At 40.7% G+C, this 238483-nt stretch overlaps 21 protein-coding genes, 1 long non-coding RNA gene and 1 other non-coding gene across 45 annotated transcripts in view; 13 read left to right on the top strand and 10 right to left on the bottom strand.

The window, feature by feature from the left end:
- Positions 1-17953, bottom strand: part of st6gal2a (ST6 beta-galactosamide alpha-2,6-sialyltranferase 2a) — a 47153-nt gene extending 29200 nt beyond the window's left edge. Inside the window, exons 1-2 of the mRNA XM_068704983.1 lie at positions 17768-17953; positions 1-307 (exon numbers count right to left, since the gene is read on the bottom strand). The exon at positions 1-307 is cut by the window's left edge and continues 743 nt beyond it. Of these exons, the coding sequence (XP_068561084.1) occupies positions 1-251 (251 nt within the window). The 5' untranslated portion in view covers positions 252-307; positions 17768-17953. The remainder of the gene's footprint in view (positions 308-17767) is intronic.
- Positions 17954-50125: 32172 nt separating this feature from the next.
- Positions 50126-57305, bottom strand: jam2b (junctional adhesion molecule 2b). The gene is made up of 10 exons (XM_068735672.1): positions 57109-57305; positions 54516-54581; positions 53691-53801; positions 53376-53525; positions 52688-52869; positions 52473-52581; positions 52270-52377; positions 51138-51156; positions 50989-51037; positions 50126-50846 (listed from the first exon to the last, which is right to left on the bottom strand). The coding sequence occupies exons 1-10, from the start codon at positions 57158-57160 to the stop codon at positions 50808-50810; spliced, it is 885 nt and encodes a 294-aa protein (XP_068591773.1). The 5' UTR covers positions 57161-57305; the 3' UTR covers positions 50126-50807.
- LOC137891187 (uncharacterized) lies at positions 52509-53404 on the top strand. Its single transcript, XR_011105333.1, has 3 exons — positions 52509-52601; positions 52721-52885; positions 53317-53404. It is a non-coding gene; the product is annotated as an uncharacterized lncRNA (long non-coding RNA).
- A 2711-nt stretch (positions 57306-60016) lies between the features above and the next one.
- si:ch211-160b11.4 (myb-like protein X) lies at positions 60017-66265 on the top strand. The gene is made up of 6 exons (XM_068704981.1): positions 60017-60142; positions 60969-62507; positions 62682-62764; positions 62885-63025; positions 63199-63310; positions 63424-66265. Exons 1-6 carry the CDS (start codon positions 60106-60108, stop codon positions 63492-63494), a joined length of 1983 nt encoding a protein of 660 aa, XP_068561082.1. The 5' UTR covers positions 60017-60105; the 3' UTR covers positions 63495-66265.
- A 1068-nt stretch (positions 66266-67333) lies between these two features.
- Positions 67334-70136, top strand: mettl21cb (methyltransferase 21C, AARS1 lysine b). The gene is made up of 4 exons (XM_068735659.1): positions 67334-67435; positions 68137-68300; positions 68378-68495; positions 69564-70136. Exons 2-4 carry the CDS (start codon positions 68157-68159, stop codon positions 69959-69961), a joined length of 660 nt encoding a protein of 219 aa, XP_068591760.1. The 5' UTR covers positions 67334-67435; positions 68137-68156; the 3' UTR covers positions 69962-70136.
- A 673-nt stretch (positions 70137-70809) lies between these two features.
- LOC137891167 (rhodopsin kinase GRK1-like) lies at positions 70810-77222 on the bottom strand. Its single transcript, XM_068735647.1, has 8 exons — positions 77162-77222; positions 73994-74707; positions 73105-73232; positions 72258-72415; positions 72084-72167; positions 71869-71993; positions 71561-71762; positions 70810-71375 (listed from the first exon to the last, which is right to left on the bottom strand). Exons 1-8 carry the CDS (start codon positions 77189-77191, stop codon positions 71086-71088), a joined length of 1731 nt encoding a protein of 576 aa, XP_068591748.1. The 5' UTR covers positions 77192-77222; the 3' UTR covers positions 70810-71085.
- A 182-nt stretch (positions 77223-77404) lies between these two features.
- Positions 77405-87771, bottom strand: tfdp1a (transcription factor Dp-1, a). 2 transcript variants are annotated; one of them, XM_068704978.1, is made up of 12 exons: positions 87683-87771; positions 85585-85671; positions 85308-85374; positions 84761-84882; positions 83656-83777; positions 83310-83475; positions 83037-83183; positions 82862-82930; positions 81565-81716; positions 79668-79834; positions 78740-78818; positions 77405-78641 (listed from the first exon to the last, which is right to left on the bottom strand). In XM_068704978.1, the coding sequence occupies exons 2-12, from the start codon at positions 85594-85596 to the stop codon at positions 78503-78505; spliced, it is 1242 nt and encodes a 413-aa protein (XP_068561079.1). In that variant the 5' UTR covers positions 85597-85671; positions 87683-87771; the 3' UTR covers positions 77405-78502. The 2 variants fall into 2 exon arrangements, with proteins under 2 accessions (XP_068561079.1, XP_068561078.1); XM_068704977.1 differs by lacking the exon at positions 87683-87771 and adding an exon at positions 86466-86513.
- A 2349-nt stretch (positions 87772-90120) lies between these two features.
- dcun1d2a (DCN1, defective in cullin neddylation 1, domain containing 2a) lies at positions 90121-95278 on the top strand. Of its 2 annotated transcripts, XM_068704980.1 has the most exons (7): positions 90121-90169; positions 91749-91965; positions 92045-92213; positions 92556-92686; positions 92780-92862; positions 93426-93522; positions 93653-95278. In XM_068704980.1, the coding sequence occupies exons 1-7, from the start codon at positions 90167-90169 to the stop codon at positions 93730-93732; spliced, it is 780 nt and encodes a 259-aa protein (XP_068561081.1). In that variant the 5' UTR covers positions 90121-90166; the 3' UTR covers positions 93733-95278. The 2 variants fall into 2 exon arrangements, with proteins under 2 accessions (XP_068561081.1, XP_068561080.1); XM_068704979.1 differs by lacking the exon at positions 90121-90169 and having other exon boundaries at positions 91393-91965.
- A 1172-nt stretch (positions 95279-96450) lies between these two features.
- Positions 96451-101161, top strand: LOC137891152 (growth hormone-regulated TBC protein 1-A-like). 3 transcript variants are annotated; one of them, XM_068735635.1, is made up of 8 exons: positions 96451-96608; positions 97108-97253; positions 97341-97499; positions 97810-97934; positions 98388-98484; positions 99443-99615; positions 99794-99892; positions 100403-101161. In XM_068735635.1, exons 1-8 carry the CDS (start codon positions 96553-96555, stop codon positions 100502-100504), a joined length of 957 nt encoding a protein of 318 aa, XP_068591736.1. In that variant the 5' UTR covers positions 96451-96552; the 3' UTR covers positions 100505-101161. The 3 variants fall into 3 exon arrangements, with proteins under 3 accessions (XP_068591736.1, XP_068591718.1, XP_068591727.1); XM_068735617.1 differs by having other exon boundaries at positions 99707-99892; XM_068735626.1 differs by having other exon boundaries at positions 99707-99926.
- A 278-nt stretch (positions 101162-101439) lies between these two features.
- lamp1b (lysosomal associated membrane protein 1b) lies at positions 101440-107549 on the bottom strand. The gene is made up of 7 exons (XM_068704975.1): positions 107426-107549; positions 107165-107246; positions 105392-105585; positions 105155-105283; positions 104622-104688; positions 103567-103734; positions 101440-103478 (listed from the first exon to the last, which is right to left on the bottom strand). The coding sequence occupies exons 2-7, from the start codon at positions 107223-107225 to the stop codon at positions 103339-103341; spliced, it is 759 nt and encodes a 252-aa protein (XP_068561076.1). The 5' UTR covers positions 107226-107246; positions 107426-107549; the 3' UTR covers positions 101440-103338.
- A 2196-nt stretch (positions 107550-109745) lies between these two features.
- Positions 109746-116536, top strand: LOC137868288 (T-cell surface glycoprotein CD3 zeta chain-like). Its single transcript, XM_068704976.1, has 7 exons — positions 109746-109946; positions 114013-114107; positions 114380-114406; positions 114533-114553; positions 114643-114702; positions 114787-114816; positions 115802-116536. Exons 1-7 carry the CDS (start codon positions 109883-109885, stop codon positions 115886-115888), a joined length of 384 nt encoding a protein of 127 aa, XP_068561077.1. The 5' UTR covers positions 109746-109882; the 3' UTR covers positions 115889-116536.
- Positions 116537-122688: 6152 nt separating this feature from the next.
- On the bottom strand, positions 122689-136797 carry pou2f1b (POU class 2 homeobox 1b). Of its 10 annotated transcripts, none has more exons than XM_068704964.1 (15): positions 136752-136797; positions 130405-130470; positions 129668-129759; positions 128832-128927; positions 127475-127648; positions 126365-126485; positions 126179-126267; positions 125876-126049; positions 125591-125731; positions 125299-125454; positions 124957-125145; positions 124606-124720; positions 124219-124516; positions 124010-124107; positions 122689-123149 (listed from the first exon to the last, which is right to left on the bottom strand). In XM_068704964.1, the coding sequence occupies exons 1-15, from the start codon at positions 136795-136797 to the stop codon at positions 122905-122907; spliced, it is 2100 nt and encodes a 699-aa protein (XP_068561065.1). In that variant the 3' UTR covers positions 122689-122904. The 10 variants fall into 10 exon arrangements, with proteins under 10 accessions (XP_068561065.1, XP_068561067.1, XP_068561066.1 ...); XM_068704966.1 differs by having other exon boundaries at positions 124022-124107; XM_068704965.1 differs by having other exon boundaries at positions 124957-125142.
- A 4293-nt stretch (positions 136798-141090) lies between these two features.
- Positions 141091-145959, top strand: gpa33b (glycoprotein A33 (transmembrane), paralog b). Its single transcript, XM_068704962.1, has 7 exons — positions 141091-141247; positions 141546-141712; positions 143051-143264; positions 143427-143591; positions 143735-143851; positions 143936-144059; positions 144241-145959. Exons 1-7 carry the CDS (start codon positions 141196-141198, stop codon positions 144923-144925), a joined length of 1524 nt encoding a protein of 507 aa, XP_068561063.1. The 5' UTR covers positions 141091-141195; the 3' UTR covers positions 144926-145959.
- Positions 145960-146069: 110 nt separating this feature from the next.
- On the top strand, positions 146070-159993 carry ildr2 (immunoglobulin-like domain containing receptor 2). Of its 3 annotated transcripts, XM_068704960.1 has the most exons (10): positions 146070-146392; positions 149844-150173; positions 150827-150946; positions 153990-154046; positions 155469-155615; positions 155716-155877; positions 156183-156296; positions 157508-157709; positions 158120-158783; positions 159428-159993. In XM_068704960.1, exons 1-10 carry the CDS (start codon positions 146341-146343, stop codon positions 159461-159463), a joined length of 1884 nt encoding a protein of 627 aa, XP_068561061.1. In that variant the 5' UTR covers positions 146070-146340; the 3' UTR covers positions 159464-159993. The 3 variants fall into 3 exon arrangements, with proteins under 3 accessions (XP_068561061.1, XP_068561059.1, XP_068561060.1); XM_068704958.1 differs by lacking the exon at positions 156183-156296; XM_068704959.1 differs by lacking the exons at positions 153990-154046; positions 156183-156296.
- A 2080-nt stretch (positions 159994-162073) lies between these two features.
- Positions 162074-171694, top strand: ildr1b (immunoglobulin-like domain containing receptor 1b). The gene is made up of 8 exons (XM_068704961.1): positions 162074-162368; positions 164248-164418; positions 165896-166045; positions 166380-166499; positions 166617-166763; positions 166975-167100; positions 168216-169111; positions 170224-171694. The coding sequence occupies exons 1-8, from the start codon at positions 162320-162322 to the stop codon at positions 170260-170262; spliced, it is 1698 nt and encodes a 565-aa protein (XP_068561062.1). The 5' UTR covers positions 162074-162319; the 3' UTR covers positions 170263-171694.
- A 474-nt stretch (positions 171695-172168) lies between these two features.
- me3 (malic enzyme 3, NADP(+)-dependent, mitochondrial) lies at positions 172169-183557 on the top strand. The gene is made up of 15 exons (XM_068704957.1): positions 172169-172368; positions 172779-173011; positions 176087-176220; positions 176606-176755; positions 177513-177588; positions 177707-177868; positions 178021-178124; positions 178201-178310; positions 179461-179558; positions 179689-179802; positions 179900-180005; positions 180484-180626; positions 181131-181304; positions 181524-181622; positions 182443-183557. Exons 2-15 carry the CDS (start codon positions 172784-172786, stop codon positions 182602-182604), a joined length of 1860 nt encoding a protein of 619 aa, XP_068561058.1. The 5' UTR covers positions 172169-172368; positions 172779-172783; the 3' UTR covers positions 182605-183557.
- A 211-nt stretch (positions 183558-183768) lies between these two features.
- nxpe3 (neurexophilin and PC-esterase domain family, member 3) lies at positions 183769-190033 on the bottom strand. The gene is made up of 6 exons (XM_068704956.1): positions 189865-190033; positions 188222-188422; positions 187199-187980; positions 186854-186924; positions 186524-186742; positions 183769-186429 (listed from the first exon to the last, which is right to left on the bottom strand). Exons 2-6 carry the CDS (start codon positions 188312-188314, stop codon positions 185888-185890), a joined length of 1707 nt encoding a protein of 568 aa, XP_068561057.1. The 5' UTR covers positions 188315-188422; positions 189865-190033; the 3' UTR covers positions 183769-185887.
- A 644-nt stretch (positions 190034-190677) lies between these two features.
- On the bottom strand, positions 190678-195469 carry cep97 (centrosomal protein 97). Its single transcript, XM_068704955.1, has 11 exons — positions 195350-195469; positions 194594-194736; positions 194305-194463; positions 194065-194166; positions 193827-193940; positions 193567-193733; positions 193291-193455; positions 192986-193167; positions 192233-192884; positions 192046-192121; positions 190678-191894 (listed from the first exon to the last, which is right to left on the bottom strand). The coding sequence occupies exons 1-11, from the start codon at positions 195384-195386 to the stop codon at positions 191394-191396; spliced, it is 2298 nt and encodes a 765-aa protein (XP_068561056.1). The 5' UTR covers positions 195387-195469; the 3' UTR covers positions 190678-191393.
- A 517-nt stretch (positions 195470-195986) lies between these two features.
- On the top strand, positions 195987-199267 carry rpl24 (ribosomal protein L24). Its single transcript, XM_068704953.1, has 6 exons — positions 195987-196026; positions 196153-196228; positions 196875-196985; positions 197950-198086; positions 198840-198903; positions 199136-199267. The coding sequence occupies exons 1-6, from the start codon at positions 196022-196024 to the stop codon at positions 199214-199216; spliced, it is 474 nt and encodes a 157-aa protein (XP_068561054.1). The 5' UTR covers positions 195987-196021; the 3' UTR covers positions 199217-199267.
- On the top strand, positions 197323-197503 carry LOC137868402 (small nucleolar RNA SNORA23). Its single transcript, XR_011102216.1, has one exon. It is a non-coding gene; the product is annotated as a small nucleolar RNA SNORA23 (small nucleolar RNA).
- A 781-nt stretch (positions 199268-200048) lies between the features above and the next one.
- mpc2b (mitochondrial pyruvate carrier 2b) lies at positions 200049-205290 on the bottom strand. Its single transcript, XM_068704954.1, has 5 exons — positions 204915-205290; positions 202755-202795; positions 202355-202439; positions 201945-202056; positions 200049-201144 (listed from the first exon to the last, which is right to left on the bottom strand). Exons 1-5 carry the CDS (start codon positions 205006-205008, stop codon positions 201066-201068), a joined length of 411 nt encoding a protein of 136 aa, XP_068561055.1. The 5' UTR covers positions 205009-205290; the 3' UTR covers positions 200049-201065.
- A 2760-nt stretch (positions 205291-208050) lies between these two features.
- On the top strand, positions 208051-227692 carry dcaf6 (ddb1 and cul4 associated factor 6). 8 transcript variants are annotated; one of them, XM_068704945.1, is made up of 21 exons: positions 208051-208456; positions 211481-211542; positions 213649-213741; positions 214455-214640; positions 214751-214864; positions 215396-215531; positions 216346-216557; positions 217773-217866; positions 218507-218626; positions 219235-219594; positions 219902-220105; positions 221904-221963; positions 222837-223023; positions 223564-223673; positions 224029-224356; positions 224529-224558; positions 225195-225333; positions 225985-226141; positions 226236-226324; positions 226981-227086; positions 227215-227692. In XM_068704945.1, the coding sequence occupies exons 1-21, from the start codon at positions 208360-208362 to the stop codon at positions 227271-227273; spliced, it is 2943 nt and encodes a 980-aa protein (XP_068561046.1). In that variant the 5' UTR covers positions 208051-208359; the 3' UTR covers positions 227274-227692. The 8 variants fall into 8 exon arrangements, with proteins under 8 accessions (XP_068561046.1, XP_068561045.1, XP_068561044.1 ...); XM_068704944.1 differs by having other exon boundaries at positions 208052-208456; positions 222843-223023; positions 224517-224558; XM_068704943.1 differs by having other exon boundaries at positions 208052-208456; positions 224517-224558.
- Positions 227693-228554: 862 nt separating this feature from the next.
- On the bottom strand, positions 228555-237343 carry gpr161b (G protein-coupled receptor 161b). The gene is made up of 6 exons (XM_068704952.1): positions 237168-237343; positions 235122-235509; positions 233020-233741; positions 232549-232656; positions 231161-231286; positions 228555-231049 (listed from the first exon to the last, which is right to left on the bottom strand). Exons 2-6 carry the CDS (start codon positions 235463-235465, stop codon positions 230772-230774), a joined length of 1578 nt encoding a protein of 525 aa, XP_068561053.1. The 5' UTR covers positions 235466-235509; positions 237168-237343; the 3' UTR covers positions 228555-230771.
- Positions 237344-238483: the final 1140 nt, after the last annotated feature.

The following is a 238483-nucleotide window of genomic DNA, read 5'->3' as shown; positions in this document are numbered from 1 at the left end:
CTGGGGTAGGTTGTAGTTAGTGTGGAAGCCAGTTCAAGTCGTGAGCCCAGGTTGGCATGCTGTTGGTGGGAGGCCTGTATAGAGGTGAGGCGCCGGGTGTCTGGGTGCTGGGAGAGTAAAGAGCCTACAGACGCCAGCGGCTCATTCACACGAGCGTCCAGGAAGTAAGAGAGGAGGGCGAGGAAGAGGAGAACCCAGGCCAGCATTCCCACCAGCACTAGCCTCCGCCACTGCCTCATACTGGACTTCATTACTGCTCACTCACAAAGCCCCACGGCCAAGACTTAGCGCAGGTCAGCTGGAGGGCCTGTAAAAGAAGAAAGATCAGAATGAAACTGCTCAGGGGAGAATATGGACGGGCAGAGTAGAAGTTTGAGACACTCATGTCAACTGATGCTTCTATTTCTTCATCCTGGAGGACACATTGTCCTCCAGGATTTGACAGGACCCTAAGGACTGGAGAGGTAAAAGTTATTAGTCAAGAGTGAACATGCATACATGAGTCTCTGTGTGCATGAAAAAAGCACACTGCTCACAGCACAGGAAAATACCTCCTGCTGGCCAGAACTTGGCTGCTTTCCACTCTTAACACAAAAGGAGATTATTTAGGACCATCTATTAACTGGAATCAAGTTACAGCTTTCTTAATTAAATCTCCTTGTTTTCACAACAAGAAATAAACTCTGCTGACATCTGACTTCTCAGACAACAAAATTAAAAGATCACGCAAAATATGAATCCTTTTTATAACCCTAAATTAATAAAACAGATATACTCAAGGGTTCCCCCAAGGAACTTGTTTAGTGTGAAGGTAAGTACAAATTTTAACCTTAATTGAACTTGATGCAAACTCTTAATGGTGACCATAAAACTAACTTCGGGCTGACAAGCAGTGTAGAAGTTCTTTCTCACACATCAGCAGCATTGTATAAACAATTAAAACTTATCCCATGAAGACGTATTTTATATCATCAAATCTTTGTTTTACTTGTTTGTCACTGTTACAACCTGGCTCAAAGGCTGCAACATAAGGGAGACAAGGCAAGCTAAAAGTAATAAAAAGACATTTAAAGAACAAATAACCAAACTAAAACAATCAAAACATATACACAGTCGTGTCAGCCAAGGAAATCACAGCCAAAGAAGAGAGGGAGCCTTGATAGCTAGGACCAAACAAGGCTCAGGTGTCACTCACCAGTGTCCAGTTAACATCCTGAAAGACAAACAGCAAACAGGACACAGACCACGAGTGGAAGGGAGGGGTTGTCACAGTCACTCGTATAAGATCATTCACTCATGTATATCTACGATGGCCTTTGCTGTGTGATGTTGCGCCAGTGCAGATATGTCCTGAGGCTTAACAAGCGTGTTGTTTCATAAATAAAAATGTGTTGTTTCATAAAAACATTTTTTTTTAATATAAAAAATTATAAAAAAACATTTTCAAGGATAATCAAACCCAAAATCGGTCAAGGTATTGCCGTTTTAAAACAGATATGAATGGTCTGATTAAAAAGATATACATCTTCTATCTTTTGGGGGGGATTCCCATTAGCTATCATCATTGGAACAACCACTGCTCCGTTGCTCCACTGAAATGCACTTAGATTTTTTACATTTTACTTCAAAAACATCCAACATGATACCTTTGATTATTTAAATTGCTGTACAAAAAAACCCCACAAATCATTAAAAAAGAATCATTATCAGCCTGACTTACTCTAATACTCTGATGGCTTACAGAGTGAAATACACAGCAATGAAGGTAAATAGATTAAGCATTAAAATTCCTCACATCAGAGGAACTACAATCCTCTCAACCACACGTAATTATGAGTTTTGGTCTCTTAATGTGGGAGCGTTTCTCTCTCAAGAGAGCGAGTGGCAGGGTAGGCAGGAGGGGGAAAAAAAGCTGTTAAGCCTCCTCTAGTCCTAATTACTGTACAGCTTCCTGTCTCTGTAGCTGCCGGGTCCTGTAGAGCGCTGCACAAGTGATCTGCGGTCCCCCCTCCCCCCTCCCCCCTCCCCATGTACCCAGACATCTAGGACTCCCGCCCCGCAGACACACAGGAGGCCAAAGCTCATGCACTGACCCTGGTCAAGCAGGGGGAAAACGGCAGGGAGCAACTGGGCCAGAGGGTGAAGAGACAGTATGGGAGAAAGAAAATAACGGCAAAGACGCTGATGCAATTACTGCGACAAACACACACACATCTGCACAAACACACACACAATCTAAATACTTTCTGAAAACTTGCAGCATGCTCTGCCTGAGGCTTTAAATGAGCCATTGACAGGTGGTGTAGGAGTCAGACAGTAGTTCCCTGTGTAGCTGTTTCAACATGTCTACCTGGCTGACACAGTGGAAAATATGCCATTTAACACCTGGAAATAACAGCAAAAAAAAACAAAAAAACAGAAGAAAACAAGCAGGAAATCGCACAGCTGTCCAATGACAATGTTGTCAACAAACAAATGGCATCTATATGCACCAATGCTCAACAGAAGCCCACTGTGGAAATGTGTGTGTGTGTGTGTGTGTGTGTGTGTGTGTGTGTGTGTGTGTTCCTTTAGGCATGCCGTGCATGCATGTGGGTGCGCAGCTAGTTTGCCTCACCTGGCAGCAATCAGGATGGGTGCTTCAGAAACTGCGGTGAAACAACATAAATGGGTGGCACAGATGGAGAGGCGGGGGTGGAGGACAGAGCCAGTTTTGTGAGGGCTACACAAAGAAACAGTACAAAACGGGAAACATGGAAATGAGCCACTGGCAGCAAAGGACGACTAAATGACTTTTAGTTAGCAGGAGACGGCGATGAACAAAGGAGCCCGATGGAATATACAGCATAGATCTCGTAGAGAGCAAAACCAAGATCCAATGTAGAAATATGTTATCGAGGAAGAGAGGGGAAGCATTTGTGTATGGGGAAGAGGAGATCGGTCAAGTGTCTGCGGGTCATTTGCCCTCAGGAGGATAATTATGTGGTGGAATAAGTGGAAGAAATAGAAGAAAATGAGCGGATGAATGTTGAACAGGGGAAGCATGTTCTGTAGGGTCGAATCATTCCATCACAACTATATTTTCAACTCTCCAAAACCCAAAGACAATCAGTACACTACAATATATCACAAAGAAAAGAAGTAAATCCTCACGTTTTAAAAGCTGTAACTAGACAATGTTTAGCTTCTTTTGTTCACTTATTGCTTTAACAATGACAGAAGCAATTAATCAGGTTTGAATTGTCAACAATTTAGCCGTTGATTAAAAACTCTTGTATGGATTATGTTTATCATCAATAAATTGATTTATTGTTTGGTGTATATAAGAAAATAGTTCAAAGACAAAAAAGCAGCACATCTCCAAATGTGCTTGCTTGAAAAGTGACATAACAGAATAGTTTAACATTTTTGGAAATAACGTATTTATCTTCTTGCCGAGAATTAAATGAGAAAATTGGCACCGCTCTCAAGACGCTAGAGCCAGCAGCTGGTTAGCTTAGCTTAGCATGAAGACTCAAAACAGTGGGGAACAGCTAGCCTGGTGTTAAAAAAAATAAATTCAAAAAGTTCACTAATTAACACATATCTCAAATCAGTAAGTGTGAAACTAACATGTTGTGGTTTTACAGGAGGTTATGTGCCGGAAGATTTACTGGCTGGGAGTCTCTGTTGGTTGCCTGGCAACCCAACAGTGATGAAACGAATGTTGGAAGTAACTGCTCATAGGCCAAGAGATAGTCCCGCACACAACCCCCACCCATTTTAAATTCAATACATTCCCAAAATTTAACTATACCAGTGACCTGCTCCATTTACGCCTCATTAGCCAATAAACAAAGTGTCTGCTATTCCAGGTCTGGAACAACCTGCCACCACCCACTCTACCGTCACAGTGGAGGACTGTATCTATACAGCAGTTTCAAAAGGAAGTTCTCTGGAGCGACTTTACAAGTGTTGGCCGTCTGCCTCATAATTAAATTGTGTCCTGCAGGCCTTTGTCACCCTGCATGACAAACTTAACTGTGACATCTTCTCAACTGTCGGATAAAAACAGGGCATCAATGGTGACACACAGGCTGAATCCAAATGTCCGAAACTGCAGACTTGTGCACTCAAAAGATACATGCCAGGGGAGACCAGCAGTGCCTTGGGCGGCACAGACTCACAATTCATCAAGTTTGCAAAGGGCCTCAGGCAGGTTTCCACACAGTCCGAATGTCCTTCACCAGACTTTGCTTGGAAGATTACCCATAGTTCATAGCACTATGGATGCGATGATGTGAGAAAATTATTATAATGTAGCATTTCTTTTTATGGTACATTTATTGATGGAGCCAAGGTTGACATTGCACATACACAACATTCCGAAGATAACTAACTTGCATTTTACTTTTAGACAAACGATTTTGGTTTTAATGCTCCTAAAATGTGACGGCCGTCAGTTCAAAGTTTGATGTGAATATAATATTGGCAAAGCCTGCAAAAGAGAAAATTATTTTTTTCTGTTATACGGGTCCAAAACCCATAAACAATCAGTTAAAAAAAATGCTTTAAAATCAGTGACAGGGTCAGAAAAATGTAAATGAATCACCATTGAAATGATTGAGGTCCTGCTCAGACCAAACGTGATGACAGAGAACACGTCACAGGACGTACAACTGAAGTATGCGAGGGTTTAGTCCGTCAGATTAACTTTGTCTGTGAGTGTGTTGTAATTTGGCTGCTGTGCCAGGCTGTTCTGCTGCAGCGTCCAGTAGGCATGTTGTGTGTTTTTTACTGCTGTTCTTCTTTCCGTTTGATTTGATGCTGCTGTTGTGTCTGCTAGTTGTTGATTCTGCCATGTCACCAACCAGATGCAATGCACATCTTAATAGCCCAAACTTTAAAAACTATTCTCTTTTCACTTAGTTATTCAGCCTGGAGTACTAAAGGTGTCCATACTTTTACCAACATTTATAATGAGAACGGGGTCTGCTAATTTTCGGGATTTGCAGCCGTCTTCAAATTTACCAAGCTCATCATTATTTCTGTATCTCCAACCGCGACCGTCCATGTAAGCATATGGAGTGAGCGAAAAAGGGGTTTGTTTTCTCACTCATCTGGATTACTTCCTATGAAGCTCTCCACGATATACATGTATAGACTAAGGAGTTGAAGTACTACATTGGAGAGGATCCACTTGACTGTTATTGCTTCTAAAAAACAAGATTATCGGCAGATTTACTACAGGTTTACTTGCACTAGGTTTTGCCTTTTGTTTGGTTTCCTATTGTATTGTTGTTTTTTTAATTGTGGTTTGTTTTTTGTATATCTAAAGAAAAAGAACAATAAAAAAGATGATCACCTGTAATTTTACTTTTTTATAGTTAAACTCCTATTTTTGTTTCAGAACGTCTTGGACGGGCAATGCACACCTGGTTTTCTCTTTGTTTACTAACCCACACTACAGTATGATTTCTCGCGACACTACTACTACCAATCTGTAGTAAAGATTACTATTTGTCTCTGAGAAAGATATTGAGCATAATGGTGAAAGTTAAAATGATCAGCCCAAATCATTCTCTGGTGGAATAAATTGGATTTGTGATATTATGCAAGGAAGATGAATTCAACTCCAATACACCTTGAATCTGTCTTTGGAAGATAGTTTATAAAATGGACGTGTACGTGACCAAAATATAATTTTGACTATCAGTGGCATAAAATACAGGAACAAGAACATATATAAATGCTGCCTAAAAAATCCAAACCAAAATAGAAGACAAAAATAGTAGTTTGGTTAGATGTTCCTGTCTAACTGTAATTGGGTCTAGACTTCTCTTATTTTCTCTAAATGTATTCCACCCTCACTGTTACAATAATAGTGGACAAAATATTGAAACACCTCTCAGTATAATGCAATACAATAGCACCACAAACTACATCCTCCAAAATGACGAAGTCAAACAAACACTTCTCAAAAAGAACAGGAACCTTCATGATAAATGATATTAGATATCATCAGGCAGCATCTGAGAGCACAAAGCTAGACATGCTTGTTTCACTTCATGGTATTATTTGTTTGTGTTATACTTTGGAGATTTGTAGACAACTACAAGAATAGCGATCAGAAATAAATGTTTCATCATGTGACTCTCCACCAGTATGATGCAGTGCTTTCAAGACTGAATCCTAAACAAAAGCATGATTAGTCCTTCTTGCTTGTTCATTTTAAAAAGTAAATTGTCACATATGATGTAGATTACTAGCTCATCAAACTGAGCATCGACAAGCGCCACACCTGCAACACGTCAGGCAGTATAATGTAACTTGTTGAGCTAAAACAACTGACAAAAAAAAAGATACAATTATTGATTTGCAACGATTTTGATAATAAAGTCATCACTACGTCAGTCATACTTGCTAAATGCTTCAGCATGTTCACAGCTAGTTGTTAACTGTGTCTGCCTGCGGTTTTGGTGCTGAGCAGGAAGTGTACAATAAGTTCAACAAGCATTTTCAATGGAAACCGCAGCCTGTTAGGAACTAGGCTGATGAGAGTGACTCAACAAAAAACTAAACAAATCATCTAAACGGGGAACTGCAGAGCTGGTGATAATTTGGTGGGCTCCTCACTAGAACTGAGCCCTTTGAAATTACACAATTTCACCCATTGTTAATATAAAAATGATTATTATTATTAGGGCAGCTTTAAGTTTGTTCCTTGAAGCAACGATTTCTTTGGTTAGGTGTATCTGATGTTAGGTTTATGGCAGTTTCAAGAGTGGTTATTATTAGACTTCCTGTTTGAAGGCGGAATCTTTAGTTTTCACATTATCCATTTAAGGAGCTCTTGTTTTAAATGTTTAACCTGTAATTTCATCTATAGAGTACAGGCAGTTATATAATATCTCCATGACTGTCTCGTCAATTTCATCGACGAAAAATATTTGTTGACAACCTTTTCATGGCAGAAATGAGACTAAAATTGAATTTAAAAAACCCATTGAAAACCAAAAATAGTATTCCCTTTTCCCCCCCATCAACAGTTCAAAAATGTGATACTGTGAAAGACTGTCAAACGGACAAATTAACTTATTCAACAACCAGCAGGCATCTGTTGAATCTGTAGATCAGTAAAACATTATTTGCCGCCGCCCAAAAATATATATCTCTTGTACAGGAATTGGTTTAGCTGAAAAGTAGAATTACATAAAGAAGCATCTTGCGTTCAACCTATGGATTAAATACATTTTCAAACCACTAATGTTGACCGTCTTTAACTTCCTAGATGTTTGCTAAAGAAATATCAATACGTCATCTGACGTTTCAGCCTCGCCTCTCGAGCTAAACTCAGACAATGAACTGTATTTTAGTGAACGAGTGAGTGAATCCAGCTTCTGAAGGAGTTGCTCTGCAGTGAAGAGGTGTGATAGTGCGAGGTGAGCAGGAACGACGCAGAGAGCAGTTCTGATCAAACAGTCAAGAGCTTTGAAATCCTGACTAGATTTACTGAGAAGAGGCAGTAAACAGTGCCAACAACAATGACCAGTGTAACTATGGTAACTGTCCATAGTTAACAAAGATGGCAACAGCTGAAATCCCTCAAAATGTTTGGGAGACGAAAAAGAAAAAAAAAAAAGAAAAAAAAAAAAAAAAAAAAGAATTTAAATGCTTGACAAAAATTTGGACTTAAATTTAATTTAACAAAAATCAAATAACTCAAATCTGACTTAAACTAAAACACATGTTTGTCAAAAGACAAACTAAAGCAAAATTAACACAGCTTGAAACAAAAAAAATACGATATAACAACTCTGCATCTTTTCCGGGCAGCCAAATACAGCAAAAAGCACAATAGAACCATTTATAGATGCATTTATTTTTTTTAAGTAACCACATTCCTACAGCATGCCCTGCTGCCGCCTGCTGTAATATTCTCAATGTGTCTACAGTCCAGGCATCGCCAGAGGTGACTGAACTGAACGCCACTACTTGACTGCCAGTGAGGTACTCGGACAGCCCTTGAGGGAATACAGCCGCAGAGCATCTCACTGAAAATAATTCAGTCCACCACCTACTGAGGAACCATGGTGGAGATGTTATGAATGCTTTAATCATAGCCAAGCAGCAGTTTCTGTAGGTTGTGACCCTGGAATAGGCCACATTAAGTATACAATACATACAATACGATACAAAAGGAAATGCTGTGAGGTTGGTTCACAGCAACATGTTCTTTATGCTTCCCTGTGTTTAAGCACAGAATACAAGTTCATTCACAATGAGTGGATTGGGTCCGATTAGTCTAATAAAAAATAATCAGTGGCATTTAACACGTATGAGACTAGAGGATACAACAGTTTTACAAAGAAGGCAGGGGATGGCTTGAGGTATTCAGCTCTACAAAAGAACATGCTGTTCTCTATTGTGTACGCCGCACGCCAATAGAACACAAGCTTGCACGTTCTCTCAAATGAAACACTGACCAAAGGACTTGTTCCTCATAAAATATGAAACCCACAAGAGTGGAGTTGTTCACCATGGAAATAAAAGAAATAGAAGTTTTACTTTAATATTCACCTTGCAGCAGTTCAAGCAGCTACAGACTAATACATCACTGCGGGGTTAAATTAAGGCAACCAGATGAGGTCCGCCAAGCATTTGTGGTCAGACAGACAAACAGAAACATGAACTGTGTGGTCAGGAGATATTTTGAATTTCTGAATTAATTTGGCCTGATATTCCAGGGCAAGTCTCCCAGGATTATGTGAACAGAACATGAGAAAAATGCAAATAGACTATGTAGTACATATTTTCCAGTAATGTATTACATTAGGGAGACGCATTTAAAAACTAAAAGTAGTATAAAATAGAGGTAGGTGCTCGGTGTATCTTCACTACTGGGGCCCAGAGCTGTTTCTCAATTTGAGTGTTTTGTGAATTAACCATCTGATCAACAGCCAGTTCTTACACACTTGAGTTTGACGTAGAGCGAGGCATAGTTCTATAAGCCTCAGAACTTTGCGCCGCATCAGATAAAAGAAATTACTGCCTGCAATCTAATCCTAGAAATCATTTTTCACAAATGGAATTCCAGCTACAAAACGGTCATTAACGCAGAGGCACTTACACAGGTATCGATCTTGTACCATTTTTAGGGGCTGCCGTAATATGAACCGTCTAAACTCGGCCAATACAAGGCATAATATTTCATTGCATCGCACACACCGCTGTGCTTTCTCAAGTCATGTAGAAATGAACATTTGTACGGTTGCAGATCAGGCAAAAAAAAGATAAAAACACTGCAGACACCCAAAAAGACTGAAACGGGGACATCAGAAGCTGCTTAAAGACTTGAACTGAAGTGAGAAAATTTAGCGACAAAGAAGAGGCATATGCACAGACTAAATGAACAGAGCGTCTCTCTCTCCTCACTTAATGAACCCCCTGCTACGGGTCCACCCTGCTTTAGCCTCAGGAGGCAGGGAGGTTATTACCGAGTAGGACATCAGACTTAGCCCTGTGTAATTATACTGCCAGCGTCCGAGCTCTCCGAAGGGTCCGCTGCTCTTCATCACATCTTGAAACCCCAAAGTGCAGCTGTTAAGAATAGCCTGCAGACTGAATGGCTACATAAGCCTATACAAATGAGTACCTGAAAACAGGACGATGCCGAAGCTAAGGCGCTGTCTTGCTTTATAAAACAATCAGGTAGAACCGTTTCATCCAACTTTCTCTATGTTTCACTTGTATGCGTTTGCCATTGATGCTAATTCTGTAGCATAGTTTCCAGGCACAAAGCAGAGGGATAAGAAGACGGGGCTGATGATATCTACTGTGTCTTTGTTGACATATGCAGTCTTCATTTTCTCTCTGGGAGGAAGAATGATCACTTTTCACTTTCAAGGCAAAAGCTCAAATTCCAGGGGTTAAACTCTCCTCGTGCATCTTGCCGAGCCCTAATCCTGCCGCTGCTCCAGCATGATGACATAATGAAAGGCTTCCTCCTCCTCCCTTCACTTCCACTGCTCACCTTCTTTCCTTCCCCCACATCTGCCTTATTTTATGACCTACATTTAACTATGGTGCTGTGCATGCAGATGTAAGTGCAGGCCCGGCTCCACTGACTTGACTGCGTCTGTGTGCGTTTGCTCTAAAGTCAGTCATTTCAACGTTATGCCATACCCCCGCAAAGAACAGAATTAATATTGCATGCACTGCTACATCTCAGTCCATGTGAGGAAACATGCATGTGTGTAGTTACAGTAGTGTGACTCTGCCTGCCAGTCTCTATGTGAAAATGTGACTTACTACCAGCAGTAGATCAGCTGGCTCCTCACCACTGGCACCTAGCATGTGGAGCTGAGAACACACTGCAGGCAATACAGCTCATTCCAGCCATCCAACGGCCTGCCAATCACATACAGCAGAGCATGCAATCGCATGGCTGCACTCACGCATACAGATGCACATTGCACAGATAAGTACAAACCAGTTTTGAAATCTAAAGTACAGCACAAACTTTAGCCACAAATCCAATAAAGCAGAAGTTAAGTTTCAGTGCTGTTCCCTCATAAGTCAGGAGGCTAAAAGGAAAAAACAAGCAGGCCACTTATCTTAAAAAGAAAAGAAAAAAAGCCAGACATGCCAAGTTTTGGCCGAATACAAATCAACTTGCAGGGACTTGAATGTAATGCAGTCCAACGTGACTGTGACTCTCCACCAGTATGATGCAGTGCTTTCAAGACTGAATCCTAAACAAAAGCATGGTTAGTCCTTCTTGCTTGTTCATTTTAAAAGGTAAATTGTCATATATGATGTAGATACTCTTCAGTTAATCACTAGATCATCAAACTGAGCATTGACAAGCGCCACACCTGCAACACGTCAGGCAGTATAATGTAACTTGTTGAGCTAAAACAACTGACAAAAAAAAAAAAAAAGATAAAAATATTGATCTGCAACGATTTTGATAATAAAGTCATCACTACGTCAGTCATACTTGCTAAATGCTTCAGCATGTTCACAGCTAGTTGTTAACTGTGTCTGCCTGCGGTTTTGGTGCTGAGCAGGAAGTGTACTGTCAGGTATCACAAAACGACAGACAAGAACCCAATAGCACGACACAGAAAACAGTTCAGGTGTAGAAACCGGGTTTAATAACCAGCAGATGTCAAACCAGGTAGTAACCCGCGTGGCAAACAAATCCAGTGGGAGCAGGCAAAAGAGAAGGTCCAAAGTCCAAAAAGGCAGGTCAATACACGGATGATCAGGATCAGAATCGGAATGACAGGTTGCTGGATAGCAAGGGAAACACACTAGACAATCTGGCAGAGAACTGAGGGAAATGGGCCGGTACATATACACTGAGGGGCTGATTGCTGATGAGGAGCAGGTGAGTATGGAGGTGGGGCAGGCCAGGTGAAATGAAATCAGCAATTAGTGCAGAGCGGGGGGGGGGGAGTGGCAGATTCTGAAATGACATGAGAGTTAGTGTGGCAAAACAGAAGACAGACAAATGAAAAACTAAAGCCTGGCTGAAGTTGTGACATGTACAATAAGTTCAACAAGCATTTTCAATGGAAACCGCAGCCTGTTAGGAACTAGGCTGATGAGAGTGAATCAACAAAAAACTAAACAAATCATCTAAACGGGGAACTGCAGAGCTGGTGATAATCCGGTACAATTCGACCCATTGTAAATACAAAAACGTTAATTAGGGCAGCTTGAAGTTTGTCCTTGAAGCAAAGATTTTTTGGTCAGCTGTATCTGACGTTGTTTGCGGCAGTTTCAAGAGTAGTACAATGGCTCATCTTAAAGCAAGCTTTTCAGCAATGTGTCAAAGTGAGCGTTTCACTCTCCTTGGCAGCTCTGCCTCCATGGCAAAGGAGAAAATATATATATATATATATATATATATATATATATATATATATATATATATATATATATATATATATATATATATATATATATATATATATATATATATATTTAATATACATAATATCTATATATATATATATATATATATATTTAATATACATAATATCTATATTATATATGTCCAGGCAGATATATTCACACAAAAACATCAAATCGTGGTCTTAATCTTGTGAAATGATCAAAAGGAAAACAAGAAATCTTTCATCCTGATTCTCTTTTGACGGTAGCAGAATCCTGAGGCATGGCTTCATGTGGTTGTAACACCAGCAAGGTCAGAGCAGAAAGTACCAACTCCATTAAAGACTGATCCCACTGAGGCAGATTAGGTCTGTCCCATCCCCTGCTATCCTCCTTCAACCACAGCACCGATTATATCAGCAGAGCAAAAAATGTCTATTTTTGCAAAGGCGTGCTTAGACACTCATTAATCTTCCTCTAAAGATGTGACTACACCCAACACTGACCAAGAGGTGCGGGGAGGCGGAAGTCTCTCTCTCACACTCACTCACACTCTCTCTCTCACACACACACACACACACACACACACACACACACACACACACACACACACACACACACACACACACACACACACACACACACACACACACACACACACACACACACACACACACACACACACCTGTCATAGTCCATCTGCTGTAGAAAATGTACACCTGATCCACAAAACGGAGAGGATACGACAGGGTCTACATGCTACATTGATGTGCACACAGTGAGTCTTCATTCTGCAGAGAGAGCAGATATCCATAACACTAAGCTGACACCTGGTCACAGTAACACACACACACCTGGACAAGACCTTTGCACTACCAATTAGCCCCTCTCTTTCTATCAGAGCACCATGTGAAGTGTTCGTGCGCCTTGTAATTACAAGGACAGAGGACGCGTTTCATTTCAAACTAGCAGCCCGACAGACCTTGGGAGAATACGTCTCTGACTCATTCTGAGAGAGTAACGGACAAGAGAAAGTCATCAGCCATCAGACATCCGTTGGCCGTTCAATGTAACAAACAGGAGGCAGACTTAGAAGTTTGAACCCTTTTTTTTTTTTACTGTAAAAGCACTTCACAAGTCACAAAGTAACCTCTACTTAAGAAGAAAGGGCAGCTGATGAAATCACGGGGCCGGGAAGAGTTGAATCATCCTGACCTTCTCAGCACATCCTATTCTGATAAATCACACAGGGCAGCAGTTCTTGATGACAGGCTTTCACGGTGCACAGAGCCCTCTCCAATTCAGCCTGCCAACAGCAAGGTCCTACGAAGGAAATGTAGCTTTACACCTCACATTATGGCCCATAAATACAGCTGGGAGCGCTGACGCCCACAGCGGCCGGGCTTGTGATGCGAGAAAGTAAAGGACGTCCACTAAAAGCCCATTCCACCGTCTATTCGGCTTCTTGTGGAGACTGAATGGACATAACAATGCTTGTAGCATCAGACTGCATGATTAGTCACTCTCTTACACTCTCTGCCTGCTTATGCATGTTTGGGAAAGGAGGCCTAGGCAGCTGTTGTTACTCCAAGAGCTAAAACCAGCAACATTTCTCTGGTCCAGACACAAAATACGAGCAAATCTTACAGGTTAACACATATGCTTATGCTTCAAAAAAAAGATTCTGACAGGATTTGTTCATATCAGGGTTCCACACACACACTTGTATTTATGGAGAAAATTGTGTTTGCCCTGAGAACAAGCCCTCTAATCTACAGCACTACAGCCATTTTCAGACAGCTTAACCTCTCTATAATCTGCCTGAACTCTGAACACTTGCTTCTAAACACAGACTGAGATTAGCAGCCTATCAGAGACTTATTGAGCAACTATGAAAGCTACGCCACAATAAGCTGCTCAAACCTTCCCATGTCGCCGTTTAAGAAGACTCAACTTGAGTAGAGCACCATACATCAAACGCACAGAAACGAGTGCCTAAACAACTCCTCTCAGGAAGTTTACAATCTCGTGAAGACGGCTAATAACCCCGGACGCCCATGTGTTTCTCATGAAAGAGTCCTGTCCTCCGAGTGCTCACACTCTCAGCCAGGAGTGAGGGGCACAGCTGGTCTTGATGACTCCAGCGCTACCGCTTTTGAAGGCCGAGCTCAGATAACTGCTGCTCTGGCCAGTTAGCGCTCATCTGAAATTACACCTCCACCTTCCCAGAGTGCCCTGCCCATGCAATTCTTCCACTCCTCCACATAAACAGCCTGGAACAGATAAAAAAGAAAGTCTATCTCTGGATAGTTAAAATGACAATTTTAAGAGGGACTAAAAAGAAGCTACAGTGTCGACGTAAAAAAGTTTTGCCTCGCCATTTTATGAGCAGCTGACCGATACTGAGATACAGTGAGATGAGGAAATAATAATCTTTTATGTTTAAAGTAGCTTAAGAGACAGATATTTCTCTCAGGGTTGGTAGAGACCAAAAACAGAGCTAAAAGAGAGTGAATATTGGACTTCCATTCATCTGTTGACCAGAAACAAATGAATGATGTTGCTCCGTAAATGCTCGATGTAAAAATATATGTAAATAAATGTTTGCTGACAAGTTCACCACATCAACCTAAAAGGTGATGATATGTCAATAGTGTGTTCAAAACTTATATCTACTGCCCCCAGGTGGCCAAAAAAAAAAGTTATTGTTATTAGCCCCCATTTCTTCCATACAATATTAAATGATAGGCATTTAAAACCTTTTAATTTTAAATTAACAGTTTCTAACCTCATTCTCACGACAGACAATATCATCATAAAAAGATGCTTCACTCTGCTGCTGGTGAGATGAACAACCGTTGCACATCTGTCTTTTAGAGACAGAGAGTCTGAATCCCTTTACAGTCTGAGAGTGGACAGTACAGAAATGTGCCCCTGAAGCACAACTCCTTCCTTTTCTGTCCTGGAATCTGTTTTCCATTTCCCCCTCAATGCTTTAAGGTCATTGAGTCACACTCACCTTACGAACACTAACACATTCTCAGAAAACACTTGCACATTCCACAATGTTTTTGTTTTGCTCAGTATTGATTGAACTAATGTGAACAGAAAAATTCAATATATACACCTCACTGGGAACTATTCCACATAACTCACCTCCCTTCTCAAACTTCCTGTGGCGCGATGCTAATCAGAGCAGTCAATCTTTGACTAACTAGTTACCTCCATTACTGGGTCATCGCTGACAGCAATTTCGCATTAAATCAATTGGTATTTTTAGAACAGCAGCAAGTCCTCACTGCTATTTAGTGGCTTAGCAGACAGCATTTTGCGTGAGGTTGCTGAGGAGACAGTAGCGTTTTTTGGGAACAAACTCCTCACTTTTATTAGCGCATTGTGCCATGTTGATATTTTACCTGTGTCTGAAGAGAACTTGTGCTATGGGAGCTCAGGAAAGCGGTGGCGGTTTCGTACTGTAATTATCCAAATTCAAGTGAAAATCTATTTTAAATTAGTAAATATCGTCTTATCCCTGAATTCAAATGTATTGATGAAATGTATTAACCACCCAGCTCTGATATCGCTTTCTGCACGAGGCACATTTTTAGGTGTTATGGTGACAAAACACGTCAGTGGAGCCGTAAAGTGTGCCACACATTGTTTCTCTCCACTAAGCCGGCAGCGGAGGTAGTCACAGAGCCAAACGGACGTCCGTTAAAGCCAATTCACTCCGCAAGTCTGATTATATAGAAGATTGCCGGCTACAATGCCACAAAATACAAATGCAGCCAATCTGATCACCCTGCTACATTGATTTGAATGTGACTGCGAGTCAAAATAAATTAAAATTTTGGGAAATAAAATGTTCACGCACAATCCAAATTTTGGAGAATCTCCTTGCTTTATGGGACAATACTGAAGACCACAACCTGCCCAGCAAAATGCCAGTAACTCTATAGTGGAGCGAAGTCTTGGATAATGTTCAGAATAGATAGATTTTGTGGAAAACATGGTAATATAAATGAGGAAAATGGCTGCAGGGCTGCCGTATGGCGGTTTGTCATTGTTGGGCAATAGTGGCACACTTTTCATGCATACAATAAAAGCCGCTCACCGACACACCTGTACTCTGTCTGCACACGCACAGAGAGGCCACCCTGTTTGAGACGATACATATCCAGCTGGAGAGACAAAGAGGTGCCAGCCAGTGTGTAGCAAACCTCACAGTAATTACATTGTTTTTGTGTAAAAGCAATAACGCAGATGTTCTGTGAGACTCGCAACTCTTTTACACATTGGTTGGGGGTAGATGCATTTATCAGGTAGGCTTTCCATTAGTACATTCTTACATCGTAAGAGAGTGGGTAGTGACATCTATAGTTTACCAACTATGAAAGAAAAATGTCTTGGCAAATAAAAGATAAGTGATTAAACTTTTAGTTTTATACAATGCGTGTCCTTTCAGCTGTAGTCTGGTGGTTGAAAACACTGTCCACTAAATTGTGTCCTTGTCACAATTGTTGAAAAGCTTTGAAAAACAGAGTGCACATACTTAATCAGCAGCTGCACACACAAACAAAAATGACATTTTTCTGATGCAATGTCACTATAACCTGGAGAGAGGCTTTTAGCGTATTCCTTGGGCTGTTTTGCAGCACAGTAAAAAATTACAACAGAGAGACTGGTGCCTTTGATTACAGTAGAGTACAGTAAAGTGAGAACATGGGTGTGTTTCTTATTGTAAAGAGTTTCTGTTAACTTTTGACCTCTGCTCCCATTATCATAGGTGATATGATCGTGAGTTTTGTTGACATTGAGATAAGTCTCGGTAGCTTAAATTGCCTAACCGCCACTTTACTGTTAATATCAAACATGAACTTAAAACCCCCACAGAAAAACATTTAATTGCCCTTGACACTTGTGTTTTCCTCTACTTGTAAATGCTTTTACAAATGTGATGTGATGTGAAGGCAAATGCGGAACATTATGAATTTAATAAACTCATTTAAACTTGTTTCACTTGGACCAAAGGCTGAGGTGTTTTCTGATGTCACTAATTAACTTGCTCCAAACAAAAGCCTGCTACCATTGCAAAGCGGTGCAGCTGCGGATATACAAGTGCAGCCATGTGAAACAAACACATTTCAGCACTGCTCCTAAAATTAACTTTTTGACAACAAAACCACAGCCCTTATGCATGCAAGATCAAACATCAATGTAACATATCAAGAATCAGAGGGTTGAAACTAACACACATATTCATCACTAACATGACTTTCAGATGACTTCCCCTCGAGCTCTAGTCTTGGCCTGGGTTCCCTGTTTTGGGTTCCCTGTTTTGAATGTACTGCCACCACGAAGCTGTTAAACAAAAACTAAGTGTCGAGGGAACAATAAACCTCTGCATCTTCTCTTCAAGTGTAGGAAGAGCGCGCAGGCCTGCTCTCTCTGTGAGCTGTGAATGAACTCTTCAGTGTGGAGAAACACGATTTGTCTTACAGGACTCAATGGCACCATCCAGATGAGCGTCATTAACGGAAACGCATTAAACGCATGTGTCAATGTTGCGCCTGATGCTAATTAAACCAATTGTTAGTGTGTACCCCGAAGAACCGCGCGGAGACTAAATGCGCTGCTGTTAAACGAGCTTCCTAGTGATGATCGCCGACCGTGCTCCGGTAAAGTAACGCAGACAAAGGATTTTTCTCCTACATGTTTCACCCGCAGGTTTAATTTAAGAGAATCCCTAAATACCGAATCGTTTTTAGGAAACATCGCGCGTGCACATCCACCCCCTGTGCTTCTCCGTGTCCTGCACAAAACGCGCTGAAGCAGCAAATGCAAATCTGTATGGAAATGCTGCGCAGAGCGAACAAAGCCTTACCTAAAAATTGTGTCGGTCCTCGCTGGATGCTGCTGCTGTCCGGCGGTCCATTTTTGCTCCAGTTCGCCTTGTTGCACAGCAAGCACGCGAGTCGGTTTGGCTCGCCTCTGCCCTCCGTTCACGGAGAAGATATCCACTACTACGCCGGGCAGAGCGGAGAGGCTGTGTTGTCTGTCACTCTGTTGATGGCCTTTTTCCTTGCATCCACATCCACCGAGGGGGGCGGAGTCAGCGAGCTGATTTTTTTGGCTTGTTGGCCTGAAGGGAAGGAAAGGAAAGGAGGGAAGGGAGCAGAGAAGGGAGGAAGGAAAGGTATATTGAGATTGAATTTGATACCTTCCTTGGCGGCAGCAGCAGCAGGCAGGGAAGGGGAAGGGGAAGGATGGCATATTTGTTATGAATTTGATAACTTCCTAGCAGGTCTGTGCAGTTCAAAGAGGAGAAAGGACCTTTTGGGAAACAGGCTACTTCTTTATGTTTAAAGAATCACTCTCACATCACACCCACTGTCAAAATCCCAACATGCAAGCAAATAAATCAAGTTAGAACAAGTCAGATGCCATTAAAAATAATGAGCAAAAGCGGGTTTAATGTCGTTTCCCACTGTAAGTCATCGGTGGGTTGAGATCATCAAACAGAGGGAGGGATTTTCATAACTTTGGTGCAGCTACTGATGAAACTAAACCTTCGTCACCATACAGTAACAGAGAACCCCAGGTGTCTAGCGGGGTGATGTAAGTACGGAAAGCTATGCTGTTTTTAGACTTTGTGGTCCTTGATAAACAAATATCAAGCTATCACTTTCAAATCTGACAGGGAGCCAAAGATGAGAGGCAAGAAGTAGGGTAGTGTGGTCCCTTTGGTCTTGTTAAAAACTTTGCTGCCAAGCTTCGAGCCAACTGACCGGAGCATTTACAGTAGTCACAAGGTGGATGTAGAAACCGAAAAGAAATGCTTCATTTTGAAAGAATAAATGAATGAAGGCAATTGTTGTTATTGTATTGATTAAACAAATTAGATATAATGTGTTATTTAGCAAGCTTAAGAGGTGTAGGTAGGCGGATTTCGTTACCTTTGGAAAGAGCCAGGCAAGCCTTTTCTCAGTTTTTCAAGTCTTTATGCTAAGCTAAGCTAACCGGCTGCTAGCTGAAGCTTCAAATTTGGATTAACAGATGTGCCAGTGATACCAATCTTCTCATCTTCACAAGAAAGCAAATAGGTATTTTCTAAAGTGTTGAGCTTAGTGCACACAAAAATGGAAATCTACAATTTGATGACAACTGAGCAAATTCCATGTGTTGATGAAGATGTAATATTAGCTACTAAATGTATGTTGTATCTTGTAATTGTATCATGAATTTTGGTGCTGGGGCCACCCTTTTTGTTTTTTCCGTTGGAGATTTTGTGTGCGTGGGTGTGGGTGTGTAAGATAGAGAAAGTAGTTAGTAGTTACTGTTATTGTGCTGTGCAAGGATCAACCAGTGTAATATGGGTTGTGCATTTGTGTGCTGCTCTCTTAATTACCTCATCAGTAAATGTCAAACGTTCAAATGGCTCCGCCATCTAGACTTATTTATTCATTTGTGCTCCATCAGATGCAGGCGCTGCTGCTGCATGCTGCAATTACTGCTGCACAGCCAAATGTGCCAATGAATAATAAATCACATCACAAAGAGATCTGACCAGCTGTCTGTCAAAATCATAAGACCAATACAGTAAACATGCATGGTGTTTACAGAAGAAACATCCTCTTTAACCACTGAGACCCTTGAAGATGTTCAGATGGCCAATCAGAGAACAGAGGAGGGACTCTCATAAGCCACAGACAGAGATGACCACGGCATGTTCTACTCAACTCGACTTGCTCTGTTTTAGTTTTCCACTTGCTAAAATTGTGGATATACCAAGTACTATTTTTTAAGTATCACCTCGGTCGAGATTCCAAGCGAGATGAGCTGATATTAGAAGGTGGAGTTAAAACATTGCAGACCACTGACTGGTCAGAGAGAATCGTCACTAGAATCGTCACTTGCAGAAACTCAACATTTTTAAATAGCCATGCTACCGTCAACAGTAAATACTCTTGTTTTCACTCGACCCAGATTTTTAAAAATGGTAGCCCAAAATATGGCGTACACTACGGCATATAAATGACGAAGTGCAGATCTCCGTTTGTTTGCTGAAGAAAAGATTGTCAGGTTAAAGATGATGTTAGGGCAGTTTCACGTTGCATCGCAGTGGCGATCAACTGAGAATCCCGCCTACATTGAGGGGATACTATCCGCAGTGGGGAAAAAATGGAGAAAAAGAACCTGGTACCAAAAGCAAGTTGAGTCAGGTCAAGCCAAAACATGCAGTGGAAATGAGGCACAATGGTAGAAAATACCAAAATGTTCCCTACAAACAACCACACACACATTCACATATCTAGATACACATGCATATGGATTAGGGGGTTAGCACGGATACTCAAACTGTTGCCTCAAAATAATGCAACCACAGGCATCGGCTCCGCACATGCTGATCTCTTCAAAGTGAAGCTCCATAGTGGGGCGTTTGGAGGCAGATGACTCACACAAACTCACTGGTGTGCTCAGAGACTGTGACAGAAATATGCAGAGTGTGAGTGGGCTGTGGGAATTGTGTTTCTGGCCCAGAGCAATATGTTAAGACCTGTGTGCTGAAGTGTCTCATACAGTCGTCCCAACCGCTCCCCAGCAGGTCAGCAGCTCTTTGTTGAACACATGACTCAGGTGCTTATCGTCGTTCTCCAGGTGCGCATCACTCAGCCAGACTTCATTATACAGCTGCCTTTGTAGTGAACGACCAAGAAAAAGAATCTCACAATGAAAGAAAGAGGTGAATGTATGCATGTGTGTAATGACAGAAGAGGAGCGTACGTGTGTGTATGTGTGTCTGAAAGTGTATTTTGCTTATTTTTTTTCAGCCCAGCTGCAGCGCTTTTTCCACTGAAAATGACTGATGACTGTGATCAAAAGGACCAATTAACCCTTTGCTAAGTCCTGCTCCCCTAGTGACTATCCCGCTGTCAAGCTTTCCATTCTAGCATATAGTCTACAATAATAGTGAAAGGAAATTTCAAAATGTATGGTATATCATTTGTCAAACAACTGGTCCCTGATTTCATACAGAAGGATACAAAAGCAGCCTCTCATTTCTAGTACAACACCGTCAATTTTGCCGTCTGAAATGACAAGTGTCATCTCTTGCTTGCTAGCTCGCTCCATGAGATGGTTGAAAGCTCCATCTCCAGCTGACTCATTTCAAAACCTGTAAATGGGTGTTAAAGGGATAGATTTTATGAAGTGGGGTTGTATGAGGCACTTATTCACAGTCCGTAAGGCGGTCTGCATGCCCCCAAGTTGTGAGAAACAAACAGGAGTACCAGCACGAGAGGAAAGCGATGTACTGCTGTGGATGGGGGAAGATGTAAAACATGTTTTAGCCACCTAAAAAAAGGCCCACCTAAAACAATTTCTATATGTTTAAAACTACACTGTATTTAGTATTTTCCTTGCCAGACAGCTCTTTCCGACAGGCAACAAAAGGTGCGTAAAGCCAGCACTGACATCCCTTCTGCTGTTTCCTGTGAGGCTTTTGTCTGTTTAAAGTCAAAGCACAGCCACCAGCACTACCCTCATCATCACTACCCGCGTAATCATCATTGAGACACATAACCGTGTGATTTAGATGAATCAGAGCAGTCAAAGCTCTCTGCTGAAATCATATTCGAACATCTGGCCATCTCTCTGATCTACCCCACTTTGCTCTTCCCCTCAACTAATTGTGGCCATTAGAAACCTGTGAGAGCGTGACGGTTTCCATGGTGATAAGCTGATGTGCTCTGCTGTTTCGTGCCTTAAATGTCCTGGTCATTTCATGCCATCTGTTTCCCCTGATTGCTATAGCTCGACTGATAAATGGGAATTATGTGAGTCAACACATCACGGAAGCCTTCGCTGACTTAATGGGCTTGCTCACGTCAACAAAATGCTGGTGGAGGTGTTTGAGGAAGGGCTGACGGATGAAGGACGGAGCCTCTGAGAGCATTTCATCAGGTTTATATTCAATCCTCACACACTACAGAGAGATAAGTAAACAGCAACTGATGTAGTGAAATTATAGCCAGTGGGTGACTTTGCCCTTAACAGACTGAGCAAAGAGTTGCTCTCATGTGGCCATTTGATGGGTCTGATGAGATCATCTCTGTGGTGTAAATATAGAGGCAAGAGAAGCCAAATGATCGTTGGTACTGGCTGTGAATTGTCTAGAACTTAATTATCACTTTCTGTGTCTCATTTGAACGCATTTCTTTAAAAGTGATTGTGTTTTTTAAATACACAATTAAGTGTAAACTTGTTTATAAGTTGTTGTACTATTATCCATTTGTGTGTTGAGAGTCAACAGAGCCATTCGATTAATTCTACGACCATGCCAGCAGCTTTGTGGGGCTGCACTGCAATGCATTGTCACAATGACAATGCTGTGTTTACCATGTTCACCATCTTAGTTAAGCATGTTAGCATTTGCAAATTGGAGCTAAACCAACTACAGCTTAAGCTTTTTTGGCATAGATAGACTAAAACATACCTGAGGCACAAGTTCACGATCAATATAACGGAAGACACAACTACAGTACATTACAGTTGTTTAGCTGATGCGTTTATCCAAAGAGACTTACTATAAGTGCATTCAACCACGTGGATACAAAATTGCAAGAATCACAAGAATTACATCAGGTTCATTATATATGGTGATCTGCTTCAAGTGCTACATTTAGAAACAGAGAGAATTTAGCAGAACAGCAAACAGTCCGGGTTTTGATGAGAGGTAACTGGGCCCTCCTCTAAGTGATCGATAGCTGATCATTCAGCGTCACGCCCAGGTTCTCACCACAGAGTTCTCAATGGTAATAGGGAGGTGATGGACGGGAGATGCCTTCTCTTGAAATCTTGTCACTGTTGAGCTTCAGGTGGTGTGCAGACATCCACGGAGAGTCAGCCTGACATTCAGAGATTGATTCGGGGAAAAGACAGAATTAGTTGGAGATATGATATGATTATGTTTGTCCACACTGCTCCTTTCATACTTTCTGTTCTGAGGAGTACCAGAACCAAAGGGCTTACTGGATTGATGCACCGCACCTTGATTCATGGATAAAAAAATACTGAAGACATACCCGAAATACCACCACTGGAACCCATTACTGAGACCCTGCCACTTATCAAATAGGCAGGAATAGAGAAACGAAAATAAGCTTTCTTCGATTTCCAAAGGTAAGATAGACTGGTTGCTGTCTGCCTTCTTATCTCTCTTTCACTGTCTTTGTTCCCACATTTCTTTTTTCCACCTAAATATTACATGCGCATTAGGAAGACTGGATGATGGATGCGATATGGTACCGGCTACACCTGCTCTTCTCCACATTTCTTCCGGCACTCAACATCGCAGGGGTGACCGTGGCTAAGTGGAGAGCAGGGCCGCCTTTCAATCAGTCGGCGGTTCGATCCCCGGCTCCTGCTCTACTAGTCTCATGTCAATGTGTCCTTGAGCAAGACACTTAACCCCAAAATGTCTGTGTCTATGGTGTGTAGATAGATACTGAATTGTAAGTCGCTTTGGATGAAAGCGTCTGCTAAATGACTGTAATGTAATGTAATGAAATCAACGACTCAAGAGGGGGAAATATAGGAAAATATAGGCAAATATAGGAAAATAGTGTCATCAGGACACCTCAGCATGCTCTTCACATGTAACAAAGACCTCTATGGTGCTCCCTTATAAGAGCTATTATCCCATGTTTAGACCCTCTGCTGTAGATCTCCTGACAATAACCAACACTGTCATGTAATAAAACTCTGTCAGTGTGGCCGGTGGAAAGACTGTTGGATTTTATAAAACAACCTCTTCCAGTCAGCCACCTGAGACAATTCAATCACTCAGGTAGCATTTATGACTCTTGATCAAATCTCTGGTGCAGCTTTTTTTATTTTCTGTGAACCTGGTTGTGACTCACCAGACATAATAAAAGGCAATAAATGCTTGAAAGTAATTTGGATGTAAATGCAAATTAACGACCTTGTTCTTCTTTTGCTGCTCCATCTGTGACTGATTTCCATCCTCTGGCTACTTGACGCCACAACAGACACTGGTTATGGTGAGGGGTACTTGACTGAGTCAGAGAGACTTGACAATTTATTTGATGTAAATACAAAATATTTGTTGTATATAAAGTTCTGCTTTGAAGTTGCATCCATTGGGGTTATGCTTAAGATAGGAAACGATTAGCAGGTCAAGATGTGGAAGGGATCCAACACCAACTTTTAAGTTTCAACAGCAAATCACACAATGCAGACATTGTTATAAAGCGTATTTATGTTGATATGTCAGATGACTTCATGATCATAAAACAGCATTTTTCTTTGCCACTTCTGCTGTATGTGAAAGTGAGAGACCGACAGGAAGGGCAGGGGAGAAAGTGGGGATGACAGGCAGCAAATGGCCCTGGGTCCTTACCCTGGCTGCATTAAGGACTCGGCCTTAACAGCTTAACTGGTGAGCTATCAGGGCGCCCCGTACAACAGCAATTTTAATGAGAGCTTTAAATTGTAAGCTTGTCTGCATTAAAACACAGTACACAGTAGGTGAACATGGGACTCAATAAGAGCGCTGTATCCGTCCCACTCCCGTTAGCTGTGATGCCAACATGGACAAACAATCCTAAAAGTGAGTAAATTGTAACATTTACAATTCAATGGCAACTGGACAAACTGCATCTGCTGAGGAAGATCGTATGAAAAGCTCCAGAACAGCTACTAAATGGACCCCCCCCCCCCATTGTAATTCAAGGAAATACAACAGTGGAAAGCAGTAAATCCTCATTATTGAGTAGCTTTCACCTTTATGCTTCAGAAATGACTTAAATAATTAAGGTATGATCATAGTCATTGTCGATTAATTTACTGTAAATCAACTAATTGATTAACAGAAATATAGTTTCAGCAGTAAAAAGATTCAGCCATTTTTCTATTGCTTGGGCATTTCTTCTTTTTGTGTGCGGAAAATCTCACTAAATATTGCGTTACATAATTTTCACTATTTCAAACAGATTTGAAGGTGCCATTGTGATGAAAACATGTCCAACTGTAAAGTTCAGCACATTTTCATGTATATTCTTATTAAAGTTGATCCACAGAGGGTTTGAACCCTGCCAGAGGCTGTCACTTGCAGCTTTATTCATTTGTGCTGCTGCTTTCACAGCAGTGTTGAATCCCATAAGGTTTCCCTGAGATTTCTTCACACTGTACCTGTCACTTCATGGGAGATGGCAGCCCCGTTCCCACAGCCTCACCATATGGCAATGGCAGACTCCGTCAGCTCACCTTTTGTCACTTTTAGTACTCTCTCTCTCTCTCTCTCTCTCTCTCTCTATCTATCTATCTATCTATCTATCTATCGATCGATCGATCGATCGATCGATCTATCTATCTATCTATCTATCTATCTATCTCTCTCTCTTTCTCTCTTTCTCTCTCTCTCTCTCTCTCTTTCTCTTTCTCTTTCTCTTCTCTCTCTCTCTCTCTCTCTCTCTCTCTCTCTCTCTCTCTCTCTCTCTCTCTCTCTCTCTCTCTCTCTCTCTCTCTCTCCCCCTCTCTGTCTGTCTCCCGGGCTTCAGGCTTGTTTTCCTATTTATTTTCTCGTCACAGAATTTCCTTCAGGCTTCACACTTTTCGATACAGCGATTATGCTTTTTGCATGTGTGACAGTGTGAGGTCACAATCATCACTCTACTGATGACAGTTTGATGTCAATTCCTTAGAAACTCTATGTCGTCCCATCACAAGCTTACCGAGTCTGTCTGCTTCCTTTTAGTGTTACATTTTTAATTGCAGCTTAGCCATCTTTCTCTCTTTGACTCTGTCTTTCTTATTCTCATGTTCTCCATATCCTTCTCTTCTTTTCTGGCTCTGCTTGTAATCTCTGCCTGTTATCTGACTGACGTAAGCTGGATGTAATACCTTTAATGATTACGTGTTGTTGATAAGATAAGCCTTCTTGAGCTCTTTGAAACTCTTGTATTAACCTCTCTAAAGTGATGTACCGTTTCCAGAGAAACGGAGGAAGAGGTTTGGCTTTGGCCTAAGTATTAATGTCAATAAAAAGCAACCACTTATAAATGTGCTGTGTGTTTGTGATTTCGGCAGACATCAGATTGTTTTCTATAGCTGTGCATATTTTTGGCACTGTAGCCAGATACTGTGTCTCTCTCTCTCATTCTGTCGAAACGACGAGGATGAGGGTGGTCGCTTGAAAAGCAGCACATCCCCAGGCAGGCACGGCTCTGTCTGGTCTTCCATTATATCGCTGTACCCGCCTCGCGCTAGCTTGGAACTAGGTTGTTTCCATGGCGACCAAGTATTTGATGGACAGGCCTGTGTATGATGGCCGGTCCGCTGTGGGAGTTTCCACCGTCTGCTGTCATCCAAACGGGATGCTAAAGATTTAGCATGTCTGTGTCTCACGTGCTGAGATGTTTTCACTGTCAAGCTACTGTAGAAATTCAACATTTGCATTCACACCCCGAACTCAGCTCGTCTACTTTTAGGTACAAACGCCCACATTATGTCTTTTTCTACAGCCAGTCCTACACTCACCCAGTACAGTACATACAGACACAAAAGACGTGTGAAATTTGGCTTGTGTACCAAATTTTGCTTCATCTTATGAGACAACACACAGAAAATAAACAAACACAAAGCTTGCAGATTCAAACATGGCAGCCTGTTATGGTTGTGAGCCTCTCTTACAGTGTGCTTATGCATATTCATGTATTGTGTGACGTTATCACTGAGTAAGATGTACAGCTATGTACATTTACTCAAGTAGGCTACTGTACTTTTTGAGGTAATTCTACTTTACTTATGTATTTCCATTTCATGTTACCTTATTCTTCTAAACCACTTAATTTCAGTAGGACATATTGTAATGTTAACAGGGTATATTTTTTTACTTACTTTTGATACTTTAAGTACATTTAGCTAATGATACCAAAACTTAAGTGATTTCTATGTTGTACTTTTACTTGCAATAGAGTACTCTTATATTGTATGTTGTTTGTATTTTACTTAAGTAAACGATCTGAATATTTTCCCCAACTCATCTGTAGTTAATGCCAAAACGCTTAGTATTAGTGCAACACAGTAGAAAGGTTTACTCACCTTCAGTATCAACATGGATAAACTTAAAGATTTCAAAGTCTGTCAGTAGCAGTTCTGAGCAATTTCTGATTTCCTGACAACAATAATTTCCTCTACAAAAGATTTTTTTTTCACGTTGACAAGGGATGTGAAATAACTCTAAACTTCTCTATCTTCCTGAATCCCCTTAAAATAACCCTGTTTCAGCCTTTATTCCAGCTATTTTCAAAAGCGATGTATCAAAGTGTGAAAGACAGCAGAGCCCTCTTTAAAGGATTACTGTGTAAGTAGGATGAGATTTTTTTACTTCTTTTCCCTACATCGTCCCTCTCTAGCTGCACAGTGTATCAAAACCATGTTGTTATTATCACTCGTTTTCCACTCAGGTAACAACAATAACAATTTGCTTCTGTACAATAACAGCATCATCAAAAAAGACTGCAGCGGAAGCAACTTTAATTGGACAGCATCATAGAAAATGAATGTTTGACAGTGTGGTTCCCCTCCTGTTTTACTCTCTGCACACCTGTGACTCAACACCTGCAGGTCACATGCACCATATGCCTTGGTTAGTGATTCACAGGAAGAGCAGGACTCCCACACCCACACACAAGACAGGAACCTGGTTTGTATGCAAAATGATCATCACCAATACCTATATATTTGCAAAATTCAAATTAAACACTTAGGATGGAGAATACATCCTTTCACTCACTTGGTGGCTTTCTATTTAGCACACAAGGTAAAGCATTCTTCTCCATAATGCACATCCTCTCCTCGGCTTATTGTGATACAGGTAGCTTACTTAGAATAATGTAGCGATGTGCTGTAAGCCTCGCTGACAAAGAACCTGTCTAATCCATCAAGAAGTTTCAGGGCGATGAAGATTTGCATGACAAAACAAATATTGTGAAATGCTAGCAAGATTAAGTGAAGGACTGAATGAAATTGCCTTGGACTCCCGCATAATTTCACAGCAGGAGCTCATTTTGTTATTATGAAGTATGAAAAGCTCAAAAGGTAAAGCATCAGACATGTGCAACACGACTGGTAGTCAGTGTTGTTGGTATGCAGTATTCATTCCCAGTGTGGCTCACTGTTGCTAGAGAGCACAGTCGTGATTATTCCTGCTGTGAGACAACTTTGCATCCACTACATGTATGCAACATGAACTACACGCACAAAACACAGAGACACACACACACACACACACACACACACACACACACACACACACAGATCCATGGAGTGTGTCGCCACATTGACCACCAAGAAGGCCCCTTTTGTTGCTTCATGAGTATGTGGTTTTGAACAGCGCTGTGTAATTTCAATTGAGCTCTGTACAGCATAGGCTTTGAATGCCTGCCTCCCTTTTCCCAAACTAGCCAGACTCCCCATCAGATATAATGAGGGAACATGGAAGCCAAACTAGAGGTTTTGAAATCGTAATGAGAAAGACTCCCTGCTACTAAAAGAGACAGAAGAACTGATTTAGCACAGCAGAATTAGAGATTGGAAGACAGTAATAGGACACATTGAGATGGCAGTCATATATTTAGATGGCAGTCATATATTTAGCTGTGGTGACCAAGAGAAGGAAGGGAGAGAGTTAAGATTCTACAGGGTCCTTTTTTGTGGTGGACCCACGAATTAAATGCAACCACATGACAGTCAGAGATGGTGAACTAATATGGAATACTGACAAAGACCACTTATAGTGTGCGGGAGGGGAGGCGGATGTGTTCAATAAACACAGGACGTTTAACCACGAGGCTGGTGTTTGACGCCACATGTCCCATGATTTGTAGCCTAAAGCTATGTTAGTGACGGTTTTCCTCAACCCAACTGAATGGCTTTGTTATCTTTCGTTTTGTAACATAAAGTCGTCCCGAATTAATAATGTCATCCTTGTTCTGTCGTCATTAGCACAACTTACACTCTGACCACATGACACGAAGCCTCACAAGACGCCTTTAAGCCCACATGAATGTACAGTTTTCACCAGCTAATTGTCTCTCCCACTGTCACTCTAATTAACTCTAACAGATTGTGTCTCAGTGTCTGCTTGCCTCTAACACATTAATTCTAAATGCATAAAAAATGCATGATGCTCAAATGACAGCTGACACCACCAGCATGCCCTCTGACCTCACTGCGTAGTTATTGTTGTTGTGTTGAATGAAGTGGTCACCTTTAAAAGCACTGCATATTATCTTCTTTCACTGTGACAATGCACTCTGATTAGTGAAGAGTCTGCAGCCAATGCTGGACCAGTCTTTCAAAAGTCACCTGATGTCTCATTTCAGATCATCTCATAACAACACATCTAGCGGGTAACAGAGAGGAATGTTATTTATAAATTGTGGAGCTGCAGAATGTGACTTGTGAATTCATAGTTTTTCCATGTTCTTTGTCATTTTTTTTACACTCAGATCTAGTGCAAACATCACACTTGTATCATTTTTTGCATACATTTTACTATAGTGAAATTGGTACTTGATCCACAATCAAATACAGCAGCAGAAGAGGACTCAGCTAAGAACTCAATAAGTCTCCCTCGGCTATACAGAACAATATCCAACAGACTCCTGTCACATGAAATGCATAGAAGGCATAGAGAGGTATCGCAATAACAAACACAACAGGAGAAAGCTGAGTTGGGGTAGCAGCCAGAACAATGTGTCGCTGGGAGGATGATGGTGTCCTCATTAACATCCAGAACAGCAGCTTTCTCCTGGGTGAAAGTCCTGTGTTTGACCCATCCAACATTTGGACTTTTGTAGACCACGTAACTTTAAATCGTGCTCGCTCAATACACTACATCACTTGCTCTGACCAAATGCAAAAACGTCAACGTTTAACGTATTTGTGGTTTGCAGAAACGTACAATGCCAACAGTTCTTCAGGGTGACTGGGCTTTTATTGGTTAGTTGTCAACAAATCTCTTTGCTGTCTCTGCTGCTGAGTCACAAGCCCATTTGTTTTTTACAGAAAACATGAAACTTTAAGAACAGGTCACAAATATGTAGTTTTATTTTTACAAAGGCTCTGGAATTTCTTAAAACAGCTTTGCGCTGTATTTCTGTGCAAATGTTGCTCAAACTAGAGTTAATAGTACATTTGTTAGGAACTATTTTCAGCTGCAAATTAACACACATTTAGTGAGCTAGTGAGTATTTAAAGCAGAAATATGGTGTAGTAGTTTATATTGACTCATATAAACTACAGTGCCCATGTTCACCTAAAAGAGGAAACATGTCACTCATTGCAACAGCGTGGCTAAATTATGTGTTTTTAATAGCTTTTGGACAACACTGATTCTCTGTGGTTTGGAGAAATAACATATCCAGACTAGCTTCTCTGTCAGTACTATTGATTGGGACAATTCATTATTGAATAACAAAATATTAAATGTCAGCAGGTTTATCATTTGGGATAATGTACTAACACAACTCAATAAAATACATAACATACATAACTCACTATTTATGCCTTACAATACAACTGTACCACAGCATACTGACATTCTTGACTAAAATCATGTCACCTATGTGTAACATTACATCATTTTTTTTAACCCTGTAGGAGTTTGCTGCAACCCCCTGGATTTCTCATTTTCTCTCTCTGGATTGATTTCTGGCTTTCTAGTGACACACACTGTGCAGTGTGGTAAACTGACATTTGGAAATCCATTCCTAAAAATCCCAGCTACAGTAAATTGCTACAGCTTGCTATAACGTTTTTTCAGCAGCATCTCTGCGACCTCCTGCTTCAGGCTGTCCAGAGGCGGCCATTAGGGGCCTGGAATGAGAAGGTCTTTCTGCGCACTCATCCAAGTGTGACGACCGGTTGGGGTGGGGGACACATGGGTCATCACAGATCCATTCAGGGCTTTCAGCCGCAGTGTTTGCCTGGCATGATGCCCCTAAAAGGTCACCAGTCCACGAGATAACATTTATACAACCATCTCATGCTTGGGTAGACTGCTTTTGATGCAGAAGAAGGCAGCAGCAGAGGAGGGGTTGGTTGGTTACGAGAGCCTCCAGGGTAAGAAGAAGGAAAGGATAGAGGAGACACTGTTTAAATCAGCCGTTGAGCCACTTTCACTGTGGGGTGCTGTTTACTCCACTGACAGGTTATTTGTGTTGGAGACTGTGTGCCATTAATTTGAGAGGCGTTTGCATGGATTACTCTGGAGACAAATGTGGGGTTTGGCTAAGATTAGGCCTAATTAGAGATTCACCTTTTAATTCAATATTTTCACTCCTTGAGTCGAGATAGGTCCATCGGGTATACAAAGAAATAGGTAAGGCTATTTTAAGAAGATATTTGAGAAGATAAAAAACAAATGTAGTGTTCTACTTGTAGTTCTTTCCAGAGAAGAAACAAAAGAAGCTAGAAGACTCTGAGGTACTCTAATCAATGTTTTAACAATGGATCAAATGTCAAAGTAGGGCTGGGCAATGATATTATATCGAGATTGTGATATGAGACTAAATTTCTCTTACAGTTTGGATATTGTAATATAATAGTGTCTTTTCCTGGTTTTAAAGGCTGCATTACAGTAAAGCGATTTTCTAAATTTACCAAACTGTTCTAGCTGTTCTATTATTTTCCTTTACACACTTAGTCATTATATCTACATTACTGATTATTATTTATCAAAAACCTCATTGTGTAACTATTTTATAAAAGCAGCAATAGTCAACCCTACAATATCAATGCAATATCAATATCGAGGTATTTGCTCAAAAATATATTTGATATTCTCATATCATGCAGACCTATATGTCAAAGTGCAATGTGAAAGGATCTCCCTCCGCTCTACAGCGAGTTTTAGTGTCTTTCAGTTCATTGTTTTGGTTTCTGCCCGAATGCTTTAATGTTCTGGTTCACTCTGGTTCTCTCGCCTTTCCAGCCCCAGCACAAGGTTTTCAGTGAAAACTTCACCGTTACTACTACCGTGTGATCATAATGAAGCATTTAGCAGCTAGTAGCCAGATGTTTCCCTCAGCAGTCAGCGGAGACCAGAAATGAGCTAACAGAAGCCTGAATACCAAATTTAAAATCAGGTTACCAGAAGAAGAACTCTACATGCTCCACATGCTCTCCGATGAGCAGAACGGTGACACAAGAGTCCGGAGTTGGCATCCTGAGTCCTGATTGTGGTTTCGGATTTAAGCAACTAAAGTACTTTGGTTTAGAGAATGATTGGGGTTTCAGTTAAATGTAATAAGCCTGTTGTGCTTCAAGACACTGCAGACTTTTTTTAATCAAATCCTCATCTAAGTGCTGCCAGTGCCCAAACATAACCACAAAAAAGTTTAACTACACTGCGGTCACTACAAGCAGAGATTGCAGGATTGGATATTTTGGCAAAAAACACATTCAATTGTTGTCAATTTACTAATATATTGATACAACATTTTTTAGACTTTTGAGATACATTCATAGCTTCATTATATTAATTGTATTTGTGAAACATCACAACTACTACAAAATATACCTGCTGTTGCTAGCTTGTTGTAAATAAATGTATTATATTGTCTAAATAGAGGTGTTAGAAAGAAGGGAGGAAAATGCATAATAATAGCGTGGTTGGGATGAAGGCATGAACTACAGTGGCTCTTTGGTATTAAGGAAATAATGTAGCAATATTTTCAATTTGAAAAACCAGAACCAAGATTTATCTATAATGTATCTATTTCAGCCTCTATGCCAAGCAAAAGTATTTCTGTCTCATCTTTAATAAAAAATAATGCTTGCACATAGATTCATTGAACACAGAAGTGTCTCTCTGTAGGAAGCATGTGTGCTGGGGACCAAGGCAGCTGTGTTGGACTGAATCACAAGAAGTGTTATATTTCTGAGCCACTTAACCATTAACATTTCATAATCTCACAATAGATCCATGACAACCATAACTGACACCATCAACACGATTTGCCATGTGTGGTTTCTGTGGTGTAGTATGTCTAAATGCCTGACTCCAACTCCTCCAAGATGTTGTGTTTTTTTACTCAGAAACCTGTTTAAACATTAATGAATTGCTTTGAAATAAAAGGTTTGATGTTGGCTTTCAACTAATCAGGACCTCACTGTCAAGGTTACATTTCTAGGTTGAAGAAAAACTCAGTCACAGATGTGTCTATGATCGTCAGGACACTTTGACGGGGGAGAATTAGACGTGAATAGCGCACTTCATATTAATAAGGGTTGGCAGCAGCCCGCCAGTTGGTCAGTCATTACAAATGTATGCTGTGCTGCCAAACACTGATCAAACACACCAGACTTTTAGATTCTAGTAGAGATCCCAGCAATATCAAATATGTGTGGCTGATTTTAGTGGAAATATGTGCAAAACTATGCACAAGAATATTTGTCTTTGATGATTGATGCAGCCATAAAAAGAGTTGTGTTGTGTGGTGTGTGTGTGTGTGTGTGTGGGGGGGGGGGGGGGGGGGATATTTCACTCAAGGTAAACTCATATAGCAAAATATAAAGTATATACCTCAAACAGGATGAATAGGTTACTTCAACAACCTTAAAGCTGCATAAGGGACAGCCAGCCACTCACATATGCAGTCATTTAAAGAAACAGAGGGCTGGATTGAGGTGCACTCAAGTTGGATTTAAGTGGACATTGTTACATTTAAGCAAAAAGCAAAACTGTGTAGAACACAATGTGACCAGCCGAGCACTGGCATGGCTGAGATGGGTCCTTGTTTAACCCAGTGTTACTTTAACTTTAGATACAAAGAGTTGTTGCAGAACTAAAGAAAAAGGAAATGTTTTTACAGCACTAGTTCTCTGAGCATATATGCACTGGCTTTGACACATCACTTTCACTTTCCTTTTTTTTTAATATATGTGTGTATGTCATTCCTCGCATCTTGGTGTGAACTAGAGGAGATACTTTAAACTATATCACTTTATAAACATGGAAGATTACAAAAACAGAATTAAGGACTATTTGAATGCACACCCTGTTACTGAACCAGCTAATTGAATGTTTGATGTAATTTGCTGTTTGTTTGTTTTTTTTAGTTTTTGGTTGTTCCTTTCATCTGAAATTTCTTATATTGTTAGTTTTAACTTTTTTTCGCTGTTTCTTTTACAGAATTCAGAGCGTGACTGTTGCCTTCACACAGTTCTCAGTGTTAACCTGAACCGGAGGGTGGACGCAACGTTTTCTGGACGACGCTGTAGGTGGGGACAGCGCCATCAGCTGTAACCGCCATATGAGAGCAGTTCAGAGCGGCGGCCATTAACTAGCCAGTGGGGCACAACAGAGAGACTTGCAATAACATGTACGTGCAACTGGCCCTGCTATGTCCACAAAGCACAGAGAGGCTCAGATAACAACACACACAGAGATGGAGAGCGACTTCATCTCTACTCCACTAAATCTTCACATAGCAAAGAATTATTTGCTGCCCTGTTGATGCCCTGTATTATTTCATTTAGTGAAAACGTATTGAAATTTGTCATGCTGCCGTCCTGTCCCGGGCTTCCTTGCAAATTTGAATTTGAATCTAGATGGGAAAATATCCTGGTAAAGTAACGGTTAAAATAAACGAAAATGCTGCTGACTTCAGGTAACTTCTGCTCAGTTTTACGGATACAAAACCACATGACCAACCATAAACTACTTTAAGTTACACATTAATTTGACACGTTTTTGGTTGTGATAAAGTAATCAATCTGCTCTCACACAAAGGCCTGGACCAGAAGACACCGTCTCCTGTCTTGTATTACATAAGTTCTCGTCAGGTTTTCCTTTGGCTTATAGATGCAACTGAAACACTTAAGAGCTGGATACTCTGCTGCGTTTTTTTGTCTGTGTTCTTTAACCTTGATGAAAAAAAAACAGTAGAACTCTGTAGGGATTCAGAGATTGTAGCTGCTGAGATGAGTTCAGTCACATGAAAGAGCAGCTGGATGAAACGAACAGTCCCTCAAGGCCTGGCTGCAGCTTCTGATACTTCTACAGACGCACCACAGGGAGACGGCTGAATAAGCATTATAGTGTGGTGAAAAACATGACCTTAAGGTCCAGCTCATCTGCAGCAGTGACCCCACCCAACCACAAGGCAGTGCACTACTGCCTGTGTGTGCTTTCTAACTCTAAAGCGTTTTCCTCTACCACCTCAGTACATGTGTTTTTCTCTGTTTGCTTGTATGCACGTTTTCACAGTCCATTAAGATTAAGATAACCCACCTTCAGTATTTTTCAAGTCATTTTCTCAGCAGAATCACGTTCTCAATCTGAGAGTGGAAGAATGTTTTTTATAACAAAAGATATGAAACTTCCTGTTCAGATAGGACACCAATCAGCAGAAAGTTTGCATAGCTCATCAAAAAAACTGCAGTAGTGTGTGTGTGTGTGTGTGTGTGTGTGTGTGTGTGTGTGTGTGTGTGTGTGTGTGTGTGTGTGTGTGTGTGTGTGCGCGTGTGTGCGCTTTGAGGAAATATGGACTGCAGCTTTTAACATGAACACCCAAGAGCTTTACTTTCTTACTTACTTAAAAGTACCATCGTGACAACAAAAAATGTTTGCTCAATTTTTCATTATAAAGATCATTTTTGTTTAAAAAAATACTTTCTCATTATAATGAGAAATTCATCATTTGACTATTACCAGTTATTTCACTTTTAGTGTGAAACTTACTTTTCTGGTAACAACAAATCACAAATTTCCAAGAAATCAACGTAGCTTGTCAAAACTGATTTTTCTTGTTATAACATCATAAGTTGGTCAGTTATAACAAAACACTTTCATAGAAAGTTAAATTGAGAAAAAAAGACCAAAAATATAGTATCATAAATTAGTATAGTATCTCAAATAAATATCTTGTAATCTAAGTATCATAAATAGAGCATCTTATAATAAATAAAATATAATAAAATCTTATAATGTCAAAAGGATATTTTTCAGACTATTTTATTTATTTAATTATTGATCTTTTGTATGGTGGCAGTATAACTCTGTGTGATTTGAACCGTTAATGTCATGTTTGCATATGTTGGCTCATATGGGACATCTTCTCCAAGCCCCATTCACTTTGGTCTTTGCAGTTTCCTGTTAGAAGCATCTGTAAATGCACTTCCTGTGTGACATCCTGGCTGCTGTGAGAATCATTGACAAGGGTTACAAATCTGTCCTGACTCCATGCTCTGAAGGCTGGAGGGGGGGGCAGAAAGTGGTAAATGGCCTGGGGTGGCCGACTTGTGATGTATAGGCGAGTGAAAACAGCCAAGTGGTTGCCAGAGGTCATCAGAGAAAGATCTGAATGTGTGGTGGAGTGATGGGTGAGAGGAGTGGGGGTGGAGCAGACTCAAAGGGAGACGTGGAGCAAGTGAAAAGAAGGGACAGAGGGGGGTGTCACACTCCTAAACAAAAAGACAACAAAAAGGGAGAATGTTGGGGTGGTAAAGTGAGGAGAGGATGTGTGTGTGTGTGTGTGTGTGTGTGTGTGTGTGTGTGTGTGTGTGTGTGTGTGTGTGTGTGTGTGTGGCATGTTTACCTGTCTTGAGGGGACATACATATGTTTACACTGTCACATTGTGGGGACTTGCCTTTCTTGTGGGGACAAAATGCGTTGCCATGAGGTAAATCATTATATTATACGGTGAAGACTTGGTTTAAGTTTTGGGTAAAGATAGGCTTAGGTTAGGATGTAATGTCCCCAAAAGTCATGAAAAGACAAGTGGTGAAGTCGATGGGAGTATCGTCATTGGCATGGTGGTAATAACAAACTGAAAATATTATTATAGTATGGCTGTAGACTCTCAGTCTTGTTCACCATTTTATCACATTTTATAGATTAAAGATTGATTGATTAATCATAACGGGAAGAAAATGGACAAATTAATCAATAGTAAAGAATGACCATTGCAGCTCTCTCTGCACCACATGGAAATCTGGCCGTCATTTATCCAGAAATGTCTTAGCATCAAAGTATTTTGTAAAACAATGCTGAAAACATAGATGAGTAACAATAACAATACAGAGAGAGCTCACACAAAAATGTGAAGGGAAAATTGGGACAGCAGATATGTGGAGTCAGAAGCAGGCAGTGACAGTGAATGATAAATGTAGCGAGAAGGATATGACAGATGGAGAGAGGAGAAGACGGAGAGTGTTTGATGACTTATACCCATCCGCTATGAAAGGAAGATAAATTGCTTCCATTTACAGTGGGAGCAAGACTTCCTTTTGCATGGCTTCCCTGTGGGTCTGAACATCTGCAGCCATCTCTTCTGTCCTCCCATGGACTCTGTCCCTCTATCAATCCTGCTCTTTTCCAACGTGTTAAAGGACAATATCAGTGGCTTAACTCACTAAGTACAAACGGTATATACTTTGCATTACAGACAAGCATTTCCAAAATATATAATCCCTCATGAGAAATGTGTCTCTGGCATTCGAGAGAACACAGGTAACGTAGCAGCATACAGCCTCTTCCTATACACAATACATCTGTATACGTGTAGAATCAAATTAAAGTTTACATTCAAACAGAACGGGTCTTTCATCCAACAGTTTCTTTCCCGTGTGAAACAAAAGTAAACATTGGCATCTTGTTTTGTCAGCTGTTAGTGTCGTTAGTCACTTCACTTACAGGAGTCACTTACGTAGTCAAGTTAATGTTAACCACGTTCTTTTCCTAAACCTAACTAAGTGGTTTTGTGAAGGCGAAAGTTTATTTTGAAAAGATGCTATGCATAACGAGCCTTCACTGAGATGTGCAAATCTGACGATAGAGGGGTACGAAGAGCATCAAATTTGAAGCGTATTGCCACCGACCAAGCTGCATTATTTGACGTATTGGGGTGAGAATGCGTTGATTATCAACAGAAGGTTGTTGGTTATTTGAAGGATATTCCAGGAAACAACCAATCAATGATCCACGCTTTCCCTTCTACTCACTCAACAACCTGCAGACACACATTACAGCAAACTCTACCACACATCCTCTTTTTCTTCAGAACAACATCCTGCTAAAAACATATTCACTCACACATTGTTTTTGGTAATGTTTTTGTTTTAATGAGTCAGTCACAATTCATCTGCAGGTTGCAGCTTGTGCACCGTCCAGCTGACAGCATCATAGATGCGGTGATTCAGTGTCATATTCTCTGGGTGAATAGCAGGTACAGTGAGAGGGAAAGAATGTATTTCCTCAGGGCAAACACTCATTTTCTCGCTCTCCTTTCCGCCTGTATCACGGTTTGTAGACATAACACGCAGTTCTGATATTGTCCTCGGTTCAATGGATTCCTGCTTGTGCTGCAGAAGAATCATAAGTCTGGAAGTGCAATCAGCGAGAGGGGCATGAGAGATGGGGGAAGAGAGGCACCAAATCTCCCTGAGATTCTTGGAGACAGTGCCAAATGTTGAGCTCAAGGGCTAGCTATCTATTCTCTACCCGTATGCTCTTATATTATGAGTGTGGAATAAGGGCTGCAAGCATGCACGGCAAGCTGAAAATAATATCAAATGCAGTCCCAAGGAGCAAAAACCCCACATAAACACAAAGACTATCGCCTGAAGAAATTCAGGTCTGGCATTGTACATTTAGTGTCAAGGTTTAGTACTTTGACAGGAAAGAATTTGCTTACTGTATTGATCTTTAAAAAAAAATCTCAATTAAAATCCAGTTATGGCAGATTTACCTGTCAGGTCATTAATTAATCAGTTAAGTGTTAACTAATCATAGATACTCAGTGACTTTATCATTTTGTGTGTGACAACAAGAGCATTGCATTAGTGAGCAACAAGAATTCATGATACTTTCTGAATTCATTCATGCATTCAATCATCATGAGTACCCAATCATATGTCTTGATACCTTATTATGAAGGCGTTTCTTAAAGGAACATATTAAACACATAGCTTTAAAACTTCTTCAGTTTTTATCTGCCACCAGATAAGACTCTGTTGGATTTATCACTATCTCTAGCTCTGTTGTTGTGCCAAGGTCACTCTGGCTGATAGGGAGGGAGAGGAAGACAATACCATTCACCGAGACAAGAGGTCGTAATCAGAGAAAGCGAAGCCACAATCAAACATAGACCACTAGCAGAAAACAGACAAAGCGTGACAAAAGAAAAGAAAAAGAAAATCATAGGGAGGGAGCGAGGAATTTCACAGAAATACATCTGAAGGAAACCTTTAATCATGCAGGGAGAAAGGGACAAAAAGGGGAGCTATGCGGATGACAATTTAAAATAAAAAAATAAGTGTACGGACAGACAGAAGACAGGATGGTGGTGGTATTTTCAACATGTTCTAATCAGGGACAGCACATCAAACATGGCCTGTTTATCAGAGTGAAGAAATACAGAGAAAAGCTGGTGGATGCCAGAACAATTCTTTGGAAAGCCAAAATCAAATATGCTGTATAGAGAAGGGGATTTGGTTTGTACAGCATACGGAAATTAGGACAGAATTGAGTAAATTCCTCCTTACGTAAATCTTTTCCGCATGAAAGATTCTTCCTGTAGACTCGGAGGGTTTAATAAGCTTGAGGGGGGGGGGGGGGTTGTTTCTCCCATCCTGTCTTCTGCCATCTCACTGGGCTGAGGACGGCTGAGGAAGAAAAAAGGGAAGAGATGAGTTGTTTCTGAAGGCAGGGTGAGGACTAAAGGAGGATTATATCAGACCGTCTCTCTTCTTATATTTGCTTGTATTCTGGGAAGGTTCTGCAGGCCACTCTCCACTTTAAAATACGAGTGGCTGGGACTGTCAAATCTGTCTGTTATAATGAATCCCAGCAGATTAGCAGAGACAATTATTCTAATCCAGGCGACACTCAACTAAACCTGATGTTCTTTTTATTCACCAATCAGCTGCAGCATATGATGAAAGTGTGTCCTACCATATACAAACAACTTCATATCACTACAATCCCCTGGTAGGCCGTGTGTTTGAATTACAGCATTGTTTTGAAAATGTGTCCAGGAGAGTTTTGCCATTTTGCCCGTTTTCTGTGATGAGCAAATTGTTCCCTGCCTCTTTTCATGGCTTTGATAAATATTCATCTAGCTGACGCCTGCGTCCTGCTGCAGTGCAGTGTGTTACAGAGCTGAGCTATGAGGGATATTGATGAGCTGTGGGTCTGAGGATGCTCAAATCGCACAGCTATCAGGCCTCATCATGTCTCCTCTGGCCGGGCAATCAGTGCAGGATTAACACCCAGGTACATCTTGCCTCTTTCTTTTTTTTTTAAATAGGGCAAGACATTATCCAGCCATTAGACGGGTAAAGTCATCGTTGTTTGGCGTTTCACATACTGATGGGATGCATTGTGATGTTTTCTAAGCTCTGCTCAAGGGACTGAAAGTCTAATCCAACACAGAGGCGTTCAGTGGCATCCGGCAAGTGATGGGACAGTGGAGCCGCTTGTATGCAGTAATACACTTCCAGCCAGAGAAATCAGATGGGAGTGGGATTGAGCAAGCCTTTAAATGTGTCTTGGGGGCTGGATAGTGGTGGTGATTATCCAAAGAATCATGACAGGAATTCAATAACAGGCTTTTGTCCTGTGAAATTTCACTCTTCCCATAAGGATCCTTCTGCTTTTGCCTCACTTTCCGCTCCCTCCTCTCTTCTCTATCCCTCTGCTCCTCTGGGGGGAATGAGTTAAAAGCATAATACTGAGAGTACTTGAGTGCTGAGGATACCTCTTGAATGCTAAACAGTCTTATCAAATAGCACACTGCAGCACAGGATCTTGGGTACTGATGGGCAGTGAGGAGCAGAGCAGTCATCTGACAAGTCTGCATACGTAATGCTATGCATGGTCCATTGAAACTCAATCTACAGAAGGCTTCAAAACATTGAAATTATGAGCAAATTGAGTTTCCTCTCTACGATGCAGAAGATAGAGATTCTTGTATGTGAATTGTTATTGCTAGTAAATGTAAACCTATAAGACATTTGTCACATTAACATAAAATCATCTCGGCAAAGCTTTTAGCAACTTAATATCTCACTGTTTTGGTTCTCTGGCTGCACATATAACCGTGGATGAGTGTGATGGCTTTCACATACCACAATATAAAGACCGTACACTAGCTTAAAGACAAATCTAGTGAAAAGCTACATGCCAATGGTAAAATGGGTAAAGGTAAACAAGTGTTTGTTAACAGATATTTTGCTGCTTTGCAACATAAAGGTTACATAGGATGTGAATCATCATCATCATCATCATGTGCAAACGCGATCTGATAATTAGACTGAAATGCCGTTCCACTTCAATTCCTTTATTTTATTATATTTGAATCACCAAACAAATAGCAGATGTAGGAGACAAGTCTGAGGTGTGAACCAGGCTCTAATGCAGCAGAAAAATGCAACATAATTCCTTGCAGACTCAACTGGCAAATGTATATCAGGCCACAGTCTTTCTGCCCCCTAGTGGTTGATATGTTTGTCCTGCAGCTTTAAACAAACAGAGTGGTTTGAGAATGTTGTTGAGTGCTGTGCTGCTTCTTTGTCTCTTAAAATGAAAAACATTCTTAGTTTTTTTTACCAAGAGCACAGACATATATGCATAGTTTATGAATTGTAAAAACAAAAACATGTATTAAATGTATAAAATGCATAAAGCAAACTGTTTGAAAAGCAATAAGTAAATGACAAAATGCACATTATGCTTATACATGGTGCTTGAGTTAGAAGGTACAGCTGTATCTCCAAAGCTTTCTTTGGCATCAATAGTAGAGATGCCAAATCAATTACTCATTATCATATTATATATTAATAATTGTTTTAGCAAAAACGCCTAAAAATCTTTGATTCCAGCCTCTAAAATGTTAATGTTTGCTCGTTTCATTAGTCTTCTGTAGTAAACTGAATTATTTTGGGTTATGGGCTCTCGGTCTGACAAAACAAGAGATTTAGAGTGGAAAGCTTCAATCATGATGTATCTACATCTTTCCCTATTTTCTAACATTTTTCTTAGATAAAATAGATTTATTGAGAAAATAATCTGGATTCTTTTCGATAATAAAAATAATGGATGAACGCAGCCCCAGTCAAAGGAGTCCTCAATTTCTGTCAGAGACTTTGCGAGTTAAAGTGTAAGTTTACAAATCTTTTTAATTGGGTATCGGATAAAAATCTGATCTGTTGATTCACCTATTTGTTAATCATAACGTGTGAATACATCTACTATTAACACACCTACTTGGCATTCAGGGCACAGAAATCGTGAAATGCTTTGAAATTACATTCCCTCTCACACATACACTCCCACATACACAGACAAAACATTTCATCTGTATAACACCCTGCCTACACTGTTCCTTTTTGGGCTCAAATGAGAAGCACAGTGCGGCTGTGGGATGACTGCTTGTGCAGGAGGATAGGACACTGTGTGTGTGTGTGTGTGTGTGTGTGTGTGTGTGTGTGTGTGTGTGTGTGTGTGTGTGTGTGTGTGTGTGTGTGTGTACTGACAAAACCATTCCCATCCTCCAACTCTGCTGTAATTACGCATAACAGTCTTTTCAGTGAGCGGTGCTAAATAACAGCACAGTTCAAACAGAAAACAGAAGACAGAGAGCAGAAATAGCAAACTTTCTCTCTCCCCCCCGTCGCGACTTGTCGCACACACACACACATACACACACACACACACACACAGCATTGTAAGAGAACCTCAGTATAAAGATTTAATGAAACTGTAGGGGATGTCGTCTGGTGGGCCTTAAATGTTTAAATGTTGCTATTTCTTACTGCTACCGTGGGAAGAGAGAGTTTCCTGTGGTAATCCCTATGGCAGTGGTCTTCTTCCTGCTCCTTTTGCCACAACAATTTCCCTGAGGCATGAATACAAAAATGTCTGTATGGTGTAAGCTTTGCATAACCCAAGAGCTGCTAATGTGCCGAGCTATGGGAGAAAACTGAGAGCGATGCATGAGCAACACCAGCAACTGGAAAAAAACACACCTCTCAAATAAAAACTGGCAGAGACATATTTTTTTGTTGTAACATATTGCAAAGACAACTTAAAGGGTGTTGTGCCATGTGCTGTGAGCATTGTGCCACCTGTTCAAAGATGAGTAGAGCTCCTGGGGGCTTGGGGGAGCTTAATGCACGGAGAGCATTTTAGGTATAGGACTCCGGTGCAGCCAATTTGGTAAAAGGCAGCATGAGGAAGGAGACGTCTTGGACAAAACCTGGCTTGAGGCTTAATTTAACATGTGACATAGATTTCATCTGGCAGCCACCACCCACTCTCTCTCTCTCTCTCTCTCTCTCTCTCTCTCTCTCTCTCTCTCTCTCTCTCTCTCTCTCTCTCATTTTCACACTCTCTCTCTCTCTCTCTCTCTCTCTCTCTCTCTCTCTCTCTCTTATTTTCACACTCTCTCTCTCTCTCTCTCTCACTTATTTTCACACTCTCTCTCTCTCTCTCTCTCACTTATTTTCACTCTCTCTCTCTCTCTCTCTCACTTATTTTCACACTCTCTCTCTCTCTCTCTCTCTCTCTCTCTCTCTCTCTCTCTCTCTCTCTCTCTCTCTCTCTCTCTCTCTCTCCTCTGTCGCTATCTGACAGATACACACACATTTACAAAACGTGATGTTCAAACCCCCTTGAGCTGCAATCTAGGGCGAGCGTGCATAAATAAAAAAAGACCCATTAAGAAACCACAAAAAATGACTGTAGCTGGTGGTCAAGCTGCACCATTAGCCAGCCACCAGATCTGTATGTTACAGGGTGTTTGTGGCGCTCTGTGTGCCTGCAGGCCCATCTAACCGTTGAAAAGTACAACCAGAAACTCCAGTTGGCTGATTTGCATGTGTGACGTTTCTTGATGCATTCATACGGGTCAAAAGAAACTCCCACGCTGTGTCCAGAGTTATTCACTATTTACTGTGCTGTCAGTATATAATGTGTTCCAGGGTCAGTATCAACAGGCTTTCACTGGAGAGAAATGAAATACATTTACTTACAGTTTTTCTCAATTGCTAAGACACATTTCTTGAAACTGTCACCCATTTTCTCAGAACTACAAACACAAAACCACATTGTCCAAACTACGTTCCCAAAACCCCTGACTCTTCTGGCAAAATTAAACACTCGCCCCTAAACCATTTAACCTGTGCTCAAAATCAAGCAATGCTTTCAAATCACAAACACAGTACATAAATATTCAAACACAGTAGATCAATCATTAGACACAACACAAAAAAATGGAGAACACAGCAGCCAGGGCATGTAGTTATAGAAAAAGTGTTTATTATACACAGTAAATGTGTTTTGGTAAAGAATAGAATACAGTACCCAACTGTCAAAAAATTGTATAGTAATGAAAAACAATTCTAAATGAAAAGCATATTACAATGAAGTCAATATCAGTGTTCACTCTGCCTCAGCGTCTTGTCTTCGTGCTGGGTCTGGCCAGAGGACTTCATCCACCTGGCAGGCAATGTCCTCCCTTGCCAGGCAACGGGGGAAAAACCCTCTGGTGTGCCGGACCCAAGCTTGGCAAGACTCCACAGTGACGTCACCACAAGCCAATTCCATGGCTTGTATTAGATTCACCCTTGTGTATAGGTGTCTGTCATACACCTTCCACCGCCACGCAGAGAAAAATTCTTCAATGGGGTTTAGAAAAGGGCTGTACGGTGGAAGGCTGACATTTAGGAAATTTGGGTTGATGTTGAACCACTCTCTAATTTGGATACTTCGGTGAAAGCTCACATTGTCCCAAACTACCACATAGACAGGTTGCACTGCCTGCTGGTGAACCTGGTGCTCACATAAAGCATCCCGAAGACCATCCAGAAAGGCAAAAAGATGATCCATGTTATATGGCCCCAGGGTTGCATGATGGTGAAGAACCCCATGGTTACTCATGGCTGCGCAAAGGGTGATATTGCCACCACGCTGGCCGGGAACTTCCACAATGGCACGTTGGCCAATTATGTTCCTGCCTCTCCCTCTCCTCTTTGCCAGGTTGAACCCTGCTTCATCCACGAAAATGCATTCATGCGGCGTCTCCATGGAATCCAGTTCAAACATTCTCTACACGTGAAAAAAGATACATACACCAAGTAGTGTAGTACATAAGGTATACAGAAATACAGACTCCTGAGTGTTCTTTATGCACACTTTATGCGCAGTAAAGTACAGTAAAGAGTGTACACTTACTTGAACATACTGAAATCGTAGTTCTTTGACCCGTTCTGAGTTACGCTCGAAGGGTACTCTGTAAACTTGTTTCATGCGTACCCTGTTGCGTTTGAGCACACGATCAATAGTTGAAATGCTGACACTGTTGATTCCTTCAAAGTTGATATTGTCCTCAACAACTTTTTCCTGGATTTCACGGAGTCTGATGGCATTGTTCTCAAGAACCATATCTACAATCAGAGCCTCTTGCTGCTGTGACATAACATAGCAGCCCTTCCACCCGCATGTTGTATTCTTGTAGTTCTGCAAGAAGGGAAAATGCACAGTAATCTCAATCAAGTATACCGTAAATAGCAATGGACATCACAATACAGTTTTTCTATACATGTTTCCCCCTAGTCTAGTTCCCCCGTTTTTCTGTTGACAAAAGGATGTGCTGACTTACAGTACACTGTAATTACTAGTTATTGTATTCAGTACTGTAGACAGTATGTACCAAAATGAAAATAAACATTTACCTGTTTTCTTGTCTGAATAACCTGATGATGGTGGCCACAGAGAACCTGCTGAAATTAGGTTGAACTCGGAGTCCTGCTTCCCGCATTGTCATTCCATGCACAAGAACATGGTCAATTATAGTTGCTCGAATTTCATCTGAAATGACTGTTCTTGGTCTTCCTCGTCCTCTTTCTCTACCTCTACCTCTACCTCCTCGTCCACCACCTCTAACTCAAACTCTTCCTCTGTCTCTTAAATTGTCTCTTTCCATTCTTGCATCCATCCAACACACCTGTGCCACCAGTGCACTCTGACCTGGCTTATATTCAATCGGTTTAATCACATCATTGGAAACAAGTGTGAACAATTTTGAGGTTTTGTGTTTTATAAATGACAACTGCGTTGTAATTGTGGTTATTGTTTGCAGCATGTGTTTACCCTTTTGGAACACAAGTGCACATACAGTGCCTTATGTTTTTAGAGAATGAGATTGTGTTTAGAGTTTAGCCAAAAGAGTGCGTCATTCGTAAAATGAGTTTAGGTCACTGAAAATTTAGTTCAGAGAATGTGATTTAGTGTCTTAGCAATTGAGAAAAACTGTAAGTGCTTTACTTACAATGTTGAGTTATTTAAGGTTATTTTACTAATACTAACTACATATCAGAGGCAACTATTACTCCACCACATCTGACAGCTACCGTTACTTTGATTTAACATTGAAACACATGATCTACTTATCGAATATGATGCGTTGTTATAGACTGAAGGCCCTGCATACCCATAAAGGTGTTTTCAGTTATTGTTGCTGAAAAGACCAGCTCAGGTAGGAGCTGTACAAAGTTACACTATACTAATAAGAATGATAAAGTTGTAACTTGTCCTGCAACAAAGTAACAATAGACTGAGAGAGATCACCCACACAGTCCTGACAAAAAGGCAAATAATAGAAATTACCTGTGAGGGTGGACCATGACTGAGCAGGGTCTTTGAGCTACGTAACAGCTTCAAAATATGTTTTTAATTAAAAACGAGGCCTATTTGCAGGCCTCAGCTCGAATAAAGATAAGAAATACCTAATTAATTGTATAAAAAAAAAAAAAAAAAAAAAAAAAAAAAAAAAAAAAAATTATATATTTTTGAGATGAGAAAAATCATGGAACTATCAGAATACATGTTACTGGTTCACATAAGATAAGGATGGAACACAGCACAACTTGGAAAACTCAAAAGCTCGATCTTGAAAAACAGCACTTTTAGGGTATTGTTTTTTGGAAGGTATGGGTATCCAAGACTTTTAATATGCTGGGCTCTTAGAACAACTGATATAGGCTCTATATACACAGCTATACATAGATACAGTGAAACATTTATGAAATATAGAGCATTTCAAATTAGAAAACTGATCAAATACTCCAATATTTGAATAAAAAAGTATTTTTAAAATTCAAAAACACTCTATATCACTTCTATGTATCACTCATGATGTTCATTGAATCAATAGACCGAAGATTGGACCTTTTTTGAGTGTTTTAAGCTCTTTCTATGCCCTTTTTAGTTATTTAGTTTAAGGTCAAATCCTGCTTCAGACTCTCTGTTCGGGGCTGTATCTCAGCCCCCCCTTCTCCGATTTTCACCATTGAGACATCCTTCGAACCGTAGGAGCCAATAGAATTGCCTGGAATTGAAAGCTAGATGATTGACAGCACTATTAGCCAATAAAGCTCAAAAAGGTCCAGCTCTGAAATCTGATTTGCTGAGCTTCCAACCCTCCCAAGAATCCGAGGAGTGTCGGAGAGACACGAATCGAACGGATTCACACGGAGCACCAGCAGCTGGACAAACATGAAGTGGAAGTACGGAGATATTCCATTTTTTCGCTGAGATTCGACCAAAAGTAAGTACAATATTCGATGAAAGCTGTGTGACTTTTTGTGTTCGAAGCTGAATATCTCTGCGATGGTTTACCGGGGAGAGAAATGGAAACTATGTCCGTAATCTCCGTCAGGCGCTCGTGCTTTTCCATGCTGCATGTTCGTAGGTAGCACGTTGCTAACGGAGTGTAGCAGCCTTTTTCTCCGGTCTGTCCCAGTCATATCGAGTATGATTTATGATATTTTGTTATTTGTTTGCTTGGCTGATGGGAGATGTGTTTGTCTCATGTAGAAGTGACCTAGTTCATGTTGTTCCCAGGACGCTGAGGTTTCTGCAGAACTATAACATCACTATATTCGTTCTTCGTGGGTTCTCTGCCAGTTACTTTTAACACAAAACTCTCTAAGTTTTGATGTACTCTGCGTCCAAATGGGGGACCCTCGGGTGTATCTGGTTTTAACTAGCTCCAGCTCAACCAGCTGCATTGAAAATAGCTTTTACCAATTTAATCATTTTTACTACTAACTTTTTAATTTTGGTGGAGTATTTCTACACTGTGGTATTTCTACTGAGACTAGACAATTAAAACCTACAGTATGATTTGTTTACAGCTGGTACAAGAGTGTTTTACTCACAGCTACTTTATACAAAAACACAAAAGCAAACATGACGTTAGCTGACACAATGCAAACAAAAGCAACACAGCAACTGTTAATTTCAGTGATAGCAGGTTTACGGGAGTAGGCCTACAGACACAGCTGAGTAGATTTGTTTGTGTCTGTTTCGAGCATTTGGACAACAGTACAAAAAATTGTCTGCACAAAGCATGTAGGATGAAAAAAATTATCCGATTAGTGTCCCATTTTGGTTATGTTTTGGGTTTTTTCATTTTGCCAACTACCCACTATATTGTCAGATACACAGACATTTCTCAGACAGAGTACTAAGTAATAAATAAGTCATGTTTTTTGTACTCAGTCATGATGGGCTTATGAATACATCCCAAAAAACATTCTTCAAATTCAACTTGCATTGTCACTACGCACAAAGTAACCAATGCAGCTTCCATTGAGGGTGCAGTTTTCCGACAGACTGTGGAAAATCATTTGCATATTTTAGAGCTTGACTGACGTCCTTACTGAGTGGTTAGTCAGAAAGGTTTGAGCTACCAAACAGCTATATCAGCAGATCAATATAAGGCTCTTAATGCCATCATTGGAGAGGGTTATGACCATGTACGAGAATAGAGTTCTGTTACTGGCTCCTGACACTGTCTGTATTGTTGCAGTTACACATCATGCACAAGCCAGATGTAATAAAATTCAAATGTGTGGTCATTAACATGAACATGACTGAAATCTTTGAATAATGAGTCATGCACAGACAATGCATCTTTTTTTAAACCGCATAGAAGCTGAAGGATATCCGTGCTTTTCAAAAAATGTCATTTATGAGCGGCAGAATAAGGAGAACAACGAGAACAAAAGGAAGAGGACAATAGTGCTACTGTTCATAGACAAATAATGGGTAACGGCTGGCATGGTGTAGCTGGAGGCCTGTAGACTGAGCTGGCATGAGCTGAGACAGTCAGTGCTTTGAGGCCATCTAGTGGTCACTAGATGACTTTGTACATCCCAAAACTCTGCTTGTTAGAAAGAAACAGACATACAAAATTCAAAGGGAGTTAGATAAGTTCATGAGCGATGTCTCTATCTTCTAGTAAAAGCTTCTTTCTCCAACATGGCTGTCTGTAACTGCCGCTAACAAAATAAAACACCCACCATTTGTACATCTGGTGGTAAGAGCAGCATATATTCCATTAATAACATCCACTACGCCAATGTACTACTTTGTATAGTACAGTAGTATAGTAGTATTATACATAGTGAATCATTTCTTTTGATTTGTAAATGTAATATGAATAAGCAATAAACAAGGCAGCCGGCAGCCATGCTCAAGGCTCTGGGGGGCTTTACTTAGACACAACAGTTTTGAGCTAGCATTAAATGCTAGCAATGGCCTGCTAGCGTTAATGAGATATATACAGTATATGCATGATGCACGTAGATATCTATATCGGCCTATGTATTATCTCATAATACTTATGTGGCTCACAAAGCTCACATCCTTCAATCAGAGGATCGGTGGTTCGATCCCCGGCTCCACTAGTCCACGTTGATGTGTCCTTGGGCAAGACGCTTAACCCCAAATTGCTCCCACAGGCTGTTCCATCAGTGTATGAATGGGTGTGAATGTGTGAATATGCTAATTGGTACTAAACATAAACAGCTGAGGCTGATGGGAATGCTTTTGGTTTTGTAGGCTTCTAGTCATAAACCAAAATATTGGACTAACTAAACTAACTAAATGTTCACCGGATTAAAACTTTCTAGAGCCAAGTTGCTAGTGTGGTTGCTAAAAATATGTTTTGATCAGGATTAAAGGATAAAATACTAATGCTATGACACAAGCTAGGCCATATAGCCAAACAATGTATTTTTCATCTTGTGGATGGTTGTTGCTGTTTTTAATGACATTGATCAAATCCCCATTAAACGTCCTCCTCCCTCTGCCTGGCTTTGTACCACCAATAAGCAAATGAACTCTGTTCTGGGATGTTTTTGTTTCATCTTTCTTTACTGAACAAGACAGACTCATCAAAAGAGTATAAAATATAGTTTAAAAGCTTCCAAAGCACCGTTCAGTGTGTGCAGACACCCGTTCATCTGTCGCTCAATTCACATTTGAATTTATACAGCCAAAGATTAAACAATTATGAGATAAACACAACAAGTATACAACAAAAATGACAAAGAGAAAAAATATGTCCTCATATAAATCAACAACTCTGCATCTAAATATAAATGAAAGGCAATACAAAGGATACAATCTATACAGTAGCTCAGTATTTGTGGATGAATAACAGTTACTCGCATATAGGTGGCGTAAGAGAGCTAAAACATATACTGAAGTGTTGAACTTGGCTCAGAAAGTCTGAGATGAGTTGGAAAAATACTCTTAAACAAAGATTAAAAAAATGTCTTACATGTTATAGCATTAGAAAGAGCTGAGTAAACCCCATATTTACAGGACTGTATGTTTGTAGTAGATATAAAAGTAGGAACCGTCTTCCAAACTATAAACCCATAAATGCCAGTGTTGAGGAAGCATCAAGGTTTTAACAAAATTCAGTTTAACTCTTTGTTTTATCTTAATATCTGAAGATCTGTCCGTCCCGGGAAGCAGTGAGCCGCCGTCCAAATGATTCTGGATGGTTAGAAGTCAAAGTGAGAGAGTGTTTCACCCTCAGATCATGAAAGAGTGAGTTTGTTTGTAGTGCTTGATCTGCAGAGAGTAGAGAGAAATACATTGAATCATTTCCTTTAATTAGCTAGGGACCAGCGTTATCATCAACTTAACAGAATTTAATGGCAACCCAGTGAACAAAACAAGCCCGTGCAGGATAATGATTCCTCTGATCACTCACATTGCGGATGGGAGGAGGAGGAGGAGGAGGAGGGTTGTAGGACTTGGTGCTGAAAGACAAAGGGAGGCAGTTCAGTCTGAGCTCATTACCAGCCAATAACACACAGCTGCAGGCAAAACAAGAATCAGACTGACAAGTGAAACCCTCACCTTTTTGTTTTCTTGCCTTCTATTCAGAGAAACAACAAAGAAGAAAAGGTAACATTAATGGTCACTATCATACTTGCCAAAGAAGTTGTAGATGTGTCTCTTAATCTGTTGCCAATGGTGGATAGTAATTAGTTAATTTACGCAAGTATGCATTAAGACTCTTGTTTCTGTCTGACTAATGTAAGTCCAATACTCACTCTTGTAGCTCTCCGGAGGGAAATGTCTGTCTTGTTAGCAGCTAAATGCTCCATTATTCACCAGCTAATGTATTTATTTAATGTCTGCTGTTTGGTGCTGAGCAGGTATTTGTACAGTGAATGTATCAGAGCTTTTTCCCTGAAAACAAGGCTGATACGAGCAGTTAGGCCGAGAATGTTAGACCTTAATTCACATTGGAGTATTATATTTACATTTTGGTATGTATACTTTATTTTACTTTTGCTTAAGTAAATGATCTGAATACTTCCACAGTCCGTAGATTAGCACAGAGGTTCACAAACTTTTTTCCTTGAAGCGACCCATACTTGTATCCCTTGAGGGAGCCCTGGACCCCAGGTTGGGAAGTACTGGCACACATTGTGTTGCAACCTCACTCAAGTCATTCTTTGACTTTCACTTAATCATAGTTTTAGATTTAATATGTTTGCGTGAAAGATTACAATGCAGCACATGATCCACTTGCTGTGACAAAAACCTGGCAGGTTACTTAGCAAAAAACCACCATGCTGTGTTACTGAGGACATGTCTGTAATCCTCAAAGACAATCGACATCAAACGGATTACAAAATATCTTCGCTGGCGTTAAGTGACCCAGCAGTTTTCCTTGTTTCACAAGATGCTTCCTCAGTCCTTGACTCAAACAAAGGCGGAAGATTAAAAAATGGGAACCATAACTTCATAAGGGAATAAAAAGGGAATATTTAATGGAACTGCGAGATAGAGAGTTTGAGATTCCTGGATATGCTGTCAACATTTTTTTTATTAAATGACCTGCCAGGTTGTTACCTCTATTTTTGTACTTTCTAAATGCAAAACGCCTCAAATGTAAAAGCAATGATTGCGAGACAGGCACAGGATCCGTTCACACTACACTATGAAACAGCCACACACAGAGCAGCATCACAAAACTCACTCCTGCAGCAGCCTCGGCGTCGGCAGACGCACACACAGATGCAGCAGAAAAGGACGAGCGTCAGAAAACCTGCAGCACCTGCTATCAAAATCGTCATATTCAAAGGATCTAGAAGGAGTGGAGAGAGAGAGAATTTCATCAGTCTGTGTTGAGTGGAGCGAAACATGGAAACTTCAAAGAGGAGTTCTATCAAAACCATTTACATTCAATAACTTTCAGTTGTTGGGCCACACAGCTCTTGGGCGCCCCCACGTTGTTGGAGGATTCACAGCGGTACATCCCTGCTTCTGTCTTGGACACACTCTTGAACTTCTGCTCCAAACAAACACGAGGTGAGAGAGCAAGAGTATATAAACATAACTTTGCTTGTTTACTCCTGGGTGCATTTAAGTGTCTGTATAATTTAGTCTGTACTCACCAGTGTTCCCTTGTTTGTGTCGACGCTGTATAGAGAATCTTCCATGGCCGTCAGAGCCTTGTTGTCTTTGTACCAGCGGTAGGTGGCAGGAGGCACGCTGAGTTTGTCCTTACAGAGAAGCTCCAGGCCTGAGCCCACAAACACAGAGCTCGGCACCTCGCAGGACGGGACGTGAGGAGGCACTAAGGAGGCAGGGAGGTAAAGCATCTCAAGTTACAGCTAAAAGATATACAAAATGTAGGATTTTTAATTTCTGTCCACTTTAAAACACTTAGAATATTACTTGTGTTGATGCATTTTGTTGTTTGGTTGATGTAGAGGGGTCTAATGATTAATTTGCTGCATCAAAGCTACAATTGCAGCAAATCCATTTTTCTTAATTTCCTTTTAAAAATTCAGTTTTATTACTTATCTTGAACTTGAGGGTGAATCCATAAATATGTATCCAACCAAGTGTGATTATGGGCGACTGGCTTACCCTGCCCATCATACACTATAAAACTTCACTTGTGACGATGAAGCTAGCAGAGCTACGTTCATAATTAGATGAGGATTCAGATGCTTGTTTACATTTCCAAGGCATGCCGTTGACGTCTGCTTCATTCATTTAACCCTCATTTGTCTCACAGAAGTACACATACATTCACCCTAATGTATGCATAAAACGCATGCATGGTTCCCGTCCTACCGAGCACATTGAGGGTTACTGTGGCTTCCCCGAGGTTGACGTGGTCCTCGCTGGCAGTCACCTCACAGCGGTACTCCCCCGAGTCTTTCTGAGTAACAGAGTGTATCGTCAGCGTCGCTCCTTCCATCTTTGCCCGTTCTGCATAAGACCCTATAGTGGAAAGTGATGGATGATGGACAAAGCTTAACTAATGGCTAAAAAAAAAAGAGAAATCAAAAGGTAATAATGAAAGGATGATGGGAGGAAAGCAGCAAAATATCAGCCATTTCAGCTCAGAAGTCAAAGGAATTTGTACAGTAAAGGTCTTTCACTAACCAGTAAATTTGTGATTAAAGTACACAAATGTCACGCCCTTTCCTTTCTTCTTCCACTCAATTCGAGGGTTCGGATCTTTCTCTGTCCTGAACTCGCAGGCGAGCACAGCATCTGAGGACGGAAACAACAGCAGGAAAATTACTTTATGAATACAGTAGATATACTTTTGCTTGAATTTCCTGTAATTTGTTGCCTTTTTGTCACAACTGTGTGCTCATGAATACTGGTCAGCATTAAGTATTGCTGGATGTGTGCAGGTTTAAAGGGCAGCTCAAATGTACATTAAAGGCTTTTTTTGTTCAGTTCCTGTTTTTTTCCCACTTTTTGTATCATGAAATGAGATTTCTTCTGTTTCCCCTTTATCTTAGTTAATTTTCCAAATGATTCTGAAACATGATGTATCTGGTATTCTCATTAAAGAAGATAAGGGTGAATTTAAGTTTGATTATATAAATCTGTTTTCTATTGGTTTGTCTGTTAATTTGACTGATTTGTTTTGGAATGACAAATAAAACAGAAAAGCAGATATCAGAGATAATACCCCCCCCCCACCCCCAATCATCATTAACATAATTTATATTCACACCAATCACCACTCCACTTCTACTCCCACTCCTCTGATATTACAGTTCAGATACCTAAAACATAAAGTGAACTTTTCTCCCGTTGTTGTTTTTCATTCCTATCATTTGGATTTCCATTTTAAAACATTAAAGATAAGACAAATGTCAAAAGAGACCACAAACTTCCATCACATTATACAATGTTGTTTTTCAGAATTGTGGTCATTTTGAAGGATAATTAACTGATACTGGACAGTCTCACCTGTGTGCTCGTGGACCTCCACTTTGGGTTTACTGCTGCTTACTGTCACTGACATGGAGACAGGACCTGCAGGGGAGAGAGGACCAACCAGTTGTTGTAAATTGTTAGATTGTTTTACCATGTTTCTTCTGCTCACATTATTGGCTACTGAAAACAATTACGCCTCGCTGTGTTTGACAAGCTAAAAATATCTGTAGATCCAGAAAGTGTTGGAGCTTTTTGGACTGCAGTGCAATCAGACCTGAGACGTAAACAGGATAAAAAGCCCATGATAATGAGTATCAGCCTACACATACCAGTCATGGATTCATATACAAAAAGTAATGTAACCCACAATGCATATCTGCTCTCTTTTTGTGTGGATGCACACATGAACTCCCAGACGCAGTAGTGTTTAGCTACATCCTGGTGGTACCAGGAGCGGTGGTGTGTAGGAATGCAGGTGATGGATGACTCTCTGACAAGCTGCTCTAAACCCGACCTGATAACCTCTTTTAGTGAACTGTCCCTCCAACACACACACACACACACACACACACACACACACACACACACACACACACACACACACTACATTCCCCTACAAAAATGCTGAAGGATACAAACATGCTGAAAATGCCCAAAATCTTTAGAGTTTAGCGGCTGTAGTCAGCTTGAATTCCTTGATGATGGATTTCTATGGCAACAAGTTTTCACAGCAGCAAAAACTAAAACACAGTTTTACTGAAATATAGTTAAATATGAATATATTTCAATTGATGTGAAAGTTTTTTTATGTATAGCAAACTTAAATCCAGTTGTTGCTCACTGTGAAGGACAAAACAACTTGTAACAAGACAAGGGAGAAAATGACTACGATAAATTATCATTTTTATTTGCAAAATATTAAAGCATACGTCTGGTTTGGCATTATGAAGTGAAAGTGTGTGTGTGTGTGTGTGTGTGTGTGTGTGTGCCACACACATGCATGGAAAGCATGCTTTTCTTTCGCAGACAAAGAAGCTCTTTGTGACAGTAACCTTACCCTTCTCAGCTGGCACAATAACACACCCACCCAGATAGCTGCGCTACACACTTGTGAGGCTCTACACGGATTGAACCTTTAACCCTGACCCTTAGCCTAACCTAAACCTGCTTTTAACTGTTGAACTGAATTTTTGCCATGAACTAATGTTAAGCTACAGTATATCTAGTTCATGCTAAAGACATGATGTCCATATTCTCATTAAAGTTTTAAAAGGAATTAATGTGAAATGTCAAATCATAAGAACATGCACTGAAGAAAGAAAAAGAAAATACAATTCTTCACCAGCCTTGTCCTAACTGAGGATGTCTGAATCTTTTAATCTCTGTGAGGAAATTTGGTCCTCATGAGTAAATACAAGAAAGATCAAAACACACGCCAAAGCTGCAACTATCAACATAAAGCATGTTGTTTGGAAAGCAGCCTCTGCCCCTTAGAAATCACACAGCAACTTCAAATGCATTTTTCCAGATAGCGAGTGGCCGTTTTCATCTCAGTGCAATCAGCGACAGGGTCAGTCGGCGGCTATCTTCAAACTGAAACGTTGAGATCTCAGACTGCTCCGCGGGGCCACGAGATCTGTTTCATCACCCTGCGGATCTCGAGATTGATGTAAACAGGGAGCCCAACAGCAACCACTCCCTGCACAATGTCACCTTCTGATGCAGTCCCTGAACACATCACAGCTCCTCCACTGAACATGCACATACTAAATCTGACAAATTAAGGATCAATTAAACATAAACAACAAACCAATCAGTCTGCTTCATGTTGAAATCATTAGTTGTCACAATATAAATCTAGCTAATCTGTTGCACAAGGCCACACATGCATCGCTTCAAGAAAACATCTCTTATCAAAACATTTTTCTTCAATTAAATAGTACATTTTTTGAAAAATCACATCATTATCCTGCATTTCTGATGGACAACACAAAATATTTAGGAAGAAATGGAGGTCAGAAATGGAAGAGGGTTATTCCTTTTTCTTTGTGATGATTTTGATGATTTCTTTTGATTTTCCTTTGCAGATTAAAATAAAAGTCAAACAAAAAACATAGACACCATTTTCATATTAAGGTTAATTTGAAAGGTTATGGTACACTATCATATTTGAGCTTTGCCTCTAATAAATGGTGAACTGAGTTGTATTAAGAGATATTGGGGTGATGGTATTGCAGTCCAAATTACATTTTTGACACTGTTGATGGTCTAGCTTATCATTTTTGTAAAGTCCCTAATTGTCTCCTTTGGTAGGGATTACATTTTATTCAGTTTCTTCTATGCACACCTTTATAAACGTTTACCATTTTGAGATGATAATCTGAGCATCCTATTAAAAACACACCACAGAGTGTGGAAATATGGACTAGCAGAAGCTCCTTAAACGTGCCTGCTAACATCATAAATTGGCCAACACTTACTCTGTTCAACAACCTAATTAATTAATGCACTTATTTTACTAAAAACCTCTAGTAATATATCTATTAGCCTATTCCAGCCTATTGTATGTGATTAATAAGGTGTTATTGTTGAATAAATTGATGAATAAAACCAGAAATTAACTCACTATTCATTAAAGTGACGAGAAGAGGCAGCACCAGTATCTTCATGACGTTCATGTCTAGTCACGGTGAGTTACAGATCCGTCGTGAGGTCCGTCTGTGTCTGTTCAGTCTGGAGATGGGTTTTACTCCAAACTCTCGGCAGCTTCTTCAAGTTTCATCTGCAGCACGTGCGCATTCTCGTGGATCACGGACAACTGACGGGGAGCGCGCACAGAAAGGGAGCGCTGCTGCTGCTGTCCTGAGACGTTCATGGACACCACTGGGCTCTTAGCAGGCGGAGCCACCAGCGGAATATGCGCTGCTTTTATTTTGGCACGGGTCTGCTTACTTCAGAGAAAATCAGAGAATCGATGGAAAAATATTTGCTCTATTTTTTCTGAATAAATATGTTCCCTCAAACCTGAAGCTGGAGTTATATGTACGATGTGAGGGTGCAATTGCCTGATTGTCTCTTGAGTCACCACGTGTCTTGAATGCACAAACTAGCAACAATGTTTAAAGAGTGACCCTAATGTCCCAAACCAAAATAAATCTGGATTAAACTAAACTTGCAGAACATTATTTGCTTCCATGAAATTGAGCTTAAAAAAATGATCTTGGGTTCTTGAGGTATCTGTTAAATCAGAAAAGCAGAGCCCATTTTTTTTTCCATGAAAACCTTTCTCACAATTACCAAGATATAATCTCGTTAAATTATAAAAAGAAACGGGAAACATTTTGTTCTCAAGTGAAAGCATTATGATTAAACAGTGTGAACTGCCCTGATAGTGACATCATTTCTTAAAAACAAGTAATTGTCCATCTGAACTTATTAACTTAATATCACATGGTTAGAGTTATGGGTGTAATAGGAGGTGCAGAGATGGGACAGCTGCTGGCTGAGCTACTGTGTCCTTGGCTATTAGGTTTCTCTCCACCAGCAGCCACACAACAGCTCATTGTCGCTCATTCTCGTTAATGTGCACACATGCTTACATTTGTGGCCATATGCACACACAAAGACACACACACAGGGGCCATCCATGCAGACACGTGTGCATACGCATACGAGAGGAATACAAAGTCACAAAATCTCTGCTGCAGCACCTGTTCACAATCAGCAATCCCAGCTGCTCTGCTCCACTGCTGTCATGTCACACACACATCCATAACAACCCAGCTCAGCGCTCACTTTACACAAACATGGTTTACATAAACAAATCTCTCCCAGATAGTGAGTCTTATATGAACGAAGGGGTGGCTTTAAACGTATTGTGATCGTTGGTGACAACCAGTGTGAGGAGTCATTTAGACAGCTTTCCTCCTCACACTCTATGGAACAAAGTCCAACGAAACACTGAATACCTGGATTGATTCAAGGTCCCATTTGTATTTTTCACTATCACATATATGTTTCTAATCAAAGTCTGTCTAACCAAGATGTTTTACTAAATGTATAAGTAGTTTTGTTGTCTAACCAAATTGTGTTATAGTTACAGTTCTGTTTCAATTCACAATGTTGACAATCTGAAAACGGTGTGCACCATTTTCCTACAGTTGATCGACGTGTTTCCTCAAAACTGTGAAAAGGTGTAAAGCAGAGGTCCGTCTTCTCTTGTTTGGTTGGCGTGTGAGAGGTGTTGCTGAATCAGCAGCAACATGTATGTCCCTATACATATATGTCAAATGTAATATGGCAGAAGGATGTCTTACTGCATCTGGTCACATTTTGCTGTATGCAAGCCAGCATCAATTTTGTGGGGGGGGGGGTTCCCGACCCACAATCCTCTGTGCAGTGCACGAATGAGCAAGAGGGTCAACGTTCAAGGTGGAGTGTTATAATGAAGTGTTATGTCCCAATTGAATGCATACTTCATGCAACAGCATGTACTTTGTAAGGGCAGGTGCAGTATGTGCTAGCAGTCAAAAGATAAAGAATGAGATTAGGAACGCAGCTAGAGACAAAAAGGAGAGCACAGGAAACACACGGGAAGCAGAAAACACAAAAACGCAATGATTATAAACGTCATATTAAACTTTATTTATGTTGCACCTTTCATACAGGCTGAGTACTTTACAACAAAGTGAAGAAACAACAGAATGAAAGGAAGAGTGACAGTTCAAATCAATGAGGAATAAATACGTTTTCAATTATCTTTTTAAAATCTGCACGGAAACACAAGGAACCACTGGAGGCACGGCCATGGCCGAGACAAATCCAAAGAATCTAATTTAAAGGTGGGAGCAACACCAAAACTTGTAAATGATGGTGAGGAAATATTAATTTTGATTCAGGGAACCCTAGTGAGGAAATACATTGACACACACTAAACCCATATAATCATGGCCATGTTTCAGTTTTTTCTGAGCCGGTGCATTTCCCCCTGAACACAGTCCGGCCTTTTCCAGAGTTAATTTACAGCAGCATTTTGTGAGAGACAGAAAATATAAAATTGTTTTGGGAGTTCATTGACAGACATGAAATGTGTTACTAATAATACCACTGAATTACAGTTAATTATTTAACAGGTCATAGTCCAGATCTAAGTGGACGGTTGTTGTGAGAATTACATGTCAACTATTTAAACTTTGTGACTATAGTTTGTTAGCAGAATTGTCAAAATAGTTTGTTTTGTCAAACATATCTTTTGTTGTTTTTACATGAGGTGCCAGTTTAACTTTTGTCTCGAACCAACCTTCTTATTTACCCATTTTCAGTTGAAGAATCATTAAACTACTTTCTACTTTCTTAATTATGATGGACTGTATGCCAAGAGGAAACAAAAGAGAAAAAATAAGAGCTTTTGATAAGATAAGCTAACAGGGAAGCCCTGGTTTATGACTTACTGACAAAAAGTGTAATAAAAGGGGGTAGGACTAATAGCGTTCATAAAGATTAATCAAGCACAGATAAATAGCAGTCACAAAGAGAAGAGCACAAGAACAGGTGGTAATAAGGTACATTTGACAGTAAATCAAAGTCTTCAATCCTAAATACAGATTTGGTCAAACAGGTCAAGATGAAGACACTGGCACTATTCTCACTGAGCCTAGCAGGTAAGAGATTTAATTTCAGCATTTTTCTACCAGTGTATTCTCCAAAAGACTGATTTGATTGAAATTTACATTTTGCAATTTTGCGTTTGGGTTCCGTTAACATTTCTCAGTCACTGAAGACTTTGCGTTTAGTCTCAGTAAAATTTCTGTGAAGACTGAAGTTAAAATGTATCTGCCTGAGATTTGGTCTGTGAGTTTTGTCACGTCCTTAAAGAGAGTCTAGTTAATCATCTATGCCCTGTTTATCTCATCATATCATGAACAAATCATTCTTGTTATTGGTAGTTTTTCAGGATTTACAATGTAAATGCTTTATACGGCACATTCACCCATTCACACTTTAACTGCTTTTGGGAGAAATAAAACTATAAAAGTAAATACTATGAAAATATGAGGCAATGGTATTTTGGTTTGAATAAAAAGTAATTGGTTTTGTATGTTATTCATGCTGTGCTCCACATGAACTGCATAACAGCATGACTCTAGTCCTGCTTTATGTGATGATGAGTGTAGGCATGGATGGATTACTGACCAGAGCCTTGAAGTGACTCTTGATATTTCTTGCTGGAAAGTCTATCAAATTACTGCAAAAAGATGCAAAACGACCAAAAAATAGACACAAAATCAATACAAGAAGTTTATAAAAACTACAAAACTTCAAAACGACTACATGGAAACGCAACACAAAATATATATGCTGAATATGACTCAGCAGTTTTGTGTCTCTTACAGTGAGGGGTCCATTGTCTTATAATTCCTCCATTGGGGCAGGTAAGGGAATCTGCCTTATTTCACCAGCAATTTAACTTTTTTTTCGTCCTTGCAGTGACTCTAGGAATGCTATTTGCTCCTGGTGTGGAACAAACCCCAGTGTTGACTGAACGAGAACAGAGCCCTCTGCTGGGAGACTGGGTTCCTGTGCAGGGTCATGTGGTGGTGGAAGATCCTGCGCCCCAAGTCAGGCCAAGATTTGAGGAGCAGAAGAAAGAATTGGCTCCGGTGCCAGTGGACATGAAGCAGAGTATGGTGGAACCAGAGATCAAGGTAGAGCCACAAGTTAGAGAGAAGCAAGAGGGGGAAGTAAAGACAGAGATTAAGAAGGAACCAGATGTTAAAACAGAGCCAGATGTTAAGGAGGATCTAGAGGCTGATGTGGAGCCAGAAGTAAATCTGAATCCAGAAGTTATGGCTGAAGTAACCGCTGATGTGGAGCCAGAGGTTAAGATGAAGCCAGAGCTCAACGATGACCCAGAATTAAAGGTGAAATCAGAGGTTAAGGTAGAGCCAGATGTTCAAGAACAGTTTCAGGTGCAAATGAACCCCGAGGCAGAGATTGAAACGGGCCGGGAGATCGAAGAGAGGCACATCGACATGGAGGGAAAATATGAAATGGTGGGCGAGCCAATCATGGAGCTGGAGCCACTGAATGACGACAACACAGAGCTGTCAGAAGTGGAAAAGTCTTTAAGGGCGGCATTTCAGAATCAACCTTTGCCACAGGAGGAGGAGGGGCTTATGAGGGAGAGGGACTACGCTTTAGGTGAAGAACAAATCATGGAGCTGGAGCCAATGGATGACGACAAAATGTCTGAAAAGAAGTTGAGCGACACAGAGCTGTCAGACGTGGAAAAGTCTCTCAGGGTGACATTTCAGAATCAAAATCTTGTCAATCACCCTCTCCCAGAGGAGGAGGAGGGGCTTATGAGTGAGAGGGACGATGTTTTAGATGGAGAACCAATCATGGAGCTGGAACCACTGGATGACGACAACACAGAGCTGTCAGACGTGGAAAAGTCTTTGAGGGCGGCATTTCAGAATCAAGATCCTGTCAATCAACTTCTACCAGAGGAGGAGGAGGGGCTTATGAGGGAGAGGGACAATGTTTTAGATGAAGAACCAATCATGGAGCTGGAGCCAATGAATGACAACAAAATGTCTGAAGAGAAGTTGAGCGACACAGAGCTGTCAGACGTGGAAAAGTCTCTCAGGGTGACATTTCAGAATCAAAATCTTGTCAATCACCCTCTCCCAGAGGAGGAGGAGGGGCTTATGAGGGAGAGGGACAATGTTTTAGATGAAGAACCAATCATGGAGCTGGAGCCAATGGATGACGACAAAATGTCTGAAGAGAAGTTGAGCGACACAGAGCTGTCAGACGTGGAAAAGTCTCTCAGGGCGACATTTCAGAATCAAAATCCTGTCAATCAACCTCTACCAGAGGAGGAGGAGGGGTTCATGAGAGAGTGGGACAATGTTTTAGATGGAGAACCATACATGGAGCTGGAGCCAATGGATGACGACAAAATGTCTGAAGAGAAGAAAAACCCTGAAGAAACAAGATCATCACCAAATCAAGACAAGCAAGGTAAAGCATGTGCATACACACAGCATGGACAAGAGGGACGATTACAGTGAACACAAAATGTTGTTTCTTAGGTGCACAAGAGTTTTGTTTGTGATAGATTTGGGGGGAAAATGTGAACCTACCCTTAAAATTGAAATGAGATAGAGAATACTGTGATTTCACATTTGGCCACAGAGCGGAGCCATTGTCCTGGCGTGATACTGGAGGGGAAGTGTTACCAGTTCTTCAAAGGGCCAAAGCCGGCTGCAGATGCGGAGGTATTTACATTGTGTTCTCCACTGTCTCATAGATTCACCATTAAATCCTTATAAATGTATACTTCTAAAGCAACACACAGCCGTGCATAATCCCACTCTGTCGTCTCTGTTTCATTGCAGTTCTTCTGCCAGGAACATGCGGCTGGGGGACACCTGGCCTCCATCACGGGCCAACACATCCACAGAGAGGTGATGAACATGATGCTGCGGCAAAACGGAGCACTTACTCGAAGCTGGATTGGAGGATTACGATATTTAAAGGTGTGTGTGCTCAGTCAGGGAGTAACGGGTCTTTAATCTGTTAATGATAATTTAGCCGACACTAATCACATCATGAAAGTGGTTAATTTCATTGCTGTGTTTGTATGTGGAAAATCAATTAAATTAACAACTCCATCTGATGTCCCATCAATTAACAACCTGTTATCTGTCAGACCGGTCGCTTTATCTGGTTGGATGGATCCCACTGGAGCTATGCTGATTGGCTGTCAGGGGAGCCCAATAACACAGCAGATATTGAGGACTGTGTGGAAGTGCTGGCACATGGTAAGAGTCGGACTGTTGTCGCTGAAATGGAGGGACAAAAATGATTTTATGTTACACCAAAGATGGATATCAACCAATGTGTCTCTGACTTTCTGATCTGCTGATTGTTTCAGGAAATGGAAAGTTCAATGACTTCACATGCAGGGAACCTCAGGCTTTCATCTGCTCTTACCCTTATCAGTGAATGAACTGCTTCTTTGTCTCATGTGATGCAGAGTTTGTTACTTTTTTCTTTTAAAATCATTTTGGAAAGTAAATGGACTGACTAAAAGGCAATGCCTTAAACATGACACATTTTATTGAATGCAACTGGAAGATCAGGACTTTTCATGTTTTACATTATATTCAAGTATGGTTTTATTATGTTTTTATCCTGTAAAAAACAAAAAACATGCTGATTATTTCCCTTATGATAAAGAAGACATCGTTCCAATATGTACTTGGTATACAAGTGTGTTCTAGTGTGTCAAAAAGTGTATTTCAATATTTAGATAAAGCTAACATAATTACATATATTGTATATTTCACTAATATAAATGTTGTTAATAAATCAGAGGTGCACAAAACTAATTTCAGAGCATATCAACTGCCTCTCAACGGCTCTTTGCATGTCGACAGCGAGCTGGCCGCTCACAGCTAACGGTGTAAACAGTGCTAATGGTGAAAACAATAAAACCAGTGATGACAGATCCAACAGTGTTTACCTGAGAGGGAACCGGAGGGTGGGTGCTATGTTGAAACTATAAATAAATACCAAGTGCAGACATCAATGCACACTTTTTAATACAATTTTATTTATGTATTGTTGCCACTTTGTTAGGTACACATAGCTAAAACTAATGCAGTCTAATGCAAGAGTCCTGCAACAGATGTTTCTTTTCTCAACCCTCATTAATATAAGTAGGTTGGACATATAAGAAACACCTCTGTACAAAAATATCCAATCAGTTGAATCAAAAACTCCCTGAAACAGTTTCAACACAAACTGTACATTATAACCATCATGAAGGTAGGATGTATTGCAGGACTGTTGTGTTAGACTGCAGTTATCTATGTGTACCTAATAAACTGGCAACTGATTGTTTTTCTCCCCCCTCTTGTTAAAGCAGCACTGTTGGGGGGGTAAAGTTATGAGGGTTTACCAGGAAACAGTGACACAACCATCAGTCTGTTGGGTTTATCTAAACCCCCAGTCCATCCAGGACCCATAAACGGTAATCCGTTCTGGTGCCAAAAATCTATCATGGCGATGAAAGCTGCTCACAATGAGATTTCAGATTTCATGTTTACTGTCTGCAACATTGCTGTGTGGATATCTATGTTTTTGTTCCTCTGTCAGAGTGGCATCTAGACTCATTGAATTCCAATCCTCACCTTCCCCTTTTAAATTACAGGAGCTTAGCGCCCATTAACAGATGTATTCACACACTCACGCTGCACATGCGGCTACTGTAAAGCCTGCAGGGACTCACATGTTGCAGTGTGTGACTGACTCATTTTCCACCGGCCACATCACCTTTTCCTGCCCTTTGGATGTGGAGGTGAGCATTACCACCTCTAACGTGATGACTGGCAGCTCCTCATCTTTCTGTTTTAAGCGCTGACCTCCCCGTGTATATACACCACACAAACTCATTCACTTCTATGAAAAATGTTATAATCTTACACAACATTATTTGTCACATGTGAGCATTGCAGATTCTCCATTGTTTCCCTACCTGGAAAAGCAACTTTCTCTGGATTTAAGAGATCACTGTTGAATGTGCATGCCCTGGCTTCGCTTAACATTGTAAACATTACATCATCATATTTTTAGATTTTGTATGTAATCCAATCTAGTTACTCATCATCGGGTGGGTATATTTCCTACATTCAAAAAGATGAATAAGACGGAAATAAAACAGGAGCCATTTTGGCAAAACAAGAACCTATGTGCATGATATCATTCAGCAACAATGATTGATAAATCATTGTTGATTCCTGGTGTTGTGATCCTGGTGCTCTGGAAATCCCCAAATACCTTGACTGCTTGTTGTGTTGTTGCTGTTTAGAAGAGAGTGACTCAGTGTCGCTGCTTGTCGTCTGTCAGTTCAAGTCATTTTCTAGCTTCACAACCAGCTGTCTGCTGACTTATTTGTGTTGACGCACCGAGGCTGTGAATCCTCCCCACTGAGCCCCACAGACAGGCTTACTAACACTGGGAACGCTGAATACTAGTGTATACTACTATATCTGTGCTCAGGCATAAACTTTGTGTTACAGACCGGACCGGAGTCTGTGATGTGATCACAGACTTTTAGTACTAATATGTTGGTTTTTGCTTCATGTCAGTGTACAAACAACACACAAAAAAAGTGTTTTGAGATGCTCTCACGTAATTTCTCAACTCTGTCTGGTCAGATAATAGAAAAAAAATACCTTTAGCTTATATCAAAGGTGGAATATACTTAAAAGGCCATGTCATTGTGTTCGAGTGAAAGTTTTAACCACAAATCATGTAGATTTTATAATATTTCTAACCATATTTTGAATGCATTGTATGAACTTTAAGGTATTTTCTATACATGTTTGCCTCTTTACCGCTTTCCATTAATTCCTGGATGGTTTAAAAAGACTCATAAAACATTCACTAGGTTACACAGCTGTATACATGCATACGCAAACCAATGGTTGTTTGAATTTGATGATATTGTCTGTTAAAGCTTATTAATATTTGCTAAAAAACACATTTTAGACCATTTTCTACAAGTCATGTCGACTTTAAGTGACAGCTCAGTCTACAAAGACTGTGTTTTAGAAGTTCAACATTGCTCGTGGAACAAGTTACACTCAAATCGCTTTATTCACAGCCTAACAACTCATGAAGTTATTTGTGAAAGTCATGTAAAATAGCCTAATAAGCTGTTGTATTTTAGTTGTCTGCATCCCTTCTGGTGAATAAATCTGTGGTTGGCATGTTGTTTTTGTCACACTAAGGGACTGTACAAAAATGTATTAGGGGGAGGAGAAGGGGGTCAAAAAGGGGAGGGTATTGTAAGCTTATTGGGTATGGTAGTTTTTGGGAGTGCAGGGGGTCTTTTATATTATACTAACTAGGTTTTTATCTTTGTTTATTCTGTCTCGGGGTTTTGCAGGTTTGCAACGTCTCTGGTTCAGATCTCGCTGGGGACTTTTGTAGCATCTCTTGCATTAATCTCTCCAACATTGCTGTTTAATAAAGGCCTAAAATGCCCAAAAGTAATCTGGAAAACAATATTGATGTTTATGTTGTGCGGAGGATGCTGCACTCAAGAGGAGAGTTAAAATAAAACATTAATAACCCAACTCAAAGTGAATTATACCACCCCAATCATTTTTATAGGCCCTAAAACAGTTCTCCAGATCGCGGCCTTTTCTTTTATGGTTAATTGTCTAATGGGAGCTAGAGGGAGAAAGGAGAAGCACGCAGGTTAAGAAATGGAACAGGGGACGAATAAATGTTTGAAAAAAGTATTAACGGTGTATGTGTCAGTTCCAGGTCAGGCCTTTGTAAACAGGTTGCTCACTCTCCTGCTGATTGTTTTGGAAATTAAAACTATTTTATGTGAAGCCTGGCAGGTGGCACACATCCATCTCACACATCGATAACAAACCTCATACACATCTGCCTCCCAGGATAAACATAAATATGCAAATAAGTTGGCACTGTGCACAGTGTGAATACATGTTGTTCTCAAATATTTGCAAGTCCCTACAGCCCTATATGAAACTCCTGCTTAAAACCAGATGTCTGCTTCATTAAGGATGAGAGGCAGTAACAATCAGAGGCGTTCTGCAGATGTTGTCAAAAATCTTCAGAGGATACAAAATGCTGGATCTGATTTTAAAGCCACAAAAGTGTCCAGTAATATAGGGAATATGCACACTGGCCACAAGAGTTGATGTTCAAGTTCTGGGAGGGGTCAGGGTTGCTCATATCTCTGTCAGAGATTATAAATCTGTTTCTCTGCTTCTGTCTGTCCAAATATCCCAGCCTCGCTCAGGCGTATGTCACTAACGATGCTGCTTTTATAAACACAAGAACACAGCGGACACAAGTTCACAAACAGAGAGGAAAGAGGAATAATAGACGATTGCTTCATACAGGTATGTTTCAGCAACATATTATTTTTTGACTTTCGGTGAATGAGAAGGAGAACAAGAAAATCAGTAAATCACTTTTACATACTTCTGACGATAATGATTCTTTTTGAATTACATCAAACTGTGCATGGAGATCCAGCTGAATGGGATGCGCATCAAATATGAGGGTTTAACCAGCTGTGTTTCTGGGCTCCAGACCGGAGTCTAATGACAGCCAAATAGACTAATGCACTATATCTAGTCCATTTTGAACCCATTCAAACATTTACTGAGCTTAAATAAGTCACACACATGCGCACCATTTATTATGCACACTAAAGATAAAACACAACCCCAAGCAAGAGAAACAATGCAAATGTTTGTGGTAATCCACATAATGAAAAAGGTAAAGATATGCATCTCATCAACGCAGGTTATATGCCTAACTTAAAGAGTTGTCCAACATGTCCGACAGCAGCATCATGGAAAGAAAAAGGAGGTGGATTACAAACAGGATGGGAAACTATGGGTGGAGCAGGGGCCCACAGATGGGGGTAATTTTGGATTGAACACTGACAAGAATGTGTATGTCTGTATTCAGCACTGCCATCATGAGTCTGGTGTCTGTGTTGCAGAGAAACAGATGGAAACAGATGGATTTGTTACACTGATGAGTCCCATACATCTGCAGCATTGTCACCTTCATGTAACACTCTCCTCTGCAGCATTAACAAACCAGAAAGTGATGGCAGGAGAGGCTTTGGACAGGAGGAACATCTGGGAGCCGAGTGTCTACCACGCGCTGAGGAATGAGACTTTTTATATCGCTGGTCATGACATCAGCATTCGCGAGTCTATGGATACTTATGGTGCTCTGATCTGGCCCGGGGTACGCCTTGTGTGTGTCTGCACATTCTCTGAACTCCTCTGTTGCTGCAAATGTGATAATGAGAATTCATTCTGTAGGCAATAGCTTTGAGCCAGTTCTTGGAGAATAACCAGCAACAAATGAACCTGATGGACAAAGCGGTGCTGGAGATTGGAGCTGGGACTGGCTTGCTCTCAACAGTGGCCAGTCTGCTTGGTAAGTCTATGAGAATAGAGTCCAATTGTAGTTTACACAATATGTAAAACAATAATATTCACCAGTAAATCTTGACACTGAAGTAAGAACATAACTCATAACAGGCTTTTTTCCGACTTTAATACAACAAAAACTGTTTTTATTTTTGAATTATTTATCAAATTAGTGATAATAATGACATTTTTGTTGAACTTGTAGTTTTTAATTTCTTACCTAGGAACAGTCATGGTACTCTTTGATCGTAGTGCTAGAGGGAACGCCATGAAGGGATTTATTGCATTAATATGCCATGAATATCTTATGGGTATCCGCTCCAACATTACATTTTTACATTTTGGCTTGTTGGAGGAACTGTTGTTGGAACTCAAGGAAACATCAGCGGGTCATTAAAACACTGTGATTCATTGTCTGAGGACCATGAATATCCACCCACAACACATTTTTTGCATTGCAAACATGCCAGTAGGCTGCAGCTGTAAAGATATCTTGACAGAGTGATTATCAGACTGATGTTGTGATCTTTTGGTCCCTCTATCAATCATGCAGTGGAAACATAGGTATCATTTTATTCTATATTAAATACAACACCCATTCACACAAAGGGAATCATAGGCTTTATATGGTTTCCTCTGGTTTCTCCTCATTCCTTTTTCTCCATCAATAGACAGTAAGATTCAAGACTTCTGAAAATGATATATGTTATACATCCCACCCATCAAGCATGGAGATAGTAATATATAATTCAGCTTTAGAGCTGTGAAAAGTTTTAGAATATTTTTGCAAAGTGAACTCGATAGCAACTTTAAAGATCACCAAGTTATTACAATTCATCCTGAGGTGCACATGAATGTATAAACCATTGCAATCCATCCAATAGTTTCACTCAATACCACAAATGTCAACCTCATGGTGCTAGAGGAAAAGCCAGAAGATCACCAAAATTATTAGGATTCATGCTCAGATGACCACAGGATCCCAGAACTAAAATGGGCCAGTCACTAAAAAAAGGGGGTGTTTTTCTATCTGTACTTTAGCTGCTATTTTATTTTTTTTGGTACTCTTTTCCAGGTGCTTGGGTGACAGCTACCGACCTGCCAGACATCTTGTCTAATCTGACCTTTAACCTTCTGCGAAACACCAAGGGCCGGTCCCGCTACACCCCTCAGGTGGCTGCCCTTACCTGGGGTCAGGACCTAGGGCGGGACTTTCCCTACCCATCCTACCACTACGACTACGTGCTCGCAGCTGACGTGGTCTATCCCCACGGCTGCTTCGAAGAACTGCTGGAAACCATGCGTCACTTTTGCCGACCAGGAAGTCGAACAACTCTGCTGTGGGCCAACAAGATCCGGTTCCAGTCAGACTTGGAGTTCACAGAGTGTTTTAAGAGCAGTTTCAACAGCACGCTGGTACTTGAGCTCCCACAGCAGGAGGTGAGGATATACAAGGCTACAGCGAAGGAGTGATGGAGGAGCTTCAGGAGGTGGAGATTCTATTAAAGGTTTTGTTTTCAAATTTTGAGGAAAAAAGCTAATTACATAAAATGTTGACTCTCACTGATTTAAATTAATGTAGAGAAAAGTCTGGTTTTTATCTGAATTTTCTATCTACTGAAGAATAAATATTTGAAAGCAATACAGAATGCCTGAGAGACTTATTGCATTATATTCCATTCTATTTTTGAATTGTCATCTGACATAAATAAAGACATTGCCATCATAAATTGGTGCATGAAAAATCCCCAGAATGCAGGAAATGGAGAGTTTGGCGCTCACCATTTTCTGGGGAAGAACACCCAGACCCCCAATGAATATGTGTCCCACCTAATGTTGAAACGAAAAACCCACATCCAAGCAGAAATGAAGCTCAAATCTCCATTTCAATAAGCTCTTTTATTTTGCCAGCACTTTCTTATACAGTTGATTTCTGAATTTATTCAACTTTTGCTCAACAATGTGTTTTTAAAATAAAATGATGCTCTTGGTTTTTTCGTCGTCAATTATGAAACATCTGGTGCTGCAGCTTTTGGTATTTCAACAGCAGAAGTTCCTTTAGCTGTTCATAATAAAAACTAGAGCGTAAAGAAAAAAGCACATTTCATTAAATGGCATTCACTCTATAGGAGCACATATGCAAGAGGGAAATCAACATTGTAAATGTTTAACATGGGCCTAACATCACTCAGCACCAAATACACTTTAGATATCATTTTCAATACAGATTTTTAAAAATGCATTTAAAATCTAAAAGCATTAAAATCATTTAACACATGCACACAAAGAGAAGAGAATGAGCAGAATGAGAGAGAGTCAAAGAAAGAGAAGATGAAGATGGATTGTGAGGGGGGGACAGAGGTCAATGAATTTTATTTTTTTCTACTGCTAAATCTACGTTTAAGTCCACTCAAGGTTGAAAATCCACCTCCATTCTGTTCTTGTTGTTGTCCTGCGCTTACCAATAAAGTTTAGAGTCTCAAATGGTTTTAACTCTGCAATCACAAAGTTCAGAAGAGACTGGTGTCCTGAGTATTTGAGTCTTTACGCTGCACAAGTCTGTATGGTTGATGTATTTTCAAGGTGTTTCAAAGACTTTACGATACGCAGCAGGTTGATGACTTTGGCTGCTCTAGTATCGACTCTCGGCGGAGGTCATTTGGGACGCTGCCACGAGGACCCCAAACGTTGAGCTCTCCATAAATGCCCGTTTCGATCATCTCCTCTTGCCAGGGGATCGGGATGTTGCCTGAGGAAAACTCATCAAAAATGGTCTTGTCAGAGTCGTCCAAGCCCACTCCCTTCACCGAGGAGAAAACCCCGACGTCATCCAGACTTTTAGCATACACCACTTTGGGGTCGGGGACGAAAGGAGGAGGCAGAATACCTGGAGAGGCGAGAAATGGAAATTAAAAATCAAACTGTAGAAGGATTGAATCCATTCTCAGGGTATACATCTAAAATAGAAATACGCTTTTTAGTTTGTGTTTACTCATGCAAATGTTTATTTAAAGTTATAGAGGTTATACACAACCCTGAACAAGACACACAAGTATAGAAACTAGATAGTACCTGCATTCAGTTTCCTCCAGTTGATGTCACTGAAAAATGGGTGTGCTCTGATCTCATCACAGCATCCATTCTTAAAACCCATCCTCTGATCAACCTCTTTAGCCAGCAGCCCATCACAGAGCAACTTTGCATGCTCACTGAAATTGTCCGGATATGTCACCGTCAGGGTGAGCATACGCTCCTTCATCTCATCACGTTCAACCTAAACATGAGACGAATACTCTTAATGATGATCCTCTTATTTATTTCACAAAGTTAGCCATTCTGTGCACAGGGTGAAGCTCAAGGTTTAATGAAATGCGACTGACCTTCTCCCCCCTGTTTCTGAATGGGTTCTTAGCAGCGATGAACTCAAACAGTGTCACTCCCAGAGTGAAGTAGTCGACCGAAGTGTCATACTTCTCTCCTTTCAGCATCTCTGGGGCCATGTACCCTGCAAGAGACAAAGTCCAAAAAATGTTTAGTACATTCACGGCGAAAGTACGCCTCTCAATATGACATTGTTGCTACGGATGAGACCCACCTGGTGTCCCAGCATATCCTTTGGTCACTGTTTTGCCTTCTTTTAGCTCCACAGCAAGACCCAGGTCAGATATACGCACATTCCCTGGTTGGACAACATAAATATATCTTAATTATCTATTATTTACACGCCGACAAGGCCTTTTTTTTTAGTGTCTAAATCAAAATGCATTACCATCGTTATCTAGGAGCACATTTTCTGGTTTGAGATCTCTGTAGATTATTCTTTTCTGGTGGAGGTGCTCCAAGCCTTGGATGATCTGAGCGATGTAAAAACAGGCTCTTGGCTCCTCAAACCCCGGGTTGTTCTCATCCACTAGGTAGATATGGTACCTTCAGGGAACAGAGAACAGATGACATTTGGCTGATTCATAAAGGTATATCATCTGCATACAATTGCACTATTACAGCTTATACATGTTGTTTTTGCATACTAGAATGCTGTTGTTCTCCTTATGCTCTCATTTTGCAAACTACAGTCCGCACACATTAAAATCAGATTTTAAAGAAATAAAAGGATTCATTCAAATGAAGACAACTTAACGTGACTTTAAGTGGCTGGTGCTTTTTAAGGGACAACTCAGGGTTATTTTTGTTATTTCTAGCCCCATGTCTCTTGGGAATAACAGCTCTAATTTGCATAAAGCCTGCAGTTAGTGAGATACTGTAACTGATACTGTAACTGACACACATGCAGCTGCGCCAACGTGCCTGTAGATAGAAACCATCACTCAGGGATGAATGATGTTTGATTGTTGAATGTATTCTCATCTGGTGTCTCAGCTGACTTTTGGGAATATTAAAACATCTCTTTCACATGAGTCTTTTTGGTTGACTGCACACCTTCTGTTGGCGACGGACATGTTGAAAAGGTATCGTATAAAAACAAGTTCTGTTGGTCAAATTAAAAAGGCTGTAGATAACACAGCAACATAGCAGGGATGAGGAACGTGTGCTCCAACTTTCCTCAGGGAGTCTCTGTGTTCATGGTTGTGCTTTGAGACATGAGAGTGTGAAATTACTTGAGATCTCCTCCATTCATGATGGTCATGACCAGACAAAGTTCTTCCTTTGTCTGGAAGGCGTACGCCAATGACACAATGAAGCGACTGTGAACCTTCTCCAGAATCCTCTTCTCCACCATCGCCCCCTACAGGAGGACATTAGAAAAGGCCATTTTTGAAAAACAATGGTACATTGACATTTTTTTTAAAAGAAAATGTAAAACTACAGACTTTTCTTCTATCGAGTTGAAGACGAACATGCCATTGGAAAAAAAGGTTAAAGTACATTTCAAAAGTACAAAAATGACATCACACAAGTCAAGGGCAAGATGTAACTGTGCCAAGAAGTTCCATTCAGGAGAGCTTTCCACTAAAGCTCCCAGTAATCACTCTATCCCTGTCTCAGTGTTTAATACTGCAGGATAAAGCCAAACGAGACAGAGGCAGGGACAAAGATGATTAGCACCATCACATTCTGCTCAGCGCAGGGCACTTTCTCTAAAACACGAAGCCAGCAAAATGCCTTTATTATTCAAATCACTGCGTGCATCGCAGTTAAAAAAAAACTGTTTCCCTGAAATCTATGTACGAGAAAATGCGACGCTACTATTCTCATTTTGTGGCACGTATTTATTACTATTTGACTGATATTATTATTAGTAAAGGCACCAACACACTGAAAAATATTGCATTTCAAACTATAAAGTGCCCAAAACCTGCAACAAGTGTTTAATTTGGACCTTTACCAGTCCTCCATGTTAAACATGTTTGGGCAAAGTTGATATAAATGCACGCCCTGTTTTAAAACTATGCATTAGCCTTTTATTAGAATTAAATACTAACGCAAAAGACCAACAGTATAGTGAATAAAGGAGCATATTAGCAAGCGTTACAATTGTTCTCTCACCTCATAGCCTTTCCTCTTCTTCAGCCTCTTCTTGTTGAGTTTCTTACAGGCATACAATTTTCCTGTGGCTTTCATCTGACAGGCAGACACCTCCCCAAACCCACCTTTCCCCAGCACACGGAAGTCCAGGAACCAGTCTGCATCCATGGGCTGCATCTCGAGCCACTTCCACTGCAGATACCTCTTCATGTACAAGCTCTCCAGGAAGAAAGTGTAGGGGGCCTCTCGCAGAAAGTCCAACGTTGAGGCCAATGCTGCAGCAAACAAATCATCGCCTGCAGCCTCCTGGCTTTCCTTCACCTTAGCTATGATGTCCTCAGACAGGAACGGGCAGTAGTGTTTGGCAGAGGGGTCCATGTAACGCTCGACAATCTTTGAGGCCTTCTTTGCCCTGTCAGAGTCCTCCGCCAGGTCATATCCCTCGATGTCTTTCCATAAACGGCAAGCCCCGTGATACTCTGCATTTGAATCCAAGAATTCCTTAAAGAGGCGTTTGCCGATAGGCTGTTCCACACAGACTGCGTCAAAGGTCACATCCAGGGTGTCCCTCAGGTCCTCACACAGAGTGATGTGGGGCAGTTTGAGGCGAGAATGGTACTTCTTATCCCGAGCTGCTGCTGTACTGGTGCCATCAATGCTTCCACGAGCATTGATGTAAGCAGAATTAGCTACCACTGTGGTCAGTCCTCCGATATCCATGTCGCGGGCAGGTGACTGTTAGGCAACGCAAAGAGGAGACATTGCAAAGAGAAAATGGGATAAATACTGCTTACTAATGTGCAGGGGTGAGGTGGTAAAAGGATGACGCGAAGATGAGAAAACGTACACAGATCACAGAGTAGTGGGAGAGGCAGCATGAGAGAGAAATGGGAACTTGAGACTGGTGTCTCAACTAGATCCCAGCACACTTTGAGCACTGCATCACCCTCATTTTTACACACACACACACACACACACACACACACACACACACACACACACACACACACACACACACACACACACACACACACACACACACACACACACACACACACACACACACACACACACACACACCTGAGTCAACACCTTTCGGTAATCCATTAACACCCTAATGCCCCAGACAAAGTGTGCGAGCACATGCTGGAACAGAACACAGGCTGTATATGCAGCTGGAGTGTCTCCAGTCAGTCAACTGGCAAATCACAATTAGCAGCGGGACATTCATGTCGACTGACTGAGCAGTTGCTGGATGTTAGGCAAAGCTCAGATTTGGGAAAGCGATCATGTTTGTGACTAACTCGGAAAACTTACAGAGCAAATCAAAAAACATTGGAATGAGTTTTATTCCCAATACACCAGGTGGTGGTGTTTATGAAATAAATTATCATTTAAATAAAATACTCTGAAGTAGGAAATATCAATGGTTAGAATAGTCAAAAGACATGCCAATATGTACAGCACATTGAAAGGATTATTACTGGCCGCTACAGCGCTGGTTTCTGGAGTCTGTATTGTGGTGGGGAGTAAATAGTTGCATGTAACAGCATTACATAATCACATTACAAAATGTATGTCATTGCATTTTAGAGTACTGTGTATATTCCTGTCTGTCTGTCTGTGGACAGATGTTGTCAACATCATGGCAACGGTGCAAGATGCAGTCACAAAACTACACAGGATCTAAATGAAGGCCGAGTTGGGAGACACAAGAGGACAGGGTAGGAAGTGGGGAAGGGGCCTTTACCATTGTAATAAGTTATATGACTTTCATGAAGTAATTAAAAAAGTTACATTAGTAATAACATTTTAACAGGTTAACTAGTAATCTGTAACCTATTACATTAAGTAAAAGGTCAAATTCTCAACACTACTATAGCGGAAACTGCTACAAAGAACTTTAAATACTTTTACAGGTGTTTATAGGTCTGTGGACAGATTTTATCAAAGTCATAACTTCCAAAATGCAATTACTTTGCACCTGAAACTTTGCAGATGTGTAGTTGAGATCAAAATGGAGGCTAAGTTTGGAGATCGGAGCGGTCCGAGCAAGATCGAGGTTCCGAAGCCCCAGGCCCGAGGTGGAATCACAGCAGGTGTGATCCCATCGCAGTATGGTCTCTAGTTGGTTGTTGCAATTGCTCCATCTGTCCCAACTGGCCACAAAGAGATCCAGTCCAACAAATTCAGTTATAGTGAAGAGGGACAAAGTACGCAGTCCTAGTTCTGTCTAGAACTAATGTTGAGTTCAGCTCAAGCTTATACAAGACTTTCGAGGAGTCAAACGATGGAGCATGTTGCGCTGGATCACACCAGCCGAGATGCCAAATCAAGCCAGGAGCGTAAAGTAGGGGGACAATGGTTCCTTTCACAACTTCCTACCCCCCTACTTCTGGCACCCTTGCTTGGACAACAACCATTTTCAAACTCTGCCTTCATTTTGATCAAAATCTGTCCAAAGACAGAAATGTACATCTGACAAAGTACTCAAAACGTCTTCTGTGGAAGGACCACGTTCTGCCATGACTCACGCAGAGACTCGAGGTGAAAACAATACCAGTGTCACAGCTGGTAACAAAGAGAGTTAGATCTTTAGAATATTAAATCACTGCTTTATGGCAGCAAGGAAACAGCTTGTGAAAGCAAAAACATGGAATTCTGGAGGATACCCACTTGTTTTGACCAACTCAGACTAATGCAGTGTAACATTAGCTTCAGCTGAACTTGATATCATTTTACAAAGAACTAAGAGTGTGTTTTGTCCCCCATCAATTACATTGAAACTGCTTTAGGGAGAGATTCTGTGCAGTCCAGTATGATCAGGCGTGTACATATGCATGCCTGTTTTAAGATGAAAAAAAGAAGTACCTTACCTTTAAAGAAGACATTTTAGGGGGTAAAAGAGCTTAAATGTCTGCACTGACACATCCTGCTGCCTTAGGACCAGACTTTTTAAGCAGGTGCCAGACACTGAATAAAACTCACACTCCCCGCAGCATGTTCTCCATCTTGGCCCTCATTGCTGCTCCATGTCAAAAACATTTGGGCACCTCATTTTCTTTCTTTTTAAAAAGGGCACAGTCCTAATGACAGCGAGTGCTCTTGTAACGCCATTGAAATGTATTGAAATTAAAAGCTGACGGTAGCATAATGTGAGTAAAGGAGCATATAATCAATTGTTCTCACCTCATAGCTATCCTCTCGAGTGTCTAACATGTTTCCTGCGGCTGTCCTCCGACAAATAGACGCCTCCCCAAACCCTTCACCAGCACACTCAAGTCTGGAAACTGGTCTTCATCCATTGGCTCTTTTTTAAAAGAACCACGCGTCTCAAATCAGTTGAGGGTCTTAAAAGCAGAAATATTCCGTTAATAGCCAGAACAAATGCTCGAGGAACACAGCCCACAAATTATAGATACAAAATTATTAAAACAATCTATATTTTAATTTGCAAACTTATATTAGATTACAGAAAAAGGTTTTTGGAAGAGTCAGTACATGTGTTGCTAAGTTTTAAAAGGGAGATCTTTGAAGGGAGTACATAAAGACCTATGCAACCACACATTTTGTTACACCAATAATTTCTGACGGTCTATCTTTACCACTGGCCTCTAAAGGATACTATAAGCTACAATCGTCGTAGGATTTATATACGTAATTCACAAACAAAGCTTATTTACCTATCAGGAGCCTGGGTTATAAAAAGTCTTTACCTTGCTGGTGCCATTATATTGTAAACACTACCAAGGCATTGACAGGGTGGTAACGGAGAATTCCTCAACTCCGGAATACAAAAAAAAAAAAAAAAAAAGAAAAAAAAAAAAAGAAAAAAAAAAACAATACTAGCAAACAAGATCGGGAAAGCAGCTGCCTACAGAACAGAAGGAAGCCAGCCGAACACAATGGAGGTCAAGAAACTATTTCAAATTATTGCCGGAAACACAAAACAAAAAGTATCAACACATCTGATGGAGCCCCATCCTGGGATGCCATGGTAACTGTATTAAGTCATTCATTGTTGCATCAACACAGCATGTTAAAGCAGACACGTTGGCCGTCTCACAACATTTTGATCATCATGTCTGCCGTATGGAATTGCAAAAATAATAGGAATAACTAATCAAACAAGTACAGAATACATTCTCCAACAGCAGTAGGTTTTACAGAGGTTGCGTTTTTTTTAGTGGGATGGCTTATTGAGAAGTGATTAAACATACAAAGATTCAGTGTGGGGGCTGGCCCACAGACTACAGTTCCCTTGGACGACATCTGCCCCAAGGCCGTGTTGCAGTTGCACACGATTCAGAAAGAGCAGAGAAAAAAAAAAGAAAAAAAAAAGATGGTTGCAACGTACGCCTCTGTTCTTTCAATATTCATCTACACCCCTGAGAAAGCCAGACAGAAATACAGGCATGGGAAACGAGGAGGGGGGGTTGAAGAAGCACACACAAAAGGGGGACTAAATTCCCGCGGTGAAGGTGGTTTTGAAGGACTGTGCTTGTTGGGAGTGGCGAGGCGTGGACGGGTTTAGTCTTCGTCGTCGTTCTCGTCGTACTCGTCCTCGTCGTCGTCATCCCCCATATAAGACACTGGAGTCTCCACACGAGACCCGCTGTAGTGAGAGTCATTCGAGCTGGAGGCCATGGTGCCGTCAGTGCAGCCGTCACTGCAAGAGGAGTGAATTTGATCATTTATTACAAGTTCATGGTGGATAAAGAGAAATCTGTCACCTCTATAGGTCGAGTTACAGGAAAGACTTCTCACCTGCTTGCAGGGTAACGGGTTCCGTTTGCTGAGGACCCTCCAGTGATGTAGACGTTACTGATGGGACCCTTTGCCATCTCTGGGAAGAACAACAGTCAATCAAACCCTGGTCTCAGAGGATATTATAATTGAAGATATGTTATTTTAGCATGATGTCAAAAGCTAAACTACTAATAAATCCATCTGCTGATTATAAAATCTGTTCCGGAAGCAATCTGTACTATTATTCATCATAACACAAGGTCAATTTGCAGTTTAACAAAACTAGATAGAAACTGTATTCATCCCCAGGGGGAATTAGTTTGTAGCAGCAGCAATTTACAGAGTAAATACAATATAATGCTTATAAATCAGTTAATAACCAAATATATATTTACACTAGAAGCAATAAAGTCAATTGATTTCCCCGAGAGGATCCTGATGGTGCAGGATGACAAAACGGTCTAATAACGGAGTTACCGGTCAGTCTTTAGAACTTTGTTTCTATTCCTCTCGGTTTGTTGTATAAAAAAAAAAAAAAAAAAAAAACTCCAGAACTAAAAATGGAATCCAACAATGCCGTGCAAAGCGATTGGCTAATGGCCTGTAGCAAATCAACAAGGGAGGACTTCGAGTCAAGCTCACTGGATTTCCACTTTCACTTCGAGGTACAGAAGTACATCAGTTGACTGTCGTACTGACTGTGCAGAGCCGTCAATGTTATGCGAGTCAGTCAGAAACAGTTAATGAAACTGTAGCAACGTTCTGTTTGTTTGAATGAAATGAAAACAGGAAGTGCTTTCCTTAAAGATAATGTCACTGCATCGTCATACTCTGACATATGTAACAATAGCACATTGAAACCCTGTCATTTTGTAGTGGATGAGTTTAGCACCTTTATTTTATTAATTAAGAATGTAATGCCTACTCTGGGGTCTGTGGCACTGACCTATAACGTAGGGCTCCAGAGCTTTGGGCACCAGGCTACGTGCCACCTTCAGATCCTCTGGAGAACACTTCCCCACCTCCAAACCACAGGCCATGCCCATACGCTTCAGCACCTCGATGTCGTCGTGGATCTCAAACATGCTGTCAAAATTGAACAAATACTCGAACCTGCAGATAAGAGTAAGAACAGGAAACGGACATAAGAAGGGTGAGCAGGACAGCGCAGGATCGTGGCAATCGTGTAAGTATGAATGGCAAGAAATACAAATACACCGATAGCTGTCAAAAACTGCTAATAGACAGCAAGAAACATTCCATAGATGTAGTAAGACTACTTGGATTCAACCCTAAATGACACGTTTGAAGTAAAGACATTTTAAAGTACGTGGTACTCCTTCAGTTGGCTAAGAGTGAATTGTTCACTACTTGGTTCTCCAGACTTTGTGGGTCACCCTGAAACAATGAAAGGCCATAAAAAGGCTTGAGGGTTTCAATTTCATCACATTGTAGGAACTGCAGGAAAAAGTGTGTCTGGTTTTGTTTATTTACCAGCTAACCAGCCTCAGCTAACCTCTCCTCTGTTCCTTTGCTCTCCTCTCCAGCACTGCAGCCATGAACAGGGATTGTTGTGTGAAGGGCCTTTCACACACAATCGCCAAGGGCCGACCCGTTGAAAGCCGTTGGCGATAAAAGGGTTTCAGAGCACCGTTCTGTGTGGAAGGCCCATTAGGAAACAAAAAAACACCGTCTTCACCATTGCCCTATAAAAATGGGATTGTGGTTGTTGCAGTGCATTAGAGCCTCTTTAAAGTGATTCTTTTTTTCAGTTTATTTTGCATGCAATAATGATTGTTCAACCAGGGACCTGAAGGGTAGTACTTTAAGTGTTTGTTGCAGATTACATTATGATTGTTTAGTTATGCTGCCACTCATGCTGAAAGGATTACTGTTTTAAACACATCGCCATTCCAAATACACAACATCATCCACTGAGCAGAATCTCAATATCACTGCTCAAATGTTGTTGTTTTTCCGTTCTGATTTTAAAACCAAATTTGGTTTTGAAACGGGAAAACCTCTTTAAATCTGCATGTGGCACTTATTCCTCAATAATACATTTTAGATAATTTATAAACCTCTGGAATTGAATTGCTCTTATGCGTTTCAGAGATTTCTGCTCATGTTCAAAACTTTCACATTCAAAACATATCCCACAAGAAGTCAAGAAGTAGTTTAAATATTTTGAGAAAAACATTGAAATATTACAACAAAGTAATAATATTTCCAGGAAAAGAAATCTCAGCAGTGAGATTTGTGCTAGTGAGCCATAACTATACCAACTTACAAGTTGGAGTAACTTCCCTTGTGAGCACCGTACAATTGTGATAGTTATAAATCAACTCAAATCTTAAATGAAATTCTGCTCAATATTTCATCAGTACTGTCTCACCATTACGGACCGGAGCACAGAGGAGAGCCAATGAAATCATCATCATCGGTTGTAGAAAAATAACATTGAGTAGCATTATGAATGGCACAACAGAGGGCCAATTGTTTTAGATAATATCTTTTAATACTGTGTAAATATTACCAAGAACGACTTTAGTTTTCATGTCGTTTTTGTGAGCAGCATCGCTGCAGTGACCACAGATGTGCCGTCAGACGCACAATGGAGAAGCCTTCTGTCCTCTAAAATATATTGGTAGGGACATGTCCATACCGTCCATATGCAAACCTACGCCCTTGTTTCCATCTTATATTAGCCTCAAATGTTTTAGATGCTAGAGGGAAGGTCTCACGTTCAAAGTCTCATCCTGACTTAGAACACGAGTCTTGAATGTAAACTCACAATGTCTCTCATGAAGGAGATGAAAGTGAAGACTAGCAGGATCACATACTTGTCGTTGGAGATGCTACAGTCGATGACCGTTTTCTTGCTGGTGTTGACGATGATGAAGGGGAGGTGGATGATGGAGTTGGGAGGTGGAGGTCTGTTTGCTTGCTGCTCCGTCTGTCTGTTCCGCTGAACCAGGTTCTTAAAAGCTATTTGCTGTAAGACGAGATCAAAGAAAGATGAAAACTCTGACGCAGCTACACAGAGTTTAGAATAACAGAACGTTTCTACTACTTTCTTCAGCGACGCTCACGCTGGATTTACACCTCTGCATTGTTAGGAGAGTCCTGCTGTAAATCGTTTCTAACAAAACAACTGACTCTGTAGTTCAGCACAGAGTTCCTCTCACTGATTGTACCTTCATAGTAGCACTAAATGGATGTGATGTACATCATCAAGCTGTGTTGTGCATTCAACATTATCCCAAAGTAATAGTCCACACACACACACACACACACACACACACACACACACACACACACACACACACACTTTACAAAAATATATATGTATATTTTTTTGACCTGCTGATTCAGATTATTGCCGCTTCGACATTTTCTTTCTAAGGACTATGATTGACAGCACGGCTCCAGACTAGCTTTTTTCCCACCACCGTGAAAAATGGTTGTAACCGTCCCAAAGTCAGTGTAGACCGTCAAAAGTTCTAAATGTTCTCCTTTCACTTTGTTGCGTGATCTATAGTGGTTATTTGCATGAAAACATAATTCGAATGAATAGGAAATAAATAATTGTATTTCTATTTTAAAACTTGCATTCATTTAAAAAAAAAAAAAAAAAAAAAAATCTTGGAATTATTAGTTTTAATTATGTATTAGAAGTTTATAAGTTAAAGAGGCTAGAATTCCATCTCTAATATCTATTTTATATTGCTGTGAAAACATCTCCTTCAAACAACTGTATTCATTAATGTTTCATCATCATTTCCACTGAACAGCTTGAACGCATCATAATGCGAGTCAATGCAATGTCTATTAGAAACACCTGTTACTGAAATGCAGTCCAGTTCAGCTCCCTTGCAAGCTACAAACTGGTAAGCTGAGCATATAGTTGAATAAATACCTCTCTGAACTAAACTTTATTATCTTTTGTGAGCGTAGAATTTATGGCAGCGTTGATGTGTTGGACAGAATACACAGCTGTACAGAATAAAATGGCCACCGAGTGTAAATTCTTGCACTCTGAAATGCCATGAGGACAAAGTCTGTATGAACAATCATCTCCAGCAGAGCAGACATTGTAGCTTCAGAAGCTGCATGTGAATAAAGTCAGTTCATTCCCACCTGCAGAATGAGCTCCTGAAGCTGTGATTGTTTCTGCTTAATTCTCTCCAGCCGCCTTTGTCTCTCCACCTGCAGTTGAAATAAAGGAACAGCAACAAAGAATTATAACATGGCTAAAAAAGGCAGGACATCCTCGACACGAGCTGTAGTGACAACAGTCTTCTGTGTTTTATACCTCTAGGTTTTGGCACTCTTGCGCCGAGTTGGTGGGAAGGCCAATCCATTTGATTTCCTTCTTTTCTTTAGAGATAATGTTCATGGCCATAAGCACATTAAGTGCATCGTACACACGCCGCCGAATGTTCTTCTGGTCATACACATGCTAAAATGGAAAAAAAAAAAACAAGATTCAAAAGATTAGCAAAAACTTCTAGATTGTTAAAGGATAATCAAAACAAATCAAGCAATATATTTCGGAATCATTCTGCTATGTAACTGCAGCACTCACTGCGTCATTGGGCGACATGTGGCTGTCTGCAGAGCTGAATTCTGCAACCAGTTCATCTGCCACTTCATTGTAGGTGGTGACTCCTTTCTTCTGCACCTTCTCACACACTTTCATGGAGAAATGCCTCAAGCCCTTCCCGTTCTTCTCCCCTTTCTTACCCCGTTTTCTGCAGACAGAATAGAAACCCAATACCACTCAAATTCTCACATCAAACAATGATGAGCACGTTTGCATTTTCTCTTTTTCCCCTGATATCATACTCTAAAAGCTAAAAACATATATCCTCCACAGAGATCTACAATGACGTCCAAAGCTTTTAAACTTAAGGACTTTTCTGAAGACTTACCCTGATGACCATGGAGAGGCGTCCGACGGTTGACTCTGAGTGAGGAACTGGGAACTGGGAGTATGTGGACTGTTTACCAAAATGGTATTGGATACCGTAGGCCTCTGGGGTGTTCCTATCACCTACAACATTACAAAAATATAAGAAAACATGAAAGCATAGTGATTATCCACTTGTAGCTCGTTGGTGTCTTGTAGAGTCATTGGTTGTGTGAACCACTGGTGTGCAGTTAGAAGTGGCCGTTGCTCTCCTGAAGTCTACAGTTATCTCTTATGTCTTGTTGAGACAGGTTGTTGTCCTTCACTCACATTTTTCATTGTGGGCTACAGCCACTATTTGTTGCTACAAGGATGGCTTGAGCTCATAATGGGAACACTGTGTGTAATTACTCTCAATACAAACTACAATTATTGTTGATTCCTTTGAATTTGTTTAGCCGTTTGTTGAATAATGACAAGTGAGGCAGACGCATCAAAGTTGAATTGGAAATTGGTTCAATCAGTTCGTGCCTCAACAAATTTCACATTTCAATGCAGTTTCAAGTGCCCAATAAATTTGGATTGTTCTGCAAAAGCGACTGATAATTGTTTATATAAAGTTTTAATGGAGAAAGAACACATTTAGTATTTTAGACATCTTTATTTCATAAATCAATTCTTGGTCATGAACATTGTCAATGAAAGAAATTGTTTTAAAAGTTTCATCCTTAATATTAAATAGTAATATGAGGCATCTAGGAGACAGGCGATATATTCCTTCACTAAGGTGATATCTAAGCTGATTTCCGTTATATATACATTCCATGTATATAATGGGATGATGGGTGTAATCCTGCTGACTGTAGAGTTGATGAGCTTAGGATCAACTGCCTCCATCTACCCGCCGCCCGGTCACCTCACTATGGTAATGGAGGGGCTTACACAACAGTAAGACACGGCAAAGACACCCAGCAAAACAATCTATACACAAATGCATCTGCGGGTCACTGGCAATTTAGAAAGCTGAACTTTATTATATCTATAGAGAAGTTCTAGGCTCTCGTACAAATGTGGTCTGTAATTATACAACCATCTAGTGTGGTAGCTGTGTGTGCAGCATCACTTACCATGTGTGGCACATGTTGCATGTGTGCGGCAATGTTCACATTGGATGGCCCAAGAGTTTTGGGTAGTAGCTGTTTGGCCACGGGGATAGCTGTAGGCTGGACAGTAACCAAAGATAGGACGCCTAATAGAAGACATGAGAAGAGCGGTAACGAGTAGAGCTCCTGATTGATACCGCATTGCCCCCTGTCGTCCAATAACAAGCACATAGGCCTACACTTAAAGAAACATTGTTTCCTTTGAGGGACAAGCAATCAATTAAACTAGATGGTAACATCTGCTTGTTGGACACACCCAATGCGATGGGTGGCAGAATCTGGACTAAATCTAGATTGACAGTATAGCTGCTTTTTGCCCTTCTCTGTAAAGACAAACCTAGAGTAAATTATTAAAACGATATTCAGTTAGACAGGTAAGTTGAGACTTTATTTTTGCACCATTAAGACATTAGTGGTCACTGAGTCAGGACACAGTGACGTTATTGTAAAGAAAATAATGTTCACTGTGTGCATACGCTGTATTAAAAAGGCAATTACTAGTAATAAATACCTTTGCTTGGGCTCAGATTCTGATCGATGAAAACCTTCAGCTCTCCGTTTGTTTCTATCAGACCAACCTGCAAAGGACAAGGACTTAATACACTGAAAAATCACAACAATAAAGCCTGCATGAGTCCAGGAGAGGACACGAGAAGTTACAGGGTATCTCTTCATTCATAGCAACTTATCGCATATACCTTCATCTAGCATCAGCTACAGTGCCTACACGGTGGCACATAAACTAAACAGTTTTCCAGTAAATAAATAAATAAAATGTAGTTACTTACATCTTTAGCCATGATCCCAAAGGACCGGAGGAGTTGAGCTTCAGGTTAAAAAAGAAAATGTTCTTCTGTTTGTCACTTTTCAGACCCCTGAGGACATAAAGAAGGCAGATTAAATGTTAATGGTATGTTACCATAATATTTTCCATATTATTTAATAGTTTTCTATATATTTTTGTTTGTATTTAATTTAACTTAAGTCCATGTTGAGGCCCATTTGGACTGCTTGCTTCCAGCACACTGTACAAAGCTACAGCACTAACGTTAGCTTAGAGTTACCCGGTATTGTTCTTACAGGACAAAAAATGACGGAAAATGTTGATATTTCCGAACAATCTCGATGTGCATGAACCTTTGAGGGAATTTTTTGGATGCACTATGTATGCAGAAAAGCACATTAGACCAGCCATTGATGCTCACAACTTTTACTACGCTAAGTGTGCACAAGGCCTACTTCAGGTACCGAGCACGTCCGGAGGAGAGGCATCGGAGAACTTCTGCTACAGGTCACGCAACCGTGCTAACTTTAGCACACCAGCGCTAAACTAACAATGTGACTAAAGTGAAAGCACCACATGGATACAGCTATTACTGTCGCATGCGCTAGAAACATCATTCATTCCATACAAGGATAGCAATGAACAATCTTCTTTTGAGTGCAGCTAGCTAACTGTGACTGCTACCAGTTAGCGGTGGAATCAGCCTGCTGGCGTTAGCTAGCTAGTTAGCTCGTGCACGTTTTGAAAGGATTCACGTACAATTTAGCGATTAATTTGGTTCCGTGCAGCAGATTATAGACAAAGTTGAGTGTGGGCTAACATTTAAGAGACGTGTGAGCATTTCGCACGGTGAACGAAGTTAATATAATGATTGTGTGCACTTACGAGTGCACTCTCCTGTTTCTTCGACGGCTGTTGTTGTTGGCATTTCAGAATGGAGGAAGAGGAGGTCTAAATCCTTCCAAACAGGAAACTAACTAGGCAATGTCGAACTACTTTGTGATCATTCTGTGCTTAATTACACCGACAGAAATATGTATTCATGAGGAGTGTTTCACCCTTGAGTTTGTTTTTTTCTTTAACCTTCTCTATGTTGCCGTTATACAGTCAGTAATGCCAGGTTTAGCCTCTTTGGTCCAGTAATGGAGCTGTATTAAAAAGTGATCGTTTTCAATTGAAGAAAGACGAACCACTGAACAAATTAACAGATAAAGTTACACATTAAACAGAGGCAAGGTGTGTTTAATTCTGACTGTAAATGTAACGAAACATTTAAAACTGAACCCAACAATATTCCGCCACAACATCTGATATACATTACTTTCTGGGAATTAGATTATTGATGTTTAATCGCGTTGTATTGACAGTCTTGGATCTCTCATTGTCAGAAACAATTAACAGTGAGCTTTTCCAGAAGTTTATTCAGAACAATTCAATTTATTTGTATTTAAAATGGATTAAACTACAAACCTAACTAGGCTGATTATGTTTTACTGTGAATAAAATATCGAGTTTAAGATGAACAACTTTGGCTAATTTAATATACTGGTGTGAACGTTTTAAACGTTTGTTTTCGTGGCGATTCAGTTCGATTAACTTTTTATTATTTTTAAAGATACCTTTTAATCACAGACGACCAAGTCTTGTAACCAATTCATCACAACTACCGTGAACCATTATGTTAAACTACCCAAAGCCCTGCTGCTGATGTTACGTTAAATTCACCACTTGCCAGAGGATGCGTTACAATTAACGCGTAAAGTACAGGGACGACTAGTATTGTGCTAGTTAGCAACGTCTAGAGAGTAATTTAGCAACGAGCTAACTCGCGATTGCTTTCGTAAAGACAGGACTAGCTACCGGTGCTTTGTTAGCCAACTGTCGATCCCCTAGCGTGTAGCTAGCGGGCGAGCTAACCCACAGCTGTCATCCACAACACTGCCAAAATCACCTGCACTTTTACTATGTTAGCTTTGTGTCTGTTGGCAGTGTACTTTAAAGACTTTTAAAAACATAATAACAGATAACGCAGACATTTAACATCAAGACATTTCTTTTGCGGCCGCTGGGTAGCGAGCCACAAGTCGATAAATACTTCTTACCGGTGCACTTCACAAGTTAGCAAATTGTTTGTTAGCCCTTTCTGTCCTCTCTCTGCTAGCCGTGCTACAGCAGCAAGTCTCACAATCTGATCTTGGCGGTGTCTCGCTTTAGCGACGTCTGATTGGACAGCATCGATGAGACGAAAGCAGAGCAGTCGGTGTAGTTCATGCCCACAACCTACTTCTGGTGGATACCAACCAGCTTCAAATACACGTATACCGCCATCTGCTGTACAGGAGTATGAGGATACATGTTACTCCTGAACTTCTCATCGACCCTGTTTCTCTCAAGTTGGCTGCACTGAACAACCACAACAAAACTCACAAATCCAGCTATGTAGTCAATATAGAGGTCTGAGAATGTACCTGCAGCATAGTACAAAAAAACAGTCCCACATCTACCATTGTGACCATCTGGCAGCAGTCATAGTTTACTATAGTCAACATCAAATGTGAGCTGGAAAGCAGAGTTCAGTCCATCTCAACTGTCTGATGCAGACAAACATCTAAGAAAGTCTCAAGGGTCAAAGATGAAAGAAAAAGAGCACATCAATATCCTTTCAAAACAAAAAAAAATGACACACTTGTGTGAAGCTCTCTGCACCAAACACTCTATTACCCAACTCTGTCTCAGATCCATCAATCAACCCTAAATGATCCAAATGATTCCCTGCTCCACACAACCTCTTCCCCACCCAAAAAGGTAATCAACCACCATATTTCGCCATATTCTGCTCGATAAGTTTTGAATACTCTGTTTTAGTACTTTTGGTCAGATCTTATTCGTTGTGGTTAAATCAATTATAATTGCCATACAATTGAAAGTAAACAACTGTAAGTGAAGTAAAACATGTTTGTGTCTATTTTAGCAGTCCCGTGATCGTACCTTCATGAAGGTTATACTGTTATGGTGCTGTTGAACTGTATAGCCTTATACTGAGAAGTGTTTCTATTATTTTACTCAACCCTCAGTCATACAAGTGGGCTGGACATAATCACCTCTCAGTGTCATGCAATACAGTTCACCAAAACATCAAGACCATGAATTTGAATAAACAAACTCTCTAAAAACCACAAAAACAACAAAAGCTGAAACTTATATACTAAAACTAATGCAGCCTAATAACAGCTCTAAAACAAATTCTACTTTACAGTGTTCAGTTGTGTTTTTTTGTGAGGTTTTGATTCAACTATAGTATTGTATGATGTATTTTGTGGGGATGTTGAATTGTATTAGGTTATATAGAGGTTTTTTTGTACTATTTGAGGGTAGACTGAATATTGGATACACTAACTCAGTATAACAAAATACAATTTGCTGAGTGTGATTAGTGTAATGCCCATGAATGTGTTTTACAGCTAATATGAATGATGAGTTGTCCCTCTATATTTGTAACTTGATGCTGCATCTTGTGACAAACTCTGAAGTTAGTGTACTCAAATCAGCCATCCATGTACTTTCACTGTAAAACAAAAAAAGGGAGATTGACATCCACAGATACTTTATCAGTTATCTATACACCCTTCACATTTGTTGAAGGGTGTATTCATTTTCACATGAGATAAAACTCAGCTGAGCCTGAGTCCACCCAACAGACAGTGTCATTATTTTTTCTCATGTTATATGTGGACTCAAATTCCTCATTGTTCAACAAATATCACACCACAGTGAAGGGGACAATTAATGGGCAGATGGCTCCCCATTAACCCCCTGTCCTTTATACTCTTTGTGTAAATAGTACACATGTTATATAAGCCTGAATATTGCCTTGCCCTAGATACACGGTGTGTGATCATTTGATTAAACATACATTTAGGAATATGCATTGGGAATATGCATCATATTAGTACAAAACTAAAACAAAAAAGGTCCCAATGCTAGATTTGACACAGAGACCCACTTCAAGGCGGGGCCTCAGTAGGACCCATCTTCAGGCCTTCATCATGCCAGTTGATATTGTTCATTAGCATGAGCCAGTTGACACAGAAAATCTGAAGGTGTGGGGCCCCTGGATACCCACAATGCTTTAGTGATTTGTTGTGTGTGTCACTTCCAGTTTTTGATATTGACCTTTTGATCCTATTGTGTTCATTGTGTGTCATGTTAATAGGACACGTTGTTATGTGCAGTGAAGGGAGTACCTATTACAGATGAAGTGTGTTATGGTGTTTGGATGTTTGCAGTCAGAGAGTGTTTGTAGGAGTGAGGGATGAAGGTGTTTTGGGGAGTTTTTCTGTGGTGTGCATTGTAGCCTATAACAGTGTAAAAACTTCCTCTCACACACACACACACACACACAAGTACAGTGAATCATTTTGGCAAATAATCATAAAAAAGGCAAATAACAGCAGTTACTGTAATGCCTCATCTTTCTTCTAAAACCATGGATGACTGGAACCTACAATAGCTGCTCGACTACTTCCGCGCAGGCGCAGAATGAGCGACAGTCGGACTACCAAACTGGTCAAACAGCGGGTGTGAAAATGGTAGGTAACCAAAATAAACACAAACCCAGACATTGGCTGTGGTGCCATTAAAGCTTGCATTGGAGACTATGCTCGTAGTATTAAACTGCTAGCCTTCAATGATTAGTTACTCGTGTTCGCTGCTATTACAGAGAAGGTCAGTGGATGTTTTGAGAGCAGCTAGCTAGCTACTCGTCTCTCTCAGTCTGGTAACTTCGGCTGTGATCAGCTCAGTCGTTAGACCCCAAAGACACACAAACACACACACGGGGTCGTTTGACTTAAAACCATCCATAACCACACTGACAGTCTATTCACGTGATACTGTCCCCATCGGTGATGTCAGTGATACATTTAGGCTAACTTAGCTAACATTAGCCAGTATAAGTTACTAGCTGGTGGAATGTAGACAATGCTAACCTATCGTCACCCTTCTGGTCGCACAGTGATCCGTGCAGACTGAACACACCTTTGCCTTCGTGTAGTTGTTAATAACAGACATTGGTAATTACGGCTGGTGGAGTCAATAGCAGCTTGATGAACTCACAGAGTTTCAGTCTCCGGTTTCAGGAAATGCTACTCTTCAGCATAGTGCAAGTGCTCCGATAGTGCAGCCTGCTGTGAGGAGGTGGCGTGGTGATTCGTGATTTATCTGTCAGGGTTGTTGATCGTTAGTTAAATAGTAAACAAGTGCTCATCACAGTTTCCTAGAGCCCAACGCGATGTCTTCAAATAGTTGGTTTTGTCCATTCAACAGTCCAAACCTCAGAGACATTCATTTGACTGTCATAGAAGACTAAGAAAATAACCAAATCTTAACATTTGAGCAGCTGATGATGAAACAATTAATCGATTATCATGTTTGTTGTCAATCAATTGATGAATCAAGAAACCAGAAATCGTCTTGAATGAGGTTAAAGTATGACTATAACTTTATAGCTAACTGTTGTTTCTGGTCTTTAATAGCTGCATTACAGTTTAATGATACTATATTCTGAATATGCTTGAATTCTAAAAAACTAATTTCGGAAAGAAAATCTCATGCATACTTCTAATAATAGTGCCAAATCTCCTTACTGCAAAATATCTCCACAATATCAGTATATACATTATTCAGACAATATTGTTACATTTGTTCTTTTTAAATATTGCTGTGTATTTCTGGCATGGTGCTTGTGTTCCACTCCAGACTCGTTGCACCTCTCGGTCCGGGTGATGGCATCCCCTTTCCCTACTCATGTTACATCTATGACTGTAGTTATCTGAGGGGCCCTCCTGGGTACAGCATGTGCTGTGAGAATCCACAACATCCCCCTTCAGAAAAGCCCATGTTACTTTTTGGACAGGACATAATTACCAGCACTGCGTCTTGGCTCGGCACCTATAATGTGTGTGTGTGTGTCAGTGTGACAGACTAACCTTTTGATATATGAGTGTTTCTGAGTGTCTTGCAGTCTTTGCTGTCGCCTGAATGCCTGTAGATGTGTGCGTCTCGCTGTGTGTTATTGTCTGTGTTTCGGTCTGTGTTTGCGTGTTGTTGTCGGTGTTCCCCGGTCTGATCGCACCCGTGTCTGACAGCCCTTGTCCTGTACTTACACAGCATAAGCTGAAGTCTTCGCAGAGGGACAAGGTACGGCAGTTCATGTCCTTCACACAGGCTGGGGAGAAGACAGCTGTGTACTGCCTCACACAGAATGATTGGAAACTAGAAGTTGCGACCGACAACTACTTTCAGAATCCAGACCTCTACTGTAAGGAATCCATGAAAACATCGGTAGACCGGAAAAGGCTGGAGCAGCTCTATAATCGCTACAAAGGTAAGTGGGACTCTTATGCCGTATCATGAAATATTTACTAGAATAGAGTTGCTTTCCCCTGTTATTTCCCTCTTAATAGATCCCCAGGATGAAAATAAGATTGGCATTGATGGGATCCAGCAGTTTTGTGATGACCTCTCACTGGATCCGGCCAGTATCACCGTGCTCGTCGTTGCGTGGAAGTTTCGTGCTGCCACTCAGTGCGAGTTCACCAAGAAGGAGTTTCTGGATGGAATGACGGAGTTGGGGTGAGTGTTGACAACAACAGAGTGAGACATGGTCCAAAGTGGGACACAAACACTGTGCCCGAAGTATCTTCGCATGGTGGTTCTCTTAGTGTTGCTCCAGGGAGGGAAGGTTGTCTATATATAGAGCCACTCAACCACGGCTTGAGTATTCTGTGTCTTCGTGGAATGACTCGGTGAAAGAGCTGCTGTGTTTTAACTTTTGAGGTTCATGTGTCAACGTTAACTTTAGCCAATTTGTCACAAGCATAAAGAAAAACATGTTGCAACTGGTTGGGTCGCTTGTGTTTATTCAATTAGAGTTTTTGTTGTTTATTTATTGCTTAAATTGTCTATATTCTCTAGGTGTGACAGCCCAGAAAAGCTGAAGGCCCTCTTGTCAAGATTAGAGCAGGAGCTCAAAGATAGTGGGAAGTTCAAGGACTTCTACCAGTTCACCTTTAACTTTGCCAAAAATCCTGGACAGAAGGGTCTAGGTAAGAAGAGTGACAACAGCAACAGCTTGCTGAATGGTATCACTGAATTACAAACTGTTGGAATGAAGTGTTCTGCTTTTTGTCTGTGTGCAGATTTGGAGATGGCTGTAGCCTACTGGAACCTGGTTCTGTCAGGACGGTTTAAGTTCCTGGATCTTTGGAACAGATTCCTTTTGGTGAGTCCAAGTGAAACTAGGATCGGTATCAGTGCCAACACTGATTTTATGAAGCAGATCAGATATTGGCCATGGCGTGTGACAGAACTACAGTTTAGTTACATCCATGGAGTCAAGTCATGGCAGGCCGTTTTTATGGCCACAGTAATCCCTGGCTTCATGGTACCTTACAAACAAGCAAGACTAATGAGTTCTGCACAGTTAGGAATACAGAGTTTAAATTGGGGGGAAAGGCAAATATCTTTATTTGAAAAGTTGCATTGGTGCATCCCTCATTGAAATGTATTTGGCCCGGTGATGGGGAACTTGGCTGAGACTGTGTGCCGGCTTTTATTACATCTTGATGACTCAGTCAAAGAGGGGGGTCAGCGAGTGTAAACAAATGGTGGAATTAAAACCTGCAAGACTTGGTCCTCCAGAACCAGAATTAGTGATATACACTATTGCGTTATAATGGCAAAAAATGTCTACAGTGTTTGGTTGTAGAGATAGAAAACAAATGAACACAAGCTGCATAACACCATGTCTATACCAATATGTTGACCAGCACTCATCCATTACAGGAACACCATAAACGATCCATCCCAAAGGACACATGGAACCTATTGCTGGACTTTGGTAACATGATTGCAGACGATATGTCCAACTATGATGAGGAAGGTGAGTTTTGGATGACAAAGTTCCTCCAGATTTGGCATTGACCCGTTTGCTTTCTCTATAATGCTGTGAATATGAACTTTCCTATTCAAATCAATGTGACACTCATGATATCTTGCTGTTTCTTTCTCAGGAGCATGGCCAGTCCTTATAGATGATTTTGTGGAATTTGCCCGACCAATTGTAACAGGATCAAAACGCAAAACTCTCTAAATCCAATCCCAACTCTGGAAAGCCAGAACCTTGTTTCTTTTACAGTGACTTCATAGTTTTTTTTAAAGACTTGTACAAAGAAAAACAGTGGACATTGTAGACTTCAGAGAGAAAACAGAAGCACTTGAAACTGTCAGGACACCACCTTTCAGGGAGCCAAGTAAAAACTATGAGAACAAGTGGCCACATTTTTTTGAGGCGTCATACGGACATTGCCGGTTTCACCGTCGTCTCTCCTGTTGGGTTCTCAGCATCCTGGACGTCCCTCTGCTCTGCTCCAGGAGGAGCTCCACCTGTCAGCCCACAGCCCTGTAAGTGGGGATGGACACGGCACTGAGAGGAGGCTGGCTGGCTGTGTGCACTCTAAAGGGACTGAAGAGGCAAACAACTGTGTTTTAAGACTCTCCCTCGTCAGCTTTGTTTTGTTATATGAAGCTCTGAGTGGCCGTGCAAAGTTCCCATGTCTTACTCTAACTTCGGGACAGAGTGCTCACGACACCAGCACCAACAGAACTGTTGCAGTTTTTACTGTACATACTGTATCTATTGGGACAGTTTACAAAGAGCTATAAGAAGAATAATATAAATACGTTCAATTTATAAATGCAGAAGATGATTCTTTTATGTACAGTAAATGCTAAGATCTCTAACGGGATGCCTCAATATAGTGGATGATATGCTGTTGGTTTAATTGTTAGGTGGATCTGTCAAATCATGGAATTGTGAGCCTCTCATTGAAAGCATGTTAAACACTTTTTACGTCCCCTCTGACTGGTTTCACAAATCCATTATCACAAAAGTAAAGGCAGTGTTTTCATTTAGAAAGATGATGTTGGTTGGTGGTATCCATTTGTCAGGTTGATCTCAGTTGGGAGTTGGTCTTGAATCCTACAAGTGACGGAGTCCACCACACCACAATTTTGCTTTCAAAAGATTATTATTTATTTTTTTGTCCCTCTGCAACATAAATGATGCTAAAGTGACAATTCAGCAGCATTTAAATGAAATTTAAAGTTAAAGAATTACAGACCTGTAGGATTGCATGACACATATCTCTATGTTATGGCAGTGCGAAGCCTTAAGTTCAGAAGCCAGGACACTAAAGAGGGCAACAACCGGACGAAAAAGTAAGCCTTAAGAATAAATATCTGTCTATTCAATATTTATATTTCAAACAAGCCGATCTGTCCAGTGTTACTGAAGGTAGTGAAAGTTAGAATATATTGTTAATACATCATCTAAGTAGCTTAAGTATACTGTTCATTTAAGAAAGATGAATAAAGCATGAGTTTTTCCATAATCATACACGCAAATTGTTCTTTTGTTGATCAGCTAGCTGAGGGACATTTTACATCACTTACAGAACAGAATAGCTGCTTAGACCAGAGTGTGTTTGTAAAGCAGAGTTGTGGTTGCCAGAGTGTAAAAAAGATTTATGACCATACTGATCTGAATGTGTTAAAGAAAGCTTTAATATTTCTTTTTTTTCCCCCCAGAATATCCCTCCATGTTGTTGATTGTTAATAATAAAGAATATTTAACAAGATTTTTTCAGTACTTACACATGGTATTTTGATGATAACAAACACCATGAATTAGTTACACATTGTTCATTATGTTAGTTCCCTGTTTTGCCACTTATCAGAGGTACTGTATTGGATGATGATGAGCCGATCAAGATGTCTCTAGCAGTCAGAATGGTAGTCCAACATGTTCATTCCTCATCCTACTTCCTAACACAAGGCAGGTCAAGTGATATTCATGCCGTATGTATCCACATGCTGTGACATCCTTTGCAAAAGACCACGACTACTTGTAGCCAGTATAACAGTTTATTTTAGGAGTCAAGACCCCATTCATGGACCACAACATTCTCAGTTTCAATAAGATGACAACCTTTGTTTGTGTCTCTTTCCTTTAATCTCCATTATTGCCATCAAAAGATGGCAATAATTTTGAAGAAAAAAAAGGTCAGCGTCCAAAGGACCCATCCCTTGCACTAGAAGCGCATTAGCCATGTTTTTTAATGGCCAGTGTGAACAGAGAGAATAATTACAATAAGCTCAAGCTGTTTCAGTGTACACATCTTTACTACTAAGACAAACATGAAACGTGGCCATAACAACAAAAGCATGTCCTCAGTATCTTCTCTGGGATTTGTGTGGATACAACAATCTGACAGTAAGTTTATATTCTACAGCCAAGTGGCTGATTTTCAGCCACTTGGAGGCAGCAAAAACATTGATATGAAAGTATTAATTATAGTCACTTAAACACATTTAAATGAGAATTATAAAATGGATTTAGTTTTTGATATTATTCCTGACAATGTGGAGACAGATTTCAAATACCGTTTAGATCACGTGAGATGAAACTTACAGAAAATATGTTTAATCTGCTGAACAAATAGGTATTTATTTAATAGTTACATATTTCTCAAGTGGGATTGAAGTGAGGAGGGAGGGATTTGTACTCTGTTTCTAAAATTCTGACAAGGAACTAATGTTTCACCATCTACACTTTATTTTGATAAACATGGACAGTAATATGCAAGGTGACATACAATCAAACATTACTGTTTCTGTTCCTCCGATTGTTTAGCATGCAAATGAAGTCCATACCTGTGGATCTTACCTGGGTGTTGCTTCAACTAGCCCCTCCTCTCAGAGAAGTCTGTAAGGTGAGTCATTTGAAACTCAGACCGCTTTGTTATTTACCTTGACAGCAGCCAGATCTTTTCCAAGGAAACAAAATGAAATAATCTCCTCTGTGCCGGTTGTTTATAGCCTCGGTGGACTACTACCTGCAGCACAACACACAATGGAAATGAAAGGAAATGCTTCTGAACCTCTTACATGTAATAATGGCAGTGAAAGGTGAGCTTCATGTTGATGTGGTGTTCACTCCTACTGCACGTCTTTCTTTTAGGAACCGTTGTTAAATGTTTTCTTGACTATCAGTTATTTACGTCAGCTTCTTTCCTCATCAACTCTTTGTATTTGCACTTTTTGTTTTACTTAAACATGTAAAGCCGTTATTAAAAGCAAACTACCAAACTCAGTAAAACATCATAGCTGAGAGTTGTTTTGTGGAAAATATTTTTTTTTTAGCTTGAATGTTGCTCCTTGCCACTCATCTCACTCGAAAGTAATTTAAAACTGAGTATTCATCCAGCTGGGGCATTTGATCTCCCCACTACAGAAACCCGACCTCTTGGAGTCTGTTGTAGTGTCTGTCATCAGGGAATAGGAGCGGCAGAGAAGGGTGGGGAGGAAAGTGACCCCAGCTGTCAGCTGCTTGTTCACAGTTGTGCTTTGTGCATAGTAGTCATTCATTTGTACATTGATACTGGACTGTGTGGATTTGCCTCTGCAGGATCGACCCCTATGGCTTTGAGAGACGTCACGATTTCGAACCCTACAAGGAGATGATGAATGAGTATGTAGCTGTCCTCAACAGGAGGTCCATGAGATGGTCCAAGCTCCTTCAAGAGAAACCACATGTTGAGAAGAACTTGACAGGTACAAGCAGCAAACATACCTTAGTTTCTGGTGCCTTTGTGGTGCTCTCTGGTTATGTGATGTTAATTATAAAATCTGTTCTGGAAGTGAAAAGGTACGTGCGTAAAGGCGTGCCCAATGAGCACCGTGCCAGGATTTGGATGGCAGCCAGCGGTGCACAGGACCGACTGGAGAGCAACCTGGGTTATTACCAGTCTCTGCTGGCTATGGAGCACGACACCAAGCTGAAGGAGACCATTCATACAGGTGCAACAACACAAGTCAAATTAATGATGACTAAGTTCCATTCAGCTGCTTCAGTTTCAGGGTCCTGGTGTTGTGCCTGTTGGCTCACCGTCACACTGTCACTGTCAGTTGAATATAACAGAGTCATCATGAATGTTATTAGTAGCAGCTGTATACTTTTCCTGCCATGAAAAGTCAGGATGTCTGCTGTGAAAAAAAGGCCTCATCCTTTCTCCCCGCCCCAACTACAATCCACATTCACACCTCAACTTGTATCAACACACAGGTCTTTATCATAGTAGAACAATTGTTGTCTTGTCATTTTTGGCAGACATGCATAGGACCTTTCCTGACAACGTCCTCTTCCAAAGCAGAGCAGAACCGAGCCTGCAGATGGCTCTGTACAACGTGCTGCTGGCCTACGGACACCATAATAAGGAAGTGGGATACTGTCAGGTGAACAAAACACTTTCTTTTCCCCACCCTTAGTATAACATCTGTTTGCCTAAAGAACAGGACTGGCTAGTCCCTTATTTAAACACATGAGAAGGGTTTTCTCTAATTGGATTTCTTTGCAATATTCACTACTCCCTGCTAGAGTCTTGTACAGCAAACCTAATAATATAATTTAAATTCAAAGTCATATTTTGCAACCTCTTTGAACCAAATAAAGGTAGAGGAAGTCAATGGGTGAACAGAATGAAAGGTGCACATGTTTTTCCAGACATGCAAGTATGTCATCACAACTATTTTGACAATATATTGGTGACAAAATCGCATCCTTAATTAAACTTTTAGAAATATGTTGTTGGATACATCCAGCATATATTCTGTCATGTATTTGCATTCCTACAGTAACTTATGCCAGTAGGCTCACAGTTAGATCACCACTGTCTCTGTTCTTGTCAGGGCATGAACTTCATTGCAGGCTACCTCATGATCATCACCAAAGATGAAGAGAAGTCCTTCTGGCTCATGGATGCATTGTTGGGCAGAATTCTCCCAGGTAGAGGTTTTTTTTAACCCATACAGGTGTTTCTTAATTGGTCTGTCTGATTAGAGGTCTGCTCAGGTTGAAGCCGGACGTGTCTATGGAATTACAAGGTAACCAAAGTCAATGTACCAATAAAAATGGTATAGGTGTGTGTTGTCCAGCAGTCACAGCTGCAACAGAACATGAGGGAGATGTCAAGCAAAGTCCTGAGAAGAGACACTGTAAGTGAAAACAGCTGTGTCGGTGAACCAAGGCGGTGCAGGGCCTTTATTCAATCAAAACTATAGAACAAAGGTCAAACAAAGCAATAAAACAAAGACTTATTATTTGAAAAAACACAAATATACTAAAATATAAAATATGTACGACAAAATAACGCAGCAGTGCTCAGTTACAGAGGGTAAGCAAGAACGTTGATGGGCTCACCCAGAGGCATAATTTGGCAGCACGATGAGCAGTGAGGAAATTCTTTGCTTTGCTCCAGTTAGATATAAGGCAGCAGCAAACTCAACGTGAACACTTTTAGGCAGAACCGAGAGCGGGGCAGTAATTTAACCCACTTGCAACAAAGGTTTGCATACGTTCCTGTTTATAAGAGGAAGAAAGATCTTATCTCAGCTAAATCTCGAATCATTCAAATGTAACCGATTTGCTTATGCTGTAAAGTGTTACTTTTTGTTACTTCTTTGAACCAATAGCTGCATTTTATTATGGTCCACTATAGCCATAATAATGACTATATGGAGTTGTGCATAACAATGGAAATTAATTGTGCTTGCTCATTAAGGCCCCTAGTTGTAATATAAAAGACTAGTGGACACGCGTTGAAGCCTTCTGGCACTATACATGGAAAATGAATTCTTGCAAAAAGTTCTGGACAAGCAATGTGAAATATTTATATTTGATCTTAGAGTTCACAGCAAGTAGCACTACTGCACTCATAAACTCATTTACTCTTTGGATATTGTAGACTTCTACAGCCCGGCCATGATGGGCCTTAAGACGGACCAGGAGGTTCTCGGGGAGCTGGTGAAGGCTAAAGCTCCTGCAGTAGGACAGCTCATGGCCCAGTATCCCGGCATATGGACACTGGTGGTGTCACGTTGGTTCATCTGCCTCTACATTGACATACTCCCGATAGAGGTGTGGAAAAGTTGGGGTTTAATGGTAGAGACAAGGGAGGAGTTCATGGTGATGTTTTACAGACATCTATTTTCTTTCTTGTTTCTTGCAGACAGTTTTGCGAGTTTGGGATTGTCTTTTCTACGAGGGCTCCAAGGTTCTTTTCCGTGCTGCTCTGACTCTTATTATTCACCACCAGCCGGAGATCCTTAGAGCTCGCTCTTTGACTGACGTGTGCGAGTGCTTCAAACAAATCACCTGTGGAGCTTTCACTCTGGACTGCCACACCTTCATGCAGGTGCGAGGAGAAAGGAAAGCAACCTTTGCAAAAGGTCAACCTGCTTAAGGACCTTAGGGCTGCAACTAATGATTGTTTTTTTATTATAGATTTTTCAGCCAGATACTTCAAAATGTAAAAAGTTGTTGAATCAATAAACTTATTAATTCATTAACTAATAGTTTTTTTCCAAAAATGTCAAAATACAGTGGTAGAAAACGCTCTTTAACAACAGAAGAAAGAGTGGAGCTTTTTTCCATGGAAACATCTTTGACAGGAGAATAGATTTACCAACAGTATACAGATATGAAAAGGTGTCATAGAAAATGTTCATTTTTGCAGATTATGACAGATATGACCCAACCCTAGAATGGAAATTTGTGTTTATAAAGAGCCAGTTTACTATGGATGAGGTGTTTATATGAAGCTTATTCTGAGTTCTAGCTTGGCGTGTCGCTGTGTAAATGTCTTAAGAGGGATAATCCTGAACCTTGATCAATTTGGTGACATTCTCTCAAACTCTGTTTACAGAAAATCTTCACAGAACCTGGGAACCTGTCAATGGCAACTGTTGATAAACTCAGAGAGAAATGTAGACAACGAATACTGGAGGAAGAATCTGGAAGGCCATAAAGTTTTGGATCCACCATTCCCCCCATTTGACTGGATTTCTAAAACTGGCAGCGTTCATCAGTGTAAGAAAGTAACAACTGTACTTACTGAACAATGATCTATTACCAGATGGACTGCTGCTGGCTTTTTGTTTACCTTGTGTTATCATTTTCAGATAGTACACTATAACGTAAAAAATGTCAGCTGCTATAGTTAAAGATCATAAAGCCTGATACTTTGTAAAATGTATTTAAAACTGCCATGTTTTTATGACATGCACTGCAAACTGAATACTTTAGTAGTACTGCAGTAGTATGCAGTTTGCAGTGCATGTCAAAGTATTACTTAGCAGTAGTATGGGAGTGAAACAATTCGTTTTCTAAGTTGTTTTATCTGTATTTTAAGAAAAAAAGGGAATTAATATATCTCGTTTAAACCTCAAAGTAAAATCAGATGTGCTAATTTACAGAACTTTGTTTCACTTTTTATCATTTACAGAAACCTAATATTTTGGTCTAATCTTTTTCCTGAACTAGCTTACTGCAAAACTGCATCTGCCAATAAAAGGAAAGAGAAGTGGTGATTTCAATGTTACATTCTGGTTGCCTGGGGACGATCACTAACAGTCAAACACCTTTGGACAACCTTCCCTCACCCCGCTTTTACAGAAACTGATGAGCCAAGATGTGATAAAAATATACAGTAATAAAAAGCTGTTCAGAATCCCACTGGCTTTCATTTGTCATTAAATTATAAAAAACAAAAGTGTAAATGTATTCCTTACACAATGTAATCAAGTATTTGATACATGAATAATCTAAACTTAAAATGCATTTCCAGAATTCAACATCACAATTATTCTAAAATAGCACACCTACACTTCTAAGAAGTCCAAACAAACCCAGAACAGGTTTGACAGCTGATGAACTGTGTGAAGGCAAAACAAACAGTCAAAGTCGCGTTCATTCACTTTTATTGACCTCTCCTTTAGAAAACAACTCAAACAACTCAATTAAAACAAGATTAAATCACTACATGGACATTTAGATCACAGAGGATAAAAACATAAAAAAAAAAAAACAACATCTGCACTTTCTGCTACAATATCAAACAATGCATATGTATGGTAGTAACAGTACATGAAGGCTATGTGAGACACAAAGACAGTGTCCCAGGCATGGCAGCACACAGTGTCAGTCAGTGAGTGAGTACCTCTATGGTATTGGTTTTACTTTAATCCCATCTATGTTACAGCGGGGAAGGCACTGATTAACACAGACCAGATTATTTTGGCCACGTTATTCCTTACAGGGGGCTATTTGAGATAACTTTAGTGCAACTTCTTCCCCTGACCAGTGGGGCCATATTCAGGGGAAAAACAAAACCACCCAGTGGATATCAACACTTCCAGATTAGTACACTCTTACAGTGATGTCCTGAGCCTTTTCATCCACCAAAGCAAACTGAAGTGTTTTTTTCAGATTGTTTGATTGCAACTCCTGTTTTGTGTGACCATTGTAACAACAGACTCCAAAAGAGTGGCTACTATCACTAATCAAATAGTTTGACATTTTGGGGAATCCACATTTGTGCCCAGAGTTAGATGAGAAGATTCAAGCCACTCATGTCTGTACTGAAAATGCAGCCAGGAGAGAGTTAGCTTAGCATAGAGAACAAGCTAGCATGGCTCTAGTTTGCAAACATGTTACCTTGTTGTTTTCTGGGGTGTTACATGCCGAACTGTTTCAACTCGTCTTTTTTTACACTTCAGCCTTTGTACAGATTAAACGAAATGCAACACGTTTATCTTTTGAGTTTCAGAGACGCTGGCAGGCCGATTTGTTTCATCTTTCCAGTCTTTGTGCTAAGCTAAGATAGCAGTCAGCAGACCGTAGCTTAAGAGTGGTATTGATCTTCTCATTCAACTCTCTGCAAGAAATAAAACGAGCACATTTCCCAAAATGTTAAATTATTCTTTTAAATGAAGTAAAAAAAGCCAAATCACAATTATCGTACAAAGATGAAAACTCTTACTTGTGCAGTCTCCATACAAAAGGAGTTGTGTACCTTTAAGAGGGAAATAACGGGACATGTTCTCAGTAATCTAAGTCAACAAAACAAATTCAAAAATGCATCTTAACTACTCCTCACATGTCCTTTTTAAGATTAGGTTACTGTGATTTTAGTATGTTAACATAAAATCTGCAAACTTGGGCTGAATGTTGAGTTTGAAAAAAAAAAAAAAAAAAAAAAAAACTGTCTGAAGTGGATTAAGTTACAGCAAAAAATATTCCCTTTATAAACAAACCTCATTTCGGGGGAAGACCACAAAAAAATGGTCGCCCCAAAGCAGATGACCAATTAGAAAAGCTACAGTAGCTTTTCCCTCAAAATCACACAATCCCTCAAAATTCCTTTCACAGAAATCATAAATAGTACAATACAATGTGAGAACTCTCATGGACCCTCTGCTCAACTCCATCCCCTGCCTCACGTAGTACCGGTAGGTTGTTTTCATCGGTTCAGAAAGAGCACATCAACCTCCACAAAGTGATAATGACTAGTGCTACTGATGAGGGCAAAGAAGCGCGCGCACACGCACACACACACACACACACGCACACACACACACACACACACACACACACACACACACACACACACACACACACACACACACACACACACACACACACACACACACACACACACACACACACACACACACACACACACACACACACACACACACACACACACACTAGAGGGGGGACAGGGTGGAGTGTTAGCTCTCATAAAACAGTGGTTAATCTTAAGGATAGCGCGCTCTGGCCTCTGGGAACATGACAGTGACCTCAGATGGTCTGGTAGCCAGCGTGGCTCCTCTTCCTACCGATGAGATAAGCCAACAGCACGATGAGGACGAGACCGGCTAAAGCTGCGCCGACTATAATGGGGATCAGCATGTCATCTTCATCTAACTGGCATTCCTCAGCTGAGGGAGTGAAAACACCAGAGAGGACAAATTAAAGCGAGAAGGCAGATTCATTTTTAAATCAATTCTACCAGACGGGAGTGTTTACCTGCTCCAAACTGATCTCCGGTGAGGCCGAAGGGCTGCACCTGCAACTGGAAGGTGTTGATGGACAAATCCCGGGTCACATTCAGAGTTTGCTCCTCGTGGCACATGTACGAGAACCCAAAGGTTCCCCGCAGGTAGTCCAGACTGCGGTTATTGGCAGATAATGGTTCTGTAGCAGAGGAGTGAAGTTAAACAAAAGTAACACAGACGAGGTACAACATCAGAAGAGGGAGAACAGATTTAAATGAATGGAGACAAAAAAAAAAATTGAAAATAAACTTTAGAGAACGATGCCGGTAGACAGGATTAAATAAAGATTTCATCACACTGCATAGAGAATTTAAAGGAAGCTGCTTTGTTAAGGGCATGATGATCTCAACAGCAATTGCATCCATTAAAAAAAAAAAAAAGAATCACTACAAAAGAGCTAATTGAAAACATAGCAATGCAATACTCCAGCCAATTAGCATAACCAATAAAAGAATGAATTCATGTTGTGAGCAAAATTGTGAAGTTTTAGGCAGAACAAAGTACTCCTGCAGGAGACTAAAGATTGAGGAAGAGTTACAGTGTTGAATGTGTCTGTATTAGAACAGGAACTAAACATTTAGCAGCCTCTGACAGCCTTAATGTGCTCATTTACATGGCCACACTATCTTTGTTTGCTCAGTTAACTGTAACAGGCATGTAGTTAAGTCAATTTAATCTAAATATTTGTTAACACACAACCCTGTAGCTTAGGGGTTAAAACAGTAACAATGTTACATCTCTCTCTTGTTTCCTGAAAGGCACTACAAAATAAAAGTAATTTGAAACATGAGGGGGCATGCAAAACGCTTCCTTTGTATTTACCAACTACATTGTCAGGAGAGCCCCTTCACTGTCTAAACCAGTGAGTCAGTCAGTTATACAGTGACACTGTAGAGTGGGTATGCGTTTGTATACGTGGTGCCAAACAAAAGCTGAGGCGTATCACAGGATCAGTTGGACTCGTTGTTATTCAACCTGATTAAAAAGGGTAGTTACCATAGAAACTGGCAGGTCAAACACACTCACCTTTCATGTCAGGCCAGTCTGCTGACAGAGACACTTCACTCAGGTTGTACTTGTTGGACGTGGAATTCTGGAGAGAAACAGCAAGACGTCAGTCAGTAACGTTGCAGTAAAGCGAGGTTACCGCAAGCTCCAACTGCCATCTAGAGGCAACTTCATGAAGTACACGAGGAGGGAGCGGAGGAGGCGAGGGAGTGACTAGAGGAGGCGAGGAAACAGGCATTTAACAAATGAGACATCCTCGCCTCAGTCATTTTAAAGCGACGTCAATTGAATACAAGGTATGGCACTGCTGCATCAGCTATCCATTGTTTAGTTGTGTTTTATGATCTCTATCAGGTGAGCAGAACGGTGTTCATGACAACTTATACGCGTCCCTTTCATTTGTTTACATGTGCTGAAAACACTTCCACAAAGGATATACCGGTGTTTCCTCGCTCATAGCTCCTCCGGCAAGCCTCCTCGCTCCTCTAGCGGAGCGGGCGAGGAATCGAGGTAGCACAAAATAAGGAAATGAGAGAAGCACAGTAACTTACCAGAGTGAAGATGAAGGTGAGGTTGGTCTTCTCTGCATCCGTCGTGAGCACCAGGGAGGCTCTGTCCGAGTCACATGATCCAGAGGGCTTCGTCATGTTGGGCTGAAGGTTCACAACATCCTGCACTGTCTGTAAACAAATAGGAGCTAACATTTAGCATTTCAAACTTGTTAATGTGTCTGTATTTATAGCTCCAACTGAATTCAGACAACTGTTTGGGGGTTTATATTTAGGCACCTTATTTTGGGAGACAGAGTTGAAGGTGATGTTGAGCTGGAGACCCATGGATGCCAGTAAACAGGCAGTGCCGTTGCTTCTGGTGACCATGTAGTTTCCTTTCTCAGGTCTGCCAGGGTCTTTGTGTGGCGCAGCAGTGGTTTGGGCAGTTGTGGGCGGGGCCACTGTAGCTAAACCCTGGTGCAGGACAGCAGCTGCAAAAAGTGTTCAGTTGTGAGTCTAGTATTACAGAAATGCAAGGTGGTCAACATTCAATAAATACGAGTTGAACCAAGAAAAATAAACTACTAAACTAAAATCTGTGGGATGGGCCCATTTTGACTACCAGATTTCACTACAAAAGTGATGATTTTTCTTTCCATTTGTATCTAAAAATGTATATTTATTTACTCTAGATCTGGTTATGTTAAGATGGGACCATCAGGTAAAACAAGTATTCAGAGCCTTAACTATTCAATAACATAAGTGTAAAAATACTCTAGCAAATCATGTTATATCTGACACCAGAGCTTTGAGGCTTGCAGTGACATCTAAAAACAAAAGCTTGATTTTGATCTGAAAAAAAACAAAAAAAAAACCTTTGCGTGACTGGTGTTTTAGTAGTTTACTGCTTTATTATCACACCACTATGGCTTACGTCTTCCTTATCAAACACGCACACAAGTAACAGGAAGAATATTAAACCAGTGATCCTTTATCTGAGAGCCATACCACACTATGATTATGCAGATTATTTTACTGTCAATCAACTAATAAAACTAAATGGATCTAAAGGAAGTTGCAGCAGCAAAATATAAAGACCCCCTCCACTCAAAGACTAGTTTTCCTTATTGTACTTGTGTGTGAGACGAATGTGTTCACCTTCATCTTCTGAGGGAGTAAAGCTTTCCTTGTAATAACCTAAACTCTGAGTTTTTGAATTTGTAGGTCAATTAATGGTCAAATATGCAACTCACACAAGAATGATTTGGAAACTTGAACCTCCAGCTCACATATACTGAGAATACATTTGTCAGTGATGTAGAAGACATTTTGTGTCCAACAGTTAAACTGTTGAATCAAACAATACTTCCATATTCATAGATTCTGGAGTTCTCAATGAGGGAGAAGGAGTATATGTTATTTATTATAACAATTAATGAGGTAATTGAACTTTTGTATGTAAAAACAGACAAATCAAGTCGCTACTCAAATACAGTAGTAGAGTACAGGCTCAACATATAGTTTTATACATCTTAAGACCTGTCTTTAAAATACTTAAGTACAATTACCTCAACACTATTTACATACATTACTTGAGTTTTATGCATTTATTACTTCCACCATTATCAATAAGACACCTCAATTTTGCTGATTGATTCCAATAGAAACCGACTCAAACATCCTCTTATTTCACTACTTCATTCTTCCTCCTGGTCTCTCCCACTAAGACAGGTAGTGATGGAGGAAAGTGAGATGTTCCCTCTGAGGAACCTCAGTTTGCGCGGAGAGACACGCGAGATCAGCATGTTCATGGCCAAGCAACCCAAACCTAAACCCACAAGTTAAAGGCGTATATGTCTGTCATACTAACTGCTACAATAACCTACATCCAAGTGGAGTCACAACAGATTAAATCGTCAGAAAACACAGAAGATGTCGCTTTTATACTCGCTATTCCTAACGGCGCTGACGTTTTACCGTTAGTCGAAGGCAGGTTATCTGTGACCTTCGGTGACGTTATAGTTATAGTGGCTAATGTTCATATAAAGCGTAAACCTGACCGATACTCACCTAAAATCAACTGTAACGTCAGTCCCAGGCACCACGACTGGACACCACAGATCTGCGTCATGTTGCTCCGGTTCGTCTCCGGCTGCTCGTGAGGAGGAAATCACAACAACACAACAAGAGACGCGGTCAGTTAGCTAACGCTAGCTTACTTATGCTAGTGCGGCTAACGTTAGCGTAACAACAACAAGCAGAAAAGAAAAGTCACGCGCACTGATTTGTTGAGATGACGAAGCACAGTTCTCCCAAAAAAAACACACTTACCTTTCTGGTGACAAGTTTAGACTCGTTGTATTTGCATATGCTAGCTGTGAAGCTTAATTCAGCTCTCCTTTTCACACTTTATCACCGCCGGTACAAAAAGAAGACTAACATCAGGATCATGTGACCGAGGCTTTAAGAAACACCCAGGAAGTCACGTGACGAGCAGCCGACACGCCCTGCTCATTAACGCATGTGTTTAAGAGTTAAATGATAAATCACGTCTAAACATGACACTGACATGCCTTTATCCAGTGATGTCACAATACACGATGTTCGTCATGTACTGTACTGTGCTTAATAATATTCGAGGTACATTACTTGAGTACTTGTTGTAATTTATACTTCTACTCCACTCAAATCAGTTATTTAACATCAGACTCGTAGTCAGTAATTTCCTTTCAGATAAAGATTTTTCATTAAAAAGACATCTGATGAGCTAATGGAATACAAAACAGTGTTAAATCTTTGCACTACTGCTTAGTTAGTTAATTTAATACTATTCTATTTCATTGTATAAATTGTGCATTTTGTACATTTAATATTTTTTACTCCTTTATTTTTATTGTATATATTGTGTATTTTTATACTCCATATTTTTAATTTTTACTCTGTTACTTTGATTGCTGACCAGTATCATAATGCTGCTGTAGCGAACAAATTTCCCCTTGCGGGATTAATAAAGTATCTATCTATCTATCTATCTATCTATCTATCTATCTAAACATTAAATCAGTTGCTCCCAAAACGTTTTGCCTTGCTATTAATAATCAGTTGTGTTTCTTTGTCACGTTTCAGATGTTTAATAGTTGTTAGCTCTGCCAAACACTGTAAACATCTCATATGGTTTCATTTAGATAATTGTTCAAGGCCGAAAGAGGTAGGCTAAAATGATCAGATATTTTACAAAAGAGCAACAGTTTCAAAGTCCAGAGAATGAAAATAGGTTTCTGTATCAGAACTTTGCTTTTATTTGTTTTGTCACCCATTAATCAGAAACAGATTTATCTGGGGACAAAACTGACAAACTGTAGCCTATATGTGAAGAAATAAAAACTAGCTTCACCTCAACCGGCAGTAAAATACTGCTCACACTGATGCATCAGTTTTAACAATCGAATACATGATTAAATGTCAGTCACACGTGTCACTTTTCAAGAATGGGTATTCTTACTTTTTACAGGCTGTATTAAGTATTGTATTTTTATTTAAAGGTGTCGTGTGTAGGATTTGGTGACATCAAGCGGCGAGGTTGAAGATTGCAACCAAGTGAAACATCTGAAAATTGTCTTGAGACCCATCCAAAATTTTGCACACAGTTACTTAAACGGATTCTAACCGGCTGCAAATGTTACATCAATCTTTCTGCAGTCTGCTGATGGACTCTTTATATTTCTCAAATTATTCACCAACAGGTGCATTTTTGTACTATATTACTCTATTTCTACTCTGCACGTGATAACCTGTGGTTTAGTCTTTGTGCCACATTTTTTGATACAGGCCTGTGACAAATGCTGCATTTTTAATGTTTGTTCATCCAAAAGTACCTTGTAAAACTGATGCAATGTACCTCTAAAAGTTTAGAGTTATAAAGGAACAAAATTCACCTAAAGTTAGATTACTTTGTCATCTATTACATAAGTTCTAGAACGTCTAATTTTATCATTTGTAATACAAACTATTGTGATAAGAAACTACTTTATAAAGAATTTATTAAAATTTTTAAATAAAAATTATAAGACACTATAATGTAGCTGTAAGCAGATATAAGGACATTAATGTGTGTTTACTTTTGTATTTGTCAACAGCTAAAATTTATATGAAGAGAATATGTAATGTAAGCTTGATAACACAGCATAACACAGCTGTAATGTTGCTTAATGAACAGTATATTATAAAACATTTATTAGTACATTTGTTTTGCAATTGCCACAGTCACAAAAGGGATCACAGAAAAGATAATACATCTTTAAAAATGTATAAGAACTCATGAGGAAACACTTAAATTGTGTCTAAATGCTTATAACTACATTAGTGTGTTACAACCATTTAATAATTGATTTATACTATATGTTGAAGAGGGGGAATAACTGTGCGGGTCTATTTAAGACATTGTGAGCTGATTGTACATATAAACTTGTTCTAATCTAGGGGAATATCAGAGTCACAGGAGTTTGATGTGATGTTCAGATTAGCATGGAAGGATGGATTTTGTCATATTTGGTGAAAAAGTTGAACTTGACTCAGTCAGTTAGACTTTATGTGGGTGTTGACGTTTGTACGGTGCTTTGAAGTTCACACAGCCAATGACTCAGTCCATTGGCAGGTAGTCAGTCTAGCCACTTCCTCTGATCACGGAAAATTAAGAGTGAAGCAACCAGAAGCAACCTGGAGAGAAAGACAGAAAGAAAAGAGTGTTTTTTACAGAACAGACAGAAATAGAGACGAGGAGGGAGAGTCATGGACGCACCGAGGACAGGTGTGTTTGTGCTGTTTGTGCTCCTGGTGCCTGTTTCCTCTGATGGTAAGTGACTTTCTTGACTTTATAATTGAGTTTGGGCTGACATGTTTGTATATGGGATGAAGGACACCCATCTAACCTGGCTGGCATTGGAAAAAAGTCATGTTTTTAAGAGAGTGATGTTGAATTAGTTTAAAACCAAACTCTGATGCATATTATATTCACAACTTGTTGTAAAAATCTTTGTTAACTTCCGTAACACAGGCCTTCTCTGAAACAGAGAACAGGCTGCACCCTGTAAATAACTTTATATCACCTGTTCACTCACTTTTTGGAGAAATATGATCAATAGCGAGCAGCAAATACCTGATGTCTATACTGTTGAGAGCCACGGACAAGATTAGAGGAGATATCTTCTCCTCATTATCTGACGGAAAAAGTAACTGTTTGAGGTTTTGTTACAAAATAAGGAAATTAAGACATGAGAGAGTAATCACTTCTTCCATTTAATGTTATGAGAATAATGTCTGTTTATGGAAAGCTGGAAAATAAAACAAAATTTTACACAATCGTGCTATCCATTGATGAAGCAAACATTTAAATAAACATTATGTTTATTGCTCTTGAATTTTACATACTGCAAGGGATTCTGGTTATTTTATTTCTCTTACTCATCCCTTCATAAACTGCGTCCTACAATCATATGTCGCCATGAATAAATCTAGATGTGTCTATAATCCAGCACTGTCAACATAAAGTACACAAAAATGTACTGCCTTTCTTTCCTTTGTGTTTAACTGGAGACGTTCTCATGAGGAGAAGTTTGTGTGCATTTGATGTTTCCCAGACTTTCCCTTTTATGTTGTAGTAAGGGACGGTTGAGCTTGATGTCTTGTCATGCATTTCAGTCAGACTCAGCATGATGAAAGAAAGCGTGCATGAATAAATAATCTCCCTCCAGACACTAGACTGAGTGCGAAAACACTAAAGGTGAATTTCGGCTGTTAGTTCTCCGGAGCAACTTGTGAAGATAAAACTTCAGAGAAAAACTCACTATATATTTTGTAAAGGAGGGTTGCTGCCATGGAAAAGTGAATATATATACTTTACTACTTGGCTGCAGAGGCTACCTGTAACATTGTGATGTTTTAAACACCAGAATAGCTTCATTTCTCAATTCCTACTCGCTGATGATATTTTGCTTTATGAAATGTCAAAATGCGTGTTTATTATGTTCACCAGTAAAAAAACAATCACTAAAAAATGAGCAGGAAAAGTGTGAAGTGTTAGCATTAAGAGCGATTAAATCCAGCACATATTTACAAGAAACAACATCCTCAACCCTGTGACACACAGCTCCTTTTGTTTCACCTTTAGGGTGGAAAGATGATCTTATTCTGTCCTGTCTGACAGTGCAACATGATGATTGTCTTTCCGCTTGTTTCAGCTCTTTATTAAAGCTATATGATGTTTTACACTGAATAAAATATTCAGACCACAAATTGATTTTAGAAAATGAAAGTATTTAAAATGTGTTGTCCATCATTTTACAAACGTTTCCTCAAATGACACGTTGATGTTTTTTTGTTTACTTTTTAACTTTAGGATGTCCAGTAGAATTTAAAATGAAATGTTGTGAGTTTAGCTGGCTCTGTCCGCCAGCACCTCACTACATAATATAATTTATTTAATTCATACAAAAACGGAGGTGCTGGTGGGAAGAGTCAGGCGTTCTGTTTCCCCCTTTAGTTGTTTAGTCTTTATGCTAAGCTAACTGGCTGCTTCACATTTAGCGGACAGACATGATAAATATATTGGTTCCACTGATCTAGCTTACTGTCTGTAAGAAAGCATATAATTCAAGAACAAAACTCTCAAATTCAACTGGAGATAAAGTATATATATATATATATATATATATATATATATATATATATATATATATATATATATATATATATATATATACATTTCAGGCTGAATATTCGGGGAAATGTGTACAAATGAATTCACAACAAATCCTGACTACTTTTATTTTATGAAATGGTGCGGCCTAAAAAAAAAAGTGGAGACTTGAGTTCATGTTAAAGTTGAGCTAACCAGCTGTTGTATGCTTTATTTTTAACATTCATACACAAGAGTGGTCTCAATCTTATTATCTAACTCTCTGTTAGAAAGCATATTTCTAAAGTGTATTTCCTAAAATTTCAAACAACTCTGTCTGTCTGTCTGAAGTTATAAACAGCAGCCGGTTAGCGTAGCCTAGCAGAAACACTGCGAACGACAACAAGGGTAACAGCTAGCGTGGCTCAGTCCTAAGGTCAAATAAACCGGTGTGTTTTAATTAGTGAGTTTAAAAGGTGCTGGTTTTGTTTCCTTTGGACAGAGCCATGCTCGCTGTTTACACTGTTTCCAGTCTGTATGCTATAAGCTACGCTACAGTAACCAGTGTCTGCAGCTCTATATTTAGCCAACAGACATGAGAGGTGTATCAAGAATATACAGTTTGCTTATTTCACAAAATGTTGAAATATTTCATTAAAGGTATCATAGCAATTATAATAAGACTACCAACGTTTTTTTCTTTTCTTTTTTTGACATTTTGAGAACTTTGACCGGTCGGATTGTTCATCTTAACCTTCCCACTCAGTGACAGTTCATTTTCTTTTTGAAGTATTAAAATAATGTAAGACTAAAAGAAATGTTACATCCTGAAGCAACTTTAGAAGATCAAGATCTGATGAAGATTATAGCTTCAATTAATCACCACCACCGGCAACATTTTTAAAACATGGCTTCTGTTACAACCGCACAGCGAGATAAACAGTTCTCACTAAAACCTCAGAGCAGCCCATCGAACTGAGAGGAAGACGTTTGATCTACCGAACTGCAGATATGTACTTTCATATTTCCTGTTTCAGGGGGTCTTACTCAATTCTCACACGTGCCTCACGTTGTGCCTCATGTTGCTATTTTCCATCCCATGTTGCAAAATGGATATCCTGTATGTTGCATTTTACACACACACACACACACGCACACACACACACACTGGAGGCCTTATGTCCTACTATTATAGTTTGTTTCTAAAGTGAGAATTTAGAAATGACTTACATTAATTTACAGTATTAATGTCCCAAGTAAAATTTACTGCATTTAAAACATTTTAGATGAAGCAAGTTAAAGTAATAAAACCAGAACAAATTAAATACTCCAATGGAAGGTGTTTCTTCATTGAGATCCATTTAAGATACATGAGTGTTACCCGACACCAGTGATATTTGTCAGCTGTTAAATATTGTTATTATTATATTAAGAAATTGTTATTCATATCTGTTTACCCAGTGGCGGAAGAAATGTTCATAAAGGCATTTTACCCACTGCAAGTGAAAATAATAATAATATCATTAATAAATAAGAAATATTCCATTGGATGGCATTATATACAATGTTGATGTACATTATTATTATTTATGTGTAGTATCTTATATTGTAAAATTCAGTGCATCACAATATTCATTATTATTTATATTATCATATATAAGAATCCTTGTTTTACATATTTACATAGATTTGTAGGCATTCATTAGACATACATATATTCCCACATTTATGTTATGTGTACATAAACTACAGCTACCACATATGCATTTTGCATGAATATACATTTGCATGTATATTGATACAACACAATGATATAGTCAGCATATAGTATATAGTAGCATATTTCTACTAAAGGTTAAAAAAGTATTTTAGAGTTTTGTACATATAATCACGCAAATATTTGTACAATTAGTGGATATAATCCAAGGTATCATAAAGTATAAAATGTTTTAAGCTCTTGTTACAATGCCATTTATTTAATTTTTTTACTCACTTCTCCCATCAGGCTGCATTTGTGCTGCAGTAATGGGAATTTTCCTGCTGGGGATAAATATATAGTCTTATCTGATATTATCTTTTGAAATATGGATCTGCAAGCTAAAGCAAATGGTACATCCATCAGACAAAAGTGGAACAATTTCCTCTGAAATGTATTTAGTGGATGAAATATCTCACAAAATAAAAAAATATTCAAACCCGCAGAAATGTAATGGAACATAAAATCTATACTATTTCTCTCCTTTAGAGATTTTTTTCACCGATCCGGTCGTCTGCTACTTCCTGGACTCGATACTGATTGTTTACTGCATTGTTGCCACGGCACTCTTCTTCAGAGAAAAGGTGAGTTATAGCACAGGAAGTACCGTTTTTACAATGTCATAAAATAGTAAAACAAAAATGCCCATTATGATTTCGCAAAACACAGCATAACATCTTCAAATGCATTTTTTTGTCCAACCAACAGCCTAATTTGAAGGCATGCGTTTGGACACATTTTTGATTAAACCATTATGTTTAATCAATGATTTAAACAATAGGTGGAGGTGCAGACCTGTTCCTTGATATATTAATTCATAAAATGCTTGTTTAATTTTTTCTTCCTCTCTATGTAGTTTTACATTCCACCTGTTGGAGGGCCTGTAAGTATCTATATTTTCCATTTCTCCACTGTTTATTGATTGATATCAACTGTTTCTATTCATCAGTGCATGTGTATGTGCTGAATATGTGCATTTCACTTTTTTTTCGTGCACCTGACTAAACAGGCAGAAAACGGCATTTACCAGGTAAGGAGAACTCTCCAATCACTTGATGACCAGACGATGTTTAACTCTGCTGCTCTGCAGTTGTTCATCATTTCACATTTCCTCTCCAGGAGCTTCAGAGACCAAAGGATACTGATCCTTACCAGGAGCTTGAACTATCAAAAGTAAACGTAAGAAAGACTTTTAAAGGTTACATTCTCGCCTGTTCTGGCGCCTAAGCATTCAATCATTATGTTGTATTTGATCTCTTCTAGAAAAAAGCTGACAAGAAAAAGAAATCTGGGGTAAGGTTGTTTCCTCACTCATATGGGCTCTTACAGTCAAAAATGTTAAGCAATATAAAATGTCTACAATTGTAGAATAAGGTCAAAAGCAAAGGAAACATGTGGGTGAAACGGCTCTTTTAAAAAAAAGTTTGTTCGTTGCAAAAGTTCAAATGTTTTGTCCCACATTTTAAGCAAACGTTCCCTAATGTTTATTACATTCAATAATTCTGCATAAAGTCAAAATAACACTAAACTGGAACTCATTATGAAATCCCACACGGCTCATTGCCACAGCAGACCTGTTCACTTTTCATCAAATCACAGGTAATAACATTAACGATGGCTCTGTTGTATGTCAATGTCCCGGTAAGCCTTGACAGTGTGACAGTGAGCCAGCATGAAAAGAACAGGACCCTGAAACTGAAGTAGCTAAATGAAATTAAGCCATCATTAGTTTTATTTCTTACACCTGTGATTATCCCGCTGTGACGCGTCAACATGTCCTCAGTGAAAAAACGTTACACTAATTGCAAGATGTTATGGCTTGATTTGGACTTGAACAAGTTTCTCCTGAAGCTGAGTAGACATGTTCAGATGTGATAATCCAAACTCTAAATATCCACTCATCCAGTCCCCAAGGACCAACTCCAAAAGTTACAATGTTTACCTAGATGCTCTGCTTTTCTTTGATATTGATTAGTGGAATAACACAATATGATCATCTTTTATCACTGTGATCATTGTGCATTTAAATTCAAAACACTCTTTATACAGCTTGATTAAGTGTTGTGATACACAATGGTTTACTAGTTCTGGAGATTAGCCGTTTCTTTTGATTTTGGTCATATCCAACTCATATATAACATTTCATAAAAGGCAGATTGTATTATGTGTTATTAAACAGGATGTGGGTGGTTCATCACCTCTGCTCTACACTTTGGTCAGCGGTAAAGTTGCCGGTCTAATCAATACAGATCTTAAACGTTGTCTCTCTCCTCTACAGTCGGCCCAAGCTGTGGTGAGGGATCCAGATCCCTTTGAGTCCCTGATCCCCAGTGGCACCGCTCCACCTCCTGTGTCTCCCCACTGAAGCCCAGCATAGTCCAGAGACAGCATAGCTAGTTTGATCTGGAACATTCTGCTGAATAAGTGATCCAAATAGGGCAAGTATTTTGATGACCAATTCATTATTAACATATCAAGCAAGAATGAAAAACATTCTCTGGATCAAGCTTCTCAAAAATGACAATTTGCTGCTTTTCTCTGTTGTGATAAGTGAATTCAAAGAACTTACGGATATATTGTAATGAGCCTTTTTTTGCTATTTTAAAAATGAAATTACAAAAATGACAAATGAATTACTGTTATCTCTTCTGCCATACAGTAAACTCTTACTTTTTGCAATTTCCATATCTAACAGCCACACAAGTGTCCTATGCTGCTGCAATTAAGCACAGCAGTCACTGACATGCTAACACTAACAATGCATACAGATGTGTAGCAGGGACATTCTACGTGTTATTTTGGTGTATTGACATGCTAATATTTACTTACTAGTGCTAAACACAAAGCACAGCAGAAACTACTGCGTGTCGTTATAAATTAAAAAGTGAACCTCACAGTGAGAAGCCTTTAGAATGGGTACAAATTGTGGCTTCCGGCTGCTGTGAAACATCACACCGTTATGCTTCACTTGTGTAACTGAATGCCAATAAAAGTCAAAGCACATGTCAAAACACTTGGAAAATGTTTTAATGATGTTTACAACAAAAGAGAACTGTACAGTTACAGTAAAAGATTATTTTTATATGTGTATAAAAACAAAACCAACAAAAATACAGCAGACAAATGCATCAAAATCTACTATGTATCCTGATTCACATACTTAAAACTCCTACACAACCTTTCAGTTCTACGCCGCCATGACTGGAGGCAGTTCTTTAGTTTCTTTTTTTTTTTTCCCTTGTCGTCAAATCGGAGCAGTGTGCCTCAGTGATTTGTCCTCGATGGAAACCAGGATTCTTTACGTTAGGAGTCCTGGAGAGACAATTATCATAAGACTGCAGAATAAGAAAAGGAGAAATAAATCGGGGACACATTCCTTTAGATGAGCCCAAGCTTTCCACGCGAGTAGTAAATGTTTTACAGGATGCAGTTTTTGAGATACACAGACGAAATATGTACATGGTTGGCGTTTCCTTTTTTTTTTTTGGTTTTCTCATTTTTCCTTGTTGAAAGCCATGGTCACTTAGGCTGTGAACTGATAATCACACACATGACAAATCCCAAAACATACAAAAATACTATATCTTTAACCTACCAAGAGTAAGACAGTTCTGCAATTAGTTCCATGCTGTGACAGAAAAAAGAGATTACAACAAACAAACGAGAAACAGACGCTTTCCACGCAAGTTTTTCTCGGAAATATACCAAAATATACATCTAGCTTTGGAATTACTGAGGCTAGGACTAAAGCCAGTGCTGGGTTTGTCTCTTAATACACATGCTGCAGGGTGGAAGGGAGAAAAACAGAGAAAGACACAGGACAGAGAGATATCTTTGGTATCTGCATTTGTCAAAAGTTAAATATTTGGATTTTTGCTTTGGGATAGCGCTTGTGAGGTCCTACAACCTCACCTGGAGTAAAGCATTAAACAAAGTGTCACTGAAGCCCTTCGGCCAGAGGTCTGAGCCGGAAGGGACACAGTCCATGCAGAGTGAAGGACCATGATGCATAGTGTCACAGCTGATAAGAGTCTGTAGTGAAGAGACGATGGTAAAGGAGAGAGCAGAAGGTGGGAAGAGGGAGGAGGAGGGACACAGCAGTGAGATTCAAAATCGACCGCAGGATGTGTATTCCTGGAGACAACAGGGTAAATGTTCTGGACTATACAGTGTACAGAGGATGAGGAAGAGACGGACACACTGTGAGAGGCAGGAACAGCATTTTTCACCACAGTCCTTGAGAGAGAGAGGAGGGGGAACAACCAACAGCGCTCATGACAGGCAAAACATACAGAGTCCTGAGCATGTACAGTGTGCACAGGATTAAACCCTCAGTGTGTATTAACAAACATCACCCAGCCACCACCAGATTGGTTTGTGTCGGTCAGAGAAGCCCGCTCAGCCCCTGGTCACCCCCTTTAATCCCCGCCCACAGGCACTGAAACCGCCGCGCCGACAGGACGCCGGAGTGTTTTCCGGGGCGGATACACATTCGCATGCAATTGAAACGCAAACTCTTTACAGATGAATCGAGGACTCGGGTGAGAGCGTGCAGCCGGGTATTGATACTGAGCGTTGAGGCGGGGAAGAGCCGAGACGAGGCGTCGTTCATATACAATCAAGTTAGAAGTCTTTGGTTAACGTTGGTACCACATGGAGAGCGAGAGCGGGCTGCGACAGCGCACCGCCAAGTGGGAAGACGTGTACATACCAGTACTTGGTCAGAGAGCAAAATAAAAACAAGGATTGTCAAACTTAAAGTGTTCAAACATGGAGGGGTCGTCTATTCGTATCACAAAAAAAGTAACTTTGAACTGACAGTAAAGGAATACAATACACTAAAATAAACTTAAATCTCAAGGTACAACAAATCATTGCTGCGAAATACATCAGTGTGCAGCATAAAAACACCAAATCGTGAAAGAAAAACAGCAGACATTCATGAGTACTGGTATGTATTCTGCCTCCCCCTTGTGGTGGCATTTTCCACAACCCTTCACAAAGTACAGGTATGAACGGGCTTCTCCACTGACACAAGTTTGTGTATTTTCATCTTTATTTGCATTTTTTTTATTTTATTTTATATATTTTTTTTATTTCATAAGTAGATTAAAGCAGGTTTCACTCAGTCTTGAGTTAGAAATGAGGTATACGACAGCTCCTTTTGCTTAAACTGGTGCTCCACACTTCCTTTTGTCAACCTTAAAACCAGCAAACCAGCAAACCAGTGTGGCGGGTTGACAAACTACAACTCCATTCATGGCTGATCCGCAAGAGCATCATCACATCTCCGATCACGCAGTGAAACCGAAGCACTAAAAGCAAAGTCAGCGGCAGAAAGACCGTCAGTGGACAGTCAATAAGATCATTAGTAGAGATTAAACAGTCCAACTATGACCACAAACTGTACTTTGACCCATAAACTGGCTTGCTTTAGGCTTTAGTTAATCAGTAGCGACCTCCCCCGCAGGACAAAAACAAAATAAGTACTCTGATGTCTCACTATGTTTTTAAAAATCACTCTCAAACACCCGTTGAAAGATGGAAATGCACCAGAATGGTTTGCAGACTGCCCTCCCTATTCTCTCTTTATAAGACACTCACTCTCTCTTACACACACACACACACACACACACACACACACACACACACACACACACACACACATCCACCTGCTGGAATTATTAGTAAAGCTTTTCTCACAGGTATCCTTAACCTGTCTGTGTCACACCTAAAAACATAGGTAGCAACATAATCATGCCACGCTCCAAAATGCCCAAAGTACACGGTTTTGTTTCAGTGAAAACAATGCACCAGGTGAGCTCAACGCTCAAGCTCTCTCTCTCTCTCTATACACACACACACACACACACACACACACACACAACAATGCTACAATGCTCATGTCTTCTACGTAACAATAAGGCATAAATGATAATGTTAATCTTCTTTGTCAAACTAAGAAAGCCAGTGATCTTGCCCTCTCACACTATACAAAACAATTAAAGGCATAAAGTAATATTTAAATTTAAAAAAAAATAAAATAAAAATGATTGTTAAAGACAGCACAACAAATCAAGTCCACAACGACTAAAAATTAAAAAAAATAAATCTATTAAAAGATTAAGATCAGATGCTTCAGAGTCAGGAGCGCCTGAACAAACACTTCCTGTTGAAAAGACCTCGCAGGTGTCAGCGACTCACGCACCACCGAGGCGTGGTCTCAGGTTTCTTCTCTTATTTTTTGGTCGTCAGTTTTCTTAAAAAAAAAAGAAAAAAATTTGCAATAGTAAAAAAGGAAGATTTAGGGGAGTTTTTTTTCTTTTCTCGAGTAAGCACGATAAACACTACATTCAGTCTTGATAACATACTGGTTCAAATATAAAATATGAATATCTTACACGTGTTTATATATATATATTTATATGTATAGAATTAAGAAAAGATCGTTTCTCTAATTCAGATAAATATTTCAGTAACATCCTATGGTGCCGATGGCAACTGGTTTATCTTGCTAGCACATGTTCAGCTCTTTAGTCACTACAAACAGCACTGGAACAGGACTGAGTCCTCGAGGCCCGTTGTGGCCTTAAAGACGGGGGAAACCAGCAACGTGAGCAGCCAGACACCCGCCTAGCTGCAAAGAGAAAGGCTTTTACTTTGGCAAGAAGGATCTCAAAATAATAATTAAACCTGGAAATACCCCATAAATAGTAGTACTAGAAAATAGCAGTAGTAGGTTGTCCTTTTATGTGTGGTTCCTATGTACGGTTCATCAGTATAAACTTTGAATGGCGAGCCAGACAGTGATTATACATTCTACACTGTTCTATACACAGAAATGCCTAAAGATGAACCTTATGTTTAAGTGCTGCTGAGGTATATTCAGTCAAAATAATTCAACAACAGAAAAGAAGTACACTGGAGGATAACATGGACAGATTACACTGCTTGCGGTCTCAGGGATTTTATCATCACGGTGGTTTATTGTTTTTGTTTTTTTGGAAGCAGCAGAACATCGCTTCTTTTTGTGTGTGGTTTGGTTGAATGTGTAGCACATAACAGTACTAGTCAACGGACAGATTTAGGGAGCAGGATTTTTTTTTCTTCCATAGCATGCTGGTTCAAAATGGCGGCGCAGAGAGGAGGTGTGGTATGTTGTTTTCTGATGATCCGATCTATGCGTTTTTAATAAGCGAGCCCTCAGGACGGGAGGTCTATACCATGAAGCCTGGTTTTCACAGGGTGTAGTCATAAAGCTATAAGCATGCAGGCCTCTCAACAGCAGGTTGGTAAAGCGAAGTTTCTGTGACCCTTATCCAGCAGCACCAAATCAGGAATATCCGGTATTGACCGCGGTGGGAGAAGAGGGGAAAATAATTTATCAGCAGTGTGAGGGAGTCGAGATCGTGTGAATGTCGACTTGCGTGCTCGGACAGGTACAGAAACTACTGAGGAAAACCACTTTGGTTTAAGCTGTTGTTTTATGGCTGAATATTAGTACAAAACCAAAAAAACGGAACCCTTCCATTACACTTCAGAAAAGTTCAAAACTGCTACCAAAAAAAGCCAAAACAGATGAAAAGGAAAACAAAGCCATCAAATGGCTGAGAGATAACCAGGATCAGGCTTCAGGGGCAAGGCCCCGGTGATCACCGAAACAAATTTAAGATTCAAAAGGAAACTACTTTCTCGTGCCCCAACCCGCCAATCACCCTCTTTTTGGTCAGTTGTGCTGCCAATTAAAAAGTTAAGCGATGAGACACTTTTGTCAAATAAAAAAAAAAGAAGGTCATCTTTGGAAAATGATCATCAAAATATTGCATTTCTATATTCTGTTGACAATGAAGAGAGATTTTGTACTCATAAATATATTGACTAGACTAAGCTACACCGACTACACACAGCAATTATTTTAACAAATATTTTTGGTATATCTTAAAGTACGTAAGCCAGTCGAACGACTGCAGACAAAGAAAAGACAGAATTTCATTCCTCCCAAAGACAGGCAGACTGCAGCTCATCAATCCAGTTTTTTGGTACAGATACTGTGCACAAGTAGATACGACGGTACTACTATCAAAAAAAATAAACAAAAACACAATACAATAACCCCATCTAGCCAATGCCACCATACTGGTATAATGACAGTACCCCCGACTAGTCCTCGTGGATCATGCAGTTTACTGAACTCTCAGCATCTGCCCGAGCTGTAGACAACACATGCAGACGTTTCTACCTCTGAATCCAAACTAAATGTACAGCTATCCAATAGACCACCATCCCAAACAAAATCACCCACATTCAGACACAGGACTACATGTCTGCAGCTGTTTATAAAGCTTTCAAAGCAATGTTTTCAGTCATTTTCTATCGGTGTTTAGAATCTGCAGCGAGACCGTCGTTTTACAAAAGCACAGGGGCCACTTTGCCACCGCAGCAAAGTGTAAAACTCAGTGTTTCCAGAAAGAGAGACTCAGAGAGACGCGTCTCGTCCCTCTGACCCTTAAAGCAATGATAACCTTTATATCGGCCACTTATTACTCGTTTTTAAAGCCTTATAACCACGATTAAAAAGTGATAGTTGAATCTGAACTTAATATTAGACTTACAAAGTTCTGAAAATGTAAAAAAAAAAAAAAAAAGACCACAAAGACAAAAGAAAAAGAAAAAAAATGTCTCTACAATATAACTTTGATATGATTTACGTCAAGGCCTGTTCAAAATACCCCAAAGAGTTAATTAAAGATGGGGCGACACACAAATCCCCATTAGTGATGATGAATATAGTGAAATTAGTAGTAAATCGTTTAGTTTGAATGTTAAAAGATCCTAAAGTTTTTGGTTAGAAGTATTTCAGACAAAATTCTGACCTGGAAATAGGAGGATATATATTGTGTATATGTGTATATATATATATGTGTGTATATATATATATATATATATATATATATATATATATATATATATATATATATATATATATATACACACACACACACACACACAAAATGTGAACAGCTTGATGGTGCCGAGGATATTATTTTTTCCTGGACACTTTTCAAGGTTCATGAGGAGCGGCAGGCCAACAACAGTGTCCATCTGGCTACTGTTTGTAGGAAAACAACATCCAAGAATCATAAAAGGAAACAACAGGAAACAAACTAAAAAAATAAAAAGTCAACCTCAACCTCATTTGAGGTTATTTTCTTTTTGGTGGCAGCAAAAGGATTAAATAATGATAGATACAGTGGAAAGAATGTGGGGTGGTTAGTGAAGCGCAGAGCCTATATCAAACGACCTCCCTATTCCCTACATGGTGTGAAAGTAGTGCACGACGTAAGAAACGGGGCGTCAATTCAGGATGCAGCCTGACTGGCTTCACTGAGCCTTGGAGGCAGTGGTAATGGTCGAGGCTTGCACAGGCACAGCGGCCGCGGTGGCTTGATGATGAGCATCAGCGGTGACCTGCAGCCCCCCCGGCCCGGCCGACACCAGGCTGAGGGGGGAGCTGGTGAGCAGCGACAGGTTCTGGGGGGTCAGGAAGATCGGCGTGGTTCCCGCTGAAGTGTTGGCGAACAGAAGGTTGCTGCCATCCAGAGAAGTGAGGCCACTCGAAGCCAGAGCTGTGGGGGGGGGGGGGGGGGGGGGGGTTGAGAGTTGGTTTAAAATGTATTATAATAGACTTTCTTTCTTTTTTTGTTTCATCAGTAAACTTTATTATCTCTCAGCAGGATTCTTCTTTCTCTCACAGAAGTCATTTTCTCTCAGCGCCATTAACCTCGTGGGCGTGGCCTGAATTTTTTTGCTCTCAACATGTAAATAGTTATGGCCTCACTTTTGCTTTAATTAAACAAATTATGCAAACAATGTGTTATCTACATAAACCCATGATGGATTTTCTTTCTTTTTTTTTTTAATCATTTCCTTTGTACATTTTATAGATATGTTATTTTTGTAAACTGAATTTAATTTTATTCATGGTTTCATGTATTAATTTATTCATCTGTTTCCTTATTAGTCATGTTTGATAAAATACCCTTGAACTTGTTACAGTTTGTGCAGCATTTTCCCTCATCACTTCCTGCCATACTACAAATGATTATACTGGTTTTAAATTAAAGTAGTTCAACAGTACGTGATGTAACCAGTCCGTCATCACCAACCTCATTACAGCATTCAGCAGTACATACAATCTGTGGGAGAACACTACCAGAACATTGCTGAGAAGTCTATCTGTATTCTTTGAGTTCAATAAGTAGCATTATGATATGCTCTACGGAGTAAACAATGTTGGTTTAGGCTTCTAGATCAGTTCTTTATCGTCTTTCCTGTTTCTGCAAAGACAAACCACCCAAACCCCAGCAAAACTGTCAATACACAAAAAAGGTTGAGAACCCCGCCTCCATATACCATGCCATCAAACTGGGACTGCATCGAGTGTGTACATAGTAGTGAAATGTTTTTGAGAATTTAAAATACATACATTGATACACACCTTGGATGGTAGCCAAGGTGCTGTTGCTCATGAGGGCAGGACTCAGCGCGCCGCCAAGGCCGCCAGTCAGACTGAGCAGGGCCCCCCTGGACACACAGACAAGACCATTCAAATCAATTGAGAAGACATCCCAACACTTGAGTCAACACTACAGTGGTAGTAATCAGAGGCCTTATTTGGACATAGCCTATACTAACCCCGGAGTGAACTGGGAGGACGCCATCAGTCCTGAGTTGAGCCCAGCAGCAGCAGCCATAGCAGCAAAGCTGCTGGGTAACTGTGCGCCCTGCAGCGCCGCAGACAGACCCGACGCCGACACCATCACCTGACCTGTCCCTAAAGTAGTGGCTATGGATGTCGGGGTCTGGTTGATGATGGTGTGCACCTTGCTCTCCGAGTTACTGGACTGAATGGTCGTCGGCGAGGGACTTAAAGACGGAGAGCTGGCTGTAGTAATGATGGGTGCAGTGGAGATGACGGATGCAGTGTTTGTGCCTTGGAGGAGAAAAACACAAGTTAACATTCAATTCTATCATTTTGTGGGATTAGACACACGCGCTCATGTCGAGCACATCTGTACACACCTGTGAAAGACAGATTGGAGACGCTGGTGCTGGTGAGAGGCATCACTGGGTTTACAGTCAGAGTGGTGGGTGTGTTAATAGTTGGACTGCTCACAAGGCTTGCTGTGCTGGCCACCTGGGCAACAGAATGAGAGGACTGAATGAGCTACTGTGTTAAGAGTGACACAAACATAATGAATCTTTTGGCATTGTAGCCAATTCCAGAGAACAATTAGCAAAAATCCATATGTCACGATAAACCTCCAAATGAAAGTGTAACAGATCTTCAAATTGATCCCGAAACAGAACAGACAAACAATGTAGAAAACGGTCCTTAAAGAAACAGTTAAGTGTGAATGTGTCCATCCTTACCAAAGGGCTACTGGGGGTAAAGATGGTTTTGATGGGGGTGCTGCCTCCTCCGCTTAAGCCGCTGCTGGGGGGGTTAATCCTCTTCTCTTTCTGCCGGCGATTGCAGAACCAGACCCGGATCACCTCCTTCTCCATGTTGAGCTGGTCAGCGATCATGGTGATCTCTTCAGAGGTAGGTTTTTGGTTCTGCTTGAAGAGGGCAAAAAAGCCAGAGATGCCCTGTGAGCACTGAGGAGCCTATTGTCTGTATATATTTTACTCATTGAACACTCATTGGAAAGCTTAAACCAAATTTCCCTGCTTAGATCAATATTGTTGACTTCAGGAAAATAAGTTTCGAACCTCCACAAAGCTCTTTTCTAAGGCCACTCGGATGTTGGTCTCAATACTGGTCCTCTTCTTCCGTCTGCGGTTGATCCCCTCTATGCCCATGCCCGGGGAGCCCAGGGCACTGGGGCTGGACAGGGACTGGTCAGATGTCAGGGTCTCCGCACAAACAGCACCGACACAAAGGAAGGGAGGAGAGGTAAAGACAAGGCACTGGAAAGACACATGTCTTTGAGGAGAGCAAAGAATCCACACGCAAGGAATCAAAGCATTCTGGCCTTCGTTCAGGTGGGTTCAGGGACAAACCTGCATCGTTGAGCCACTTCTCCAGCAATGGCTTGAGTTTGCACATGTTCTTAAAGCTCAGATTCAAGGCCTCAAAGCGAGAGATGGTAGTTTGGCTGAAGTCATTTCCATACAGCTTCCCCATGGCCAGGCCGACATCCCCCTGGTGAGAAGGAGCAAGACAGAGAAACAAAGAAAAAGAAAGCTTTAAGCCAAAACCCACTTATAGTACAAGTTCATTATTGTGTGAAAAAATATCCCAGGGAAAAAAATACTTAAATCAATCTATTCAGTGTTACACACACACCTGTGTGAAGCCCAGTTTGATGCGCCTCTGTTTGAAGGTCTTTGCAAACTGTTCCAGTTCCTCCAGATCGCTGGGCTCCTCCATAGTGGGCGTGTCCAACCGTTTGGGTGGTGTCTGACTGTGGGACAGGGACTGAATAGGTGTGGATGCTGTTGTGCGGGTTGGAGTGGCAGGCTGCAGCAAAACATAGAGTGGACTTGTTATTGGGGTTAAGAAGAAGAGTCTGCAAATGTGGAGAAATAGAACAACACCACCGGCATAAGTGAAACACATGTTTCAGAGTTCGCGTGCATCATTACCGACCTGAGTTGCAAGGGTGAGGCTTTGTTGAGTCGGCAGGAGGTTAGCTTGGCTTTGAGGTAGATTTAGAAGACTCTGGGCTTGCAATATGCCTACAGAGTGAAAGGCTGCTTTAATAACAATGAAATATATACGACATATATCTCTTATCTTAATTCTGCATGCAACTAAAACAAGTGTTTGACTCACCCTGTTGGGCCTGCGTTGGCTGTGAGATGATGAACTGAGCGGGCTGCTGTAGTGTGGCGATCGGGTGGCCGGGCTGCAGCAGAACAAACTGAGGCAGACTTAGATTCTGCGGCTGCAGCTGCTGCAAGAAAACAAAAAAAACTATTATCACTCCATTCATGTCGAGAAAGTAGCCGTTTATAAAGCAGCACACACAAACCAATATCACCAATATGTGATTCTTATCATTTCATTCTAATGCACAGGGTATGTCAATTAGGGGAATGAATACTATATACTGTTGGTTATTTGTGGTAATATAGATCAGTTCAGTACTGCTGTATATAAATATATATATTCATGGGGAGAAAAGAAACAATCCTCTCAGTACTCTACTGTCATGGACTTAAAGCAATTATCATGGACAGAGCCATGACCACAGACAGTCAGCACTGTTTTTTGTAACAGTAACAGACATGAGTTTTATATATATATATTATTATAATTTCCATATAATCCACATTTCAGAGAGTGAAATGTTTCCAGAAAGACAGTCAGCAGCTGATTCAAGTAATAACAAAACATAAATCAGTACCAGTATGAAAAAAACATTCATGAAGTTAAATAAATTACATATAGTCCAAGTCCCGTATCGCTTGGAAAATGGCGCCATGTTTCCACAGCTTTGTCTTGTGTCTGTAATAGTGTATAATAAACAGTGTTACACAGCTAGCATGTTAGCTAAACATGCTGTCAAACTTTTCACTCACAAATAAAAATGTATAAATAGAGCTATTTGAAATCTAATTTGCTTATTCTCAATTTTAGGATAACTTTCTGTGGCACACATGTCGTCCGAAATCTGCCACAAATCTTAAACTTAAAGGAGGAGTTTTGTAAACATATCGGAGATCACAGAACGACGGCCCATAGAGATGACTTCCAGTTGACTGACATAGGTGCACAGAGCTATGTCGAAAACAAAGCCGAACTGTAAAAATCATTTGACTAAAACAGAACGTAACTATCGGTTTCATTCAAAACCTTTCAGGGCTGGGAGTTTTGTCCAGATACACATTAAGGATTTGCATAAACGCCACAGGAACAGAAACATGGGTGATAGTGTCTTACAGAGGCGATCTGGATGGGCTGTGACAGCTGGCTGATGGGCGTGGCTGCAGAGGCCGAGATGCTGGCCCCGGTGGTGCTGTTCTGCTGGCTGGCTGAATGCTGCACGGCTGCAGCCAGGAGCTGCGCTTGGGCCTGCTGGATCAACATCTGCTGCTGCGCCGGGGTCAGGGTCAACTGAGGAGCAGAAAGAGAAAGAGAAAGAGAAAAGAGAGAGAGAGAGAGAGAGAGAGAGAGAGAGAGAGAGAGAGGTGGGCAGGCAGACGTAGAGAGAGAGAGAGAGAGACAGAGGGACATGGTCGTGATAGGAGGTCAGAAAGACAGAAAGGGACAAAGAAAGATAAGAGAATTCAAGTAGTGGTTAAGGAAACCAGTTTTATGTTATATCAGAGATCGGATGAGTCAGTGTTGTCACAATACTTGAGTTTTGGCTTTGATACCCATGAAAGGTTTAATATTTGATTTAAAATACCACAATGGGATGTTAGAAAAATCTGTGTGTCGCATAAAACATTTGTGACACATTCACACACTGGTCTTGACATGATGGCAAGGAATCCATCTCCGTCGATAAAATAAATTCTTAATGTTTCCCTGCTTTGCTCCAGTTTGCTCCAACAGGTGGATTGCATTGTTTGATGCTGTTGCCAACAGTTGTTTAAATGAAATAGAACTGCCTGGTCTACTCCAATTTCTCCTCTACTTTATTATTCTTATTTTGTGTGCACACACACCTTTACAGAAAGTCAATTCACCATCATGCTATTAGGCGAATGTTCTGACTATTTATCTACACTTTTCTATTGAATTTTACTTTTCAAAAAAAGGTATCAAAAACTAAAACTGTCGTTATCGTGGCAACACCAGTATGAGGCCAGACAGGCAAATGGAGAAGAAGACTCATGCAGCTGAGCAAAAAAAAAGGCACAAGCATGTCGACGCCCTGTTCAAACTCTATTCCACATGCACAGTAAACATTCACTCCAGCATAGCGTAAAGAGCAGCCGCATTCAACGCGGCCGGTCCTCTCAGCTACAGCATGCCCCCCCCCCCCCCCCCCCCCGAGGGAGAACATGGATGGATATGGAATGTGTCGTGTTGGTTGGCCGGACCGTGAGTGCACAGACACATCAAGGCCATGTCCAAACCCATCCGTCCATTTTCTGTGACGGAGGGATTTGAACGTATAGCCGACAGTCACTGGGATGAACAGGCAGACACAGAAGACACAGAATACGGCCAAGCGGTCATTTTCATCGCCCAATCTTTTTAGCAAAAAAGGTTGATCATGTTGGAGGTGTCACCCCCCCCAGATGCAAGTTTTTAACTCAAAGCAATATGAGGCAACAGGGCCACTTACTCCTGCAATCTGTCCCCCGGCCAACATTAGCTGGGTTTGAGGCAATACGCTCTGCTGGACGGAGGTCGGAAGAGCACTCGAGTCTTCCGACTTAGACTAGTGGAGGTGAAGCAAAGAGGGAGGCTTAGGAGAAATCTTCCTACAGGGTAGGTCACTGAGAATTGTTGACAGCATGATAAGTCTGGTCAAAGAAACCATAGTTCTTTATCATAAATAACAACAAGATCCAAAATGTTTTCATTGAAAGCAGTTTGAAAGGTTGATTAATTCACACCAAAAAGGAGCCGTGTATATAAAATAAGCACAACACTAAAACATGAACATGAAATCTCTGTGCTACCTGAGCGGCTTTCTGAGAATGAGCCTTCAGTCTTTGAGCAGGGAAAGGAATTTGAATTAAAAACGAAGTGAGAAAGGGGGCATTTAAATGTGCTGCAGCCTTCAGAGACAAGAAAAGTGAGTGGGAAGGGGGGGGGGGGGGGGGGGGGGGGGGGGGAGTTGAGATGCTAATTAAAATAACTGTTATGCAGTGCATGTAAATTCTGCATAGATTTGCATATTCTCTGCCATCTGTTTCCGAGCAACCGCAGAGCAGCTAATTAGCATACAGGGTTGATTAATCTGCCGTGTTGCCAGGCGACACAAGGAGAGCCTGGGCTCATTTAAATGAAGTCTTTCCTGCTCGTGTGCATACGTGAGTGCAGATGAGCAAACCTCTGTTTAAACTTCAGATCGAAAACTAAAGATGTGACATTACACCAAAACAGTATCTGTTAGACTAGCAAAAAAGACAAAAAAAGTCACTTCTGGTGAAATGTGAAGGAGTCATGCGTTACCTGTTGGAGGAGGGCTTGTGCATGTGCATTAGTGAGTGCACTCGTGGTCGGCACCGTCTGCCTCTGAAAGTCAAACCCATTGATTTGGATTCCTAAGGATAGAAATACAAGTAATGAAATAAACGTGCTGCCAGAGGAGCAGAGATGTTTTTCATTGTGGGTTAATTGGCACAACGTAATTTACGCTTTAAAATGAGGATCAAAACACTAGAAGCCCACAATGAACCTGTGGCAGCATGCTTAAGTAGAACAAGCTGCTGTCAGGTGGAAGGAAGACATTTCTTTTTTTAAAGTGACAGCAGCTGTGACAGTGGTCCAGAGACGTTACACAGATGCATGAATTTGGTCGGTGAATTATCACAGGATTTTAAATATTGACACTTAAAAATTGCAAGCATTAATATTGACGTGATTCGGCAGAGTACACGGTAGGAATATAAAGACACATCTACTATGTTCACTCGATAATTTCTTTCAGAGAATCACTGACAGAGCAAATTAGTGTGATGTTCAATAGGCTCGAGTGAGGGAAACTCAAAGGAGGACTGCTAATAAGGATTTTGGAAAGCTGCCATGTCTTTTTTTTAATGAGTCAATAACACATTAGTGATTCTTTTCTCATTTGTACTGCAGACATTTACGTTTTTGGCTGTGAATTTGAAACCTGTTGAATGAGGAGGTAAAACTCTGATTTCCGTCCCGTTAAAGGAAAAAAGAAAAAGCTGGAGGTCACTCACCGGTGTTCCCGTCACCACTTTCCATTGCACATTTAGTAGTTTCTGACTGATTATTCACTTTAGCATCTGGAAGAGCCAGACAGAGACAGATAGTGAGACAAACTCACACCGACCGCAGGTAAAAACACAACAACCCTGTCTCTCTCTCTGTGACTTGAGAGGCACTCTCAATGCCCCATAATTGCGCGACATTCCTATCCTGCATTTCTGTCACATTCACCACTCAAAGCGGCGAACATTAATGAGCAAAATCCCCAACACAAACCGACTGTCATTTACAGTGAGAATGACACAACTGTCACATTAACACAATGAACGCAACATTTACCGCGATGGCCGGCAGATCAACCTTTGCCAATTTCACGCAGGGACGCCGAACAACAACGAAACTCCAGCTGAGCTCCATCACAAGCTCACCGAAAACTCACCCGCTATCGCTCCGACTGTGTTTTCCAGCATGGCTGCAGAAACTATCGTGGAAAATTTGCCTCGACTGGGCAAACCCACCGACGGGGCGTCCGGCACTCCGTTTCCTCCTCCTCCTCCTCCCTCCCTCCCTCCCTCCCTCTCTCTTCACTCTCCACTGGTCAGCAGCGAGCAGAGTTCAATACAAGCAGAGCTGCACACACAGACACAGTGGCACTGTCCACCACACGGTCCACTGAACAACACTGGGAGACGCACACTGGGAAAGCCAACAGGGTTTAGGCAAACAGCGCTCCTTCTCTCTCTCCACTCTTTTCTTTTCTTTTCTTATAGCGCTCTCTCTCTCTCTCTCTCTCTCTCTCTCTCTCTCTCTCTCTCTCTAAGATTGTCTGTACTTCTGAAAAAGTTCAACCTCTCTTGCTAGGATGAAACAAACGACAAGTGCAGCTGGCAGCCTCCTCCAACCCCACCCCCCCTCCGCAACTCTATAATGAAGCATAATCAGTATTCAGCTGATTAAAGCCGTATGCAAATCTGTCCCTACCTCGTTAGCAATGCAAAGGCTTTGAAGTCCTGCGAGCGACGCATTTCACACCGGGCTCTGAAAGCTTTCTGCATAATTTAAACCCCTATAAATATTTATCAGCTCATTAGCATATTAATTGGATGGCTTTTGGAGGACGATAAAAAAACTGGGGAATAAGGACGACACAGAGACGGGGGGGGGGGGGGGGGGGGGGGGGGAGTGCTCAAACTAGCACTTGGCGCAGAACAGGGAGGGGAGGCAGCAGCACAAGACCAATTATTGTGTGCACGGCTAAAAAGTAATTAGCTAAGAGCAGGTAAAGGGCGGAAGATATCCCAGAATGCAATGTGAGGCCCTGTCGGCGGTGGTCTGGACATGTTAGCAAGGCGAACCGCATTAATAAGACGTCTCAGACTGCTCGTTGGAAGTATCTACAGGAGTCATGGAGACCGGGCCTAACTGTTAAAAAAAGGGGGGGGGGTCTGGGGTACGAGTGGGAGGGGGACTCGCTCAATCGGAAATAAATAACTCCACATTAATCCACCACAAGCCTGTCATTACTGCTAGACCCCCTGTGGCTAAAGCATTCCTCAGCGAGCGACTACACAGAGTGGGTGGCGGGCTGTTGCCGTCTATGTTTATGAAGTGTTTGGGGGATTAGCATATTTAGATTAGCTTTACATTCCATTAGTATTTCATTTCGGAGCCCTTTTAAATTCATTTTCCAGCATGCTCCAAGTGTTAATATAGCAGGGACACAGCCCTGGTGTCCACAGTGAATCACAATGACTGGACAGTAATGCGTGGCTGTATGGTGGTCTACAGGGGACGGAGCTTACCAACTAAATCCACAACAACGGCTCCTGCATAAAGCTCCAATCAACTTCTTCACTTGTGCCACTGCCTGACGAAAGGCATTTACATACTAGCTGACCAGATCACACAGCGGCGAGAGGGCACGGTAGCGTCAACACACTGAAAAACAAACGGACCTTTATCAGCATGGTGAGAAGACGAGGGCAAGTGTTCAGTCACTAAGCAATGCTGGCAGCTGTTTGTAAACAGCAGCATGCTGACATGAAGCACAGCTACAGACCTAGAACCAGTGGTGGATCCGGACCCCAACAGATGAGTTCAAGCGGCTCTTCATCAACGCTGCTCGTGTTCAAAATGAGGTCATTTTAACGGATAATAAACAGGATGAAAATATAGTGGAAACATCGCTCATAACTTTCTAAAGCTAGGGGGGGAGGAATCTTAAAAATGTTTTTTTACCGTCCAGGTTATGATGATAAATGTCACAGAAAACTAGAAGATTCTCACAATTGAGAGACTAGAACCAACGGATATTTTTGCTAAAAAAATTAAATAAAGTAGTTGCTGATTAATTTATGAATCATCTACGTGTGTGTATATAACTACCAATTTATTATATAATTCCTCTGGTTATCTTTTTTTGGACTATCCGTTAAGGCTATAAATATCAAAAAAGGTGACACCAACGCCTCGTTATGTTTGAACAAAAGGTCTAATCCTCACATTTTCAGTTACAACAAAAAAATATGTTAAGCATTCTCTACCTGCAGAAGTACTCCTGTTTGGAAATAACTGTCTTAACAATAAACAAACACCACATTACTAAAACTCTCACTGTTGATCTCTTCAAACAACTCGGTGTTTGGTTAAGGTTCAGACTGCCGTTTAACAAGATGGCCACTTTACGACCCGTAGAGATGCCACATCCGTGTAAAGCATCTGGAAGGGGTCCATCTGTCTGACCTCTTCAACAATCACATCACGCAAACAAATGAATAAACAAAAAAGGAGAAGTGAATGCAAAGGCGGTTCTCAGCGGTGCACATGTACAGTTACTCGGTTGATCCGTTTGCAAAAGCCTGCTGTGGAACAATGCATTTACACAAATATCCTGCGAAGAGAATTTTAAATAGATTTCTCATTAGCGCTGTAATACGGGAGAGGCTGGCTGAATACTGCAGAGCCGTTAATGTGAGGGGAGAGATTCAACACGAGACGGAGCTGAACTTAATTAGTACATCCACATTCTGCCCTACTGCCTATATTCTTCATCCTAAAACACAGAATGCATCAAGACCACTTTTCCTTAAAAAGGGAAAGTCTGAGCACCGGGAGATTTTGGGACGGACGGAATGTATGGTCACGAGAGATAATCTTTCAATTTGAGGGACTTAATAACCAAACAACGTTAAGCTTCCTGGTTAAAGCAGAATCAACATGAATACCCAACGTATTTAAAACGCTTTAAATATTCATAGTAAACCGACGCAATCTGACAACAGACAGCACAAACAGCAACACTGGACTGAGGCCAAGAATGAACAGAATACAGTGCGCTGTAATGGGATGAGGGCTAATGCGGCTAACACCACTGTGAGCTACGGCGGTCTCTCTTGGGTGGTCATTAGCCGAATGTCTATAGGCCAGCTGGAAAATTCAATCTAACTAAATTAAAGTGAAGTTTCTAGGGAGTGGAGAGTAGGAATATTTCAACTACTTCATAACAGCACATGCAGAGGTTAGCCATGATTCACTGCTCCAGTTTGATGCTGCAGGCGGTCTGAATACACATCTAGGTAGCTGATACGAGCAATCGCTGCTGGTTATTTAAGTGGTGTGTGTTTCACTTTCTTGTAACTGCAAGTAACTTTGTTTCAGATTTTACCGGACAGCCTGGCTGTTTACTGCAAAACTCTCCCACTTTTGCCTCATTTCAATAAAGAGGACACATAATTACAACTGCAGAACAACATTTTTGTGAGACTGAATGTTTAAAACTTATTGTAACATAAAAACTGTTCATGAAATTCTGGCAAATGTTTATTAGTGATCTGAATAGTGGCAGACACAGGAGAGTCATAGGGGACAACATGCCAAAAGGCAACAACCAATCATAAGCCCCTCTGGGTCTACTTTTCATGAAGGCCTCCCATTATGTGAATCATCTCACTTGTTATAACCATGGTTATTTCCTCTAAAAAATATGCTTAACATATATATGATACAGCCCGACAATTTAGTATGTTATTTGTGTTAAATAATCCCTGTTTTTTTTCGAGATAATGGCCGATCTTCAGCCAGTTGCTTTATTCTGAAAAGGTCATTTTGGACGACAGATCACCAGAAACAAGTGGTTATCTGTTCGGAGCGCCCCACACAGCTCTGATTAGTTATGATACTTTCCTCCACAGTGCTCGTCTGACTGGAGCCTTCATGGAGGCCTTCTCAGTACTTTGAGATGCCATGTCCTGAATTTATTACTGCGCATGATGCATTATTCATAACAACTGTGTTTACAGTAATGAATATTCATGATGGAACTACAAGGCTGGAATGAGGAGTGGAACTGAAAAAAACTGATTAAATGAGAAAAGTAGCCTAAGTGTGAGGATGACCGAATTATTTCTCTTCTTTTAAGAAGCCCAGTTTAATACGTTAATTATATATATTTTAAGTAAGTGAGCCTATTTTCCAGACAGCGTATATACTGTATGTCACAATACTTGGCTTATGATATGGGAAATCAATCAGTCTCACGTCTCTCTTGGAAACATTATTGTCGGGAATGTGATTGTCTCGTTACTGTGGGCAAAGTTGACCTGTGATCCTCAGAACCATGCAGGGAGGGTATAAATACATAGTGTGTTTGTATCACAAGGAATACAATCTAAATCAACAGTGGGGCCCACGGCATGAAGCAGAATTTGACTGTGAAAAATAAAAACAAACAAAGAAACACTGGAAACTGTAGATCCAGTCAATATTCTGTTTTGACATGCAAAGACAGGCATGTCACAGTAACATAAGCCCTCAGGCAAATAATGCAAAACAAAAAAATCGATTTACTCTTACGTTTAAGGACACTTCTTCGATTGTCTTTTGTGTAAAAGCAACTTGAACTGTGAAGTAAAAAGATTCTCGTATGACAGATAATAAAACTCATCCTCTGCTGAGTTACTACAACACACTGGTTCTTTTAAAATAAAATACACGACACACGAGTAAAGAGTAAAGAGAGGTGCCATCAAGCTGTGTCTTGCCCAGCCATGAAGCCAGAGTGAATAGTAAGAATGCCCTGACTGTTATTACTGTGTCTTTCCGGAAGTGGGCCTCACTACCTCCTCCCTGCGCCTCGGGGGGATTCACAGGTACGATCTTTGTATTCAGACTCCATCAAAACCCAACGACGACGACCGTTACGGGTTCAAACCAAAGTTCTAAAAAAAATGCTCAGTCAAATAAAAGTTGTAGGAATAAATTAAATATTCTAATGAGATGGATTAACAGTTCGCTAGCAGCACGAGACAACTCCCACTTCAAGTAAAAAAAAAAATAACTTCAATAACTTCAATCAAACTGTAGTTATAACTTAAACACTGGCGACGAGAAAACACTAATTGCATATCTTTTAACAGCCACCATTCTGTTTGTATTTTTAGCTCAGTTAAAATGAACGTAAAGTTCAGCGTCTGAACTAGTGGACCAAGTAAGAGGAGGTTAGTTAGCCGGTTAGCCAGTCGGAGGACAACCGTGTAACATGTGAACAGACGTTTTTACAAACACTTAAGTCAATATATACATCAAATGTTGTGTTGACTGGCAGGTATTGTGTCGCTTCAGCTCCTGGTCGGTCGGTGATATGCTGAACTCCGCACAGGCCCGCATGAATAACACAACAGTGTAGCTGAGGCTCCACCGAGCACAAAAGGCTGAGGGGAAAAACGCTCTGCTGTATAAAAAAAAAAAAAAAAAAAAAAGCAGGTCGAGCCGAAGCACGCCGAGCTGACACCGTGTATTTAACAAAAAATACAGGTTTGCTCCATTTTGTTTTATTCCCTCCAAATACCATTTGAAAAAAACAACAACAAAACAAGCGCAGCCACTGCCCCGGCTCTCCGAAATGAATATGCAAACCTCGTTCAAAAAGCTCCAGTGTTGTGCATCAACACAAAGCCACAGCGCTAGCAGCAGAGCTAACGCTAGCTCGGCTAGCACCCTCATTTCAATCAGATTGCGTTAGCGAAATATCTAAATGTGTCACATATGAACCAGAGTCACGTCGGCGATTACTAATAAAATATGCTAAACTGTATTTGTCGACAGAGGTATGAATATGTAGCGGCGTACGGCCGTGTAATCACACAAAGGGGGGAGGCATGTTTCCATGTAATTTGTGCCATCGCACCGCAATAGCTCGTTTCCTCCTCTGTCAAAGTACAGCTGCTAGCGGAGTGTAAACAACAGAATATCATCCTCATCTGTGAGTCCATCTGCGGCTCATCTGCTCTCCGTTTACCATAAACTGCGAGTAAGACAGTTTGAATATGAGTATGAATATGTAAAATGCTGTAATCATTACCTGGTCCTGAACTCTCATCTTGACTCGCTGCTCCTCCGTCCGCCATTTTGAATATTTAACCCAAAATCCCAGCCCTGAGCCTACCAGTGCCACACACACACACACACACACACGCACACACATGCATACATACACACGCACGCGCGTGCACAGACGCGCATACTTGCTAGATGTGTGTGCGGGTTGTTGTTCTCTGGCTTTATTTTACATACTTAAATAATCAGCTAACTTTTCTTACACTGTGGATTTGGACTAAAAGGGGCTTGTGTGGATCCCAAAGATCTAGAAAGATCAAAGCCAGCGCACAGGTACTCTGTTCTGGTCTTTGACAATATAACTGAGTAATACAAACTACAAAATACTACAACCTCTGATACAGAGTAGTAAGTGACTCCCTACTCAGAGACTAGTAGTCATTTAAAGTCAAATGTATTTACACAGACGGAACAAACATCTAACAATGTGTTTCTGTACAACAACAACTCTTAATCTTTATCACCACTACCCCTCTCTGTGACTCTGACAGACATAGACATCAGTAATAAAGCAGTTATGAGCTAATTGCACCCCAACAATAATGCAGTATTATTACTCCAGATGTGTAACACTGACAGGAGTTTTATTTTTAGCAGTAAATCTAGGTGCTGCAACATGTTGCTTGTTGTTGGACAGACATTTTGATTATATTTAAAGACGTAAGACGTAAAAAAAAAATTATACAAAGCATGAAACTTTGTGGAATAATTGCTGTCGGCTGATGAAAGTTGTGTTTTTCTTTTTTATGTTGTTGAGTTGAAATGTGTAATTTTACTTCTATTGAGCCTTTATACTAAGGAAAAAATATGCTTGCTGCGTACTTGCACATGCTCATATAAGTCCAGAAATCAATTAATATCATTTTACATCCATCCTGCAAAAAGAAAAAAGAAAACAAATTGTCGGTTGGCCTCGCCTTGACCAGAGAAAGGAAATTTCACTTCTCTAATATGAAGGGATGTGAAGTGGGGACACGTTTCCTTTTATCCCAGCCACTTCCTACATTTGGCTAATTAATCTGCACTGCTTATACCAAGATAACCCATTACATTACATTCCCATTCTGAATGAATCTTGAAGCTCTACGTGCATTTTGAGCATATCTATAAATTATTTTAAACCTACCTTTGAATGATCTGCAGGAATAATAAATGTTTAATGACACTATAAGGATTTGGCATTACAGCTGTTTTACTGTTATCAATCATTTATTTGCTGCTTCAATACATCAGTTGTTATGAAAACATAAATAAATATAATAATTTAATAATAATACTTATATTCTATGTTCTTGCATCGGCTTACAACTACGGTGTTGTGTGCTATAAACCACTGCAATGTGTTATAAACCAAACAGTATAAACAGTGTTTGTATACCGTTTATAACTGCATGTGGGTTTAATGTTTCAATAAGTTGTGCACACATCTCAGTGAATTTCAAGTTTGCAATAATTCTTTGTTAAAGTAATTTTTACAAGGTAATGCAATACAGTATTATAAAACCAACCAGCACTTCAGCTGCACAACCATGCAACAACAGTGTAACACAACACAAATGAGTCCAGACTTGATCTTTCATATTGACCCCACGACACTATAAGGCTTGATTACCAACCGGTTAGGCCCATGTCCACTGCATGCCACTTGGTTTTGGTAATTTGATTAATAGCAAATTTGCACCACAAATGTTCTATATCCATTAATAGTCCTACCTAATGATGTAGCCCTGTCTTGTGATGGTGCCTTGTGTCCAACTTTAGTTTAATACCCTTGTTTGTTTTGTTTTAAATTGTGCTTACATAGCATATATTCATAAATACAAAAGTCAGGAAAAAAACAAATCAACACATGGGAAACCTGTTGCCAATTAGTATTATTCTAGCATAGGAGTTTTAGTAAGTTTCTTGGTATATAGTGAAGTTGTTATTATGTGTCTACTGTGAGCACCGTACACGATGAGAGGAAGCAGGGTGCCTACACAACACACAGGGTTAATAGGGTCACAACGGCTAATGTTTGCCTCGGGTCCCTCAGCAGGTTTATCTGGCTGTGCTCAGCTTGTGAACGTCTGCAAATTAATTTTCATACCATACAGAATTGATTGGAAAGTAAGAAGCACCTGGAACAGTAGGAAAATAGATAAAAACATTATATATATATATATATATATATATATATATATATATATATATATATATATATATATATATATATCAGCCAATTACAGCCAATTACATCCTTTACCCGCTGCAGACAGGGAATGTTTTCATACTTTATTCAAATCATCTCACAAAATTCACAGAAACATTCATTACTTCACCTTATATTTATTGAATCAAAGAATGATTTAAAACAGTGGTGGAAAGTAACAAGTACATTTATCGAGTCACGTCACCTTAGTATTTACATTTTATGCTACTTTTTTTGTACCCCACTTCAATTAAGAGAGAAATATTGTACTTGCTACTCCACTATATTTATCAGACAGCTAGCCTACTTTTCAAATTAAGATTTTACATTTAAAAAAGCGGATGAACTACAACCCATTGATGAAGATTAAACATTGAATCCCAATCCTTTTGCCTTGTGACCTCTGACAAAAACAGTGTTTAGTTGGGTCTCCTTGCCACGTTTCAGATGTTTATGTGTTGGTTTAATTTAAATAACTGTTTGAGACCCATATCCAATATTTCACAAAATAGCAAATATTATATATTTTATATATATATATATATATATATATATATATATATACGTATATATATATATATATGTATATATACATATGTATATATATATATATATATATAAAATATATATATATATATATATACATATGTATATATATATATATGTATATATATATATATGTATATATATACATATGTATATATACATATATATATATATATACGTATATATATATATATATATATATATACGTATATATATATATATATATATGTATATATATATATATATATATGTATATATATATATATATATATGTATATATATATATATATGTATATATATATTAACAGAACATGAACTTTGTTTTGTCTTTTTTCCAACCCCATTGATTATCTCACGACCCCTCATATGTATCTTGTGACCCTTTGGAGGGGGTCAAACCCCTAGGTTGGAAAACTCTGGATTAAATTACCCAACTACAACAGTAAAAAATGCTATTTACATATTGAAGCAATAATGTCTTTAATAATGATGTATCAACCTTCTCTGCAGAACGAGTACTTTTACTTTAGATAACTTTACTCTTACTTTTACTTTACTATTTTTTTGCTGGTAATCCTACTGTACTTTTACCTAAGTAGGATTTTGAACATAGGAATTTCACTTGTAATGTATTTTATATTCTACTTTTTCAGAATATTTCTTCCATCACTGTGTAAAAATGGTATTATTGAGATGTGGAGAAATTCAGTTTTTAGTTTGGGAGCCTTGTAGCGATGTGAAATCTAAGTTCCCTCTCACACACAACAAATTGTTGAAATTCAGTATTCAGTCTGTTATAAGCTCGCCTCAAAAGCCTGCTTGAACACAGCTGATTTGTTGAGCCCACGTAGGATTGTATCAATGTCCAGAATCAAGCCGAACTTCGCACACTGTCTTGATACCAAGGTCACATCTGTCCTAATACACTGCAAGTCATCATTTTAAAACCAAACCATCAGTTTCCCTTCACACCTTCTGCCTTTCTTATCAGACCACAGCAAGTTAAAGCAACAAGGTCAAAGGGCATTATCTTTTCGTTTGTGCCGTGATACATTTATAGGTCCGAGATAACCTTTTTGTATTGAACGCACGCAGCATCACTGTCAGTGCAATACTGCAGCCTGCAGGTCAAACTGAGTACAACAGCAGGTGTGGAGACACATTGTAACTTTCTAGGAAGCTCAAAATCCATTAAAATGTGGAGCAACTTGGTCACTGACTGTGATCAGTTAAATGATTTATTTCGGATTGGCTATATTCTTTTCTTTGTACACTGTTGTTGACATTAGTTGGACATTGACTGATTTGCATCTAACTAGCCACCTGTCCGTCCATATGTCTACATGTCTGTCTGTGTATGCTGTATCAGGGATCAGTTATAGCCTATCTTTTTTGTCTCTGTAACTTATATTTTATAATTTAAGTGCGTTTTGTTGTCTAGCTCCCTCCATATCACATACACCTGTAATAGGCAGGTATGATCAAGGGTATAGCAGGTCATTGATTGGTCCTCTGGTGACATGTGACCTAAAGCTGCTGACTTATTACCTGGAAATGTTCACTTCTCCATACCTGGGAGTTCACCGTGAAGGTTGGGCGGACTCTTGCTCCTGGACTGAGACCATCAATCTCAGATTTTCTGCCTGCTGAACATTTCTATCCTCCTTCAGCAATGACCACAAAGATGCAGTTTGGATGGCGAAAGCTATTTCTGATCATCACAGGTAGGTTTCATGCGTGTATTCTTTCTCTTTTTCCTGTAAACCACTACCACACCTTTATTATATTATCACCTGGGTTAATCATTAATCCAACTTCTTGCTTCTCAACTGGAAGCAGGATTGTGTTGAACTCAAAAGAGACCAAACCATTTATTAAATCTACCTTCAAGATTTAGTAATACAAACACAGTGTAGTGGAAGTAGTTTTTATTAAATCAATAATGTATCTACCAATGTTTAAAAAAAATACAAAATATGCTACTATGACTGCAAGCGACATTACATATTTCTTTTGTTTCAGTACTTCCCTGCTGCAGGAGTTTGCAGGTTTCTATTCCAGAGAAAGAATATGAGGTTGCAAGAGGAGGCGATATTACTTTGACCTGTTCCTTCATCCCAGCCAGACCGGTCACCAATGCACTCGTCCTCACATGGGAAGGTTACCCTGACAATGCTGGTGAACCAATGGTGGGAGGTTTAACTATAACTGCATGCGCAATGTGTGGTTATAACATCTTCTAAATACAGCCTTATGTGGGGAGCTATACTAAAGGGGAACTCTACTTATTTTAAATAGAAAGATCAGTTAACTCTTTTGGAGTGCTACTTGTATTTATCTCAGCTTGGGCTTTGAGGCCGCACAATTACAGCAGAAACTAAAACTGGGGGCGTGGGGTGTTTACTTAACAGGGAGTGTCTGCATTTGAGCTGCATTATGGGAAGTGTAGGATCTGCATATTGCCACTTAACTATAATAAACAACATCCCAATAGTAACATATTAATTTTATGTAGATATTATTGTGTATATTACAATCTATTAACATTCTCAGAAAACTACCCACACTGAGACAACTGCTAAACCAAAGATTTTTATATGTTGTAGTAACATAGACAAAATTGATATCAAGATTGTGGCAATGTCCTTCTTAAAATGGACAATGATTCGCTGTGGCGAATCACAGTTTCCATAAGGAGCTGTCCTCTGCTTTAACTGAATGTGACACTGGATAAGTTCCAAGGCGTTTATAGCGGCGGTTATGACCTTTGTCCTATGAATAAGTAAAGATTGCTTCTTGCACAAAACCAACTGCTGCACACATTAGATGTTTATAAGACGGAGAATTTATGCTACAGTTCATTCAGCAAAACTTTGCACTAAACACATAATTTAGTATTTTGATAAATAGTGATAATAAATTGTATAAAAAAGAATACATCAAAGATGAAGTATAGTGGCAACAATGACTTTGATGACTGAAAAGGAAACTGAAGAATGAGCAGATGAACTCCAATGTTAAAGTAATTCTGAATCAACAATCTGGCTGCTGCTGTAAATGGACACATAGACACAGAAACTAACACTTTACCGACCCAGCTGGCTAATTAGCTAGATGAGGGTGTAATTGTGAAATAAAACTTGACATGAAATAGATTTTGTTATTGGGAAAAATGTCAGAATGAAATAAAAACAGACTGAAAATGAATAATGAAAGAACATTTTATAACAGTTTAAATAATTATTTCACAAATTCATTGATATATTTTAATGCTATTTATTTATCCAATTTATTTCATAATGTCTTGTTTATTTATTCATTTAATATTGAACATTTTGGGGTCCCATATTGTACAGCATACCATCCTCAAACATTATGTAATATCATGTTGAAATGTGGCATCACATTTATTATAATATCGTTAAGATACTGGTGAATATTGAGTGCTGATTTATTACCATTATGTATTATTATATTGTAGTGATCAGATATCTATATGTATAATATGTTTGTGTTTATTTCTCTAGCTCTTAGTGGCCACCTACTTTATAAACAATCCGATTGACATTGCACCTAATTATGAAGGCAGAGCCTTTGTGGAGGTTGACGTTAACAGACAAGTGAGCACACTGCGCTTAACAAAGGTGAACATGCAGGACAGCCGCAGTTACCAATGCAGTGTCATGATCCCCAATGATGATGAGGGAACAACATCTGCCACCACGTCCCTTTTAGTCCTGGGTAAGAATTAACCACTGACATGTTTTAAGTCTATTTATCTATCTGTCTATTGTGAATAATTGCATTTATATGTTGTCTCCATGAAGGTGTCAGATCAATTCTGCTTGCAAAGTTCTGCAAAGTGATTGTATCTTTTTCATTAAACTCTATGTTTTCTTCCAGTGCCTCCCTCTAAGCCGATCTGCAGGATTCAGGGAGAAGCAGCATACTGGCACAACATCACTCTCACCTGCATGTCTGAGGAGGGATCACCTAAACCCCTATATGGATGGACCCGCTACAGTGTCGAAAACATTCTCAAAGAATTTCCACTGAAGACAACTGAAAGTATGCATTTCAACCATCCATGTGTTACTTTGAAGCACGCATCTTTGGGAGGCTGCTGGAGAGTTCCCCTCATTAGTGTGAATGGAAAGAATGGCCCATGATCTCAGAATTGTTTAGCCTAATTTTTTGTCATTATTTTGCAGAGGATGGAGCTCTATCTCTCTTCAATATTTCAGGAGAAACATCTGGGTTCTACATTTGCACATCAGAAAATCGGATTGGTTCTAACAGTTGCAACTTTACTTTAGCTGTGATGCCCGGTGAGTGTTTTAACAGGATTTACCTGCTAATCTTAGTCCTGGGCTAAGTGTTAAAGACTTTCGTCTTTCCTCCTTTCTCCCCAGGCAGCATGAGTGTTGGGTCCACTGCAGCTATAATTGGAGGAGTCCTCGCAGGTCTGGTGTTGCTGGGGATCGTAATCTGCTGTTACTGCAAGAAAAAGGGCAAAAAGGACAAATATGCTGAAGGGTGTGTGTGTGTGATATATCCTGTGTGTTTCTGCCACTGTAAACCACCAACAGCACTAATGTTAGTGTATTCGTTGTTAGTATCTAAGTGGGGTTTACAGGTGCTTTAATTAGGTCATCTAACAACCCAACCTAACCATTTTCTCTTTGTTTTGTGTATTTTGCCCCTGTTTGTCTGTTAGTGTCCCCAGAGATGCTGCGTTTTATGACAGAGATGCTCCTGAAGCTGGAGAGCAGTACTGGGACGACAAGTCAAACAGCGAGACAAAGCCGGTCGACCAGCATGAAGACAAGGACGTTGTTCCTCAAAACAACTACATCGTTAGTAGTAAGTTGGAGGACGATCAACACAGTTACAATAGCGGTAAAGAAAAGAATGATGGCAAGGGCAGTGATGTAGACTCTCGACGTTACCAGGACAGCCAGCACAATCACCACCGTGGAAGTCGCGATAACCTCGATGATGAGCGTGATCGTTATGGTGGCAGTCGTGATCGTCTTGATGATAAACGTAACCGTGAAAGTGGGAGTCGTGATAAACTCAGCGATCAGCGCGATCATTACAGTGGGAGCCGCGATCAGCTTGACGATCAACGCGATGCTTACCGAGGCAGTCGTGATCGCCTTGACGATCAACGCGATGCTTACCGTGGTAGTCGTGATCGCCTTGACGATCAACGCGATGCTTACCGTGGTAGTCGTGATCGCCTTGACGATCAACGCGATGCTTACCGTGGTAGTCGTGATCGCCTTGACGATCAACGCGATGCTTACCGAGGTAGTCAGGATCGCCTCGATGAGCGGCGTGAGCGCGGAAGCCGCGATCGCCTCGATTACACCGACGATCAAAACAGAAACCGGTATTAATAACCTTGTGTTACTGAATGTCTATATGCCTTTTGATGCACTAAAAATATTTTACTGGGTTTTGCCCTAAAAGCCTTCAGACACGATGTGATTTCAGCTGCACACACGGCTTCGTTCAGCACAAGGGAAGTCGGGGAAGTCGCAGACGACAGAGCAAAATAGGTGGAGTTTTCCAGCAATGAAGATGTAACTGTCCCTTGCTAAGAAGTAAGAGCTAGCACTAACCCTGCTAGCACACCTGCTATGCCTAGTTGATAGGAAACGTGTTTCCAAGAAAGGGCTTTCATCCCGAGGTCTTGATACTAGCGCAAACTGGTGTTGGACTGTTCAGGAAATTCAGACACACACAAGATTAGTTTTTCCTTTATTTTGCCTTCTGTGCCTGGCTGGCTGCCTCATTTCTCTTAGCCACACAGATATTCACGCGTGCAAAAAGCTATTGTGGCGCACCCCAAGCCATTGGAAATATGGGTTTCAGAGCGCAGTGGTGCCTTTGTCGCATTGTGTCTGAAAGGGCTTTTAGCGACAGGTCATGTCATAAAGTATACTAATAGTGTCATCATACCCTTTGTAGTGTTGATGTTGTTTGTTTGTTTTTTTTTCCATAAAAATGTGTCCAGTGCCTATCTCAATTGATGTGAATTGGTCATTGAACACCATCCAATCATTAATACATACAGTTTATAGCTCACATATTCAGGCCAAATATCGACTGCAGTAATTTGGGGATTGTTCTTTTTTCACTCAACCATATAAAATGTGTACATTATCTTTGATTTAGTTTAACCTGTAGTATGTGATCGAGAATAATAAAGTGCCTCAGCTGCACATGTGCTAGATTTACACCTATTTTAATACTTATTTTTAATGTGTGGAAAACGTCTTTGTGTAGGTTAGTTTTTTACTGTGTGATCTCTGTGTGCAACTTTTTCTAAATGTTTTTGTGTGATAATGATTCCCCCTAATGTCAAATTGCATTTTTTGTATATGAAGAAAACCAAATCGAGTTCAATAAAAAAAGTGGGTCAAATGTTGCCGTTTCTGTGCAGTGAAATTCCTCAAAGCTCACAGCCAAGTGTGACTGATTCACTCATGGAGCTGCCCCCCTCCCTCCTCCACCTCCCCACCGGGAAAACCTCTCGACTCTTCCCGGGAGGCCTGCCACTACACCCGCTGCAGAAAATCAAAATTAGACTCCACACATGTAAAAACTAAAGACACAACTCTACTAAATCGTGCGTTATATATACATTGTTGCACTGGAGTTACAGGCCTTTATCGGATCAGTGCGGTGTTTGGACTCACCTATGAAGTGGTACAGTCCCGTTAGTCGCAGTCTGTGAGTCCTGTTTACCGCTGCAGTGAGCGGACAACCAGAATGACCAACATGCGGATTAACTGCACTTTACCTTAAAATGGACCGTAGAATGAACTTTTACCGGCTGGCTATTTTACTGTGCGCATCAGGTAAGTGTCGTTCCCTTCACTTAAATATGTCTTCTTCACTTCAATGTATCATCTTTACGACGACAGCGCAACAGGTTGTTGATCCTGTAAACGTATCGCTAACGGCGAGCAGGCACCGTCTCTGGTGAGGCTGCACGAGACTCAGTAAAGTGCTTGTTTTATGATTTAGCCTTTTTCTTATTTTTGAATCTTATTGAATGCGCTATTTTACAGATGTTTTTGAATCGAACAAGTTAGGTGGTTTATGTGACGACCCTAATAATCATGGGATTAATAGTGTCTGGTATTGATTTTGCATTGTAGTATAGACCTACACAGATATGTTAATAATATCCACTGGGCCTATAGGGGCTTATAGTTATGCTGTTACAATCCGCGTTGAACACCACCACCGTTTACTATCTTAAGGCATGATTGTACATTTAGAGGGAGAGCTGTACTTAAAGGTGCAATATACCAAGATAGAGCTGCAACCATTACTCGATAACTCGATAGACGGAACATTAATTCGCAACTATTCTGATAATTGATTCGTCGCTTTAATTTACAAACCGAAAAGTCAAACATTCCCTGGTCTCATGTTCTCAAATATGATGATTTGATGTTTGTCTTTGTCATTTGCGATAGTAAACTATGTGTTTTCTGTTGATCAAATGAGACAAGCACCCCGAACAACTTGGGGTGTGGGGAAGTATAACAGGCATTTGTCACATTTCGACATTGTGTCAATGTTACAGACAGTTGTAATCAATTAATCAAGAGTGATGATTGACACATTAATCCAAATGAATAAAGACATTAGTCGCAGCCCCATACTATATGTATTTACCTATACAACTTAATTTAGGGACCATAAAGTGCACATAAGGTCTCAAGAGGGCTGGACATGTACCTGTAAATCTGTGCGCATAGCACCCTCATAAATATACTTCACTTGCCACAAACTTTATGATTGTTGCTGTCAAATTGATTTGAAATCCTTCATCAAACATGGAGACTATATTCAGTCTTATCTGTGTTTTTTTGTTGGGTCTAATGAGTCAACGTGAAGGAATGTACAACGCAGTAAAAGCAGGAAATGTGACAGCTCTGGAGAGGAAACGTCTGACCATGTTCAGGAAACATCGTCCAGCGGCAGAACTCTGACCTGGAGTGCTTTTGTGACAACACACTGTTTTAAAGGGAGGTCTAATGTAGAAATGATGCCTTTAGTTTGCATGCAGGTGGAGGAGGAGACTGTCTGCAGTCTCTGTAACCTGTTCATTAACACACAGTGAGTCACACCTGATGATAAACAATCATTCACAGAACATCCTCTCACCTCAGACTAAGGGCATTCATGGAGTAACGGTTTGGTTCAAATCTCTAGCAGTTAATTGGTCTGTTCACACCCAGCTGGAGGAGGCCAGATGCTCTCATTGGCTGGGAGTCTGTGACCTCCTCCCCCTCTCAGCTTCTCAAGTGGGACAGAGAGGAGGGGGCGGCTTAGCCCTAACAATGGACCGGTCCATGAAAAAAGGAAACAAAGAGAAGACCAGAGCTCTCGTGGGAGGAACTTAGGAGCTCGGTCCCCCCCCCCTTGTTCTCTTATCCTGTATGAAATCATCTTGCTTCATCTTTGTACTTGGAAATATGCAGATAATGTTTATTTTCTCATCAGGGGGAAAGAAAACCTGAAGATGCTCATCTGACCAGACTCAGTTTATCATTAAAGTCGCCTGATTTACTTAAGTTTTAGGTCATGAAACATTAGCATAGTTTGAAACGTGAGCTGATCCGATATAGTAATAAGAATTGTCAACAATTTTTCGTAAACTTTTATTAGTTTTCAGTCATTTTTCAAGCAGAAATGACAAACCATTTTCTCGTTCCAGCTTCTTAATGTGATGATTTTCTGCTCTACTGTTTTACACCATCGTAAACTGAAAGTGTTTGAGATTTGGACCGTTAGTCACACAACTAAACACGACATCTGAAGACGTCACCTTGGGAATTTTTCCCACTATTTCAAAGACTAAACATGATTAATTGAAAATAACTCTTAGTTGCAGTCCTAATGGTGGCCTGGATAGAAGCAGTCTTGGGTTGATGTTAGAATGAAACTAGGAAAAGCGATGAACGATAAACACAGACCTAAGGAGAGTAAGGCTGGTGGACTTGTTTTGTTTTGATTTCCTGTCTTTCTGGGAAATGTTTAGAGGGAGTTCCTGCCCCACCTAGAGCTAATATGACTTGCAGAAAGCCCCCACGAGTGTCCGACCTCTCCAACCCCTCCCTCTGTGATGACAACCCCCTGCCTCTCCAAAGGCCTCCCCAGCCCCCCACACACACTGGAATTTAACCTTCCTGACCCTGGTACCGAGCAGCAGAGCCTAATCTCTGTTCCTGTCTTTGCTCCCGTTTTAATATGAAGCTAAATATCTCCCAGGTGCAGTGAATCATCCGCACAGACAAAGAAGAGGCACAGCTGTTTCTCCTGTTATGCCAAGATGTCATCTGCATCCTCTTCCTGTCTTTATGCTTGTTTTCGTGTAACTCTCAAATGTAGATTAATACAACAGTCGTGCAACGATTTGGCCACCTCATTTATATCTATGAGGGTAGACTAAATATGAGCTGAAACAATTAGTTGATTAATGGATTAACGATTTAACTTTAAAGCAAAAACACCCCCAAACATCCCCAATTACAGCTTCTAAATTGTGAAGATGTGCTGCTATTCCTGGTCTTATTTGATAGTGAACTGAATATCTTTAGGTTTTGAACTGTTTGTCTTTAAGCTTTAATGACACTAAGCATTTTCCTTTATTTTCTGACCTTTTTTAGACCCCACTTAAATCAAAACCTCTTAAAACCAGTTTTAACAAAAGCAGAACCTCACAACCTTCGTGATTTATTGCAGTTGTTGTGTGCATTAGTTAATCAGGGTTGAAATCATGAATCTTATTCATTTAAGTAATTTATTAAGCACAAATGGAAAAAATGGTTCCAGCTTCTCAGATGTAAGGATTTGTTTCTTTACCTTTTCTATCATTGTAAACTGAATGGGTTTTGGACTGTTGGTTGGATATAAATTGCAAATGGATGATGTCACCTTGGATCTAAAGGAAGTTCTATTTTCTATAAACGCTTTCCCCAATTTTCTGTCCATACAATTAATTGATTAATCAAAATCATAATTTAGATACAAATGGCAGCTGATAGTTCCCCTCTAATGGTCATGCTGTGAGAAAAACTGATTACTGTGGGTCAAATAGGAGAACCTGGTATTTCTCAATCCTGATAGATGCTGTGTTTGAACATTAATGCACACATTTTTTTTTATCTTTGAACAATATTTGCACGACTCTATGAATAGTCAAATCACGTCTCCTGGAGACAGAAGCTCTATATACCTATTTGTCTCAACCACAGAACTTATTTGCATTTCCTTACTCTCTTCTCTTGTCAGTGTGTGTGTGCGATGGCGTTCATGTCACAGTGCGGGAGAAGCAGCGGTTTGCGATGCTCTTCCAGTCCGTGGTCCTCCCGTGTCAGTACCAAACGGCCTCCACTCAGAACCCGGTGGTGCAGTGGTGGTACAAGTCCTACTGCCGAGACCGCACACGAGAGTCCTTCACCCTGCCCGAGAGTCTGGGCGTCCAGGCCTCCGAGCTGGGCGCCGCGTCCCACCTGGAGTGCTCCGACAGCAGCCGAACGGTTCGGGTTGTGGCCTCGGCGCAGGGAGCCTCCATGACGCTGGCTGAGCACTACAAAGGAAGAGACATCGCCATCGTCAACAGTAATGTCATCATTCTTAAAGTTATGAATTTAGGAAAAAGAGTTGCTGCAGCTGTTTGATGACTGCTCTCAGGACTCAGAGCTGACTGTTAGTTGTGTTTCCTGTTCTCAAAATAAACCTCTTTTGTCTCTGTCTCACAATAGAGTACACACACACACACACACACACACACACACACAGGAACATGACCTCCTGCTCTCACTCCTATTCATGTATGACTCCTTGTAAAACCACAGGCCTTATCAAGACAAAACACCCGTCTTCTATCCAGATGCGTCAATGGGACACACCAACATTCAACAATGCCCTCCTGTCGTCATTTGATACACTAAATAAGATAAAGGTTCACCAACATGACCAACAAAAGAGCTTAGTAGAAAAACATGTTAATACTTCTTAAATAGTAGTTTTGGTACAGGTACTGAAACTCAGGCATCGTAGAAGCGCTAGTATTGAACATTTTCAAACATAACCCATCAGTCATACAACACCACAAAGGTGTCAATGTGGTCTGCACCCAAAAGCTGTTTGACAATGTCATCATAGTCAGTTTGTTGTCAACGTCAACCCATTGTGATTCACAAATACAGCGATTAAACACTGACCTGCTTTGTGAACATGACCTCACCTCTCTGTTCTTGGTCTCTGTGCAGAAGCAGACCTGCGTATCGGGGAGCTGCAGTGGGGAGACAGTGGAGTGTACTTCTGTAAAGTCGTCATTGCTGATGATCTGGAGGGGAAGAATGAGGCCCATCTGGAGTTACTGGTGCTCGGTATGCCTACGCTTTATTTTCAATCAAAATACTGCAACACAAAGTCTCAGACAAACTTTGAGTCTGACCGTGGTCGACTGGGGGAAGTTTTCTTTAAATGTTGGTTTCATATTAAGCTCAGTGAAGTTTTGTTTCATATGTTGGTGGTCCAAAGCGTCTTTACAACAGTTGGCGTGGACTTAAATCTGAAAATGCTTAAGTAAAGTATGTGAAAATTGTACTCAAGTACAGTACTTGAGTAAATTTAGTACTCTCCACCTCTGGTATTGTGTACTGGGTTGTACACTAGGTACATCTTTAAGTCAGTTACACTACAGTACGTCAGTGTTTGTACTGCTTCAAAACTGTATGGGATGATATGTTCGGCTGTTTGTGTGTGATCATATTATATTTGTATTCAGTTTGCTAATTAATGAACAGCTAACGTTTCGGTGCTAAACGTCAGAGATCCATCATCTTCTGTCAATGACACTTGAAGCAGCCTGTCCACAGAAGAACTGTGGAGACCATTGTTGCTAAAGCCACTCCTTAAGCTGTTACCATGGCAAAGTGCTTTTACACAGGAGACCGGGGCATGTTGAGGGCTGCTGCTGGTGTCGACATGAAGAGAGAGACGTAGAAACGGGGACTAAAGTCTAACAACAGTTACCCAAAAGGGTTTTCTTCCTTAAACTTTGGCTAACCCTGTAGTGTTAATAAAGTCTGCTCATTCATACAGTCCTCCTCCACTGAGCATTAATCTGATTATAATCAGCTCACTGGAGAGAAGAGGGGAGGTTAAACATGTGAGAATAACAAGACTACACTGGATTTTGGTTTTGCCACGTTGCAATGAGGACACTGGAATTAGAAAGTGTGTAAAACCACTTCAGTGCCAGATTAGCATTTCCTTACATTTTCAGATCTCACAAACTTACCAATTTTATACACCAAAATGTAATAGTTTGCCATTTTGGGAAACTTGCTTTTTGCTTTGTTTCAGAGAATCAGATGAGGAAATTGATATCACTCTAATATCTGTCTGTTCAATATCAAGCTACTGACAGCAGCCAGTTATCTTAGTTTAATTTAGCAATAAAGATTGGAAACAGCTAGCTTGGCGCTGTTTGAAAGTAACAAAATACCAGCTTACTAATACTTAACGATACACATTATATTTTGTTTGTTTTAACTGTAAATAGTCTGCACATAACCTCCCGTAAAACCTACAAATTGATGATTTTAAACTAGTAATTGTGTATGCAGTAAACTAAATAGTTTTACTGTGTAAGCTAGCTGTTGCCCCCTGTTTCCAGTCCTTATGCTAAGCTAAGATAACCAGCTGCTGGCTCCAGCTCCATATTTACCAGACAGACATGTCAGTCACCGAACTCTCAGCAAGCAAGCACATAAGCTATTTTCTAAAATGTCAAAATAATAAGCAACAGGTTGCGATGTTTCTTCTCCCATCATCTCCCTAATCTCTCTTTTAATTTTGCTTTCGTATTGATTTTTCTCCCGCTGCGCTCCCTTTTTTCTCGCAAGTTCCTCTCCTGTGCTCCTCCATTACTCCTTCCTGCATCTCTCACTGCCTCGCAACCTCTCAGGGCTGCATAGCTCCTCAGCTCTCTCAGGTTACTCAGTGTTACTGAGCTTCATGGTATGTCGATGAACGTGCCAGGGAACCAAGATTACTTTTTTATCAGGTGGAAAGGTTACACTGTTTTTTCCCCCTCCATAGTAACAGTCTACTCAGCACACTCTGGAGCCAGTGGGTGTTTAGTGTATCCCTGCAGTCAGACAGATCAGACAGTGACTGGTCTTTAATTATAGTCCTTTGACACCTCACGATATAACGTGAACACCTGCAGTTGTGTCTCAGTCCCAGCACACCTGTCGCAGCCCCTTTATTTTTCTCTATTTGAGTTTTCCAACTGCCTTGAATGTTTCTCTTTTTTTGACCTGTTTATCTTGTGTGTAAAGCACAAAAGAGATATTGTGTCACAACTATAAACTTGCATGACCTCTTTTGATAGGCTCCCATGCTAAATTGTTGTCCTAGAATGTGCCCCAGTTTCCAAAAAACCCTCTTTGTCCTCACACACTGCCTCTCATGGAACCTCTCAATGTGTATATGTGTGTGTGTGTGTGTGTGTGTGTGTGTGTGTGTGTGTGTGTGTGTGTGTGTGTGTGTGTGTGTTGTGTATGTGTGTGTGAGACTGTAGGCATGTTGCATGTGTGTAGATTAATTTGTGAGCAGTTTCAACTCCACTAGAGAGGCACATGCGTGCTGTGCAGCTCAATGAAGAAATATAGCACTGCTGGCCTCCTGCTAAAATTAGTAAAGTGTATTTTGAACTCTGAACTCTGACTTACATGACATATGTTCATGTTTACTGGTTAGTATTTTTATCTTTAAACATATCCAAGCATCATTTTTTAAGAGCATAAACTCTTGACACCAAAATAATATCAGTGTGATCCATGTGATGGCAAGACTACAGTCATGCTAGCTGCTATGTGAAGCTGCACTTGAGCTAAACTCTTATGTCAGCATGCTAACATGCTCACAATGACAACATAACATGAAGATTTTTAGCATATATATTGTTTACCATTTCATTTTAGAATGTTAGCATACTAATTAGCCTAAACACAAAGTAAAGCTGAGGCGTATAAATGTCTTTAGTTTAGCAGGTATTTAGTCATAAACCAAACTTTGGGCAGATTCAAATTTAGACATGGTGATGGGACTAGCTAAGACATTACGTTATTATAATTCATCTTCAGGGAGGCATTTATGTGTGTACCAAACTGCATGGTAATATATCCAATAGTTGAGATAATTCAGTCTGGACTAAAGTGGCAGACCAATCAACATTACCATCCCTCGAGCCACGCTGCTAACATGGCTAAAAAATGTCCTCATGTCAGCATGTAAGAACTTTGTCCCTTCAGTTCCTCGATTAGTTAATGGACATTAAACAGCCACTCTGCTGACCTTTTGACTCTTGCTTTCTGCTTCCTCTGCCGGCCTTCACCTGTGCTCTCCCTCTCTCTGCAGGCAGGACAGGTCAGCAGGACGATATCCTACCTGAGTTTGATGTGGAGATTATGCCAGGTACGGCACCTCACCTGCACTTTCGTCTCACTGCCTGTCATCTTCTAGCTTCCCTAATGCTTCCTCATGTTTAATTCTCACCCAACCAATCAAAACTCTCTATTACTAACAAAATCCACGAGCCCACGTTTACGCCGTTATCAATCAAAATGAGGAAACGTGTACAGAAAGTCGAGTCTAACCCAACCTGAAACTACACTACAGTCAGTTATTGAAGCTACATAAAGAAAAAAATCCTAGACTTTTATCCTGGTCATGAAGTAAATTCCACAGGGGATATGTGTTGACTTAGCGAGGGGTTTTGAGTGGATTTGGCTTTTGGGCACACCCTGAGGAAGTGTGTTGTTAGGGTCTGGATACTTTAGAGATGTGATGATGGATAAGAGTCAATCACTGTTCCCTTGAGTTTTCCTGAAGTGTCCTTTTTAAAAAAAAGATGCTCTGAGGTCTCATTGAAGGGGTGACAGAAACATCAGCATGGCTTATTACAACTTGGTTTTTAACATTTCCTGACCAATTATTATTGGAATCACTGACATTTTTGATGAGATCTGGGAGCACAATGAGCTCGCTCCAACAATGGGCAAGAAATACAAGTGGTCGGATGATCAGTTTAGAAGTGAGGGCACCACAAATGTCTGTAATAACTTCTCATGGCACATGAAAGAGTCTCGATTATTGCCAATGTTCTATATGACCTTTGTAAGTAAACGAGGCCACAGAGAGAAGATTGTCTGTTTGTATATAGTTATTCTTAATGCTTGCAACCAAGCCGAATTCCTGCAGGAGGAGGAGAGGCTCCATGCTCTGCAGCAGCGCCTCCTCCTCCTTCCAGGAGCAGAGCTTCGCTGCTCTGCCGGCCAGCACTGACACCACGCTGCTGGAGACCCAGGTTGTATTGCTAGGAGCAACGGGGCACACTGTCAGACTTTGCTGCAGTAAAAAGTTTTTCTAAAAGGGAATCTGGTGCTCGGAACATTATCACTTTTGTCCGTCGGGACCTCTAAAATCAACTCAAATTAAAAGTTCCTTATAGTAGCTTAAACTACTGAGGGATCACAACATATGATGAAGAGAAATACAATTGTTACATCGAGGGCATAAGGACGGATACATTTTAGCAAAGTTAATACATTACAGTCATTTAGCAGACGCTTTTATCCAAAGCAACTTACAATTCAGTATCTATACACCGTAGGCAGCAATTTTGAGGTTAAGTGTCTTGCTCAAGGAGACATTGACCTGAGACTAGCAGAGCAGGAGCCTGGGATCGAACTGCTGACCCTCTGATTGAAAGGCAGCCCTGCTCTCAACTTAGCCACGGTCAGTTATCATTGAGATAATGTAGTCTGTGTAATCCCTTTAACTGAATCCTACCATGTCTAACAAAAATGCAAAGAATAATGTGTCTCTATATTCCAGAGTGGGTGTTTGTCGGATCTGTCGTCCTGGGCAGTATCTTGTTCCTGTTGTTGTTGGGGATCTGCTGGTGCCAGTGTTGTCCTCACTCCTGCTGCTGCTACGTCAGCTGCTGCTGCTGTCCTGACACCTGCTGCTGTCCACGACACTGTGAGAAACACGAACTGTCTTTATTTACTACAACTTCCCCGTGCGTTGTCAGTATCAACCTGACAGCAGTCACTCACCGTTTTGTTGTTCTCCTGTGCAGTGTATGAGGCAGGGAAGATGGCAAAGAGTGGACTGCCTGCTCAGGTTCCTGTGTATCCCTACTACATTCCTGGTGTTCCTACTGTTGTTCCTCTTGCCCCTTCTTCCCATGTGGAGACAAAGATTGCCTCCATCCCCTCAGTGGATACTAACCTGGCTGGAGGTGAGTATTCATAAGGTGTAGAGATACTTGGAAGCTCTGTCTTATATCCTTTCAGATACACTGACTTGACTAACCCTAATTTCATCGATCATCCCTCATCCTCGAGTCTGTCTCTAACCTAGGTAGAAAATCCAGAAATGTCTGTCTACCGCATGCATGTTTGCTCTTTAAATGCTGTCTTAACTTATTTGAGTTAGTTTGTCCTTTGTAAGAACGTGCATTGGACACTTGCATGTATATCTGTGTGTCCTTGCATGGTTATGTCCCTGTGTGGGTACGGACTGTGTGTGTGTCCACATCCACAGCCCGCATTGGTTATCGATTGAAAGCCAGTCCAGACCAGGACTCAATAAAAGTTCTGTACTACATTGAGAAGGAGCTGGCTCAGTTTCCCTCGGCCAAGTCGGCTGCATATAAACGTAAGCTTGCACAGATTAGGCCAGTGTGTGTAATCCGTGTGGCTGTGTGACAGTGTTCATGTGTTTGTCTTTCATGTGCATGGTTTGTGTAAATGAACAAGAGCTTGTTTTCATCTCATCCTTACATTCATTTCATAACATCTAACTGTCCTTGCTTGGATGAGAAAAATGTGTTTCTGCCCATTGATTTGAAACATTGGTCTTATACCCCAAAGATACAGTATTAAAGGGATAGCCTCCGTACACAGCAGAGACGGTAAACAGTGGGTCAAATGTATATAGTCTCATGGTACATATTATCATATTGCCCATCCCTAGTTGATTAAGTTGTCAGGACATCTCAAAGTGTAATGAATGGGATTATGCCACAGTCACTTACAAAAGAAAACATTTAAGTAACATTGCTTGGTCACCAAACTGTTAGTCTGTCTCTCAACACTTACTGTCTTCCCCAGCCTGTCTGTCTCTCAGCCCCAAGCCCACTTCCAACTGAACATATAAGATATCTAAAACCAGGTCACAAATGTTAAGTTTATTCATATTGTAAAGACTCTGTAATTTCCTAAAACAGCTTGGCACTGTAGTGTTTAGTAGAAGTTACTGAAACAGGAGTAAATAGGACATTTGTTGGGGACTATTTTCAGCGGTGGATTAATACACATTTAGTGCTTTGGAGGGAATTTATAACAGGAGGACGTCGTATGTGGGATTAACTTTCCATGTTTATTGGAGAAACATTGATTGAGTGATTGATTGATGCGTTTTTATAGTTTTTGCACATCATTTGAGGTCTATAACACAGAGAAATAAACTATATCAGGCTTTGGCTACACATGCAAAGTTGTCGGTGGTTTTGGTAAGATTTGTTGAAAATATAGGGGGCTCAAATAATAATACCAGACTTGTCATCTAAATTGTTTGTGACATAAGTCTGAGGTGGCACATGAGACATTTCTGCACTCAGTAATCTGCAGTCAGCTATAATCAGTGCTCATGATTATATAGTCATAGCCACCTCATTTACTATGCTCTTACCCCAAACACCTACATAGCACTTCCAGCAGACCACATCTTGCTCTGAAATGTTCCATTACATCATTGTCACAGCTTTAGTTGTGTATTCCATTGTCGGGTTACAGAAAAATGTTTTCAAAATGAATTTCATGATGAAAATAGCAAATGCCGCTCCGCTGATGTGTCTGTGCCAACAGCCAGTAGCCTCTCAGAGCTGAGCTCTCTTCATGATGGAGGGACTACAGACTTCAGACACACCTATCAGACGGTGCAGATGAAGGCGCTCCCGCCCATCCCAGACCTCGACGACCAGTCAGTGCTGAGAGCAGCTCCACCAGCACAGAGTCGAAGGCCCAGACGGGACAGAGGCAACCACTCAGATGATGAGCTCGACAGAAGGTATAATCACGGTGTTATTCAGTGCATGCATGTGTCTATGAGAGGATAGTGGTCACCACTATGGATGAACTGTTTTACTGCCCTTTACCAGGCAGTTCAAGTTCCCATTACATGGGATCCTTCCATGTGTTTCTGGCATTAAAGAAAGATATTACAGACATATATTTTCTGTACCACCTTCCACACCAACCTCCTATCGCTCATCAAGCTACCAAAAAACATTTTTTTAAAGCTGCTTTAAATGATTGATTTTATGACCTGCACTTGTGTGTTTTAGTTTTCAAGGTGATTTTTTCTAACATAATTTTTTTATGTAAAATGTATGAGTGTCTTAAAAAACACTATAAATAAAAATGTGTTATTATGATACAAACTCTGTGTGCTGAGCTGTGTGCTCTTCCTGGCTGTAGGTGGAACCCCCACTCAGAGCACCTGCAGAGGAAGACGTTGGGCAGAAGAGGGCGCACCGGCTCCCTGGACGAGCTGGAGGATTTTGCCCAGTCTTACGGCTCCCGCAGTCGTCGCGCTGAGCCTCCAGACCGGGTCTACGAGCGGGATTACAGCCCTCCCAGGCGTTTCTACAGAGATGAAGATGATGGCTGGGTCCGCCGCAGCCCCTCCCCTTTACCACAAAAGAGGAGGGACACATGGGACAGTGATCGTCCCTGTCGACCGCCCCAAGGCAAAGGATACGATGACGCCTTCCTCAGCAGCGTGCTGGACAGCAAGACCAGGGGGCGGGGAAGGGACAGAGGTGCTTGTAGGCCGGACGAGGACAGTGACACTCCCTCTAAAGGCAGCTCCAGGGGAAAAGATAGTTACTACAGCCGGTCGCCTAGCAACCGTCCAGAGGAGGAGGACTCTTTGCCTCCATACTCTGAGCGGGAGGCGGAGCGTTACCGCAGGGCTGACCCGATCACGGACCGGTACCGCACTGCAGAGCCTCACAGATCAGAGCTATACAGGACCACTGACCCCACCATGAGGCCGTTCTGTTACACCCGCCCCCACCAGGGAATGTCCCGTACACTACAGCAGGGGGGCCGAGAGGAGAGAGACAGGAGCCGAAACCTGGTGAGTTACTTGTAGCAGGAACAAGGACTTCCTTCCTCCTCCTCAGGAAAGAGCCTCTAAATCCTGTAAATAGTTACCCGATAAGTCTGTGTATTCTATGTTTCTCATATTGTCAACAAATCCAATGAAAAGCCCAAAACAAATAATTAATTAAATTTTGTCGGTATTGGTTTTGGTCTTTTCATCGGATTTTTTGACGACTAGAATAAAAAAGAATAACGGCAGCTTTGTATTTCGACATTTGAAAATGTTTGACAGTATTATGTAAATCATTTGATTGTCTCTTGTGCAATGTACATACGTACATGATTAATGGTCTTAACACTGAATCAATATCATTTTAGTTCCAACATGATTTTATCTTTGATATTTTTTGCATAAATTTGCAATTGCAAACAACACTTATGATTTAACTCAAATATGTACCTTGTAATCTGGTCATTCTTGCAACATTCACAGTGTTACAAACGCTTACTAACTTACTAATTATAGAAAAACCCACCTGTATCACAGTCTTTGCTACTAACATGGCTTGAGCTGCATGATTTCTGTGAATAATCTGAGGCACCAGACTAGAGTAACCTCGCACGAGCATGAGTGCAAAGTGTCTAACGTGTGGCTCTCTCGGTGTATTTCTTTAACAGAGCACTGCACTGAGCAGGGACTCTCTCATAGTGTGACACGTTTTCCCAGCCTCCACCTGCACAGCACTGCCGGTCCGTTCGTTTAAACCGTCCTGTTGCTAGACAGGAGAAGCTAACGGTTCGGCCATCAGCCACGTGAAGTCTGGCTCCGCTCACTGAAAATAACTGCACCAAAAAAACAGCAGTGGTGGATCGAAAATGCTTGGAAATGAATGTGCACTAGTACAGGACTACTCATGTGCATGAATTATATCTATTCCTTCACGTGTAGCCTACAGATGTTGTGTATGTGTTTATTTGTTGAGTTGAGTGACACCAGTGCCAAGATGTTTTTTATTTTCTATTATCTGCCAATTATTTTATCTGCAGGATGCCACAGTCTTATATTTTCCTACAGATTTCACACTTCTCACTCAGTACATTGCAACTCAGGTTCACTTTGTAGTTGTGTGTTTGTCTGTTGTTGATATTGTACTGTATGTAAGGACTGTACCTTGAATTTGTTCTGCAGATTTTTTTATTGCACTGCTCAAATACCTTTTCAATAAAGAAAACTCAAAGAAGTCTCTTAATGAATCTATGTTAATTTATCTTGGCCAAGATTGAAGATATATACAGCTCGGACTGCAGCGTATTATTGTTTTTATTATCAATTTAAACATTCATCATTTGGTCGATAGAATGTCAGAGAATAGTGAGAAATGCCAAAACATTGAGATTTTCAAACAGTTTTAAACCAAAAGATATTTGGTTCACTAGCACATAAGACAAAGAAAAGCAGCAAATCATCCCAAATAAGCAGATGCTAACAGAATGTTTAGGATGTCAATCAACAAATCAATGAAATGAGGAGGAAATAAGACGTTACGTAATACAGAAGAGAAAATGTGTTGTGAAAGTGTCGTACTGTACACAAGCAGTTTCATATTTATATATATTTATAGATCATATGTTGCTGAGCAGACTTCTGAGTCTTAACTCTTTTATTTACCAAATAAGGGGATCAAGTATAAACTCAGATGGGAGGAGAATTTTTCAGGAGCGTAAATTCAGTATTTTATTTTAGTGTTGATTTGTTCTCAACACTTCCACACTCTTCACAGAGAAACACAAACTGCTTGCATTTATTTGCATTTCAATTGTTTTGTTAAAATTGATTTTGATATAACATACATAATAACACTGTCTGCAGCAGAATCTGATGTTTGAGTGGTTATTGTGTTTTACAATATGTGTGATAAAGTGTGTATACTGTACCTCGGATAAAGCCAGTGTATTTCTTATCGAAGCTTATCAAACATACACAACTAAACAAACACTCGAGCTTTAATGACAACCTCCATCGACAGAACTACACACAATCAGCACACTTTATCGTGTAAAGCATGTGTGCAGCTTCAAAATGTTTACAGAAAGTATTAAATGGCACATCATTATAACAATTATCATTTACAGAAGAACTACGTGTTGCTGCATTGCATCTGTTTATGGTGGTTTTCCATATACTTGTAGTCATTTTGCATCTGTTTGTGGTCGTTTTGCAACCCTTTATAGAGACTTTTTGCAATTCTTTGTAGTAGTTTTGTGACTCTTTAAAGTCCTTTTTATTGACTTTCCAAAAATAAATTTTAACCCTTAATACAGGAGCTCACTCAGTAGATCTGTTCAACAACATCAAGCCAACTATCTCTCATCTTCTGACTCTGGTGTGGAGAATCAGGTTTGATGATCAGATTTTACCATTCTGGCCCGGCACGTTTATTTCTAGAAAAATTTAGACAAATACAGGGTAAATGTTTTGTACAGACTGGATAGCAAGCCACAGAAAATCAAAGGTGCGTCCTCCCCTGATACTGACAAGGGAGGCATTTGAAAAACTGGCATGTCTCCAGGTTCAGAGTGGAGCCAGACACAGATGTGATGGCAAAGCTTTTCATGAACGCAGCATTTTTCTCAGGATTTCAAGAGCACTTCAGTGAGCTGAGAGCAGCACTCAAGCTCAGTTCGAGCGGGTTTGTTTTGTGTCAACAGCAAAGCTCGCTGAGGTCCACCTCCTGGATGAGAGACTGTAAACATCCTCGCACAAAGAGCTCGGACAATATGACTCATCTCGACAGGGAGCTTTACATTCAGGGCTGTTTGCCACAAACAAATAAATGAAAACCATCAGACGAGCTGACCTGTTTTTTACTTCATTCAGATTATGCAGCCTTCACTCCTTTTGATTCAACTGGGTTGAAGCAAACTGTAAGATTGATGGACTGGATATTAACATTCACATAAAGAATGTTTGCATCCGCCATGTAAATTCATAAGAGTCACTGGACTCATCAAAACACAGAACAGAACTAATTAATGAATTAGTAATTTGCTAATCGAACAGTTTCTCCATTGTTACTTGTCTTAAAAAAAGGACTAAAAGAGTGGAGTTGTTTAAGGGAGACTCAAATTACTCATTTGGAAAACGCAATTTGGCAGTGAAATGAAAACCTGATCTGAAAAACTTGTATTGACAAAAATTGGGGGAAACATCAACATTTCCTCCGTTTGTTGTTCCTACTCCTCTTTTTATTTCCTCCATGTTACACCTGTCAGAGAGGGCGGGGTTAATGATGTCACCTGAAGCAGGAGGGGGGATGGGGATGATCCGCCTCCGTCACCGACTCTCTCTCTGTAAGCAACTTGTTCCTCAGTTCGGCTGTAAACACTCGTCTTTCTCCTCAGAGAACAAACACAGCCTCACTAGCATGTCGTCTCGAGTGTGAAGAAGAGTTACTATGCAGAGCAACGGACGCAAAACGTTTTTCTCCAAATATTCCGGATTTCTGGCGTATCTTGAGTCTCCTACAGGATAGAGAGCGAAGCTTCCGCGGAGGGATAAAGAGCGACGAGATGGGAAATATGATACTGATGGCGCTCCTGCTGGCTCACCTGCCAACAGGTGAGGCTTTAAAGGCGTTAAAGGAAACACAATTTGTCTTTAAAATGTATTCTTTATTCAAGTAGCATTGGCTTTTTTTCAGCGTAAGCACAGGAATTTAAGGTGAAGCCACCTTAGCAAGCAGTCGAAACTAACAGTTATGTGTACAAGTTAATTATCGACAGGTGGAAATAGGACAAGGCCGACTGCTGTCACGTGACTGCACACTATATAATAGGTGTGCTCAACACGTTGTCCAAAATGTAAAACATCCAAACAGTTCACACAGTGGAAATAGCCTTGTTTTGTTTAAATATAAATCGTAATTGATCAGACGGTCTTGGAAAACAAATGTTGATGAGAACATTGTGTTTGTCATCATAGGCTGTAAATACACATTATTTTCATCATCGTGTAATCTGCTGTGGAGCTGAAATGATAGATCAAGTATAGACAGAAAGTAAATCAATCATTTTGATAACTGAACAAACTTTTTGAAGTCGTTTATCAAGCAAAACTGTCAAACATGTTCTTGTTCCAGCCTCACAATGTGTGTGCTCTATATCCTAGTAAATTAGCTAAATAAGGCTGCAAAATGCAATCGTTTATTATTATTAAATAGTCTGCCGATTGTTTACAAGATTCATCGATTAATCAATTGTATCACTATCAGAACTAGATTAAACATATTCCCAAGAGCCAGGGTGGTGTATTTAATGTTGTGATCTTCTGTTTACTATCATGTAATACATGCAAAATCACATCTGATTTGAATTATGAATAAATAATCTAAATAGTTGCAGATCAATTTCTGTTGATCAACTAATTGTCTCAGCTCTACATCAAAACTTACGTTTATGTCAGAATATGAACTACATATTAACATTTATTTTTTTGTTGTGTGGAGAAATCTATAGTTCTGTCTGAAAACTATGAAAACCTGCAGTTCAGTTTTGTAAATGTTTACATGTCTGTGTTTTTTGGACAGGGTGGTTCATAGAATATGTTCCCAGTTGTTTGTTCAGTTTTATATTGTATTCTCAGTAAATAAAGGCAAAAAGCATAACGCCCAAGTTGTTAATTAAAATACATTTGCAAGTGGATAAAATACTCACAGCTGGGTAATAGATGTACATCATGATGTCAGGATATGATGTTGTGGCTTATAGAAGAAGCTTACTCGATTAGTTGTAAAAAATACATTGAAAAAAGAATGAACCAGTGACACCAAAGCAGAAATTGACTGGCTCCAGCTTTTCAAAAATATCCTCTACAATAGTTTGTTTGGGACAAGCAATTTAAAGATGTCAACTTGAGCTCTGCCAAATAGTAATACACATTTTTTACACTTTTCTGTGTTTTATTGTATCAAACAATTTCGATTTCTTAAGAATATAACTGTCAGATTAATCGAGAATGAAAATAATTGTTAGTTGCAGCCCTAATCTATCTACTGTATGTATTTCAAGACATAAATGAACTGAGAAAAAACTGCCAGCACATGTCGGACACTTACTGACAATCATTCATCTCGATCACATTTGAACAACTATTTCAAAGAGAAAGTGTTTGAAGTCAAACCTTAACTGCTTCTTTTCTCAATTAGCAGAGGTCGCCTGTCATCAGCTTGTTTTCGTCAACTCTACATCACTGACATCATGACTACATCATTGACTAGTGTTATTACTTCCAATGATGGAGTACAATATGTGCACACTTAATGACTTCTGTTGTAAACTGTTAACCAGTTTGGTCAGATTCTTATCCATCCAGCGTTCAAGAGCAAAGCTGCAACACAAACACACAAAAGGTTTTTCTCTCTCTCTCTAAGGTTGCAGTGATTTGAATATTGTGTCATCGTGGGTGCTGCTATTTTACATTTTGTCGTTATTTTTATCAGAGCTGCTGTCCATCCAGGTGATTGTTCCAGAGACGGAGAGGAGCACGACTCTGTTTGCCTCTGTGATCCTTCGCTGTGACTACTCGACCTCAGCAAACCCTCAGGATGTGCTGGTCACCTGGAGGTTCAAGTCCTTCTGTAAAGACCCGGTGCTGGAGTACTACTCCACAGGTGAGGCTGCAGGTGGAAGGAGGAACTGGTTTTTAATGTGCGATAGTGTAGCTCAACCAAAATATAAAAAAGAAAGTGGTGTGCATAAACAAATGGCAGACGCGGTGAGCTTTTTCACAATAGCTTTCATTCTCTGGAGCAATAAAGACTTGTTTGGTCATATTGTCATGCTCAGAAAAATGACCAAAACAAAAAATATTGTATTCATTTGGATGTTTGGTATTTTTTACATCTAATTGTTAACTAGAACCATGCCTCCCAGGGTTAGGGTTAGGGTAATACTTTTATCAAAACAATAAGGTTAAAGTTTTAAGGAAGATATCAGTCACAAAATGTTCACTGACAACTTGTTACATGTGTTTTTCCCATGATATCTGCTGTTCCAATACAGCATCTCCTTGTACTATCTAAAGCAGTATTAGTGTTTCTATGGTTATGTTCAGACACTCTGTTTAAAGAGTAGCGTTTCACTCACTTGACATTTTTGTGAAAACCGGTCCCTACATTACCCACAATGCAACTTGACCTAGCATCTAATGTAGCCTCGAGCTGCTCGCCTCAAGCAGACATGAGTAGCGGGCTAAAGATGTCTGGTATACCATATTTTTTTAATTTTAAAACTTTTTGTTTTCAGCCCAAACCGACGTTGACTCAAGTGATATGAGTATGATATGAGTGAGTCTTTACTGTGTATACTCAGAGTTTGTTAAACCTGCTTTCTTTTACAGGGCCCAGATGTTTTGTTGACGGGTCTTTTCCCATAGCAGACATTTTGTCATGTCACAGCAGGAAAAGCACAGGTGTTACACTAACGATGTTCAACAAGGTGCTCCAGTTCTAGTTGTATTGTAGCAATCATTAATGTTGATTGGCAACAGCTGTGCTTTTCTTGCTATGATGAGTCAACATGTCTGCTGTGATAAGCAGTTCAGGGTTTTGTGTGTGTAAGCGATCCTTCTCAGAGACATGCTTGAATGAAAGTTTGTCCATCATGATGTATAATTGATGGGCATCTTGTTTGTCTTGTTTTATGGTTTTATCCTTAAACAGTCATTGACAAGTTATAAATGAAAAACAAAAATAAATACAGTAGTTGAGTGATAGCTTATGAAATTTTGTTTGATGAATGAAAGTAATTTAAGTCAGTTTACTACGATAATATGGTATGTTATTAGAACAGCAGTATTTTGTAATGTCACAGGTAAGGAAAATAATGGTCATGACAATGTAATTAAGCACACTAACAGCTGCAGCAACACACACAAACATGGTGATTTACATTTTATAAGCTAATTGCTATTCAATTATTATTCAGCTTTATTAACCTGCTGAAACTGAAAAGCTGATTGTTGTACTTTTTGAAGGAATAAGTGCCACAGTTAAGATGGTTTGAGTTGCATGAGGTAGACCGATCTGGTAGAAAAAGAATATGCAATAAATTGAACATATTTCATTGTATTTTCCTCTGTTCCTGAAGCCTATCAGGCCGCTCTGCAGCTGGGTCAGGACCCCTCCAACGACTGCCCGGACCGCCAGCGAACAATCCGCACTGTGATCCAGAAGAGGGGCGGGAATGAGCCCATCCTGGGTGCAGAATACAGGATACGCAAAATAACCATTCAAAACAGTAAATTTAATCCCATTATAATACAGTATTTCTGCCTGAACTGTCAATACAATCATACATGACTACATTTTAAGACACTGTACAGGCTGCATGTGTTTATATAGAAATAAGGAAAATGTATGTACTTAAATGTATTATTTAAGATGATTTGGATTGTGAACATACTGTTAACAAAGAACTATTTGCCAATCAGTACATTCCATTGCAAATATTTTGTGGTTGTCTTGAACATCTTTTTGTTTGAATATTTTATTTCCATTTTACTGCAGTGATCCAGTTCACAACAATTTAATCCTATCCTTGATAATTATCCTTGTCTTATGTCTGTGAACAGAGGCTGACCTGGTCATCAATGAAGTGATGTGGTGGGATAACGGCGTCTATTACTGCACCATCGACGCTGCCGGTGACACGACGGGCGACTCGGACCGTGAAATCAAACTTATCGTATACCGTGAGTTTCCTCAGTTCAGCTTGTGACGCTCAACTCAAGGTCACAAAGAGCCTGAAAAGACTTTCTGAGACTGAAGTATTATTATATAGTAATCATGTTTCTTCTCACTTGTTCCAGACTGGCTGACAGTGCTGTTAATCATCATCGGTGCTCTCCTGCTCATCATGCTCCTCTGCATATGTTGCTGCCAGTGCTGCCCGCAGAAGTGCTGCTGCTACGTCCGCTGCCCGTGTTGTCCACAGACATGCTGCTGCCCGGAGAAAGGTAGAAGAAATGCTTTTTGTTTGTCAGCTGACGCTTCAGTACTCTTTATAAAAAAACATAAACTACATTTTACAGATTATTTTACACAAATATTTATCCAGCGATCAAATTTAGTCTCTTGAGGATTTTGTACTTGCTCAAGCCTACATATCAAAATCTGCCAAGTGAATACAGAGTCACACAAACCTTTGACCCGCTCTTTGTGTTTCAGCTGTGATGCAGCACAGGATGATACGAGAGGCTCAGAAGGCCATGTCTCCTTGGATGAACGGTCAACCCATTTACGCTCCCATTAGCTCCAACGCCTCCTCCCAGGGCGTTCCCATACTGTACTCAGGTGAGGGACACAAAAGACTTCCCTTTAATGCGTTGTTGAATGTGATGTGGTGTTGCATCATTCTTGCTCAGACCCAAGGGCGTATGTTTGGTTTCAGTAGTACAGAGGACACACTCTGTGAACACTACTTTTATGTCTATATTTAATATATTTATATCAAGCAAATAACACAGTATGATGAAACTGGTTTTGGTGCTTTCAATAAGAGTCCAACAAAAGTAGAGTAGTCTGTGTAAACTACTGTATTATGTTAGTATAGCATTATTAAAAACATATTTATTTAATAAGTATAAACTGTGTCCTGTCTGCCATATTTTGCATTGATTGTTTAGTTCTAGCACCTTTTTAGGTGATTAAGTTAATACTAAATTACTAATTAAGTAGCTGTTTTACCTGAAAACATTCAGATAAGGTCAGAGTCATTTGTAAGTAGTGTTTGGAGATCGTCCTGTTCTCCACCAGTTAGTTAGGGCGGCCTGTATGTAGCCTGATGGGCAAAATGCAACTCATTGCAACATTTTGTTACGTGTGAGCTTCTCTTATCTGGATTTTGACCTTGGATGGTGAGAGTGTAAAAGAGGTTTTAGTCAGTAAATCAAACTAAAACCTTAGAAATGGGGGAGATAATAATATAGTATTGAAAAGTCCCTGTGAAAAAATAAGCCTTGTCTAGATTAAAGCAGCTATAATCAATATTTTTATATGAAGAATTGATAACATGACTACTTGAATGTGAGTTTTTCTTAGTAATGAAGCTGCAGATAATAATCAACAAACTTGTTACCTTCAGCTCTAGAGTTTTGGTTAACTTTCACTACTCCCATAGCGAAAACAAAGCTCTTAAACCCAAGACAGACACATTTAGTGACTAGCTGGTGAACATAGTGGAGCATTTAGCAGCCATAGAGTCAGGTATTTCTGTCGTTAGTGGAGAACAAAACACATGTTGCTCCCTAACTGCTGAATATGTAAATATGAAATGTTTTGCTCACAACATATCAACTTTGTTAGATGAACATGTATCAATGTTGTGTTTACAGCTTGTTTCTGGTGCCTCCTTGTGACCAAAAGTCAGCTGGTGCAGATTTTTCACGTCTCTGTCCCTTTTGTTCCAGGCTCATACTCGGACTACCCCACCAAACAAAACTTTGCCATGGCTCCCATGCAGCTGTCACCCATGGCCCTGCAGCATCAGCATCAGTATCAGCATCAGCATCAGCCTCATCCACACCACGTGAACGGCAGTGTGCATGACAGCAATCGTGGCACTGGTCAGGTGTTGGACTACCTGGAAAACCAGGTGAGGGGGCTGGATGTGGGAGCACTTCAAACGGTTCCACACGCTCGCCAAAATATGCTCCCATTACAGCCTCAGCCGGCTCCTCAAGCAGTTCCCTACACACCAGGGCCCCCGAGTATGTTGTCAGCCCTGGATGAGATGGGCGTGAGAGGGGTAGAGAGAAGGGTCATCACCCTGCCTCCTATAATCCAGCGGTTACCCAGCTTTTCCTCACGCAGGGGGCCTGGTGGTGGCGACGGAGCCAGAGGTGGTCCTAGAATATCCAGCCAGTCCAGTGGGAGTACAAATCGTCCCGGAGGCGGCGGTCTCCCCCGCGACACTCGTGGCTATAGGGACGTCTCTCCTCCCAGACGAGGGATCCTGCGCGATTACAGCGATGACTCCGAATGGGAGAACAGGCCAGCAGGAGCGCCACACAGGAGTTCGAGGAACAACAGAGGAGGCTCGGCCGGGAGGAGAGGAGGTGGCTCCAGACCGCGGACTCGTAGTCGCGACGACCTGATGGAGGAGCTACACAGCAGAGCAGCTCGGAGGGAGAGGAGCTATTCGCCTCCTCAGCGTCGCAAAGGATCCTGGAGCTCAGATGAGGAGGACAGCAGCGGAAGGAAAGGAGGTAAAGGGAAGGATTGGCCAGAGAAGCCCCCCAGCTACTTCTCCATCGAGAACCAGCCAGGACGTAGTAACGGTCGGAGGAACTACGACCGCCTTTCTGTAAGATCCAAATACTGATGTCAGCTCTAAACCAATGGTCTGATGAGCTCATCTCTTTGCTTCATTGCTTTCTGTCTCCTGTTACTTTTTAGCTTCTTTCCTTCATCACTTTTAGCCATGCAGTCAGTCAAGCACTTTGGTCCAGAGTGAAATGTATCACACCTTGACAACTATTTGTTTGATTGCTGTTACATTTTGTGCAGACATTCACGTCCCCATTGGCTAAAATGTAAGGACTTCTATTTGGCCACTATGAGGTTAGGTCACAAGTTTTAAGTTGTCCAATACTTTGCTTTATGACCAAATAGTACCTGCAAAACTAAAAGCATTCTCATCAGCTTCAGTTGTACTTTGTGTTTAGTGCTAATTAGCAAATGTTAGCTTTCTAACCTGCTAAACTAAGATGGTGAACATGTAAACATTATGCCTGCTAAACATAAGCATGTTAAAAATGTCATTGTGAGCATGTTAGCATGCTCTAGTTAGCATTTAGCTCAAAACACCACTTTCAGCCTCACAGCACTGCTAGCATGGCTGTAGACTTTAAGCTTTATTCCTGACTATTTTCTTTCTTTCATCACCTTTTTTTGTTTTACTTCTTTGTTATTTTGATCTTTTCTTCTGATTTGTATATTGACTTTTGGTGAAAAGGTCCTCACATCCTTTACTTAAGTACTTACAGAACATAAGTATTATCAGCATTTCAATATACTTAAATAATATAAAGTATATTCTTTTTTTTATCACTAACAAATGCATGTAAACGCATTTTAATGTTGTACTATGTCAATGTGGAGACAATTTTAGATACTTTGTATACTACTAGGTAGATTAGTAGTATAGTACTGCTTATCATGTTTTTTTAATGTAATAATGAACAGTAACTGCTGTCAAATAAAAGTAGTTTCGTGAAAATAACATTTACCTCTGAAATGTAGTGGAGTATAATAATAATGTAGCATAACATGGGAATACAATGGGACATAATTGCACTTCACTCAAGTACAGTAGGTTACTTCATTAAATGTACTTAGTTACATTCCACCACTGAGATTGGATCATAATATCTATGTCTTTAACTTTATTCCCCCTCTGTCACTTTTCTCTCTTAGGATAGAAGTTCCCGTAGCGGCACCAGCGTAGTCATCTGAAGCATTTCTTTTTTTATTTTTTATTTTCTTGTACTTGTTCCTGAATGTTTCCAGAACGGTGAAAATGAAGACAAACAGTAGGTACTTTCATCTGTTCAATCAGCCTGCAAGAATATAATTGTTGTGAATTGTTAATGGAGAGTCATGAAAATGTACTGCATGGATATACTTTTACTCTGAATACACTGTATGTTAGTGCAACGAAAACTATAATTTATGCATGAAGAAAAGCTGTTCAGTTGTGCCTTTAAATTGCAGATGTTATCAAGCCCATGTGTGATTATTGTCCTAGCTGTTTTAAACGGTGTAATTTGTGTCTGGTGATGGATGGAAGTATCTTTTTTGTGTGTTTTTTTAAGTAAATGTTCAACAGTTTCAACAAGCAGAATGTTGGACACTGTGAGATCTTTTGGGTTATTTAGGTTCACCATTGTGAACACGTAATGTGTGAGACAGATGCAGTGTGTATTTGTTTTGTTTTTTATATTTTCAAATTTTTGCATAATTTCTTGTACTATTTAAAGTGTCTGTTTTTTTTTACCTTTCACCCATAATAACATTATTAGATAGCAATATAAAGTGTGTTGTATGAAGATGCAGAGTTGGTGGACTTACTGAACTTATTGAATGATCAACACCAACATAATTGGGATTTTCATGAATGTATGTTTTAAATAAACCTTTTTACATACAGCTAGTGGGAAGTGGGACATTTATATATATTTGTTATACATTATATAGATTGCTCGATTTATCTGTCGATCCCAAACGCACCAAAATAATAACTTAAATGAAAAGGCTGTTCCTAAAAATGAATTATCAACTGGGCAAAGTGTGCAGCTACCCCTGGATTTCCAGGGGTAGCTGCTAATTTCACTTCCTGCAAGTTTATCTGGAAATTTGCACCACTAAAATAAAATAACTGGGTCCTTGTGTAAAAATGTACTTGTAAAATTAGATAATTTTTGCTTTTATTTCATCAAATTAAGATAAATTGACACAGAGAAACCATATAGGGTGAACTGTATAACAAATTGTGAGGACATAAAATCCAAGAGTTTAAATTGGTAATTTGAACTTGATTCAGGATGTTGTGCTCTGATCAAAAAGTTTAAATTGTTTTTGGCTGGATGGGTGTACTAAATATTGATTAACTGTACATAAAGTTTTATGCTTGGCTTATGTTTGGATGTAGATTTGTTTTCTTTACATCAGTTATGCTAATGGTAGCCTATATTCAAATAATGACAGCTTGTTTTTTATGTACTGTAAAGATGTGGGTTAATAGTCTTTGTTTTTGTGGCCAGTGGTTCTTAAACTTTTTTCAGTGATGTACCCCCTTTGAAATACAACGTAACTGAACTAACGTTGTGGAAGTTGACCATTTGAAAATGACTGATATTTTTTAAATAAACTTCTTTTTTTAATCTCACGTACTCCTGCAGTACTCCATGGTACCACTAGGGGTACTCCTACCCCCATTAGAGAAACACGGTTGCAGGCTACAATGTTACATTTAGTTGCCAGTTTAACATGTACTGTACATCCAGCTGAAACTAATGCAGTCTAATGACTCCCGTGGCTCTGGGCAAAACACAGTGAAGCTGCCATTTATACCTTTATAAATAGTAACAATAAGAGCTTATACACAGCACACTTCATAAGAACTTACAACAGCAACTTTTTGCCCCAGGGGAATCATAACAGGTTAAACCAGACATGACTGTACTATAACACTCAAGACTCATTAAAGTCTGATTAAGAAGAAAAGCTTTGCTGCCAGCAGGGTGAACCAGACGCTCTTAACAAGATCTGCAGACTGTACCGACTGAGCTCAGTGGTGTTTGTGTTAGTGCTAGAGATGATGAAGCTGAAGATGGAACCTTTGTGGACTGAGAGGAGGTGGGGGGTTGGGCCTGTGAGCCCGCCAGGCTGCGGTCTGATTGGTGCTCCAGCGGGGAAGTGAGATTGTCAAAGTCAGAGGGTCCTGGATCAGCTGTTAGCTGTCGATCCCCCCCACAGCATCCACTGATAACAGATAGCCACCGCGATCACCGGGCAAAGAAAAGAGAAGTCAGACGCCCAGCAGCTTCACACCGTCTACAGGTAAGACTAGCTGAATGTTAGCCACCCGCTAGTTAGCGTTAGCAGCTGCGCAGATTGTCCCATAAAGAAACGCTCAGTTATGATAGAAGCAGCTAACGGTAGCTAGCTTAGCTGCTACAGTAAGATGTACATACGAACACAATGACACCATCGGCTGAATCATCATATATTATATTTATACTATATTTATTTGCACTAACACGACTGGTTGCTGTGACACTTGTGCATCACTGTGACTCAGCTTGTACAAAGATAGCTGTGGTTCAGGTTCCCACTTGAAGCGGGTTGTTTACGTTGCATGAAGAACTTGTACCATTCCCGGCATGTGTGGCGTTTCTAGGTCGAGCGTCCGTTTTCTGGACTGGAAGGTGAGTGTGACCGACACTCACTGCACGTTGTTGTTCCCGCAGGCAGCATGAACTCGCTCCCAGGAAGAGCCGCGCTGTCTCTGTGCAGGCGCACGGCAGCGGCGGGCGGGATGAGGGTCTTCGCCGGTGCCCCGGGTCACCCCGCTGGTGGCGTGCCCGCCGACAGGGCCTCTCTCCAGGCTGTGCGGGTCTGCCACTCCGGGGCGAGCCGCAAGGGCAGCACTAGTACCAAGAAGCGGGGCTACGACATCACCAGAAACCCACACCTCAACAAGGTGAGCTCCATGATTACCCTCCATGATTACCCGGTACATTGTATCCTACATGGACATGAGCACAGACAGGTGTGGGTGTGAGGACGTTATGTTTGGTTGCATGTCAATATTGCAAAACAGTAGAATATTGTATGCATTTTGGAGTCACTGATATTTATTTATGTATAAAATAATAGTCTTTTGGTCTATAAGCAAACAGTGGAAAATGTTCAAATGTCTTGTTTTGTCTGACCAACACTCTAACATATTCAGTTTGATGTCATAAAAAAAAAACAATATCAGAAAAGATTTACATTTACAACACAATTGTTTTTATTTTAGCTTAAAGAATACTCCCAGTCAGAGAATAATTGGGCATCGTGTCCTTCCATGTTTATTATAAATGATCTAGCTCACACATGACGTGTGACCTGTCGTCACAACGTATTTATACCAGCATCTCTGAAGGCCTCATAGCTGCTACAAATCATTCTATTCATAAGGTAGCCGTCTGAAGCATAACACTAATGGTGGATTACGTGGTTTTGTAGTGCACCACATGTACAGAGGTAATGAGGACTGGACTGCCACAGGTCTGATGGAAAGCCACTGAGAAAAAGACATTAAGATCAATGCATTCTTGAACAAATATAACACTCAACATTCTTGTGTTCACAGTAGTATGAAATATGAGCTGACCCTGTGTTCATACGACTCTGTCTACAGATAACATTATGTCCCCCATACCATATTGTATGTGGTGGTGGTACACACACACACACACACATATATATATATATATATATATATATATACATATATATATATATATATATATATATATATATATATATATATATATATATATATATATATATACGGAGAATACCATGGACGTACCACATGGTACAGCACAGGAGTGACACATGAATGCCATAGCTGCTATCTAAGTGAGATAGTTGAGTGGTTAAACGCCCACATCTGGAGCTGTGAATGGTCTCCCTGTTGATTCCTCTTATATGTCTCTGCCTCTGTCTGCTTTCTGTCTGTCTAAATCACACATATCGCTTCTTAAGATAATCATACGTTTTGAATTGTATATCCCATAAAACACAAGTGTGGCAGTTGCTGTGCATAAGCAGATAACGATATCAATGGTTTTGCAGTCAGTGTGGAGTCACAAGTATTTTTTTCAGAGTTAGACAGAAAAAAAAACTCTTCCCAAAGCTGCAGATCTGGTCTAAAACAAATCTCCACCAAGTGACTCATCAACGTTTTTTGTTTCACTGCATTTTTTCCCCCTAAACTCTGTAAACTGGGAATACGTTTTTTCCCCGCCTTGCTCGCTATAGCAGGACACATACAGACACTTTAGCTGAGTTCCTTGCTTTGATTTGGGTTGATAGGAGGTCACAGTTCCTGATGCCCAGTCAGCAGTTACTGTACTCACATGTCAATTCAGCGGAAACAGTCAGCAAGTTAAGCCACTCTCTGATGAGTGAATTGTCTTTTAATAAAAAGTAAATGTTAGTTCATGTGTGTGGTGTGCTTTAACATTTTTAATGATCAGATACTTGATTATTATTCCACTTCTAGACTAAACTATCCAGTTAGAAATCGAGTAACTGCTTATGACTGTAATGTAATGTAATGCTTACTCGTTTTCAACAACCCTTTCTTCACATTTACACACATTTTGTCACCATCACACACTCTTGGTGTATTCACAGCTGACACTGAGTAGCGCCACTGGATTTATGAGCGGTATTCATTGAGGAAGGCTAGATTTCTGTCCCTATTCACTAACCTCTTTCTTTCTGCAGACAAACCTCTCAAATGTCAAACTAAATCAGATCGTAACCATATAAAAGCAACACGTGGGGTTATATGGGATGCTATTATGTTGTAACCTCATAGTAATCCATGATAAGATTTGTATTGGAGCCATTACTAAGGTTAAGCAGTTTATACTTTTCCCACCCACATGTAGTCTCTCTCTCTTTCTCTCACTCACTCACTCACTCTTACTCTCACTCTTACTCTCACTCTCACTCTCACTCTCACTCCCACTCCCCGTCTTTAGTGTTTTAATAGCTACTGGTTAAGGGTGTCACCTTTAATGGGTTTACTTAACCTGCTTGCTCTGATGGGTTTACCTTATCTCTGTTAATCTGTGACTTTCTCTTTGACCACGTTTGGTAAACGCATTTACATGTGAAAGGTTTTCCATTCACATGTGTGACGTTAGACTAGTTTGAAAGTTGTCTGTGCACACCGGCATTCTCTCTCCTTGTTTGGTGTGTCTCTCTGTTTTAATGGCATCTGGCAGGCAGGACTTTTGTTTGCGCAGACTGTTGTTTGCAGCTGTACAGTATAGTGTTGTTCAGCCGTATATATTCAAAATACTCCTCAATAGAAAGCATGCAGCTTGTGGAACAACTGTAGCTGTAACATGTGATGTGTTCAGATATTTTCACAGACCCTCAGTAGAAAAACACAACCAGACCTCAGGAGGCCGGTTTGTTCCATGTAGGTCAGTGTTTCCTCTGCCATGCAAGAATAGAGAGGAAACGGAGAGAGCGAAACGGCCGAGACGAGGAAAGAGAAGTGAAGCTGACAGGGGGAGTGGGCTCAGGCTCCCGCACTATTGGACAGAATAAATAGATTAAACCTCACCCTCCCCTCCAATCACTCTTTGGGAAGAATGCCAACCTCGAGACGGCCGAGCGGCAGCGCTAACCATAACCAGAAGGCAGAGAGGTACAAGGCTGCCTACCAGAATAAAAGCTCGGCCTCGTCTCGTTTACTGCTTTAAGCGAACAAAACATTTGTAGGACTTTTTAAATGTTGCTTTAATACCAGTGTTTCTATACAAAAAAAATGGCAGCTAAAGTAGAAAAAAACATCAAAAAGACCACTGTATTTGGGCGCGCGGGTATGAGTCATAACCAACCACATTCTGGGATGACTAACACATGAGTCACTGTGGTCGGGGTTGTTTGATTTCTTATTTAGTTAGCGGGCCTCGCCCTGTTTTTTTTTTTTCTTTTCTCAGAGATCACAGTGTTGTATAACCACTCCTCTTCCACTCTGCAGGGAATGGCATTCACCCTGGAGGAGCGCTTACAGCTGGGCATCCACGGCCTGCTGCCGCCCTGCTTCCTCTCCCAGGATGTGCAAGTGCTGCGAGTCATGAAGAGCTACGAAACACGCTCCAATCCTTTGGACAAGTGAGGGAACCGACTCAAGACATTTAGAGTAAAGCATGCTGAAGTGCTGTTCAAGAATTTAGCTGCAGATGTTGAAGGAGCTCAACCAATCGGGGGGGGGGGGGGGTCTGTCCCACATGTTTGGTCAAACCTCCGTTAGCGGGTCACCATCTGCTGTTATTCTCACCAATCGTCGTGTGATTAAAAGTTTATTTATTGTCATATGAAAGACTTGTAAAGCAACATCCAGTGGCCGAGTAGTTAAGACTGAGACATTTGTTGCTTGCCATACCTCTGTCTCACTATATTTCATGCAGAAATGTTTTTAGCACAAGTTACAAGTAACAGAAATTAGAGAAAATGTTGCAGCAAAAACAAAAATGGCGACGTTGGCTCTCTGTCTCAGGTACATCCTGCTGATGACGCTGCAGGACAGGAACGAGAAGTTGTTCTACCGTTTGCTGACCTCTGACATTGAGGAGTTCATGCCCATCGTGTACACTCCCACTGTGGGCCTGGCCTGCCAACAGTATGGCCACGCCTTCAGGAGACCAAGGTACCTTTTCAGCCTTGCATTTGGTTTAACATTCTCTATATGAAGGACCGTTTTTCATGTTTTGAAACAACAAATCCTGTACACCTGACATTTCTGCCCGACATCTCTCAGTCACAGTTTGGTTTCCGTTGATATCGCTTCGGACAGTTAAACTTGCTGAGACGTAAAAGTGGTTGAAGTTACTTCATCCATCATAAAGAACACAGGGTGTCGTTTCGGTTCAATCTGAATTTCATTGTTATTGTCGGGTAAAAGACAGAGAAGAGATCAAATCATTATTTGTTTAATTATCATCAGTTTTTACTCTTGTGTACAGTTGTGTCTCAGTTGTACACTAAAAAGTAATTCAAACCAAAATAATGGGTAAATTGAGGTACAAAATAATAAAATCAATGATAAATCTATTGAAAAACGTTTGAGTTTACAAATTACAATTTGGCAGTTATTTTCCAAAATCAATGTTGACCTCTGTCGCTGTGTGGTTGTAGATAAATTCAAATTAGCACAAAAAAGACATTAAAAGTCCATAAAATGATTATGTTTTACTTTTAAATTAGTTTATATTCGTTTAACTTCTGTTTATTACGACTTCAAATAATCAGTGTGATGGACTACCTTCCTCAGGTAAGTATCTGATGGTTGACGTTCGTGTCTGACCGCAGTGAATGAAAGCCAACAGCGTGCAGGAAACTGATCTAAAAACGTGCATCATTAAATCAGTACTGCTGCCCTATAACTGATACCTACCTGTTTACAGAGGACTCTTCATCACCATCCACGATAAAGGCCACATCGCCACCATGCTCAACTCCTGGCCTGAGGAAGACATAAAGGTACACACACACACACACACACACACACACACACACACACACACACACACAGAGCTGCTTATGCCTGGGAAACTAACACTGTATGATTCAGATTTTACTGATGTGTGTTGTCCTGCAGGCCATTGTGGTGACAGACGGGGAGCGTATCCTCGGCCTGGGTGACCTGGGAACCTACGGTATGGGGATTCCTGTCGGGAAGCTGGCGCTCTACACAGCCTGCGGTGGCGTTCGGCCGCAGCAGTGTCTCCCGGTGCTGCTGGACGTCGGCACTGACAACCAGGTGTGTTCAATCACAGAGCTGCAGCACGGCTGGAGTAAGGTTTTATCAGCAACTTCATATCTGACTCTTATCAGAGGAGTTTGAGCCGTTATAAAACAGAAAGGTAATGTCAAGTTGTCTCTCATTGATTGACTGACTGATTTTTGGTCCAGGCGCTGCTAGACGACCCCCTGTACATCGGACTGAAGCACAAGAGAATCAGAGGAAAGGAGTACGACGAGCTGGTCGACGAGTTCATGCAGGCAGTGACAGACAAGTGAGTAGAAAACAAAGGACAAAAGAACGTGCGAGCGACTGCTGATGTGTGACTCTTTCACTCTGTCGCTCTGCAGGTACGGGATGAGCTGCCTGATTCAGTTTGAGGATTTCGCCAACACCAACGCCTTTCGCATCCTCAACAAATACAGGAATCGATACTGCACCTTCAACGACGACATCCAGGGTACTAAGACACTCACGGCCTCCATCAGGCGGCCGGTGCCATAACTGCAGCTTTATACACACAATATTTGTATTTTTCTGAGTTAAAATAGAAAAAATAGACACCTTTTTACCATCTAACCATTCTACAAAAACCTCCCTCACTTCCCTCCAGTATTCCCATCCCAGAAATACCACATTCTCCGAAGGAAGAGAAAAACAAATGTTAATCTCAATCTCACAATATAATGTTACAGTTTGTTTATTCTAAAGCCATAAATGACTGACTAGAAATGTGAGAGTGATCCTTGAAATAACATCAATAGCGCTTACATGTGTCTGAATGACGCAGTTCATTTTGTTATGACAATTTTTAAAGGAGCATGTATCTTTAGAAAGATAGCAAGATTTCAGTTCACCACGGAGATTCCTTTGTTCATTTCTAAAAGCCTGCTTAGGTAAAAGCCCTGAAACGGGAGTATTTGCATGAAGACAAACTTTCCTCAGATCATTTGTGTAATAACTAGTGCAGGGAGGAGGCGAGGTGTCCATTAAAGGAGCCGTGTGCTCCCCCTGCTGGACTCCTCTTATTACTACTCACACTCTTGCTACTGCTGGTGTGAGGATGTTATACACATAAAGCATAAGAAAACACACAAATATTGTACTGCAACAGGCAGTAAACACTCTAAGTATGTCATATGATACAACATGAAAATACTCAAATATCAGAACATAAAATTATACTAAATATGAGGCCATTAAATGTTTAAATCAAATGATAAAATCAGTTTTATATTTCTGATTTACACATTTCATGTTGTTAAATTGCGTGTATGGTCATGATGCACTTTATGCACATGTCACTTAATGTGTGTCTCATTTTTTATATGAGATCTAAATCAACTGGTTCACAATTTTGGGGGTGGAGACCCTGAGGTCTCAAGATAAATGTGAGGTGATTATCAAAATAGGGAAGCAGAAATAAAAACAATTTGCAACACAAAATTATATTATTGTTTCAGAGTTTTTGAACCAGTCACAACTGGTAGAAATATGTGACCAGTGACGAGCGGCCACAAGAAGATAATTTCTTTACTTTAAAATATCACAAGCCAAACAACAGAAAACCACTCGTCTAAAGTACAGTGTGTCTTATTCTCTCTCTTCAGGCACGGCCTCAGTAGCTGTTGCTGGGATCTTAGCGGCTCTGAAGATCACCAAGAACACACTCTTAGACCACACCGTTGTGTTCCAGGGGGCGGGCGAGGTGAGAAGATGTCTGCCCACTGGATTGTATTCTGTTCTGAAAAACAAATAACTGTCTGTAATCCCTAACACATAATACTCGACTCGATTGACACACTTAAAACTATCCTCTTGTTTGTTTTTAATGCCAGGCTGCTCTGGGTATCGCTCACCTGCTCATGATGGCCATGGCCAAAGAGGGAGTAAGTAGAGAAGAAGCTGCCAAGAGAATCTGGATGGTGGACTCAAAAGGTCTCATTGTGAAGGTAAAGTGTGCATCTGTCACTTGCTCAGCTTTCCCAGATATCAACTGTGTGTAAATCACCAAACGGAGAAAAAAAAAAACCTTTTACTCATATTTAGGGAAGGGGCAATCTCAACCACGAGAAGGAAGAGTTTGCTCACGATCACCCGCACATAAAGACCCTGGAGGAAGTGGTGCACACCGTCAAACCCACTGCCATCATAGGTGAGTCTACCTGGAAGGACACATCATGGTTTTTAATTGTGTTAAAAGTAAAACCCCTTTTATAACTCTCATTGTTTGTTTCATTCATTTATGGTCATCAGTTGTGGAAAAACAGAGAAACCTATTAAAGGTGAATGTGTCGCTCCAGCTTTGCTCAGCACAATAACAACTTGGTAATTTCTTAAAAATCAACTAACTCTCTCAAAGACTTTAGATGTATATGTTAGTGTTCATGGGTCTAAATTCAAACACTGCATGTGTGATGAACTGGAGGATATGCTCAGACTTTTAATCAAAACTATGAAATTATAAGACACTAATTCAAAGTAGAAACCGATCCGTAGGTTAACAAAACTACAATTTTGAGATTGTAATTCTTTGCTCGACAGTAATTGACCCATGTGGTCTGAAATGGAACCTTTTTATTCACATTGTTTAATGTGTAAAGTTATTAATGTTCTGTTTCCTGAACATGAAGGAGTGGCTGCTATCGCGGGAGCGTTCACTGAGAAGATAATCAAAGACATGGCGTCCTTCAATGAGAGGCCGATCATCTTTGCCCTGAGTAATCCCACCAGCAAGGCGGAGTGCACAGCAGAGCAGTGCTACCAGCTCACAGAGGTACTTAACAGTGTTATCTAGCTTATATTCAGTGTTTCTCACACAAATATGCTATTGTGTGTCCACTTGAAATGTAAAAAAACCCTCTAAATACATATTCTACCTCATACAACATTTAACAATCCAATTTATGAATTCAATCTGTTATTTTGCTAGTGGTCGTCTTATTCTGTGCTTTTATTGAGGCGTTGCTCTTTTTTTAAGCCACACTGCTGCCCCCTGCTGTAATTTGTGTGGAATTGCGTATAACTGAATACAGCTGTTGTAGTCCGTTTCATTTGGCAGATATGGACAGATTTTGAGGTTTTTAAACGCCACCACATTAGAAAGTTTGACACCAAGGCCTAGTCTACATCTGACAAGACATTCAGAGGCTCTGTAAGAACTTCCCAAAACGTTCAATGTGGTAACTGAACTTGCCTTTTCAGCGAAACAATATCTTCTATATCTTTCTGTTGTCTTTACAGAAGTGACTCACACTTTGTGTTTTCTATTCCTCTTCAGGGCCGGGGCATCTTCGCCAGTGGAAGTCCGTTCGACAAAGTGACTCTGGCAGACGGACGCACCTTCTTCCCCGGCCAGGGAAACAACGCCTACGTCTTCCCCGGAGTTGCTCTGGGTGTTATTGCCTGCGGAGTGCGCCACATATCTGACGACATCTTCCTCACCACAGCAGAGGTATCGACTTCACATTCTTACCACATGTTAATGATGCATTTAATTATTTACGTGAGTTCTGAATAACAATACTTGTTATTTTGCAAAGTGACATCTGGAGGGTAAACTTCAACCAATGAGGACTTTACACCCTTTTGTACACCGTTGCATCTTTTATAGTATTTTAAGGCCTCTCTTTCTGCACTTTCCTTCATCTTGGTGTCTCCTCTGTTGTTTCAGGCGATAGCTGACATGGTAACAGAGGAGCACCTGGCCGAGGGAAGACTCTATCCTCCTCTCAACTCCATAAGAGAGGTGTCCTTCAAGATCGCAGTGAAGGTAAGTGATCTTTCTGTGTGGTCGGCCCTCATTCCTCACAATGGAATATGTGTCTTCTGTGAACTTTATCATGGGGGGGTCTAAATATTGTGGCATGATAGTTTGCATATGTAGCTAAAATCTTAACTAAATCTTATTAATTATGTCTTTTGAAGTGTTTACGTACAATAAAAGTCAGAGGTCTCAACGGCTGCCTGAAAATGTTAATAATGCTGATTTTGTTAAAAATGTAGTTTCCGGCTAGAATTAGCTTCGCTGAAAGTGTTTATGTTGTGATTTTGTGGATAACTACTGTGATTGGGAAGTATAAAGATGTGAGGATATTGTTTTTAAAATGTATTGCTTAATTCAATTTAATGTAGATAAGCATCTGATAAAGCTGATTTCTATTTTTAAGAGATTGTTTTTTGTAGCTGCTACTAAAGTCTATAAGGAAAAAGAAAATTCAAACTAAATATTCATGATTAAAAAAACATCTTTATATATTATTTATTAAGAGTTTAACACTCCTAAACTCAGCTATTCTCATCAGGACTGTGTTGATTTGATCTGATTTGATTGACAATAAATTCTAGTTCAGTTGTTGCTAAATTATGATCGGTGCACTGAAGTACGTGACATCACCTTTTTTAAATCAGTTCCACTTTAACAGTGAAAACAGGAAAACAGAAATATTTCCTCTGAACTAACCAAAAACAGTTTTTATCTTTGGCAGAAAATCTTTTGTTCGTGTTTGATTCCATAACTTGCAGTAACTATATTAAGAAAATAACAAATACATATTCTTTACCCCTTTTCCTTCTGTTTCCTTCTCTGCCAGATTGTCAACTATGCATACAAACACAACATGGCTTCCTTGTACCCTGAGCCTAAAGACAAGGAGGCGTTTGTTCTGTCTCACATCTACAGTCCAGATTACGACTCCTTCACTCTGGACTCGTACAGCTGGCCACAGGAGGCCATGAACGTCCAGGACGTGTGATCCTGCCTCTCCCTCTCGACTCGCTATGCTGACCTGGTGTCATGTACAACGTCTGCATTGCCTCCGTTCAGAAACGTTGCCAATGATTCTTGCTTTTTTGCTTTCTCTTTGTTTCTGTTTTCAAAACTGTACTTTTTGTTTCGTCAGTTCTCCGTACCTGATTGAAGGTCTTGACTGAGTCAAATATTTTATAGACGCACTTATAAACAGCATATCGAATATCATAAGCATGACCTCTATAGCTCTACACTCCTTCCACTAGATTATCCTGCTAAAATGTTGTATTTAATGCTCGCAGTGACTCAAAATCAGTTTTTGAGAGATGACTCGGAGCTAGTGCATAAGAATAAGAATGCAGCGGTCAACATTAACGCACAATGCTTCTTCCTGTCTTGACACAAATCAACAGAGGACTCATGAAGCTTTAAAACTAAGATACAAATTGAACAGAAACTCTCAGTGCCTCTTCCTGTGTGGCCTCAGGACAACACTGCTCCACATTCTGTGTTAAAACCTCTTTTTGTTCAGCAAGTTGCAAAGAAGCCTTATTTGGCTCGTCCCCATAGCTGCTTCTTCATATTTTACACTCCTATCTATCTGCCCACATGTTTTAGCACACAAGACGTAAGAACACTCCACAATCTGTTTCTCCAGCTCTGCCTGCCCTTGAGAACCAGTTATTCTTACTTCTGTTTTCTTGAATGTGTTTAGAGGAGGCCTTGTTGGGAATTTAGTGTTACCATCAGGATGTTTTTGTATACAATGGTGTCTTTTTCTTTTAGTATTTGTACAGAGCTCTTTTCCTCTTGTGGTGTTTTTGCCAAAGTTACTGATGAACTGTATCTGATATTTTACTCCTAGAGAACATGATACTCTGCAAGCTTTACTATTGGCAGATATGCTGGAAGTTTTAAATGGAACCTGAAACTTTTTAAATAAAATTGTCAACAAAATATGAGTGATTTATGGCATTTTAGGACACAGTGTTGTGTTCCTGAACATTTTGTGTCTCATCATGCGTTACCTGGTTCACTTTGGATGTTCTGCTCCCTGCTGGTGGACCCGTTACCTGCTTTAAGTATGTTTAAAATGTGTTAGTATGAAGTGGTGTAGAAGCGAAAATGAAGAGAAGAGACGGAGTTCTTGGAGTAGCAACCAGCGGGAAGTGTTTTAATGAGCACAAGGCAACATTCAACAAAGTCCAACGTATCAGTTATTACAGCTTACACTTATAGTCTAATTCACCCCCCTTAAGTCACTTTCCACCAATCGGATCAGTTGGCCGAATCACATAAACAAAGCATCCCTAGTTTGGTCATGTTATCTCCAGAACATTATAACAGAACATGTTGACAGTATGTTCTGCTCGTTTGCCGGGAAATGTTTGGAAGTTCCCAGGCGCCATTATCTATCACTCTGAGGCTGCTGGCACTCATACTTTCTAAGAAACATTTGTTTATTCAACTGGATTGAGATATCAGAATCAGACCATGGTTTTAGTTTAATTCTAAGTTATATGATGATTTTCTTCAACAGTGGATGTGCTGTATGACTTGGCCTCCATTTGCTATACATGTTCTGACAGGAAGCAGAACACGGAGCATCTGTAATAACTGGTGTCTTGTGGATTCAACCAGTGTTAGTTTTGTCTGAATTCTCAGCAGGTTTTTTCTCCTTCTCTTTGAGGGGACAGCTCTTCAAAACATCTGGGTAACAATTTATCTCTTCGTTCATGAGTGACAGTTGTCTTAGCCTGATTTATTTATTTCATTTTGTAACAGTGTTGCTTTCCTCTAAAATAAGATATTTTAATCTTAACAATAATGTTCCCTGTTTAAAAAATTAAAATTATTTCAACTGAAAATTCATGAGAAACCGGAGCGACTGAGACGGATGAGGGACTCTTAATGTTGTGATTGTAACAGTTTAGTTTATTGTACTGTACCAACTTTAATATCAGGAAAAGGCATGATACAAGATGCATCACATCTCATGATCTTGATTAGTCCTCACAATTATCATTACCCCCATATAGTGATAGACATATTATATAGATAAATCTTCCATTTCCATCGTAAACATCCTTTCACTGCTTGATCTAACCTCTGGTTTGAATAATCAAATGACAAAATGCCGCCATGAAGCGCTCATATTAACAGTTAAAAAAGCACACATTTGACAATCACAAACATGGCAAACATGACAGCAGCTCTGCTCATATGCGTTCTGACAAAGTCTCCTCAGAGTCTGCCTCTGATAATCCTAAAAGGGACCAACAGGATTAGACAGGAAATAGGCACATTTTCTCAGACCTGGTGACTCCAGTCTCCACTGTCTTCCTTTGATGAACATGTGACCGCATACAGTACTTGATCTTGATTATAATTGAACACAGAAAGGAAATATTTGAAATAGAAAGTATTTGTACAAAAGAGCTGAATCAACACACACCAGTGACAGCGTCTGAAGTGATGTTGTGCATTTATCAAAGCTGTGAGAACGTTGATCTGTCTGTTAGAGAAGTCGACAGCTAAAAGTCAAAGATGAGCGTATAAAAGCTGAAAAGATGATCCTCAATAAGTTAAATTATGGTTGACACTTTGGATGAAAGTGCAATAAATGCAGCCATTTTAATTCATGTCATAAGGAGTTACAGTGAACTGCGCTGTAAACAACTGAAATAACATTTATAAACTATAAACCAAATTGGGCACATGTATATAGATGACATTTAACAACAATGTAGTTCATGTATGTAGTAGTTTGCAGAACAGATCAAATCAAAGAAAGCTGTATTTCTTTTCAAATCGCCTGATAAATGAGTGTGCTCTAACATCAGAGCATGAGAACACATTTTGAACAGCCTGAGGAAAATCTTGGAAATAAGAACCCACTGAGTCTTCAGCTTTGGCAAAACTAACAAACAAATATATGTAAAAAGTTCAAACTCCAACCTTGAAAGAATACAGACTACAAATATGGACAACGTAAAGAACAGACAAAACACTTTGGCAACAAAAGCAGATGGGACCAAACAATCACTGTCCCAAAGTCTTTGGCATTTTCAGAATAAAATGAGTTTTGTGGGATTCAAAATTAAATATAACAGGCAGGTAAACAGAGATCAGTACTAGAAGTCTAGAAGTCTCAGTAAAGACAGTATTTAAAGGTGTGTAGCTTTGGGGAACATCTGGATAATGGATTCACACAGTTAACTCCTCAGTTTCCTTCAACAAGATCCACTATTGTCACTCTTCTTCCATATCAGTTGGCTCTTTTTCTTCTACGGGCAAACGTAAGACAAAAGCATGTCGATCATGTTCTTGACGATGACTTGTGGTGGATGGAGGGCGTGAGGAAGGTGGTGTGCCAAACTCATTTGCCAGGCATCCACCAGCAGCACGTTCAGTCCCTTGAACATGGACCTGAGCACCTCATCGAGCTGCAGGGAGTACCAGTCGCTGTTGAACAGGCTCACCTCCTGGTCCAGGGCTTGGAGGTTGCCTGAGCGGATCACAATGATGGTCCCCGGCGCTCGGTCCAGAAGTCTCACCAGTGACCGCCGGATGTGACGGAGCCGCCGGATGTACACCTCCACGGGAAAGGTGCTGAAATGGGCCCAAACGCTGAGGACCACAACGGTGTTGGGACCCCCGGAGAGGCCGTCCAGCTCGTTGGAAACGTACCGCAACTCGCTGGACAGGACGGTGGAGAAGCGGATGGGCGGGCCATGGCAGCGGTACTTCAAGAGAATGTTATGGGTGCTGTCCACCGCCATGAAAGGCCCAACGTTTTTAGGACTGTGCAGGTTGAACTCCTTTAATCCTGAGGGAAGATGGGATAGATTGAAGTTGCAGTGAGACAGATACACGAGTGCAGAGGTTGAAACTAAAAGGTGAGATGAAAAGACATCACTCGCCTGGTACTACATCAATGAGGTACTCAAACCACTGCCTGACGGTGGAGTCTCCGTACATGTTGATCACCTTGTTCCTCAAACACTGAGTGATGGCAGAGGAGTCATTGAACTGGTGCATTGTAATGCCACTCAATGGCCTCCACGAGTCCTCGTAGAAATATCCCGACGACGCCAGCTTACCAGGTTCTGGGTTTACGCTGCTGTTTTCTACCTCTACTTCTGATACAAAGCAAGAAAGGTTTCAGAGAAAAAGATCAAAATGAATGGAATGAATCAAAGCACGCGACATGACGCACAAACTACAAACGTTGCTCTGCAGGTGTTGCATACCTTTCCTGGGAGGCAGCACGTCGATTTTGTCAGGTCCTGAAGCGTGTATACGAACTTTAATGTTTACGCCACTAAGACCAAAGCGACAGAATTGATCAGTGTTAAAACAATGGTAAAGGTTGAGTCTGGTGATATTCTAATTTTTGTCACTATCAACAAATCCCATTAAAAAAAAGACCAAAATCGACAGTGTGTTTGTCCATCTCAAATACTGAATACTGAAAATGTAAAGCTTTAAAAACAGGTCATTAGTGTTCATAATTAAAACAGGCAACACGTAATAACTGACTTAGTCTTTACTACAACACAAACATATGTCATATTACGGCCTATAATAACACAAACCTCTGGAAGAGCAATGCCTCTTTGTTGGTAATCAGGTGCTTCAGGTAGCCTCCTTTGGCGTGGTTGATTCTGGTGTCACAGCTGAGCATCTTAGGCTTGTAGCAGTACCAGGGCTCCCCCGTGTAAAGGTCTGTGTAGTTGCACAGAGGCTGTTGGTCAGAGGACAGGCACAAGTTGCACACAGTCGTTTCAGACAGGAAGCCCAGGCGGAACAAGCTCTTGAAAAACACTCGATCTGGTCGTTCCTCCCTCAGCCGCCGCAGAACGGCAACGGCCTCGCTGGAGTGCACCAGCGTAATCTCGACCTGTGCAGACCCCACCCAGAGGAGCGGGAACATGGCGGAGTAAAAGCCATTCCTGTGGTCCAGCACTGTACCCGCTACACCTGCTCCGAGCTCCGGGGAGTGCAGCCTGGCCAAAAGGAAATCCCCACCGTAGTGCTTAGGACGGCCCTGGAAGTCATGCATTTGGACGAGGGCCTCCAGCTCGTCGCCCACGTGCCACTCCCTTCGTCCCTTAGTGGGAAGGATGGCGAACAGGCTGTGCACCGGGTCACTGGTCTGGCGCAGGCCGGTTGTTGTGGAGCCAGGCGGAGGCCCGGGCCAGGTGATGGAGTCCAACAGGTAGCGCTCTTCCAGTTCATCTTCAGGAAAGGGTTTCTGGCCCAGATGGGCACAGAAGGTGCGGTTGTGATGAAAAGTGGGGAGATTCACTGGGACGAAGGATGACTGGATCCTGCTCTGGAGCTGGTAGAGGGCTGAAATAGTGTGGCAGTTCCAGTTCTGAAGAAAAAGGGAGGAGAGTTAATTCTGTATAAATGAATGTTATCCTGTGGCGAAAATGACTTAATAACATAATAACTCCACTCAGTTGCACAGAAAGGTTCAGTAACTGTCCTCATAGGCTACAGTATTATCAAAAAGATACACATCATGCTGTTAACAGATAAAAAGGTGACTGATCGGTTCAACCATTTCCCTTTAAAGGTAATTGAGAAAACCCCACGTGTAGCCCACTTCTCACCTCCACAGTGTGGATGTTGCGTAGCAGGAAGATGAGGCCAGACAGGGCTAGGAAGAGGAAGATCAGGGCATATTTGGACAGATATCGGCACATGGTGACCTCGTTCTGTCTCCCATGATCAGGCCCGGTTTCACTCGATGTTGTCACACCGACGATGATGGCGTCATTTGGTCGTCAGCGACCGACGCTGGCGGATGAACTCTGTCAACGAGAAGGATGAAGAAACCGAAAGCTAGTACGTCTTCTATTCACCGTAATAAAGAAACACGTGACAATCATTCAGTCTTTGCACCTCAGCGTTGTCTGCCTTGGTGATGCTTTATTCTGCTGATTAAGTAAAAGTACATACAGTAAGTATCACGACTGTAATTATACATGAAGCAAGTGTTAATACTGACACATATTGTTGAGAGGGAGCTAGTTTTTTTAACTACTCTATATACATTTAGGTGGTTTAGTCCCAACGTAAAAACCTATACTATGCTTTCCACCACTGCAGGTCAGACACACACACACACACACACACACACACACACAAACACACACACACAACCTATAAATACTCTCTTACTCTGGCACTAAGTGGATGCTTGTCCTGCCTGCATCGGAGCCACATAACACTTCCCTTGAACAATTAACACCTGCTCCATAGTCACACTCCTCCTTTAGAGGTCGGCAGTTGTTATGAGCGATGCATAAGCATCATGTTGTTTTGGTGACTTCTGCTCCTCCATAGAGAGACTTTAAACCAAGCGCACTGTTGCCACAGGAGGTGGTTAAAGGCATCGAGCCTATCATTGATAATCTTAAAGCAATTAATGCCATTATTATTTCCACACAACACCCATTGTACTTGATGTCAATTCCATTTTGGCCTCATTACCACCCTTTTTCTAAATTGTATTGAGTCTGATGGCCAGACTTTGCTTTTACCTTTGAGGATCAGCAGCATCTGTCCAACATCTCTCAGAGTAACCTATGGTAAACCTATGATAAACAGTATGGCACAGGGCGAGGCTCTAGCCTGCTTGTGACTTTCAACTTGCAAAACAAATGAAACGTCTCTGACTACAAGGACCATACCATGTGTAGACCTAGGAGTCAACAACGCAAATATTCATATTTGACAAGCTGGAATCAGTGCATTTTGGACCATTCTGCATACAAAAAATGTATTAATTTCCTGCTGTTCGACCTATCGATTAACCAGCGAACGTTAAGCGTTGTAGTTCAAATCCTATTTATCCACAAAGACTAGTCCAAATCACGGTTATTGTGCAGCACCTCATAAACACGCTTATATTTATATAAGTTAAAACAAGCAGATTTAAAAGCCGTGTGTATGGGGCCTAACGCTTCTTTTTTAAATGGCACTGATGACTGTTAACATCCCTCCGATTGTCATTTTTAGCTAAATCTTCCATCTTGAGACATGAATGGATTCGTACAGCCAGCTGCTCCTATCATGTGAATGACTGCAGCGGCAACAACAAAGAGGAATAACAACGGGCCTATTGTCGGTACGTGTGCACATTCCGACACGTATCCAATACCATAATATCACTCATACTACCGTAGCCATGTTAGATAACGTTTGCACGGATAATGCGGGCGTTTTAGCCGTGCAATGCTCCACCACTTACCCGTTATTACGTCGACAGATTGTCATGATGTCGGAGTCGGACCGTTATCCAGCCGGAGGAGGGTGGTGAGGCCGGAGGACAGGAGACAGCAGCGGCTTGGTTAGTGCGTTAGAACCGGTGTTGCAGACTCAGCGTCCCGGTAACTAAGAGCAGCCACTAATCACGATGGGAGGAAAACAGCCCCATTGGTTTAGGGTTGATGGATGGTTCAGTCTCGCTGCGTCCTCTGGTGGTCAGTCATGTAAAACTTGAGCACATATAAAGGCCGTTTGTCCAGGCGCACAGGAACACGGCTGAAGAAGTCGACCCATTAAAATGATATTAGTAACTTTGGTACCGGTTAGTAGTAACAAGACAACAAGCCTATATTGGCTTGGCTTATGTTATTATATGCTGTAATGACCTGGCAACAGTGGAAAGTGTCTAACGTTGGATAAGTACATCACGTGCTGTACTTAAATACAGGTTTGAGGTACTTGTACATGACTTTAGTATTTCCATTTATGCCATTTTTTTTTTATACTTCTAATTCACTACATTTCAGCGAGAAAATGTATAAAATATTCAGTTTTTTAAATATGATTCCTTTACAGATTAAACTGCTAAACCTACAATATATGAAATTGTTCAGATTAGCTCAACATTGATCAACTACAACATTGTACCACTTCAATAACAATGGCCAGAACATAATAGTGCACACGTTACATAGCCTACATTTAGTTGTTAAGACACATACATTCATAGCAGAACTTAACTTATAATTTCATATTTTTATTCTGAGGCATGTTAATGATTTGAATACTTCTTCAACCACTGCCTGTCAACAACTCATGAATATGAATCAGGCCATACCAGGCCTACCTACTGGTTATAGGATGCAAAGCACAAGTGTGATTGATCATCATTTCAACATAAAATGAAACCAAATAACAATAATTGGAAAATAATGATTTTAAATTTATTTACATATTTCCAAGCTAAAGATGCTACAATATTTTCTCAAAAGATTTAAAACAGTTCAGCTATTAAATGTGATTGATTGATAGTAAGCTTGTTTCATATAGAGTATATTTGTGGTTACAAGTGCACTACGTTCCACACACCAACTACTACTCTGATTAATTGTAGTTTATCACATGTATTTAATACAGTGGATGTTGATAAAGAGAAGAGGATAATGCAATACCTGCTCATTTAATCAGTAGAGGTAGCAACCTACTCAGAGTATTCCATCATAAATAATTGTTCTCAAGATACTATGTTATGAAGCTACGTCACGATCACTGCCTTTCCACAGAGAGGAAATTGTTAAATAACAGAACAGATCCAAATGTATAAAGCTGAGTTACAGTGAGTTACATTCATAGTTATGTGTTGTTTTCAGTCTTGATAAACAAGTGAAACTAAGTGCACCGCTAGTTGAGATCTGGGTCAGTAATCAAGACGAGTGTCAGACAGTCTCATCTCAACACAGCTTGATCCTCTGGTCAAAATCACACACGCTCAGTAGTTCTGGGTGGAGACTCTCAGTCGGGGCCAGGAGCGGTTTCCTCCTTTCTTTGCACTTGTGATTGGTTGTCTGCCGTCTTCTGAGGAAGGGAGTTGGACTGTGTTGTTTTGCTGGGTGATACTGGTGAGGAGGTTTCTGTTCTGTCACTAATCACCTCCTCGGCCTCCTCTTCCCTCTGCTGTACAGAGGAGAGGTACTGCTCCAGCAGGCTGCAGTCTGCACTGTCCACACCGTCACCAACGCTAGCAAAGCCACTGTGAACAGGGCTGAGGGCTCGCACTGTCTTCAGAGAGTCGGTTGTCCCGCTGCTCAGGAAACTGTCCTCCTGCGCTGCCTGCTGATCCCTAGTTGACTGGAAGCCAGAGTCCGGGAACGAGGCGTCCGTGGTGGGTGGGTTAGTCGTGCTGGATGCAGCAGGCGGAACGGCCACGTATAGTCCAGGAGCTGAGATGTGAGCCGGACTAATGCTAGCTAGCTGCTGCTCCACAGACTGCTTCCACTGCTGCATAGACTGGAGCTACAAGGAGAACATGGGGACAGTGTTAAACTAATTATGCAGCCACGTGAACAGACAATTTTAAAAAGGTGCATCATCGTAAAGCCATTTTTACCCAGCCACGACAGCGACACACACACACACACACACACACACACACACACACACACACCTGTTTCCACAGAAACTTTACAGCTTCCTCTTGAACCAGTCTTTGTAACCTCTCTTCTTCATACTGCTGCTGCACTCTGCAAACAAAACCCATATTTATATATCCACAACCATATGTAACATGTGTTAAAGTGCAACCATTCTCATACCATATGTAAAACGGAAAATATACAATGTCAGCCACATACCTGTCCAACTGTCCAGACAGGGAGAGGATGTGGTCTTGCATCCTGCGCAGGCGGATTTCACTGCGCACCTCTTTGGCCATAGGGTGACAACACCGAGTGTGCCGTCCCCTCCACCATGACTGTATTTTAACCGCTGCCCCGTCTGCCTCCATCACACTTGATGTACTGGCACACATGCCGACTTCTTCCTGCTCGGGGGCTTCTTTCATCTCGGCTTTACCAAAGTCAGAGGATGATTCCAGATCATTTTGAGGTGTGCCAACACTGACGCCCAGTGGTTCAGCTGTTGTAGCTGCGCCAGGAGAAACTTCCTCTACAAGACCCCTCTCTTGCTTATCCACCGGGGGTGACTGGTGCGTCTTGTTGCTGTTGTGCTTTTTGGGCTGTGCTGGCCGCGTTGGAGCCAGGGAATCAGGTTCAAATGTCTCCGTCTCATCCTCGCTGTCAGAGTGGGTCGTTTGCAGCTCTGGATCGTGTGCAAAGGGCAGAAAGGTGGACTCTGAGGAAAGCATGCTGCCGTTGAGTTTCTCCTCATCCGTCTGAATGTCCTCCAGATAGACGTGCTCCTCTCCGAGCCGTGGGCTGCGAACCACCGGCAGTGACGGGTGAGAGGAATCGCAGCTCATCCAGGTGTTAAACTGCACGACTGGCTCTGAGCCAAAGTAAGCACAAACCGTTCAAATTGTGGAAAAGAAATCACAACTAATAAAGAGAAACAATACAAACATATGCACCGTAAAGATGCCCTCTTACCTGTCTCCCGGACTGAGGGAGCAGCAGCCGGTGTAGGTGCACTGATTTGCTTCACCTCTCCGGCTCCTCCCCCCCGTGGGACCGGATGTGATGGACTGTGCCTCTCCACGTCCAGCTGAGTCGGACGAGGAGGGCTGGGACAGCCTTCTCGAGTCTCCTCTAACAGCTGCCTTTGGTGAAACCTGAAAAAAATGACATACGGTTATTTAAGTACATGTTTCCCATTAAGGGGGATTCATAGCAGGGTTATCAAGGCCATGAGGTGAGTATTGGATGATAGTCTGTGGCGTCTCTGTGGTCTATACCTCTGCTTACTGAGGATCTTCTCCAGTTTGGCGTCTTCTGCCGTCTCCAGGGCTGGCGATGACGTCAGAGGGCAAACATTGGCCAGGTATTGAACCAGCTGAACATGCTGACCTGGTCGATATGAACGTCCTTTTCCCTGACTGTAGAGCCACTCGGCTTTGAGGCTGTAATTGTGACAATTATACACACTAAATAAAGAGATTCAAATATTTTGATAGTATTCCTGCATTAATCTTAACAAGCAAGTTGTAACAGCATAAAAAAAAAGTACACACCCTTCTTTCTGTGACACGACATAGCCGTCCAGAACCTTGAGGCTCAGACACCAGCTCATGACATATGGCCGATAATCAAAACCTGGCAATGAGGGTGTTGCCATGACACACGGGTTGCTCATAATGGACAGCTGCTCCAGTTCATGGAGAGGTGCCAGGTATGAGGCCTACGGAAATAAGTCGGTCAATGATAATTAGCATCCGTATAATTAAATGGAGATCAGTGCTGCTGTGTCAAGTAAGAAAAAAAAGCTAATTACTTCATTAAGATCCCTGATCTCATTTTCTGCCAGGGAGAGAATGGATAAGTTGGCTGGTAGGTGAGCAGGAACAGTGCGGAGTGTTGTAATGCTGTTTCCATGGAGTAACAGTGTCTGCAAAAATGACAGAAAATCCATCAATGATACATAAAAGAAATCTGACACATAAACTGTACATTATTAAATAGTCATCTTTTTGTTTAGGCTTACTTTTGACCTCAAAGGCTCCAGCGCTCACCTTTAATGCTCCCAGTTTAGTCACATCACCAATGGTAGATATGTTATTGTCCGACAGATCCAAGTGTTGAAGGGAAACACAGTTGTTGAGTTGCTCGATAACCTGTGTAGCAGAGTTTAAAGTTGGTTAATATATTAACGCATGGGCTGAAACTGACAGTTTTATCTATGCAAGGACATTTTGTAAATAAATGAGATATGAAATATCAGTCAAGTGGGTGAGTATCTCTGCTCTCCTCACCTTAATGTTGTTCCCAGACAGGTTGAGCCATTTGAGGTGTGGCAGATCTCGGAGCCCCTCGATGTATCCAATACTGTTATTTGGAAGATTGAGGACCGTCAACTCTGTCAGCCGAGACACGCCCATCATTCTCACCAGACGGTTACTGGCTACAGATAGCTGAGGGGGAGAAGGCAAAGATGTGACATAAGGCATTGAATCAAGAAAATATACTAGTATTTTGGCACAGAGTTATCGCTATAAGCCTGTAAAAAAGGGAAACCGGAAAGAGTTCAAAGGGTTTAACTACCTGCTGAAGGCCTGGGCTCCTTTCCAGATGGTCCAGTTTCATGATGTGGTTACGGTCCAGGATGAGAGTGTGAGTGTCCTCTGAGCAGGTGAAACTCTGATCCAGCTTTTGCATACCCCGGGATGAAAGATCCACCACGGGTCCTTGAGGGAGCAAAGAGGGTGGACATTAAACAGACTGAAGTACCACTTCTTCAAATGCAAATCACCATACATCTAAACAGTACACCTGCAGTAAAGCTGGTGGCAGACACTCCACTAAGTTTACGTCTAAAAGCTCAGTTTACTATGAAAAAGGTTACCTTGAGTTAGGCTGCTTGAAACTTCAAATAATCAACAGAAAAGACTGTTTTGTAAACTTGGGGCATGGAGTTAAAAAATGAGGGAGTTTTGTTTTAGTCTGTATCTGCAAGTCCTCCAACTTTCGTAAAAATTAACACTAAATCACCGAACCCTTTAAAAAAAGAGTAATAGAGAAGACAAGAGGAGCAGAAAGCGATCACGTCTGTGTTGTAGGAAGGTAGAGCTAACGTTACTTTTGTGTAAACTCATGTAAATATCTTCCAAATAACAAAAGAAAATATATTAATATACAGGTATATACTCATTTTAAACATTAGTGGTTAACCAAAAGCAGCACTCTGGAGTCTGGGATGATGCATGCTAGCTGACATGCTAGCTGGTAATCATAGAGATGTCTATGCTGTTAATTAACATACTCACAACGGCTACAGATGAACTAATATGTACCACTTACCAGCATTTGTGTCGAATTGTAAATCGGATACACCCATCCTGTCGCCTCAGGCAATTCCTAACGTTCGCTAACTAACGTTACTAGCTAGCAAGCTGCAGACCGTGGTCTCAAAGACGAGAAGCGTCTGTCGCCTGTCAAACGGTTTAACCAAGGAGGTTCTGGGATATGTAGTTCAAACGTGCTGCCTCGCTCATTGCAGAGTGGAGTCTTTGTGGCTTGAAAAGACTACAATTATCGTCATTTTCGGGTTGTAGTAAAGACAGTAAGAAAGAAGCTAGCTGATAACATGGGACAAAAAGGTGTAGATGTGATGGTAACTCTTTTTTCATTTTGTTTTTGTTATTTGCGTGATTTTCCTCTTTATTATCATATTATTAAACCAAAAAAGTAAATTGTTGCTTTCCCGCTTACTGTTTCGCTTGCTAGGCAACCGTCTGTCTGTGACGTCACCCTTGTGATTATTGGACAATGTATTTTTTCATTAAACTATTGTGTACAAAAGCAACGCTAATTTATATATATATATGTAACGCGTAGAATATAAACAATACGCCAAGTGACTGCAAAATATATTTATCGTTTATTAGTTAGTAAATATCAACTTGTAGTCTCCAAATTCCGTTTCCACATCCGTCATCTCTCTTTCCGGTTTTGTGCCCTCTCGTAGCCATCATGAAGTGAGTGTACAGAATACTATCAAAGGCCATCTCATCGCTTAAATAAACATTCTTACGATGTTATATATATTAAGAGTAAACGTACACCTTTTTCTTTTAGTGATGCCTGCTATTTGTCGTTTTCAGGGTCGAGTTGTGCAGTTTCAGCGGGTATAAAATATACCCCGGCCATGGCCGCCGATACGCCAGGATAGACGGGAAGGTAACCATTCGACCCGACACCGCTTTCCAGCTGCTCTGTCTGTAGATACTGTGTGAAGTACTATATACCGGATTACATATTGGTTTTCGTTGTCTCTGTGTCGTCTTATATAGAGGTCCGTAACAAAAGCTATGGTCTCTGGAGTGGGTCCATAGAATGCTATGAAACATGCTAACATTAGCTGCTAGCGTACACTGATAAAGCCGCAAGTGTTGTAACGTCAACTAGTTTTATATTTAACTTGTGTCAGAGGAGCAGACGGACCTTTATGGTTCACTTCAAACTGTATTAAGAAAATTGCATCACTTAGTACAATACATCCAGTAAAAGCCTTTAATTAGTTAAATGTTTGTCTTAACATGTAATTCTTTTTAATGTATGTACTACAAAGTGCTCTTAAAAATGAGCACAATGGGGGGAAATGGTATATACACACTATCTGCTAACAATCCTACAATACAAATCACATTTTGTAGCTGGGGAACATTATTATTATAAATCACACCTGCCTGGGATGTTCCTAAATGATGAAGATCCATATTTGTCCTAAATCTCAATTTACTGCACATTAGAATAATCTTGTTAATGTCCATCACACAGGGATTTGTAGTTTTGTAACCTGGGTGTGATTTCCTGTCTTTGATAGGTGTTCCAGTTTCTGAATGGCAAATGTGAGTCTGCCTTCCTGGCCAAGAGGAACCCCAGACAGATCAACTGGACCGTGCTGTACAGACGCAAGCACAAGAAGGGCCAGTCTGTAAGTAACAGGCTGTACTGTCATTGTCTGGTCTGGTGCAGATGTTTTGCTGATTATGATTTTTGCGACTAAGCTTCTTTTTTGCAATATGTGCTGATTTATGTTTCTTATCACAGCTGTCAAATCTTTAAAACTAATTGTGATTGTGTTTAAGTAGTCCATTGTATTTGTTTTAGGACTTTTACTGTAAATGCACTGCTAACATGATGTTATAGTGGCTATCATGGCAGATGGGGAACTGTTTTTGTCTTCACAGAACCATATTGATGACTGGTTTTGAGACGATTGAACACAAGTCGATACGCGTATCGTGTGCACGTGTATTAGTTTGGCTGCAGGTGGACGGTGTGTACAGTGAACGTCTGTGTTATGTGCTGTTGCCCGACTGTGTCTTACAGGCTGGGCAGCAGTGCTCACTCCACACCTGCAGCCATAGAGCAACTGGAGATCATAGTACTGGTCCTTGACGTCTTCATTGACATCTCTCCATTGGCCAGCCTCCAAATTCTCCTACATGCTACAGTACTTCTCACCTGTAACTGTACTAAGTGCAGTTTGAGTCCATTACAACTAGAAATTGTAAAATACCAGCATTTGATGGATACTGCAGGGTGCGATTTGGTTTAAAATGCAACTGTAGGGGCACTTCAAATTTAAGTAGAATGTGTGAAATTCATTGGCCATAGTAATTCTAACTTCCTAATTTAGACCTATTTAACTTACTAAGTTAGCAGCATTGTTGCAGCTTAGTACGATGGAGAGTAAGACGGGTGGTGTAGGCCTGTCGGGGCGGGGGACAGCTGCATCGTGCACCGCAGCATTTTTCTTGATGAAAAACAATTTATAGTTCCCTTAAGTTTTAATTACAGGTATGTTTCAAGGTTGTGATGTCGCTCAACATTTGGCTGATGTGTAGAGTTTATTGTGCTACAAATAAACTTACGGTCTCTTCACGTGTTAACAGGAAGAGGTGGCAAAGAAGCGTACCCGCCGTGCAGTGAAGTTCCAGAGGGCCATCACTGGGGCCTCCCTGGCTGAGATCATGGCCAAGAGGAACCAGAAGCCCGAGGTCCGTAAGGCCCAGAGGGAGCAGGCCATCAGGTGAGAACACAAACAGTATTTTTATGTAGTGTTGAAATATTACGGGGTTGTTGTTTTAGCAGAAGAGACATTATGCACTTACAATTTTGGAATTTGAGTGTTAATTTCCATTGGCCATCTCAATGGTAGCGTGCCACAGCGAGCCTTTCAAAGAGTGATCTTGCAAACTGTTTTTACTCTGAAGTTCAGGAAAACATCAATTTAGTCAAGACTAATCTAAGTCTGTTTTGCAATAAACGAGTGAAAACATTTGGAGAAATCATGAATGTGGGGGTGAGCTGCCATATATACAGATAACAAATCTGACACGGTTAATGGAATATCCCAACAGTGTCTCTTGTTTTGGCAAATCTGTGAAGCATAGCATGTACAAAACTATAGTGAGGGTTTAGACTTCATGCTGAGGTGCTGTGCTGGATTCAGCTTAACACTTATGTACAATGGTGTCCAGGAAATAGCCAGCCTCAAACCTGTTGAGAAAAAACATACGAATCCCAAGACTAAATATTTACCATACTTTTTTTATACCAAGGTGCATATCCCTAAATATCTTTTGGGTGTTTTAAGCCAAACGCATGCAAAATTAGCAGGACTGCTGAATTTGTATGAAACGTTTGCATCAATATGAAAATTTCTGTGGTTATTTTATCCATAAATAGTTTTTCCACATGTTAATGTCAACACAAGATGAGAGGATTTGACCACATCGTCCTCTGCTGCTTGTCTGAATGTTTCTCTTTTTTTTTGTCTCAGAGCTGCCAAGGAGGCCAAGAAGGCAAAGCAGGCAACCAAGAAGCCCGCTGCAGCAAGTGCAAAGGTAAGACTTTAGAAGGAGTGGGACGCTATATTGCATGTTATGATTATTATAGTTACAAGAATCATTTGGAAACAAAACTTATCACAGAAACTAAACTGTACGCTGTTGAGGAGCTTTGTTTTGCGTACTAATATAATGTTTTCGCTCCTGTGTGTTTATTGGATTATCATTAACTTCACGTTCAGTTGTATAAAATGATGATTTGTAACTGTTTGTTGTATCTCTCCTCTAGACGTCTGCTAAGACTGCACAGAAACCCAAGATCGCTAAGACCATGAAGATCAACGCTCCCCGTGTTGGTGGAAAACGCTAAATCTGACTGGCTGTTCGGGGTTGTGAATAAAACATTTTTGCTTGACCACCAGATGTGTTTGTAATTTTATAACACAGTTGAAGAAAGATCATTTTGAAACCCGTATAAAATCCATGCTAATATATTTAGTTTTTAAATTGTCAACCAGCCGTGTTTAAGTTAAAGTGGATTTTACTACATAAGAATGGGCTTTTTTTAAATCGAGTTCAATACACTATTTGGAGGAACGGCTGAATAATAGATTTACAAACAAATTGTTATAGTTGCATGATTCTAAAGGCAGACCCATTGATTTCAGACTAAGTCAAGTCACTTTAAAGACTCAACACTGTATTATGTTGAATATTGGACACTAAACCGACATTTTGACTTGTCATTACAGAAAAGGCTCAACTGTTAGTAATAAGTAATGGTTCTTTTTAAGTGTCCCATCAGCCGGAGCAGTGAGCACAATATCAGAGCCCACTGAAGTGTTGAGTTTCCACTTTTTCCGTCTGTGAAAAAGGCTCTTCCTTAAAAGGTCGACGTAGCTCCACCAAATCTTAATGATCCCTCTGCTGTGTATATATATATATATATCCTGCTGTCTGAACTCTTGAGTTGCGGCCCACATCTCATCCGGTTACTACAGTTTTGCAAAGAAATATTCTGTCAAGGCAAAAGTTTGCAGCCGTAAACAGAAATGAGCTGGATGTGGCGTGTTTTGATACGTTGGGTGTTGGGTGTGTTGTTGTCCACGTCTCCAGACTAGTGCTGCCGAGGTGAGAGGACTCAGTATGAACCACGAGGAGTAAATTCATCTTTGAGTATAATCGTCACTTTGTAGGCTGCAGGTGTTAAACAGGATTTATTAGAATCACACAGCCTCAGGGCCGTAATGGTCGACCATCAAAGTGCCATTTGTTCAAACAGTCAGCAGATCAAGAAATAGTCAAAAGTGATGACACCAATTATTGCTAAAATATTCATGGATCTAACGTGTAAACTAAGTTGGGAACGTGTCAATAGAAGTATTCTCACACAAATATACAAAACACCGTTCTAGTAACAAAGGATTCAACAGGATTCTGATCAGAGCCGTTAGCATGTCAGTGTTAGCATGTCGACTCTGTAACAATCAATAAAAAGCTGCACAGGTTAAACGTGTGCCATTGGTTTAAGTGTTCCTGATAATCAGAAAATAACAGCATTTTTCTATAGTTTTCACAAGACAATTATTTAATCAAGTGATTAATAAATTATGATTCGCTCTCACACAGATTAAAGCCATTAAAATGGAAGAAATCATTACATGGTAATCAATGATTTAATGATCACTGAGGTACAGATGCCGCAGCTGTAACCTAATTATAAATGAAAAGATTAATGTGACGATATCCTTACTTTAATCCGGAAACATTCCTTTAAACCACGTTCAACACGTATCCGAGACTTGCATGTTTTGGGAAATTAGTGCATGAGGTACTGTTTGCTACACCTGAAATATGATGATGGAAAAAAAGCAAAAACTTCCCAACTAGTGCACGAGACTTAAAGCATGAACAGAGACTTTACAATCATAAATGTTGTTAAAACAAGTAATACTTGTGCGTTGATGACGATAACTCTTGAGTGTGTGTTGAAGGCGGTTCTGTCTCTTCTGTGGTTTTTCTTTTTTTAACACCCTGAGGAAATTTGAAACTCAAGGAAAAGTGAACATTTCCCTACAGGGACAATATGGTAGAACAATGGTTATGGCATGGGTGTTATGGAGACAATATGGGACGATGGGAAGGGGCCACTTTGTGCCCAGTGAGACGTCTCCTTTCAGTCCACGGAGGGAAGTGGAGCGTTGGCAACAGAGAAGCAGTTAGGACTCTGCAGCCTCTTTAGACGCTTCAGCCTCTTTAGACGCTTCAGCCTCTATAGCCTTCTGATCCTGGTTGAACCTAAAGAGAAAAAGAGAACCCATTATAGAGATTAAATGTGTTGTTGCCCGATCATAATTAATAAAGGAAACACGTCAGGAGCTGTAGCGACATTTTTATCGAGTTAAAAAAAAAAAAAAAAAAAAAAAAAAAAAGAGAGAAATTCCTTAAAATGCTCATACACTTGTGTTGCCTTCAGCTTTTTAGGTGCACTCAAACAGGCTTAAATGGATTTTCCATCTATGATTTTGAGCTGATCTTTAAAAAAAAAAACTGGACTGGTGTGGAGTAGATTGTGGTGAATTGGGAAATAAAGGTTGAGTAGCAGTAGTACACACATCATGAGTCATCAGACACACGGTGCTGAATAAGCATTTCCCCCTTTTTTCTGTAAGAAGTCCAGAATAACTCAACTTACTAAACACTTGATAACAAGTCTGAGCTTAACAGCTGGTGCACAAGTCTGCAGGACTTGTTTCTCTGACAACTTCCCACTTCCCTTAAAGTCTTCATAGTCACTCAGTGATTTGAACTGCTTGTGGAAAATGTTTCAACTCATTTCCCTGATGGAGTTCAGTTAATTGTTGACATTGAAAACAAAGCACACATGAAAACTACTGTGCGTTATACATTCACTACGCCACTCGCCCTATCAGCTGCGATGCACTTAAACATTAACTCGTCGCCATGATATCCAATCAGCGATGAGTGAGGAACATATCCACTCGTCACTGACTTATCATAATCGATCATTTGAATGGTTCTAATGGAGATAATAAAGGTAATGTAGACTGTGAATTAACCACAATAAACACACAAACCTCCAGATCCTGTAGAGCTGGGAGGCTCCCGCGCTGCCGAGGAAGAAGTTGACAAAAAACAGGTTCCAGTTTTTGGGGATTATGACCAGCGAGTATCTGGACCAGATCAGGCCTGGTGGAAGAAGGACAACAGGAAGTGTGAAGGTTATGCTCGTGAGATCACAGTCGGTTTTGGCAAGAGGAGCAACAGATAAGATTTGTTTGAAGAAACATATTGCAAAAGCAGATGCATCAGACAACCTTTAGCACAGACTGGTCAAATTCTGTCTGAACTGATAAGCTGATTATTTGTAAATGTGCATCAATATCTGAAGGCAGAGATAAATGAACAGAGACATGAAGCCATCAGAGGCGTAATGGTGAAGCCTCCTTTTTGGAGATATAATGTATTTAAATCTCTTTAATCTCACCGGTGGCCGTCAGCACTGCAGACTGGGAGACACTGAGTTTGTCTGCTGGTCGAGTCATATCAGCCAAACCAGCTCCAACCAGACCCTGTAGAGGTGAAGAGATGTTGTTTTTACTCTATTCATTTACTGCATGTTAACAGATCTATTTTCATCTACAACAATAACACGATGGTGTGAGGTTAAGCCCTTTAAGTCTATGGCAAAGGTTACCAGCCTCAGCGTTGGGACCACCAAAGAGCTCATGAGACCAGTAGCAGCACAGTAAATTAGCTATTTTCTTTTCTTGTGAATACATTACGGGATAATATTACATCTTCAGGCCCCTAAAAGTATTGAAATAACACAACGTGCCACTGTGCACAGATATAAGCTTTGTTTTCACTGAGTAAAATGCACTTACCCATTTAAACATCGGGGCCCAGAAGAAAACCGTTTTAGGACCTAAAATAAAAACAAAAGAAAAGTAAAACATAACATTTGACGGTTATGTTTATAACGGTGGATATCACAGTATTTAGTGTAATTCCATGGTTTCTGGAAGCAGACTCAAATAAAGTTAATTAGCTCTGTATAGTTTGTATAGTTTGCTTTACAACAACAGGAAGAAAAATGTGAGGAAACTGGTCTTGAATTTATTGTCCTCATATAAGAATATGTTTCTAATATGGATAAATAAATCACATGTAAAATCATCAACTGATTTAGTCATTAAAGAAAAGAGATTTGAAGACGCATCATGAGCATCTTTACTATTTAGTTATTATAAAAAAAATTAAATACCACATGACACATCGTATCGGTAAGGCTTGGCTCAAATTTCTATTGATTCTTTTTTTTTTTTTTTTTTTTTATTGTCGTGGCCGTACCTATGAACTCCTCTCAAAGTCTGAACTTACCACCACAATAAACATAACGCAGTGTTGGCTTTAGGACAACTAAATGTTGCAACGCAATAACAAAAGCATCACATCCTCAGCGGATCATCAATAACACAAGGCCAGAACAAGAGAAATATGACATGCTGCAGTTCAAGTCACTTTTACCAGTCGATACCACAGAACATGGTTTGAGGTTTTCTCCCTAAGATTGATAATCTTCCTACCGGGATTTCCTTATTGGTGAAAAGAAAACCCCGACAGTCAGGCCTGAGCTTCTGAAGACTCATATAAAGTGAATCAGCGACAGCAAAGGAATGGAAAAGTGCACAGCACCATTAAAAAGCTGCTGGTCTGGAATCTGTTTTCATCACAAAGCCTGCACCATGTTGCAGGCTAAACAAAAAAAGTAAGACTTCTGTCACTGCCAAGCATCGCTGAGGGAGGTGGCTTTAGTCTCCGCCCCTTCATACCTGTTCAGGAAGTTGTCCTTGACAACCAGAGCTCCATTCTACCCTTACAGACAAAACAAAGAGCAGACGCCAGTAACTCCTTAATCTCAGTACCCTCTAGTTAAGATCGGTGTCAAAGAGAGCTGAATGTGTGTGTGTGTGTGTGTGTGTGTGTGTGTGTGTGTGTGTGTGTGTGTGTGTGTGTGTGCAATGAATCCCACCTTCATGAAGGTTATAGTTCTGTTTTGGTGGGTTTTTTGGTATTTTGTGGTGCTGTTGAAAGTGTTCACAGTAATGAGTCTGCCCTGTGCCCTCATAGAAAGTGGGTTGACAAAATATACCTTCATGACGGTGACACTTATGAGAGGGCTGCTGTATTACATTGCATTAGTCGGAGCTAGGTGTAGGCCTACCTTTGAACTACGTTTTACTTCAATGCTTAACATTGTATCACGAGATTTAGACGTATCAGGGTTTGCTATAAATCATGATTTGAGCTCAAACAATAAGTTGATTGAGACAGAAAATTATTCAGCAACAACTCTCATTTAATCAAGCAAAAATGGCAAATATATCCTTTTTCAACTTCTCAGATCTGATGATTTGCTGCTTTTTTTTTGCTGTTGTATACAATTTATAATAGAATATGTTTTAATCGGTTAAAACGTGATAAACAGAGATGTAATATGGTCTTTAAATCACTCTTGTATAGTGGCTACGTTCATTTCTATTCTAAAAAAAAATATTTTAGTGTCCTGTGCCCTTTTTATTTATTTTACTTTATTGATGTGTACCTGTTCTGTCCTTTCGCCTCTAGGGATCAATAAACGCATATCATATATTACCCAATTCGAATTAATAGTACCATCATCATAGTGTGATAACAATATCTGATTTAACCGTTTGTTGATATGATGACAATAACAACTGTGCTGGTTATGGAGTGGCTGAAATTAAAGTACATTTTGCTCCTTTTTTTTTTTTTTTTAAAATGGTACTTTTGAACCTAACGCCTCAATAAACATCCTGGATTTAGGAGCTAACGTCACACACTTTCCCTGTCATAAACTCTTCTTCGCTGGTGTTATCCCAGCAGATTAGGGTCTCCCAGAACAACAACTGACAGGAGCTGCTGTTTGATCCTCTCCATGAGTGTTTCCACCAAACAGCTGGATGGATCCCTCATCAGAGACATCTCACACACACAGACCCGGATAATAAACTCTGCATTACCTGCCGGGTGGTTGTATAGAGGTCTCAGTTTGCTGGGCAGCATGTGCTCGATCTTGTCCAGGATCCTGTGATAGGACACTCTCAACGCAGCCATGGCTGTAACGTTAGATGTCCCGATGGAGGTGAGGGCGCTGAGCGGAACTTCAAGCTAGCTCGCTAAAATGGTTAGCAAGCTAAATACTTGGCTTTAAAAAAACAAAACGTTCGCCTTCGTGTATTTGCACGAGCTTGTCAAATAAATAAATAAACAAATGACAGGTGGGTTAAACTATCTGTGAGGATGCTGCTGTCCTACCATCGACCTTCCCTCTGAACCACTGTGACCATGCTAGCTCTGCTAGCTTCTCAGTAGCTTCTGACTGACCGACAAGACGAGGAGGTGACTTTCTGTGCGATGCAACCTACCGCGTGGAGGGCGGGGTTACAGATGTCACATATCCTGATTGGTCCGCCCGGTCAGAACCCTGATATGATTGGTTTAGAAAGGAGAGATACTTTTCCTGCCCGGTGTATCCCAATGATTGGAAACGATTCACCGCTCTAACAGTTTACTTTACTGAGAAACTAAAAAATAAAATATTTGTTTGCTTTATAAACACAGAGCTGTTTTTAAGATGCATAGGATAGTTTGAATGTAAAGATCCCAAAAATGGACTTGATTGAATGTTGTTGCTTATGTTTTGTATTACAATAAAATGTTGCAATTGTATTCCTGAACACATCTAGAATGTAATCTGCATTCATCTTTTTTTCATATTTATTTATTTTTATTTATTATTTTTTAATTTACAGAGACACTAGGTACAGAAATATTGGAGCAGAGCAAAGTATTCAATGGCCCTCAAGACCTCCTAAAGTAAGTATCGACAATAAGGTCTTGCAATAGAACCTGATCTTGTAATCCTGTGACTAAATATATATACTACCATATTTATACCAGAAAAAGATTTAGTATGTCCCAATACATCAAACGCAGTATACCAAAATCACCAGGATGTCGTCCATAATGTAGCCTTTCTGGCTATTATGACGCACAATCCTCTGCATGGCAGATGTGAGAGGAGTAAGGTTCAAAGTTTAAGGTGCAATTTTATGGGATGTAGTATATACCAATTACACACATACTGCATGCAACAGTATGCACTTTGTAAGGGTAGCTGCACACAGACCCGTAGAGATTAAAAAGTTGTTTTTTTTTCAATTTGAATTACATGGGATGCACACTATGGTCTCATTGTCTTGTCTGTGTTTCCAGGGTTGATATAAAAATAAAGACAAATATATTTAATTGTGCTTTCTTTGTTAGCTAGGTTAGTGACGTGACGACATAGGTCAGAAGGTCACAGCTCCTGTCAAAGTCAGGCAATGACATGTACCAATCAGTGAGTGCCCTTGCTGAGCAATACTCAGACAACTTATCGGCGGACTTCCCAGACCAGGTGCTCGCCTTAAGACGGGCGTTAGAGTTCGCCATCAGGGAAATACAGAATGGCTCAATATATGATTTAGCGAACACTGTAATAATAAAACACAACTCCATCCTATCAAGTGTGCCTGATGTAGCCACGGCCATCAAACTATTTCTGACCATACTCGTGACTGTCGCAAGCGCTGAAAGGTCATTTTCCATGCTAAAACTGATAAAAACATAATCAGAAGCTCCATGTCACAAGAGAGGCTGTCAGGTCTGGCCATCATTGGCATAGAGAATAAACGTGCGCGCAGTTTAGATCTAAAGAGCGTGGTTAAAGACTTTGCACACAGATTTACTAAAAGACGCGCACATGTGTATTCACCTGCAAACCTGTAGACCTATATGTAGGCCTATTTGTTATGTGACTTAATATATGTTCTGTTTGAGCTGTTTGATAGGCCCTAGCCTATGTTTTTTTTTATGTTGGAATAAATTTGCCTCAAATGAAAAGCTGAAAGTCCATTATCATAGCATAGATGGAGAATAAAAGCGCCCGCAGTTCAGAGCGTAAAGACTGCTCACCGATTCTATTAAGACGTGCACTTGTGTAGGCTATTCACTCTTGCAAGCCTGTAACAGATAGGCCCATTTTACTCTATTGTAATTCTACTGTAGCCTATACTAATATTTGTTCTCTGTTTGAGCTGTTGTTTTTTTCTGTTTGAATAAATTTCCCTCAAAAGAAAAGCTTGAGTTTTGATATCTTGCCTATATGGGGGGTGGGGCTCTCAGGGTTAATCTGCGGGGGGGGGGGGGCTCACGTGTTTCCGTTATGGTACTGGCTGCACAACCTACTAAAAGTAATTATGTAAGTAAGTATGGGATTTCAAAGGCAACGTCGGTTTCAAAACAGCCCAATAGTCGATGTTTTGCCTCCGGGGCCCCTAACAGGTTAATCAGGCTACGAGGAATCTGTACAAGTTGAAGACAGCAGTATGGCCTGCTTAGTTTTCTTCTAACTTTGAGTGAAAGGGGCCTTTTATCTTTACGCTGTTTATGGATTATGACCAAGAGGGCATCAGCTATACCCAGCATGATTTACTTATGTTAAAGACAAGATGTAAGATTCAAGAGCTAAGCTACTACATAGATACATTTTAAATGCAACCCTCAACAGTGCAGCGCTTTATGAGATTTGTGCCCAGAGAACTCCAGAGGCCCTGATAGGTCCAGTCTGTACGGTCTTACTGTAATAACTAGTTTGTATTTGGAAGTATAGTACAGTAGTATTATTTTGGAAAAATGCATCAATAAAGGACTTAAATGAGATGGGTTCTGGTTTATTACCTGAATAAAGGTAATGGGAAAAATAAAACATTTTTAGATGTGTGTTCTTACGTTGCATATTCTTAAATGTATGTGTTAAATCAAATAACCACACTGCAATTCTGGGGCCAGGTATTCTAAAACATTTTAAATAATTTTATAAAATAAATAAAACTTGCTGCACAGAAACGTTTACGTCCACTGTGGTATTGCCACTTTTATTTATTTTATTATTTAAGTAAACATATTTGAATACTTCCACCACTGTCAAAAAAGTGTCAATAAAACGTTTCCTGCATTACTTTCCGAGCTTTTCCCGGACACACTTCTCCCGCCTACTCTCCGGCTCAGTAAAACGAGCGCTCCCACTTTCTCTGTCAAAAATACGTAGTCTATCGCGTTGTTTGGACACAGCTGACCGCTGCCTGCTAGAAGAAATAAACCAGGCTAGGTTAGCAGGACTGATAGTTAGCAGCGCAGAGAGCAGGAGTACAGTGAATGTAAACTAATGAGGACCGCGGAGACTGGACAGCAGCGAGTGTTTCACCTCCAGAGATGCAGACGCTGAGTGTCGTAACCAGCTAACGTGATCCCGACGCACAGGGACTGATATCCATGGCACGACCAATCGACGATAAATAAACGGCGACATCAACAGGAACGGGTTAGCTTGGTTTCAATGTTATTGTTAATTAAAACCCACATATGGTCACAATGTCCTGGTCTGGAAACCTGGTTTGGGATGTAAATAAACGTTTAATTGGATACAACGAGCCTAACACCATCAGGACCAACTACTTAGGTAAGAACAAAACAAGCCTCTTTGATGCTAACGGGGACGTAGGTGTGAAAACATGTATTATATTTATAATAACACCGGTACACTGCACGGCAGGCTGTGTCTGTGGTGCTGAATCAGATCTCCTGACATGACTGAGCTCCGATCTACTTAATAACAGAGAGCTGCTGAGTTATTCCTTCTGCGAAGTCACAGCCGTCCAGTGTAAACACAGCAAAACATCGACTCTACGTTTAATGTGCTCATGTAAAACAAGAGACGTGAGAGTCCAGAGTGTAAGCGCCAGATAGACGGGGATTAAAATATATAAAATATATATATATATAGATATATAATCCTTAACAGTGCAGCATGTTATGATGTAATAGCTACAGGAAACAAAATCATATTCATCTTTTCATTCAGATAATCCAATATTTTGCACAGGAATTGCGGCATAGATGCAATTCCATTGTAATTACCATCTACAGACTACATCACCATCTCTCTGTCTGTACCTGACTGTCTGTCTGTCTGTGTAACAGAACTCTTAAATATAGCACTAGAACGGACAAAAACATAATAAAAGCTGGGATGAGTCGTGTAATGTATTTATGAAGAGATGTTGCTTTATGAAGTGTATTTTGCAACAAAGTGCTCGTATCCAAACTGAAAGTAATCTTCATAACCTTAAAAAAACAACATTTTTATTGCATGCCAATGCAAACAGACACAAGAACAATAGAATCAAGTAAGGAAATGCACAATAAATATTGTGATATTATGTATAATATCAGGCCAGTGTGAAACACTGTCAGCCTAATTGTTTATTTGTCTTCAAAGAAAGTTTCCACATTGGAATAAAGGAAGGCAGCTGCTTCAGTAATATACTAAATTAAAACATTTCCATTTAACATACGTTTTTTAAATAAAACTTACCACGAAACTGCTGATGTTTTAAATAGTCAAAGAAGAACGTGCTGTGTTATTGTGGGACTTATAAATAAGAGCATTTGTCACTAGGTTGAAATATTAAGACTAGATTGTGTTGTTTTTCATTCATGTTTCCAGCTTAACCAGGGTGAAACTCTAATACTCACTTAGTGTGATCCTCCTCATTAATGACATTTCTCCTCGTTTTGCTGCATGTGTGTGTTTGTTGTGAGAGGACCACACGATAAAGCCACAGTGACCGCGGTGTAAACGGAGGGCAGCAGTGCTGGCACACAGCGATGCAAGAGAGGTTTCATAAGACCCGTCCAACACCGAACAGTGGTGGACTGAAGATATATAAGCCTAGTTGAGGTGGGGCAGGTGCCACGGCGGTTTAGTCAGCGCTGTATTTAGCTGGACTGAGATATGACCGGAGCTGTTATTGTGTTATGGGTAGAGGATACATGCAGTGATGTGTGGGTCAGAGCTCTTGTGGGATATATTTAGCTCCTAAAGGGGGGGGGGGGGGGGGGGGGCAACAAGTAGTGGTCTACGCTGAAGACACTTCCGGGGAGGTTATGTATCGCAGAACTAAGTGTTAATAATGACATTTGAATCTGTTTAACATGCTGATGGGAGACTCCACGAAGCACAGAGTAATGTACTTTGTGTACTTATATACTAATCAGTCAGATAAGATGAAACAAAGCATAACATAAGTGTTAAACTAGAAATACAACTGAATCCATTTACAGGCAGGTCTGGATCCACTTTGGCATGAAGCATATTCTCCTTATTTCCATGTATAACTGGCCAAACACAGGCTGTGTGTCGGCACATTGATTACACAATTAATTGATTATTACTAATTTAAAAAAAGAAGCAACCAATAGTAAAATTGTAATGCGTTGCAGCGTGAGATACAATGTATTTATATAGAGCCAGTGTCTCAGTCCTTTTGTACCAGAATACCAAAAGTTATTTGTTTTAATTAACTTTTTAAATGGTAACTGTCAAGCAGAAGATATCACACGACACATTATAGAATAAAATAAATACAAATGAAAGAAACATCTTGTGTGAGCCGTCTGATCATGACTGTACAGGATATGTTAATTTTATTATTGTTATCAGTCCTTTTGATTGACAGCTTCAGAGGAGCCGATAGCTTCTCATTTACAGGAAACACAGATTGAGGCTTGTTTGATTGATGTAACGTTAATGAAAGCTGTCAGTGGAAGAGGAAACATCGTTCCCACATTAAATAAAGGAAGCTAGGATGCTTCCCCTCACACCTAGACCATATATTATGGTCTAGGTGTATATTGACACACTTGCAAATGATGAGGTAATACAGAATGTAATAATGTAATGTAACAGAATGTAATGTAACCATATTTGTGTTGTACCTGTCTCTGAAAGATTTAATTAAGTTTTCTATTCTTCTGTTTACAAAATGAACCAAAACACTGACGAAGAGACAGATTTGGGTAGATGATAATGAGAATAAATATAAAACAAGGAACTTAAATGTAACGATAAGCGCTGACACGACTTTAAACAAAGAGGCAGCAAAATGCTTCTTCTTTCCAAAAATGTAACAGTTATTTTTCTGTTTTCTGAGTGTTTTTCATTTTTATCAGCTAAGAGCAGCTCCTCCATTTCCCATTGTGCATTGCATTGTGGGAGAATAGTGTCAACAGCGCACTCAAAGATTTTTTTGTTTGTTTTAGTCTGTCGGCTGTTTTAAGTACACTGAATTGTCTCTTTTACAGTGTGAACCCACGACAAACAAAACCTGTTTAGAGTCGGTGTGTCACAGGTGGTGAGAAGTATCACAATATAACTGAATTATTGCTCAGGATGAGTTTGAACTGTTTTTTATGACTTAAATACGTGACAAATCACCTGAACAGTTTTCCCTTCACAGTTTAGTTAATGCTCTTAACTAATTAATTAAGAGCTATTTTAAACCAGTCTACAGAACTACTATTGCATGTAACTACAGTGAAGATGGATGATAGATGGAGCTGTCATTCAATAGGATAAGGAATAAATCCAGTAGTCCTGTAAACCTGTCATTCTTTTACGCTTGTTTTCTCTCTCTTTTCACAGGTAGAAGAGAATTTGTTCAAAGACTTAAACTTGAAGGGACACTGAACGTACATGATGGCTGTGTAAGTGCTCCACATTTTCATCCATCTGTTCTTTTTGTTCATTCATCTTGAACAGAGGAAAAAGAACCTCCTCCTTCCCCTCAGTCAGTCTGTGAAGCCGTAGTGTCTGACGGAGAGCCGATCTTTGACTTCAGGCCAGGTGGTTAATACCTCTGAGAAACCTGAAGCGGACATAACAGTCACACGTCCTGTCACACTATCGGCCCGGACGTCAATCCCTTCAAAACACCACAACAACCACAGCAGAGCTTCTCTTTGACACCGGCCATGTCTCAGCCACAAGAGCTGCAGTAAAAAGGATTTGAGGAACATTTGTTATGAATATATTAGCTGTCTTTTTATGCATCGGCAAGCTGAGATATATGTACTTTTTTTATGAATTGTTAGAGGCAAAAAAGTTTTGTGCTGAAACTATTAGTAGCTTAATCAATTAGTGGATAAACAAAAAAATGAATGATACGTTTTGATCATCAATTAATACATTTAGGTGGTTAATTAAATAAAAACACCAAACAGAAATTGTGTACTTTGCGTTCTGATATTATGCGGTGGATATTTGACATTATTTTTGACACTTTTTGTAGACTATTAATAAACATATGATTTAAAGGTTGATCAGTATTCTTTCAGTATTTAGTATTGAGTGGGTGATGTAGCATCTTTTCTCCAGGAAGTCACAGATCATAGAAGCTGCACCACGGGAGAATTAACTACCATCAGATCAACAGAAAAATAATGCCACTATTTTGATAATATTTTGAGCCATATTTCAAGCAGAAATAGTAAAAAAAAATGTGCAAATGATTCTCTGGGTCCAGCTTCTCCACTGTGAGGGTTTGCTGCTTTTCTCTGAGGATATTACCCTGAGGGAAATGTTTTCTGACATTTCATAGACTAAATACTCGGCAGATTAATCAAAAATTAAATGAATTGTTAGTTGCAGTCGTAACTGAAGGTGGTGACCCAACTGAGCATCTGTTCTTTTGGTTTTATACAAAATACACCAAACAAATAGACACATCCCACTCCCCAACTCGCATGCAAATTAATACCAGAAACATACATTTTGGATTGTACTCCCAGTTGACGAAGATAATAAATATAAGATTAGAAGAAACATTACAGTATCATGTTTATGTCGATTTAGCCATACATGTATATATCTGCCTGCCTGTGGAAGACTGAGGCGTTTTGGACTGTTATTGCACAAGTTGCTCAGATCTATGTTTTATAAAAGGCCCAATGATGCTCTACATTTAGATCTCCTCATCCCCGCTCACCCTCTGCCTTTTAATCTTTCATCACCTGAGAGACACACGACAGATTCACCTGCACTCCACCTCTGTCTGCTAACGTTTACCATCAGAGGATCAGAATGCATTCAAACTGGTTTGAAATGTATTTTGTGATTGAGCCCCGGGTTCAGTCTGCAGGATGTGGTAAATGGGCGGGCAGGCAGTGTAATTTCACTGATTGCAGCAGGGTGAGTCTGGAAATGAGGAGCAACAGTGTGATGACGAAACACTGACGCTGCAACAAGCAGATGTTAATGAAGTATTGATCCTCAGAGTGACAGCAGACCGTCAGCTGAGCGTTCTTGTGCTCTGCTTTAGATTCACGGATGGATTACCAATATGATTTTATAGTGATGCCAGTCAGTTGAATGTTAATGAACCTGTTATTAAATCTCAATGGTTCCCAACTTTTTATTTGCTTATGAGCCCTTAAGACAAATCATTATCTACTAACAACCCCTCTTTCATTTAAATCATTCTAGAGGCCTGAAGTATTGAAACAATACAATAGTTCACAAAAAAAGCACAGATTAGAAAAGCACATTTAAAAAATCGCTAATTCAGCGTAGGAACATTTTGTGTTTTCTTATTTCCTCGACTGATAATCATCTCCTGACCTCTTAGATTCATCTTGAACCTCTGGTTTAGTCTCTTTAAAATGTCACATTTTTCCAAAACCCAAAGTGACGTCTTCTAAATTCTTGATTTAGTTCAGAATAATGAATCAACTAATCCTTTTTGCACCAATGTAAACTGCAAAGTTAACATCTGTATCTTTGCATAATCAGATGTGTATTAACTCTCTCCTCAGGTCAACACTATATCCTGGAACGACACCGGTGAATATCTCCTGTCGGGTTCAGACGACACCTTTTTGGTTATCTCCAACCCGTACAACAAAAAGGTAGGTTGTGAGTAAACAGTTATCGTCACTTTCACTGAAATTAGCGGATTTTAGTAAACACCAAAAGGCCGTAAATTAACTTTTGTCTATGAATTAAAAGCAGATAAAGTTTTACAGTTGTTTACTATTTAACAACTTGGAGCTCATTTGCCATTTTGACAATTCTCTGATGCAAAACATGTGAGCACTTTAGTTCAGTAGTTATAAATAATATTTTTTTGTAATTCAGGTTTTCCAGTAGATAAACAACATAATGCAACACAATGCAACATATTACAGTAAACGAGGAACAAAACAAACCAAATCTGGGCACAAAAGGGAAAAGAAATATCTGTGGACCGACACAAACAGTGGCACAAAATATCAATAAAATACCACATGAATACATCATATGTGAAGTAGCACATTTTCATTTAGAAAAAAGGCTTTCTGTTTCTTTTCTATATACATAAAAAATGTATGATACTGAAAATTTTAAGTTGAAAATGATCAGAATATGAGGGGATGTTTTTTCCACTGAAACACAACCTCCTTCTTGAATTTATTTTGGGGAAGACGAACACATTGCAGTTCTTTCTTGAAGCAGAGCACAGAGTAAATTCAGTGCAGGTAGTGTGTGTTTAGGTGAAGGTGGGACCCGGAAAGGTGTTGAGGTCTCGGTTACCTTCGTCAGATACTTGTTATTCAGCTATCACTTATTTTCTCTTCCTCAGGTCAAGAAATCCATACGTTCAGGTCATCGGGCGAATATCTTCAGCGCCAAGTTCATGCCCCACACTAACGATCAGGAGATCATCTCCTGCTCCGGAGACGGCATCATCTACTACACCAACACAGAGAAGAGCCCCGAGCACAACAGACAGTGTCAGTTCACCTGCCATTATGGAACAGCTTATGAGGTGCTGAGAGAGAGAGACTCCGGTCGAACATTTCACGGAGCAAATGCGTCACTTCTTCTTTATGGTTTCTGTCTCCTGACCTCGGCCTCTCTCTCTTTTTGCTTCCTCAGATTATGACGGTACCAAATGACCCCTACACGTTCCTGTCGTGTGGGGAGGACGGCACGGTGCGGTGGTTCGACCTCCGCACGAAGACCAGCTGCACGAAAGAAGACTGCAAAGATGTACGGTGACAGTTGGGATGTTTCAGTTGGCGATGGCGGTTATCTGGTCTAGTGGGGGTCGTTTTTACTGTGGAAACACTGGCACGTTATGGGCGATAATTTCCTGTTTTTTATTTTTTTTTTATGTTTAATACATCATGGCTTAATAAGCATTAAGGGGTTATTCCGAAAGCTTCAGGCCAGGCTGCATGTGAGTGAGTGTGAGAAGCTGTGCCCTCTAGATTGTGTTGCATCTTCTCGTGTTCCCTGCTGGAGATCAGTGCCTGTGACCTTAACCAGTCTGTGTTACCTCTCCCTTTTAATTACCCTACAGCCTGTTAATGTTACAAGTGGACATCCACAACTGGAAAATATCAAATCCAGTGGAAATTGGGGTTTTTTTCTGGATCAAACTATTGACTGTCCTCAAATCTATTTGTCTGTAAATACAGATTCTTTTGAAATGCAGCTGACTTTAGAGTAAGGCTCATTCACTCTAGAAAAGAGAAGAAATTCTAAAATATTTATTTTTGTTTTTTTCTTTGATTTCAGGACATCCTGATAAACTGTCGAAGGGCAGCGACCTCTATATCCATCTCTCCTCTGGTGCCGTACTACCTGGCTGTGGGCTGCTCTGACAGCTCAGTGCGGATCTACGACAGACGCATGCTGGGCACCAGAGCGACAGGTAAAGCGCCCTGCGCGCTGACGTCATTCACTCAGAGGCGTGGACTCGAGTCACATGACGACTTTAGACTTTACAAAATCAAAAAAAGCCTTTCAAATAGACTTGGACTTGAACACAAATGACTTGTAACTTCACTTTGACTTGAGCCTTTTGACTTGAAAATACTTAATACCTTTCCCCGAGCCCAAAGATTAAAAAGTATGATCTGCTGCACTTGTTTTTGTAAATTGAATGTAATATTACTCTGTCGTTAAAATGGCATTTGGTGAAGAGCACTTTTGGACTTGTTTAGGACTCGAAACTCAAAGTTTATGACTTGGCACTTAACTTGGGACGTGTCAGTCTTGTCTCGGGACTTGAGCACAAAGACTTCAGACTTATTTGAGATTTGCAAATCAATGACTTGGTCCCACCTCTGGTCAACTTCCCCTTTCTTTATATTTATGTAGATATAATAGATTCACATTGAATTTTAGGCTCACTGTATGTTTGAAGGCACCATAGATGTTCTTGAGAGAGAAAAATGAGCTTCACATAGCAATAAAAGACTATTATAAATATAAAAAAACAGTTTTCTAAGTTCTTCACTTGTGTCCCTGAGTTAATTTGTCAGTTATCTTGTAATACATGCCATGTGTTTTTATGTCATTGAGGATGTAAACTGTATCCAACTAAATGTGATTTTAAAACCGCACTTGGCTAAAACTTCTAAAAATATAACAGAAGATACAAAAAAAGCTAAAATGGATTCAAACGGATACAATTATAGAAAGGTAGCCACCAGACAGTCAGGCGCTCTCTTTCTCGTCCACAGGTAACTACATGGGCCGGGGCACGACGGGCATGTGCGTGAGGTTTGTTCCCGCTCACCTGTCCAACAAGTCGTGTCGCGTGACGTCCCTCTGCTACAGCGAGGACGGTCAGGAGGTGCTGGTCAGCTACTCCTCCGATTATATCTACCTGTTCGATCCCAAAGATGACCAGGCCCGAGAGCTGAAGGGCCCGTCAGAGGAGAGGAGGGAGGAGGTGAGCGCACAGTGTTGACTCCGAGTCATGCGGCTCCCATAACATCACATGCGGCCTGTTAGAAACTGCGTGTTTTTAGTTACGCTCGTGGCATGGCTCAAGTGATGGCTGTGTCTGTTCCATCCTATCCTCTTGTGAGGTTTACGTGTGATTGTGAGTGAAATATCTCAGCAATTATCCAATGGATTGCCATGAAATTTGGTTCAGACATTCATCTTCCTCTCAGGATGAACTGTAATCATTTTGGTGATCCTCCATCCACCCTTCCATCATCAGTTTAAAACGTAAATACCTTCGTTTATGACCAAATACCTACAAAACGAATGACATTCCCATTACCTCAGCTGCATTTTGTGTCCAGTGCTAATTAGCAAATGATAAAGAAAGAAAGAAAAAGCACAGTGGATTATTGATTAAAACCACATATAAAACGTGTATTCTTCAGTGTTCTTAAACGTGTCTGGGACATCATATCTGTTTGGGTATTTGAGCATTCAGTTGGAAAGTGTTTATTGCCAGTACTGGTCTTCACGTGTGTCTGAATGTGCTGGATCATGGTGCCAGTGTTTCAAAGCCTCGTGGTGAGCTCAGCTGTGTCGAGATGCAACCACCACACACATTCCTTTCCAAATACAGCGACCGACGCAGGCAGTGTTCATCTATCCTCCAAAATAGTTCAGGCTGAGGTGGAGGGGACGGCCGAGCAAAGGCGCTCTCTCTCTCTCTCTCTCTCTCTCTCTCTCTCTCTCTCTCTCTCTCTCCTTCCCCCCCTTTTCCTCCACCTATAACCTAATTTCCTCGGGGCCTTTTGCTCTCTGATTTATTCTACTATCTCTGTCAGCCTCTGCAGCTTTTCACCACCTCCAGCCCACAATCAGACCTGATGACATTTCCGGAGTAAAGCAGTTGATAGTCTCTGCACTAAGACCCCCTTTTTCTATTTCTGGCTCTCAGCCTGTTGCCCTGTAAAGAGAGCCAGGGGACTGGAAAGTGGAGGCAACCTCGGTCGTGCAGGCAGAAGGGAGGGGGGGGGGGGCACTCTAAAGAGGACACTGACAGAGACGAGCAGTGTTTTGCTTTGGCAGCGGAGCTATTTTTGACCATGCTTTGACTGACAAACTGCTAATCTTTCTATGTGTGTGTGTGTGTGTGTGTGTGTGTGTGTGTGTGTGTGTGTGTGCGTGTGCGTGTGTGTGTGCATGTGTGTTTCCACAGCTGAGGCAGCCTCCAGTGAAGCGCCTCCGTCTACGAGGTGACTGGTCTGACACTGGACCCCGAGCTCGTCCTGAGAGTGAGAGGGAGAGGGACGGTAAGATCAGAGTAGTCAGCACAGCAACCGACATGTACGTGTTCCTGCTCGTTAGGTTTGAAGCAGAGGTCTCTAATTACAGATCCGGCCTCTGAGACAGTTTTCCAACGCCCGCCCACATGTTCAAAATGTATTGTAAATACATTTTTGGGCCATTTAGATTTATTCCTCAATCCCTATTTATAGGAAGTAAAGCAACAAATACATTTCCTTGAAAGGCTGAAAAATCAGAGCATAACAATTTCAATCACATTACACCTTTAATAAACTGTGCAACTTATGGACTTAAATATGCATGCAGTTACAAGTGACACCTCAACCAAAAAGGAGTTTGCTTCTACACAGGAAACCTTGTCTGTGTTTCCACTTGTCTCAATGTCAGTGTCGCAATAAGCACATATCACAACACAACTTTTATTCCACTCTATTTGCTTTAGTCATCACTGGTTGAAATTGTCCAAATTGAATCAATATTTGGTCAAATTTACTGTTCCATTTCTTTCCTGAGGCTCCACATGAGAAACAACAGTCTTTTTAACGGAGTTGTGTGGATTCATGATAGATATTGCAGCATGTTTGTTTTAATACATCCAGTGAACCTGTGTAAACCTGCGAACACTTTTCTCCCGCGCTCTCGTAGGTGAGCAGAGCCCGAACGTGTCCCTGATGCAGAGGATGTCGGACATGTTGTCTCGTTGGTTTGAGGAGGCCAGCGAAGCTCAGAGCAGCAGAGGAACTCGGCCTCAGACACGACCCAGAGGTGAGACACTGAGAAAACTCACCCAATCAGACACACTAAAAGTTCTGAAATTACCTGTGTGTGTGTGTGTGTGTGTGTGAGTGTGTGTGAGTGTGAGTGTGTGTGTGTGTGTGTGTGTGTGTGTGTGTTGTTGGTGAGTTTAGTGCATTGTGTAAGGTATCTAGGTGGAGGCATTGCAAATTAACAGGTTATACATTCTGTGAAATGTGGCATTGGATCATGCTTTTTAATTTTCTCTCTACAAATAAGTATGAAGCAAATGTACTGTGAAAATGTAAATGCACATCTTCCCATTCTGACTCAAACCTTTGGCAAAATATATTTGAGGGGTGCATGTACTGCTATGTAATTATTCATTACAGTTTTGGGCTATTAGCATATTCTTTAACATTTCTTATATGCGTTAGTTCTTGGTTAACAAGAATGGGACAACAGTTAAAAATGAGCCTTTTGGCTGACACTGGCACATTTACAGTGAGGTTGATCAATGTGCATTCCCCCTGAAAATAAATGAATAAATACAGTCAAGCACTAGGTGTTTTAATATGGATCCATTTACCTTATCTACTTATTTTTGACGTATATTTATGTTCTTGTTTCCGGAATAGCCGTCCGTCCAGAAGCGGCGTCGAGTACTCCAGCGGCCCCCGCAGTAGGCCCAAGTCAGGAGTCCAGCGTCCCCGAGAGGCCCGTGGGGTCAACCGCGCCGGAGGTACCTGCCGGTCCTGAGGTCGCCGCTGCCGCTATGCCTAAATCCACTTCCTCTTCCTCCTCAGGGTCGTCATCAACAGTCACAGCACTTCCTCCTTCCAGCTCTTCATCAGTGGAGAGCTCTGCTCCTTCCTCCTCCCCCCTCGCCTCCTCGCCTGACTCAGAGCAGAGGAGTCAGGCCGACACGACCGGGACCTCAACGCCCACACCCACGCCGACACCCACACCCACACCCACCTCAGAACCTGCTCTCTCAGGTAAGGAAACAATGCGCACAACTGTTGCTTTGACAAAGGACACAAAAACAGTTATTGACATTTTACTTTTTAGTACAGTGAGTAGGTATCCTTAGATCGACTCCCATGTATGTGTGAGTGAGTGTGTACTTGTGTGTGTTTGTTGGAGCCACTCCACTCAAGCAGCAGCCTCACGTCACTCTCTTTTCCTTCAGCATTCTGTTGTCCTCCCTCTTTTATTTCCTGACTCCTCTCCTCACATCTTTCCCCCCTCAGTCTTCTAATTGTGCATTCACTCTGCCTCTCTTCCTCTCTGCCTCTTTGTCAGAGTACGGTCCTCATCGGCTGCCCATAAGTTTAGTGTGTAGGCGTTTGCAGAGGTTACTTCGGCTGGCCGACCCACCAGGACTGGGTCAGCGAGCGGCCCGTTCTTCTTCTTCCTCCTCCCCTGCAGCCACTGAGAGGCAGTCACAAAGAGCTGCTCCTACTGCTGTCGCTGCTGCTGCTGCTGCTGAGGCGCGACCCCTTCCAGGTTACCCTCCCCTCCGAGCTCCCCACCTCCCCTCCACGCGGGCTGTCTTTCCCTCTATGTAGGAAAGACAGACATGTCTTGTTTGTAGAGACAGTTCGGCTCCAGAAAGACCCGGCCTTGATAAAACTGACCACTAATCTCACAGTGATCCTCTTTCCATTCCCCAATGATGCACCTTGTACTTATTAACCTCTGTAGCCGTCACTGTGTCGCCTCTCCACTGTTTGCTCAGCCCCTCACTCACTAATGCTCTCACTTCATCGCTCCACTTGTTGCTTGAGTTTTCACCCCGAGTGGCACCGGCCACTATGAAGCTCTGCTTTGGCTCATGTGGTTGTTCACCCATTTTTAGTGATACATTCTGATCAGCTGTCTGGACTGTTGGACTTGATTCACTTTGGTTTGATCTGACTCAAACTTGAGAATCGTAACTAAAGCCCCTTTCAGACATGGAATAACATTACATCACCTACTGTGCCTGTTAAAGTGATGTCATTCAGACGTAGGTGTCCGCTACGTGACCGCTCCTTGCGGCTTGATGCAGAACCTTCGCAGAAAGAGACGGCGCTCTTCTGGTGCACAAATAGCTTGAAAGTTGAAAAGAAATGATGTGAAGGGAGGAGAGTATTCTCAGTTCGCTCACAGGCCGCATCAGTGATGGTTTTTCAACCTCACTTAACTTTTTTACTTTGGAGTTTATTAATGATCATGAGAGCTTGCCGATGCTTCTCAAAGTGAACGCACATTTTCTCAATGTCATTGTTTATCAGAGATCAACGTCAGCTGATAATGTCTGCCAGTGCATGTACTGCTATTATTCTCACATGTTGCGTGTCATTTCTGGATGTGTTCAGTCATGCAGTCCAATGATTATTATTATTATGTATATTATAGAACGATCTCTTTCTGATAGATGGAGCAGGAGATAAAGAGACGGGCTGGTTTTCTCTTTGGGGGTCTGTAGACGCACTATTTATGATGAAAAGGAAAAGTCAGCTTTTAATATGGTAAAAGTGGCGTGTTCACAGTGGTTTGTTAAACCGATTTGTGTGAGCTGAAGATGATAATTAAGTAATGAACTTGTTACAGTGCTCTCAATGTGAACAAGAGGTGCATTTAACCCTGTGCTTCTGCAGCCTTTATGTTAATGAGACGATATTCAATTCAGAGACTCGGACATGTTGACAGGTTTGTCCTGGTAAGTTTAGGAGTTGTGTCTTTACGTTAAAGGGACTCGGTGGTTTGTTTTGTTCAAATGTGAGAATGACACGTACAAATGCATTCCCATTTATGTAACAAGCTGCATGTCTGAAAGGGGCTTTATCGGACGTCTAAGACCAACTAGTCATCAATTGAATAAAGGGCCATTGCTTGTATTGTTTATGTTAAAACCAGGCTGCACTGATGACTAGACATTTGTTATCACTAATATCACATCATTAAAAAATATGTTGGAGACGTTGGAATTATTTTGAGGTTTAAAAAGCAAACAATGTAATTATTACGTTTGTGTTTTCCATTGTGGTGTCTTATAGTGCGCTTGATGGTTATTATAACACTGCAGGAATTACCCATTTACTAGCAGGGCGTGTAGTAAGCATGAGTGAGCTTGTCATGTTCAGACTTATTAATCTCCGATACTCATTTTCCACATTCGCAATGAATGTGAAATGATCCTTTTTGGCTGATTTTACAGCTTCTCCTGCTTGGCATTGGGATCGATTCTAACACGACTTTGAAGCTTTTAACCCTCGTGCGTCCGTCACCGATGTTTTAGTCGGTCTCATTTGTGTTCCAGATTCCCCCTCGTCTGTGGTAAACAAACAGCTGGGATCCATGACTCTTGATGAACAGCAGGGTGCGTCCCCCCCCCCCCCCCCCCCCCCAACCCTGCCACTTGCTTTTCTTCTTCACACTCCCTCATCAACACAAACACCTGCTCTCAGCCCTCTGCACAGTCTGTCCTGCATCGTTTTCATGCTTCTTATTTCTCTCCATCCACTACTTTACTTTCCCATTATTCCCATTATCTGTCCAGACACACGTTTGTGTGTCTAGCTGACCAAAGTTACTGTATGATAATAATAACAATAATCAACATCGTCATCTAAGTAATGAAATCATACTAATCTCTTTGAGTTTTTAGTGTCATAGACTTTCATCAAGAGATACTGTGACATATGTTACATTATACATTATTTATATATTATTTGAGTATTGACTTTTTGATAAACAACAATTTAGTACTTTTATATCTACGTATTTATTTGTCACATTTAGTTTTACAATGTTTAAGTCGAGCCTGATGTCGCCTTACACATGACAGAATGATCCCAGTCTCTTCCACACAGTGAGGCAAACAGCTTATTCATTTAACACTGGTATCGGATCGATACTCTGTATTGGCTGATACCCAAAGCCCAGGTATCAATATACCTGCACAGTATCAGTGTGTGTGTGTGTGTGTTTGTGTGTCTTGTTTGCTGGTGATAGTCCACCTTTTGTCCTCTCTGTGAATGTCGGCTGCATGCTTGTGTTGTTTATCAATGGGAAGTGATCATGCAGCAGACGGTTGCTTGTTGCTAGTGTGCCTTTTAAACAACCGATTACATGCCGTGAGCAACAGGCAAAAAAAATACTCTGAGCCAAATCTTTTTCTCTCAGAGTTATTAGTAAAACAGATTTACAATGAATCCTTCTCGCCTGCTTCGCCCGTGTGTCTTTTTATCAGGAACAGAAGCGGCAGGTTCACCTCCCGATCAACCTGTTTCTGTACCAGTCAGCACCAGCGCACCCACCACCTCCACCAGCATGACCGGCACCAGTCGACCCAGTGCAGCAGAGCCAGTCCTCAGCCTACACTACAGCTCAGAGGGAACCACCACCAGCACAATCAAGCTGGACTTCACTGATGAGTGGTGAGTCATCAGGCCTGCAATTCTTCAATACAGCATGATGTTCATTTAGTAATTTATGGTCCATTTAGAGTAACATAGATGATAAAGCAGGGTATACTCAGAAGTTATCCATCTCTGTGTGCAGTGACTTCCATGAAATAATAATAACATGAATAATAACTTTGGAGGTTTTGCATGTGTTTATTATTCTGCTATCCGATTTCTTTCCACATAAATCAAACCTGAAATCATGGTGAATATTTATTCTACAAAATATATTTTGAAGTTTCATCAAAACATTGTGGATCATCATAATTGCAGAGCTTGGTTGCTTGTCTTCATTTTATGTCGTTACGACGTCAACGTTTCAATCTGTAAACTTTCAGTGACCAACACTTTGCATAACTTCTGGTTCACAGTTTGCAAAGCAGAAAAATGTTCACCCTCTATGTTCACTATTTATGTGTACAAATGTTGTGGAAACATCATGCATCATCAACATGCTACAACAAATTCCTCATTGAGGAATAATTTAAATCTTTTTTTAATCTTCCTCTACAGGAGCAGCAGCACATCCAGCTCTATGGGCAGTGGAGGTCCCAAAGCGTCTGAGGCTGCGGCCGTGCAGAGCAGAGAGACTCTGTCGACGGAGAGTTCAGTGTCAGAGCCACGTGAGTAACTTCAGCATCAGGAAACCTGCTCTGGCAGAATTAGAAATCTAATTTAAAAAAGTAACTGTAACACCAGGCTGAAAAGTTGTGTTTTCAAAGAGACTGAACTGAAAGATGATATTCTAAATATAGCGTACACTTAAGATCTTGATCGGAAGTTACTCTTAAACTTTAGTATCCAAAGAAGTAAATTCATTGGTGCAAATGATGCACAGAGGCAGTATTAAAATACAGCATTGATATATACATTAAAATAACATGCACTCTGTCACACCTTAATTAGTATAAAATATTATAGGTATACAAACACTCATCCTACAAAGCCCTACATGTAACAATATGTATGTCCCCTCAGCTGTGTCCTCGGGGCAGACGAGCGCCCCGGCCGCCTCCACAGAGCCGCCGTGTAGCGCCTCCTGCTCCGGGGCCCTCGGCAGCTCGCCGGCTCAGGCCCCAGCGGCGGGCTCCTCTCAGGGGGACACTGTGGCTACCGCTTCGCCGGTGGAGAGGAGTCAGCCGGAGGGTGCCGAGGACACGTCGGGAGGCTGCAGGAGAGCAGAGCCCAGAGCGGAGGAGGAGGAGGAGGGCCAGAGCCAGCCTGCACGGGCCCACCAGGACTCTGACGACAGCGACGACGACCCGATTCTCATCCCGTCAACGAGGTTCAGAGGTCAGGGACAGAGGTACGTCAGACAGCTCTCGTTTCTATTCACTCGCTACAAGCAAGAAAACACCCTCATTTATTTGAATGCAGGTTATTATATTGTTTAATATCACTTTTAAAGGGTGGGTATTCTGATTTTCTGTGATGCCTTCCCATTGACTGTTTCACTACAAATATAGATTAAATTCCAGAGGATCTGCAGTAGGAGATAGGATGATCAGGTAAAGTGTTTTGCACTAAAAGCATCTAACCTGTCAGGTGTGTGACATGCAGCGGCGCATTAAAACTCAACAGCATAACATGATGAAGAAAGCAGGTTTTTTTTGCCTTGGTTTGGTCATTTCACTCACAAAAAACTAATCTACACGCGGCTAACTGTAGCGATAGAGAGATGTGCATGTGAGCACTGACTCCACAGATGTGTGAGTGGCAGCATAACGGCAGCATTTTGAAGGTTTTGTACAGAAGAAAGACGAATGATCAAAGAAAGTGTGCATGATGGAAAACAATCGGACAAATTGATTTTCTACCGGAGGCGGAGGTTTTTTCTTTCCAACTAGTATACTGCGTGTGCACTGTAGATTTAATTTAGTGACACTGCTGTTGTTAATGGACAATACTTTGCACAACAACAATATTAGGGGCTTGATTCAGTTATGATTTGTTTTGCCTTGAAAGTGGCTGCTTTCTAGCTTGGGGTTTGTTATTCGGTTGAATTGATTTTGTCAGCACAAATTTCACTCAAGACTCAAAGCATGGAGTTCATAAGCATCAGAGACGGCATGGGTTTGTGTGTCTTTTCTTTGGTCTTTTGCGTGCTTTATTATCACATATATTGGTTTGCTTGTGTTTTACAGACGCTCAGCTGCCGCTCGTATCCAGGAGCTGTTTCGCAGGAGGAAAGAACGACGAGAGATGGAGGAGAGCGAGACACAGAATATCAGGAGACCCTCAGTCAAGATGGTCTACAAAGGCCACCGCAACTCCAGGACAATGGTACACTTTCATCATAGTGCTTTAGAGGCCTCTTGGAGGAATGGTTTGACATTTTAGGAAATACTGGCTTTCTTTCTGGGTACTCATGTCTGTGTGTTAAGTATGAGGCTGGGACCGGCTTAGCTTAGCACAAAGACAGGAAACAGGGAAACGCAAAAGTGCGCCTACCAGCACCTCTAAAGTTCACTTATTAACAGGTTGTGTCTTGTTTGTTTGATTTGTACACAAACAGAATTGTAAAGAACTAAATGTAACAACAATTTGTGGTTTAAGAACAATACGTTCAGTGATTATTTCTTAAAAAACGACAGTCTTGACAGTCAACTTCCTGGAATCCTGTCATCGCCGTGAGGTTGTTGTCTACTAAAACCAGACCATGGACTAAATCTGATAACATCTGCTGAAAGAAGCTACACTGAACTTCTGGGCTGAAATAGTTAGACCACATAACTCCAAAACCACAAATTGATGTTTTTACATTTCTGTGTGTTGATTAAACAATTAGTGAGGTGTGCTTTGCACAGCCAGGCTAACAGTGTCCAGCCTTCATGGTCTCCGGTCTCCAGTGCTTCACTTAACGCACAGGCATGAGAGTGGTGTCTATTCCTTCAACAGCGTCAAATTCAAGGTGGGTTTGTTCATTTTGTCCAGATAAAGGAGTCCTGTTTTTGGGGGAACAACTTCGTAATGAGCGGCTCAGACTGCGGCCACATCTTCATCTGGGACAGACACACTGCAGAGCACCTCATGCTGCTGGAAGCCGACAACCATGTGGTGAACTGCCTGCAGCCGCACCCGTACGACCCCAGTGAGTCCCACCTTCACCCCCCACCCCCCACCCCCCTCAGATGGTCTGACCATGTTACTGAGTATGGTAATGTTCATTTTCTGCTCTGTTTCAGTTCTGGCTTCTTCAGGGATTGACTACGATATCAAGATTTGGTCGCCACTGGAACAATCGCCATCTTTCAACAGAGTCCTCGCCAATGAGGTACGACTGCCAAGAGATCAGAGAAATGAATATTGATTTATTTAATTAATTGTGCTGCACCGAATGCTGCCCTGCTCATTAAAGAGAACATACAGTTCCACTAATTCAAAATGAGAACATTTCAAATAATTTACGTAATTTATTTATAATTTTACCATTTAGGAAGGATCAAATCAACATATTATCCTCACACAAGCAAAACAAATCAGGACCATGGTGACTTCAGGAAGTCACTTCTCTGGACAATAATAGTCTGTCACATAATGCACAGATTAATACAACATGCTAATTAGTGGGCTTATTAACATGTTATATATGGTTTGAGGTGCTGGTATGTGGATTTTGTCACTGTTGGAAAAAGCCAGGCTGTTTATCCCATTCCAAGTCTTCATGCTAAGCTAACCAGCTGCTGGCTTCATATATACTAAATCTTTTCATATAAGTTTCTGCAATAAAGTAAAGAAGGCTTCTTCCCAAAATGTCAAAATTTTACATTATATATAATTATTTTCAAATAGACGTCTTAAGTCACCGTACAGGGGCCAAGGAACAAAAGTGTAATTCATGTTTCTGTCGGAGCAGTTTTCCCTTTTGTTCCCGTTATTTGTCAGATTCAACTTGCTTCACATTCTCTCTTCATCTTTTTGTCTTTCAAGGTAATAACTCGGAACGAGCTGATGCTGGAGGAAACTAGGAACACAATCACGGTCCCGGCCTCTTTCATGCTCCGAATGTTGGCCTCCCTTAATCACATCAGATCAGGTACACCATTGGTTTGAATATTTGTGCCTATTAAAGTGCGGGCAGTCCAGACTCTGTTGACTTACCTTTCCTCAGGACACGTTTGTGCGCGCCCCCCCCCCTTAACATCTGCCTGTGCCTTCTTGCAGATCGACTAGAAGGTGATCGGTCCGAAGGTTCGGGACAGGAAAATGAGGACGAGCAGTAGCCTGCTGGCATTTTATTTTAAAGAAAACACTATTTCTTCTTGCTGTATAGCACTTGAAAAAACAACCCTGAGATTTGTACAAGTATAGTGTAGAATACTTCCTTTTGAAAATTAGTGTAATTTCTAGCCCCCCGTGTTTTTTTAAGATGACTTTCTTACTGATGTTTCTGTATGAGGATAAAGTACATCTGTGTGAATGCAAAAGGCAATGACGTCAGTATATATATATTAAGTGTGAGAATAATGGCGGCTGGTGTGCAAGGATGTTAAGTGCAATATTATTTTGTTAGGAGAGAGTGAGCTTTGATCAGTGTTAACGTGTGACATTTTGAATTTGTAGCACAAAGCTAAGAAATGTTGATGTGCTGCTCCGGCAGTTACGCATGTAAACAAGGACTTTAAGTAAAAACATACTTGGAGATTGCTTTAATTTTATTGTTGAAGAAAAGAGAAACAAAGCTGTGGTTCTTCTACCCAAAAGGGACATGTCAATACAGTAAATCTTTTATAGAATTTTTAATTAAAAACAAAGCTTTGGCATCTCAAAGATGTCTGGAAGATAAAAGCTTAAGACGACTGTGCAACAAGCTAACGAATTAAAAGTCATTCCAGAAATGAACAATCAGTTTTTTAAGATGGACAGCAGAGACCATTTGACTGCAGAAACGACTGTTAGCTCACATTTCCTCTGCAGCTGCACCAGCTAATGTAGCCTTGAGCCATTAGCATCAAGCAGAGATGAGGAGCGGGCTACAGAGGTCTGTTAAAGCCACTAGGGTTAGTAGTCCTGATTCTGCAGGTCGAAGGCAGCAGTGAACCTGGATCTGTGTCTGTCTGCGGCGGGATTCTGGGATTTGCAGGAGTTTCTGGTAAACCTTCATGATTTTGTGTGGAATCTGACCCGGTGACCAGTTATAAGTTCCTCACAGTAACTTCAGACCGCACTGGCTCGAGCTGCTCCCTCAAACAGCTTTACACAACTCCATTCATATATATACGGTAGTACTGCTGTGAACAGTCTGATTTTTCAGATGGTTGGTTGGTTGGGTTCCTCTGTAAGAACACTTGTAACTGTTCTTAAACGACCCTCTTGATTTGAGTCATAACTGGGTATTTGACTTAAAGTGAATGAGTGAAACGGGTGGTCGCTGTTTAGACGCCAACATGGTTCAAGCTTCACTGCATCAAGGAAAAATAGAAAATGAGTTCTAAACATTTTTATGAAACATTTTTAATAGAAGAATCTTGATACAAAACTTTAATGCAAATATTTCTATTAATACTTTAAACTGTATAGTGAAAATCAAAAGGTTACATCACTTCTCATGAGTATAGTACCGTTCAAACATAATATAAAAGATACGAGGTAAGACTGAAGCACTCTACTTATTACAGATGTCCTCTAGAGCTTCTTTCATAATAGTGATGGAGTGTATAAACTGAGGTAAACACATGCACCAATGAATATTTACTAAAACTGTTGTTAAGACCAGTTTTTCCTTAAGACAACTCAACATATTTATTTTTCTTTGACTTTCAAAGACCAATATAGCAACAAGCAGTCAATAATTTGGTCGCTGTGCACTGCACACAGTGTGCACATTAATATGAAATGGGCTGTAGGCCTTTGCCAATGCAGTTTTATTAATATAACAACCTCTGAAACACATAACAATCAGTCTCCATATTACCTAATTTTGGACTTCATTAACCCATTTGATAGTTTCTGAATATACTGCTTTTTTGGTAAGTAAAAATACTGACCATGCAGTAATAATCGCCTTCTGACACACAATGAGAGTTTCTATGCGAGCGAGCACATACTGCAAGTGTAACTACTGTAGCTGCTAATAATGAAATGTCAGGACTGTCCCCGTTTCCTCCCCCCTCTGCCTGTACCGCATCAATACTACAAATGTTCGCCAACAGATTATTTTCATATGATAAAGCTCAGGGCTGAGCAATACATGGGCAAACTGTATCACTATGGAAGTCTTATGAATTATAATACAGAATTTACTATTAAAATACATACTTTTCCTCAGATAACACTTGGACAAGACAGCAGTCAACACCTACAGGCAATGTTGTGTTTTCAATCCCCATCAATAGGCCTTTTCCACAGCAGGAACACAGGTGTTACTAATAACATTAACGATGGCTCTGTTATAATCAGGTGTCCCAGTAAAGTGACAGTGAGCCAGCATGCGCAGTATCGGGACTCTGAAACATCCCCATCGCTTATTGACTAATAACACAGGTGTAAATGATACAAATTAATTATGGCCCTGTTCCATTTAGGGCGGCCAGGGCCCTGGTGTTGTGCATGCTGGCTCACTGGAATGACTGCGACATACTAAATAGAATGGGACCACAATGAATTTAATCAACTCGGCTGTGTTTTCACCCTGCATGTCGATATGGCTGCTATGAAAAGGGCCTCTTTAATTCAAACCTAAACTGATTAGAAATTGGTGGTCAAAGTGACAGAACTCAATTCCTATGCTAAATATGACTATTTCATACATCTGCTTACTTAATTCTTTTGAACTATCAGTTTGAAAACACAAATCCATCTTGTCCAAACGACAAACTGATTTCTATCACCCGAAAGACTTCCAACAGTGTTATACGCTCCCTTCAAAATACCCCTTTTATTACATTAAAGGCCTTTCACTGATTATGGCTGACAAGAGCTTACATGTCATATCGTAATTGTGGGGTCACACTTTTAAATACGTTTACGTCGCAATTATGTCTGTAAACTTCTGAAAGCTATCGATATATCCTACTTTGACACTTCTGTGATATTAAATAAATATAGACGCCTCACATCAGCCAAAGTCTGTCATTCAAGCTAATTAAAAGCCAAAGTAATGGATATGGTGTTTCACTGTCAATGTCCAGTATTTTAACTCTCACATGTCCAACCCTGCGGGCACAATAAGTGGAAACACCTGTGTATATGAAGCATCGGTGTGCAGTACAAGCACACCTTCGTCTGTACCTGAATAGAGAATTTGGGCTTGAAACTTACTTCTTTTCATGTAATAAAAGAAAGTTTAAAATGATCTGATAACAGATTGAAACAAATGCATATACCCCCCCATTCTTTCCAGCCTGATGAGGCACAATTTATGGCAAATTCTGAGGACATACAATAATATAAAGTAATAAACAAATTACAACAATCTGATCATTTAGGTTACAGTAGTTAAGGCTTCCTATTGATTACATGGATCCATACAAAAGCTTGCGAGGATGCTGATGGTGTGCACTTGGTACAACATAGTGGAATTAATAATGTGCCTCTTCCCGTTTCCTAATAATTTCAAGTATGGAGTACCCATGTGTAGACTGATCAGGCTTCATAAACTGCACTACAGCGCATGACGAGCACCACTCTAACTGGTCACATATAGTCGTGTTGAGGGTGTGAAACCTGTGCGGTTCACTAATAAACTGAGTCTAAAAACATGTCAACAGACCTGCTTGTGTTCAGGTCGGTTTTTCCTCCACCTCCTGCTCTTCTTCTTCTCTGTCATCTTTAACGATCCCTTCATCGATACTCTCCAGCCTCAGTCTCTGACCGTCCAGGTATCTGGGTCTCGGTGCTGCTCTCGTCGTAAACAGCCCCCCCGGAAGAGCCAGACCCTCCCCGAACAGGGCGAGCTTAGCGTCGCTCTCTATCGCCTTCGCCAGACAGGAGGCGAAGGTGTCGAGTGACTTGTGTACATCTGCCTGGACTTGAACCGAGGACGTGCTTGTGTTTTCAGCTGAGGAGGAAAAACACGGATACTATCAGACAAACGTTACAGGAAACAAGTCTTGTGTTTCGTGAGAGGTTCTGTTTCGTAGCTTGCTGACCACAGAGTCAAAAATGATACCTTTGGCTTGCTCCACCTGGTCTTCAAAGGTGACGGAGCTCCTCCTCTTCCCGGATGGATTCCCGTGCTGTTGTGGGTGGGAGGAGCCGTCTGTGGAGAAGTCATCCAGCAGCATCACGTCTGTGCCTGTGTCGGAGACATTACAGGAAACAAGGCGGGTTAATTGATTGTTGTTTCATATAGACTACCGAATTACCAGAGACCATGCTATATGGTCGTGTATATCATCAGCGGATTATGGACATATCTCGCAGCTCTAAACACAAATGAGATAATCAGACGTTTCTTTGTATTACACATGACATTACTTGCCATCCTGAACTGCAAACATGAGCTGTGAGACAGGAATGTGGGGGCGACTGTAACAACGCTGTGGGAGTATGACGCAACAGAGTTTCAAACATTATGTTTACGCGCGCCATGAATCATTTTATGTTCATGTTAACAGTTGAGTTTTAAAAAGCAGAGTTTAAAAGGATGAAGACATTTGTCAGTAAAGATGCATCTTCTGCTGACAAAGGACAAATGATTATTACTGTAGTTCTGAAACAATGAATTAAATGTTTATTTGTTGACGGACAAATAATCGCCCCCCCAATTTTGATAGCAAATAAATTCCTTGTTTCAGTAATTCATCAAGAAAAATGTTAAAAAAAGAATCTCTGGTTCAAGCTTTAAATGTGATAATAAAGTTATTATCTCAACCAAGCGTAAACCTGGGGAGATTATGTTTCCGGTCATGTGTGTGTGCGCAACAGTGTATGCATGTGTGCATCTGTCTGACTTTCCATGGCTAATCTCACATACTACAGGACCCATCAGCCTAATATTTGAGGTGCTTATTTATGACTATGCTCTCATACCTCTTATGGTTTTGGAGATTCACACTTTTTGAAAACATATTCTATTAACAGTTTTATTCCGTCATTGACTGCTGACTCCACACTCCTTGCATCTGAAAATGCATCTGATACACTTGTGGCCTAAGTAAGTGTGTGTGTGTGTGTGTGTGTGTGTGTGTGTGTGTGTGTGGGGGGGGGGGGGGGGGGGCACATTTAACCGATTGTCCGTTGCGACCCTTGCAGGTTTTGAGACCATACAGTATATGGAGAAGATTTACAGTTTTTAATGGGAAAGACTTTTGGCAACTCATTTGATACATGATTAGTTATTTTAGTTTATCTTTCAAGCAAATATCAAACAATCTTTGGTTCCAGCTTTTAACAACAGTGAACAGATCCCTCTTTGGGTTTGTGACTGTTAATTAGTCACAACAAGTAGTTGGAAGACGTTACCTCGGCCTTTAGGAGGTTTGGTAAAATGATTATATTGTGTTGGGTTAGGACACACACAGAGGATGGTTTTTTCCCCCTGTGTGCAACACTTACATGAGTCCTGAGTGAAACTGAAGCCAGTATCCCCAGTGCTGCTTCCTGGGGCCAGCAGATGCCCCCCACCAGCCAGCATAGCGGTCAGGTGTGGGGACATGCCCAAATCTGAAAGAACACAAGCAAGATCTTGTTGAACAACATCATACAACACATTAAACACACAAATGTACATCAAAACATGCTTTAAACACTGTACATAAACCACTTATTACCCCCTTTTACAGTTTAATCTGTAAATAAACATTGTAGCTACCTTCTCTGTACACAATAGTTATGTTTTCTTATCTTTGTACAGCTTTGTTGTCCTTGTTTTTACTGTGTCTATTTGTATCTTCCGGAAAATTTTTCTTTCTGTCTATGATTTGGTGTCTTTACATAAAGAGGTAATAAATAAATATTTAAAAAAATCACGTCAACCTTCATTTGAATTGATCTGCATGACAAAGAGAGCCACTGCTGTACACCCACCTGTGATTCTGTTGGAGATGCTGAAGAGGCGGGACGTCCTTTGCCGCGTGGCGAACGACTCTCTGTAGTACCGATCTCCGAAACACATCCCCAGCAGCTCCTTCCTCACCGTTTTATTCCACAGGCCGTAGATGAGCGGGTGGCACACAGCGCTGCAGAACGACAGCCACACGACCAAAGTCTCCAGTCCCTGAGACACACTCCCTAGTCCCCACAAAGCCTCGGTACACACCACCCCGACATACGGCCCCCAGGTCACCAGAAAGGTGCCGACTACCACCAAGATGGTGACGAAGGCTTTGCACTGACTCCCTGCGTACACGAGGCTCCGCCGGCTTCCATTAGAGGAGGTCGAGGTGCTTGAGTTTTTCCGTCCGTTCTTCTGAACTCCAGTGGAGTCATCGTGGGCCACAACAACTGTCCCACAGTGTACTTTCCGGGCTTTCATGCGGGCAACGCGAAAAATGACGCCGTAACAGGCGAGCATGATGAATAAGGGGGGGAAGATGCACCAGAAGACCCAGAAGGCCGTGTAACTCGGCTCTCTGTGCCACGACGCAACGCAGGTCCTCTTGAAGCAGTCATACTCGAAGGAGGACCAGCCAAACAGAGGAGGCAGACAGCCCACCAGGGAGTGCAGCCACACGTAGGCGATGGCAACGACTGCCCGGTTCCCTGTGATCTTCATGGGGTAGATCATCGGGTAAAGCACCGCGTAGTACCTGTGTGGACGAGAGGCGAACACAGTTAGGAAGACTGCAGAAGACTGCTCAGATTTCAGTGAGTGATACAGAAGCTAACAGCTATAAGCTGCGCTGCGCTGCACCCCCCCCCCCCCCCAACAATGCTGCCAAGTGTTTCTCTAAAAAGCTGCATACAATAGAAAAGGAGGCTTGGCGGGAGAACAGAAACATGCACTGTAATCACAAACTCTCAGAGGTGACGAGGGTAATTAGGACAGCAGTGGGAACAGTGAGGGCTGTATGCTACAGAGCTAATTTACAGTAGATCCTAACTACATATTTCAGTCCTTTGTGATCCCTGACAACCTAACAATATCATTTAACCAGAGGGAAATTCAATGTCAATTTCAACCTGATGTGCATCTATAAAAACATACATCACACAAAAACATAACAGATTAACTAGAAGATTATTTCTTAACAAATATATTAATCTTTGAGTCTATTAAACTGTTGTTTAGAATTCCCCAGAGCCCCAGGGCGACATTGTCAAATGTCTTAGGCATATAAAGCTAGAACACTCTGGAGCTAGGGAATGTTTGGTATGCCTTTTTTTGCTTGATAAATCACGTAAATAATCTCTTTAAAAATGGGTGTTCCTTAGTTAAGTTATAGTGTTACAATACTAATACCAAGAGATAGATTTGTTGATACCCTACATAGAGAAATATAAACTTTCTCCTATTTTTATATTAGACAAAAGTGATCTCTCCAAATGTATCACCGTCTCATTTTATCTTTACTCAAAACAACCACAAAAGCCACAAAAAAAAATAAGATAAATAGTAAATATCTAGTCAACGACTAAAAGAAAAAGGTTACCGTCTGTGTCTTAAAAAGGCGGTCGAGTTCAGAGTATCAATCTTTACCTGCGCAGGCTGTTTTATTTGTGAATCAGCTTCTTATTTCTAAAAATAGGAACTAACGGACATAATCTCAGATGAATGGCTCATTCATATCAGTGCACATTTAAAGTTACTTTGTGCGAGTCGGTCTAATGCTCGTCACTTGAGCGGGGAAAATCTCCAGAAAAATACCACGAGCTAAGTGTGTGGTTAACCAAGCTTATTTACTAGGCTGCATACTGACCTTAAAGGGAAATGCACCAGAAACTGTGACATTTCCACAAGTAAATTGAATGCAAATTCAAGTGAATCCTATAAACAGAAATATGTGCTGCTACATCTCACGCTCACTCTGGAAACAAATGACACTTTCACCTGTGCTTTATGAATAAAAATGTATCGTTTGGTCTTAGTACTTAAGTGACTTGCTAAAGGGCGCATGAGTCTGGAAACAATCAAAAGAAGTTATCATCATTATTAGTACCTCTGACTTCAATAATGATCCAGCACTAACCTGTCGATGGCAATAGCTCCGAGGGTAAGCATGCTGGCCGAGCTGATGAGCAGGTAGAGCAGCGCGGTGAAGTTACACCACACGACCCCAAACACCCACTCCCTCTTTGCCGAGCTCACCGCCACAAACGGCAGCACCAGCGTGGACAGCAGCAGGTTGGACGCGGTCAGGCTGAACACAAACTTGTTGCTGGGCGTGAGCAGATAAGGCCTGCGATAGAGGGTCACCACGATCAAGAGGTTCCCCAGGCAGGCGAGCAGCGTGATGGTTACAATGGAGACCGACTCCAGGGCAGCCAGACCCTCACCGTTCCCCACTGTGGTGCAGTTCCTACTGGTGTTCATGGTGCGAGGCTGGGCCACCAGACAGGTGTAGGAAGGGTTGGCGACTGTAGTGGAAAGAAGGAGAATGTTACACTCTGAGCCTTCCACTTAGCACTTATTGTATTCATACTAGCTTGTTGCACTTATTGTATTCATATTACTTATAGCACTAACTGTTTTTCTTGTTTCTGCACTGTACTTTGGCTCTGCTTCATGCTCTTAGATGCTTGTTTGGAAAAGGAAATGTACTTATGACTTCTGGTGACTAGTAGTTCATTTGATTACCAATGTTGAATGCACTTATTGTAAGTCGCTTTGGATAAAAGCGTCTGCTAAATGACTGTAATGTAATACATTACTGCTGTGTGTGCATGCAGTTTTGGGGTGCAAAGAACCACTATTTTCAAAGCTATTTTTCCTGGCTGAAAAAGAAAATGCCTGTTACAATTTCTACCAACTTCTTGTTTTGTCCAACCAACAGTTCCTATGATATTTAGGGAAAAGTAAAACGGAAAAGCAGCAAATCCTCAGATTTAAGAAGCTGGAACCAGAGCATGTTTGGCTCTTTTGCTTGATAATTGAATGAAATGAGAAAACAATTATCATTGTCAATTAATTGTTCTGTCATTTCAGCTCCAATACAGTTTAAGGTCAGATTGTATTGAGATGCATGTACTGCATGACCTCATTAAAATAATTTAACTATGATTAACATAAAGGCAGAGTTTATGTTCATAGTGAGTGATCGGTTACACATCTCAACGGCCTGCTATTTGATTTTAACACGGCATGGAAATTAGTTGAAACCAAGGGCTTAAAAAATGTTACGTATATTTCATCAAGGGTTGTACTTGACACACAGTATCGAGGTACTTGTGTTTCCATTTTGTACTACTTCATAGTTTAACTCAGAGGGAAACATTATACATTTTATATATTTATGACAGCTGTAGCTACTTTGAAGACTAGCATTTTACATACCATATTAAACTATCCAGCAGTGTGTAAAGTTGTCAATAGTAGCTCCAATTCCATCAGCTACAACATTAAAATGCTTCTTACACATGTATGCAATATTGTAGCTAATAAATAATATAACATTGACGGGGGAAGACAACAAATGGAAGACTTGAAATAAGTAGTTTTACACTGCCGTACTGCTACTTTTAGGGATATAAATAGTATTTCTACCTCTAGCTTTACATTGTAGCATCATCGGTAATGTTAAGCAGAAGTTGTAACGTTGCACATGTAACTAAATGAGGAACTATTTAAAGGCTTTAACGCCAATCTAAAAAAACGCTCACTAATAAATCGCATGTTTGCAGAGTTAAAGTTTAAGCAAAGTAACTTTAACGCGAGTGCAAATGTGTTTCACATTTAAATGCATTGCTAGCTGCCTCACCTACCGTTAGCTTCAGTTGTTAACTTTATTTTAGCAGAATAAACACATTGGTTGTCATCTCCCACCTTGGTGTTAACGTTACTCGGTTATCTTTACAGAGAGTTAACGTAAAGTGACATGTTTATCCCAGAAATGTAAGTCGTCTGTACATCTAGCCCCATACTGATGGATGTAAACTTTGTTAATGTGTGAGGAGGGTGCACCGCTAGTTTCAGCCCGCTAGCAGAAGCTAAAACATCTAACGTTAGTTAGCCTCGGTTAGCTCAAACTTTCTCCCATTGTCCCCCCGAAACACAGCTCTCCCTCTTTAACTTTTACCTGCTTCGGTTCGGCGCGGTGGCTCCACATTGTATCCTCATCGAAGGTGAACCGTCCATCCTGCTTGTCCGTTTTCACGCTACAACCCAGCAGTGACTGAGGGCTGAGCCTGACAAATGTCCAAAGAAGCCCCTCGACATAGTTCGATAACGTTAGTCCCTCCTAAATCACAGACGGCCAGCTGCGGCTGCAATGGCGTCCTCCTCCTCCTCCTCCTCCTCCCACCTCAGCTTCTACTCCCTCTCCTCAGACTCCTTCAGTGTGTGGGTGGTCTTGTTTCGCCATTTCTAGCATTGTTACCTCCGTGATTAACCTGTAGCTGCATACACGTTGTGCGCTTTTTAATCATCATAACACTGTGAGTGTTGAAAACCTGAAAAGTTAATAGTTGCAACATTATCGGATGCAACATTAGTTAACACTAACATAGTTAGTGTAGGCGTTTGTATTGATGCTACTAAACAAAAAAAAAATCAATGTGCGCATGTGTATTTCCTAAATGACAGGCTGGTGGTGTTTATGAATGAAGCTGTTACGCATCGTTCTGATCTGAGTGGACCACCCACGTGGATCAAAGCTTCCCGCACATCAACAACGCGTCAACACGTCATTTTACGTTGTCCAATCAGCGAGCCGGGACGTTACCGACGGCTTCCATCGGACGGCGCACTCTCACCTCCATACATCCATGCAGCCATGGCCTAAAGCCCCTAAACCATGCGGCCGAGCCAACAGGAGGTAAATAAAACTAGTAATATGCGTGTGGAAGTAAACATCACAATCCCAAACTCTGCTCCAAAGGTGGTCCCTGACACCGTCATAGAAATATCTAATAGCGACGAGAGTTCCATGTAAGAAAATGCCACCAAAGTAATCAATATGTCCACAGGAATATGTTTGTTAAAAGATATGCCAAACACTGAACAACAGAATTATGATAAACAACATCCTGCTAGCAGTGGTGGAAATATTCAAATATTTTACCTATAAGTACAAGTAGAAATACCAGTGTCTAAAGAATCCATTACTAGTAAAAGTCCTAAATTCAAAACGTTACTTGAGTAAAAGTACATAAGCATTATCAGTAAAATGTAAAGTATCAAATTAATTCATTAGCAAATGGCTCCTTTCACAATGTTATATATGTATAGAATATTATATGATTCTGTTTTTATCACCAACGAATACATGTAAGAGCATAATCATTTAGTTTGTCAATACTAGATGCTTTTGATATTGTGTATATAACTAGTTTAGTAATGGTTCATATAGTATATTTTTTTAAATGTAAAAAGTAACAGTGTCAAACAAATGTA

This window comes from Cebidichthys violaceus, unplaced genomic scaffold (assembly GCF_023349555.1).
Source record: "Cebidichthys violaceus isolate CVI_PGR_0920_01 unplaced genomic scaffold, fCebVio1.0.p SCAF_11, whole genome shotgun sequence".
In the NCBI taxonomy this organism is placed as follows: Eukaryota; Metazoa; Chordata; class Actinopteri; order Perciformes; family Stichaeidae; genus Cebidichthys; species Cebidichthys violaceus.
Note: the sequence above shows the minus strand (reverse complement) of the source record. Positions and strands in the feature narration are given on the sequence as shown.

Excerpts from the sequence above, each read along its gene's own strand:
- rpl24 (XM_068704953.1), top strand. Across the intron at positions 196,229-196,874 it reads ACGCCAGGATAGACGGGAAG|GTGTTCCAGTTTCTGAATGG; the intron begins GTAACCATTCGA and ends TGTCTTTGATAG. Across the intron at positions 198,904-199,135 it reads CCGCTGCAGCAAGTGCAAAG|ACGTCTGCTAAGACTGCACA; the intron begins GTAAGACTTTAG and ends TCTCTCCTCTAG.
- gpr161b (XM_068704952.1), bottom strand. The coding sequence starts at position 235,465 with ATGAACACCAGTAGGAACTGCACCACAGTGGGGAACGGTGAGGGTCTG. Across the intron at positions 232,657-233,019 it reads CATCTCCAACAGAATCACAG|ATTTGGGCATGTCCCCACAC; the intron begins GTGGGTGTACAG and ends GTGTTCTTTCAG. Across the intron at positions 231,050-231,160 it reads CCAGGTGGAGCAAGCCAAAG|CTGAAAACACAAGCACGTCC; the intron begins GTATCATTTTTG and ends TTTCCTCCTCAG.
- dcaf6 (XM_068704943.1), top strand. The coding sequence starts at position 208,360 with ATGGTCACAATGTCCTGGTCTGGAAACCTGGTTTGGGATGTAAATAAA. Across the intron at positions 214,865-215,395 it reads CGAAAGAAGACTGCAAAGAT|GACATCCTGATAAACTGTCG; the intron begins GTACGGTGACAG and ends CTTTGATTTCAG. Across the intron at positions 215,532-216,345 it reads GCTGGGCACCAGAGCGACAG|GTAACTACATGGGCCGGGGC; the intron begins GTAAAGCGCCCT and ends TCTCGTCCACAG.
- ildr1b (XM_068704961.1), top strand. The coding sequence starts at position 162,320 with ATGGGAAATATGATACTGATGGCGCTCCTGCTGGCTCACCTGCCAACA. Across the intron at positions 166,046-166,379 it reads CAAAATAACCATTCAAAACA|AGGCTGACCTGGTCATCAAT; the intron begins GTAAATTTAATC and ends GTCTGTGAACAG. Across the intron at positions 167,101-168,215 it reads CGTTCCCATACTGTACTCAG|GCTCATACTCGGACTACCCC; the intron begins GTGAGGGACACA and ends CTTTTGTTCCAG.
- mpc2b (XM_068704954.1), bottom strand. The coding sequence starts at position 205,008 with ATGGCTGCGTTGAGAGTGTCCTATCACAGGATCCTGGACAAGATCGAG. Across the intron at positions 202,796-204,914 it reads TCTATACAACCACCCGGCAG|GTCCTAAAACGGTTTTCTTC; the intron begins GTAATGCAGAGT and ends TTTTTATTTTAG. Across the intron at positions 202,440-202,754 it reads GGGCCCCGATGTTTAAATGG|GGTCTGGTTGGAGCTGGTTT; the intron begins GTAAGTGCATTT and ends TCACCTCTACAG.
- gpa33b (XM_068704962.1), top strand. The coding sequence starts at position 141,196 with ATGACCACAAAGATGCAGTTTGGATGGCGAAAGCTATTTCTGATCATC. Across the intron at positions 143,592-143,734 it reads TCCACTGAAGACAACTGAAA|AGGATGGAGCTCTATCTCTC; the intron begins GTATGCATTTCA and ends ATTATTTTGCAG. Across the intron at positions 143,852-143,935 it reads TACTTTAGCTGTGATGCCCG|GCAGCATGAGTGTTGGGTCC; the intron begins GTGAGTGTTTTA and ends CTTTCTCCCCAG.
- pou2f1b (XM_068704964.1), bottom strand. The coding sequence starts at position 136,797 with ATGGCGGACGGAGGAGCAGCGAGTCAAGATGAGAGTTCAGGACCAG. Across the intron at positions 128,928-129,667 it reads CACAAGCCCTCCTCCAACAG|TCTAAGTCGGAAGACTCGAG; the intron begins GTAACGCATGAC and ends CACCTCCACTAG. Across the intron at positions 127,649-128,831 it reads CCGGGGGACAGATTGCAGGA|TTGACCCTGACCCCGGCGCA; the intron begins GTAAGTGGCCCT and ends TCTGCTCCTCAG.
- me3 (XM_068704957.1), top strand. The coding sequence starts at position 172,784 with ATGAACTCGCTCCCAGGAAGAGCCGCGCTGTCTCTGTGCAGGCGCACG. Across the intron at positions 177,869-178,020 it reads ACGTCGGCACTGACAACCAG|GCGCTGCTAGACGACCCCCT; the intron begins GTGTGTTCAATC and ends TTTTTGGTCCAG. Across the intron at positions 181,623-182,442 it reads CCTTCAAGATCGCAGTGAAG|ATTGTCAACTATGCATACAA; the intron begins GTAAGTGATCTT and ends CTTCTCTGCCAG.
- ildr2 (XM_068704960.1), top strand. The coding sequence starts at position 146,341 with ATGGACCGTAGAATGAACTTTTACCGGCTGGCTATTTTACTGTGCGCA. Across the intron at positions 154,047-155,468 it reads TGATGTGGAGATTATGCCAG|AGTGGGTGTTTGTCGGATCT; the intron begins GTACGGCACCTC and ends TCTATATTCCAG. Across the intron at positions 158,784-159,427 it reads GAGACAGGAGCCGAAACCTG|AGCACTGCACTGAGCAGGGA; the intron begins GTGAGTTACTTG and ends TTTCTTTAACAG.
- mettl21cb (XM_068735659.1), top strand. The coding sequence starts at position 68,157 with ATGGCAGGAGAGGCTTTGGACAGGAGGAACATCTGGGAGCCGAGTGTC. Across the intron at positions 68,301-68,377 it reads GTGCTCTGATCTGGCCCGGG|GCAATAGCTTTGAGCCAGTT; the intron begins GTACGCCTTGTG and ends TTCATTCTGTAG. Across the intron at positions 68,496-69,563 it reads AACAGTGGCCAGTCTGCTTG|GTGCTTGGGTGACAGCTACC; the intron begins GTAAGTCTATGA and ends ACTCTTTTCCAG.
- LOC137868288 (XM_068704976.1), top strand. The coding sequence starts at position 109,883 with ATGGACGCACCGAGGACAGGTGTGTTTGTGCTGTTTGTGCTCCTGGTG. Across the intron at positions 114,108-114,379 it reads CACTCTTCTTCAGAGAAAAG|TTTTACATTCCACCTGTTGG; the intron begins GTGAGTTATAGC and ends CTCTCTATGTAG. Across the intron at positions 114,703-114,786 it reads TTGAACTATCAAAAGTAAAC|AAAAAAGCTGACAAGAAAAA; the intron begins GTAAGAAAGACT and ends GATCTCTTCTAG.
- LOC137891167 (XM_068735647.1), bottom strand. The coding sequence starts at position 77,191 with ATGTTAGACACTCGAGAGGATAGCTATGAG. Across the intron at positions 72,168-72,257 it reads TGTGCTCCTAGATAACGATG|GGAATGTGCGTATATCTGAC; the intron begins GTAATGCATTTT and ends TTGTCCAACCAG. Across the intron at positions 71,763-71,868 it reads TCAGAAACAGGGGGGAGAAG|GTTGAACGTGATGAGATGAA; the intron begins GTCAGTCGCATT and ends TCTCATGTTTAG.
- dcun1d2a (XM_068704979.1), top strand. The coding sequence starts at position 91,620 with ATGCCTGTAGATGTGTGCGTCTCGCTGTGTGTTATTGTCTGTGTTTCG. Across the intron at positions 91,966-92,044 it reads GCTCTATAATCGCTACAAAG|ATCCCCAGGATGAAAATAAG; the intron begins GTAAGTGGGACT and ends CCCTCTTAATAG. Across the intron at positions 92,214-92,555 it reads GATGGAATGACGGAGTTGGG|GTGTGACAGCCCAGAAAAGC; the intron begins GTGAGTGTTGAC and ends TATATTCTCTAG.
- LOC137891152 (XM_068735617.1), top strand. The coding sequence starts at position 96,553 with ATGGAAATGAAAGGAAATGCTTCTGAACCTCTTACATGTAATAATGGC. Across the intron at positions 96,609-97,107 it reads TGTAATAATGGCAGTGAAAG|GATCGACCCCTATGGCTTTG; the intron begins GTGAGCTTCATG and ends TTGCCTCTGCAG. Across the intron at positions 97,254-97,340 it reads TGTTGAGAAGAACTTGACAG|TGAAAAGGTACGTGCGTAAA; the intron begins GTACAAGCAGCA and ends CTGTTCTGGAAG.
- lamp1b (XM_068704975.1), bottom strand. The coding sequence starts at position 107,225 with ATGACGCAGATCTGTGGTGTCCAGTCGTGGTGCCTGGGACTGACGTTA. Across the intron at positions 105,284-105,391 it reads ACTCTGTCTCCCAAAATAAG|ACAGTGCAGGATGTTGTGAA; the intron begins GTGCCTAAATAT and ends ATTTGTTTACAG. Across the intron at positions 103,479-103,566 it reads CGGAGATCAGTTTGGAGCAG|CTGAGGAATGCCAGTTAGAT; the intron begins GTAAACACTCCC and ends TCACTCCCTCAG.
- si:ch211-160b11.4 (XM_068704981.1), top strand. The coding sequence starts at position 60,106 with ATGAAGACACTGGCACTATTCTCACTGAGCCTAGCAG. Across the intron at positions 63,026-63,198 it reads GAGGATTACGATATTTAAAG|ACCGGTCGCTTTATCTGGTT; the intron begins GTGTGTGTGCTC and ends GTTATCTGTCAG. Across the intron at positions 63,311-63,423 it reads TGTGGAAGTGCTGGCACATG|GAAATGGAAAGTTCAATGAC; the intron begins GTAAGAGTCGGA and ends TGATTGTTTCAG.
- nxpe3 (XM_068704956.1), bottom strand. The coding sequence starts at position 188,314 with ATGTGCCGATATCTGTCCAAATATGCCCTGATCTTCCTCTTCCTAGCC. Across the intron at positions 186,743-186,853 it reads CGTGCTGCCTCCCAGGAAAG|AAGTAGAGGTAGAAAACAGC; the intron begins GTATGCAACACC and ends GCTTTGTATCAG. Across the intron at positions 186,430-186,523 it reads CCTCATTGATGTAGTACCAG|GATTAAAGGAGTTCAACCTG; the intron begins GCGAGTGATGTC and ends ATCTTCCCTCAG.
- jam2b (XM_068735672.1), bottom strand. The coding sequence starts at position 57,160 with ATGAACGTCATGAAGATACTGGTGCTGCCTCTTCTCGTCACTTTAATG. Across the intron at positions 53,526-53,690 it reads CTTTAATCACAAATTTACTG|GGTCTTATGCAGAACGGGCA; the intron begins GTTAGTGAAAGA and ends TTTCCACTATAG. Across the intron at positions 52,870-53,375 it reads AGTAACCCTCAATGTGCTCG|TGCCTCCTCACGTCCCGTCC; the intron begins GTAGGACGGGAA and ends CTGCCTCCTTAG.
- tfdp1a (XM_068704978.1), bottom strand. Across the intron at positions 82,931-83,036 it reads AAGAGTGCCAAAACCTAGAG|GTGGAGAGACAAAGGCGGCT; the intron begins GTATAAAACACA and ends TTTCAACTGCAG. Across the intron at positions 79,835-81,564 it reads TGTAGCATCTCCAACGACAA|GTTCGAGTATTTGTTCAATT; the intron begins GTATGTGATCCT and ends TCTTATCTGCAG.
- cep97 (XM_068704955.1), bottom strand. The coding sequence starts at position 195,386 with ATGGGTGTATCCGATTTACAATTCGACACAAATGCTG. Across the intron at positions 194,464-194,593 it reads GGAGCCCAGGCCTTCAGCAG|CTATCTGTAGCCAGTAACCG; the intron begins GTAGTTAAACCC and ends TCTCCCCCTCAG. Across the intron at positions 193,734-193,826 it reads AGATCAGGGATCTTAATGAA|GCCTCATACCTGGCACCTCT; the intron begins GTAATTAGCTTT and ends TTATTTCCGTAG.